The sequence below is a fragment of the Pelobates fuscus genome, chromosome 9 (assembly GCF_036172605.1).
Source record: "Pelobates fuscus isolate aPelFus1 chromosome 9, aPelFus1.pri, whole genome shotgun sequence".
NCBI lineage: Eukaryota > Metazoa > Chordata > Amphibia > Anura > Pelobatidae > Pelobates > Pelobates fuscus.
Window position 1 is genome coordinate 61,082,868 of NC_086325.1, and position 245,798 is coordinate 61,328,665.

General features: G+C 41.1%; 1 protein-coding gene across 6 annotated transcripts; it reads left to right on the forward strand.

Moving 5' to 3' along the window:
• Nucleotides 1-99,180: 99,180 nt before the first annotated feature.
• Nucleotides 99,181-230,219, forward strand: ATP11C (ATPase phospholipid transporting 11C). Of its 6 annotated transcripts, none has more exons than XM_063431991.1 (30): nt 123,932-123,994; nt 144,602-144,721; nt 151,886-151,975; nt 159,796-159,876; nt 160,761-160,868; nt 165,801-165,929; nt 173,244-173,347; nt 175,097-175,144; nt 176,458-176,522; nt 177,672-177,753; nt 178,550-178,700; nt 179,055-179,252; nt 187,636-187,785; nt 188,592-188,752; nt 191,111-191,182; nt 192,217-192,290; nt 196,350-196,453; nt 197,079-197,260; nt 198,940-199,203; nt 200,614-200,782; nt 202,105-202,207; nt 204,535-204,680; nt 205,065-205,124; nt 210,369-210,496; nt 212,925-213,060; nt 217,719-217,784; nt 221,975-222,078; nt 223,825-223,978; nt 226,006-226,071; nt 229,491-230,219. In XM_063431991.1, the coding sequence occupies exons 1-30, from the start codon at nt 123,944-123,946 to the stop codon at nt 229,614-229,616; spliced, it is 3,492 nt and encodes a 1,163-aa protein (XP_063288061.1). In that variant the 5' UTR covers nt 123,932-123,943; the 3' UTR covers nt 229,617-230,219. The 6 variants fall into 6 exon arrangements, with proteins under 6 accessions (XP_063288058.1, XP_063288061.1, XP_063288059.1 ...); XM_063431989.1 differs by lacking the exon at nt 226,006-226,071 and adding an exon at nt 226,863-226,964 and having other exon boundaries at nt 229,491-229,578; XM_063431990.1 differs by having other exon boundaries at nt 225,981-226,071; nt 229,491-229,575.
• Nucleotides 230,220-245,798: the final 15,579 nt, after the last annotated feature.

Below are 245,798 nucleotides of genomic sequence, written 5' to 3' on the forward strand. Positions count from 1 at the left end.
TGGGGGTCTAGTAGCGTGGACACCCAGTACAGGTCATTCTCCTTCAGCCTTTTTATACGAGGGTCCCTCAACAGACACAACAGCATGAAAGACCACATTTGTACAAGGTTGGATGCCGAGCTACTCATGTCCCGTTCCTCATCCTCAGTGATCTCACTGAAGGTATGTTCTTCCCCCCAGCAACGTACAACACCACGGGTACCAGGGATGCTTGTTGTGGTTGGTCTTCCTCCTCCTCCTCAAAGCCACATTCCTCCTCTGATTCCTCTTCCTCACAATCCTCTTCCAGCGTTGCCGCAGGTCCAGCAAGCGATGCTGATAAAGCTGTTTCTGGTGGTGATGGTGACCACAACTCTTCCTCTTCCTCTTCATGCTCATCTACGGCCTGATCCAGCACTCTTCGCAGGGCACGCTCCAGGAAGAAAACAAATGGTATGATGTCGCTGATGGTGCCTTCGGTGCGACTGACTAGGTTTGTCACCTCCTCAAAAGGACGCATGAGCCTACATGCATTGCGCATGAGCGTCCAGTAACGTGGCAAAAAAAATCCCAGCTCCGCAGAGGCTGTCCTAGCACCCCGGTCATACAAATAGTCGTTAACGACTTTTTCTTGTTGGAGCAGGCGGTCGAACTTTAGGAGTGTTTAATTCCAACGTGTTGGGCTGTTGCAAATCAAGCGCCTCACTGGCATGTTGTTTCGCCGCTGGATATCTGAAAAGTGCACCATGGGCGTGTAGGAATGCCTGAAATGGCCACACACCTTCCTGGCCTGCTTCAGGACGTCCTGTAAGCCTGGGTACTTATGCACAAAGCGTTGTATGATCAGATTACACACATGTGCGATGCACGGCACATGTGTCAACTTGCCCAAATTCAATGCCGCCAACAAATTTCTTCCGTTGTCACAAACCACTTTGCCGATCTCCATTTGGTGCGGAGTCAGCCACTGATCCACCTGTGCGTTCAGGGCGGACAGGAGTGCTGGTCCGGTGTGACTCTCTGCTTTCAGGCAAGTCAACCCCAAGACGGCGTGACACTGCCGTATCCGGGATGTGGAATAGTACCTGGGGAGCTGGGGGGTTGCCGTTGATGTGGAGCAAGACGCAGCAGCAGAAGAGGACTCAGCCGAGGAGGTTATGGAAGAGGATGGAGTAGGAGGAGTAGAGGAGGTGGCAGCAGGCCTGCATGCAAGTCGCGGCGGTGTCACCAACTCCTCTGCAGAGCCACGCATTCCATGCTTGGCAGCCGTCAGCAGGTTTACCCATTGCGCAGTGTAGGTGATATACCTGCCCTGACCATGCTTTGCAGACCAGGTATCAGTGGACAGATGGACCCTTGCCCCAACACTGTGTGCCAGACATGCCATTACTTCCTTTTGCACAATCGAGTACAGGTTGGGGATTGCCTTTTGTGCAAAGAAATTTCGTCCGGGTACCTTCCACTGCGGTGTCCCAATAGCTACAAATTTTTGGAACGCCTCAGACTCCACCAGCTTGTATGGTAAAAGCTGGCGGCCTAAGAGTTCAGACAAGCCAGCTGTCAGATTTCGGGGAAGGGGGTGACTTTGTGACATTGGCTTCTTACACTCAAACATGTCCTTGACAGACACCTGACTGTGGGCAGATGAGCAGGAACTGCTCAAGGCGAGAGACGGAGTGGTGGATGGTTGAGAGGGGGCAAGGAGGACAGCAGTGGTTGACGTGGCTGAAGATGCTGGACCAGGAGGAAGATGGCGGCTTTGAGTTTGTGTGCTGCTTATACTCATGTGTTGATCCATAGGTGTTTGTGATGTACGATCATGTGCCTTTGCAAAGCAGTTGTACCTAGGTGGGTGTTGGACTTCCCACGACTCAGTTTCTTTTGGCACAGGTTGCAAATGGCATCGCTGTTGTCAGAGGCAGACACACAAAAATGCCACACTGCTGAGCTCTGCAATGACGGCATTCTGGTGGTGGCAACAGCATGCGTTGATTGGCGTGCTGACTGGCTGACCCCGGTGCCAATGCATGCTTTCTGACTTTTCCACTAGCTCTTTGCGACGACCTCCCCCTGCTTCCAACTCGTCTCCTCCTCCTCTCTGTCTCGCCATCTGAACTTTCCCCCTGTTCTTCTTCTGTTCTAGCGGGCACCCACGTGACATCCACGGACGCATCATCATCATCAACCGCTTCACTTGTATGTGACAACTCAGCAAAGGAAGCAGCAGCGGGTACAACATCATCATCATCACACCGTCCGTCCATGTGTGTAATGCTGCCTGACTGAGACATATCCCTGTTATCTACACCCTCTGGCAATAATGGTTGCGCATCACTCATTTCTTCCAACTGATGTGTAAATAACTCCTCTGACAGATCAAGTGAAGCAGCTGTGGTGCTAGTGTTGGTGGAGGCGGCAGGCGGGCGAGTGGTAACTTGAGAGGTGCCCGAAGCTAAGCTGGAGGAGGATGGTGCGTCAAGGTTCTGAGCAGAAGCTGTAGAAGATTGGGTGTCCTGTGTTAGCCAGTCAACTATGTCCTCAGAACTTTTTGAGTTCAGGGTATGTGGCCTCTGAACACTGGGCATTATTCTAGGGCCAAAGGGAATCACAGCACCACGACCACGACGGCCACTGCGGGGTGGCCTGCCTCTGCCTGTCATTTTTTTTTCGATTAGTGGTACTATGCGTGCAAGCTACTGTGACAACAGATATGAGTGGCACTGTGCACTGGCAGAAGTTGGCAGAGTAGACGCTGTAGGCCTGACACACACGCTTGCAGACAACTAATTGCTATTCAATCTATTACAGTCAAAAAATTTTTTTTTTTTAAATGTACACTACTGTTACACCAGATATGAGTTGCACTGGTGTGACACTGTGCCTTGGCAGGCCCTGAAACGCACACGTGTGAAGGAAGCTGACTGCTATTATTTCACAGTCAAATTTCTAGTTTTTTTTTTTTTAAATGTACACTACTGTTACACCAGATATGAGTTGCACTGGTGTGACACTGTGCCCTGGCAGGCCCTGAAACGCACACGTGTGAAGGAAACTGACTGCTATTATATTACAGTCAAAAAAGTGTTGTTGTTTTTTTTTTTTTTTTTAAATGCAAGCTATTGTGACATCAGATATGAGTGGTGGCACTGGGAAAGTGGGCACAGTATACGCTGTGAGCCTGACACACACGCTGGCAGGCAGGCAACTGCAATTAGATTACACAGAAAAAAAAAGCAGACTGATGTTCTAGCCCTAAAAAGGGCTTTTTGGGGTGCTGTCCTTACAGCAGAGATCAGATGAGTCCTTCAGGACTGTAGTGGACACTGAATACACTAGCCTAGCTATCGATTTCCCTATTAAATCAGCAGCAGCTACACTGTCCCTCCTCTCACTAAGAATGCAGCTTCGGAATGAATCTAAAATGGATGCTGTCCAGGAGGTGGGAGGGTCTGGGAGGGAGGGTCTGCTGCTGATTGGCTGGAATGTGTCTGCTGACTGTGAGGTACAGGGTCAAAGTTTACTCAATGATGACGAATAGGGGGCGGACCGAACATCGCATATGTTCGCCCCCCGCCGTGGCAAACAAGCTATGTTCGCCAGGAACTATTCGCCAGCGAACTATTCGGGACATCTCTACTAGTCACACAAAGTGAGTCAGCTTATTACTAAGTTTCATTTTAGTGTTAATTATCATGGTATAACATGATGGATGTGGGCAATGCTGTATTTGCCATGAGGCAAACAAGGCATTGCCTTGGGCGGCACTTTCCACGGGGCGACAAAAAACACTGTCCCAAAATGCCCAGGTTAATGCCTCAGGGCAGGCGGCTAGCTGTCACATTCCAGCTTAGTCTGAGTCAGCTTTCATAAGTGACTCAGAAGCATGTGAGTTTAACCAGTTACCTATGGTTATTTTATTTATTTTTACAATATTACCCTATGTTCCTTTTCTCTTTTATGTCTTACTGTTTTAGATATATATCCAGGACGCCTCTGGTAATATAGTTCCTATTGTATATTTTGAGTGCTCTCACCAAATATTTCTTATGCACATTCCAGCTCCCGCCATCACTCTGTGGAGCGCAAGGGAGCTGAGCAGGAAGAGCTCACAAATCAGCGCTCCCTCGCCGCCCGCCTGGAGCTCAACTGGCCGCCTGTCTGCCTGCTAGCCTGCCTTCCTGCCCAAAGAGCACGGCCAGCAGACCCATTGATCCCAGGTAAAATATCCACCCAGCTATCCCAAAGGTAGGGAGGCTAGGTGGATAAAAATTAAAATAAAAATTAAAAAAATTGAGTGTTGGGGAGGGGGAAGAATGTGTGTGTGTGTGTGTGTATGTCAGACAGTGTGTGTGTGTGTATTTATGTCAGTGTGTGTGTGTGTGTGTGTGTGTGTGTGTATGTCTGTCAGTGTGTCTGTATGCAGGGATGTATTTACCACAAGGCAAACAAGGCATTTGCCTAGGGTGGCACTTTCAGGGGTGGACGCCAAAAAATGCCACCCCAAGCTCCCAGACAAATGCCTTGTTTGCCTCATGTTCTGGGGCTTTCCACCTTACTGTGAGTGAGTGTAGCTGTCAGTGTGTGTCTGTGAGTGAGAATGGGTGTGCCTGTGATTGTGTGTCAGTGTGTGTGTATGTAATTTTATGTGTATCTGAGAGTGTGTGCCTGTCAGTGAGTGGGTGTGTCAGTGTGTGTCTGTCAGTGAAAGTGTGTGTTGGTTAAACAGTGTGTGCCAATGACTGTATGTGTGTGCCAATGACTGTATCTGTCAGTAAGTGTATATCAGTGCATGTATCAATGAGGGCATGTGTCTGTCAGTCAATAAAATGGCATTGACACGAATTGGGGGGCAAACTTAGATTTTGGGGGTGCCCGAATTTAGTCGTGCCTAGGGCAGCACAAATCCTATATACACCACTGTCTGTATGTCAGTGAGTCTGTGTGTGTATATCTGTCAGTGTGTGTCTGTGAGTTTGTCTGTCAGTGAATGTGTGTATTTCTGTCAGTGTTTGTGTCTATGAATGAGTGTATGTCTGTCAGTGTGTGTCAGAGTGATTTTGTGTCAGTGAGTGAGTGTTTGTGTGTATATCTGTCAGTGTGTGTCTATGCGTGAGTGTGTATCTGTCAGTGCATGTGTGTTTGTGTCTGAGTGATTGTGTGTGTCTGTCAGTGTGTGACTGTGAGGGAGTCTGTGTGTCTGAGTGATTGTGTGTGTCTGTGAGTGAGTAAGGGTGTCTGTCTGTCAGTGAATGTCTGTGTGTGTGTGTGTATGTATGTGTGTTTGTCTGAGTGATTGTGTATGCCTGTTAGTGTGCGTGTGTCTGTGGGTGGGTGTCTGTCAGTGAGTGCGTGTGTATGCCTGCATCATTGTGTGTGAATATCAGTGAGTGTGTTCGTGTCTGTCAGTGATTTTTGTGTCTGTCAGTGTGTGTCTGTGAGTAAGTCAGTGATTGTTTGTGTCTGTCAGATTATGTCAAATCAGTGAGTGTATGTGTATGTCAGTATATCTGAGAGTGTGTTTCTGTCACTCAAAGTGTGTGTTAATCTTTAACAGGAAGAGATGTGGCATTGACAGGAAGGGGTCTGGCAAATGTAAATTAGGGGGTGCCCGAGTTCTGTCATGCCTAGGGCAGCACAGATCCAAATTACACCACTGGATGTGGGCGTGTTTGGTGTGGGGGTGGCGGCAGTATTTCATCCTTGGACCCATGCAACACAATGTCTTGGGCCCTGGACAGAGTTGTGATTGGAGTATTTATTGAAGTCACTATATATCTCCACATGACCTGAACTGATTGTTAGAGGGGATATATCTGGGTTTGACTGTGAGTCTTAATAGGACCTCCATTTGTTTAAATATACGTAGGGATTAAGGAGAGAGCGCAGGTAACTTTTTTCTTTGGCTTTTTCTATATGTATTAGCTGATGTGTACTGTAGTCATTGCTGCCGCCCAGGAGTGATGGGAGTGAGCACAGGACTTTTCTTATTGTACTTGTATTCACTTTTTGGATCACACAGCTAGGTTACAATGCTGCCGCCCATCCCATTTGTTCCCTATTAAGGGTTAACAAGTATATAGGGGTGTATATAAAAAATACCCCTTTCTGTCTCATTAGAGATATTTTTGCCAGAAGCTCAAGGAAGCAACGTAAAGGGTCAGAGTAGGACCCGTCTAGGGGGGTCTGCCTTGACATTGGCAGGCGGGTATTCCCTCCAGTGGCCATTGGAGTAACTAAATGACCTCCATTTGTTTAAATATACATAGGGATTAAGGAGAGAGCGCAGGTAACATTTTTCCTTTGGTTTTTACTATATGTATTGGCTGATGTGTACTGTAGTCATTGCTGCTGCCCAGGAGTGATGGGAGTAAGCGCAGGACTTTTATTTCTGCATTTGTATTCACTTTTGTATCACACAGCTAGGTTACAATGCTGCCGCCCATCCCATGTGTTCCCTATTAAGGCTTAACAAGTATATAGGGATGTATATAAAAAAATACCCCTTTCTGTCTCATTAGAGATATTTTGCCAGAAACTCAAGGAAGCAAGGTAAAGGGTCAGAGTAGGACCCGTCTAGGGGGGTCTGCCTTGACGTTGGCAGGCAGGCATTCCCTCCAGTGGCCATTGGAGCAACTAAATGACCTCCATTTGATTAAATATACATAGGGATTAAGGAGAGAGCGCAGGTAACTTTTTTCTTTGGTTAATCTCTGGACAACAAGAGAATGTTAGAAAAAACTAATTTCGATTTACCAATGCCCTAAACTACGCACTACTGAGAGTACTTGTGATAGCAACAACCTTGTAAGAAATCTTTATGAATATGTTTTAATTATAATAAATGATAATGCACCATGTGAGTCCCCATCTGCACTTGACTTATAGATAAAGTTGGATAATTTAGTCTTGTCTTTAAGAAGTGAAACCAAAAGGAAGTCACTTTTTTTGAATGCTTTTAACAAAATTGGAATTTTCTATTCATTACTTTATATCTTTTATTCAATACACTTTTAAACTATTGTCTGCTAAAATGGGATATTCAGTTCTCAATCTTGCAACAATTTGTATCTGAAAAAAAAAGGAATAAAAAAAGGAATATTTTTAAATATCAAATACCTAAAAGAGGCGCACTCTTTATTCCCCAAAACCGCTGAAAATAGTTTCATAAATGATAACATGGAATAGACAGTTTTCTTTGAATGTCTACATAAGTAAATGTCCAAGTTCTGATTTCTTATACAATTGAGGATATGAATAGAGAAAGGTAGTATATTTCAGATCCAGAGACAAGCTAGAACAAGGGTAATGAGAGCATGTCCTAATTTCTCCAAAAATAATTATTAACTAGAAATCTTAACAAGTAATATACTAAATATATACAAACGAAAGATAGATGATAGATCCAGACAGACAGACAGACGATAGATAGATGATAGATAGATAAATAGATAGATACATAGTTACATAGCTGAAAAGAGACTTGCGTCCATCAAGTTCAGCCTTCCTCACATTTGTTTTTTGCTGTTGATCCAAAAGAAGGCAAAAAAAAAAGATAGATAGATAGACAGATAGATAGATATGCAGAATCCAGCAAACTAACACAATACTCAATATTTAATTGGTTTTAAAGGACACCTAATCTAGGCAAAAATAATGGGGATTTAATTACAGTATATGATCATACATTGCTTAACCCTGCCTGAACGTCAATGTAACCCATTCTTAGCAGATCCTACTATATCAACCTAATGCCTGCTCTTACGAGATTAACCAACTTGGGTCTCAATAGACATGTGCAATTCGTTTCCGTCCGAATTTAAATTTGGACACATTTCGGCAAATCGCCGAATTGCCAAAGTGCAAATTGCCGAATAGTGATGTACCGAACTGTTTGCTTGGCGAATAGTTCCCGGCGAACATAGCGTATTCGCGTTCGCCAAGGCGGGCGAAAACATGCGCGGTTCGATCCGCCCCCTATTCGTCATCATTGACTAAACTTTGACCCTGTGCCTCACAGTCAGCAGACACATTCCAGCCAATCAGCAGCAGACCCTCCCTTCCAGACCCTCCCACCTCCTGTACAGCATCCATTTTAGATTCATTCTGAAGCTGCATTCTTAGATAGAGGAGGGAAAGTGTAGCTGCTGCTCATTTGATAGGGAAATGTATAGCTAGGCTAGTGTATTCAGTGTCCACTACAGTCCTGAAGGACTCATCTGATCTCTGCTGTAAGGACAGCACCCCAAAAAGCCCTTTTTAGGGCTAGAACATCAGTCTGCTTTTTTTTTTTTGTGTAATCTAATTGCAGTTGCCTGCCTGCCAGCTTCTGTGTCAGGCTCACAGTGGATACTGTGCCCACTTGTCTAGTGCCACCACTCATATCTGGTGTCACAAAAGCTTGCATTTAAAAACAAAACATTTTTTTCACTGTAATAGATTGAATAGCAGTTAGTTGTCTGCAAGCGTCTGTGTGTCAGGCCTACAGCGTGTACTCTGCCAACCTCTGCCAGTGCACAGTGCCACTCATTTCTGGTGTCACAATAGCGTGCATTTAAAAACAAAAACGTTTTTTTCACTGTTATAGATTGAATACCAGTTAGTTGTCTGCAAGCGTCTGTGTATCAGGCCAACAGCGTGTACTCTGCAGTGCACAGTGCCACTCATATCTGCTGGCACAATAGCGTGCATTTAAAACCCCCAAAACTTTTTTTTTTACTGTTATAGATTGAATAGCAGTTACTTGTCTGCAAGTGGGTGTCAGGCCGACAGCGTGTACTCTGCCAACCTCTGCAAGTGCACATTGCCACTCATATCTGGTGTCACAATAGCGTGCATTTAAAACCAAAAAACTTTTTTCACTGTTATAGATTGAATAGCAGTTAGTTGTCTTCAAGCGGGTGTGTCAGGCCTACAGCGTGTACTCTGCCAACCTCTGCAAGTCCACATTGCCACTAATATCTGGTGTTACAATAGCGTGCATTTAAAACCAAAAAACTTTTTTCACTGTTATAGATTGAATAGCAGTTACTTGTCTGCAAACGGGTGTCAGACCTACAGCGTGTACTCTGCCAACCTCTGCAAGTGCACATTGCCACTCATATCTGGTGTCACAACAGCGTGCATTTAAAACCAAAAAACTTTTTTCACTGTTATAGATTGAATAGCAGTTACTTGTCTTCAAGCGGATGTGTCGGGGCTACAGCGTGTACTCTGCCAACCTCTGCAAGTGCACATTGCCACTCATATCTGGTGTCACAATAGCGTGCATTTAAAACCCAAAAACTTTTTTCATTGTTATAGATTGAATAGCAGTTACTTGTCTTCAAGCGGGTGTGTCAGGCCTACAGCGTGTACTCTACTAACCTCTGCAAGTGCACATTGCCACTAATTTCTGGTGTCCCAATAGCGTGCATTTAAAACCAAAAAACTGTTTTCACTGTTATAAATTAAATAGCAGTTAGTTGTCTTCAAGCGGGTGTGTCAGGCCTACAGCGTGTACTCTGCCAACCTCTGCAAGTGCACATTGCCACTCATATCTGGTCTCACAGTAGCTTGCACGCATAGTACCACTAATCCAAAAGAAAATTGAAGAAATGAGTGATGCGCAACCATTATTGCCAGAGGATGTAGATAACAGGGATATGTCTCAGTCAGGCAGCATTACACACATGGACGTACAGTGTGATGATGGTGATGTTGTACCCGCTGCTGCTTCCTTTGCTGAGTTGTCAGATACAAGTGAAGCGGTTGATGATGACGATGCATCCATGGATGTCACGTGGGTGCCCGCTCGGCAAGAAGAAGAACAGGGCGAAAGTTCAGATGGGGAGACAGAGAGGAGGAGGAGACGAGTTGGAAGCAGGGGGAGGTCGTCTCAAGGAGCTAGTGGCACAGTCAGACAGCATGCATTGGCACCCGGGGTAAGCCCGACAGCACGCCAATCAACGCATGCTGTGTCCACCACCAGAATGCCGTCATTGCAGAGCTCAGCAGTGTGGCATTTTTTTTTTGTGTGTCTGCCTCTGACAACAGCGATGCCATTTGCAACCTGTGCCAAAAGAAACTGAGTCGTGGGAAGTCCAACACCCACCTAGGTACAACTGCTTTGCGTAGGCACATGATCGCACATCACAAACGCCTATGGGATCAACACATGAGTACAAGCAGCACACAAACTCAAAGCCGCCATCCTCCTCCTGGTCCAGCATCTTCAGCCATGTCAACCACTGCTGTCCTCCTTGCCCCCTCTCAACCATCCGCCACTCCGTCTCTCGCCTTGAGCAGTTCCCGCTCATCTGCCCACAGTCAGGTGTCTGTCAAGGACATGTTTGAGCGTAAGAAGCCAATGTCAGAAAGTCACCCCCTTGCCCAGCGTCTGACAGCTGGCTTGTCTGAACTATTGCCCGCCAGCTTTTACCATACAAGCTGGTGGAGTCTGAGGCGTTTAAAACATTTTTGGCTATTGGGACACCGCAGTGGAAGGTACCCCGACGAAATTTCTTTTCACAAAAGGCAATCCCCAACCTGTACTCGATTGTGCAAAAGGAAGTAATGGCATGTCTGGCACACAGTGTTGGGGCAAGGGTCCATCTGACCACTGATACCTGGTCTGCAAAGCATGGTCAGGGCAGGTATATCACCTACACTGCGCATTGGGTAAACCTGCTGACGGCTGCCAAGCATGGAATGCGTGGATCTGCAGAGGAGTTGGTGACACCGCCACGACTTGCAGGCAGGCCTGCTGCCACCTCCTCTACTCCTCCTACTCCATCCTCTTCCATAACCTCCTCAGCTGAGTCCTCTTCTGCTGCTGTGTCTTGCTCCACATCAACGGCACCCCCCCAGCTCCCCAGATAATATTCCACATCCCGGATACGGCAGTGTCATGCCGTCTTGGGTTTGACTTGCTTGAAAGCAGAGAGTCACACCGGACAAGCACTCCTGTCCGCCCTGAACGCACAGGTGGAAAAGTGGCTAACTCCGCAGCAACTGGATATCGGCAAAGTGGTTTGTGACAACGGAACAAATTTGTTGGCGGCATTCAAGTTGGGCAAGTTGACACATGTGCCGTGCATCGCACATGTGTGTAATTTGATCGTACAACGCTTTGTGCATAAGTACACAGGCTTACAGGACGTCCTGAAGCAGGCCAGGAAGGTGTGTGGCCATTTCAGGCGTTCCTACACGCCCATGGTGCACTTTTCAGATATCCAGCGGCGAAACAACATGCCAGTGAGGCGCTTGATTTGCGACAGCCCGACACGTTGGAATTCAACACTCCTAATGTTCGACCGCCTGCTCCAACAAGAAAAAGCCGTTAATGAACATTTGTATGACCGGGGTGCTAGGACAGCCTCTGGGGAGCTGGGATTTTTTTTGCCACGTTACTGGACGCTCATGCGCAATGCCTGTAGGCTCATGCGTCCTTTTGAGGAGGTGACAAACCTAATCAGTCGCACCGAAGGCACCATCAGCGACATCATACCATTTGTTTTCTTCCTGGAGCGTGCCCTGCGAAGAGTGCTGGATCAGGCCGTAGATGAGCATGAAGAGGAAGAGGAAGAGTTGTGGTCACCATCACCACCAGAAACAGCATTATCAGCATCGCTTGCTGGACCTGCGGCAACGCTGGAAGAGGATTGTGAGGAAGAGGAGTCAGAGGAGGAATGTGGCTTTGAGGAGGAGGAAGACCAACCACAACAGGCATCCCAGGGTGCTCGTTGTCACCTATCTGGTACCCGTGGTGTTGTACGTGGCTGGGGGGAAGAACATACCTTCATTGAGATCACTGAGGAGGGGGAACAGGAAATGAGTAGCTCGGCATCCAACCTTGTGCAAATGGGGTCTTTCATGCTGTCATGCCTGTTGAGGGACCCTCGTATAAAAAGGCTGAAGGAGAATGACCTGTACTGGGTGTCCACGCTACTAGACCCCCGGTATAAGCAGAAAGTGGCTGAAATGTTACCAAATTACAACAAGTCGGAAAGGATGCAGCATTTGCAAAATAAATTAAAAAGTATGCATTACACAGCGTATAAGGGTGATGTCACAGTACAACGGGAATCTAACAGGGGAAGAGGTGAAAGTAATCCTCCTCCTCCCACGACCACGCCGGCAAGGACAGGACGCTTTAAAGACGTGTTGTTGATGGAGGACATGCGGAGCTTTTTAAGTCCTACGCATCGCCACAATGCCTTGGCTGAGGGAAGGAGGTTCTCACCCAAGATTTGATGGTACATGGCCCCGTCCATCGTCCCTTTGATGTGGTGCAGTTGTCCTGTCCCCCTAGCAGAAAAACACCCCCAAAGCATAATGTTTCCACCTCCATATTTGATGGTGGGGATGGTGTTTATGGGGGTCATAGGCAGCATTCCTCCTCCTCCAAACACGGCGATGTTGATGCCAAAGAGCTTGATTTTGCGAATTCCATTTGCGAATTATCGCACCAACTGTTGTCACCTTCTCACCAAGCTGCTTGGCGATGAACTTGTAGCCCATTCCAGCCTTGTGTAGGTCTACAATCTTGTCCCTGGCATCCTTGGACAGCTCTTTGGTCTTAGCCATGGTGGAGAGTTTGGAATCTGATTGATTGATTGCTTCTGTGGACAGGTGTCTTTTATACAAGTAACGGGCTGAGATTAGGAGCACTCCTAATCTCAGCTCGTTACCTGTATAAGAGACATCTGGGAGTCAGAAATCTTGCTGATTGATAAGGGATCAATACTTATTACACTCATTGACATGCAAATCAATTTCTATCTTTTTTTTTTTGTTATTCTGTCTCTCACTGTAAAAATACACCTACCGTAAAATTTATAGACTGATCAATTCTTTGTCAGTGGACAAACGTTCAAAATCAGCATGGGATCAAATACTTTTTTCCCTCACTCTATATTGTGATTGGAGGAAGTGCCCTAATACTATGGGGAAATTGGGAATTTAGAGAGACTTTTTATGTTTGTTTTGACCAACTTGTCTATTTTTATGCAGTATGAATATTGTACAGTAAAATAAAAATTTTTTTAAAACAAAATAATACATAAAATGTAACTGGTCTCAGAGTTGTCCTCTCTTTTTTTAAATTTATTTTTACTTTTGCAGTGCATAAGTGTACAAGCAGGCTTGAGGTGCCCTGATAGCATTCTACAAGCTAATCAGCATGTATAACAGTAGGACACATTTGGGAACATGCACAATTTTGTAAATGATAGCACGTTAGGGTTTCATGTCTAAACTCATATTAGGACTATTTAAACTCTAGTAGCTCTGCTGAGACATTTGTGGAATATCACTTGTTATACCCTCAGACTATAGAACAGGTTATATAGCACAATACCGCTGCAATGTGAAAATAAGGAACTGATAATATGATAATATAAAAACATATCACTAAGTGAACTGCCAAGGCATTAATTAATAACTCTGCAGCTTTTTAACATGTGGCAGAAGGTTTATGTAGCAGTCCCCCTTCAAGATCAGCCAACTCCTTTCCATGTCAGCATGGTTATAACATCCACCGAGACTTCTTTGCAGGATCTGGGCCCCAGGCCAGTTTGAGAGTCGGCATCCATTTACCACAGACTTGGGTATTGCAGCAGTCCAAGTTTATTATAGGGTGGTTGGAGGATTGAGATGGTGTTCGCCACGTGTCGACGGCAATCTTCCTTCCTTGTGGGTGATGTTAGGCAGGTAATCTCTTTGTGGCTCTCAGCCTGGGAAGGCTTACGGTAGGTCTTGCGGGTTGCACAGCTCGGATACAGCCCTTCACTGCCTGTCGCTTGGTTCTCCCATCTCCCTTGCACTTTATTACCTCGGTGGCTAACCCTGAGCCAGTAGCACTGAAAGTTCAAAGCAGAAAGCTACCCGTGATCCAGCCTCCAGGCTCCGCAGGGAATCCACCATGTGATTGTGGGTGGCTTTCTGCTTTGGACTATGCGTCAAGCTGCGAGGGAGAGGCGTCCGCCATTTTTCAGCTTCGGGGGTTCCTGGTGCTGGTGGTGCTGGTTTAGATAAGCTCTGAGGGGACTGGGATGACTCTCACCAGTCCGGGGGGGGGGGGGGGGAGGGGGGTAGGAGCGCTGCAGAGACAAGCCCTGGGTTAGAGCACAGGGGGATCGGACGCTACCCCCTCAGCCCCGTCCGTGGTAGGCCACAACAGAGCTCCCAGGCTCACCATGTAGTTAGATGCTCAAGTAAGTTAGCGATCAGCTAGCCCGTGGTCCCCTGACCATCAGTGTTCAGGATGATTTGCGTGGAAGCCCCAAAATTGGGTGTAATACCCCAAATTCAGGCATTAAGTCAGGAGCTCAGGCTTGCCACATCTGGTCAGCTTGGAGGTCAGGCTCCGCCCAACAGAATTGTCCTCTTTTGCTGTAAACTCTCCAGAAAAATAGAAAGAATAGAATGTAAACACCACAGAGAGCTGGATTAAAACTCTGAATAGTCCTAGGAAGGGTTTCAATTTAGGCCAACATGGACCAATGATCCCAGTACAAGTGTTTCCCATCAGATATACAGGTACCTGTATATGAGGTCATCAGTGGACTTGAAAATTCATTTTGTTATGAACTGCAATTCATCTAAATTTTTGTGCTGATCGGGTGACCGTCATCACTCCACTCATCCTGAAACTGAAATTTTAGAAACGAGATGCAGCCTGGGATGAAGCGGAGACCAGTGCTGTAGGAAATCGAAAATGAGTTAACCCCTGAAGGTGAGAGTGGGCCAGGGAACCATCTGGAAACATAGTAACTTCATTTAGATTAAGTCGTTTTGGTGCCTGGAGTGCCGCTTTAAGCCCTGCGCTCAAACTCCCACTACTTGTGGGCAGCAGCAATGGCTATCATATTCATCAGCCAAAATACATAGACCAAAAACAAAAAAAGGTATCTGTGCACTATCATAAGGCCCTATGCACATATAAAAAACAAGAAGATTTTAGTACCAGTCTATGGCCATTAAGGTGCAAGTTTACCTGCCCCGCAAGCTAAACCTTTTAGGTAAGCCAAACACCAACGATTAGTCTTGCTACTTTCAGCTAAAAGGCAAAATCTCTGTTATGAATCCTTGCACATGTATTAACCTTTAATAGGGTAGACATGGGGTGGGTGGCAGCAGCACTGTAACATGACTGTGTAATACATAAACTAATACAAACATATCTTTTTTTTTTTTTATGTCTATCCAAAACTGACTATAGTATGCACAACTTTTGTAAATGACAGGTTCTTTTATAATATGGACAAAATTTCATGCCTTGATGGTGATACATGGTATTGTATGTTTACAGTTTACCCAATGTGGCCACATGAATTATAGTTTTGAACAGTAAGCAAACTTCCTGAATGCATTTTTTTGGCAAAGAAGCCTCTGAAATGTCTAATATTTAAACACAATATCAACTTAACACTCCCTTCTTATGATACTGTAATTCTCAATGTTGAAGGTGTTTTCATGCTTGTTTAATTTAACTACACTCTCAATTTTCCACACTGTGACTATGAATGAAACAGTAAACCATAACACCCGTCCCTTCCTGTCCCCTTGGCAGGCAATCACATGCCTCGTGTATTATCATTGGTAGAGTCATTATCCTCTAAATATCTCAGAGAATAGCCCCTAGTCTGCAAAACGTATATTTCCTGTAGAAGTGCTTATGTGGTTACATTTAACTATTTATTTAGCAAACTCTACTTAAAGTGGAATGACGTGCAATATTAAATACTTTAAGTCGAAACATGATTATGAACAAATTTAGAATCTTACGATCACAAGAAATCAAAGAAGAGGAAAGATGCAGAATGATATAGAAAGCTTTGTATGAAGACTTACTTTTTGCTAAATAGTGACTAAGTAAGAAGAGATACAATTCTCAGACATTTAAACCAAAAAGTGGCACCCCATGGATGTCTAAAAAAGTCCAAGTTCAGGAATATTTGCTTTATTAGAATCCAGAAACCCAGCCCTGAGTATGGAGCAATATCTGACTGGAAAACAAACCAAGATCAGAAGAAATCTAGAAGTCAGATCAAAGAAATATGAGTAATAGCCATATTGTGAAAACATCAGTCAAGCCATATCCTAGAGTGTGAAGGGACTTTAAATACCCAAGGGCTGGAGTGATGTGTTTAAGTGCAGCTTATATCCAAGTTAAATAGGGATAACATAGCAGTGACAGCCATTATAGACTATGCTGTAGGACAGTAGATGTATGGGTTGATCCGGACCTCCCCTGTGGCCCTATGTTTGTGATCAGATCAGAGCTTCATACATTGATGCATGTGAAAGGGCATGGGGATTCCTTTTGTATTATATGTCCGTATTGTCTCTATTTCTCTACATCGTCAGGCATCTAACAAAGGTAAGTATTCATGTAAAGGGAAACTCAAAGCACTATAACTATTTCAACTTCCTAAAGTGTTTATAATGCAAGGACTCTGACTGTGCAGCATTTCATCTCAAAATGGTGCCAGATTTGAGATATTTTGTTGTTGTTTTTTAGCCTGAATGTATCTCCTTCCCCAGCTCCTGTTAATCTGCTACTCAGAGGGGTGTGTGTGTGTCACTGTGTGTTTATATCTGTCAGTGTGTTAGTGTGCGGATCTATGTTTGTGTCAGTATGTATGTATGTGTATGTATATATGTGTGTTTATAAGTGTATATCTGTGTGTCAGAATGTGCATCGGTGTGTGTATTTGTGTGTCAATGTGTATGTGTGTAAATATGTATGTATGTGGCGGTGTATATGGCAAAAATGATATACAAAATTATATACAAACACACCCCTTAATTCAAACACCAATATTACACACAAATGTACACTCACATTTAAAAGCCATCACTACATATAAACACACCTCTGTATTTAAACAGAAACATTACAAACATACCCTTGTATTAAAATTACAAAAATATAAACAAACACATCCTTCATTCAAACACCAACACTACACACATGGGTACACTTGCTTTTAAAAGCCAACACTACATACAAACACACTCCTGCAATCAAGCGCAAACATTACATAGAAGTACACTACTGCATTCCAACGGCAACAGTACATACAAGTACACCCCCACATGAATCAACACATAATCATACAAAAATATGATTACATTCAAACGCACACACACTTCTCACAAATACAACCCTGCAAGGGTGGGCAAATGGTAGATCCCCAGCTGCTATCACATTGTAGGAACGGTATAACAGATGTGGATCTACCTTTTGGCGCTAGAGGGGGCTCAAACAAAATTCTTGCACCAGGGTCCTCACTGCATTAGTTCTACCACTGTGAAACACACTGGATATTATAAATGTTTGAATTTGAGCTATTTTTGTGTAATATTTTGAATCCACGTTGCATACACTGTCTTGTTGATAATACACACTATAGTCACTAACCTTGCCTGTGTATACAGCTGCATACTGCTTCTAACAGTGCATTTAGGGGATTGGCTGAAGTGCTCAGTGTTCAGCTGTCTTCCCACTGAATCACACACACGTAGTAGGGGAACATGGGAAACTTTTCTTTGTGTTTGAAATCAATGGAGGTCAACTGGAAGCAAACACTGGGTGGTTCAGGTGCATGATCTTTGAGACAGAGGAGAACTTTAAAGCTTTAATTTAATGAGTGTGCAAATTTACTCCTGTTCACAGTAGTGGCAGTGAAACTAATTTTCGTTTTTAATAAATTGCTTAAGAAAAAAAAACCTTAGAAGTGAATATTTTCATTGGAGGCGCAACAGGATGCAAAATGCAAAATGTCTAATTTTTTTCATTTTTCGTGTGATATTTATTTAATGCTTGGTATAGAAAAAACAGGGCATGCTGGAACAACTATGGGAAATGTCACCTATAGCTGATGTGTTAGATTTATATTTAATGGATAAAGGGGTATCATTATGAAACAGTTATGATGTGTAAAGGGGTATCATTAAACCATTATGATGCATAAAGGGGTATCATTAAACCATTATGATGCATAAAGGGGTATCATTAAACAGTTATGATGCAATGGCACAAGTTGGCAGAAAAACGTATCAGATGCTCCTAAGTGATTATAATCTAATATGTAAAGTCCTGTTCATTCTCTGTTGAACTTCTCACACACTAAGTGCAATTTACACACCACTTTTTTTGGCATTGCTGCATATTCAGGCCAAAATGTGCATTCTAGCTGGAGTATGAATGCAGAACCACAAGAACAAAAATAACCTGTGACCAGAACCTCACGAAAAATTATACAGATCCATTATCCATGTCATAGATGGTTTTGTGGGTTCTCCGGTGCAAAACACCTATTTCTGGTGTCAATTGTCCAACTGGTATCACCAGGCATTGGACCTCTAAGCTGGGTAACCTGACCACCATGAGTGCCAGCAGAGTAACTAGGAGAAAACAAGCCAACTATGAACCTTCTAGCGAAAGCTTCCTAAGATAGCAGAATCATATACAAAGGAGCTCAGGTTTGATTTGTTGTTGGTTTTTTTTCACTATCTTTTATAATTACTCTTTATTTTCAGTTAGTTGCATGGGGTATGGATTTTTCAGACAATATATTTTGGGGGGATATGAGAAATTCACTCAAGACATCAACAGGTTAGTATAATTTGACCATTTTTTATTTTCAAGGTTAGATTTCCTTCCCACTGTGGGGTATGTTAAATCTTGGGAACTGGCGACTGGGAATCCCATGATATTTTATTGTGTTGGTTTAATTATGTTTATAAGGACAGAGGGATTGTGCATCCTCTCGTAGAGTTTTCATTGGATTTGACAAGCAGCAATACTGTTTCATTGATTGTGAAAGTAGCTCATCACTTCCCTATTTTTTTTGGAGGGGGGAAAGTGGTTAGTTACGTACAAAAGTCAGCCTGAGAGTCACGCAAATAAACAGAACAGTTGTTTTACAAATAAGTTATCTATTCTGGCTAGTAATTTAAGATAATTGTTTGCCAAATTCTTTACTGGCCAAAACATAAAATCCTTAGAGAAATATGTTCACAACATGTCCAACACTTCTTTCATAATGTTTTTATTCCCAGACGTAAATTACATGTTTAATACGATGTTGCTTCATTTGTTATGAGTAGGAACTATAGATGACAGGTAGCATCTGCTGCAGTCAAATAAATTAAAATTGGTAGGAAAGCGCCACCTAGTGGATTTCCGAGAGCACTACAGGGTGAAAAATTATGAGAGCAAATAGAGAGGGATTGTTTATTATTATTATTGGTATTATTTATATAGCGCCAGCTTATTCCGCAGCGCTTTACAATAAATTTAGGAAATAGTTCTAGGGACTTTGAGAAATAGCTGTCATTTTCTTTTTCATTATATTTGTTGAATGCAGTCTATTCAAAAACCTGATCCCTTGATCCTATTCCCTCACATCTCATCCGTACTCTGTCTCCTTCTCTTGCTTTGCCTCTCAATAAAATTCTCAATCTCTCCCTCTCATCTGGCATATTTCCATTACCCTTCAAACATGCACATGTAAACCCGATTCTAAAAAAGCCCAACCTGGACCCTAACTCCCTGTCCGACTACCGCCCTATCTTGCTACTACTAATAGTTCCATCATTTTTATCTATGTTTGTATTTATGCAGTTGCGGAACTCCTGGGGTCGCAAAGGTTTCAAGTGCGATTGAGCCCTGGACGTTCCACGTCTCACAGGAGGCACAGCCACAGTGGAAGTTCGACCACAGCAGGGTCCACCTGCTTTAGGTGTGGGGGAGGAAATCATGACCTTCACACTTAAAGCCACCCTGTTGGCATCTTTGATCGGTGCCCACTTGGGCCCTTCAGCCATTTAATAGGGCCCTGGACCAGACCTCTGTCAGATCATTAGTTCTCCCGTGCCCAGCTTGGAGGAACTGAATTCAGGTGACTAACTCCCAGCTGGCAGAGTGCCGGATAGAGAGGTAGACTACGAGGCATAGAGAGAAGGTGTCGAGGGATTGTATATATGTGTATGTATATCTGTGTGTATTGTAGTGCATACATCCCAGCATTCAAATTTTAACATGTTGCACATACACATTCCTGCATTAAAACACCACAAGTGCACAAAAACATACCCCAGCATTCGAACGTCAGCATTTACATTTTTTTTTAAATAAACACATTCAGACACTGACACTGGCAATTGAGTGTATGTATGTGGGGGATATTGATGGCTATTTGTGTTGGTAGTTGAGTGTTGAGAGTGTGTAGTGGCTAGGTGTTGTGTGTGGAGAGATGAATGTGAGGTAGGATGAGTATGCCTGTGTGTGGTGATTGAATTTCGTGTGTGGAGGGGAGTTTGAGTATGGTTGAGTGTTATGTGTGTAGTGTCTGAATGTGTGTATAGGGGCTGTAGTATCAGTATAGGGGTTGTAGCATGTGTACAAGTAAACCAGGTACATTGCAAAGTAGGCAATAAGCTGCATAGCAAGAGCTGGTAAGAAACACAGGCAACTGTTACGGTGGAGAAAGGAAAGCTAAAAATGATTTACATGTTTTTGATTAAAAAAATCAGCAGCTTCGTTAATATAAGCAACCAGCAGATGTCTGCAGCTAAAAATTATCAACAGGTTTCCCTGGTCAACCCTAGCATTTAATATCTGCATGCTGCTCACATTTGCATCCACTGATACCGACCACCTCTTAGTATTTACTAGCATTTACCATTTTAAAGTTTGGACATATATCAAGAAAAAGGCACATTTTCCAATGTGTTGCCATAGTAACAACAAAATATAAAAGGTTTACTTAGCACACTTTACCTATAATTATATGAACAAGTTGCGATATTTTTTGTTAAATAGGATGTATTGAACATTTGCGATTATTACCATGGACTTTTTTTCTAATTACCAGTTATTGAAAGTAAACATTTGTAGAATTAAAACAGATGGCAATCGCTAATGATGTTACATTTTATTGATTACTGAATTATTGCTAAAATAATGCACCAAGCGTGAAAACAAGTCTAAGACTGGAAAATATGAGCAGAAACTAGAAGGATTGGAGACTGTGAACTGGAGCAACGTAGTAGGGAACAACTGGAAACAGATGGGAAAACGGTGGGTCTTCGGGAGACATAAAAATGAAAGACTATGCTGGAGTTTGAAGCTTGGGAGAAGAGGTCAGCAGTATAAAAATGAGCTATGAAAGGGCTATGAAAATGGGGTCAAAAATGTGTAAATAAGTATGAGTCAAGTAAAGCCTGACTCCACCCCCCTCTGACACAGCTCTGACAGTATTGAGGGAGACTGGGCCAGAGGGAGGGTGCTTGGTGATTGATTGTTTGAGCTAACGTGTGAGTTGCCTCTGTGGAGCTCCATAGGCTCAGCTACTGGGAAACCTGCACCAGACAAACCCTTCCAGCCTTTGAGCAAATGCAAGGATTGCTGCAAGCCATAAAGGATTACTGGAGAAAGGAAACATTGCTACTTTACAAGTGGACAATATGTCTGGACTATTGGAGGACTACCCATATAAACCTTAAGTATATCTTTCAGCTAATTGATTACAAAATCATTTATTCAATGAACTGTTTCTTGCATTGCAAATACTTCCATTGCTACAAGTTACTAATCTCATGAAGGATAACTCCCATCATGCTTATTCACTATGAACTGTTTCTTACTCTGCAAATATATTCATTGCTACAAGTTACTAATCTCATGAAGGACAACTCCCATCATGCTTATTCACTATGAACTGTTTCTTGCTCTGCATATATATTCAGTGCTACAAGTTACTAATCTCATGAAGGACAACTCCCATCATGCTTATTCACTATGAACTGTTCTTACTTTGCAACTATACTCAGCTAATTGATTATTGTTCCTATTGAAGATTATTCTCATGAACTAATGTTACTTAATGCATCTCTATGAACTAAAGTTATTTAATGCATCTCTGAAGAAATACTTAATACTGAACTTTGTGTTGTTGAATTACTTGCAATTCTCATTATTCGATTATTGCCTAAATGCAATTCATTTAAGTTTAACTCTTATTAAAACTTCGGTTGAATCAAGTTACCAGTGATTCTCTCTTTTCTTAAAGCTACAGTATTGATACTTAAGGATTCTCCATTTCTTTACTATGGTAATTAGGGAGTTTACAAGCTGCAGTTGAGTTCCAACCCAAATCACCCCTAGTAGCGTAACAGTAAGACTGTGTGAGTTTGATTGTCATAGTGCCCATCTTGGTGTCAAAAATACAATTCAGTTGTCAGACTCTTACAGTGAAAGTTGTCGCTATAGGGTATAAAAAAATAAAATAAAAATAATAATAAATAAATAAATAAAATTTCCTGATCAGGAATCAATATCCAATATAGCGTATTTTATAAAGAAAATAGGCAGAACAGACTTCAGCTGGCTGTCTAAATGATAAAATGTTAGTGTAAAAGCGTAAGAGGACATTGCGTCACTGTTAATTCATTTAACCCCTCATGTCATAGAATGAAAATATTAAGTAGCTGCTGTCCATAAGTATTTTGTGTATGATGAAATTTGGTAGTGAAGGAGTTAAACTGTTATTCTAAGCACCATAACCAGCGTGCATTACTGCAAAGCGCTTGGTATATTGGTTCAGTAGTCTTAAGCCACTTTTATTTCTGAGAGTGGCTTAGAGCGGCAAGAGTTTATAAAAAAACACACTCAATTCCAGGTATTGATTTAGTACCTATTTTATCTTGTAGTGTGTACATCCTGCATGCATTATAGGAAAGGCTCTCTTCTCCCTATAGAGAACTGTGCATCTATAGTACAGCTCTGCCAACAACAAATCTTCACAGCCCTATTCACTGCACAATGAACGTGAGTAAATATAAACTGGATGTAGCTGCAGTATAGCTTCTGACCATTTACAATGCAGTTCCAATCATTCTATAAAATGATTGGAGCTGCAGGCGGAGGGTAACTTATTTATCCTATAAACCTCTGTTTTACGGACATTTAGATGATAAAATCAGCTCCCATATACCAGAACGAAAGGCTCCTAAATGGAGGATTTCTAACTGATGTTGGATGGCCTTGTCTTTAATCTAAATTCTGTGAATCTCTAAAGGTGTCTATTTTTTATTCTTTTCATAATTTTTTGGCACTATTTTAATGCATATCTACAAAGTACGTTAAGAAAAACGTTGGTTCATTTAGACAACTCCTTTTAAAGTTTGCTGTGATTACGGAAATTAAGGCCATACATTGGGGCCATAAGTTATAAATCCATTACAGTACTAAATGAATTAGTTAATAGCTGTATTGTTTAACCCCTTAAGGACTGGACTGTTTTTGCGATGTTGTACATTTGCGACCAGGCCTCTTTTTACACTTTTGTGGTGTTTGTGTTTAGCTGTAATTTTCCGCTCTCTCATTTACTGTTCCTATACAAATTATATATTGTTTTTTTCAGGACAAAAAAGGCTTTCTTTACATACCATTATTTATATAATCTCATGTAATTTAATTTTAAAAAACAAACAAATATATGATGAAAAATTTAAAAAAATACATGTTTTTTTGACTTTTACTTGAAAAATCTTTTACTCATCTACAAAAGCGAATAAAAAAAAAACTGCTAAATAGATTAAAAATATTGTCCTGAGTTTTAAAATACCCAGTGTTTACATGCTTTTTTGCAAGTTATAGGGTTATAGGTACAAGTAGGATATTGCGATTTCAAAACATATATTCTTTCAAATTTATCAATAGTGACATTGTAACACTATTATCTGCCAAAAGTCTCTGAATAACACCCCACATGTACTTATTTTTTTTAAAGTAGACAAACCAGGGTATTCAATATAGGGTATGTCCAGTCTTTTTTAGTAGCCACCTAGTCGCAAACACTGGCCAAAGTTAGCGTTCATATTTGTTTTCTGTGTGAAAAAAGTAAAAAACTAAATTGAACGCTAATTTTGGCCAGTGTTTGTGACTAAGTGGCTACTAAAAAAGACTGGACATACCCCATTTGCAATACATTTTGTTGTCTTCTTTTGCAAATGGTATGCCATCATGGGGGTAATTCTCATTCCTGGGCTACCATACGCTCTCAAAGGCAACATAACCAACCTGGCCATTTTCAATGTAAAAATATTTGACCCTGTAACTTTCAAAAACGCTATAAAATCTGTACATGGGGGGTACTGTTATACTCGGAGACTTTCTTGAAAACAAATATTAGTGTTTAAAAACAGGAAAACATATCACAACAATTATATCATCAGTAAAAGTGCTGTTTGTGTGTGAAAAATGCGAAACAAAGTCACTTTCACTGACAATATCATCGCTGTGATAGGTTTTGCTGTTTTGAATCACTAATATTTGTGTTCAGTGAAGTCTCCCGAGTAAAACGGTACCCCCCATGTACAGGTTTTAGAGTGTCATAGAAAGTTACAGGGTAAAATACAGTGCTAGCAAATTAAATTCTCTGGAATTTCGGCCTGGGTTGGCAGACAGGTCCCTCAAATTGCAATTAATAAAATTACTTAATTATGTAAAAATATTACATAAATATGCACGTAGAATTTAAATATATATGCATATTTATATATTTGAAGTCTACGTGTATATTTATATAATTATTTATGTAATTTTGTATATGGACATATGTATATTTCGTATTATATTTATTTATTTATATATGCATAGATATATATACAATTTCCTTCTGAGTGTATTTTGATATGAATATATATATTTTAATATCAAAATACAGTTAGAATAAAATTGCATATAGATATGTAATTTTTTTTTAAATTTTTATTATTTTTTATTTTTTAATTTACTTATTATTTGTATTTTATAATATATATATATATATATATACAATATATATATATATAGTTATTATATATATACGTGTGTAATTTAATTATACGTGTATTTTTATATTAATATATATATATATATATATATATATATATACACATATATAATTATTATTATTATTTTTTAATTAACTTTAACTTAAATTTTTTTTTATTTTACACTATCAGGGAGACTGCCTGTCAGCACAGACAGTCCCCCTGCAGGCAGACACATGGACACCTATTGTGACCATGTGGTCGCTCTGTTGAGCGATCACATGGCCACAGGGGTCCTAATCCGCCATGGGGAGACTGTCTGGGCTGCAGGCAGTCTCCCCACAACGGGAGCACCGCCGTTCGCCACCGGGGGAACGACGGCGATCAGGTAAGTACATCTGACCGTTAGGACGGTTCAGGACCGTCATCGGTCGGCAACGCAAAAATGCCGATGACGGTCCTGAACCGTCCTCGGTCGTTAAGGGGTTAATATACCTGTTGAAATACAGTGTTAATAATAATTATTTATGTGTCTAGATAGATTACAACTTTATTTTGTATAGTCACAAACAGGGTATCACTGTAATGTATATTTTTGGTGTTTAACATGTTTCCCCATATTATTTGTTTCAAATGACTACTTCAAGGGTTGCAGGGCCTGACTGCCTGGCTGAACGGTCGCAACCAGCTTGTACTCCGTGCGAGATCCTAATATTGAGCTGTCTTACTGTTCTTTTCCCCAACTGAAACAGCAACCTCAATACTGGATCAATTCGGGGACAGCCTGGGACCCAATCTAGAGCCTTTTTTGAAGCCTGGTGGGCAACCTGAACCGACCAACAAGTTGCGGCCTACCAGTGGATGCAAGTGTGGGAGAGGCGGACGCTCTCCCTGCTGGCCGTCTTGCTGGAATAAGCAGAAGCGGTCAGAAATCCCGGCACAATATCACAGGCTCCACATATCAACCCGGAGTAGAACTGTGCATCTTACCCACTCCTGCTACAAGCACTTTGTCATAACGCCTACATCAAAATGGCAGATGCCAAGCCCGCAGTCACTACACTAGGCCTGCAAGAGACACTCATGTGCCTGCTTGCTGCGGCTCTCCTTAGGTGCTCCCCTCATGTTTATATTGCCATCCATGTTATACCACCGTGTCTGCATACTCATATATCAAACAAAATGTAGAGTAAAAAATGGGTCGCAAGAGAATACTGAGAACGGGCAGCAACTGAAATAGCCTGCCCTTCGGTCGGTCACCGCTCAGTTCTCAAGCTGTTTTTTGCTCATCTTGTGCCATTTCAGAGAGAACTTCTCTGAAACATATCAGACTGGTCCCACCCATACGGGCAGTCCAGATCCGAAATGCCAGCAAGTTCCCTCTGCACGAGAGACACAGCAACCTCAGACAATCGTTTCAGCCTTGTAAGGCATCATCAGTGAGGCATAGCTGATATCTCCCTAGGCACCGTGAGCAAGGGGTCCACGTCTGGATTATCCCTTAAACTTGTGGAGAGTAAAAAATGGGTCGCAAGAGAATACTGAGAACGGGCAGCAACTGAAATAGCCTGCCCTTCGGTCGGTCACCGCTCAGTTCTCAAGCTGTTTTTTGCTCATCTTGTGCCATTACAGAGAGAACTTCTCTGAAACATATCAGACTGGTCCCACCCATACGGGCAGTCCAGATCCGAAATGCCAGCAAGTTCCCTCTGCACGAGAGACACAGCAACCTCAGACAAACGTTTCAGCCTTGTAATGCATCATCAGTGAGGCATAGCTGATATCTCCCTAGGCACCGTGAGCAAGGGGTCCACGTCTGGATTATCCCTTAAACTTGTGGAGAGTAAAAAATGGGTCGCAAGAGAATACTGAGAACGGGCAGCAACTGAAATAGCCTGCCCTTCAGTCGGTCACCGATCAGTTCTCAAGCTGTTTTTTGCTCATCTTGTGCCATTACAGAGAGAACTTCTCTGAAACATATCAGACTGGTCCCACCCATACGGGCAGTCCAGATCCGAAATGCCAGCAAGTTCCCTCTGCACGAGAGACACAGCAACCTCAGACAAACGTTTCAGCCTTGTAATGCATCATCAGTGAGGCATAGCTGATATCTCCCTAGGCACCGTGAGCAAGGGGTCCACGTCTGGATTATCCCTTAAACTTGTGGAGAGTAAAAAATGGGTCGCAAGAGAATACTGAGAACGGGCAGCAACTGAAATAGCCTGCCCTTCAGTCGGTCACCGATCAGTTCTCAAGCTGTTTTTTGCTCATCTTGTGCCATTACAGAGAGAACTTCTCTGAAACATATCAGACTGGTCCCACCCATACGGGCAGTCCAGATCCGAAATGCCAGCAAGTTCCCTCTGCACGAGAGACACAGCAACCTCAGACAATCGTTTCAGCCTTGTAAGGCATCATCAGTGAGGCATAGCTGATATCTCCCTAGGCACCGTGAGCAAGGGGTCCACGTCTGGATTATCCCTTAAACTTGTGGAGAGTAAAAAATGGGTCGCAAGAGAATACTGAGAATGGGCAGCAACTGAAATAGCCTGCCCTTCGGTCGGTCACCGCTCAGTTCTCAAGCTGTGGACCCCTTGCTCACGGTGCCTAGAGAGATATCAGCTATGCCTCACTGATGATGCCTAACAAGGCTGAAATGATCATATGGGGTTGCTGTGTCTCTCGTGCAGAGAGAACTTGCTGGTATTTCGGATCTGGACTGCCCGTATGGGTGGGACCAGTCTGATATGCTTCAGATATGTTCTCTCTGTAATGGCACAAGATGAGCTAAAACCAGCTTGAGTTCTGAGCGGGGACCCACCGTAGGGCAGGCTATTTCAGCTGCTGTCCGTTCTCAGAATACTCTTGCGACCCGTTTTTCTCTCTATCAAACAAAATGTATTTTATATTTTTTACTACTGGATGTCCCCCAAGTCTAGAAATTCTGGCCATCCGCAAACCCGTAATACCAGCTAAGTCAAGACACGTTTAATCAGCCTTTTAATTAACCTGTATTTCTATTATTGTTTCTCTTATTGTTTGCAAAAAAAATGCAGTTTATTGTGATCACTTTATATCTGTTACTTTCTGTCATGCTAAGTGTTATCATTGAAACATGTATTTCATTCTGCACTTCAAAAATAAAGATTTTTTTTTTTTTTAAATGACTACTTCAAGGGTAAAAACTATTCTCTCAATTTAATAAATATATGAAGGCTATTCAATTTTCCTAATTTAAAAGTTTTACAAAACATCCTCAATGTAAGGTTTTCTTTTAATTTCTGCTGTTTGATATTTTGCATATCAATGATTTTGTACACACCATTGTGAAAATTATGAATTAAATAATGGTTCCTATATATTTTTACATAGGTTTTTTAACTGGATATATGATATAATGAATATATGCACTAATAATATCTAAATAAATGAATATATGTTTTCAAGATATTTTTATTCTGCCTGCATTTCTTCAAAATGGCCACAAGGGGTCATGCAACGAAAGGAAACAGGATAAGTAACCTTTTAGAGGTGTAAAAAAAAAATAAAGAAAAATATGGCTGCTTAATAATAATTTAGAGAATCCATAGACTCAGAGCTGCACCCAATATCAATGATTTAAAATACACCTGATGACTTACAAAAAAAGAGTGGTTAAAAATGGCTCATCCTCCTTTTAATGCAATATATATATTTAGATAATGCAGTAACAAATTAAGCCAAAATTATATTAAAATTCTAAAACTTGGACAATTACAAGAAAACTTACAAAAACGATAGGGTGAAGAGGGCCCTGCTCAAACAAGCTTACAGTCTATAGGAGGTGGGGTATTAAACACATTAGGACAGGAAATAGCAGTCAAATTAGGTGGGAGTGAATCAGAGCTGGAGGAGAGAGTAGAGTGCTGCCCTTTAGGAGAGAGCAAGAGACAGGTATGTGAGGTAGAGGTTAGTCTGGGAGGCCATAAGCTTTCGTAGAGAAATGGGTTTTAAGGCACTTCTTAAATGATTTTAGACTGGGGAGAGTCTGATGGCGGTAGGCAGGCTTTTCCATAGGAAGGGAGCCGCCCGCGAGAAGTCCTGCAAGCGCGAGTTGGCCATACGGGTGTGAGCAGCGGACAGAAGAAGGTCACAGGCAGAGCGGAGAGACCGAGAAGGGGCATACCTATGGATCTGTGAGGAGATATAAGAGGGGCTAAGATTATTCAGTGCTTTATAGGTATGGGTTAGCACTTTGAATTGACTCCTATAGTATACAGGAAGCCAATGTAAGGACTAACAGAGGGGAGAGGTGTGAGAGGACCGACTAGAGAGCAAAATCAGTCTGGCGGCAGCATTCATTACAGACTGTAGCGGGGCAATACGGCTATTGGTAAGACCAATTAGGAGAGAGTTACAATAGTCAATACAAGAAATTACTAGAGTATGGACAAGCTCTTTAGTAGCATCTTGTGTAAGAAAGGGGCGGATGCGGGCGATGTTTTTGAGGTGGAATTGGCATGATTTGACAACAGACCGGATGTGAGGCTCAAAGGTGAGGCCAGAATCAAAAGTAACACCAAGACAACGTGCTTGTAAGGATTGGCTGATAAGGGTACCACCAATCTGAAGGGAGAGTGAGATAGGAGGATTAATATTAGGAGGAGGAAAGACAAGAAGTTCTGTTTTGGAAAGATTCCGTTTCAGAAATCAGAGCTAGAAGAAAGGCAAGAGGTGACGCGTTGCAGGACATCAGGGGAGAGGTCATCTGGGGTGGAGAGATATATCTGGGTGTCATCAGCATACTGGTGGTATTGGAATCCAAAAGAGGTAATACGTTTGCCAAGAGAGGCAGTGTAAAAAGAAAATAGAAGGGAACCAAGGACAGAGCCTTCAGGGACTCCAACTGAGACAGGACAAATGGTGGAGGTATCATTAGAAAAGGAGATACTGAATGAGTGTTGGGAGAGATAAGAGGAAAACCACGAGAGGACAGAGTCACAGAGACCGAGTGATTGAAGAGTTTGGAAAAGTAGAACATGATCAACGGTGTCAAAAGCAGCTGAGAGGTCAAGAAGAATTAGTGTGGAGTAGTGACCTTTGGATTTAGCTGTGATAATGTTATGAGTGACTTTGATAAGGGCAGTCTCAGTAGAGTGGAGGGGACGGAAACCAGACTGAAGAGGGTCAAGGAGATAGTTGGAGTTGAGGAAGCAGGCCAGACGGGTGAAGACTAGTCTTTCAAGAAGCTTTGAGGAAAAAGGGAGCAGGGGGCTCTAACATTGATAAGGAGGGGAGACCAAATATTTTTCCCAACCCCCACTCATGGGCAACAGTTGGGGCTCTAATACAGATAAAGGGTGGTATTATAGTGCCCCACTAGCCCCTAAGCATGGAAATTATGGATAGCGGTAGTGCCCCACTCCATTAGACACAGAAGGTGAAACTCTATATAGTAATATACGGATCTGGCATGGCAAGTCTCTTGGCCCCTCTAGGTATTGTAAGAGTGTCACATTTTAACCTTGGGGGTTTGTTTCCCAATGAGTATTTTGTGAATACTGATTTCAGTGCTGAGAAGTATACGACAGGGATGCCAATATGTAGGGTTTGAAAAAGGTATAGTGGACGGGGGAGAATATTTATTTTCAGTAGGCTTGTCTGGCCCATCCAAGTAACGTGGGAGTGACCATCATGCTAGTTCAACTTTTATAGTTTTTAACAGTGGGGGAAAATATGATGGAAACTGTGAGCTATATACCTAGGTATTTCAAGCTTGTATTTTGCCAGTGAAAAGGGAAAGATTGCCATAGGTGCCAACGCAGTTTAGAAAAGAGAGTCAATCCCAGTATCACATAGTTTGTCATATTAATTTTAAGACTGTTTAATGCACCATATCATTGGAAAAAGACTTGCGTCCATCAAGTTCAGCCTTCCTCACATTTGTTTTTTGCTGTTGATCCAAAAGAAGGCAAAAAAAAAACCAGTTTGAAGCACTTCCAATTTTGCAACAAGCTAGGAAAAAAAATTCCTTCTTGACCCCAGAATGGCAGTCAGATTTATCCTTGGATCAAGCCGTTATTACCCTACATTGAAAGATTATATCCTTGAATATTCTGTTTTTGCAAGTATGCATCTAGTAGCTGTTTGAACATCTGTATGGACTCTGATAAAACCACTTCTTCAGGCAGAGAATTCCACATCCTTATTATAAAAACCTTGCCTTTGCCTTAAAGGACCACTCTAGGCACCCAGACCACTTCAGCTTAATGAGGTGGTCTGGGTGCCAGGTCCTTCTAGGGTTAACCCATTTTTTTATAAACACAGCAGTTTCAGAGAAACTGCTATGTTTATGAATGGGTTAAGCCTTCCCCCTATGTCCTCTAGTGGCTGTCTCATTGACAGCCGCTAGAGGCGCTTGCGTGATTCTCACTGTGAAAATAACAGTGAGAGCACGCAAGCGTCCATAGGAAAGCATTATGAATGCTTTCCTATGTGACCGGCTGAATGCGCGCGCAGCTCTTGCCGCGCGTGCGCATTCAGCCGACGGGGAGGAGAAGAGGAGGATCGGAGGAGGAGAGCAGGAGGAGATCTCTCCGCCCAGCGCTGGAAAAAGGTAAGATTTAACCCCTTTCCCCTTTCCAGAGCCGGCGGGAGGGGGTCCCTGAGGGTGGGGGCACCCTCAGGGCACTCTAGTGCCAGGAAAACGAGTATGCTTTCCTGGCACTAGAGTGGTCCTTTAAACGAAAACTTATTTCTTCCAGTCTAAACGCATGACCTTGTGTCCTATGTCCGGTTTGTGAATAGATTTCCACACAAAGGTTTCTATTGGCCCCAAATATATTTGTATAATGTTATCATATCCCCTCTCAGGCAACGTTTTTCTAAACTAATTAGGTTTAAATTTGTTAACCGTTCTTCGTAGCTGATATGTTCCTTTCCTTTTATTCATTTTGTAGCCCGCCTCTGCACTTTTTCTAGTGCCATAATATCCTTCTTTAAAACAGGTGCCCAGAACACTTCCTGAAAGGAAAGAATCTTGAAAGATTAAAAACAGAGGTTCACTTATTTCTACACTTAGTTCCTTAAGTTCCTTAATTTAGTTATTATACGAGCAAGTAAAATGAAAGGTTGGGTCACCTGAAATAGCAGGTCAACTGGTCATCTTCAAAAATGCTTTAAGTGGCCAACTCATGAGCTGTACTGTAAGATCTAGTATTACAACTGCTGTGGTGGTGCTAGCATCAATTTTATGATTTTATCCTGCAGTTTTCTTCAAGCTTATTTATTGTCTTGGTTTCTTCTACCTGCTAAATTTAGCTTTTAATTCCTTTTAGTCAGTGTATCTACTGTCTGTCATCACTTGTTGGATACATAACTGATAATAATATCAATAATGGGGCAGAACGTAACTACTGAGTTGAATGGATGTCATTCTCCAGAGCTCTCAGTGGTTGGCAATTAATCCATTGTCATCATGGGTCTCACTGGACCAACAACTCGAGAGACCACTTGACTTACTATCCTGGCATCAGTGGCTACCTGCTGATGCCCTTTCGATTCACCCAGAAGGGCAAGAAAATCTGCTGTAAGGCCTGTGCCTACCTCACTCTTCCATGCATAGGGGCCGCCCGGCTGGCTTCGAAGTTGCTCTCAGAGGCATCTCAACGTGCTTCTCCCAGCCATCCAACAAGAGGCAGCTGCACACAAAGATCTTAAAAATCACAAAGATACCTGCGATACAAAGATACCTGCTATGCTACAGTGTCCTGCGCCACACGATGGCGGCTAAGCCTAATCAGGACACCAGCTCCATGTGTTTTGGATTTGCACCCAGCAAGACCAGAGGAGTCCCACCTACCCCAGTCACCCCCTATGACACAGGCTGACATGGATGATCTCGCAATCTCCCGGCAACTAAACACAACAACAAGGGGGAGGAAAAATATTGGTAACCTGCTACAAAGAAATGAAACAGATATTCAATGCTTACCTAAACCTGGTCTTGACAGAGCTACAGGCAGTGACAGCACGAGTCCAGGCATCAGAAGAGGACATACTGAACATACAACAATAGGTGAAGGCCCTGGGAGAAACATGCAGACTACACAATCTGCGCTCCAAACGAAACTAGACATCATGGAAGACCGTAGCCAGAGAGCAAATGTTAAATCCGGGGGATCCTGGACACAATCGGTCTGACAAAACTGCCACTTTATTACGACAACTCACCTCTAAGCTTCTGCCACATACAATTGATATAGATTATTTTAAGCAAACAAATATGTTTGAATGACTATCTGTTCCTGACCAAATCTGAGATGATTAAATTGCGTATACGCAGAAGTAAATTCACACTGACACATAGAGTTCAGGTTAAAAGAACTTCGAGAAAATTTAATGGCATCTGGTTAAAAAGCGGGTATGCAGACCCTTTTAAAGGCAATATTACATCATCATAGAATATCAAGATAACAACAAATAAACATTATTAATTGGTCTATGTGTTAAGTGGTAAGTTAAATGCCCTCCCATCTATATTATTAATTGGTCTATGTGTTAAGTGGTCAGTTAGGCATCCTCCCATCATGGGATGTCGTCATCTTTGACAGGGATTGGACATAAGATTCAAACGCCATTGTTGTTTAGCACGAGGCTCGCTCGATGGGAGGGGGGATCTGGCAGCCAGCCATTTTGAGTAGTTAGTGCTGTTAGATTCGAGGTCAGGTTCAAGGCTTTTTAGTGAATGGACATTTCATTAGTGCAGTTTCTCATGATCTAACTATGGTATACTTTGTTTCATATTACAGGAACTTGACAATTCCGGTGTTAGTCATATCCTTCTAGAAAATACATTCTCTGTCTAATATTCTAAATGCTGTTAGGAAAATCTGTCATATAATGAAGTTAGATGGAGTTAATGGAGAAATTTAATACAGGTTTTAATAATTCTACAACAGTCCCCCCTATGAAATGTTAGGCACTAAAAAGATAAACTATATATGTTAGTTCCAGAAGACATGTTAGCCCAAAGGCACAAAACCCTATGAAGTAACGGTTCTTAAAGTCTTTTTAGTTCTTCAGAGGGACATCATAAAATAGACAAGCTTACATTACCATATGGACCTGTGTTATCTGGAGTATAGGCACAACAAGTCATGGTGACTGGTAGTATTTTACATACACCCCCCTTCTCAGCTAGAATCATGTCTAATGCCATTCTGTTCTGGAAGGTCATCTGGGATGTGGCCTGCAACTGTTCAGCCAAGCCCTGGAGGGCATCTCTGGTGTAGTTGACAAATTGTTGTTGGTTGCAATAGATATAATAAATGCAAATCAAATTATTATTAGCAGTGACGGTTGGGAAAATGGACTCAAACTTTTTTTTTTTCTGCAAAATCATCTGGTACCCCCCTTGGCACACCTATGGCATCAATATATATGTATATATGTGTCAAACTTCCCTTTAGAGGGGTGCTCCTCTTTGTGTTCTGAAGCATGAATGTGGTGTGTCAAGAGTACCTTGTCATGTATTATGTGTATGGACATAATAACCCTGGCTAGGGCACATTTACTTATTCATCATAGTATTAAACCTGTCCCACGCTACATCAGTGTAGGTGGACTCAGATCATTTAGTCAATATTAATATCACCACAAACTCAGGATGGGCAGATGAAGAAGCTTGGCGTTTGAATCTCTTTAGCTTCACGAGGTCTCCTTTTGGGGTCCTCGGCTTTCCATCGATGGCAGGTGGTCAGGCATTATTATGGCCATCAAACACCTACTTGTTGATATCTTTTTGTTTTCTAACAAGTCATTTTTCCTTTAGAGTCAAAGGTTTGTCAAAATCAACAAATGTTACTTCCCATGTTGCAGAGAGAGTCTTGAATCTGGAACAGTGAATCCACTGAGTGATCTCTGCAACTGTCACAATGCACTATTGGGTATATGGTCTTGGTTGTCACATTGATGACCGGCTAGGCTTCTGGTCATCCTGACAAAATGTCTATTATAACTAGTGCATATTTGAACCGGCAGCTCTTTGGCACCTGGATATAGTCACTTGGATTCTTGAAAGGGATAGTGAGAGTTAGCTAGGTGCTTAGGATTCTCCTCCTCTTCTGCCTGAGCTGTCCTTGGCACAAATGACACAGGATCGGCAGTAACTGTTGATTAGAGGAGTAATTGTAGGTGCTTCAGAGTATTTAGAGATCAAAGAGTTCATGAGGGTCTTGGATAGGTATAAAACTCCACGGGCCCAGTATATGTTTTTGGGTAAACAGAACTTGAGAGTGTTGGAGTACAGCCCGTCTTCAAGGGTTGCCCCTTTCTGTTTTCCAGCTTTGTATTTCTTCAGGGTCAGCAGCTGCTTGTCATTCTTTCAGGAGCTTGAGATCTGTGGATAGGATCTACATGGTGAGTATAGAAGTTTCTTCAGCGGACACCCTTCTGTCCACTTCCCTTGGTGCACTTGTGGCTTGGTTGGCAGCTTGGTCAGCTGATGTCAGGATCGGGACAGGGATCCAACACGCAGAGTACAAACAGGTACAGGATACGTATACCGGACCTTAGAATGGCCGGACTAACGTACGGAGAATATAGAGAATGGTCAGAGACAAGCCGAGGTCGAGGGAACGAGAGGACAGGTAAGCGAGGAACAAGCCGGGTCAAGGATAACAGAGGTAAACAGAGTAAGTCAAACAAGCCGGGTCGGAACCAAAGGGATAACTGAAAATACCAGAGCACTGTGTGACTAGGCAGGCTAGAACCACGACAGGGCAATGAGCAAATGAGAGAAGCACTGTTAAATACCCTGGCTCAGAAGGGTAGACATGCCTCCGATGAGTCCTGATTAGTCTCCAAACAATTGAGTGACAGGTCGTTCCGGGTTGGCGTCATGACGTCGACTTCCGGACGTCATGCTACAAAAGGAAGTGACTCCCTCGCGGCCGGCGTTTATGTGACCGGGTGGACCGCGAGGAACATGGGAAACAGACCGTCCGGATGGATAGACGTCTAAGTCTCTACCTCTCCCAGAGGTAGAGACCTCAGGTACCCTGACAGTACCCCCCCTCTCAGATACGCCCACCGGGCGGAATGAACCGGGACGAAATGGGAAGCGGAAGTGAAACGCCCTGCGGAGACGAGGAGCATGAACATCCTCTTGAGGCACCCAACTCCTCTCCTCAGGACCATATCCCTTCCAATCGACCAGATATTGTACTCTCCCCCGTGAGATTCGAGAATCGATGATAGCGTTAACCTCATACTCCTCCTGACCCTCCGCCTGAACAGGGCGAGGGGAGGAGACCGTGGAGGAAAATCTGTTACAGACTAGTGGTTTCAGCAATGAAACATGAAATGAGTTAGGGATGCGTAAGGCAGATGGAAGAGCTAGACGATACGCAACTGGGTTAATTCGAGTCAGCACCCTGTAAGGTCCAATATAACGAGGAGCGAACTTCATGGAAGGCACTTTTAAACGAATGTTTCTTGTACTCAACCATACTCTATCACCTGGAACAAACACCGGAGCCGCCCTTCTACGTTTATCAGCGTGTTTCTTAACTAGCATAGAATTGTGCAGAAGAATTTGTCGAGTCTGATCCCACAACTTCCTCAAATTGGCAACATGAACATCAACCGACGGTAACCCTTGGGAAGGAGAAGCCGAGGGAAGAATAGATGGATGAAAGCCATAATTCATGAAGAAGGGGCTTGAATGAGTAGAATCACAAACGAGATTGTTGTGTGCAAACTCCGCCCAAGGAATCAAACCAACCCAATCGTCCTGGTGTTCAGAAACAAAACAACGTAAATATTGTTCAATCTTTTGGTGAGGGGAGGGGAGGAGACCGTGGAGGAAAATCTGTTACAGACTAGTGGTTTCAGCAATGAAACATGAAATGAGTTAGGGATGCGTAAGGCAGATGGAAGAGCTAGACGATACGCAACTGGGTTAATTCGAGTCAGCACCCTGTAAGGTCCAATATAACGAGGAGCGAACTTCATGGAAGGCACTTTTAAACGAATGTTTCTTGTACTCAACCATACTCTATCACCTGGAACAAACACCGGAGCCGCCCTTCTACGTTTATCAGCGTGTTTCTTAACTAGCATAGAATTGTGCAGAAGAATTTGTCGAGTCTGATCCCACAACTTCCTCAAATTGGCAACATGAACATCAACCGACGGTAACCCTTGGGAAGGAGAAGCCGAGGGAAGAATAGATGGATGAAAGCCATAATTCATGAAGAAGGGGCTTGAATGAGTAGAATCACAAACGAGATTGTTGTGTGCAAACTCCGCCCAAGGAATCAAACCAACCCAATCGTCCTGGTGTTCAGAAACAAAACAACGTAAATATTGTTCAATCTTTTGGTTGGTGCGTTCAGCAGCTCCGTTAGACTGAGGATGATAGGCAGAAGAGAAATTCAATTTGATACCCAGTTGAGAGCAGAAGGACCTCCAAAAACGGGAAACAAATTGGGAACCTCTGTCAGACACAATTTGGGAGGGTATCCCATGTAAACGAAAAATCTCCCTTGCGAATATCTCTGCCAATTCGGGGGAAGACGGGAGTTTAGGCAGAGGAACGAAGTGAGCCATCTTGGTGAATCTGTCAACCACGGTGAGGATAACAGTTTGTTTTTTAGAGATGGGTAAATCGACAATGAAGTCCATAGCTAAACAGGACCATGGCTTCTCTGGAACCTCTAAGGGATGCAAAAATCCACATGGGAGCGTATGAGGTTGCTTAGTCTTAGTACAGACCTCACACGTACCGATGAAATCCTTAACATCCTTACGTAAAGCAGGCCACCAGAAATCTTTGGAGATTAAAGCATACGTCTTGCGAATGCCAGGATGCCCAGCTACCTTGCTGTTGTGGAAACACCGTAACACTTCCAGTTGGAGAGCAGGAGGAACGAAGTGTCTATCCCCAGGAGTCTGTTTAGGAGCTAGATGTTGTAACTTCATGATCTCAGCAAGCAACGGAGAATGAATCCTGAGATTCGTGTTAGCGATGATATTACATTTAGGAACTATCGAGGAAAGAACTGGCTCAGCTATAGTGGACGGTTCATATTGGCGAGATAAAGCATCGGCTTTAGAGTTCTTAGAACCAGGTCTATAAGTAAGCACATAATTGAAGTGAGTCAGGAATAAGGACCAGCGAGCTTGCCTGGCGGATAGGCGCTTAGCCTCCCCAATATAGGACAAGTTCTTGTGGTCCGTTAGAATCGTAACAGGATGTAAGGTCCCTTCTAATAAATGTCTCCACTCCTTTAGAGCCATAATGACCGCTAACAGTTCCCTGTCACCGATGTCATATCTGCTTTCAGGGCCAGATAGTTTCTTAGAGAAAAAACCACAAGGGTGTAACGGTTTGTCCACCCCTAACCTTTGTGACAGAACAGCACCTACTCCCGTCTCAGAGGCATCAACCTCGAGTAGGAACGGCAGAGTCGTATCAGGATGGACTAAAATTGGGGCAGAAGCAAAAAGTTCTTTGAGAGTCTTGAAAGCAACAAGGGCCTCAGTAGACCAGGTCTTAGTATCAGCCCCTTGTTTGGTCATATTGGTAATAGGCGCAATAATAGAAGAGTATCCCTTAATAAAGCGCCTATAATAATTAGAGAAACCAATAAACCTCTGAATCGCCTTGAGTCCCTTAGGCAATGGCCAATCTAAAATAGATTGGAGTTTGTCAGGATCCATCTTAAAGCCTTCCCCAGAAATCACGTAACCAAGAAAGTCTATCTGAGACTGGTCAAAACTGCATTTCTCCAATTTACAGTATAAGCCATGTTGCAGAAGTTTGTGCAATACCTTTCTGACTTGTCTGTGGTGGGTCTCAATGTCCCTAGAGTGTATAAGTATGTCATCCAGGTATACAATAACACAATCATGTTGAAACTCCCTAAGTACCTCATTAATCAAATCCTGAAATACTGCAGGAGCATTGCAAAGACCAAATGGCATAACCGTGTATTCATAGTGACCATAACGGGTATTGAACGCTGTCATCCACTCGTGTCCATGCTGGATTCTCACCAAGTTATACGCCCCTCTGAGATCTAACTTGGTGAAAATTTTAGAGCCCTTTAAACGATCAAACAGCTCGGTAATCAAAGGAATCGGATAGGCATTTCTGATGGTTATCTTATTCAAACCTCGGTAATCAATACAAGGTCTGAGAGTACCATCCTTCTTTTTAACGAAAAAAAAAACAGCCCCGGCGGGAGAAGAGGATCTCCTAATGAATCCTTTTTCTAGATTCTCACGAATATATTCCTCTAGAACTGAGTTCTCTTGAGTGGATAGAGGATATACATTGCCCCTCGGAGGCATAGTACCAGGTAGAAGCTTAATTTTACAATCAAATGACCTGTGTGGAGGTAAGGTATCAGCATTCTTCTTGTCGAATACTGCTTTTAAGTCCTGGTAGAGAGACGGTATCTGTCTCTCTGTAGACTGAGTGGAAGTACCTGGTGTGTTTATTACAGCCAATGGAGAAACCCTGCGTAAACACCTCTCCTGGCAGCCCTGACCCCATGAGAGTATCTGCCCTAACTCCCAATCGATAATAGGGTTATGTCTTTTTAACCAAGGGTACCCCAGGACTTTGGGGACAGAAGGGGACGAAATGAGCATAAGTGATAACTTTTCCTCGTGTAAGATACCAACAGTTAAGTTAACGGGTATGGTCTCACGGGAGATAACAGGCTCAAGTAAAGGTCTACCATCTATGGCCTCAACGGCCAAGGGTGTATCCCTTAACTGGGATGGGATAGTGTGTTTAGTAGCAAAGGCTTGGTCGATAAAATTCTCAGCAGCTCCGGAATCTATCAAAGCCATAGTCTTTAGTACTCCCTTCTCCCAAGTTAAAGAAACTGGTAGCAGAAGCCTGTGATCTTTATAATTATGAGTAGAGGACAAAATAGAAACACCCAAGGCCTGTCCTCTAAAGAAACTTAGGTGCGAGCGTTTCCCGAGCGATTAGGACAATTCAGGCGTAAGTGACCTCTGACTCCACAATACATGCATAATCCCTCTCTTCTCCTGTACTGTCTCTCTTCTTCTGAGAGGCGAGTATTGCCTATCTGCATAGGTTCAGGAAACAGTGAGGTAGTGGAATCAGGACTTTGAAATGCGGGAGCTAATTTAAAGGAAGGTCTAAGGTTCCTCTCTCGAGTGTTTTGTCTCTCTCTTAAACGCTCATCAATACGAGAAATGAACGAAATTAAATCCTCCAAATTTTCAGGGAGTTCTCTAGTAGCAACCTCATCAAGGATTACGTCTGATAGCCCGTTCAAAAATACATCTATATAAGCCTGCTCATTCCACTTAACTTCTGACGCCAGAGACCTGAACTCTAGTGCATAATCCACAAGTGTTCGGTTCTCCTGTCTCAGGCGCAACAGTAATCTGGCTGCATTGACCTTTCTACCAGGAGGGTCAAAAGTTCTTCTAAAGGCAGCTACAAAGGCATTATAATTATATACTAACGGGTTATCGTTCTCCCATAGTGGGTTGGCCCATCTCAGAGCTTTCTCAATGAGTAAGGTGATAATAAATCCAACCTTTGCCCTATCTGTAGGATAGGAACGAGGTTGCAATTCAAAGTGGATACTAATCTGGTTTAAAAAACCACGACACTTCTCAGGTGAACCACCATAACGTACTGGTGGGGTAATGCGGGAGGAGGCACCTACAGTGGCTACCTCTAGGCCAGAACTTACAGGGGAGATAGAAGTAGTACGTGTCTCCTCTGGTGGATTATTGGCACGAGATAATAACGCCTGTAGCGCTAGGGCCATTTGATCCATTCTGTGTTCCATGGCTTCGAACCTAGGATCAGAGGGACCAAGCTGACTGTTTGTACTTGCAGGATCCATTGGCTCTGTCGTAATGTCAGGATCGGGACAGGGATCCAACACGCAGAGTACAAACAGGTACAGGATACGTATACCGGACCTTAGAATGGCCGGACTAACGTACGGAGAATATAGAGAATGGTCAGAGACAAGCCGAGGTTGAGGGAACGAGAGGACAGGTAAGCGAGGAACAAGCCGGGTCAAGGATAACAGAGGTAAACAGAGTAAGTCAAACAAGCCGGGGCGGAACCAAAGGGATAACTGAAAATACCAGAGCACTGTGTGACTAGGCAGGCTAGAACCACGACAGGGCAATGAGCAAATGAGAGAAGCACTGTTAAATACCCTGGCTCAGAAGGGTAGACACGCCTCCGACGAGTCCTGATTAGTCTCCAAACAATTGAGTGACAGGTCATTCTGGGTTGGCGTCATGACGTCGACTTCCGGACGTCATGCTACAAAAGGAAGTGACTCCCTCGCGGCCGGCGTTTATGTGACCGGGTGGACCGCGAGGAACATGGGAAACAGACCGTCCGGATGGATAGACGTCTAAGTCTCTACCTCTCCCAGAGGTAGAGACCTCAGGTACCCTGACAGCTGAGTGGTGCTTCTTCTAAAATCAGTTTTCCGTGGGCCTTTACCTTCAGTATGGCCACTTCTTCAGCAGGAGTAGGGCATCCACCAACTTCTTAATAGCCGTGCTATGCTTAACTGGCGTGCCAGTCGCTGTGTGAAATCTTGTCTTCCAGATTGATCCAAAATCATGTGCCGCACCCAGGGCATATCTTGAGTCAGTGTAGGTATTGGCATGTCTTCCTTCAGGCATTTTGCATGCCACTGAGAAGGCTGTCAATTCAGCGTCTTGAGCAGATGTGGGTGAGGAAAGTGAAGATGCTTGACGTACCTGATCTTCTGTAGCAACAGCAAATCCAGTATGGTACCTTTCCTCTTTATCCGCAAACAGAGTGGAGTCAGGATCTGGTAAAGCTACTGCATGCTTTGTTGAGAGGTGTCTTGTTTCTTCTTTCATCTGTTCAAAGCAACCATGAGGAGCAGTAGAAGAGGCATCCTCACCTATTTCTGTGTGAGATTGGGGGTATTTGTCTTTCTATTTACAGTTCTCTTGCTGACCCCCCTCTGTAGAGAGCTGATATCGATTTTTAGTGTTTCATGTTTTTGTTCTAATGAGTCAGGTTCCTTTCATGAGATTTCTGGGGACTTAGTGAAGAAAAACATGATGGGTATCTGGGTCAGGACCGCACTATTTCCTTGAGAGTGCCCAAAACAGGTCTTTCATGATGAAGTGTACCTTCACCAGTCTGAATAATTTTTCGTAGTGTGGTATTCCCCCCTGGGAAGTGGCGGAAGAGTGGCCGGAGCAACTTTTCTTCAAAATATAATGTTGTCAGGTAGAGGCAGAGTTGTCTATGGGCGGAGGAAATTGGTAAGGAATAAGAAGGGAGGAAGCATATAAAGGATATAGGATAAAGGATATAGATATGGTGGTGGGGAGATGGAGGAATGAGTAGCGGATGGAGCGGGAGGGGGAGAAGGTGGAGTAGGAAGGACAGGAGAAGTAGGAAGAGGAGAAGGTGGAGTAGGAAGGACGGGAGGAGTAGGAGGAGGAGAAGGTGGAGTAGGGAGGAGTAGGGAGGAGTAGGGAGGAGGAGAAGGTGGAGTAGGAGGAGGAGAAGGTGGAGTAGGAGGAGGAGAAGAGGAAAAGGTGGAGGAGGGAGGAGTAGGAGGAGGAGAAGGTGGAGTAGGAGGAGGAGAAGGTGGAGTAGGAGGAGGAGAAGGTGGAGTAGAGAGAGGAGGAGGAGGAGAAGAGGAGAAGGTGGAGTAGGGAGGAGTAGGAGGAGGAGAAGGTAGAGTAGGAGGAGGAGAAGGTGGAGTAGGAGGAGGAGGGAGGAGAAGGTGGAGGAGGGAGGAGTAGGAGGAGGAGAAGGTGGAGTAGGAGGAGGAGAAGGTGGAGTAGGAGGAGGAGAAGGTGGAGTAGAGAGAGGAGTAGGAGGAGGAGAAGGTGGAGTAGGGAGGAGGAGAAGGTGGAGTAGGGAGGAGGAGAAGGTGGAGTAGGAGGATGAGAAGGTGGAGTAGGAGGAGAAGCAAGAGAGGGAGGGAGGGGGAGAGAAGCAAGAGACGAGAGAAACTACAGGCACAAGATTTAACCATGTCAGCACTGGAAGGACAGTTACGTTACAGTTATTGCAAAAAACACAACATTTAGACAATACACCTAGGGTACCCATACTTATAGCAGAAAGTAATATGGCCATGTACACATTAGAGTAATCATATAAACAGTAAGAAACAGCAAATCGCTCCTGATCCAGTCAGGTCAATCATAATATAGTAATAATCTCAGTGAAACTCAATACAAAACCCCAACCCTCTACTAGGGTGGTCCTCTACCATCTAATGGCTAACACAAAATACAAAAACCCCACAGCATTTAAGATTGGGGTAGGGTGGGGACCAGGGATGGTGACCGTGGTCAGCTACATTTCGGTCATTACTGACGGGATGATGGGAGTGGTCACCTCCTGGACGCCATGACAGGGCTCTGGCTGGGAGAGCTTCCCAGTAACACAATTATTATGATATACATACATTCTTAACCCTTTGTGATCAATTTCTTCCTCAACCCAACCTTCCTGCTGAATAGCTCTTGCTACTCTGTACCAGGCTTCTGCTGTACGAAGCAAATCATTATCTGTAAGCTTGCCTTTCTTCTCTGTTAGTAATCTGCGCCAGCTCTCTGGCTGTAATCTACCACATGAAGGCACAGCAATTCTACACACTTTAGCAATATTTTCAACTCCCTTAACCATCTCTTCACCCTCTCTGTCTTCAACTAGATCACACGCTAACCAGCCCTTACTGGGCTTATCTAACCCCTGACCCATTCCCCCTATAAAAGGCGTCCCAGATATAGAGGAAGAAATGAAACAGAGGGTCTACAATGCTCGACTGCCACGTGAGGGGTGGGTCCCTACGTGCGTCTTCCCAAAACGTAGACTAGTCACTTATTCCGCCTACCCGAGGTAGCCACGGATTGGAGTGAGGTGAGAAGTGTGTGACCAATCACTTCTCTCACAAGAGAAATAGGAGGGGAAAGTGTAAATAGCACAGGAAGTAGAGTAAAAGTAAAAAGTGAAAGTATAGACAGACACAGGAGTTTGAATGACTCCCAATTAAGACAACAATTCAATTGAAATACAGTGCATGCATCACAGTTCAAATAAATTCAACAGTAATCCCTTTCCTTTACTCATGTGGCCAAAGCCACCTCCCTCAACCTCGTAGTGTCCCCGCTCGGAGAACGACTTCCTCAAGTCTCACTACCAGCGGCCACAGGAAACAGCAACCATCTCCGACCCAAATCCTGTATAGCCTCCCTTGTTAAAAGTGGACAGATAAACGTGACCACCACTTCCCACACTCCCGTAGTGCCCCTACGGACCCACCCGTAAGTCCCACTACCACGTGGTGCTGGAGACAGCAATGCCTGCTATAATCCACCCGCCACAAATAAAATTGGAATGCCACCAGCCACAGCGCTCGAGGCTGGAGGGTACCACCTCTCTGCAAGCAGAGCAATGTGCACAATGAGGCTAGCTAGGCTATCAAAGTGACACCATGGGGAATCCCCAGGAAGCAATGAGTCTACACCCCTCCACAGATTCCCCCCTCCTCTTTTTCCTTACTGCTGAAATACCCAGCACCTAAAAGAGGTAAACAGGCAAAAGAAGACCCCCAGGAAAACTTCCACAGGTCCACCCCCCTTATCCCAAAAGGGGTAAACAGGCAAACACTCTACCCGGGCACTTAAGCTAAAGAAAGACCAATACAAACACACCCAGGCAACAGATAGGCAAAATGCAGGTAAACAGGTGGTAACAATAAGGCACCGGGCAAGTTATTACCTGACTTTGATGTCCTCCCGGCAGCAGTCACAGACACTGGGACGGGTCAATCAAAGGGGCTGGAACATACCGGCTAGGCTCTGCAGCAGTCTCTACCGTGTACTGGGAGGTGATCAGTCTCCTTTCCTTGCCCCAGGATTCCCCCGTCCAGCAGCGTCTTCATAGGACGGCTTACCGGCCAAAGGCCATAACCCGGTGCCCCACGTTGGATGCGCCAAATTGATATAGATTATTTTAAGCAAACAAATATGTTTGAATGACTATCTGTTCCTGTCCAAATCTGAGATGATTAAATTGCGTATACGCAGAAGTAAATTCACACTGACACATGGAGTTCAGGTTAAAAGAACTTCGAGAAAATTTTTTTTTTTTTCAATGTCTAATTTTTTATTGACATTTTTTCACATATGCAGCACAAAATGGGATATGATGGGGTACAGAAAGGAAGAGGGGAGGGGGGGGAATACAGCCTTTTATTAAGTCAACATTGATTCTTGATAACGCAGATCAAGTATTCAGAGTGTGTGCGAACCTCTGCTGGAGCACCAGCTATTCCAAATACATGTAAATATATTGCAAGACAGATATTGTAACATTTACAGATATTGTGACATTAATCCTAATACTGTGGGCAAATTAATACATGTACTTAAAATTTAAACAACAACATATACTGTGAGTGAAGGAGGGTCGTCTGCCCAATTCGAGGTGGAGATCTATCTGTGGAGCGGTTAGCTACTGGTGTGTGGTGGTATGCCCTCGGAAGGCTCCTGTTGAGCTCTGAATTGAACCCATCTGTGCCAACGTGCAGAGTATGTATGTTCCCTATTGTCAAGGCGGCTGGCCATCTGTTCATACCTACTCGTCGTGTCAATGCGAGTGATAACTTCTGAGAGGGTAGGACTATGTGGTGTTTTCCATCTATAGGCTATTGCAGTTTTTGCCGCAATGAGGCAATGGGTGAGTATGTGTAGTTCGTCTTCCCTAAGAGAGTGTGGGAGGATATGTAGGAGGTAGGTTTCCGGTGACTTTGGGACGGCTATGTGTAACTTCTGTACTAGAAGTATTTCCACCTCGGACCAGAATTTCTCTATGATCGAGCAGGACCAAAACATATGGAGGAGCGTGCCTATTTCATTGTGGCACCTCCAACAAGTTGGGGAGGTATTCTTGTAGATATGTGCTAAGCGTGCAGGTACTAGATACCACCTCATTGCTAGCTTGCAGATCGCTTCCCTGTGGCTTACGCTATGTGTAGCTCTCTTTATCTGGCCCAATGTTGTCGTCCAAGAGGCTTGGTCTACCTGTATGTTCAGGTCTTTCTCCCACGCTTTCAAGTAGGAGGGTGTATCTTTAGACCCTGCGTTCATGAGGGAGTTATAGCATAGGGAAAGTGTTTTGGCGTTTTGTAGTCTGCCTAGGCATTTGAGAACAAATGGTGGTGGTCTTGTGGGCCTGACTCTATGTAATTTGTGAAGTTGTAGTATATTCTTTATGCGAAGATATGTAAATAGTTCCTTTGATGGTAGGTTAAATGATTGTTGTAGAATTGGATATGGTATTACGCCCCCCTTGTCAAAAAGGGTGCTGATACGGTATATGCCGTGCTCTGTCCACTGATCAAGGTTCAAGTCTGGTGTGAGGTGAGTGAGTGTTTTTAGGGGCGCTGCGTACAGAAGGTCCTTACAAATGTCTAAGTGGGGCAGTGTTTGATCCCATATGCGGAGTAGATTCGCCGTTGGGGGTAGTATAGAGGTGTTTTTCGTTCGTAGGTCTTGGCGCGCCCATAGGGCATCGGCCACCGTTTTTCTTGGCATGCAGGCGTTTTCCAATGCTAACCATAAGGGAGGTGTTTTATTTTCTAGAATTGATATGCCCTGTGCCAGGATTGCTGCCTTATAGTATAGCTGTATGTTTGGTATGCCAAGGCCCCCTCCTGAGAATGGCCTCCATGTTAATCTTTGTGTAATTCGTGGGGGTTTTCTCTTCCATATGTGGGCGTTAATCGTAGATTGGAGTCTTTTTATTATTGTGTTTGGGATCGCTATTGGGAGGGTGCGGAAGAGGTATAGGATATGTGGTAGTATCATCATTTTAACTGTGCTTATGCGACCTAGCCATGAGGCCCCTTTGTCGTCCCACTGTTTGAGTTGGAGGTCCAATTTTTGCACAAGGGGGTCGTGGTTTACTTTAGTGACTAATGTGAGTGAAGTAGGTAACTGGATGCCCAGGTATGAGATTGAGGATTTGCGCCAGTCGAAGGGGTATTTGGCTCGGAGGGATAGCAGTTCGTCATGTGGCAGACGAATCGCTAAGGCCTGCGATTTTTTTGCGTTGTTTTTGTAGTATGACACTTTGCCGTAATTGTCTAATAAGTGTAGGAGATGAGGGAGGGAGTGAGATGGTTCAGTGATGAACAGCAAGATGTCATCTGCGAACAGTGCAATTTTCATGGGTCCTAAGGGGGTATGAATCCCTTTGATGTCGTTCATTTGTTTTATGTGTGTGATCAACGGTTCTAAGCATAATATAAAAATCAACGGGGAGAGAGGGCAGCCTTGCCTTGTGCCATTGGTTATTGGGAACGGCCTTGAGAGGAACCCGGTGTTGTAAACTTTGGCTGTGGGATTTGAGTATAGGGCTAATATGCTTTTTTGAAATGGTTCAGGAAACCCTAGTTTGGTCAGTACTGCTGTCATGTACCCCCAATGTAGGCAGTCGAACGCTTTTTCAGCGTCGAGCGCCAACAGTAAGCCTTGTTGTTGGGAAGTATGCGCCCATTGAATTAAATTCAGGAAGTGTCGAGTGTTATCACTTGGTTGTCGAGATGGGACAAATCCTGCCTGTTCAGAGGAGGCTAGGTCTTGTAACATTGGCTTTATACGTGTTGCCAGGAGTTTCGCATACAATTTGGTGTCTGCGTTTAATAATGAGATTGGCCTCAGGTTGGGACATTCTGTGGGGGGTTTTCCAGGTTTGGGCAAGGTGACGACATGAGCTAGGAGCATCTCAGTCGGGATGTTCCCCGTGTTTTTGATGTGGTTGAATAGGGTTGTAAGATGTGGTAGGAGGTGTGTGGCCATTTTAATGTAGAAGAAGTTTGAGAAGCCATCAGGTCCCGGCGCTTTGTGTTTGGGAAGCGTTTTGATGGCTTGTAGTATTTCAGCTTCCGTGAATGGTGCCAGCAGGGAGTTTTTTTGTGCTTCTGTTAGGGAGGGGAGGTCTACTGGTCCGAGGAAGTCTCGGATTTCCGAGTTGGAGGGCTGATGAGTGTCCTCTGCACTACTAAGGTTATATAGTGAATCGTAGTAGGATGCCAATTCCTCCACTATGTCTTGAGGATTATAGAGTTTTGTGTTTTTTGATGAGGTCATGTATGGGAGTTTAGATTGTAGGCTGCCGGACTTCAGTCGGCGTGCCAATAATTTGCCGGCCTTGTTGCCCTGCATGTAGTGAGTTAAGTTTAGTTTGCGCATGTTCTGTTCCAAAGCGTGTAGGGACATGGCGTGTAGTTCTGCTTTTATTCGGGTACTTAAGGCAGTTAATTTTCTAGAGGGGTTATGTTTGTTTTTAGTCTCGGTTTGTTTGAGCTCCTCTAGAAGGCGTTCCCTGGTTTGGTTGGTTCTCTTTTTGCGTATTGCTCCCGCTTGTATGAGTAGACCTCTCACTACCGCTTTGAGGGCCAGCCATTGTGTTGGGACGTCCGTCCCATCCGTAGCATGGTCTTCGTAGAACAGTTTGATAGTATTGGTTATTTTGCATGATAGTGGGACATTGTTTAGAAGGGATTCATTTAACCTCCATGTGCTTCTGCCCCTCACTGGATATAAGGTTTTGAACGTGGTGATGACCGGGGCATGATCCGACCATGTTCTAGTGCCAATTTCTACATCTGCTACGTTTTGAAGTGTTATGTTGTCTACCAAACACATGTCAATCCGCGAATATGCGTGGTGGACATGCGAGAAATATGTGTAATCTTTCCCACTCGGGAACAGATTGCGCCAAGTGTCATAAAGGTTGTGCGTGTGGAGGAGTGTGGACAGTTTGCGGCTCAGGGATGTGGCTTGGTGTGAAGGCTGCTTGTTGTGAATTCTCTGTATGTCCAATTTGGGATCTAAAGTGCAATTAAAGTCCCCACAAATAATGGTATGACCTTGCCTGAGTTTTTCTACTTTGTTGAGCGCTTTGTGCAGGAAGGGGGTTTGAGCTTCATTGGGGGCATAGAGGGAGGCTATTGTCACCATAATCCCATTCAGTGTACCTACTAAAATTAATAGTCTGCCTTGTGTATCCTGATATAATGTAGACTGCTGAAATATCCAGTCTTGGTGAAATAGTATAGAAACACCTCTAGACTTGTGGGGTGAGAGCGCATGGTATACTTGTGGGTAACAAGGAGGGCTGAATTTCGGAGGCTTTTTTATACAGAGGTGAGTTTCCTGAAGACAAACAATGGCTGCTTTGGAGTTGTGTATTTCTCTCATCGCCGAGTGTCTTTTGAATGGGCTATTTAAGCCATTGACGTTCATAGAGAGACATTTGAATTGGTGTGCCATTAGTCGGGAGATGGGAGGTCGATGCATAGGTGTGGTAGTTGTGAGACTCGTGGTGCCGTGTTTTGGGTCCAGCATAGGCTGTGGGGTGATATGAAACCTGTGTGGTATCGAGTGTATGTGGTGCGCCAAGAACCAGTTGGTGTGTGACTACCAGGGAGGTAAGTCGAGTGCAGGCTGTGGGGGGTAAAGAGGAGGGAATAACATAAGGAAACATAAACAAAAACATACATTATACAAATAAAGAATAAACCAAACTCTCTTCTAAGAGAGTATACCCATGGATGGGCTGGAAACTTAACCTGTTCAGTTCCAGTGGCCATCCTGTTGCGGGAACGTGTGGGGTAGACTCGTTCCAGAGCCATAGTTGTGGTGGAGGATGAGATTTCAGCACATATGGATGTGCAGGGAGGTATTAGGTCGGTATTGTATTGCCTTGTAAGTCGGCATCAGGACATTAGGAGGACTATCGTGATCACCTCTTTAGGGTATGGTAGGGTGTTGGGGCATAACTGCGTCTACTAGTGGGAGATATTCATGTAACCTTTCAACATAGTTGTGTATTTATTTATATATTTAGTTATTTATTTATAAATTTTTTTTTTTTTTTTTTTTTAAACTGAAGTCTAGCCGGTCCCCTCCCGCCAAATTGCATACCATGACCTATGGATTTTTAAGCATCAATACTTCTGTATGTACTGTGTTTGGCCTTAGTCATTGAACTTAGGAGTACCTTCATTTGTACGTTTGTCACCATCCGTTGGGTGTGATAGATTTAAGGGCGTGCTTTCAATATTTATTATCCTAATTTCAACTGGGTCCCCTAGGGCAACAATTAAAACATTGGTATGGCCATGAGTTGTGGGAGTCATTAAGATATAGTCTGATATCGGGTGCTACTGTCGTAACATACTTCAGGGTGTTTTACAAAGAAGTTCGGGGGAAGATGTGACATTTCGGTGACACGCTCTGTGTTTTAAACCCTGTGGTAGCATTTCTCGTTGTGTCATATAACAGCCCCTAAGATCGTGGCTTAGATCTTTTCGTATGAATAGGCCCAGGTCAGGCAGTTTCAGGTTATGCCCTATTGAGCTCTCTGTGAATATTGTGGGAGCGCCGGACTCTATGTGACACTTATTGAAGGAGACGGGTTATGGTCAGGTACCGGACATTGTGCCCCGTGTTACATTAATGGGGTCCAGAGGATGTGTGACCTAGTGGAGTGATAGTGTGTCCACCTTTAGGAGCTTTAGGTCCCGAAAAACACCTTTTTGGGGTGTGGTTGTTAGGGTGGGTGGATGGGTCGGTACCGGCTACCAGTTACCGCTGTGGTACCATATATGCATGTATTCGTATATTGGTGCGGGGAGTGGAGTGACACGCCATTAACTTACATTTCATATATACACCATTGAGTACGTCTACTCATTTATAACCTATGGTATTATACGTAGCTGCAAGGTTCAGCCTTACAGTAGTGGGGCCTATTGCCGGCGGTGGCCCAGTGAGCGTTAGATAGATTTAATGGTTGCGCCCAAGCATGTATAGTTGTAATCTAAAGAGACAGGTACAACAAGTAGTGATCGGGGATTTCGTGGGGTGTTTGTGTAATCCATATGTGTCATATTATGTACATACTGATTGGGCGATGGTGTGAGCGCAGACATGGGCACTCATTGGGCATTAAGTTCCCCATTGGTATTGCTGTGGGTGGACGGGGATGATAGGTTGGTGTCAACCTTTAAGTACTATCGCCCTTTCCCCACGTTAGTGTTGTGGTTATGGTCGCGGGAGGGGGTTAGCATAACATCAATATCTAGCATATAATAGCTCATTACTAAACATTGTAGATACTTATACCATCATAGTAGACCGCCATTTGACATCATGTGGTAACAGTCCTTAAATCAGTCTCTTTGTCCTGGCGCCTCATGGCGGGTTAGTGTTGGTGTTGTCCCACCATCTTCCATTCCGGTTGAAATCGTTGTGGAGATGGATCTGTTGTTTTGGCCGGGCTTTGTGGGTCCCAGAGGCCCCAGTCTTTCAGAACGGACAATCCCTGATCCGGGTCTGCCATGACATGTTGCTTGCCGTTGCGCCATACTAGGAGTTTCGTGGGGAAACCCCACTTGTATGCCACCTTGTGATTCCGCAGCGTTTTAGTAATCGTGACAAAGTCTCTTCTGCGAGCCATAGTTAGGGCTGAGAGGTCCGCATATAATTGAATACCTTCGTAAGGCGGAGGTAGGCTTTTCTTTGTTCTCGTCGCTTGGAGGAGGGCCTCTTTGGATTTGTAGTGATGGAACCGGGCGATTACGTCTCGTGGAGTGTCCGCCGTGAGGCGTGAAGGCCTTGGTAGACGGTGTATTCTATCCAGTTCCCATGCTGTGCCCGTTAGCGTCGGCACCATTTCTGCACACATGGCGACGACATATTGGGTAAGTTGGTCTGTTGTGACAGACTCTGCTATGCCCCGGAATCTCACGTTGTTCCTTCTCGACCTATCTTCCATGTCTGCCAGTTTTTGCCATATTTTGGCGTTGTCAGCTTCTAGCGCATGGAGCTTATCTGCTGCTATGTTGTGGGCTGAGCAGAGTTCCTCGGTCTTTTGCTCCAGGTGATCCGTCCGGTCGCCAAGCTCCGCTATTTCCTGATGGATACCAGAAATAATGGTGGTAAAATCTTCTCGGATGGTAGCTCTTAATTCTAGCAGCATGGATTTAAGGTAGAGCTTAGTAACCTGCCCTTCCAGATCAGGGGCTAGTGGTTGGTCGGGGTTTGTAGCAGGCTCCTCAGATATAGTGGCGGGAGCTGTCTCGGCGCCATCTTGGGACGGCTTATGCTTATCTCTTTTCGGCGGTCGGGACGGGTCCGTTAATTTTGTTTGCTTCGAGGGGGACATCGTTGTGATGGTGTGATCGCCCTCACTGTTCTACCTCCGGTAGGGGTCTTTTTTGGTTGGTTTTGTGCTGTTAAAGTGGCTTTGTGGCTCGGTATGGAGAGGAGCTCTTACCCCATGCGACCGTTCTAGCCGGAAGTCAGACACGCCCCTGAACTTCGAGAAAATTTAATGGCATCTGGTTAAAAAGCGGGTATGCAGACCCTTTTAAAGGCAATATTACATCATCATAGAATATCAAGATAACAACAAATAAACATTATTAATTGGTCTATGTGTTAAGTGGTAAGTTAAATGCCCTCCCATCTATATTATTAATTGGTCTATGTGTTAAGTGGTCAGTTAGGCATCCTCCCATCATGGGATGTCGTCATCTTTGACAGGGATTGGACATAAGATTCAAACGCCATTGTTGTTTAGCACGAGGCTCGCTCGATGGGAGGGGGGATCTGGCAGCCAGCCATTTTGAGTAGTTAGTGCTGTTAGATTCGAGGTCAGGTTCAAGGCTTTTTAGTGAATGGACATTTCATTAGTGCAGTTTCTCATGATCTAACTATGGTATACTTTGTTTCATATTACAGGAACTTGACAATTCCGGTGTTAGTCATATCCTTCTAGAAAATACATTCTCTTTCTAATATTCTAAATGCTGTTAGGAAAATCTGTCATATAATTAAGTTAGATGGAGTTAATGGAGAAATTTAATACAGGTTTTAATAATTCTACAACACCCAGGTGAAACAGATGGAGTTCGAGGGTCATTTCCCGAATCAACAAATCTCGACCGGCACCCTCCGCAGCCCAGAGGGATGTGATCATCTGGTGCCACTCTTTGATAGACAAGCACTGCATTCTGGTCACCGTGTGGGGTAGACCCCATTTGAATTTGAGTCCTTCCAGCTCGCATTTTTTCAGGACTTAACTCGGAGCACTTTGCCGTGGAGAAAGATGCTGGATCTGGTAATCAGCCAACTGCAATAGGCACGCATGGAGTACAGATGCATGATGCCAAGGGCCCTAGCGGTTGCCTGAGATAGCATTGTTTTAAAACTCACCTCTTTGTCTGAGGCCCCATCTTTCAATGGCTGGAATCTCACTGAGGTCTTTGACTCCGGAGGTGCCTTTAACTTCCCCCACAAGGGACCCAGAGAGAACTATTTTAAAAACTCAGAGAAGAAATGTGAACTAATCCCGAAGCAACTGAACACCCAATGGTTGCTTCAGGATAAGGGGGTAACTATTAGCCACCTGGTTGCACAAGCCATGCTGTCAGTGGGGGCATGTCTGCTAAACTGTAATCAGCCAGTGGCTGCTAACAGTGAGAAAAGGCTAGCAACTGGGCAGCTATTGTGGCTCAGTTGCAAGTAATGTAAAATGAATGTCTAAATCATCTAAATCTTTCTTTGTCCATGGGTGAAGAAGGATTAGGTTTAACGCATTGTGATTTTTATTTTGGTCCCCTTTATTTTAGATTTTTTTTTTTTGCAAACCGTGTCTTTTTTCGTTTTTAATAATCACATGGATTATAATTGATTTTTAATTTGACTTTTGTGGGGTTGAAAAAAGAAGATTTAAGAAAAAAGAATACGTATAATGGTAAGTATTACTTTTGTTTTAAGATGTATTAGTTTTATTGCCCCCTCACAATTATTTTTTTAGGAGAGGCCATAATTTTTGAGTGATAGACAATGGCATGTTTCTGCCCACAAGTATATTTAATTGGAGCCCTTACTTCCAGCCCATGCTTGGGGGCTAGAGGGGCACTAGAATTCCACCCTTTATCCTTATTAGAACCCCCACTACTGCCCATGAGTGGGGCTGAGGAAATACATTTGGTCTCCCCTGCTTATCAATGTTAGGGCCCCCATCCCACTGGCCATGGGTGAGGTTATCAGGGGAAATGATGTTCCCCCAGCTTTTTAATTGCATTAGAGTCATACTTTGGGGACATTGGGAGAACACTATGTCCCAATGCATTGTTTATTCAATTAATAACGCCACTGTGGGGACAGTAATATTTCTACCCCCATTCTTTAAATCGAAGCCCCCACCAGATGCCCACTGGTGGTTTTAAACCTGTAATGGACCGTTTTGCTCAAAAGGGGATAAAAATCGTTTAGGCGATAATCCCCTTTTTCCTAGACCAGCAGCTACTGCAAGCACCAATCTCCCGAACTGCAAACTGTACGAATTCACTAACTCCCGAACTGGAAACACACGAACCCTGGAATCAGCCGAACAGGAAAAGCATACAATCAGCTTACACTCCTGGCAGTCAGCATACAATCCAATTCCCCCAAAAACGAGACGACACATCGGTTTGAGGGTCAAGCAGAATCTGTTTTACTGAGGGCTACCTGCCCAGTATTTATGCAGTTCTCCCACCTGGTGGACACTCCCCTAAGGGACCAAATGGGAGACTGAAATAGCAGACAGACATATATCACTTTAGTACATACAGCCACAATACTTTCCCACAATGCATCCTGGCTTCCTCCTCTCTGTCCTGGAGATAATTAGAGAAGTAATTCAATTATCTCCCAGGACAAAGACAAGACTCCATTATACACGTGGTGATACAAATACAGTATATCACTTTAAAATATACAATAGGACAAATGTTACAGAAAATATACACATTTAACATATCCCTAGATAGCTCATGTCTGAGTGCACATTATTAGGTGAATGGCACTCAGACCACCCAAATACAGTTTAATTGCCATGGAGTTAAAGTCTTTCATTATACGAACAGGCTCCATGGCTGTGCTATCTGGGTTAAAGCATTCACAAAAACCAAACTACCGAATTTCCCTGCATTCACCAAATCCATACGAATTAGAACCAGGGGCTGGAGGTTCAGCGGTGCCTGCATGTAAAAGTGTCCAATTTTGGTGCATGAAAGCCGGGCAGAAAAGTGTTGGCTGCCCGGGGAGCTCCAGAACACCGCCACCTAGCGGCCGCTAAGTGTAACAGCGGCCACCCAGTAACAAGCAATTAAGCTGCGGTTAACCGCAGCTTCAAGGAGGTAAATGGAGGGCACACTCCAGCTTCTGGGTGGCCAATTAACAGCGCCGGCCGGCTTCCCACGGCTCTGGGGAGGCTGATAAACGGCTGTTTGTTCGGTAGATAGAATCTACCAAACGGCTGTGCAGAGAGGGAGAAATAAATCCTCCTGCACAGCAAAATTAACCCTTTAGTTGCCGGCCCATAATCTAAAGGCAGCAGGCGGGCAACCAGGCTCCTCCAGTTCACAGTGGCGAGGTTGGCCACAAAACCTCTTTTGCATTGACCCACACAGGCTTTTTATTTAATTCTATTTTTTTTTTTTAAATATAGTGGCTGGCAATCACGCACTTGCCACATGCCACATGATTAACCAACTGTTCACGTAGCTGTTAGGGCCAGTCAGTTTTCAGTTTTCTGAAAATTTGCAGCCAAACCGAACACAAGCAACCCAGAACATCCAAAACAATTTCCATTCAGAAATGAACTCTGTTCCAGTGCGTTCAAATGGTCTTATTGAAAATACTTGTCTGTTAGGTCACCTATTGTACAGCACTGCCCAATTTGCTGGTGATTTATAAATAATAATAATAAATAAGCCATAGTGTCATTTTAAACTGTTTAATAATGAACTGTTCAGTTATATTCTATTCAGGATATATCAGTGCAGCAGTAATTCGATACCTAAGAATAATATAGCATAAAGGTATCTCCAGAGTGACTGATCTGATTTATCTAACGCTTAGTTATCCTTGAAAATTAATTTTAATAAAAAATAAAAAGCTTATTGGGCTCAAGACAGGGGTTTACTGCATAAGGGAATATTTAAACCTTTGCATGTCGTTTTATTTATTATTGCGTGAATTTTATTTATGAGCAATATTTTACTAATATTGTATAGATTCATATGGATTCTATTCTTCTGTCTTCATTTGTCTGGTGAAAAGATTTCTTGAGTTTCTGTGGGGTATGGTAAGATACTATTCAGACCACTTGAGGGTACGATGCCTAAAGTGCGCATATGTTTTTTTGACATCCGCTTTTGAATACATCACATTTACTGTATATGTGTTTCTCAACAAATCAGTTTGAATAATTCCTTATAACTTTCCATGAAAACATTTGGACTCTGAGAATTATTTGCCATCTTTCAGCGTTTAAAGGAACACTTCCAGCACCATAACCACTGGAGTTCATTGTAGTGATAATGGTTGCCAGATGTGCTCTGGCACTTCCCCAATGTTAGGAGTCATACTATTCAGCTGATATTTTCAGCCAGTGAGCTAATCCTGCAGTGCATGGTCACACATTTATTTCACATTGTAAATATGTGCTGAAGGAGTAAGCCAAGTATGACTCTGCACACCTTAAAGAAACACTGTAGTGATAGGAATACATATATATATATATATATATATATATATATATATATATATATATGTAAAATACATACAATGGTGGATCACACGTCTAGATGCGTCTGAAAAGAAACATAAAACCAAATGGTGTAATATTGTCAATTAGTATAAAAATATGAATTTCATAGAGATCATGTACTCACTCACAAGCCTGGAGCCAAATAATATCATATGGCTCCCATGAGTAGCGTAGTGGGACTTTTTAAATGGGATGTCCCCGTCCGTCTTCTGAATACTCCTGTAATTCCCAAGCAGCATAGAAATGAAGCTGGATGAGTAGAATTTCTTTACAAGAAGCTTTATTCAGGATATATGATTAAAAAAAAAACGAAAATATAAAAACATGAAATGTAGGGTAGAATAAATCCAGAGTCCAGTATAGCCAAATGGCTAGTAATGTCCTTCAAAGTCCGAAACGCGTTTCGCCCCTATCAGGGGCTTCCTCAGTCGGTAGTAATGTGTCAAAGTTTCTTGGCGTCCTTTTCAATGGTCCCCTCCGTCTACTTCCGGGTTTCGTTGTCGCATGTTGGAACGCACTATGCGTTCCAATTCAGGCGCCATGCGTCTCACTTCCGGGCCAAGTCACTTGCGTCAACTCGGGCACATAGCTGACGTCACTGGAACGCATGGCGCTCTCTGTCTCCTTGTAGAACTTACATCATTAGCCTGTTTAGGGGGCCTCCAGGGGTTATTAGTTGCTGATTTAGTTAAGGTGTTTTAAGCATAAAGACATATCCTGATATCATCTTAGCAAGTGCAACATATGGTAGACATCGTAGACATTTAGACAGCCTGCTGGTAGTTTTCTATTTTTTCCCTTATTTTATGTAAGAGTATTGTAAGTTCTTACATATCTCCTACAATACATCTTTGAGCCAAGTGATTGTACTGACTCTAATCTTGTGAGTGACCTCTATACATACCATTAGTCACCATGCATATATATATATAGACAATACTGCACTATTCATTTCTCCTCTGCTTTTGTCATTTTGTGTGCCATATGTACATTATATTGTGAGATAAGTATTCTTGTATAGTGCTCCACCTTGTAAAGTTTTTTTCTGTCTATGTTTTGCTATGCCTGCTTATGCTTGCTACGGCTATCATGACATTACAAGCTTGTTTTTTATCGCATGCACAGCAAAAATAAAGAATTATAAAAAGAATAAATATCTATATTCCAATCACTCCTGATCAGTGGCGTACCTACCACGGTCGCAGGGGTCGCAGCTGGGATCGGGCCCCTCACTCCAGGGGGCCCAGCCGCAGCCACGAGCCCTGCGACTGTGGGCCGATTGGATACCTCCCAGGTGTCTGACTGTGCTGCTCCCCTCCTGCCTGTATGTAGCGTGGCTGAGTGGTCTGTCAGGAAGTGCACACTAAGAGAGCACTTCCTGTCAGGCCGGGATGCAGTCCCCCGTGTTCCTCCTGTCATAGGGGGGCCCAAGAGGTGGCCACCTAATAGACCCCCGCGGGCGGCTGTGTTCCCGGCAGAGGCGGCGAAGGTGTTCTCCCTATTCTTCTCCCTCGCACGCCATTTGCTGACGCCGGGAGCCAGAATATGACGTCAATTCTCGACTACCGGCATCAGTAGACAGTCTGCAAGGCGAGAGGGAGCAGAGTAGTGAGAACACAGCTCCCTCGCTTGCCTCTGCCGGGAACACAGCCGCCCGCCTCACTGAAGCTGCACTGGACCCCAGGGACAGATCCATGCCAGCTCTCCAGGTAGGGAGGCTGGGTGGACATTTTTAAATTTAAAAAATATGAATAATTTGTGTGTGTGTCTGAGAGTGTATGTGTGTGTGTCTGAGAGTGTATGTGTGTGTGTCTGAGAGTGTATGTGTGTGTGTCTGTGAGTGTATGTATGTGTGTCTGAGTGTGTGTCTGTGAGTGTGTGTGTGTCTGTGAGTGTGTGTGTGTCTGAGTGTGTGTCTGTGATTGTATGTGTCTGTGATTGTATGTGTCTTTGTCTGAAAGTGTAGGTGTCTGAAAGTGTAGGTGTCTGAAAGTGTAGGTGTCTGACAGTGTAGGTGTCTGACAGTGTAGGTGTCTGACAGTGTAGGTGTCTGTGTGTATCTGTGAGTGTATGTGTGTGTGTCTGTGAGTGTATGTGTGTGTGTCTGTGAGTGTATGTGTGTGTGTCTGTGAGTGTATGTGTGTGTGTCTGTGAGTGTATGTCTGAGCGTGTGTGTCTGAATGTGTGTGTGTGTCTGAGTGTGTCTATGAGTGTGTGTGTCTATGAGTGTGTGTGTCTGAGTGTGTCTATAAGTGTGTGCATGTCGGTGAGTGTGTGTATGTGTCTTTGAGTGTATGTGTGTGTCTGTAAGTGCATGTGTGTGTATCTACATGTCTGTGTGTCTGTATGTATGGGTCTCTGTGTGTATGTGTAAGTTTGTATGTATGTCTAAATGTATGTGATCAATTTCAGGAGCCATTAGTGCCTGAGTGTCAGGGACACCAATATGGTTTCTAAAGAGGAGATCATCCTTTTTAACTAACGGGGATCAGAAAGCTAGTTTGGCAAAATCGCCTGACTTCTGACTCTTGCTCGATGGACCATCTGGAATGAAACCATTTTGAAGGGTGCACTTTACCTAAAAGGCTCACTCTGGCCATCTGAATGTTGCTCAACTATCCTCGTTCAGTGGAAACTGCAGAGCAAACCACCTCCACAGACTCCCAATCAATCTGGAGCAGGGCCGCTTAGGGAGGATGCATGAGCAAATGCTCTTGAGGTCGGTGAGGGGCTGACAGCACTTAAACAAGTTTTATCCCTTTTGTGTGAAAACGGTTTAGAAACCTCACGCTATTTTCAATGCTTTCCAGTGGGGAGGTCTAATGCACGTGCGCAGCATTGCCGCGCATTCGCATTAGGTTTCCCCCGCCGCTGGCCGCGCATGCGCAATAGGTCTCTCCCACCAGATTACGTTGGCGGGGGAGGAGCGTGGGCGGACCCTGATCCAGCGCCGAGGGACATCGGTGCTGGATGCAGGTAAGTCACTGAAGGGGTTTTAACCCCTTCAGCAACTTGGGATGGGGGGTGGGAGGGAGAGGGGACCTGCAGTGCCAGGAAAACGGATTGTTTTCCTGGCACTGGAGTGTCCCTTTAAGGAATTCAAACAAACCTAAAACTTTGCTGTTAACCCCTTAAGGACCGAGGACGGTTCAGGACCGTCATCGGCATTTTTGCCTTGCCGACCGCTGACGGTCCTGAACCGTCCTAACGGTCCAATGTACTTACCCGATCGCTGTCGTTCCCCTGGCGGCGATCGGTGTTGGTCCCGGTGTGGGGAGACTGCCTGCAGCCCAGACAGTCTCACCATGGCGAATTAGGACCACTGTGGCCATGTGATCGCTCAACAGGGCGACCACATGGTCACAATAGGTTTTCACATTGTTTCGTTCCGAATGTGTATTCGGATGAATTTCGTGCAATTTGGACATTCGGATGCACGGGTTACTTACCCGAATTTCCGAACCGAACCGCATTTTTTGCCCATGCACATCCCTAATGTCTGACCCTGACAGCACTGCACATGCAAACATGACATCATAATATGTTACAAACATTCTCGGCTCTCATACCCAGAAAGCTTAGATGCATGGCTTTAAGGCATTTAGTTTAATATAGGGTATTGGGAGGTAGGATAGGGTGGCCAGCACTGAAGGCACTATAACAACTTCAATAAGATGAAGCTGTTAAAGTGCCTATAGTGTTCCTTTAATGCAAAACTAATTGTCCTCCCTGTCCACTAGATCTGTGTGAACTTTTATGTGAGTTGGGCTAGCTGTTATGTTTTTGAAAAAAGAAAATCATGACTATCTCTGTATCTACATAATATAATAATATAATATCTAAAGTATTGATTTTCTAAATTAATCAAAAATGATGAAATAAAAATAACCACTGCTGTCACCTCCAAAATGTATACACAAAGAAAAGCAAAAAAACAGCAAAAACTAAAATATATGGGTGCTACCAGTTTCAGACTGTAAGATTAAAATGAAGACCTCTTTAATTGATCACTTCTTTGCCATGGACATCTATGTAATTTAGCATGACATATGCATAGTCCCCTTGTATTGGGAAATTTATTATCACAGCTTTAATGATATAAAGATAAACATATAAATTATAAGGTCATTGTCAATACAATACATAATAAAATATTAACCTCCATTCCTTTAACATAGCTTCCCCGACAATGACCCACATAAACAATCATTGATACCACCTACAACATATAAATAAACATAAAACATAAACCATTGCCACCGAGGGCATGATTTTCCACCTTTTACAATGTAGGGACATACCAAGATACACCCTACACATACCAGGTTCGGAGCTACCAACGAGTTTGAATCTACCAATACCATTCCAAACCTAACTGTTCTTAGCGAACTAAAACTATCAACAAATTACCTACCCCCCAACTTTTCTATCCATCCCCGCCACAGCTCAGAGCTAGACTCCTTAAGCTACCTGAGCGCCCCCCGAACAAAAACACAGCCTTCTGTAAACCATCCTGAAAACCTAGCAACATAAAGTCCAGACCCACATCGGAAAGGTGAACATCCAGGAAGCCTAGCAACATAAAGTCCAGACCCACATCGGCTGGTAATATCCAGGAAGCTTAGCTTCCAAATCCTGATGCCTAACGACCACCCCCCCCCACTTGACGAATATAATTTGCCATAATTGTATTCACCTTACCCCTGCTTTTTTCTAACGCCCTCACACCAGAAGCAAACAGCCTACACAAGAACCATAAAAGCGTCTCAAATCTAGCCTCAGCAGAGCCGTGACCCCCCTGCACAAGACACCGCCAAGTCCCAATCCTGCCAAACCTTGACTTAGGCTGTCCATGTGGACGGCACCAGTAACCCTCTTATAAGTCTGCCAAGCAGGGGACAGCGGACCCCCTCTTCCTGTGTGCCCGGAGTCGCAACAACATTCAAGAACCTGGGCACATGTCGCGCCCGAAAAACCACATCAAATTTCATGCAATACAAGACAAAATGGCAAAGGAGCCGGACAACTTAGATGGAGGAAGCAGATAAACCGTTAATAGCGTCCACTACAGACATGATTTCAGAGAAAAATATCACTTTCCTGTTCTGCAACTGCTGCCCCCAAAAAGAGAAAAGTCACCACCAATGGAAAAAATTCCAGAAATGCCAAGTTGCGAATAAGCGGGCTGGCCTTCCACGCCTCCGGCCAAGGTTCGGCACACCAATGCCCCGGACTATCCACTCCAGAAAGGAACTGAATTTTTCAAAGTAGGCGCACGAGATGGAACAACCCATAGATAAATCCAGAAAATACTGCCCTTCAAAAAAACAGCCCAGTAAATTATGACAACCGGGGTGAATTGATAATAAGCAAAACGCAGATTTTCCGTCCGCCTTAGCCAACAATGACCCTCGTCCCACCCTCCGAACCAACTCGACTGCATTGTCGAATGATGTATAAGAAACCGAGCAAAGATCCTTATCAATCCTTTCAGATACGATAAAGGATGCAATTGCAGCCCCTTGCACCCCTCCGGCTGAAGAAGGCTTACCCCAGTTGAAACATCTGCTATAGCTATATGCCCCCCACATCCCGAGCACTCATGCTTGAACCGGCAGGAAGTCCCCCACTTACACTGGCCCTCATTAAAGAGCAAGCAGAAACCTTTTCTCTGGACGGCCGACGAGGCTGAGGCGGGTCATGCGCCGGCCCCGGCCTGAAAGGGGGACGCCTTCTGCACCATCATCAGCTTCATCCACAGCGAGAGGTCCATTTGATCCCATCTCATTCCCGGGTTAACCGCAAGACGCTGATGAAATTGTTCGTCATAAGGCCACCACACCAAACCGCTGTACGTCCTTTATGCCTCCCAGATACCGTCCAGTAAGCAGAGTAATTGAGAGCAGCGATCCGGGGATTTCTCCCACATCACACTGGCCAGTATGCAGAAGGCCCAAAGCCAATTTCCGAATGACTTAGGGATCCTCCTATTCTCCTTTTCCTCCTTTTTGCTATCCTTCTTGTCCTCCTCCTTGAGATCAATGTACTCCTCCAACGGGTGGAGTGAAAAGATCTCCACAAACTCCTCTTTCCAAATCCTCTCCTTCACTTCAGGCTTACTTAAGGTGACAGCCCAACAGTCCCGCAAAGGAGACATGCACATTTTGGCGTGTCGACTCTGGGATGAGCCCAATCAGCTCTGTCCGCTCCCTCCCCATCTCCGGCGCCGATGAAGTCACAGATGCTGTAACCGCCTCGCTGGCAACCTTATAACCTGCTGCAGTCTCCCCTATAACAGGAAACCTGACCAGACCTGTCCCTTGCTCCTCTGACCGAGGCACCCACACCCTACTAAAATCCACCGTCTTACCCCCACCTACACTCCAAGACTCTAGAAAGGGCTTGTAACCCTCAAACAGAGTTACGTTTTTCCATGGACTCACCATGGACTGCTGCTGAAAGCCATGAGGCCGCATCCCAAGTGCCATTGTCCTGGCGATGGCGCAGCGGCACCTCCCGCCGTGATTCCTCCTCCTGTGGTCTCACCCCCTCCGTGGGAAACCGTCCCGGAGACCTAGAATGAGAAAACATCCTGGGTAGGCTGCCAGACTGAGCCCTAACCTCCTTATCATCTGCATGGGGCTGACCATACATGCTCCCCCTTTGCCGCCCGGTGTCCTGACAAGAGACTTCTACCGTCCCCTTCCTGAGAACTCCCGCTGGAAGAATGAGCTCCTCGGTGCCCATCACCTTCCATCCTAACAGGAGAATCCCACATCATGTCTACAGGTGACCTCCTGCCGTCTCCTTGCCTCGCACCCCAAAGAACACTCCTGGAGCATATGCGGGAGCCCTTCCTATTAGCATCCCTCTGGGATCGGACGTCTGAGCCCTGAGTGCAGTGATAGCCACCCACCAGTGGGGAACCCCTATCAGTTCACCCTCCATCAACCCGTCCAAGTGGGGAGCCCCTTAGAGTACGTCTCCCCTCGTGCGCTATCCCCGTACTGCGAGGTTCCCCCCCCCGCCAGCCTTGGAGGGGACCATGGGGATCTGCTCCTAGCCCTCCGCCCATCCGGGGAAACTGACCCATGCCTGAGGACTTCGTACTGCCCCCCGCTACCTCCCACTATGAACCTAAGTGCCCAGGGCATCCCCTGCGTGATGCCCCTGTGCCAGTAAGCAGGTGACCCACCGTGTTGGTGGCCGACTCACCCATAGCTGACACTGCACCGTCCACCATCGTTATGGTCCAGGCAGCACTCCCAGCGTAGTTCTGGCCAACCGCAGAGTCCATTGCCAAGGCAACCGCCTTCCGTCTGGTAACCGACTTGCCCAGCATGGGAACCGAACCAGAGGCACCACCAGTAGTCCTGGGCTCACTGACCAAACGGTCTGAAGTGTCCACAACCCGTTCGTGAGAAATCCTGCGTCCCTGTTTGCGGCCTGAACATACGGTAGCTCCCCATTCGCTGCCCGAAAGTTTGTCTGTGTCCTGTTCATGACCCAAAAGTTCGGCAGTTGTTCGTTCGACAGTTTCCACTTGTTCGGTAGATTTGCTGGTTACCTGTTCGGGGCCCGAACGACTAGCTGTGCATAACTGCACCGATTCGCAGCCCAAACTTCCTTGCACAGTCCCGGTCGTGGGAATGTGCCATACTCCGATGCCGCAGTTGTGGGACTCCAGCCAGCCACCGCTTCAGCCCTATCAGGATCCACAGTCAGGCTCCTGCCCCTCCGACCACCAAGCTGCTCACTGGGGTTTCTATCGGGACGACCTCCCTGGGACGAAGAGGAAAGCCCGGCCGGGCGCAGAGCATCTCCAAGACGTCCCTGAAGCCACTCCACTCCTCTCTCCAGCACAGCATTCCGGACTCCAGCCATCAGCTCCTCCATCTTCAAACGGCAAAATGCACCTGAAAGACAAAAACAGAGACACCACACCGACCTGCCACAACAACAGGTGAGGATTAAGTAAGATGGCCCCTATATCTAAAATGGCCCCTATATATACTCCCCTTACCCAAAACCCCACCCCCAATATCCACACAGCCAATCCATACATACCCCTGTTCTATGCCTGTCTCCTAGCAATGTCAAGGCCCATTCCACTTAGCTGTGCTGCTCCATGGGCTACAATCTCTGGTTTGTTTTGCAATCTCTTTGCAGTGCTGGGAAGAGGTTACCATGACACAGACACATGTTGCTCACAGTAAACATCTTCAAAATGTGATTGCATTTTTACAGGTTATATTGTGTTCTATAACAAGGCTTGCTTTTACTCTTTATCCAATCAGATAGTTACACCTGGTCTTAATGTATAGAGAGGGTAGTAAAAGGGGAGTAATGAGTTTTGGACTTTCCTGCTGTTACTAGCTAGATCAGCAGTATGGAAAGTGTTTAATTAGGACTTTACTGATGTTACTATGCAAACAATATAGGTAAACAACCAAAAAGCTTACTATGCTAAAACTTTGAAACTTAGTCTAGGGGTTTATTCACTAACATATTAAATATCAAAAAGCATAAATATAACAATATTCCATCACAGACGTAGTGTATTTTTCTGTCTATTTACTTAGAGTGTTGGGGGACACCTTTCACACCCAAGATCGTGTCAGTACTGTGAAAGCACCATTCGCCCATGCCCACCTGACGAGAGACCTAAATATTTTATAAATAAATATTAATGAGCATGATTTAAGACTGAGGTTTTAAAGCACAAGAGCATTTCTTTTGGGTCACACTGATACACATACGGGCACACATGCAGTTCAAGTTTACCTTTTGGGTGCAGGAGGGCGGCTTCACTGGGGTCCAGTCTGCTGGCTGAGACTTTTGGAATTCAGAGGCTGCCTCTCGCAGTCTGTGCATTCCCCCTACCCCCCTCAGGCTTCTCCTCTCATGCAGCTCACTGTTAGCTGTGAGGAAGTGACCTGCACTCACATCCTTCCAGCACTGACTGCAATTTCTAAAAAGGCCCAGCTACGCTGTTAAAGAGCTTCAGCGCATGACGGGGCCCCTGAAGAAACAAGCCCATTGGATGTCTTTATGTCCATGGAACACTTGATGGGCTCCCTCAGCGTGTGTGCTATAAAAATATAATGTTACCACAAATGTTCTACACTGCTAGTTCTCTACCTCCTCCCTGGAGAGGTGACTTACAGTGATGCTAAGACTGTTATTCTGTGGAAGACTGTATAAATGTTCCCCACTTTGGATTTACAAGAGGAGTGTGGCAACTGCTCTTTGTGCCCGGGTGCCAGAAGGAAATTATTTAGTATGACAACTACTTGTTGCGAATTATCCCCATTCAATGATTGTAAAGTGCTGCAGAATGTGTTGGCCCTATATAAATAATAATAACAACAACAGTCTATTGGAATATTGTGGATCCCCTGGCCACACTTCCATTCTCGCCCCTAATATTGCAGTGTCCCTCTTTGTCCTTTTGAAATGTTCCCAGGTACGCCTATGTTATGTGCTGCACATGCCTATGACCACTGTATATTTGAGCAATGTTGCTCAATGATTGTATTCTCAGTATGTGCACTGAGTGCACTTCAGTGAGGTGACGCGATTGTCCCATTTCCAGTTGCACTAATACACACCTGCATGCTTATTTGCCAATGTCTTTATCTCCTTGGCATGGTTGTGGAAAATATATGTCCGTACAAGAGAGAAAAAAAAATACAAAAAGGTGTGAACTCATTATTGATTTTGTGATCATGGTAGTTACTTAGTCCCCTACACAGCAAATAATGTACTAAATAAAATTTCAAAACATGGTAATTATGTTAATTGAGAAAAAAAGGTATGAAAAGATTTAAATAAAAAAAAACAAATTTATTTCAAAGTGAAGTACATTTCAGTACCACGTAATACATTTTATAAATTTTCATCAGTCTTAGAAACTTTTTTAATGTCAAAAGAGATATTTTAGTGGTAGCACAGTGATTAGCATTCATTAGCTTTACAGCTGTATGCTAAATACTTAATCCCATGGGACTAGCAGACTTGCATCTTTGAGAAACACTCAACAGTCATGTTATTATTAATATTACTGCTATTTATAAAGCGCCAACAGATTCCGCAGCGCTGTACAATTAGTGGAGAAACATACAATATACACAGACAAATACAAGAGGTAGAGAGAGCCCTGCCCGTAAGCTGTTATCTAGCCATTGGAGCTCTTTTATACAAAGTGCTTGGCTAGATGGCCCGTGAGTTTACAATCTAAAGAGTTGTTAAGGTGTAAAGGATCTAGTACATATTTGCTTTGCATTTACATACACGGAACAATTCTTCTTTCTGATTTTCTTGTTTGGTAATGAAAGATAAATATGTTAAAGTTTCTACCACCATGTTTTCATCTAAGTAAAATAACAGATATAGTGGGGAAAAACAAATTAATCTGTGTTTATTCAGCTATTGGTGGAAGTATCATATTTCATGAGTGTTCCAAAGGGTTGACACAGCATTCAGTTGGATCTGCTGAAGCTAGAATGTGACATGCCATGAATTATTTAGGTGATGACACTCTCAAAAAGAGGTGGTTGAAGTGTTTATGAATGCTCAATGCAATTGAATGCACGTATTGATTTGTGAGTCTCTGGAGCAAGAGCTAATTCTTACTGACCACAGATGATCAGGAATGGTGATTTGTATTCAAGACATGTCTATTGGCTAGCAACCAATGCAGTCATCGATTTTGAACCAAAGTCAATATTTCGCCATTGGAATAACCAAAAATTGCTGATATGTTTAAAATAATGCTGAAATCTATATAAGAAATTAACTTTTATGATTAATTGTGTTATATAGGTCTATCGTACAAAAATGTTGAACAGCACAGCAGGGATTAAACCTTTTTCAAAAGTACAGAATGCTGATTACTTCTAATTTGACTCAACAAATTGAGGAAGATGGCATATTTGAAAAAGATGGAGTATCTCTCAATTAGTTATATGACAAGTAAATTAGAAATATAATATAATACAACATCTGTGCAGGCACTTGAGCATCCAGTATGTATGACACATTAAGATCCACAGATCCTACCTGGAACCAGCATTCTGTGTTTTGGTAAGGACAATTCGAAATCCAAAACTGAAGCACCAAGCACCCCCCAATTAAACTCTAGAGCCTAAGGCATTTCATGTCTTTACAGTACTTATTATATAAGTACCAACCTCCTAAGACAGGTTACTTCTCAGGTTTATTTGAGGAAGCCAAAGACTTAGCTATGTTTATATGTGATAAAGCCAAAGGCACAAATGGAGCTATTGGAATGCTGACAGCAGCCCCACTGCAATCAGCTATAGCGGTAGTTTCATTTATATTTTAATTGCGTATCCAATAAATCTCTGCTTCCCCGCTGAACATTAAAAATAAAAAAGTGAAGATTGCCTGAATTAACTAGTGTGTGTCGAGCTTGTCTTTGGGAATTTGCAACAAAACTCAAATTTATTTTGAACTGGAGAGGATCAGTCATGAGTATATATAAAGTAGGTAGTATATATTAACTGAAATGATGAAGGTCAATAAGAGACTAAAGAACAATAAGTAGCAAGAAAAGCATGAGGTGTTTGTTTTCAGCATTAGATTTACAATACATTCTCTATATATCATTTTCTACATACTTACAAATTAAGACTTACATTTTTTGGTTCTCCCTTAAAGGATCCAGCTCCGATACCAAAACTTCACAGGATTTAAATGTTTAATTTTTACTTTTCAATGTATTTTTTCTATGAATAATGCGCTCTAGTATCTACCTATCTCTGTCCCTGAGCGTCCAACTTATCTGGTTACAAATACATGTCTGTTAGTCCACCCATTGTACAGCGCTACGAAACTTGTTGGCGCTTTAAAAATAATAATAATAATAATAATAATGCATTCAAACGGGTATATGCATTCATAGGCTGGAGTTTATGAAGATTTGCTGTAAGCCATTCATGTTGAGCAAATCAGTTGATCAGTAGACCTTTTCTTATAAGGGGACCGGGGTCCATTACTGGGATTACTACCAGTCTTAAGAATTAGGCAGGAAACTCATTATCTTTCTCTTTTTTTCACAGCTATGCACTAAAATTGGAGGAAGTTCTTGCATATTTTAGGCCAATATAGCTAAGGAGGAATTGAAGAATTATTTTAATTGAAAAATGTAATATCATAGTCAAGGGGTACATCTCCCCAAACGTTTTGCAGGCATGATGACTATAAGAGTATTATGAGAGATGTAGTCCACAAAATCAGGAGTGCTGAAGGTTGCTTATCCCTGCGATGATCAGTTCCCCATGATTAACCCAGACGGCGTTAATGCAATTTTACAGGTAGTATTTACAGCTCAGTTTTGTGAATCTAGTAAACTTGGAGTTAATAATTGTTGTTAATTGAAAGAAGATTTGCAAAATACAAAAAATTATAATGTATAAAATAATAAAGAATATATAAAAATTCATACTGGAAAATTAACTAGCAGAACTATTTACTACATATAGCTCAGCTACATGAAAATAGCAGTTCACCAATTTACCATAGATTTATTTTATTGATTCAATATCCTATATATGCCACAGATTTAATTTAAAAATAATTATTTAGGGGCGGGGCCTGGACGCAGAGCTGAGTGGCCGCAAGTCAGAGCTGCTCCGGCTATATGCGGCAAATTTCATTGACTAATAGCCACAAAACTACACCAAAACTAACTAAAGGGCTACTAACAAGGAGCTGCGGAAGCAGGCTACACAATGGCACCAAATATAAGGCACCAACCGCTGAAAACCCGGCAACACACCGTGGACCCGGCCTCTCTTTGTAAGCCTTCAGGGGCGACGGGGGAGTGGCCGCCTCCCCCGTGCCGGCCATGCTGGTAGGCCACCTACCAGCATGGCCGGCACGGGGGAGGCGGCCACTCCCCCGTCGCCCCTGAAGGCTTACAAAGAGAGGCCGGGTCCACGTTCCCCCCCTATGGACCGGCGGGGGATATCCCGGTCCCAGCCACCCACTACCTGCAACCAAGCGACGGAGGGGCTACCACAGAAAAGATGGCGGACTCCACGTGGGCCTCCAACACACAGGTCCTACTGGAGCCGCTCGAGATCCGACTAGACAGGCTGTTCGCAAAATTTTGTATGAGGCTCGAGAGCAGACAGCAAACCATGAAAATGGCACCTGACTCACCTCAACCTCCCCGATGCTCACCTAACTCGAACAGCTAGAAGGCCCATAAAGGCCATCCCGAGCGTCGACGGAGACAGGTGAGGCCCAAGACACACGGGCCGCACAGGCAGAAGAACAAAGGCCGCCAGCGAAAACCCCATAACAAGCCTCAAGGAACTATCTGCCGGGTCGCAGAAGGATCACAGGGTCGCGACACTGTGGAACAGTCACGGGAACCGACGCACAGCAGCAGGGCTACCACACACGACACCTACCTCCTTGCGGCTCTCCCCGCCGAAAACCTCACCTGTCCTCACTCCCAGCACACCTGTCCAGCCTCCAGAGACGGTGTCGGATGAACGAGACGGACTCTAGTCTCCAGCATGCCAAGGACAGTTCCCGCAGGCATTGGCTGTTTAGGCTGCTGACCACTCTACAGCAAAGCATGTTTATATTTTTTGCTCCCTCGCAAGTTAGACATATTTCTGCCATTTTGACACCGCAGTTATCGCATATGCTATGTTATAGTTACATTAACGCAACCCAGTGGCACTTTTATTTTATTACTCTAACTATGTAAACAAACATCTAATGTATTTTATTCTTTGTTACCTTAAAACATGCATATATGCAATCTTGAGAACAGACCCACATGATTCCAAGCCCATCTTCATATATGCTAGGAAACTAGGCAGTTCATTATAGCAACGCGATTTCAGGCAAACATAACAAAGCAAAATATTACTACCTGCCTTAACCCCTTAAGGACCAAACTTCTGGAATAAAAGGGAATCAGGACATGTCACACATGTCGTGTGTCCTTAAGGGGTTAAAAGTGCCTCTCTTGCTCACTAAGCAAACATGTGTACAATTCTGCTAATATGTCAGAGGAATTATAGCATGTTTACTATCTTACCCAACATAATAGACGCGCAAAACGTGCATGTATTCAGTATGTTTATAAGCTTTAAAAAATGTTCCTAGCTTGTTTTATCTTTTTCAAAAACTCTTAACTAAGCGAGAATTTAAGTTGTTGTACACAGGGGAGGGCTGGCAGCCTTAGGCCTGGGGGGCAAAACCAGTCAAGTGGCCCATTGCGCCACCAAATCAGTTCACCATCCATGCCCACCTTTTTCTGGTTTTATAACGGATATTGATGTTATGCTAATCAGTAGCTCTTTGCCATACCCGCTCCTTCACGGCTCTGACTTTCAATGTTGTGAGAGCACAGGCTGAGAATCTCTGAGCCTGTGCTCTGACTCACTAACTGAGCGCCGGAACCACGAGGGAGAGGATATGATCTGACTGCACCTACTGCTGGTGAGCACCAGTGGACCACCAGCGAATCGTTTAAATTAAATATGCTGGTGTACCCAACTTGTGAGCTGTGTTGGCTGCTGGGCGCCTCTGTTGTCATGTCACCCTGCGTGACCGCACAGCTTGCCCACCCCAACGGCTGGCCCTGCTGACACACACTGATGTTACTACTTAGACATCCCTCAATATTAATACAGAGATGAGAGTAAACACCAATAGACTGTGGAAACAGAGCTGATCCCCCCCAAATTTATAAAGGTTTGCTTAGAGGATTTATTCAAGATTAAATCATGCCTCCTCCTCTCTCCCCCATGCGCTGCTCTGTAGGCTGGGAGGAAGTGAAGAGTAATCACAGTCTCCCAGCACAACGCCACCTGTGGCTGCATGGGGAACAGCTGTTTAATGTAATGCTTGCAGGACGGCCAGCTGCCGCAAAACCTCTGTTTCCGTCTCTGCAAAGGGCTCTAGGCACTGCTTGTTGTGAGTGTGAGCCACTGTAAATTAGGGGCAGAGGGCACTTGCACTGCGGTCAAGACGGGTCTGGGCAGGAGGAGAGTGCAGTGCAATCAGTGCACTCCCCTCATGTGGGTCACCAGTAGACTGGTGCACCTGCCCAGGATCAGAGCCGGTGCAAGGATTTTTGCCTCCCTAGACAAAATATAAATTTGCCGCCCCCCCCCATGTGACATCACAATGCCCCACCCATATGATCTGCCATATGAACTAACGCCAGTGCTGCACACAGTGTGTGTTTACATTAAAAAGCCTGCAGGGACCAGCTATAGACACCAGAACCACTTCATTAAGCTATAGTGTCCCTTTAATGTGAGGTAAATTATAGATTAGTGTCACTAATAATATACTAGATTGCCTACTTACAATTAGATGAGGATGATGATGGGCTGCAGTTTGGCTCCACTGGTCTGGTGTTGAACAGGACCTCTGGAGGCTGTTTGCAACTGTGGTCACAAAATTCAACGTTCTGGTAGAATTGGAAGCAGCTCCATTTTTTGGGGGCCTCTTACACAGCTCCAGGTCTGGGCCCCAGTGCCTGACGGTGAGTATGCCCATAAGGCCCACTCATAAGTCCACTTATATGTTCCACCCACCCATGAGTTCGCTCACACGGAGTGGAGTGTGTAGGGGATGTGTTATGTGTTATCTAATATGTGTGCTTATGGTATGTAGTGTATAGGGATACCAGTTTGTGCAGGTGATGCAGTGTGTTTGTGTGTAGTGGAAGCAGTGTGTATTTGTGTATAAGGGATGTATTATGTGTTTCTGGTTGTGTGTGAGGGATGCATTGTGTGAATCTGTGTGTGTATGCATAAGGGATGCAAGGTGTGTGTGTGTCTGTATGTGTGTGCATTGAGTGTAAGAGATGCATTGTGTTTCTGTGTGTATGTAAGAAAAACAGTGTGTGTGTGTAAGGGTTTGCATTGTATGTTTCTGTGTATGTGTGCAAATGATGCATTGTTTTTGTGTGTAAGGGTTGCATTATGTGTGTGTGTAATGGATGCATTGTGTGTTTCTCTGTGTGTAAGGGAAGCATGTTCAGTTTCTGTGTATGTATAGGGATGCATTGTGTGTTTCTGTGTATGTATAGGGATGCATTGTGTGTTTCTGTGTATGTATAGGGGTGCATTGTGTGTTTCTGTGTATGTATAGGGATGCATTGTGTGTTTCTGTGTATGTATAGGGATGCATTGTGTGTTTCTGTGTATGTATAGGGGTGCATTGTGTGTTTATGTGTATGTATAGGGGTGCATTGTGTGTTTCTGTGTATGTATAGGGATGCATTGTGTGTGTGTGTGCGCGCGCGTAGTGTCAAAGAGCTCCCTGTCTTGCCCCCTGTCCTATAGAGCTGTCCCTTCTGTCCCTTAGAGCTCTCCCCTGCCCCTTAGTGGTCTCTCCTCTCCCCCACTATCCCCTAGCTCTTCTCATCCCCCCTTCACCCTCCCTGTGTTCTTCTCACTCCTCCCTCTGTGTGTTCTCACCCCCCGTGTTCTTCTTACCCCCTCCTCCCTGTGTTCTTCTTACTCCCCCCCCTTGTTCTTCTTACCCCCTTCTTCTTATTACTCCCCCCTTCTTCTTCTTACCCCCTTCTTCTTCTTCTTACCCCCTTCTTCTTCTTCTTACCCCTTCCTTCTTCTTCTTACCCCTTCCTTCTTCTTCTTACCCCTTCCTTCTTCTTCTTACCCCCCTTCTTCTTCTTACCCCCTTCTTCTTCTTAACCCTCCTACTTCTTCTTACCCCCTCCTTCTTACCCCCTCCTTCTTCTTCTTACCCCCTCCTTCTTCTTCTTACCCCCTCCTTCTTCTTCTTACCCCTTCCTTCTTCTTCTTACCCCTTCCTTCTTCTTCTTACCCCCCTCTTCTTCTTACTCCCCCTCTTCTTCTTACTCCCCCCTCTTCTTCTTCTTACCCCCCTCTTTTTCTTATCTCCCCTCCTTCTTACTCCCCCCCTCTTATTATCCCCCCTCCCCTCTTCTTACTCTCCACCCCCCTCCCCTCTTCTTACTCTCCACCCCCCCTCCCCTCTTCTTACTCTCCACCCCCCCTCCCCTCTTCTTACTCTCCACCCCCCCTCCCCTCTTCTTACTCTCCACCCCCCCTCCCCTCTTCTTACTCTCCACCCCCCCCTCCCCTCTTCTTACTCTCCACCCCCCCTCCCCTCTTCTTACTCTCCACCCTCCCCTCTTCTTACTCTCCCCCTCCCCTCTTCTTACTCTCCCCCCTCCCCTCTTCTTACTCTCCACCCCCCCTCCCCTCTTCTTACTCTCCACCCCCCCTCCCCTCTTCTTACTCTCCCCCCCTCCCCTCTTCTTACTCTCCCCCCTCCCCTCTTTTTACTCTCCCCCCCTCCCCTATTCTTACTCTCCCCCCTACCCTCTTTTTTACTCACCCCCTCTTTTTTACTCCCCCTCCTCCCCTCTTTTTTACTCCCCCCTCCCCTCTTTTTTACTCCCCCCTCCCCTCTTTTTTACTCCCCCCTCCCCTCTTTTTTACTCCCCCCCCCTTTTTTTACTCCCCCCCCTCTTTTTACTCTCCCGCCCCCTCTTTTTACTCCCCCCCCCTCTTTTTACTCTCCCCCCCCCCCTGTAGGTGGCCGAGCTGCACTCCGGTCCGCGGTCCCGGCCGGAGTGATAGGAAGGTGCTCAGTGTGCACCTTCCTGTCAGTCCGGCCGGGTACAGGAAACAGAAACTCCTGTTCCGCGCGGAACAGGAGTTTCTGTTTCCTGTACCCGGCCGGACTGACAGGAAGTGCACACTCAGTGTGCACCTTCCCATCACTCCGGCCGGGACCGCGGACCGGAGTGCAGCTCGGCCACCTACAGGGGAGGGGAGGGAGGGAAAAGCAGCTGCAGCCGTCTGTGCGCTCTTTACAGAGCGCTCGGCGGCTGCAGCATTTAAAGGGCCGGCCCGCCGCGGCCGGTCCTAAAATAATTTCGGGCGGCCTGGGGGGCAATTGCCTCCCTGCCCCCCGGCCCAGCCCGCCCCTGGTTGTACATATGGCATAAGTATAAATGTTAACCTTTCTCATAAAAGCAATGCCATGTATTTAACATGATCTTAAACGTCACTAAACCAATCCACTGATGTTACAAAGCCAGATATTTTCATGTTAAAAAAAAAATGTGCTGTTTAATATGCTACGAAAATGCCTGCAGCAGCTGTTGTGGCTCTGCACACTTGTTGTTACTCCATGAACAAGAAAAATAAAGAATTAAAAGAAATAAAAAATAAAAATAAAACCTGCCAGTTAAGTCACATTTACCTATGAAAAAAAAACAGGATATAGTGATGACTATTAATTAATTTCCCCTTAAAAGTCTGTCTCGGGGGCGGGGCCTGACAGCCAACATGGCCGGTCGCACATCTTAAGAGCTCCTGCAGCAAAGGGCAAACTTGCTAAGCTACCGACCGAAATACATACTTTACCGGCAAACAGGGACCGACACCAAACGAAGGAAGGCACCAGGACCAAAATGACATCTGTCTGGCACCGGTGTGCCGCGACACAACTTAGACTGACCGTGCGGCCTATGCCAGAGCCGAGCCTGAGGGCCGGGAGAGGCGGCCGATCTCCTGGCGCGGGTCAAGCTCCTAAGCGGAAGCCTATCGCAGCCCTGCTACCCCCCCCTCTGGACCGGCAGGGGTCATCCCGGTCCTCGCAGGGGTCGATCACCCCCACAAGCACAACAGGCCAAGCAACGAAATCCTCAATCCAACGGGACCTCGTAGGCCCAACCAAGATGGCGGCGCGGACGCGGCCTGGGATCAAGCACGCAAATGTTAAACCGCCTAAGCACACAGGGGCCTTCTTTGACCAGCTACGCACCTATTTCTGGGCATTACTCAAAGCCAGGAGACAACCCTACAGGCAGGCGATGAGAGAGGTGGCGGCGTGGATACGCCCGACCACCCGACGCGCCCTACAGTGGGATCCCCCTCGCAGCGCCAGGGCGACCTCCAGCCTGCATCAGAGCCGAAGCTCAAAAAGGCGAGAACCAGTGCCGGGCCCCTTGAATACCGAAACGCACGATCAAAAGCCACAGAACAAGGGACAAATTACCCCTCAATCAGTGGTCCCAGCAACCAAAGACCCAAATACTACGTACCGCAACAGGAGATGGCGGGAAAAAGCGACAAACCCCTCGGGCGCCATCTATTCCTCTCGCTGAGCCAGAGTGGGTCCAGCCATCGCCTCCTCTCTGCCACCCACCTTGCGGCACCGGACACATCCGACCACCACACGGGACTCCCTGACTCCTGAGCTCCCTTTACAGAGAACAACACAATGGAGGATGGAAGTACAACTCAGACCCTTCACGGGTTCAGGGGTGAGAGAGCTGTTACACGGAGCCATAGCCCGGCTCTCCCCTTGGACAATGCCTTCCAGTTTCCGTGCCTGGGAGTGGGGTGACGTGACGGCTCTGATCTGAACCATGGACCGATCACCTGCTACCGAACCCACTTCTTCCTAAGTGCTTCTTCCACCCACAACTGCATGATCAGATGGGAGGTTGAGCAGCCACAAAGCCATCATTACATGCTCCGGTCTGGGGCATCCACCTACTGTCGGTCTCCCACCCACTGACATTGGCTTAACGACACTACCCATGGACTACCTTTAAACGGTGGACGAGTGGTCACTGAACTAGACGACAGCAGAGCCGAGCTTGTGAGGTTCCTGTAGAGCACACGGTTCTTAATGATAAGCTCCTGTTGTTATTATTATTTCAAATGCATTAGATTCTGTTGTTCAGTTCCTTTAGCTTTAATATACATCGCCTGCCAGTTGCTTAACCTTGCAATATCGATCACCTTAAGAATTTAAGCATGTACTAACCAGCATCCCTGCAATGGGAGACTAACTACTAGACTAAGCTTGTTCCCCTTAAATGTAAAGATTAATAGAGAGTTATAAGCATAGAGCATTGATACCGGAGAAACTGACGGAAGCCAAGCACAGAGAGATGGACACAGGTTTCTATAGGAAGGAAGAGATTCTTTATTCGGTTCACCGATCGGGACTCAGAGGGACTAATGTCACCAAAATACAACAGGTTCTGAGCCCCGGACAATAGTGCAGGCTCCTTATATAGGTATATAACTCCTCCCATATTAAGCTCCACCCGCACATTCTCTTAACCAATCAAAACAAATAAGAATTAACTTCCTGCTTGACCGCATGGCTTGTCCAGCACAATGGAGGAGGGGAATACTACATCCTGTATTCTCGCACATGCTCCGTACTACTACACTACTGATCGTATCTTACCACGTGCAACCAACCGACCGATACGTCAGCATATGCACGTACACATGCCACGTGGTAATCTCGGCCTACTAAATTTATTTTTACCGAGATTCCACAACATTCCCCCCTTTGATGCCTCTTGATATTTCACAATTACTTGAGGCATCACTTAACCTTGGTTTGCATACACCTCATGTTACCATGAACCAGACCAGACTTTTCCTATGATGTGAATCCCTCAACACTCCTCTTCCTGCATTGGTTCTCCCTGATCTAGAGCCTTATATTTATATATAGCCATTATCTGTGCTGCAGCCTTCCTTTCTGCTATATTTTCTATCAGGCTTTGCACAGACCTAACTACTAAGGGAATAAGACAAGGCAGGAGCAGACACAACATTAAAATCAGTATGACTCCGCCTACCAATGCCTTACGCCCTCCAAACTGCTCATACCACTTACCAAACCAACTACTTGGATTGTACCCTTTCCATACCTGAGTAGGCACATGCGCTAGTTTAACCATATGGCTAGTAAGCTCAGCTATTGCTTGCCCTTCGTCATCTATTTGAAGACAGCAATTGCTCAGGTTAAATTTCCCACATACACCTCCCTCTACTGCCAATAGGTAATCCAAGGCTAATCTATTTTGGTACACTGCTGTCCTCATCCTGGTATTATGCTTCGCTAGAAGATTGAGCGCTTGTGAGGTCTCATTAGTAATTATCTCAACCACCGCCTGTAATCTTATAATGCGGTTGAGCATATAAATTGGGGTTCTATACCCGAAAGTACCATCCTCTGCCCACGTGGCTGGCCCATAATAATCTATAATACGCTGGGGAGGCCATTCATCATCTTCCCAGGCACCTATCTCTATGGGTCCTCTTTTCTTTCTATGATTCACATCATACACTTTAACACCCAAAGTCTCACCTGTTTCAATAGGTAACAAGAAGAAGGATGGTTTGAGCATACCTAACACACATGCCCCTTCCCAATCCTGTGGCAACTCCGAATAGGCCTTCTTACCACAGATCCAGTATAAATTTGCTGGGGCTTTCCAACTAGATGTGATAGATAAATCAAACCATACGTCCTTTAAATTGGCATATCTTGCAAACGGGTTAGATGGTTCTGAGACATTTGAAGCCGACCACCAAGTTGTATTCTTTGTATCATCATCATAAGCTTTTTGCCCTAGACAAGTTAACTCTCCTACAGAAGTATTAAACATCATTCCTTTCCTTGCTATGCAAACATAACCTATGATGGAGGTCTTTAATCTCCACTCAGATTTACCTCTAACACTCATCTGATAATCGGCTTGTGAAGATATTAATTGTTCAACTGCCTCAGAACCGGACATTACCTCCTTTGCTTCCCAAGGCCATTGGTCTCCCATGTTAGTACCTCCACACACATAGCAGTTGGTTACATTAAGACTACCGGCAATACTTTCAGCTAAATCTATGAACAGGTTTCTAGCGTTATGGGGGATCTTATTATCTATACTCATCTCTTCATAAAACGAATGGAATACCTGATGAGTTTGGGAGGTTACCGTATCGGTCTCTATCCCTATAAACAATACTGTCCCAGGGTCTAAACCCGTCCCGTATATTTGAAACCCAAATAAATTACCATATCTATCCAAGAATTGGTCAGGATTATTTATAAGAATATGGACTGGATTGCATTCCATAGACTTACAGTATGGATTGGTAGGCAACTTAGTCACAATCATGTCCTTGTCTGCTGTCTGTCCCCACGTTGCCCACCCCACACAAGACCAATATGGGCAAAAATTATAATCCCTATTTGGGCATCTAGGACTCACATACTTATTTTTACTACTGGGACATATATATTTATCATTAGACCCATACGTTCTCTCCCATCTAAGATCCCCACATACATTCCACGGCTTTCTACCACTTGATATTGCTTTACATGCATCAAATAGCAGAACACCCGAAGAATGTACGGATTCTAACACCGTTTTATTTATTAGGGTCCCCTGAGGATCTCCATTCCTGAGAGTCAACCAAATTGTACGGGGTTGATACTCTGGATTGAAGCACTTAGGTTCTCCTATCTCTAAATGGCATACACTATACTCTACATTTAAGTATCTACACCTAGACACATCACCTTTACACTCATATTGCGAATGCCAAATTAGGGTCTGGGAAATATGGTTACCTGTTCTTGTAGTCTTAATGCATACCTCACAGCTAGGAGTGTCGGTACCTCTACCTTCCTGAATATAAAAATACATATAAATAAACATTATCACAAATACATCTTTCATCGGCTGCATCCTCAGTCTTCGTCCGTGCGATGGCACCTCAGCTTCCAGGATGTAAGGGCTGCAGGGAATGGAGTTCTGCTCGTCTTCCCAGGGGTCCCTTCGAGACTTTCCTGGCTTTTAAACTACATGTTGGTGAGCGGACAGGCTTTATTATGGCCGTCTCAACACTCACTTACCAATCTCTGAAACAATAAAATTTGTAATCCACAAGTTTCCTCGTCACTCCGACTGAGTCGTGCGCTTTAACCGGATCTTGCAGGGATTCTCTGGATCTGATATAGCTTGCCAAGAATCCACCACTGCTGGTTTAACCCTGGAGTGATGAATCCACGGAGTCACTTCAGCCACCTTTATTGCTGTAGGGGTAGACAAAAGAACAACATAAGGACCTCTCCACTTGGGCCCTAACGGTACATTATTCCACTTTTTAATCCACACTTGGTCTCCTGGGTGGTAACTATGAACTGGGGGATAAATATTCACAGGTAATCTATCTTGTACCCATTTCTGTACCTCCTCCATAGTCTTACCCAACTCTACAACCTGCTGCCGGGTAATTCCTTCTCCCAACTGACTCAAATCCCCCCTTAAGTTACCAAGTACGGGAGGTGGACGCCCATACATGATTTCAAAAGGAGAGAGACCCATCCTTCTGGTAGGTGTACTGCGAATTCGCAACAGAGCTAATGGCAAAAGGACGTTCCACTTAAGTTGGGTTTCCTGACACATTTTTGCCAACTGGTTCTTAATAGTTCTATTCATTCTCTCTACTTTACCAGAACTCTGGGGTCTATATGCCGTATGAAGCCTCCACTTTATACCAAGCATATGAGTCAGTTGTTGTAGGCACTGATGAACAAAAGCTGGACCATTGTCCGATCCTATAGAGCAGGGTAGTCCATATCGGGGTATTATTTCTCGTAGCAGGAATCTCACAACTTCTGCTTTCTCTGTACGAGTAGGACATGCTTCTACCCAGCCTGAATAGGTGCACACAACTACTAGTAGGTAGCGATGTCCACCAGATTTAGGCATTACTGTATAGTCAATTTGTAGATCGGACATAGGGAGTCCCCCCATATACTGAACTCCTGGTGGCTTTACTGGTCCTTGCCTTGCATTATTTTTAGCACACGTTACACATCATCGTACAATGGCTTGAGTTAAGTTGGACAATCTTGGTATGTAGAAATGTTTTCTGAGAGATTCTTCTGTACTATCTCTTCCAGAATGCGTCCCGTTATGATAGTTTTGGACGATTTCTACCGTTAGTGATGCTGGAATGACTATTCTCCCATCTTCTAACTGATACCATTTGTTCTCCAAATACTTTCCAGGTTCAGTCTTTAACCACTCCTCTTCTTGAGCTGTATAAACCGGAGTCCATTGAGACAGTGGAGTTGGAATAAGAGCAGCTATATGTTCCACATATTCCTGTCTTCCTGATTCAGCGGCACGCTTAGCTGCACTATCTGCCATCCGATTTCCTTTGGTTACATCACCATCTCCTCTCAGATGCGCTCGACAATGTATAATACCGACTTCTTTCGGTTCCCATACTGCTTCCAATAGTTGTAGTATTTCAGCTGCGTACTTGATTTCTTTGCCCTCTGAATTCAATAGTCCTCTTTCTTTATACAAAGCTCAGTGGGCATGAGTGGTTAAAAACGCATACTTGGAGTCCGTGTAGATGTTCACTCTTAAACCTTCAGCCAATTGTAACGCTCGTGTCACTGCTATCAATTCTGCCTTTTGTGCTGATGTTCCTTTTGACAGTGGCCGAGCTTCTATCACCTTATCTATCGTTGTTACTGCGTATCCTGCATAGCGAATCCCTTCTTTCACATAACTACTGCCGTCTGTATAATATTGGACATCGGGGTTCTGGATGGGAAAATCACGAAGATCTGGTCTACTTGAAAATACTTCATCCATCACTTCCAAACAATCATGTTGACTTTCAGTAGGTTGCGGCAGAAGGGTAGCTGGATTTAAGGTATTTACCGTCTCTAAATGCACTCTTGGGTTTTCACACAACATTGCTTGATACTTGGTCATACGGCTGTTACTAAACCAATGATTTCCTTTGTAATCCAACAACGTCTGTACTGCATGTGGAACTCGTACATAAAGTTCTTGACCAAGAGTGAGTTTATCGGCTTCAGCTACCAGCAGTGCGGCTGCAGCTACGGCTCTTAGACAAGGTGGAAGACCGCTGGCCACTGCGTCCAGTTGCTTAGACATGTAGGCAACAGTTCTTTGCCATGATCCCAAGTACTGTGTCAATACTCCCACAGCCATTCTTCTCTGCTCGTGTACATACAAGTAGAATGGTCGTGTGTGATCAGGTAGACCTAATGCTGGGGCACTCATCAAAGCCCTCTTCACATCTTCAAATGCCGTTTGCTGTTCTTGAGTCCATAGGAAGGGGTCGTGTTCTGTACCCTTGATAGCTGTATACAGAGGTTTTGCCAATATCTCATAACTGGGAATCCATATCCTACAGAAGCCTGCTGCCCCCAAGAACTCTCGCACTTGTCTTCTATTCTTGGGTGTTGGTATTTGGCACACAGCTTCTTTTCTCTCTGGCCCCATTATTCTTTGACCTTCAGAGATATGGAATCCCAGATATTTGACAGTTGGCAGACACAACTGGGCCTTCTTCCTAGACACCTTGTATCCTGCCTTCCAGAGAATGTGTAGTAGATCGTGTGTTGCTTGCTGACATATTTCTCTTGCTGCTTGCTGCTATCAACAAGTCGTCTACATACTGTAATAGTACACACTCTCCTGGGATGGACTTGAAATCCAGTAGATCTTGACTTAGAGCTGAACCAAATAGGGTCGGTGAGTTTTTAAACCCCTGGGGCAGTCTTGTCCAAGTCATCTGGCGTTTTGAGCCCGTTACAGCGTTTTCCCATTGGAAAGCGAAGATACATTGACTTTCTGTGGCAATTCGAAGGCATCCTTAAGGTCTAGGACTGTAAAATAAGTAGCCCCGCCCAGAATTAAAGCAAGCAGGTTATACGGATTGGGCACAACTGGGTGTATATTAACAACCGCATCATTGACTGCTCTCAAGTCCTGCACAGGACGATACTCATCTGTACCGGGCTTTTGAACAGGCAGCAATGGGGTGTTCCAGGGGGAAGTACAGAATTTTAGGATACCATACCGTATGAACTTATCCAGATAAGATTGGATGTTCTTCTTAGCCTTCTGCGGGATGTGATATTGCCGTAGGCTCACTGGATAAACCCCAAGCTTTAGTTCGATTCGAATGGGTGGAATATTGCGGGCCAGTCCTGGTGGGTTGTTCTCTGTCCAAACTCCTGGTATGTTGAATAAGGATTCATCACTCTTAGGGTTTTGGCTAGTCAACGATGTATAAAGTCGCCACTCTTCTTCCTTTGGTACGGATAATGTCATAATACCTGAAGGTCCATTAAACTTTAAGGATGTTGTTCCATCTGGTAGGAACGTAATCTGCGCTTGTAATTTGGATAGCATATCACGTCCCAGCAATTGGACTGGATATTCAGGCATATAAAGGAATTGATGTTTTACTACGTGGCCTCCCAATGTACAGAGTCGACTTTTGAGAACCGGTTTTGCAGCACTCCTTCCAGTTGCTCCTATTACGGTAATAGTTCTTCCAGATGGAGGAGCAACCAGATCAGTCACCACCGAATGTTCAGCACCAGTGTCGATCATGAATGCACTCCTTTTTCCCCCTATTGACACATCGACCATAGGCTCCGCTTGACCAAGGTGGATGGAGCCCGGTCGGTATCAATAGCTCTCCATGACCGTGTCAGCCAATCCTACAAAGTCCCTATCTTCTCTATCGCTGGACCTTTGCGCTGCGGGATAGTATCTATCTTCTCTTACACTTCCTCTGTTACCACTGTTACTCCCTCCGGGACCTCCTCTACCTCTCGCTCTGCCTCTAAAGTTTCCATAACCTGCCCTGGGTGGGTCTCTCTCGTATTGCTCTCTTTTTGGACACTCGCTTCTCCAATGCCCTTCTTCTCTACAATACGTGCACTGATTCCTACTCAGGGGTTCCCTATTCCACTTACTATCGCCTCTATCTGGGCCCCGTCTATCTACGCCTGCGATCGCTACCGCTAGCATATCCGCCTTTTTACGCATCTTGCGCTCTTCCTCTTTCTTACTTTCTGATTCCCTATTCATGTACACCTTATTTGCTACCTCCATTAGTTGGGTGATGGACATTCCTGCAAACCCTTCTAACTTCTGTAGCTTGCGCTTAATATCTCCATAAGCTTGGCTGACAAAGGCAGAGTTTACCATTCGGGAATTATCAGTGTCTTCCGGATTAAAGGGGGTATACAAGCGGTATGCCTCCAATAATCGGTCATAAAAGACACTAGGCGCTTCATCACTTTTCTGAATCACCTCAACCGTCTTCGACATATTTATAGCTTTCTTCCCTCCGGCTTTCATGCCAGCAATTATAGCGTCTCTATAGGCTTTTAGTCGAACCATATCTGCGCCATTAACATTCCAGTCGGGATCGGTATTAGGATAATGAGTTGCGGCCCATGCTGCTGGATTTGCTTGGTTTAAAGTACGGGCTTCTTCCTCCAGTGCTTTAATAGCCGCTTGGTTTATCCTAGTCCTCTCCTCGTTATTAAACAATGTCATTAATAATTGCTGGCAATCAGCCCAAGTTGGATTATGCGTCTGGACTATTGAGGTGAACAGGTCGGTCATGGCTTGTGGCTTTTCAGTATATGAGGAATTGTGGGTCTTCCAATTCAAGAGATCGGTAGTCGTGAACGGGACATATACGAAGACTGGGTCAGCATACACCATTTGACCTAAAGCATTAAGATAGGCTGACCCAGGATTCAAACGAAGAGGCATCTGGTAATGTTTGGGTTGTTGGGTACCGGTCAGTTGTCGGGTTAGTATAGGGCTTCGTGGAGGGGCGTCGGTTAGAGGTTCCGGTTGGGGGGTAATAAGACGTGGGGATAGAGAAGCTTCATCATGGGGAAGGTCGGTGAATAAAATATTCTGGGCCGGGCTAGAGGAAGCCTGACCGGAAGCTTGAAATGGCGCCAAATCGGAATAGATGGACTTAACGGGGGCTGGTGTCGGAAGGGGAGGTTTATTACGGCGTGGGGTGGATTCTGAGCTAGAGGAGGAAGTAGATGGGTGAGGGGGTGTGGAACTTCCTGTACTTGTATCACCTTCCTCTATAGGGAAATAAGGGGGCGGCATAGGGATCTCGGACTCAGGGGGCGTGTCCAAAATGGGCTTAACCGTGGTCCTAGTGGACAAACAAGTCCTGGCCACCATGAGGCGACATTGCTCCTCGTGGCATATTCGGACCCATCTTGGCAAGTCGTTTACGGCCTGCCTCCAACAATCAATGTATGGAAACTGTCCGTAAAGTTCAGGCCTACCTGATACAGCCACGTGTACACGCAGTACCAGATTTGGATCCAAACTGCCACGTGGCGGCCATGCCGCAACCAAAGTAGGCCATTCCCTAGTGCACAAAGGGCAGAAGACATTTTAACCCCAAAATCACATACTGTGAATCCCTTTTTAAAATTCTTTAACATACATCCTAAGGGATCCAAAATCGTCGACTCCGACGCGCCCATACTTATCAATGGAGCGTCGTTGACAATGAATGCTATACACACACTCTATTCAACAGTCACACCCGTTTCTTCCGGCAACAGCACCACGTGGTACAGTTACCAAGTGAAACGTACACAGTAACACAATAAAAACACTCAGGGAATTCCCGTACACACACAGCTGTTACACCAGTCACTAAGTAATCAATATTATGCCCTTTGGCGAAACTATACCGTCACCCACGCTATAATTTTCTATATATGAATTACCCGTCTATAACACACCCCAGTAACATCGTCTTTTACAAACAGCAGTTACAGTACGGTTAGCATAGGTCAAAGTACAATTTAAGGTCACAATACAATTATTAGTGGTTATGGTGTTAGACATGCAATAGACAACAATGATTAGTACTTATATACAGTGTCAGTAAATATACAGGGTTATGGTACCGTGCACTATAATACAGCAACACACTATTAACACTCTCGCTAGACGGCAGAGCTCACGCTATCTAACAAGATATACACGTTACTAAACAATCTTTATCACATATACAATCCCAACTAATCTATTGGCCAGTACCTTGATGGACTACCTAAAACTATCTACATCCGTTTTGGTTAGCCACACTGCCCAAGCACCACATATAGCGAACTAGAGGGCGGAATTTACAACAGAACCCTTTTAGTCTTTCTACTCTATCAATAGTCTAGTGGGTTCCAAATTTACACGCCTTCCCACTTAGCCAAGATAGGTTGAGAGCTAGCGGACCGAATTTACACAGACGCCGCTTAGTCTCCCGGTCCCTCCGACCTAGCGAACAAATTGTACACCCTAGAACGCTAGTCTAGACAAGACACCGGTGTCCGGCTAGGGCTATTTACACAGAACCCCGCCTGACTCCAAACCAAATCAAACGGTCTTACTAAAGAGCGTTCGATTGAGCGGTGTGCCTTCGCTCCTTCCCTCCGACAGAGGGGGCAGATTCCATACACAGATTAACCCCTTATGGGACTACCGCACAATCGGTATACCCCTAGTGGGTCCGCCGTCTAAAACAGCGGTCGTCTTACCTCCTCGTTCCTGAACCTGAGTTTACACTCATCGACGGGGACACCCCAGCACTTACTACGTAGAGGCCGATGATTTCCTGGACAACAGACCAGTGGCGCCGAGATGAAGGGAGGTCCACGCAGAAGTTCAGGGGTGCAGCCGTAGAGAACGTGGGCAAAGATAGACCGTCTCATGCCTCTGCTTCTCAGCTACCGTTGAACGATGAGCTTCCCGGCCAATGCACCAAATGATACCGGAGAAACTGACGGAAGCCAAGCACAGAGAGATGGACACAGGTTTCTTCAGGAAGGAAGAGATTCTTTATTCGGTTCACCGATCGGGACTCAGAGGGACTAATGTCACCAAAATACAACAGGTTCTGAGCCCCGGACAATAGTGCAGGCTCCTTATATAGGTATATAACTCCTCCCATATTAAGCTCCACCCGCACATTCTCTTAACCAATCAAAACAAATAAGAATTAACTTCCTGCTTGACCGCATGGCTTGTCCAGCACAATGGAGGAGGGGAATACTACATCCTGTATTCTCGCACATGCTCCGTACACTACTGATCGTATCTTACCACGTGCAACCAACCGACCGATACGTCAGCATATGCCACGTGGTAATCTCGGCCTACTAAATTTATTTTTACCGAGATTCCACCACAGCATCACTTAACGACAACCTGCATACCCTTAACAATGACCGAATGTACCCAACTATGTGTCCACATATATACACTAAAGTATAGCTAGCTTATGCTTAAACGTTATTTGGATTGTAGGCTCATTGACCTTTAGCGGCACTCTGTTTTAATTCACCTGTTACTAACGTAATTCTGTTAAACTTCCATTTAAAAATGTAAAACGCACAATTGTCTCTGCCACAGTTTCACTTGCTTATACTCACATGTACGCTGTTGTGGCGTTAATTGCTATGTTTGTACTCACCTGCGCAACAAAAATAAAGAATTAAAAAAAAAAAAAAAAGTCTGTCTCATTGCACCAATTGTTTTTTGAAGACCACACGGTTCTCCATCTAGTTCTGTATGTTTACATTTTTAAATGTATTGCAGATTTACTAAAACCTATATTGCTAGAGCCTGAGAGGCTACTAATGTTTACATTTTATTCTTAAAGCCCGGCAATCATTTCTTCATTTGTCACGGTCCTGTTAATAGGGCCAAAGATATTGAATAATCATGTCTGGCCTTTTGTTTTAGAGGATAGAATTGCTTATATCAATACTAAGCTCCTTAAGTATCCTTGGGTGAATATTATCCATCTTCGGGTTTTTAGTTTTTTTACATTAACCATATTAAATCATGTTTGCTGGGGGGCGTGGCCGACTGCCGAGGTGGACGGACGCATGGAGTGAGAGCTCCCGGTCCGACACAGCCTAAAGCGTGGTTTACAGCAGCAATTCCACCCGACAGACACCGACACCCGGGCGTGATACCCTAACAACACCTGGTATGGCCCCTGCAAAGCAAACCAAACTTACAGACCCGATCCGCCAGACTAAACGTGACCGGCCGCGACCGGCGCAAGATGGCGGAGGTGAGGAGCTGGAAACAGTGCAGGCCGCAAATATCCACACTGAAGGCGAGGAGCTGCAGTACACAGACGCTCCGGTCACTGAAAAGAAGTTATTTGCCATGCTGCAAGACTTCAGATTTTCCCTACAATCGGATTTAAAGAAGGCCACAAATGACATTAAGAAGGAGATAGCTGAGTTGGGGGAAAGAATGAACAATCTAGAAGCGCGCACTGACGATATTTGTGCTGCGCAAGATACCATGGCGGACACAGTTCAATCCCTATTGGAAGAACAACAATTCCTTAAAAGCAAAATCGCGGACATGGAAGACCGCTCACGGCGTAACAACATACGCTTTTGCGGCGTACCAGAATCCGTCACGAGAGACCAACTATCACAATTCCTCCTGTCCCTATGCAAAGCAGTGGTGCCAAACATGGCGGATAATGAATGGCTCATGGACCGAGCACACCGGTTACCGAAACCGCAAAACCTGCGGCAAGACACGCCACGTGATGTGGTAGTGCGCTTTCATTATTATACGACGAAAGACTCTCTACTGCAAGCGGCAAGAAAACTACCTAAACTACCGGACCCATACGCTACTGTACAGCTTTTTGCGGACCTGTCGGCCATGACGATGAGCAGGCGCAGAGAATTTATTACGGTCACAAAGACTTTGAGAAACAACGATATACAGTACCGATGGGGCTACCCAACAAAACTACTCGTATGGAGAAACGCCAAGTCACACGTTATTAACGATCCGGAAGTGGGGATGCGATTGCTGAAAGAATGGGGACTGTTCCCGCTACAAGACCGAGACGCTGCGAGCTCAAAATCGCCGAATATACCACGTGCAGAATGGCAAATAGCGGGCTCGCCACGAAAACACGTCTGAGACCTGGTACTTGCCCCGACTGTCACGAACTTGAACTTTGTCACATATGTCAACCAAAAGACATTCTGCCTTTATAATGTCACCATGATAAGTACCATGCAATACATTGGGTTGTGAGTATGACAAATACCAAATGTGAATATTATGTGAAATCTGTATGTTACACCTCAGTTACCCCAGATGAGTTCTAGGCCGTAGATAATAACCAAACCATATACGCGAATGTACAGTACGGGGCAAAATACAGACAACATGGGTGAGAACAATACCGCTTAATGACAGGCTGTTTCTCACTCGGCCCGTCTTACCGGTGCGACCCCAGGATGAGTACTGCGAGGAGGGCCGTATGCCCCCTCGCATCTCACCCACGAAGAGCGCCGACGCTCTTAATGGCGCTTTATATGTATTATAGTTGCTCGTTATTTATACCCTTTCTCTGTTCCCCTATTTCCCCCCCAAACCTCCTATGCTCTGGACTGACCCCACAACGCCCAACAAGAGGTGCAAGTGTTCCCTTTAAACCCCAACGCCAGTCGGCGTTACAACAGGACTATGGGTGACTCCCTGATAATATTTAATCTAAATGTTAAAGGCCTCAATAGCCCACATAAAAGAAGAATGGCGATGGTAGAGATGTCCAAATCTAAGGCGGCCATTGTTAGCTTACAGGAAACGCATTTTTGTGTTAAAAACCCACCCAAATTTTATACTAAACACTACCCCCAGAGCTACGATGCAATGTCCCCCACTAAGGCCAAAGGTGTCTCTATATATTTTCACAAAGATTGGGTATTCACTCCTTCCCAACAATTCGCAAGTCGCGATGGGAGAATATTGATATTAGTAGGCTCTCTAAATGGCCTGCTGATGACGATAGCATCTATATATGCGCCTAACGTTAAACAACAATCCTTCCTCACTAAGGTTTTCCGCAAGATTGATAGCATGAAAATGGGTCACACAATTATATGTGGGGATTTCAACTGCGCCCCAGACCCTGAGGTCGATATCCAAAGGGAAGACAATAAATCACCCCAACTTCACTCAGTCTCCCTGGGTCAACACCTTAGGAAATTATTGAATGACCATGACTACTACGACACTTGGAGATGCCTTAACCCGAGTGGCAGAGACTACACATACTACTCTGCAGTCCACAGGACATACACGAGGATTGACCTCTGCCTACTAGACACTAAAACACTACCCTTTGCCACCAAGGCGTCGATAGGTCCGATTACTTGGTCCGATCACGCCCCACATATAGTGACTATGCGCATACCATACCCAGCTAGAGGTAGAGGTACATGGCGACTGAACGAGGGGCTACTGGACGTGCCGGTCCACCTCCAGAGGCTTCAAACCAGAGTAGGGGAGTATTTTATGACCCATGCAAACTGCCCGCCGTCCACTACCATGCAATGGCTGGCCCATAAGGCGGTCGTGAGGGGCGAACTGATTCAAATGGGAGCTAGGGCCAAGCGAAGTCAAAAAACGCTGCTAGAAAGTACAGAGCAGGACCTGGCTAAAATAGAGGCCATCCACAAAACAAACCCAAACAAATCCACACACAAGAAACTGATGATACTCCGCAGGCAACTACACAACCTCCACCTAGCCACAACCGAGCGCCACTTACGTTTTTTGAAACAATCACACTACATATTAGGTAACAAGGCGGGTAGACTGTTGGCAAGGAAAGCGAAACAAATAAAGTTACAATCTAAAATTCCTTACATCACCTCAGATACAGGGGATAAACTGTATAACCCCCAAGATATAGTAGACGAGCTAGCAAAATATTATGCCTCTTTATACCAACTAGAGACCAACTCCACTACACATCAACCTACAGATGACGAAATTTCCAGTTTTCTAGATAAAGCACCTCTACCTAGACTAACTCAGGCGCAATGCACTCAATTAGAGAGCCCCTTCACGCAAGACGAAGTAGAGACCGCGATCCTCTCCTTGCCCAAACACAAAGCCCCCGGCCCTGATGGACTATCCAACTATTATTACATAACACTAGTCAAACAGCTAACCGGTCCCCTCACATCGCTGTTTAACCATATCAAAGATGTAGGGATTATGCCCAAAGAAATGTTGGAAGCACACATTGTAACTCTCCCCAAACCCAACAAACCCCCCACACAATGCGCAAACTTACGCCCGATCTCCCTTTTAAATGCGGATACCAAACTGTACGCCAAGCTACTTGCCTCCAGGCTAAAACAGATACTTCCGGACCTGGTCTCGGAAGAACAGGCCGGCTTCGTACAAGGCCGACAAGTAGGTGACAACACCAGACACTTCTTAAACCTGGTAGACTGGGCAAATGCCTCGAAGCAAGCGGGACTTCTACTCGCGCTCGATGCAGAGAAGGCATTTGACCGTCTACATTGGAGATATATGCTACTCACACTTGCTAAAATGGGGTTCCCACCGACCTTTCAATCTAGCATAATGGCCCTGTATCAAAACCCCTCAGCCAAGGTGTTTAGCACTGGCTTTGTATCCAAAACATTTGACATTCGTAACGGGACCCGCCAGGGCTGCCCACTTTCCCCTTTAATTTTCATCTTGTGCTTGGAACCTTTGGTCAGAATCATTAAACAGGACTCGTCTATTCATGGGTTGCACACCCCAGGGGGTACCAAAAAACTTGCTTTATTTGCTGACGACATCTTGCTATTCACTACCAAACCAGAGTCTTCCCTGCCCTCTCTCTTAAACCTGTTGAAAGACTATGGTTTGGTGTCATACTACAAAAACAATATAACCAAAACGCAAGCTCTACCGATTAATTTACCAAAAGATGTAACGGACAGGCTGACGTCGCACCATTCTTTTGACTGGCGCACAAACTCTATACAATACCTGGGAGTTAAACTCACCAAATCCCCTCATAAATTAACCAAAGAAAATCATTACCCTATGCTTAAACGCATCACAACTACCCTCGCCAAATGGGTGGGAATGGAGGTTTCATGGCTAGGTCGTATCAACTTGGTTAAAATGATGATCTTGCCACATATCCTGTATCTCTTCCGAACCCTGCCTATTTCCCTGCCAAGTTCATTGCTCAAACAGTTCCAAAGCACCATCAATGCACATGTATGGAAGAGAAAACCCCCAAGAGTAGCCAAAGGAAGTATGGGTCTCCCATACAACAGGGGAGGGTTAGGCGTACCCGACATTACAGCCTACTACAAAGCGTCCTTTCTGGCACAGGGGATAAGGCTCATTAGAGAATATAATTCACCCCACGCCCCATTATGGATGTCTTTAGAAAATGCATGCCTGGACACAAAAGACATTGTTCACTATTTGTGGACATGCGCAACGCCTAGGACATCAGCGGGCCCGAACCTTCACTGCTCGAGCATCTTGCTCAGGGCGTGGAGGATCTGGTGCCCTCTGGTGTTGGACCCAACACAACTTTTCAAAAAGGCTCCGCTATTAACACTGGCAGCCTACTCCCCAGACATACAGGTAGGAAACGGGATGGCTAAAGGAGCCAGGGCGGTGGGTGACCTTATGACAGGGGGTGAAATAAAACCTTTTCCAGAACTACAAGTCAAATTAGGACTAGACTCGAGAGACCTGTATTTGTACTTAAGAATTAAAAACATATTGCAAACCCGCAGCAAACAGACATTATGCGGACAGATAGACCCTGCATTCACTCCTAGCCAAATATCGCTGTCCAAATTTGCTAAACCCCTTTCCTTATGTTACAACGCGATCACCACCAACAATATCCCTGACAAACTGCAATACATGACGAAATGGGAGAGGGAACTAGGATATCAAGTTCCCCGGGAGGACTGGCAGGTGGCAATGAAAAACACAAAAAAAGCTTCGAGTGGCCTCTCATTGTGGGAAGCCTACTGTAAAGTGAACATGAGGTGGTACTTAGTCCCACAGAGGTTAGCGGGAATGTATACAGGTGTTACGGACAAGTGCTGGAGATGTGAGGCAAGCACTGGTAATATGCTCCACACCTTCTGGTCATGCCCCTCTTTGCAAGATTTTTGGAAACAAATCCAAACCTTAATCTTTCATAAGACGGGTTTCAACGTACCCCTACGCCCAGAAAACTATCTGCTCCATACTATACCTGACCTTAGCACACACCCCCACAAAAAGGTGGTTTTAAATATACTTACGGTAGCGAAAATAGCAATAGCCGGTAACTGGAAATGCAAGCAGGCCCCTCAAATGGAAGTGGTAACAACCAAATTGGATACAATAAGTGCTTATGAGAAGATGGCATATAAACTGTCAGGGCGTTTGGAAAAATATGAACAAGAGTGGGCAAGCTGGCTGACCTCTTAAAAAACACTTGGCGAGATAAGACACGAAGTCCAGGTGGACAAAAGAGTAGTATAGTGTGCGTTCACACTAATATGTTCTGCATAACAACCTGCTATGCTACTACACTTGTACTATTATGTATTATTGTGTAAGAGTCCAGGGCCCCCCCCCACCCCTCTCCCCTCTTTTCTTCTGTACCCCATCCCCCACCCCAGTTAGTACGAAATTCCTTACAAAACTACACTAAAACCGTTGTATGCATCACATTAAGTTCTGTATGTTGAAGACTGTAAAGGATATGTACGCACAATGTTCTTATCTATGTATCGTACCTTACATGCTCTGATATGTGATGCAGTTATGCATAAATAAAAACGATAAATGAGAAAAAAAAAATCATGTTTGCTGTAAGACTTTCTAGCCATAGTTTTTTCCTCGCTGTATATTTAGGAAAAATAAACTGCTTAAAATATTAAAAATAATTATTTAAAATAATTTTTTAACAACTTTCCCTTTAAATTTAGCAATACCAACAATTGCTCACTGGTGTTCCTGTTAATAGCACTATTTAAATCCACTTCCGAAAAGTTCATTTTATGTCATCATACTGTCTGGAAGTACACATTGCACTTTAGCCAGACTTGATCCTTAACATCCTCTTTAAATGAACAACTCACACACTGCGGCCGTGCCTACTTATAAACAGTGAAATAAGCAGTCAATGTACAGCACAATGTAAAACAAAAAGAATAACCAGATTGAGATTCTCCTGATTGAAGTGTCTCATCCTAGTGTGGACGGGGTCTGCCTTTAACTGGTGACTGACCATTAGGTAGTGTACAAAGGGACAGTTGATAAGGTCACTTTCAATATTTTTTTTAATTACTGTTTTTTTTTGTCTATTTTTAATGCATTATCCACAGCAAAAAAAAAAATCAAACATAATATAGATACAACAAAAAAATATATGCACTGAACATCCACAACATTAAAACCACCTGCCTAATATTAAGGTATGCAAAGCATCATGGGAGTTGTAGTTCTACAACATCTGGGGACCTACTTTTGGGGCACCCCTGCTCTAGACTGTAAGCTTGTTTGACTGGGGTCCTCATCAAGCTTTTGTTCCTTTAACATTTTGTAATTGTATCATTTATTGTTAAATTTCAGCTTCAATAATATTGTAAAGCGTTACAGAATAAGCTCTTGCTATATAATTACTACTACTACTAATAATAACTGAGCTGAAGTGGCCTTGTCGCAGTGTTTATGTCTCCTTAGCCCTGCAATGTAAGTCATTGGAGGGTTAAGTCAGTACGATAGCCACTAAAGGCGCTTCCACTGCATTGACCAAGTAAAACTCGATCACGCAAAGCGAAAGCCCTATAGAAAAAAAAACATTGATACAATGTACTGGGGCTGATGTGTACTATGGTCGTTGCTGCCGCCCAAGAGTAGTGGGAGTTTGAGCGTAGGACTTTTATTTGTGTATTGATACAATGCTACCTATGGGAAAGTATGAATGCATGTGTGGTGCTCGCTGCACATGCGCATGAGGTCCCTGATGTTCCTCTATGAGAAGCATTGCATTGGACCACACTGGAGGAGGCCTTGCCTCCTCGATAACGCTGCAGGAGGAGGAGAGATGAACAGCGCAGAGGTAAGCAACATTTAGCCTAAAATGTTAAATTCACTTTGACTTCCTGCCAATTCCCAGCAATTCAAAAGAGAGGAGGGGGCGGGGGTCTCTTTATAACCTTATAACATAAATGGTGCCTGACCAGCTAAAGGAAGGAAATTAGCGGAGGTAACCAGTCGGTTTACCCTGGGACAGCTACATACTGTATTAACATTCAACATATAAATCTATATATATATGTAGTATTTGACTGAGATGAGTACATTTAAAGGACTAATCTAAGCAATATAACATCTTATTCTCATTGCATAGGATATAGCACATAGTGTCCTTCAATCTTCATCACAACACACAACAGCCTTTACCTGCTGAAACGTGTAGAAATCTCTGCAGCTATAAAATATCCTTTGATCTCGGACATGAAAGTTGAAATGTAATTTTCTTCTGTGCTCTCCACTCTTGTGTGTGGCTTGGGCAAGCCAAACGTATCTCTACCATTACAGCCCTGTAGAGAGACTGAGCAGGCTAATTAACCATCTAATACATTTACATGTAATCACATGTACTTATAGGTGAGTTGCCATAGGAAGTAAGTAATGTAGGCTATTTAGGATAGTGTAGGCGATTTGAGGAACAATTAACAAAAGGAATATAACAATACCTTAGAATAAATGAGAAGTGGTGGTGGCTGCTTATAATAAGATATTCGTGTGACTATTAAATATACCACTAAAAGGCCACAATTTGCTATTACAGAATGAGGAAGCTTGACAGTAAGTCTATGAAATACATATGAAAATGATAAACAATTCAAAGGCTAGACTAAAGATCACTAAATAATACGGCATCAGCTTATGCCCATGCAAAGTAATGGTCTATGCATGGTCGACTGTGCGTTGTAGTTATCTTGGTACCCTGGAACCACATCATACCAGCCCCAAGTCTACACAGGAATCTTCACCCTTTTGCTACTGTCCTGAACTTGGGAAAAGTCGAAGACACTGAGAGGCCGTGATGTCTGAGGCCGACAATGCTTCTGCCGCAATGCCTTCCTAGGGCTTGGGTGGTGTGTGTGGTATCTATCCTGGTTGACTCCTGGCCCAGGAAGGCAGATCTTCTGGGAGATGTAGAGTGCGCTCCTAGCATCGCCCGGATAGGGTCTCGGGAATGACGTTACCCAGCTGGTCGAAGTGAGGTAGGTGTAGAGTTGCTTTCTGGCTTTATCGCTCCAAGAAAGTCTCGAAGACCTTCTTTTCAAGAATGTCATCCTTCTGAGGGCTCAGGTCAGAGTCATGTGGTGCGGCCATCTTGTGAATCAGCGTCATGTGGTGCGGCCATCTTGTGATGTGCCTCTTGCTGCGGAGACCATCTGAATCATACAATGCTTGCAGCCCCAAGACTGGTGACTGGGATAACCACCGCTGATCCAGGGGAGATGGAGTAGGCCTTAGCTAGGTTCCACTGCTGGACAGAGCAAAATTCTGTTTAGGGATTGGTTGTTTCCCACACCAGGAACATAGGATCCAGGTATAGAAGATTTCCTCGATTGTCAGGCTTTCTGCTTATGTGTCGCCCTGCAGCGGGTCAGATCATGTAAAGGACAATTTTAAAAGGAGTCAACTTGGCATATTTTGCAAAAATCAGTGGATCTCCTTTGCTGTGCCAGTCCTTGGTTTCTTGAGCCTCAAAAGGATTAAGATGAATTAAAAAAAAAAGTGGATCTCTTTGGTTTGACTTAAAGAAACACTATAGTGTTAAGAAAACAGTTTTGTATTCCCAACACTAAAGTGACCCTCTGCCTCCGCGACCCTGCCCCCTTGGCCCACTGCGTGACATGAAAGGGTGAAACCAGACTAACCAGACCATTTCAATGAAAATAAAATGGTCTGGGGGCCTATAGTGAGTGCCCCTTTAATTACATGAGGCAATATGGCAGTTCTGCTGTATACTTATAGTAGTTAGATAACAATAACAAATATAGAACTAAGGGCTTAGTATTTTTCCACCAGTGCTTTCGTCTTAGGAGCAGAATTTGCTTATTTAATGGAACACTGTAGGCACTATAACCACTTCCACTGATTGAAATGATTATGATGATTGGAGTCCATGAGAGACAGGTCCAACAAGTATTTACTCAATGTTTACAGGGCTTGGCTTCCGGCTGCAGGAGACGCAGTACCTCTGCTAAGTGGTGAGTAAACCATTTAGTAGTGATGTGGGACCCGGTGCCCAAAGACAATCAGTTGAAGTGGTTATGGTGTCAACAGTGTACCTTTAAAGTTAATCCGATAAAACCCATTATTTATAGATTATATGGATGACATGTTCACCTTCAGACAAGACTACATCTAGTGTTTAAGTTATGCTGGTGAAATTGGCAGCAAATGTGTAGACTGAAATATATACTTAGCTGACGATCGCTTTTCCATGCGTCCTAACAGTCCTGGCTGCCTTTCCTGGTGTTCTGAATCTGGGGACAGCATTTCTCTTCATCAAGTGCAGCATTTGTGTATAATATGTATACTTACACTGTGCATGTGAAACTGGCATATGTGATGCCAGGCTGACATGCCCCTTTTTTGAATGGGATCAAACCTTGTTTTGGGTGGACCAGCTGTGCTTCTCACATGACCCCTATCATGGCCGTATACTTTTCTGTGATAAGAGACATGTTCTATTCTAACCCGTTATTGTGCCTGGAGCAGCCTCTCTAATTCATCCCTAGATGGCCACCATACATGTAATCCTTACCGACATTAGCAGAACTGCAACAGTCACAGGGGTCGCAGCTGCGACCGGGCCCGTCACTCCAAGGGGCCTGGCCGCCCTGGTGACCCCTGCAACAGTGACCCGCCAAGAGAAGAACTGTGACAGGGGGCCCACCTAAGGCACCCCGAATTGCCGCATGGACAGTTAGGCAGAGTAGGCACCTGCTTACCTTGATGGCAGGTGCCTACTCTACCAATATATACCTAGGGGAGGACAGGAGGCAGGCCGCATTTGACGGCGGCGAGGGAGCACTGATCTGTCAGTTCCTTTCTCCCCCCTCGTACGCCCTCTGTGATGCCGGTAGCCGGAAAATGACATAATTCCAGCCCCGGCATACTAAACAGCGTGCAGGAGGAGAAATAAACTGTCACAGCAAAGCCCAATGGAGAGGAACCAGACCAGCTCTCCCAAAGGTAGGGAGGCTAGATGGGCCTCAAAAAAGTAAGATTAATTTATGAGTGTGCAAGAATGTGTGAGTGTGTGTGGCTGTTAGTGTGTGTATGGGTCTATGTCAGTCTGTCAGTGTCTGTTAGTGTGTCTCTATGTCTGTCTGTCAGTTTGTGTGTATGTGTGTCTGTCAGCATATGAGTGGCTGTTAGTGTGTGTCTGTCAGTTTTTTGTGTGTGTCTGTGAGTGAGTGTGTGTCTGTGAGTTTGTGTGTGTGTCTGTCATTGAGTATGTATCTATCAGTGAGTGTGTATTTGTCAGACACGTGGGTGGGAGAGACACATGGAGGGGCTGGGGGAAAGGAAACACGTGGAGAGGCTGTCGGGGGGAATGAGACAGTGGAGGGACAGGCGGAGGGATGACACATGTGGAGGGGTTTGGGGGGGGGGGAGAATGAGACACATGGAGTGGCGGGGGGCATGAGACACATGGGGGGGGGGGGGATCCAGGACAATTTTTGCACCGGGGCCCAGTGGTTTCTAGTTAAGCCTCTGCTTATCACTAATCTTTTAAACACTCTTGGACAGGGCCCTCTGTGCCTGTTGTTCGTGTATTATTTGCTGATTAAACCTCATTATAAAATTGTTGCTGCTGATCTTAATGTAGCACTCCACACAAATAAAGCACTTCAGCTTGCTGGCTCACATTTGCATAACTACCAACTTCAGCATCCTGTGAATTGGAACGCAATTGTGTCACTGGTGCTGTCCAAAAGAGGCAGACCCAGACAGAAAATGGGCGGATCCACCCAAAGGATTGGCGGCTCAGCCTGGCATGAATGCATGACAGGATGACTGTAACACATCCAGGCTGGCCATCTGAGGACAGCCAAGCAGTAAGTGCCATTTCAGTGCTCTCTGCAGGGTTATAATTTCCCTTAGCATTGTGTGAGTGCGTCTAATGATGCGCTTGCGCTATGGTTGTTGGAGACAGTTCACTGGTATCCCCAAAAGCAAGATGCCAGGGAACAAAGGGACCTGAAAATTAAGCCTTTACAGTCAAAATCAAGATAGGTAGAAGGCCTGCCTATATGACCGTTCATAAAAAAAAAAAAAAGCCAATTTTAATAGAAATCAACACTTTTAGAATTGGGGCAGAAACAACTCCCTGGCTGTCAATCATATGGCCAGGGAGAGTTTTCATTTTTTTTTTTTTTTTTTGCAAGCGTATGTTCCTTTAATTTGATTTAAAAAAAAAAAAAAGTAAATTATAACTAAAGTTATTGGCATGTCAACTGACTTCATTTCAACCGCTGTCGAAACATAAATAATGCAAACTATAGAGTGCAACATCATGAGTACCTTGTACATAGGCATTAGATATCACAAGTACTTTGGGTAAAATATATACACTTTTTTGTTTAGAAATTTTTGTACAGTGTTGCAGACTAGGTTCGTGTTCTGTAAACAAAAAACATTAACGATGATAAAAGCATGCTGTATTACAAGGCACAGTAAAACAGCATTCTATAAACATATAACTATAGTTATTTTTGATAAATACCTTTTCCTACAGGGAATTTTATTAATACAGGCATTTCGTCAATTTTTTTTATTTATTTTTTTACACATTTAATGCAGCACTGTTGCTACAGGAAGAGTAACAGTCAAATCATAATAATCAGGAAATAAACCATGCATGTAATACTGCTGAGTGATAGGAATATATTGTATATTACCCATAATACTTTGCTGGATAAAACTGATTGATACCCCAGCCAGCATTTCCTGGTCCTGCAGCAATAACAATCCCGAGTAGAAAACTACATTTCCCTTCAAACCCCGGAAGGGAGTGGAGGAAAAAAAAAACACAAAACGAACCCTCCCAAAAACAGAAAGGAGGGGCTGGCGAAGAAAAGTGGAATGCCTGTCTTGTGTTCAGAGTCTTCGTTTGCAATAAAGAGATCTCTCAGCTGTCATTGTGATTTGCATGGATGGGCTACAGCCCCAGGATTAAAGGGAATTCTTGTATCTGCTAATCCTGTGTGGGCTAGGTGGAGGCAGACTGGGTTTCTTCTAGGGGTGGGAGGAAAAAGGAATGATAGTGAATGTGATCAAGCTTGGGAGGAGGAGAAGAAAGAGGAGGAGGGAAGAGGAGGTGTAGTCCATGCTGCAGACACTTTTTTACTCCAGCTCTAATCATTCATTTTATAGCAGACTGGAGCCAGGGGCTGACGTCAGAATTCCTAGTAACATTCTAAGGTTCTAATCAGCCTGCAGAATTCTGATCTCTATGGAGGAATAGCCATTGTGACCTTTATTGTAGCAATTTGTAGCTTTAAAGGAGCCTTTGTCACTAGTCTGTCTAGTAATACTGGTTTATGTGATACAGGTTATAGGAAACAAAGGGCCTTATTACTGCATTCAGGTGTTACTATGGTGTAGGTAAGGGGTTAAAACTGTGGGTGGTAAGGTAATTAATGGTTTGCAGCTTTTGGATCCATTGCAGTTGAGGAAGATGTATCACCTGTGTCCTCATGCTCTGGTATTGTAAGTGGTCCATGCTTCCTACGTTGCGACCTCCCAAGTCCCCGCATACCCTCACCAGCCTGAAGATTGCCATGTGACTTCAATCCTGACCCACCACAATGTTTCGAATGGTCTGCAATCGCCTGGTGAGTACAGTGATGTGCTTGGAGCCTGCCTGTCTCCCAAAAAAATAAGGTGCTTGACTGTTCACACATGCTGTTGCATACAATCTCAGTTATTCATTGCCAATGCAGTACATATATTACAAACCCCAGGAATGGCACTACAGATAGGCTTGCTTTCTTTAAAAAAAAAAAAAAAAAAAAAAAAAAGGTTAATATCACATTTTTCTCACCTGCCTCATTCCCTGTAGACTGTGGCCTTTTATTTTGAGATTCATTTAGAATTTTCTTTAATTTGATCAGTTTCCCAATTAATGAGAGCTGCAGCAGCAGCAAATGTACTACTGAAGGAATTCTCATTATAGCACTGGAGATGTATATATTTTATACTCGCACAGTATGTTTGAGTGACATATATTAATAAATCAGTCTATCCCTCGTTATGTCCAGTGATGTATGGAATACATGCATTGCAGTGGTGTACAGTATAGAGAAGTGTTTGATGTCTTAAGGGTGATGGTCTGGGCTGTGCTTTGGTAGGATACAACCTATCTAATAGACAGACTGTCAGCTCTTTAGCAAGAACAAAGAAATAAACATTTTCAACTGAATCACCTTGTCACTTTGATGTGTAGATTAAAATGAGAATCCCTGCTGTCTCTGTTTCACACCCTGCTTTGTGTGGCTTTAACCAGAATGATGTTGAATCATGAAAATATAAATTTTATTGGGCATTCTATAATTTTTTTTTTTTTACTTTGATGTATTCCATCTGATATGTTTTTATATTTTTTGTTGTTGTTAATATTTGCCCAGTGATTATAGTAAGCTATGACAGGATGCTCTTTGACACAATTCTTTTGTTTTTACCGTTTTAAGCACATGCGAGTACTCACACTGTGTGATATTTATTTTGACCTGATAAAAAAAAAAACATTAATATGAAACGCTAAAAGAATGTGGGGCTTAACAAAAGGTTTAAGATTAATTATTAGAATGTGTAATTACTCTGACAAAACGACAACAAATTGGCTGATATTTGTATATTTTAGACTATATTTCAGTCAAAAAGGTTGTTTATTTTAATACAATACTGTATTCCTGATATAGGTTTTCTCTCATGCACTGTATTTCTTAATAATGTCTGTATATAATTTATTATCAGTATTGTTATCATCCGGATGTGTCTTGAACCCAGTGGCGGACATGCAACGTGTTAAAATCAGACTGTAGTAGATTGTGTCCTAAATATGTACCCATTTTTAAAAACTTTTTTTTTTTTTACATTTGTATTGTCAGCTAATGAGTTGAGCACCGATTCTAATATTTCCCTTATCAGTAATGACATAATATGAGCTCGACATGGATGTTTGGATTAATCAAAAATTATATTCAGGGGTAGCAACGATGATGCTTCCCAGCTATTTTGTGATGCACAGACAGCCATAATTTCGCTCATGTACGATAATTGGGGAGCATCATGGGATTTGTACCATACCTGGATATCTACCAATTCTAAATTTTTAAAAGCTATGTTCTATTAGGCCATTTTATAATACCATTTACCCATACTTACAGTCAATGTGCATACACACTGCTAATGTAATATATCTATATATAGCTCTCTATCGGTTGGTTAGGATGCCAACAATATGAAAAAGTATTTTGTCATCAATACTTTTTATGGTGTGCAAGCTTTATACATGCATTACACTCTCACTTTCAGACTTCAGCAAACCATATATAATAGCACTAGTACTGGTGGGAAAAAAAGCAAGCTTGAAGTTGTTATAGTGTCTGGAAGTCCTTGGCATCTTCTTACTTATGAGGATAAACCATTTACAAATATTTTAAGCCCAAAGTGTTCTTGAAGGCCCACTAGACTGGTAATTTGAATGTAAAAAATAAAGAAAATGAAGCTAAAATATGTGAGCTTGAAACATTTTACAACTGAACATTTTTCACTAAAGCTTTGCCTCTGGCTTTAAACTAGCAACACCTTTATCTGTTCACCACTATTTCCAAATTAGTGAATAACTGTGTTTAAAAATCCTCCTTATCTTATGTTCAAACAATGAAGGCTAATAATGGTAGACTTGGTGTCATTCTCTTTGTTCTGGGATTTGGTATTTAAAACCAAAGCAGACGTCCTTCAATTGAGCAAAGAATATCACTAGTTGACGTGTTTTAGTAGTGATGCGTGTGTATGCGTAAAATGTTTGCATCGCAGGAACTAGACTCTATATATAAAATTGTGATGAGACACTTCAAGCACTAAAACTACTACACCCCACTTTAGCAGTTCCCAGGGTAAGTAATCAAGCCTTTTTAGTGCATTTTGACAACTTACAGGGACACTATAGTCACCCAGACCACTTCATCTCAATGAAGTGGTCTGGGTGCAATGTCCCTCAGGTTGTAACCCTTCACATGTAAACATAGCCGTTTCAGAGAAACGGCTATGTTTACATAGCGGGGTTAATCCAACCTTCCTGACAGCCGCTAGAGCTGGATGTGAAATTTGCATGCAGAACGTCCATAGGAAAGCATTGAGAAATGCTTTCCTATGGTCTGTTAGAATGCGTGCATGGCTTTTAACCCCTTCAGCCCTGCGGGAGGGGAACCCTGAGGGTGAGGGTCCCCTAAGGATTATATAGTGTCAGGAAAACAAGTTTGTTTTCCTGACACTATAGTAATCCTTTAATTTGGCCACCTCCTCTGCCCCCAGTTGCTCATGCTAAGCCTAGTGGTGCAGGGAAGCAATCATTGGATGAGATTGCTCAGCTGATGCTCTAAGCCAATAAGTCACCTGTGTACAACAGAGCGTAGCGTAGTGGAGCTAATGAGAGATCCTTGCAAGATCTTCCGGCATTACTGGAGGAGGTGCACGGCGGACCCCAGATAAACTCGTCTCCAACAGTTTGATAACGTTATACTGGGTGGCCACCAGGGAACTCCTTGCAACTTAACAGCTATGGCAGGCTGCAGGGGTTATAGTGTTTGGAGCGTGCCTTTAATTGAAGGATTGCTTGCTAAGTGGCATTCCAATGTCAAAATGACACTCGTCCTAGCTTAAAGGAGCTAAATAGGAAAAAGCAGGACTGATACATAAAGTGACACTTGAGGAGCTCTGGAGATCTCATAATAAAGCATGAGACCGGATTCATAAGTTTTGTTAAAAGTTCACTATAGTGTCAGGAAAACAAACTCGTTTTCTTGACACTATATATCCTTGGGGCACCCTCACCCTTAGGGGACCCTCACCCTTAGGGTCTCACTCCCGCTGGGCTGAAGTGGTTAAAACCCCTTCAGCCACTTAATCCAGCGCTGCGCTCCCTCGGCGCTGGTGACCTCTCCTTCCCTGCTGACATCAGCTCTCGAGTGAAGCGGAATGCGCATGCACAGCAAGAGCCGTGCGTACATTCTAACAGTCCATTGGAAAGCATTTCTCATTGCTTTCCTATGGACGTTCTGCACGCTGGATGCAAATTTCGCATCCAGCGTCACAGAATTGCATCTAGTGGCTGTCAGGAAGACAACCACTAGAGGTTGGATTCACCCTGCTATGTAAGCATAGCCGTTTCTCTGAAACTGCTATGTTTATATCTGAAGGGTTAAAACCTGAGTTACATTGCACCCAGACCACTTCATTGAGCTGAAGTGGTCTGGGTGGCTATAGTGTCCCTTTTAATGTTTCCAGAACCCTGGTATGTCATTATGTTTACCTAAATCTGCTTCATCATTACTTACAGGTATCTTTTTGTTACATTTCTTCTTTTTTTTTTTTTTTTGTAGTCTAAGTACCATAATCACCTCAGCTTCTTGTTTTTATTCCAGTGTTCTCTAATGTGTGATGTTTAATTATTTATTTTTAACAAATTCAATAAATCCAAACAAGGTACCGGTATATCTTGTATAGGATTAACATGTCAGAACTACTGATGTTAAGTCAGGCAGTGGGATGGTACTTAATGAGATGTCTTCAAATAACCAAACTTCAACCAGATTGGGCTTTAGTAATTTGAAAATTGGAAAAATTGGAAAAATTTAATTTATTTAAACCAAATTTTGTTAATTTGAACTTCACTTGTAGTGAATGATACTATAGTTAGATCAAGCTATTTTAGCCTAAGATTTGACACTTTCTTTTAGAAATTTATTTAAATCCTGGCCCCTCTGATGTGGCTTTGCGAATAAGAAAGTAGACTTCCACAGTAGCTCCTTCAATTTTGAGCAACAGTATCTCATCTGGCCCATCACTCTAAGTCTGGCATTGCTGTCCTCTTATGCATCAGCAACAGTGGGACTGGGCTTGCAGGTAGCAGGAGAGCCCTGTTTATTTTATAAATGTTTTAAAATGATTTGACACAAACAAGCGACTGGTGCCCATAACCGCTCCACACCATAATCTTAATAATGAGTGATAGGTTATGGGACTTTGTGTGCTCCTTCAAAATTAGGGTTAGAACAATTTTTGCCTTTGTGCATCACCAGAACATGCTTTCCACTCTGCTCAAAATTGGTGGCAACTGCTGCAATTTGTGGCTGCTCTCCTTTCATCAGTCACACTTCCTCTGATGATGTGTCAGGAGAGGAGCTGAGAAAAGAGAATCATACTCTGTCTCTCTAGCTCCTCTCCTGGTGGCACATTACTAAGGCATAGTTTACAAATTGTCCTGAATTGGCTGAGACCGTGCCATGTTTTTAACTCCTGTCCCAACAAAAATGGGTAAAAGTAACTCTTTTGGTTAGATTAACCCTTGCTGTGCTTGTATGCCCCCTCCCCTATTATATGTGTGTGTGTGTGTGTGTATATATATATATATATATATATATATATATATATATATATATATATATATTCTCTCAAACCTAAAACTTACCTCTTACCAGGGCAAAGGGCAGATTATCAGTGCAGCTCAGTCCTCCTCCTGATGTCAGGGAGCATGGCTGAGATGAGGACATGGGCTGCACGGAGGGGAAGGCCGTACCGCCAATGGACATCTGTCGCCAGCATACTGTGCTCAATGACGTCAGTCGTTCATCTGAATTCACATTTGCTAACTGGAACTCTTGTTTTGGGCTGGGTAAAGACTCCCCAATGACACTGCCGAAGGTGCAGTTACACCTTTTGGCAGCAGAGGGGTAAAAGTTTGTAAGTGCAGCATTTCATAGCGAAGCTGCACATACAGACTCCATGCACCATGACCACTTTGAATTAACTCAATTGGTCATAGTTCTTGGGAGTAACACTTGAATCTATCATTCTTGGTAATGATTGGTAAACTTTTTTCTTTTCTAATTAAGAGTTCTGTGGCATATTTCAACACTTTATTTATTACATAGAACATATGTATTGTATTGTCCATTTTAAGGAGGAGGTTTGGAGCTTCCTGATGTCATTATATTTGCCTGTAGCTTACAATAACCCTAAAACATTTCAGAAAAACGTTATTGCCATTAACCTTTTTTTTTTTTTTTTTTTTTTTAATCATTTGTGTTAATGCAGATTTCAAATTATTGTGACATAATTGCTGGTATTATGTCTACATTACTTAACATACTTACCCGATTGTAGTTATAAAATTATTCATTGGTAATATATTTTTTTCTTTTGCTTTAAATGTTAAAGGGGAAGTCCCACTTTATTATTTTTCTTTCTTTCTATTGCAACTTACTTTATAAACTTCATGTGGCAGTGTTTTATATGAAACAATGATCATTTGGTTAGGGCTATAAATGTACGATTTTGAACAGGAACTATTGAGTGTTTATGTTTTGTATTTTATTTTTAATAATTGTTTTTTTCTTTATTTTAGTAAAGATATTAATTTTAAACAAATAAAAAAGAGAAATAAAATAAGAGTTTTGCTCACTGGTTTTCATACTAAGCCTGTAATTCTACTTGCATAACCGTATCCTCTTGCATCATAGGTTCTGGTAATGATTCAGATGAGGCAATGTTGAAATCTACATTTGTAGAAGAAACATGTGACTTCCAGGTACCTGCAGCCTGTCCCCTTGCTGTCCAGGTTGATAATGTAGAACTTGCACTTCTGTATTGGTAATATCTATTGCATTAGCCACTGAATGCCATAAGCTACGCACTAGCGATATGCCAACTTGAAAACATTCAGTTTTTGTTCTAAATGGTTAGACACATAATGTTCTAAATAGTTAGACTCATAATGAGGATACAGCGAAGGAAATGCTGACAATGTCATAGTGGTTGTGGTGTTTAAATACTTGGTCCCTTTTTAAATACTTTATTTTACTCTTTGTGGTTTAAATTTCAGATATTGTTATAGTATGATAAGTTAAAAGTTTACTCCAGGCATCATAATCACTACAGCTCATATGCCTGGGTCTCGCCAGGAGCCAAAGGTCCATGTGACGTGCACGTGGATTTGCAAAGGCTGGATATCTATATATACCGCTTTAATGCTCACCATGGCTGTCAGTCAGGCAGCCTGAACAGATTCCAGATAGCCTGTGTCCATTTTATTTCTGTAATGGAGGCAAACTGCGCACACAGAGAGCCAGACCACAGACTGCTCGGTCTCTGGTGTTGATGATAACATATCTATAGCAAATTAACTTTAATATAGCCGCCAGTTACACTAGGCTCAATATGCATATGGTACAGAGATGAAGTGACCAAATCCTAGTGCAATATTGTCTGGTCATAAAGCTGTGGGATGTACTTTTGCAATAATGTAATAAATAGCTAGAAGCCAGTTACACTAGGTTCAATATGCATAATATGGTTTTTCTATGGCAGACTGCACAGCGCATGCACGTGTACCGTCACGGTATGCTAGGGTATGACAGCTGGGGAGTAACAGTCTTGTGTCTCATACCAAGAGGGCTTGGAGGCATGGCTTGAAGGGGGGGGGGGGGGGGATGGGGGGGAAACATCTGCTGAAGAAAAGGGCATTACTAAGGGGAAAAAAAAAAAAAAAAAACTTGTAATTTGGTGACTATTTCCCAAACCCCTACCATGGCCCCTCTCCAATTCTACAGGGAGGACATCATTCAGATTCCTGTTGGTCCCTCTGGCTGCATACCTCCTGTAGTGGCTCTTGTGAGCTCCGCATTCATTTTATCAGAGCGTTGCTTTGGTAATTTCGCAACACTGCTCTGAACTCCCCTGTGCTCTTGGGAGCAGTTAGAGGAGGTCTTCAAGCAGTGTGTGAAATCTGTGCATAGCACTGCAACCCCGGCCAGCCATAGGACTTTTAATTTTTTTTACATTTTTTTTTTTTAGACACTTTGCGGGGGCCCATATAAAGCTCAAGCACGGTTCAGACCCCTCTTTTGACACTCCTGTGTTTTTTTTGTTTTTGTTTTGTTTTTGTGGGGGCGGGTAGAGGGGGGGGTGTATAGGAAGCTTGACCCTGACCCTGAACAAGAATGGGAGATAAACAGAAATACTTTGTTACGATTCATGTTATTTGGCAGAGGATAAAATGCTGTCATGTATGATTATTTTAGCTGCTAAATTTCACTTTGTAAGGTAATATGTAAAGGTGAAAGTAATTATATCTTGTAAGATCATGTGGGTTTCTGAATTACCGGTAAGTGCGTTGGGTAATCAATCATCTGTAACGCTAAGAACAATGGAAATAGGAATTCTATAGAATAGAATGTAGTTTTTCTGCATTTGTCCTCTATTATTTACAAAACAAGGTAAAGTGCAAATCAATCATACTTTACACAAGGGTTTTTTTTTTTTTATTATAATGTAACATTGAAATAAAAGCAATGTCATGCATTTCTTCTCTGATGTGAAAGAGATGTAAAGAAATGAGTTACTGTCATGAAAATGTTTCAATATAATATGACTGAATCCCTATATAAAAGACTACGGTTTGAGACATTTCATTAGTTTAGCTTTGGTGTGTGCAATTTGTTTACATTTATACCCTTTGTACAGCGCTACGGAATCTGATGGCGCTATATAAATAATAAAATAATAATACAGGTTTGGTATTGTGTTTCTTTACACCAATCTCTGCCAAGTTGTAGCATAATAGTTTCTAATCTAAACTTCCCTATATCTGCTTACATTTATAATTGGCAGAGATTGGGGTAGGCATATGAACTGTCTCACCTCCCCACAAATGAAATCAGCAGTTTTTGTTTGTTTTTGCTCAATTAGTCCATAGCTAAATCTTTATTTCAAATATTTTAACTCCTTCAGTGAAACTCACTTAAGAATTCATCTCTATTAACATCTGATGTACCATTAGCATGTAACGTAAACTTCGGTGCCAACTTTAAGGGTTACCCCAACCACCATGACCACTTCAGTGATTTGAAATGGCCATGGTTGTAGGAATCTGTATGTGCAGTGTGTCTGCCTGAAACGTTGCACACGCAGAGTTATGTTTAAATTTATGTTGTGAACTAGTTGCACCTCCAGTGCACGTGACTTCTTCTTTTCCAGACTTCCTAATTTCAATTCCTGCTCTGCTCCCTCCCCCTCTGACATTTTTTTCTATGATGTATTACATACTTTGCATATACATATAATCAGAGTTCTATGCAACCTATCCTATCTTACATTGTTAGATTTGTGTCTTTGTTGCTTAAAAGAACGCTGTGGTGGTTATGGTGCCAAGCAAAATGTAAGCAGTCACTGGTAGCCATTTGCTATAGGTTTTCTTACCGTTAAGGACCAGGGGTGTTTTTACATTTCTGTGGTGTTTCTGTTTAGCTGTAATTTTCCTCTTGCTTATTTACTTTACCCACACATATTATATACCGTTTTTCACGCCATTAAATGATCTTTTTAAAGATACCATTATTTTCATCATATCATATAATTTAGTATAAAAATAAATGATAAAATATGAAGGAAAAAAAAAAAAAAAACAATTTTTTTTTCTAACTTTGACCCCCAAAATCTACAACCGCCAAAAAACACCCGTGCTAAATAGTTTCTAAATTTTCTCCTGCGTTTAGAAATGCCCAATTTCTTGGCTTTTAGTTTTTGCAAGTTATAGGGCTATAAGTAAGAGAAGAACATTGCTGTTTCAAAATATATATTTTTTTAAATGTATCAATCGTGACATTGTAACATCTGTCATAAATCTCTGAATCACACCTCACATAATTTTTTTTTTTTTTTTTTTTTTTTTTTTTTAAAGTAGACAACCCAGGGTATTCAACTTTGGCCAGTGTTTGTGACTAAGTAGCTACTAAAAAAGATTGCAATACCTTGGTTTGTCTTCTTTTGCAAATAATATGCCATCATGGGGGTAATTCTCGTTTCTGGGCTACCATACGCTCTCAAAGGTAACATAACCAATCTGGCAACTTTCAATGTGCAAAAACAGAAAACCAAGCCTTATATTTGACCCTGTAACTTTCAAAAACACTCTAAAACCTGTACATGGGGGGTACTGTTATACTCGGGAGACTTTGCTGAACACAAATATTAGTGTTTCAAAACATGGATATCATCAGTGAAAGTGCTGTTTGTGTGTGAAAAATGCAAAAAAAGTCACTTTCACTGACCATATCATTGCTGTGATTATTTTTTTATTTTTTTTGGTTCTTTGTAGATGGCACAATAAAGTCTACTTGGAATAAATACAATCTTTACAAATCGTTTTATCACTAACATTTCCTATTCGAGCCCTTTTGTATTCAAAATACATTCATATTAGTATCGCATGTGTATTCCATTGTTCACATTATATTGTACCAGTTTTTTTAAACAAAATATATACAACAAATAATAACTATATCTATCTATTTATCTATCTAAACATTTACGACAGAGTTGACAAATGAGCTCTACATTTTGTTGTATTTGAGCTTATACCTATGTGTGATGCCACACAAGTGTGGGATTTTGCCACATTAAGGGTGGACGTTGATATGTGTGCCATTCTCTAGATTTTAAAATGTGCCTTTTTGTTTCTAAAGGTAAATGTGTCTAATTCAGTACCACGTGTGTAATTGATTATATGCATTTGCCAGCTATCTGATTCACACATTGTGTATATTAAATATTTTTACCTAGGTGCAGTTAGTTTTGCAAGGCAGGCCTGCTTTAAAGTATACTGGTTTGCCTAGTTTTATTAGTACATTCAATGCTAGCAGCGTTATAGAGTAGGAGTAGAACCTTTTTAAAAATGTTCCACTCCCCCAGCTGTCAATCATTTCTTCATTACAGATCTCTGTGTCAAAGTATGGACTGACTGGGAGAGCAGGAGAGACCTCATACAGGCAGTCGTCCTGCCCTCAAAGTATAGCAACAGCATGCACTGTGTTTCTATGGTTACTCCCTAGCCTGTGCTTCTGGTATGTTGGCATTATTGAGGAGGATTGCCCTGTCCCAACCAGGACCCATCTGTTTACACAATGGGCAGTATGCAGGATTGACCGAGGGTGGCTGTTAGAGTAATGTAATATTCTAGAAGCTATGGTGAAAGTTGTGTGGTCCACAGTTCTTAAAGGGACACTATAGTCACCAGAACAACTACAGCTTATTGAATTTGTTCTGGTGAGTAGAATCATTACCTTCAGGCTTTTTGCTGTAAACACGGTCTTTTCAGAGAAAATGCAGTGTTTACATTACAGCCTAGTGATAACATCACTGGCCACTCCTCGGATGGCTGTTAGAGATCCTTCCTGGGTCATGTCTGCCTAAAATCCAAACATTCAGTATCTCCTCCCTCTGCATGCAGACACTGAACTTTCCTCATAGAGATTCATTGATCCAATTCATCTCTATGAGGATATGCTGATTGGCCAGGGATGTGTTTGAATCATGCTGGCTCTGCCCCTAATCTGCCTATTTGTCAGTCTCAGGCAATCCTATGGGGATGAATTGTGATTGGTCAGGCTACCACTTCTGATGATGTCAGCAGACAGGTTTTTTTTTTTTTTTTTTTTTTTTTTTTAGGTAAACAGCATGCAGATCTACAGCTTCTGGCTTGAATACAGTAAGATGTTGCTATATTTATGGAGGCATGAGTGGCCCAAGGGGGCTAGATGGTGGTTTTAAGACTATATGGTCAGGAATACATGTTTGTGTTCCTGACCCTATAGTGATCCTTTTATTGGCTATATCTTTAAATATTACACTGAATATGTGACTGCGCATACTTTGACGGAGTACCTTCGCCAAGTCCACTTCCTCTCTGATACCAGGGACTCTGGAGCGCTTTAGACCCAGTCGCCGAAGCTTGATTGGGGTCTCTGAGGACATATTCCACTGGGCCTGGCTGCAATGAATATAGCCCTGCAGACCGTCTCTCCTGTACAGCTGTGATTTATAGCTTTATTTTATAGCCTTTCCACATACCTTTTTAGACCAGTCTGCGTGTAGGGGGTAGTATGACCTTTATTGTACAGAACACAGATATTTTTACAGAACAGTGTTGACTCTCCATGCAGGGGGTCCAACATACATTTCAATGTACAGTATAATTGTCCCTCCCTGGTGTCATTCTGTCTGTGTTAGCTGGGGATAAAATAATTACGTCTCCAATCTGCTCTCTGATGTGCCCTCATGGTGTATGCACAGCATACAAAATGTCCATCAGAACTGCTTTTTCTGGACCGTACTCTTACACAATATATATCCCCGGAAAGCTCGTCACCTAGCTGTCCAAATAGCTCCCTTATCAAAAATTTTACACCTGAGTATGTGTGACATGTCATGATTCCCTTTCATTCCCGAAGTTTGGTCCTTAAGGGGTTACATTTATACCGGGTAGCGACTTATAACCGCTTAGAAACATAGAATGTGAAGGCAGATAGGAACCATTCGGCCCATCTAGTCTGCCCAATTTTCTAAATACTTTCATTAGTCCCTGGCCTTATCTTATTGTTAGGATAGCCTTATGCCTATCCCACGCATGCTTAAACTCCTTTACTGTGTTAATCTCTACCACTTCAGCTGGAAGGCTGTTCCATGCATCCACTACCCTCTCAGTAAAGTAATACTTCCTGATATTAATTTTAAACCTTTGTCCCTCTAATTTAAGACTATGTCCTCTTGTTGTGGTAGTTTTTCTTCTTTTAAATATAGTCTCCTCCTTTACTGTGTTGATTCCCTTTATGTATTTAAATGTTTCTATCATATCCCCCCTGTCTCGTCTTTCCTCCAAGCTATACATGTTAAGATCCTTTAACCTTTCCTGGTAAGTTTAACCTACAATTCATGAACCAGTTTAGTAGCCCTTCTCTGAACTCTCTCTTAAGTATCAATATCCTTCTGAAGATACGGTCTCCAGTACTGCGTACAATACTCCAAGTGAGGTCTCACCAGTACAATGGCATGAGCACTTCCCTCTTTCTACTGCTAATGCCTCTCCCTCTACAACCAAGCATTCTGCTAGCATTTCCTGCTGCTCTATTACATTGTCTGCCTACCTTTAAGTCCTCAGAAATAATCACCCCTAAATCCCTTAAGGGCACATGACGTGTGTGACATGTCATAATTCCCTTTTATTCCAAAAGCTTGGTCCTTAAGGGGTTAAATCCCTTTCCTCAGATGTTGAGGTTAGGTCTCTATCAAATATTCTGTACTCTGCCCTTAGGTTTTTACGTCCAAGATGCATTATCTTGCACTTATCCACATTAAATGTCAGTTGCCACAACTCCATTTTTCTAGTTTACCTAAATCATTAGCCATTTGGCTTATCCCTCCTGGAACATCAACCCTGTTACATATCTTAGTATCGTCAGCAAAAAAGACATACCTTACCATCAAGACCTTCTGCAATATCACTAATAAAAATATTAAAGAGAATGGGTCCAAGTACAGATCCCTGAGGTACCCCACTGGTGACAAGCCCAAGCTTCAAATATACTCCATTGACTACAACCATCTGTTGCCTGTCACTCAGCCACTGCCTTACCCATTCAACAATATTGGAATCCAAACTTAAATATTGCAGTTTATTGATAAGCCTTCTATGTGCAACAGTGTCAAAAGTCTTACTGAAATCTAGGTAAGCAATGTCTACTGCACCACCCTGATCTATAATTTTAGTTACCCAATCAAAAAAATCAATAAGATTAGTTTTGGCATGATCTCCCTGAAGTAAATCCATGTTGTCTCTGATCTTGAAATCCATGTGTTTTTAGATGTCCAACAATCCTTTCCTTTAACATGGTTTCCATCACTTTCCCCACTACTGAAGTAAGGCTTACTGGCCTTTAGTTGCCCGACTCCTCCCTATTACCTTTCTTGTGAATGGGCACAACATTCGCAAACTTCCAATCTTCTGGGACTACTCCTGTTAACAATGATTGGTTAAATAATTCTGTTAATGGTTTTGCTAGTACACCACTAAGCTCTTTTAACCCCTTAAGACCGCAGCCAAATGTACAAGTTGTGATCCAAAAAAACGTAAACAAAACCTGGCATTTGCGCTATATGTCTGTCCAACCATAATTCACCTCTTTCATATTAAATGCACCCACCATTATTATATATCAATTTATTCAGGGGAAACGGGGCTTTCGTTTAACATCAAATATTTAGGTATGGAACATAATTTAATATGAAAAAAATATAAAAAAAATGGGAGAAAATAAGAATTTGTAAAAATTTTTTAGTTCTACGTGACATTCTAACTGTGAATGTCATAATACTGTTTGCTTTTACTGCAATACAATACACATATTTGTATTCAGCGATGTCTCGCGTGTAAAACAGTACCCCCTATGTACAGGTTTTATGGTGTTTTGGGAAGTTACAGGGTCAAATATAGCGTGTTACATATTTCAGTTTTTTTACATTGAAATTCGCCAGATTGGTTACGTTGCCTTTGAGACCATATGGTAGCCCAGAAATAAGAATTACCCCCATGATGGCATACCATTTGCAAAAGTAGACAACCTAAGGTATTGCAAATTGAGTATGTCCAGTCTTTTTTAGTAGCCACTTGGTCACAAACACTGGCCAAAGTTAGTGTTAATATTTGAAAATGCAAAAAACTAATTTGAACGCAAATTTTGGCCAGTGTTTGTGACTAAGTGGCTACTAAAAAAACTGAACATACCCTATTTGCAATACCCTGGGTTGTCTACTATTGCAAATGGTATGCCATCATGGGGATAATTTTCATTCCTGGGCTACCATACGGTCTCAAAGGCAACCTGGCGAATTTTAATGTGAAAAAACTGAAACGCAAACCTTATATTTGACTCTAACTTTTGAAAACACCATAAAACCTGTACATGAGGGGTACTGTTATACTCAGGAGACTTCGCTGAACACAAATATTAGTGTTTCAAAACAGTAAAACGTATCACAACAATTATATCGTCAGTGTAAGTGCCATTTGTGTGTGAAAAATGCAAAAAATTTCACTGTCACTGACGATATCGTCGTTGTAATATATTTTACTGTTTTGAAACGCTAATATTTGTGTTCAGCGAAGTCTTCCGAGTAAAACAGTACCCCCCATGTACAGGTTTCATGGTGTCTTGGAAAGTTACAGAGTTAAATATAGTGCTAGACAATGTAATTCCCTGAACTTTTGGCCTGGGTTGGCAGGCAGGTCCTGCAAATTGTAATTAATAAAATGACCTAATTATGTAAAATTATTACATAAATATATGCGTAGAATTATTATATATATATATGTGTGTGTATATATATATATGTGTGTATATATATATATATGTATATAATTTTTTTTATTATTTTTATTTATATATAGGTATATACATAGTGATATATACGTATATACTTATGTATATAGATATATATATATTATTTCGTTCTACATGTATTTTGATATCAATATATATATTAATTTTAAAATACAGTTAGAACGAAATTACGCATGTTTATATATTTTTTATCTATTTTTTTTATTCTTTTATTATTTTTTTATTTATTTTTTTAACGTATTTATATATTTATTTATTTTTTTATTATATATAAATATATATATATATATAATGAAAATTATATATATATTTAATCAATATCATTGTACGTGTATTTTGATATTAATATATATATATAATTATGTATATATTAATATTAAAATACACGTAGACAGTGTATGCATATTTATGTGTATGTGTGTATGTGTGTATATATATACTTAGATCATATATATAATAAATATATATATGATCTAAGTATATATAATCTTATTTTTACTCTGTTTTAACTGATTTTATTTGAATTTCAGACAGCAGGGGGAGTACCTGTCATTACAGGCACTCCCCCTGCTGGCAATGCCTTGGACGGCTATGCCGTCCATGTGATCGCGGGGTCCTCGCAAGGACCTCGCGATCACATGGCCCTGGGCGGCTGAAGAGGACGCAGGGGGACTCCCTGGGCTCCCAGGTAAGTCCCCCATACCGCGATCGCCGGCGTGGGATCGCCGGCGACCGGGTAAGTACATAAGATCGCAGGACGTACTATGCCGCCCTGCGGATTTTAGAGCCACCAAAATAAGGACGGCATAGTACGTCCTGCGGTCTTAAGGGGTTAATAGCTTTGGGTGTATTCCATCAGGTCCTATTGACTTATTTGTCTTTACTTTTGAGAGTTGAAATAGAACCTCTTCCTCTGTAAACTCACGTGTAATAAATTACTAATTTATCCTTTTTCTTAACTGAGGTCCCTTTCCTTCATTTTCATCTGTAAATACCGAACAAAAATAGTCATTGAGGCAGTCATCTAGACCTTTATCCTCTTCTACATACCTTCCTTCTTTTGTTTTTAATATAACTAATCCTTGTTTTACTTTTCTTTTCATTTCTTCTCATTTATGTATCTAAAAAAAAGTTTTGTCCCCCTTTTTTTACTGACTGTGCTATTTTCTCTGTGATTTGGAAGCTCTTATAACTTGCTTAGCCTCTTTCTGCCTAATCTTATAGATCATTCTGTCTTCCTCACTCTGGTTTTTTTTTATAATTACTAAATGTTAACTTTTGGTTTTTTACTATTTTGGCCACATCTGCTGTACCACAGTGGTTTCTTGAATTTTTCGCTTTTACTGACAAGCCTAATGCAATTTTCTGTTGCCTACAGTAGTGCAACTTTTAAATAATCCCATTTCTCTTGGGATTTCTCTTAAAATCTTTTGCTTAAAGATTGAAACGACCTTGTCACAGTCCCTATCCGAGGAACTGTTCTAGAGTCTAAGCATGCACTTTAACCTGTAATGATATGATTGTTCGAGGGTTTAAGTATTGAGAAGAGTTGACTTGATCTACTGTTTGTTTGACAGGTATTTTGTAGATGTCTCCGGGCCACTAGCTTATTGACATATCTTAACTCGAAACTTAGATTGCAATCATTTTTAAACCAACCCCATTTTTCTAAAAAACAAAATTTGTTATTAAAAGCCATTACTAATTATTTAATCAGATGTTTGTAATACATATTTCTGGACACATCTGCTTGTATGTATTGGTGAGGGGGTGGAACATTTTGACCTTTGTCGCACATAGTGCTTTTACCTTCCTTTTTCTAAAATATAACCATTGCGGTTTTCCGAAATGTTTTACATTGCAAGGTTAAGGGGACAGGGTTACTGCATCCAGACAACCTCAATGAGAGATAAAGTGGTCCTGGGTGACCATATTGTGCTTTTAAAAAATCAGTGGAAGCATGTGTTTGTCTTACATCGTTTCACAGCTTTTTCTGCGTTTTATTCATGTCTCCAATTTACAATAGCTGCAAAATCATTTCCATTTTCTCTTCATATATTTTATGTTGAGGTTGACAAGGTTTTAATGTTATTTCAACAATGTTACAAGAACTGAAAACGAAAGTTTGCTTAATTAGTCATTGTTGTTTTAGTTTTAATAAATACTGTACAAATCAGAATGCGTAGCGTTTTTTTTTTTTTTTTGCAGAAGTGCTATTTCATTAGATAATCTCCCCATAGCTTTATAACATCTTCAAGTTATTTTTCCATCTTTTTGCAAAAATGTTTACATTTTATAACAACGGAATCTCTTTCTTTACTAACAACTGTATGCTGTTATATCACTTGTGGTTTTTGTTGTTGTTGTTTTTTTTTTTTTTGTTTTTTTTTTATAGATCTATATATCTTTATCTCAGCACTCCAAGATGTCCAACTGTTTTGCAAATGGTTCAATCTCATACTTGGATAGGGTACAGGTTTGAGCGTGCTCAGATGATGCTCTCAACCATTGAGCTAATCCTGCATTGTAGGGCTTAGTTCAGGGGAGCCAAAGGAAGCTCCATGCAGAAGCTTGTTGTCCTGGAGGCTGTGATCAACACTTGCTATAGTCCACTGACACTCAAAGCCTATCACCGACATCCTATCCATGTTTGCCGTAGCTGTAACTCCAGTTGCTGCCTGGGGACCTTAAAAATGGTGCTGGAGGTAACATTTGTGGTTAAAGTGTTCGAGAACGGTTTAACCCATTAAGGTAAGAGTGAACCTAGGGTCCTCCTGGTATGGTTACAAGAGTGTTCCTTTAACCTCTGAATGCTCCCGAGATGTGTTTTTTGAGATTGTGATACAACATAGCTAGTCTGCCCTGAATGTATTGGGAGCACCAAATGGTCAGTAGTAGAAATATACTGGATTTTCTCTCATGTGCCACCTATAAATAATGCAATCTCATAATATTTACCAGAACATCCGTATTTTTTTTATTTATTTTTTTTATAAATTTTTATTGAAATGGCATGTTAACAGCTGCTGACGACATTTGGCTCATGAGAATGGCCATTAAGTATGTCATCTGGAAAATAACATCCTCCGTTTGATTAAATGTGATTGATTAATTTGCAAATGCCAAAAACATTCTATTCAGCTAAGCTACCATGGAATGTGCATTATCTTGTTTTCCTCTAATGCAAGTCATTCTGCTGTAAAATTGTTTCGCTGAAATTTGATGACATTTCTCTTTGTGAAAATCTAGTTCAAGAGTACAATCATTGATGGAAAGATAACAAGGCTTTTTAAGCTGTCACCATAAAGTCTTATAGACATGACAATTTTGCAGCATCCTTTTGAACACAATTTAAAATGTTTCCATTAGACAAATGCTATTTTCTATAAACAGGAAACCAGGAAACACATTTGTGAACTGGTCCATTGGCTTATGTCAACAAAACAAATAAATGTAATTAACTTGCATTATAACAAGTCCAATAATAATCTAGTGTTGGCGGCAATTCCTGATGGTTACTAACTTCCATTAAGACTTCTAAAAGTTGTCCTCTGTGCCCTCCACCCCCCTCCCTAATGGCCAATATATCTTTGAGGAAACTCATAGAAACTACATAATAATGGTAGTGAGGCAGTGTATTTGCCTCATCTGAAGAAACACCATAAACTATACATAAAAGAGATTAACTACATGCCTATGGCTTCTTTCCTCTCCCCCTGCCCTCCTCTGCAGTCGCACCCTGAAAGCGAGCCAGCGACCCCATAAAACAGCTAGAATGCTACTCCGTGAAAGTCTGTGGAACTGTTTTCTTGGATTGACTCTCAGCCGTGGTCTGTCAAATCATCTGGTTTCTGCTATGAACAAAGGGATAAGGGCACTATTTCACCAGAATGGGGACTTGGGGATGTGATATTTGGGGATACCGTGTGTGTGTAGGTTAATATTGTATTTTTTAATGTTTTCGTTGTTTTTCGTGTCATGCGTCTGTTAGTCTGATCATGTCCCAGACACACATGTGGGATTACTATTGTTTTAGTTACCGACCCGATGCTGGAGGTATTGATATAAATATATGTGCAAATCCCCACTAAAGAATCCTTCATCAAGTCTGATGAAGGGTGATGTTTGGATGTTGTGACGAAACGCCTTTTGTCACTGGATTTTTAGGTGACAAGCTGCCCTTTCCCCCTGGCTGTTGGATGAGCATGATTGCCAGCCTCCTTCTGCATGACTATGGCCCCTGGGAGATTTGGCCCTTTAACCCCTTGAGGACACATGACATGTGTGACATGTCATGATTCCCTTTTATTCCAGAAGTTTGGTCCTTAAGGGGTTAAAAACATTATTTGGGCTAATGAATTTATATTGTGCTGCTGCTGGCCCTTTAAGAACTGCATTGAGGCTTATGGACTTCTATTGGACCATGCTGGCCCTTTAAGAACCATCTGGGGACATATTGAGACTTTGTGTGACAATGCCCCTTTAAGACGGTGTCCCCAGACTTAGTTAAAATATTTTGTTCCTGCTATTTTTCACTTGGTTCAGTAAATGGGGCTTACTGAACCAAGTACCACACAGGCGGACCACCCAGAAGTGGAAGTGTGCAGGCAATTTACCTCCCAGGCTGTGAGGTTACTGCAGGTTAATTGCCGACCGCTAGGTGGCCGAAGTTCGGGCAAATGAACACGCGGCGGTGGCCATCTTTGTTCATTCGAACGAGGTCAGCGGTATGTGTAGCCAAACTCATGGAACTGAAATCGGCTACACATTTTACCGAACACCGCTGACCCTTACCTTCTCCTACACTTTCAGCTGCAGAGACGAAGTCACGTTCGAAGATTCGAACACACGTTCGAAGATTCGAACACACGTTCGAAGATTCGAACACACGTTCGAAGATTCGAACACACGTTCGAAGATTCGAACACACGTTCGAAGATTCGAACACACGTTCGAAGATTCGAACACACGTTCGAAGATTCGAACACACGTTCGAAGATTCGAACACACGTTCGAAGATTCGAACACACGTTCGAAGATTCGAACACACGTTCGAAGATTCGAACACACGTTCGAAGATTCGAACACACGTTCGAAGATTCGAACACACGTTCGAAGATTCGAACACACGTTCGAAGATTCGAACACACGTTCGAATGGGACTTAGTCGTTTTTCTGCATAAAATTGACCGGCCGCACAGCCCAAATCTATGGAACTGTTTTGGGCAGGAAAATGTGCTTGCCGTCTAACTTTTTATGTACTGGATGGATTTGTATGATTTTTGGTTATGTTTATATTTAAAGTATGCTGATTCTGTGTATGTGAATATGATGCATATTTTTTAAGTTACAGTATATGTTTAAAAAGTGTATTTTTCCTGCCTGTGATAAATTACATTAACCCATTGTGTTCAGTAATTATATCACAGGCAGAGGGGAGGCATTGTATGTTTGTGCTGGGTGTGTTTTACGGTTTGCCTGTAAATAATTGGTTGTACTATGTCCCACCCTGTGGGATGTCCCCTTGCATGGGGACTTGCATAAAAGCCAGGGTATGGTCATTAAAAGTTCAGATCATCTTGTACCTTCATGAAGTTTCAAGACATGTTTGGGGCATTGGAGAACTACACTCTGGGGATTGCTATAATCACTATACTCCCCAGGGTATAATCACTAAGGTCTGCTAAGAGCTTGTTCCTGTTCCTGCTCTCTGGAATTCGGAGAGGTCAACCTACTGCAAGCTGGACCCTGGTCTTGGGTCCAGAGTGGGTGGAGATGGCGAGACCCCAACCAAGCTGCGGCGGTTCGTGGGGTCTGCAGTGGTTATGGTGTCAGGCAGAGTGCTTGGAGTCCTCGGAAAGCACTAGGAGCATCAGTCAGCAGAAGGTACCCGGTCGGGGTGCCAGCGGTTCCGTTACAGATGTAAATTGTTATTTGGATGAGTCTGCTATATTCACTCAAGACTTTGCGAGATTAGGAGTGCTGTTTGGCGGAGATACTCACCCGGAGTATTGGAGCTCCGCTACAACTTATCCCAGTTTAAAACTGCAGCCACCCATGAATCAACAAAAGAAGTAGAACTAAAAAAGTAGGGGGGATGCGAGGGAGCAGAAAAGAGGGGACCTGAGAGAAATTGCCCAAACTCATCTCAACACCCAAAGGGGGTACAAAAGACTATATCCTTTTGAGTCTGAGACCTGTTGTGGACATCTACCTCCCAGAGCTGGAACCCAGTTTACCACCCCTCATTGTTTATCTGTAACTGTAGCTAAATAATCATCCCACATTCCTCCTGGTGAAGGGGCCCACACATTCCATAGTTTGCTACTGGACACTTCATCCACCACCTCCTCCATCGGTGTTGAGGTGGTTGTGATGGAACGCCGTCACTGAGTGTCATTTACCCATGTGAAATACAATATTAACCTACACACATTTTAGTTGTCTAAACGACACTGGACCTCCAGCGTCGCCGGAATCCCCATAGGAAAGCATTGAATAATTATCTTGTTTTCCTATAATAATTTCCTATGGGGAGATCCTAATGCAAGAGCAGTCATTTCCATGCATGCGCATTAGGTCTCCAAGGTGGGGAAGGAGCGTGGGTGGAGCCTGACCCAGCACAGAGGGACATCGGCGCTGGATTTAGGTAAGTGACTGGGGTTTTAACCTCTTCAGCAACATAGGATGGGGTGCGGGAGGGAGGGGGGCACTCCAGGATTCTACAGTGCCAGGAAAACGGGTTTGTTTCCCTGGCACTAGAGAACCCCTTTAGTCAAGATAAATTGTGCTTCTAGTATTCTAAAAATGGACTTTCCAGTGTACTTTAGTCAGAAGTCCTTATCTCGATTGACTTAAACAATGTATTTGCTTACCCTTCTGTCACTATTCAGATTGTTCTGTTAGTCTAGTTTTGAAGTTTAACGAAGATGTTTGTCATTGTACTGCTCCTATGCCAGGTGTTTGGTTTAGGCGCAATCTTAGTAGCATGCAGTAGCATGCCAACTGTAGTTCATCCGTATTTTAGTACAGGTGAACAACAATAGTAGAAGAAAGTTTTCTTCATACCTCCATACCTCCCCCAACTCCACTTGCCTATTTAATAGTACTGTCTTCTCATCGTAGGGGGCTTTAGTGCATGTGTACAGCTCTACCCCAATTTCAATGCATTCCTCACGATTTTCCATGTATCTGAACGAGAGCCATATATGCAACAGCTGTCACTGACTCCCATTCTGTGCACAAGCAGCTCCCATTAAATCCCCTGGGAATCCTATGATGGAAGTATAGTTAATGTGAGTGACTTATATTCTATTATTTTGTATTTATGTTTACTTCATTGTAGTACAAACATACGTATTCAGAGTTGCTTTGCAATAACCATATAAAAATGTAATAAATTGCCAAAACGAGACCCGCGAAAAACAAGCCTATAATATAGATGAAGTGGGGCAGAAAAAATGGATACATCAGTGTGTTCCCTGGATCTATTACAAATATCTGGCAAAATAGGAAATTCAGAGTAGAATTAAATAGAAAGTGGAGGTGGGGTGACAAGGTGACGCCTTTTTCTAGTTTTCTGTAACCATTATGGGAGAGTAAAAATTGGTGGTAATGGGGTTTTGGAGAAGGAGGGGAGAAGCAGAAGAATGAATAGAGGATGAAGGTAATTGTGAGATCTATAAGTCAGGTAATGGCTGGAGTTTCACGTTGTGGTGGAAAGTGAGCAGAGATATGGAAGTTGAACCTGAGATGAATGAAGCAGAAAGTAAGTCTAGACTTGAGCAAGAGGTGTTTGTGCAGGGACTGTAGATTTATTCCTTGGTTTAATGTTCTTGTGAATAAACTCTTCAAATTATTTAATATTTAGAATTTGTTTTTTTAATATTAAATAATTTGAAAAGCTTGTCCAAAATATTAAATCAAAGCGGCAAAAGCATTGTAAATGGATTGAACTTGAGTTACATTTTTAAAAGGGAAGAAGGTTGTGAGAGGCCGTGTAAAAGGGAAGTAGGAACTTGATGAGTAGGAGTGAATGTTTCACAAGTGACATGATCATGTGTATTTGTTTACTGATGGAGGTTACAGCTAGTGGTTCTAAAATATGCTAATCTAGAACAGAACCTTGGTTGAGACCAAGCGGAGAAAGCTTATCTATAAGATATCTATAGCTATCTATACACACACTTTTTAGCTATTCTTCTGTTTTAATATATTTTCTGAGGAGGAGCGTGATCTCTCTGAGGTCTAGTGGGAAGCTGACCACAGCAGGTCCACAGCCGTCTTGTGCCCAGCTCTGGGGTTATTGACTTGCTGCTCTGGTCCGGTTTATCTTTCCAGCCCTGGCTTTTTTAAATATGGGTCTTTTTAATGTCCTGATGGCAGGCCTGTGGAACTACATGTGGCCCTTTTTCACACCTGTTGCTCCTGGTGGATGTCTACTAATAGATATTCGGGGGCACACTGAAAGTGTCACATTACAGTTTCGTGACCTATACGAAGGTTAAAAACCACTGCATTAGCCATTGATAGTTGCCCACAGTTACACATATATTGACTGTTCTAGATTGCAGTTTGTGCCACAAATAATGAGCTGGATTTCCAATAGTATGTTTTTTGTTTTTTTTTTTGGGGGGGAATGGGGTTGCAAATGTATTGCTTTCCAGGCTTTATTTAACACTAAATAAACAGCAGATTTCCTGTTGTTGTGTGTTTCTCACTGTCTCATATTCCATCCATCCCTTGTTTGTATAAATGTGTGAGTAATGTTAATTGTTATAGAAGATGTAGAACTGTTAACTGTATTTTAGGAAATATTAGCATTTTTAATTATCATAAAGTAAAAACCATGAAACTGATCAATAAGGACTTAAGCGGACTATTTGCTATGCATTTCTGTATAACTTAAATAAGACTGCCTGTATATTTAATAATATAAATGTTCTGCAAGCTTTTTCTACATGGTAGAACATTGTGCTCAATTTACCTTGTCTTCCATTCCATAAAAGATTCTACATAGATTGTTCATATGCCATTTTCAGCATGATTAGGGGTTATCACTTATGTTTGAATTTAAATTTCAAAACTACCGGTACTTTATCATGCTTGCCTCCCAGATCCTATTGAGCACCCTATATACAAGTTCTAATTATTTAAACCTGTTTGTTCTATAGTGGTTCATAATGTTTTTGTTTTTTGCTTCTGCTTTTTTTTTTTTTTTTTCTTTGCTTACTTTGAGTTAACGTTAACTTTGTCCAAATAATGCTGGGGGACCTTTGTACATTCAGCATTTTGGAAGGCAAGTTTCAATATTGCCTCAGAGTAGGATTAAAAGCGACCAGAAAAAAAACCTTACAAAGTAGGCTTTTAGGGTTTACTAGTATGGAACATCTAAAGGCCGATGAATCTTGGTTTCCACTGATACTTTTGCTGGTAAGTCTGTTCATATTTTTCTTGCCTAATGAAACATTTAAACTGCACTTGTGAATACAGTCAAACAGACTTCAAAGAGACTGAGTGATATAATATTTTTTATTTTATTTTATTTTTTTTGTTGGTTCCTGTCTGTAACCATTTGACATTTATACACCCAATGAAATAATGTTGATTTTCTTTTATTCTATGGAATGGTAATGTTTTTCTTGTGTAGCTTCCAATAGATCTAATTTTCCTGTTTATTTATCCATAGCAAAAATTACAAATGGTTTAAAAATGTATATATTGATCAGAGTGGACCTGATTTACATCATTATCAATAAGACTTGATTTAAACCTTGATTTTATTTTTTAAACCTAAATACTGATTCTTGCTGCGTGTTAGAATTGTAATATTTGATACCAGATGAAGACTTCATTCTTAAACTAATCCAAAAATTATTATAAAATAAACGGGCTTGTTATTATCAAGCTTTCTACTGGATGATGTGCATCTAGCTTATTCTAGGAGCTCTATATTGTTGGTGTGTCTGAGTCTATAGTAGAGCTCCACCACAATAATACTCACATGAATGTGTCTTTAACCCCTAAAGGATAACTGCTTTTTGAGATGCAACACATTTTTGCCATGTATTTCCCCCTTTCTGTTTAAGTGCATGCATACATATTATATATCATTTTTAATGGAGAAATAGGGCTTTCTTTTGATACCTTTTGGAAATGTATGCATTACACAATAGGAAGACCTCCCTCCCCCTGGGGGTCTTTCTGGCATACTAATTTTTAAAGTTACTGCGGCAGTGCAATCACGCTACCGCAACAGTTAAAGGGGTTTTGTGAGCTATGAGCAGAGCTACCGGAAGATACTTGGGGGTCTCCTTTTTTAACTCTGCAGACTGAGAGGACAGTGATGGAACAACTGCAGTATTTAAAGAGTTATAAATAGCGCTCACTTTGAGCACTGTTCATAGCTTAGCTGTCTGTCTGGGGCCACTATCTGTGTCCCCAGCTGACAGAGGGGACCCCCAGGAATTTAACCCCTGTTGGTACCTGTACTGCGTGACTATTTATGTCATCACTGGGCTTTAAAGCCTTGCACTGCATGACAGCATAGACAGGCATGTGGTTCTTCAAGGGACACTATAGGCACCAAAGCATTGTCAGAGTAGTTAAACTGTTTGTGGTGTGTATATATAATGTCCCTGCAGTCGCACTGCTCAATGCTGTTATTTAGGACTTTAATCACTTAAAAAAAAAAAAATATATATATATATATATATATATATATATTTTATACAGCCATAGTCACACCTATCTGCATTTTACTTGCACAGCCTTCCTAAACACTTCCCGTAAAGAGTCATCTAATGTTTAAACTTCCTGTATTGCACAGTCTGTGCAATTTAGAATTTCTTATCTCATGCTGTGTTAATGGCCTTCTAGACTATGCTCCTCCTGTGTTTCAGTTAATTTTAATTTACAGAGCAGGATATAAAAACTAATAAATTTAGTTAACCTCTGATTTGAAAGTGAAATCTATTTTTTTTTTCTTCTTACATACACACTGTAAATCACAGGTTAGGTGTGGCTAGGGCTGCATAAACAAATAAAATAGATTTTAACTCCTAAACAACAAAAAATTGAGCAGCGAGAATGCAGGGTCATGATCTATACACCAAAACTGCTTCATCAAGCTAAAGTTGTTTTTGATACCCATAAGTGGTTAAACTACAATAAATGTGTTTACAAATTAGTTTGTGCAAATAAGATGCATTGTTCTTGTTATAAATTACATTTTAGTTGCCTAAATTGTTCTTAGGAAGTCACCGACAATTTCCCAGAAGAGACCGCCACTGGCCACGCTCCCACTCACACCCCCTGTCTTGGTCCAATTCTTTATAGAAACACGAATGGGAAAAAAACTCCACAAGACAAATCATTCCATGGCTACTTGTCTTTTTCCATTTAGTGAAAATGTCAACATTTCAACTTGTAAGCTTAACCGGTTTTGTCAAGCAGGTCTTGTCTACTACATAAAAATGTTCCATATTACCTACTCGTACACATACAAACAAACCAGGAAGTATGGGGTGTGTCTTTAGTGGAGGCATTTAAATCAGAGTGCATGGATTATGTTTTTTTTTTTTTTAAAGTAGCATTTGGTTTATTAGCAGAGTTCTCTGAAATAGTGCTTATCAGCCCAGTTTTTAAGACATTCCATACAGCTCTAAGTTTTGCAAGTATCCTCATTGCGAAGTGCATAAGCCGTGGACTGCTGATGTTGGTTGGGACTCACTGCTGTATTAACCTGCTATAAAACCTTTGCGCTTGCGTGTTCTGTTACACACCCTTCAGCAGCTGTAGTTTTTCTTTTGGTGGTTTTACTGAATACAAATTTTGGTCAGTTCCCAAATTCAGACAGACTGTCGCATTTTACATGGGACAGATGTGTACTGTACATTAGTTGTAAAGAATAAAAGCATAATTTATTTTTAAGATGAGTTAAACGGGTTATAAAGTAATATATTTCCTCTTAAAGACATTCATATCGTTGGTAAAAAAAAAAAAGTCGTGCAAGTGAAAAAAAAAAATATTGCAAACCTCATGTTTGTTTTGGTGGCTGCTGTGACATTCTTGTATTTATACCTGTAGGTAAAAGTTCAGCTCAAGGCATGAGTTGTAGGAATGCATATAATCTTTGAGTCTGCCGAATGAATGTCGTTATTAATCTAAGCATGTCACTACATTGCACATTCGTGCCTGGTTAATAAGAGTTAGCACTCTTCGTGGACCCACTCTACATCACACTAATGTATCTGTTTTATTAGTTTAGATAACGGCATGTGTCTAAGAAGCTTAATGGACCTTTATGTGCTTGATGGAGTGCTTGTAGCCAGAATGGTCATGGTACAGATAAATAATTAATTAGCTTTTCTCTATAAATTGCAGTATATTATGTATAAATTAGAATTTTATTTTTCATTGTCAAAGTTTGTTTAAAGGAACACTATAGGGTCAGGAACACAAACTTGTATTCCTCACCCTTTAGTGTTAAAAAGAGGATCTAGCCCCTCTTTCCCCCCTAAATATAGAAAAATAATAATTTATTTTGCAGTCTGCTGCTGTTGGCTCTGCCCTGCACAGCCTGCTTGATTGACATCATCAGAAGTGTTTATCTGAGCCAATTATAGTACTTTCACATAGAAAAGCGGCTTTCCCCCACCTTCTAATTGAGCATTTCAAAAAGATAATAATTTTATGAAATGCTCATAAATACTGTGTTGAAATTACAGTGAAATTCCAACACCGTTAAAAGATATCACAAGGCAAAGTAGGAACTACTTTGTCTTATGTATTTTTTTTATGCTTGGAAAGCTCCGTAAAAGACAAAACTACCTTCTGTCAATCCCTCAGCCCTAACTAGTTATGGTTTAGGGGAATAAGGTTCTTCATATGAAGACTCCCGTGGTCTAACCGGATCCTCCATAGACATCAGTGTTGTACTCGCACACATGCAGAGAGAGAGTACAGTGCTGACATGGAATCCTGAAAGATGAAGAGCCAGGAGCTACAGAGGACCTCAAGGAAGAAGATGGGAGCGGCCGTGAGTGGCAGGTTCAGGTAAGTTTTAAACTACCTTACTCTGCCTCCCGTGCATGGCCACCTGAATGAAAGCAGTGCAGTCACCATCTGGGGTCTTGGGTCTTTTTGTACAGTGTTGGCACTGTGTAAATTATTGTGGTTGACTGTCTGACAGCCACTGGAGGTGTATTCACTAACAAATGTAAGAAGTACTGCTTCTCAGAAATGTTTTATACTGGAAAAAGGACTGCATTCTATGCACCCAAACCACTACATGAAGATGTAGTGCCTTTGGTGCTTAGTGTATCCCTTTCTAGTGTACGATTAAATTTTTTTTTTTTTATGTTGAAGCATTAAAACCATCTCCGGATGTATTACTTTTCCTATAAATATTTAGGAAAAAGGTTATGCGTATGATTTCGACCACAATTTGCTTTTATTTTTCAGATGTGAGGCGAAATAGCAATTGCATTCAGTTACACATTAGCTTAGCTATACAATGAAAACGTGACGAAACGCGTTGAGCCCTCTTGAGAAGAACCCTGAGATTAGGTATAGTCAGTCTTCAAAACACTTTTCTAGAACGATTTATGCACTTTTTACATTTGCACTTTAATTCTGTGCTGTGAAAAGAAGGTTGGTGTCAGCTGCTTTTTTAAGCAGTCATTTGGAGCACCTTATACTACCCTTTACTTGATTTAACCTGCACTCTTTGGTTTTGTGTATTATGAATTCTGTGCTGTGAAAAGTAAACTGCTAGCCATAAGGGTTTAAAGCCTACACAGGCTTCATATTGTTAATTGCACACTTCTGTTTTGTGCCAATATTCAATATATTTATTTCAACTTTTATTTTCAATAGATTGTATATAATTTTTACTAATATTTTTTTCTGTTTTCTCTCTAATTTGAGATATTCTATACGAAGCGGGTAAATATTGGTGACTGTGGCGCACTGTTATTTTGTATAGTGTGACGGTTACCCCTATAGAGTGAGGGTATCTACCGTCTGGACGTCCTTCTTCCAACCCGATATCCTGAAGAGCTAGTATAGCTGTATAGCTGAAGGGAGAGCTCTTTCAAGAGCTAGCAGTGATATAGGAGGTATAGCTGTTCCCTACAACGCGAGACGAGGCTGCGATTTGAGGGTAAGAAGATCTGGTTTAATGAGCACAAAGGCATTTCTTTTATACACATTTTCAGGCCAGAGGCACACCCCCTAGACCTGATGGTAAACTGGGACAAAAGGGACACAAACCAATAGGAACAATAATTGGTACAGTAACACTCCCACATACAGTCAACAATCCCTCCCCTCTGCCTGTGATATAATTAAGCCAGCTAATGGAATAACCTATATAAATTTTTACCCAAAGTCCAGAAACACCCCAAAACAAAAACATATCCCCATAAATTATACATCCCTGGATAGCTCTGGGCAAACAACATATCCAAAAATCACCCAGATCAGAGCAGAGGTTCAAATGTTTTGTGGAAGTCACATTGACCGCACGCACATTTTCATGCCTAAAACAGTTGCAGAGAATTTGGCTGTGCGGCCGGTCTATTTCCAATAGTTTGATTACCAAGTTCCGTTCGAATGCACGAACAGGGGCCATTCGCGCAAATACTCAAAGTTAAAGTGGCGTTAGAATTGTCGAACGCACTTCGATTTCAGGCGAAGTGTTGAAGTCTGGAGAAGATAAAGTTCATCGGTGTTCGTGCCGTCGCGTATCCGATTTCGACTACTTCGGCACTTCAGCTGTATCCGAAGTGCCACTTCAAAAGTGCAAATCCTTTCCAATAGTTATACTAGCTCTACAGGATATCGGGTTGGAACTCTGCAGCTATGGGAAGAAGGATGTCCAGACGGTAGATACCCTCACTCTGCCGGAGAGCAGGTTTGACTACATACTATGAGGGGGTACAGGGCACTCCTGGCAACACAAATACAGCGATCTATAGTGGCAATGGTGGTTGAAGTGTTTCTTTAAAAGAACACTAATCAAAAGTTTAAAAAAATACTGGAAATTGAATCTATTGAAGCGCCAGACCTCCCTGTGTCTGTCTGTTTGTAAAATGTGAACCGTGCTATTTTTATTAGTCCCCTAATCACTTCATTATATCGGCTCTGTAACCCCCATATTAAAAATTAGTATTTCATAAAGACTTTATGAAATACTCAAATTAACTGTGTTTCACTGAAATTACAACCAAGTCAAAAGATATACTGAGACTAAGTAGGGTCTACTTTGTCTCCGTATTGTTCCTCCGATTGAACAAAAGGTGATGGCTATAGAGAAATAAAGCTTTCTATGGAAGATCTCGCTGGATTCTAGATGAACCACGATGTTGTACACTCGCGCATGCATGAGAGTACAGTGCTGACGTTGGTTCCTGGCAGCTGAAGCGCCAGGAGCTGAAGAAGAATGAAAGTAAGAGTAACTGGCACCTGCAAGGAACAGGCTCAGGTAAGTAAATCCCACCTTTCCCTGCCCCCATGACCCACAGACATCCAGCAGCAGTGTCACTGTTTGGTGTCTTAGTAAATATGCCAAGACCCCAGTTGGTGACATAACGGCTTTAAAACGAAGACCATCAGACCATCTCTTTGTGGATTGTTAGCTTATTTGAACAGGGATCTCCATCACCTCTCGTTCCAGCATTACATTTCATTATTCAGTTGATTGTTTTCTTACCCTCTCCGCTGTTGTGTAACTGATCTGTAAATAAATAAAATTGAATATTTATGTATTATATTCAAGAACACATGCAGCAGTGAAGATGTAGAAACAATGTGTCAATCATAGTCTACAATGGAAGCCAAAATATATCCCCCAGTTACTGTAGTGTTTTACCATGCCAGATTCTTTGAAACCGCTGGAAGGCTAACTTGCAGGCATGCGCTTCTGAAATGTACTTTTTTTTTTCCCCCCCTCAACATTCTGATGATTTAATTTAGTGTTATGGGAGGGCCTGGCTCACGGTTTGTGAGAATTCCAGCCTCCCTGCAATTCAGTAACCTCGCTAACGAGGAATTGGAAAATGATTTGACAGAGACGGTTTATAACTTGCAATTACTTTAAACTTTCAAACCCAGTGTGGTGGAATCTCAGTAAAAATAAATTTACTAGGACAAGATTGCCATGTGGCATATGTGTAAATGGTGTATCAGTTAGTTAGTTTCACGTAGCTAAGATACAATCAACACCGTATTGAGCAAATGCAGGAATGCAGAAACTGAAAACACTTCCCCCCCCTCCTCCATTGTTCTGGGTGAGCCATGTGGTCTAATAAGTAAGGGAAGTTAGGCTTTGTTCAGCTGATTGTGTAAAGAGTATATGGGGGTAGAGTTAACTATAGGAGGAGCTATATGTCTATATCATGCATTTACACAGTTAGTTCTGGGCTCAGATCTTGTTGTATTTTGGTGACATAAGTCCCTCTGAGCCCCGGTCGGTGAATCGAATAAAGAATCTCTTCCTTCCTGAAGAAACCTGTGTCCATCTCTCTGTGCTTGGCTTCCGTCAGTTTCTCCGGTATCATTTGGTGCATTGGGCCGGGAAGCTCATCGTTCAACGGTAGCTGAGAAGCAGAGGCGTGAGACGGTCTATCTTTGCCCACGTTCTCTACGGCTGCACCCCTGAACTTCTGCGTGGACCTCCCTTCGTCTCGGCGCCACTGGTCTGTTGTCCAGGAGATCATCGGCCTCTACGTAGTAAGTGCTGGGGTGTCCCCGTCGATGAGTGTGAACCCAGGTTCAGGAACGAGGAGGTAAGACAACTGCTGTTTTAGACGGCAGACCCACTAGGGGTATACCGATTGTGCGGTAGGCCCAAAAGGGGTTTAAATCTGTGTATGGAATCTGCCCCCTCTGTCGGAGGGAAGGAGCGAAGGCGCACCGCTCAATCGAACGCTCTTTAGTAAGACCGTTTGATTTGGTTAGTCAGGCGGGGTTCTGGTGTAAATAGCCCTAGCCGGACACCGGTGTCTTGTCTAGACTAGCGTTCTAGGGTGTATATTACGTTCGCTAGGTCGGAGGGACCGGGAGACTAAGCGGCGTCTGTGTAAATTCGGTTCGCTAGCTCTCAACCTATCTTGGCTAAGTGGGAAGGCGTGTAAATTTGGAACCCACTAGATTTTTGATAGTAATCGACTAAGAGGCGTCTGTGTAAATTCGGTCCTCTAGCTCGCTATATGTGGTGCTTGGGCAGTGTGGCTAACCAAAACGGATGTATATAGTTTTAGGTAGTCCATTCAAGGTACTGGCCAATAGTTTAGTTGGGATTGTAAATGTGCTAAAGATTGTTTAGTAAAGTGTATATCTTGTTAGATAGCGCGAGCTCAGCCGTCTAGCGAGAGTGTTAATAGTGTGTTGCTGTATCATAGTGCACGGTACCATAACCCTGTATATTTACTGACACTGTATATAAGTACTAATCATTGTCGTCTAATGCATGTTTCACACCATAACCACTAATAATTGTATTGTGACCTTAAATTGTGCTTTGACTTATGCTAACCGTACTGTAACCGCTATTTGTAAAAGACGATGTTACTGGGGTGTGTTATAGACAGGTAATTCATATATAGAGAATTATAGCGTGGGTGACTGTATAGTTTCGCCAAAGGGCACAGTATTAGTTACTTAGTGACTGGTGTAACAGCTGTGTGTGTACGGGAATTCCCTGTATGTTTTGTTGTATGAGTTTGACCTAGTAACTGTGCCACATGGTGCTGTTGCCAGGGAAACAAATGTGACTGTTGTAGGTGTGTTTGTTGTGTTTCTTTGAATTAGACGCTCCATTGCTAAGTATGGCAGCGCCGATTTAAAGATTGTTGATCCCTTAGAATGTATGCTAAATAACTTTAAAAAGGGATATAATGTGTGTGATTTTGGGGACTACCTTATGTAGTAGAGAATGACCAGTTTTTGACTGTTAACACAGTTTGTGTTACTAGATGGTTATCAAAACTGGTCTGTCCATCCCCAATGGAATCTGACCCATCTGACCATCCCTCAACTAAATTCTTTAGCAAAAACTGGTGCAGCTGGTATGTCCCCCTGTGCTCTAATTGTCTCTGGCTCTCAGATGCCTGTCCCCTCCTTTTTCTGTGCCTACCTACCCCCCCAACTGGTTCTTTGTATTCAGTTTTATTATTAGCAGTCAAAATTGTGAGGAGAATTCTTAATAACAGTAACTGAATCCACTGAAATCGGATAATTCTCAGCAATTACAAAACACCATAACCACTGAAAATACCATAACCACTGAAAATACCATAACCACTGAAAATACCATAACCACTGAAAATACCATAACCACTGAAAATACCATAACCACTGAAAATACCATAACCACTGAAAATACCATAACCACTGATAATACCATAACCACTGATAATACCATAACCACTGAAAACACCATAACCACTGAAAACACCATAACCACTGAAAACACCATAACCACTGAAAACACCATAACCACTGAAAACACCATAACCACTGAAAACACCATAACCACTGAAAACACCATAACCACTGAAAACACCATAACCACTGAAAACACCATAACCACTGAAAACACCATAACCACTGAAAACACCATAACCACTGAAAACACCATAACCACTGAAAATACCATAACCACTGAAAATACCATAACCACTGAAAATACCATAACCACTGAAAATACCATAACCACTGAAAATACCATAACCACTGAAAATACCATAACCACTGAAAATACCATAACCACTGAAAACACCATAACCACTGAAAACACCATAACCACTGAAAACACCATAACCACTGAAAACACCATAACCACTGAAAACACCATAACCACTGAAAACACCATAACCACTGAAAACACCATAACCACTGATAATACCATAACCACTGATAATACCATAACCACTGAAAATACCATAACCACTGAAAATACCATAACCACTGAAAATACCATAACCACTGAAAACACCATAACCACTGATAATACCATAACCACTGATAATACCATAATCACTGAAAACACCATAACCACTGATAATACCATAACCACTGAAAACACCATAACCACTGATAATACCATAACCACTGATAATACCATAACCACTGAAAACACCATAATCACTGAAAACACCATAACCACTGACATAACACTATAATTACTGAGCCTTGTGTGCCTTTAGTAACAGTAAATTAGTTTTGAAATACAACTGGATGAAATGGTCAATGGTATAGGACGCTGGAATACACTTTTATCATTTTTGGTTACTGGTCAGGCTCCTCCTAGCCCTGTCCGAAACATTTTGTTAACCAAGTTACTGACCAGTAAAATTAATTTATCCATTTCCACCTACCTCACCACTCCCCGACCGGAACCTATGACTAAACAACCCTATCTAAGTCCCACCCTAACCTGACAAATGACCGGTGCCCTCCAACTTTGACATTTACAAATGCCACTGTAGCTTACCCCTGGTCCACCACACATTGATATTAATGGTCAATTACAGTTGGCAGACCCTGTATTTGTTTATGTCCCGTTCACCATGACTGATCTGTTTAATTGGAAGACCCATAATTCCTTTACGAAAGCAGACGAGTAACCTAATGCTTTCTATGAGAGATTGCTGGAGTCATATAGATTATATACTCCTTTTAATCCAGAGGCCCCTGAGAACTCTCGAATGAACAACTCAGCATTTGTCAGCCAGACCCAAGGTGATATCAAAAGAAAATTGCTAAAGTTAAAGGGATTTGTAGGAATGTCCATATCACAGTTCAGGTGTATATGAACAGGGAGATTGAAACAAAGCAGGAGGAAGAACGTAAAATGAGGATGAAGGCAGATATGCTAGCTGTAGCTATCATAAGTGTAGAGAGACAGGGAAGGGAGGTGAATAGAGGAGTTGAGAATAGCCTGAGTAAGGGAGGAAGTAGGAATCACTGTGCGTATTGTAGAGAGGAAGGATATTGGAAAAGTGACTGCCCACAGAGGGAATATAAAGCAAGTTATAGATAAGACAAGAGAGAAGGTTACGAGATGGTTACAGAGGTGGCTATAGAGAAAGTCTTGGAGGGAATGACAGTAGTAACAGAGGAGGTGTTCAGGGAAGTAGATACTATTCCCCTACCCAGAGATTAAGGGATAGAGAAGATAGAGATTTTGTCGGTCTGGCTGACACTGTCATGGAAGACTATTGATACCGACTGGGCTCCATCCCCCTTTAGCCGAGTGCAGCCTATGGTCGATGTATCAATAGAGGGAAAGAGGAGCTTTTTCATGATTGACACTGGTGCTGAGTACTCTGTGGTAACTAACCTAGTTGCTCCTCCTTCAGGAAGACTATAATTATGATAGGAGCTACTGGGAAAAGCGCTGCTAGACCAATTCTCAGGAGTCATACTTGTATTCTAGGAGGCCATTTGGTTAAGCACCAGTTCCTATATATGCTGGAGTGTCCAGTTCAGCTTCTAGGACGAGATCTATTATTAAAGCTTCAAGCCCAGATAACTTTTAAACCCAACGGATCAACGTCTCTGAAGTTTAATAGATCACCAGGCATAATATCAGTATCGGTGCAAAGGGAAGAAGAATGGCACTTCTACTCTATAATAACAAATACAGACCCTAAGAGTGATGAATCCTTATTTGACATTTCAAGAATATGGACAGAGAATAATCCTCCAGGACTTGCTCGCAATATTCCACCAATACACATTGAATCAAAGCTTGGAGCATATCCTGTTAGCCTTAGTTAGTACCATATATTATAGAGGGCTAAGGAAAATATACAAACCTATGTGGATAAGTGTGCAAAGTATGACATCCTAAAATTCTGTACCTCCCCTTGGAACACTCCATTATTACCTGTTCAGAAGCCGGGATCAGATGAGTATCATCCTGTACAAGATCTAAACGCAGTTAATAATGCAGTAGTCAATATACACCCAGTGGTACCCATCCCCTATAATCTGCTTGCTTTAATACCAGGTGGGGCAACCTACTATACCTTCCTAGACCTCAAAGATGCTTTCTTTTGTTTCTGGGGTACTGCTGAAAAATTATGTATGGGCATCCACCTTCCATACTTGGTAACTTAACGGGGGATTTGAGTCAGTTGGGAGAAGGAATTACCCGGCAGCAGGTTGTAGAGTTGGGTAAAACTATGGAGGAGGTACAGAAATGGGTACAAGATAGATTACCTGTGAATATTTATCCACCTGTTCATTCTTGCCATCTAGGGGATCAAGTGTGGATAAAAAAATGGAACACTGTTCCATTAGGTTCCAAGTGGAGAGGTCCCTATGTTGTTATTTTATCTACCCCAACAGTTGTAAAGGTTGTAGAAGTGACTCCGTGGATTCATCACTCTAGGGTAAAAAAAAAAAAAAAAAAAAACAGCGGCAGATTCCTGACAAGCTACCATAGATCCAGAGAATCCTTGCAAGATCCAGTTGAAGCGTGTGACCGAGTTGGATTAAAAGTGTTTTTTTTTTGCGAAGATAATATTGTTAAAAGGGAACATCAACAAAGATCTACAAGTGAGTGTTTTTGACGGCCATAATAATGCCTGTCCGCTCACCAAAGTGTTATTAAAAGCCAGGAAAGTCTCGAAGGGACCCCTGTGAAGACGAGCAGAACTCCATTCCCTGCAGCCCTTACATCCTGGAAGCTGAGGTGCCATCGCACGGACGAAGACTGAGGATGAAGACGTCGAAAGAAGTGTTTTTGATAATATGTATTTTTGTGTCTTTTTATATTCAGGAAGGTAGAGGTACCGACACTCCTAGCTGTGAGGTATGCATTAAGACTACAAGAACAGGTAACCATATTTCCCAGACCCTAATTTGGCATTCACAATATGAATGTAACGGAGATGTATCAAGATGTAGATACTTAAATATAGAATATAGTGTGTGCCATTTAGGAGTAGGAGAACCTAAGTGCTTCAGTCCAGAGTATCAACCCCGTACAATTTGGTTGACCCTCGGGAATGGAGATCCTCAGGGGACCCTAATAAATAAAACTGAGTTAGAAACCGTACATTCTTCGGGTGTTCTGCTATTTGATGCATGTAAAGCAATATCAAGTGGTAGAAAGCCGTGGAATGTATGTGGGGATCTTAGATGGGAGAGAACATATGGGTCTAATGATAAATATATTTGTCCCAGTAGTAAAAATAAGTATGAGTGCGAGATGCCCAAATAGAGAATATAATTTTTGCCCATATTGGTCTTGTGTGGGGTGGGCAACTTGGGGACAGACAGCAGACAAGGACATGATTGTGACTAAGTTGCCTACCAGTCCATACTGTAAGTCTATGGAATGCAATCCAATCCATATACTTATAAATAACCCCGACAAGTTCTTAGATAAATATGGTAATTTATTTGGGTTTCAAATATATGGGACGGGTTTAGATCCTGGGACAGTATTGTTTATAGGGATAGAGACTGATACGGTAACCTCCCAAACTCATCAAGTATACCATTCCTTTTATGAAGAGATGAGTATAGATAATAAGATCCCCCATAATGCTAAAAACCTGTTCATAGATTTAGCCGAAAGTATTGCCGGTAGTCTTAATGTTACCAACTGCTATGTGTGTGGAGGTACTAACATGGGAGACCAATGGCCTTGGGAAGCAAAGGAGGTAATGTCCGGTTCTGAGGCAGTTGACCAATTAATATCTACACAAGCCGATTATCATATGAGGGTTAGAGGTAAATCTGAGTGGAGATTAAAGACCTCCATCATAGGTTATGTTTGCATAGCGAGGAAAGGAATGATGTATAATACTTCTGTAGGAGAATTAACTTGTCTAGGGCAAAAAGCTTATGATGATGATACGAAGAATACAACTTGGTGGTCGGCTTCAAATGTCTCAGAACCATCTAACCCGTTTGCTAGATACGCCAATTTAAAGGATGTGTGGTTTGACCTATCCATCACATCTACCTGGAGAGCCCCAGCAAATTTGTACTGGATCTGTGGTAAGAAAGTATATTCGGAGTTACCACAGGACTGGGAAGGGGCATGTGTATTAGGTATGCTCAAACCATCCTTCTTCTTGTTGCCAATTGAAACAGCAGAGACCTTGAGAGTTAAAGTTTATGATGTGAATCATAAAAAGAAGCTAGCATCCTTGAATGTAGGTAGCTGGGAAGATAATGAGTGGCACTGGCTACCTTAGCGCGCTTCATTGCCAATAGGAGGGATGTAATATGTGAGGGAACTGGTTAACAGCCAAACTGTATGCCCATGAAGTGTTATTGTATTCTAATACAGGGATTCAAGCCTCATTCTACCATTAGGCAATTATGGATTCCTCTGTAAAGCACATAGCCTTATTACCAGGTAAACCAGTTGGGCTGTTGATAAAGTCCTCCATTCACTTCCAGTGCAAATAGAAGGAGGTGTATGTGGAAAGTTCAATCTCAGCAACTGTTGTCTGCACATAGATGATGAAGGGCAGGCAGTGGCTGATCTCACAAGCCACATGGCTAAACTGACGCATGTACCGACTTAAGCCTGGAACGGGTACAATTCTAGTAGTTGGTTTGGAAGTAGGTACGAGCAGCTTGGAGGGATCAAGACATTGGTAGGAGGAGTCATGTTGATTATAGTGTGTCTCTTTCTACCATGTTTGGTTCCATTGGTAATTAGGTCCATACAGAGTGTCATAGAGAGCACGACAGAAAGGAAACCAGCTGCGCATGTAATGGCTGTTTGCAAGTATGAACCCTTAGCCCAGAGAGAATATATTCAGAATGAGGAGTGCTGAAGGAATTTGTAAGGATGCTAAGATGCTTACGAGGTCTGTTCTGATTCATGGCAACCTGAGGTGTAAGCAAACTATGGTTAAGTGATGCATCTGGAATTGTGAAATATCAGAAGCATCAAAGGGGGGAATGTGGTGGAATCTCAGTAAAAATAAATTTACTAGGACAAGATTGCCATGTGGCATATGTGTAAATGGTGTATCAGTTAGTTAGTTTCACGTAGCTAAGATACAATCAACACCGTATTGAGCAAATGCAGGAATGCAGAAACTGAAAACACTTCCCCCCTCCTCCATTGTTCTGGGTGAGCCATGTGGTCTAATAAGTAAGGGAAGTTAGGCTTTGTTCAGCTGATTGTGTAAAGAGTATATGGGGGTAGAGTTAACTATAGGAGGAGCTATATGTCTATATCATGCATTTACACAGTTAGTTCTGGGCTCAGATCTTGTTGTATTTTGGTGACATAAGTCCCTCTGAGCCCCGGTCGGTGAATCGAATAAAGAATCTCTTCCTTCCTGAAGAAACCTGTGTCCATCTCTCTGTGCTTGGCTTCCGTCAGTTTCTCCGGTATCACCAGGATGCCAAGAAATGAAACGAGAAGTGAGGTAACACGAAATCCTTCTTAATTAATCCTTTAAAATGCATTCGTTTCTCACGGCAGTCAAGTTATTCCTTTTAATAATGTCAGATTCTAATAATGGATTATCAAGCACATATCTTGACTGGCACATGAGTTGGTAAGTTGCAGAGCAGTATGTCTTTTCTGTTATTTAAGTCACATTTTGTGATTATTGTTTTAATGACTGAAGAAGCAGACATTTACTGTTCTTTATCTTGAAGGGTGCAGTTTTTTTTTTGGACAGTGAAAACTAACTTTTGAAAGAATTTAAGTTGGCATTTGATATGGAAACACCCTCTTCATTAACTCCTGAAAACTCTTCAGTAAACAGCTGTTCCACTGAAAACAGACAGCTATCGCAGTTTCATATAATCTACAAAGGGACCGCACTCGTGGTTTTTCGGATATGCCATTGGAAAATAGATGCACCTGTGGATTTGTGAGTCTACAGAATTCCACTATGTATTTAGATAGAAAGTCCAGGCACTCAAAAAATCTTGTGCATCAGGTGCTGACTTTGTGACAATGTTTTGGGCAACTGTGTTCTTTGTCAAAAATGACTCATTGAAAGATGATGCTTGAAGGCACACTGTAAGCAAGAAACCCCCTGTAGTTCTGACTCTTCATGGCACCCAGAGATCTGCCGCATAATGCGCAAGATCCCATTTTTGTGAATATTAAAGTTGTGCAGCCTAAATGGCAGTGATAGATTGAGAGTGCTGTGTGTAAAGTGTGCTATTTTTTTGGTTACAATAGATTGTGGTTAACTCTTCATCTCTAAAGCAGAGTCACACTTTGGTTCAGAGTTAAACATGTAAATTGCAGAGAGAGGATGTTTTTTTTTTTTTTTTTTTTTTTTTTTTAAATTATTATTTCAAACAAGAAAAAGCTATTTCAGCATTTACTGGAGTGAATAGAACATAGTGAATAAAATGAAACTTGCTGGGTTTCCTCATTTTGGGGGCTTTGGGGACATGCATGTTAGTTTATTTAACAGACCAACTCTGTACATGCACACTAAAAACAATTCTCAAGCAGCAAGTGCCAAACACATGCACACACGTCCAGCAAAGCACGCTAACTAATTTCTAAAGGAAAAAAAAAAATATATATATATATATATATATATATTTATTTTTTGTAAACCTTTAGCGACTATAGCTAACTTTTTTGTGGTTATGCTAAAAGTGAAAAAGTGACCGTTCCTCTTTAACCCCTTAAGGACCAAACTTCTGGAATAAAAGGGAATCATGACATGTCATACATGTCATGTGTCCTTAAGGGGTTAAAGTGAACCTGTAGTGGAAAAAATTACTTGCCTTAAATCGCTTCCATTTACATTGAATATATATACACCATATATCTTAAAAATACATCATGTGTTTTCGATGTAAAATATAAAGATTTACTCGCTTTTCCTCCATTCCAGTTCCCCTTTCTTGGGTGTTACTCTTTGAGTAACACCCACCTCTTGGCTGTCCTTCTCTCTGGCATGGGAATGCGTCCCAAACAGGGCATATCTCGTCAGTGGCATGCCCAAGGGAGTGACAGATGCTCTGACTATTGAGTCTCTATAGCAACCACCGCGCATGTGCAGTGGTTGCTATGAGAGGAGAGCAGAGGGACCCGTGGTAGGTCTTTTATTTTCGCCCTTGTCTGTCTGTCTGCTAGGAGAAAAAACTATTTTATAAAATCTTATGCTCAATCTAATAAGTATAAGATGTTTGGGGCATGACAGGTGCCCTTTAAGTCTATAAATTGAAAGCCTGTTGGGCAGACCAAGGTGCCAAGATTACAGAAAGTGGCTGATAAGCCGACTGACATCGCTGTACTGGCAGATAATGGTCACAGATCACAATTGTCTTGATTTGCGTATCCTTTAACCCCTTAAGGACCAAACTTCTAGAATAAAAGGGAATCATGACATGTCACACATGTCATGTGTCCTTAAGGGGTTAAAAATATAATGTTAAAAACTTTCCTTTAAAAGGCCATCCATTTCCCACTGCAACTCAAATGATTGTGCATTATTCAGCTCCGCACATGTCAAATCCTTTGTTTATGATGGATTAGCAGCAAAGTTTATTTGCTGACTAATGTTCCTTTCCATTAATTACTTGGTCTAGAAGATTAACCAAAGGGGGGGGGGGGGTCGGGGGTCATCTTTTTGCATCACTAGACAATTCCTATCTGTCATTGTTCTATCCTGTTTTGAATTAATAATGCATTATTTTAAATTCTATTGCATTCATATATTAACAGGTGAACCTCCTACCTTTTTATGTTGGTTAACATCTTTGTATGTATGTATGTATGTATATTTTATTTATATAGTACGAGCAGGTCTACATTGCAGTAGTGGAGTAGTGGAGTTTGTGCATTCATCATATTGTGTGTATGCATATATTATTGATACAGTACTTTTGCAGTTTGCATTATAGTAGAGTAAGTATATTAAAGCGGATCTGCGTCTTTTCTTTTCGTATTTCGCCAAGACCCCTGCAAGTGACCGATCCAGTGTAGGAGCAGGGGGAAGGTATTTATAATTTTTTACTAATTTCAAGCTGTCCCTCTCAGTTGCTGCTATCTTCATTTTACAGATCCTGGTACTTCAGTCGCCAGGAGAACAGGGTGAAGTGATGTACTCTCACGCATGCCCTGTTAATCGCCGGTGCCCAATACTTCTTAACGCTTTCATTCTCTCCTCCGTTCAGTGGCCGAGCAGAGTAAGGAGAATGCGGTGCAGACAGACACCCGGGAAAAAAACTAAGTGATGACGATAAGATAGCGCCATAGGACTTCAGCACTCATAACAACTTAATTGAAATAAAGTTGTTTTGAGGAAAGAGAGATCTTTAAAGTGTTTTAATACGATTTGCTGATGAGATAAACATTGGGGAAGAATGTCTAGGGGAGAATTATCAAAGTATCATGTTTTGGAAAGAGGTGAAACAATGTTTTGGAAAGATGTAAAAGTGAAGGAATCACTCGTAGAATGTGCCTGCTGACTCTACTGGTTTCCACGAATGTTCCATTTTTAGTGCATTGCACCTTTTTTCAGAATACAACACTTGTCGAAAATTCCCCCAGTGTGTTGCCTACCAGGAGTGTGGATACGTGTACCTGTCTGTGTCCCCTCCTCTGTGCAGATAAGAGCAGTTTGTTGTAACCCAGCCCCGTAGAAACACTGAACCCGATTTGCATGAACGGTTGGCCTGTGTAAGAGTTTGTTCAGTCGGGCAGGGCATAGTCAATTTTTTGTGTTTGTTTTTGGTGGTTTTATTTTGTCTGTCTTTTTTACTTTAAATTCCGTCCATAATGTGAATGATTGAACAATGCATATAAATCTTATTGTCTATTTTATATATCAAAGTTTTTTTATAAAAAGTAAACCTATAAAAACAAAACATTAAACTAAAATAGTGACTTTCTTCTCTAAACCGGGAGTGATAATTTTGCTTGAATGCTTATATTGGTTTATTGTATGCAGCATCTTAGTGGATGGAAACGTGAATTATTTCTAATGGGGTTCTTAATTATGAGAAAATCATGATTCCACAGCTCAAATATATATTTATGATACATTTATGTAGGTTGTTGTGGACAAATACAGCATTCGTCGTTTCAGTCCTCACTCTAGGACTTATTCACTAGGTCCATGGGTATTCTGTTACATCTGCAAAATAACGTAATATCTATATATCTTTATTTTACTTCTGTAATGTTTGTTTATCAACATATTAAATTAATAATATTCCCAGCACATTCCATGGAAGATAAATTTATATTTAAAAAAAACATGACTAGATTCGAGTGATGTTACCATGCTTGTGTCTTGTCACCAACTACTCGAATATACAGTCGATAAGATTACGTACTCCAGCCACTGCTTAATAAAACATCTCATTAGGTGCAAACTGATTAAGCCATTGTTCTAGAAAGGAAATAATAACTAGAAAGAAAATTGCATGCTCAGAAAAAAAAAAGCAGCAATTATGTTGTTAAAGATGCAGTAATTGGGTACTTATATAGAAAATAGTCACATTTTATAGTATGCAGACTAAAGACTCCTTATCCAGAGATTGTGGCTCAGCCGCCCTTGGTAAACTTGTTAAAAAAAGAAAATTAACTTTTATTATCCATTGTTGCTTAGTTGGACTTTTCTCAAGGTACACTTACATTTTAACTTGGTAAATCGCAAAACATTGTCGTGTTCAAGGAATTCTGTTATGGAAACTTACTGGCACAATGACAAACGAGACAAAGTTGAATTGTACTAATCGGTAGCTTGTTCTGTCATTGTTCCCATAGCAGTAGCATGACAGAAGTTACTGATAAGGCTAACTGCTACATTGAAGGGTAAATCACTTTCCTAAGGCCTATTTGAATGACAATCTTACAATGCTGATAAGCAAGGTACTGCTTTCCTAGCTTAACGGGGGTGGTCCAGATTACCTCTGTGGTAGCAAGACGAGTTCTTTCGCTAATACAATTGTTTGGTATACTTTAGTCAATAGAGCACTTTGCTGAAAGGCCATAAAGTCAAAGTATTCTATTATTCAAGCATGCCAAATGAGTTTCTTGTTCACACCCTAGCTATACTTACAGTTATGTCACTATAAAGTACTAGTTGCATGGGAATGTTGGATATATTAATATTTTTGGAAACCGTTGAGGTTTATTTTGCAAACCGGCAATTGTGAAGAACTGATAAAGGAATTGCAAACATTAGGCCAAAATACATAAAGTTCATAATTTGTCAGCAGACCTGTAATTTCAGTTCAACATCTGAAGCTTGAGGTATACTGTTACCTCGTCAATTCCCTGCAATCAGCAGTTGAGCGAATCACTAGAGTCACTAGATCTGTGCTGCGGTAGTAATGGGGCCTGGAGGCCCCTGGTACCATCCCTCTGTTAAGAGCTGAATGGTTATTGAATTATTAGATTTCTTATAGGGTTATCATAAATAAGGATGGACATCAGTTAATTGAGAACCAAATTAAAATGATTTAGCATACATACAATTTGACACAGATCGGGCTGACGTCTGTATAAAATATAACCCCTTAAGGACACGGCTTCAGAAGTAAAAGGCCAGCATGATGGAAAATTCCCATCAAGTTTCATTAAGGAGTTAACAGTGGCTTAATACATATATATTGAGGGCTAACTCATTGAAAACATTTATTCACTAAAGTGTGAATTCACTGTGAGCATCTGTTGTCTAAGGATGGTTACAAGTAGATGGCAGGGTGACCTCCTTTATTTATTGTTATCAGATAAATCTAAGAAATAATCGCCCAATTAATCGATTATGAAAATAATAGTTTAGTTGCAGCCATACTCTTAACCGGAAGCCCATGCCAGAGGGGGCACATTTTACTTGTGATGTAGGAAGCAAATACATTCTCATTATTAGAACTGTTTCTCTAAATACTATAATGCTGTAGTCAACATTTGTTAAGCCGGCTATATTAAGACAATTGGGAATACTGCAAAATGTGCTTTTGGCAAGAAAGTTAATATTATATAAGTGTTCCCTAATGAAGGATTGCATTTATTTCCGCATATTCTCACTTATTTCAATTAAGTTTTCTTGCGTTTGACAGTGTCCCGGTGAAGAAAAACGAGTTGGAACACGCACTGTGTACGTTGGACGCCAGCCAGCTTCAGAAACAGATTCCTACATCGCACCGAAATTCTGTGATAATAGAATTGTCTCCTCAAAGGTTAGTCCATTCCACCACATTAAAGAACATCTTCACTTTTGTAGGTCAGACTCTCCATGTCGCTGTTGTCATTTACATTATCGGCAGCAGTTCAGTAGTTTGAGTTGATCTGCACAGTTTAGCGTAATAAACTGCAGTAAATATTCTCTTGGGATGCAAAAATAAAAATTGGTGGAGAACCTTGAACGTGTGGTTAAGTAATGTTTGTCATGTGGCGTTTGGTTAAACCTTTCAAATGGCCAGTCTGAGCACCATATCCACTGCAGCTAAAAGGCTATTCTAACAGAAATGTCCCTGTAGTCTTCCAGAAGAGAATTAAAAGAATTGTAGTCCAGCAATAAGTGGGGAGACCCTATCTTCAGAAGGATATTGATACCTTAGAGAGAGTTCAAAGAAGGGCTACTAAACTGGTTCATGGATTGCAGGATAAAACTTACCAGGAAAGGTTAAAGGATCTTAACATGTATAGCATGGAGGAAAGACGAGACAGGGGGGATATGATAGAAACATTTAAATACATAAAGGGAATCAACACAGTAAAGGAGGAGACTATATTTAAAAGAAGAAAAACTACCACAACAAGAGGACATAGTCCTAAATTAGAGGGACAAAGGTTTAAAAATAATATCAGGAAGTATTACTTTACTGAGAGGGTAGTGGATGCATGGAATAGCCTTCCAGCTGAAGTGGTAGAGGTTAACACAGTATCCTTATCTTATAATTAGGATAGCCTTATGCATGCATGGGGTAGGCATAAGGCTATCCTAATTATAAGATAAGGCCAGGGACTAATGAAAGTATTTAGAAAACTGGGCAGACTAGATGGGCCGAATGGTTCTTATCTGCCGTCACATTCTATGTTTCTATGAGTTGGGGAGTATAATGTTCAGTACCTCTAGTTCAGGGGTTCCCAATAATTTTTTTCCGTGGAACCCTTTGACATAATGTACTAACAACGTGGAACCTCAAAAAGAAAAATTGAGCTGTATCACAGATAGTACACAGATAGTACTTAGGAGCAGGTGTGCTTTTGTGTGTACAGTTAGTGTTTGTATTTAATGCTAGTGTTTTGATACAGGGATGTGTTTGTATGTAATGTTTGCATTTGCGTGCAGGGGTGTGCTTGGATGTAGTGTTGGCTTTTAAATGTGGATGTACATTTGTGTGTTGTATTGGTGTTTGATTTCATAACAGCTCTAGTTAGTACATAGCAAAATGTACTAGAAAAAAAAGTGGAAAAGTTCCTGTTTTTTTTTTTTTTTTTTTTTTTTCCAGTTCACTCACCCATTAACTAACTTAAGCTTTTAGTTTAATTTTACATAAGTCAAATGTATAGATGAACAAGGGTTACAAACCAGTTGTAATTAGGTGTTTGCCTAATTCTGAAATTTAGTTGATTATACAGGGCTTTACAAAATTCAGAGTAATTTAGTTTTATATATTTTTTTCTATTGAGGTGGGTAATTGAGTGGTAATGAAGTTTGTTTTGCACTTTATTTTTATTAGATCCTAATCTTCTCTTAAAACTGAAAAATGTTTGAGAAACAATGCAATCTATAAGTACTACGAAAGAGACTGTAAGACTTGAACAACATTCGTAAAAGAGCCCTATGTAAAAAATATAAAGACCTTTTAAAGTTATGGACAACTATTGTATTAAAATATATTTATCCAGAAACTGCTTTTTAGATCAGAGTGAAGATGGTAGTCCATTCATGTATATCTGTGTATGTTTTTGTTAGTGATCATGAGGTGAATTCTTCCTGAATTCTAATTGGCTGAATACTTATATTAAAATTGAGCTTTGAATTCACGGGGTGCAGAAAGGGAGTATGCTCTTGCACAAAGAACTGCTTAAATGCCCATGTATGTGTAGAAAGGCCATAAGTTATGTTTGCAGAGAAGTGGGATGCCAAAACAAGAAAGGGATGGTTGACGAGGGGCCCAAAATGGCAACAGTCCCACTGAAATGGACACATTTCTATGACTTGGAATGCAGTGATGTCCTTTTATGTCATTAATAGAAAAATCATCACAACAGATAAACAAAAAGAAAAATAAGGTGTAGTAAAATAATATTATTACTAAACAAGTGGTACTGCCCTGTTTTCAGTTTGCCATTATATTTGTCAATAAGCTTAAATAGACCATCACTAGACTGAAAACCCAACAAGTCATCAACAAGAGTCCAGCAATAAAATGTCTAGTTCAGGGAAAACTGAAAAGGTTGTAAATATAGTTTAGCACAGGACAAGAAAGAGTCCAGCTGTTTAAAGGCATGAGGTGACCTGGGTTATTTTCTGATGTCCTGCCCAACAGGGAGTTGTACATACGACACACTAAATTCGGTTTACCTTGCCATGAAATACATCCTTGAGTACTTTATAAGAGGACAGGGTTTGGATAGACAAGTTTATTGGAACTACATTGTCCAGCAGTAACGTTTCGACCAAAGGCTCTTTATCAAGCTGGTCGAAACTTTGCTTTTGGACACTGTAGTTCCAATAAACTTGCTTATCTAAGCCTTGGAGTGCATTGACCTTTTCCTTTTTTGTGACTACAAACTGCCTCTTGGGCCTTGGTGCTGGCCCCATGGTTATTTATTTATTTATTTTCAAATATATTTTGCTAAATAGATTTTTACAACAAAAAAAGGGGGAATGGGGAGTGCATCCAGGTTTTTTTCTATGAATTGAGTGCAGTTCCTTGTTTTTTAACTTATTCCTTATTTTCATCTGCTATCAGTGTGCTATTATGGACTGTACTTGCATATGTGCATACTCCTGTGTGCCATTGATGATCCCAAAATATATTGTACTCAATAACATCTAATACTTTACAGGATAGTAAGTCAGGAAGTCTCTCACCCATGTGACACTCAAAGGGCATTGAGAAGCGTTATGTTTTAACTTTTTCTGTTAATGTTTGAATGATGTGGCCAGCAGTACCTTTTAACCTTTTGTTAAATACTGTTCCCACTGGTCTACACTTTAGTAGCACAGTAAAACCGTATTTGGATTTTTTTTGTTGTTCTATTCCTCTACTCTTAACAGACGTCTTGAATGTAAAACTTTTTAATTGGCATCAGCATGGGCACGAATAATGTATGGAGAAAGAAACACGATAACTCCTAAATGTTAAATTGATTTTCAGTAGTTTAATGCCAAACAAGAGTCCCCAGCAGCTCATACCCTCTGTCCTGGTCAGGCTAATTAGGAAGCATAGCCTGGACATGAATGGGCAGAGAGTGTCAGCTGACTGATTTAAGCCTATTACAACTGCCCATTGTATTGGTATGACTAAAGATGTGTGTAATCTCTGAGTAGGCCATACCTCAAGTGGATGCCAGCTGTAGGTGGCCAGGGTTCTGCATTAAGTATTAAAGTAACACTATAGTGTTAGGAATACAAAGCTGTATTCCAACACTATTGTGTCCCTTTGCCCCCCTCCCCCATGGCACTCTCCTTATTCTAGCACTGATGTTACTTGGCCCTGACTCAGTCTCCACCTTCTATGACATCAGCACAGAGGGGCAACATAATACGCATGCAAGGGGCATTTTGAAGACACTGGATAGCCTCATGCCCAGCGTGAGGACGTCCAGCGTAGTTTCATGGGGTTAAACTAGAGGCCGTCTTAACCCTGCAATAGCACGCATTTAAATTTCTCTGAAACTGCAGTGTTTTAGACTACAGGATAAAGGGGACAGGGACAGTGCAACCACACCACTTCAATGAGATGAAATGGTCTGGATTGCTATAGTGTCCTTTTAAACACTGTAATAATATGCACATGTATTTCTAACACTATAGTGTTCTAATTCTGCTTTAGATTCGGGCCTCTCCAACCCCTCAAATTAAGTTTTTTTTTTTTGATCATCCATAAAGTAGGATAAGGACACTGGTTGAGGAGCTGATTAGATATGCATATAGTAATCTCATCTGGGCAGGACCAGTATTTGTACCATAGAGTTGGAGCCTCGTTCTGGCAGCTGCTGTCTAACTAATCTTTGTGATTTTTGGCTTTAAGTAGAGACCTATTTCTATCAGCATCTGATTGTTAAGATTTGTGAGCTAAGTACTAAACAAACATACTGTATATAAAGCCCAACCAAGTATGTGCTTATATTTCGAAATAGCTTTAATTTGACAATGCAGTTATCTTGTCTCTCAAGATTAGATTAGATTTTACATATATCAGTAGCAACCATTGATAAGAACACCAATAGTTTGCTTAACCCAAGCCTTTCAGTCATTTAAAATCTATCAGTGGGTTATTTTATCCTGGTAGATATACCCAGGCGGTGCCTCTAAAGTAGTTGTGGATTTTGGAGAAACTCCATGGAAATACGCATCAATAATGATATGAGTGCAGATGAAATAAAACTAACAAATTCCTGGGTATCATTTTTTTAACAAACTAAAAGTAAGGTAGAGTGCCTTTAAGTGATCTGGTATCCTAGGCAGGATACCAGATTGGGCCCTTTTTTAGAGCCGGTTTGTGGCAGCTGAGTGTTTGTGTGGGGGGGGGGAACTGAGTAATGTGTGTAGGGGTGCTATGGTGGATGGGCTGGGTGTGCCTGTGTGTGCTGGTTGGTTGTTGTGGCTGAAATTTGTATGTGAAGCCAATGGCAGCATTTTAAGATGACAAGAAGCGAAAAAGAAAATACAAAAACAGGAAAAAAGTGTCTAAAGTGCACAAAACAAATAATTTATTGCCATTTGAATGTGTTTTTCTTTTTGTTTTGTTTTTTTATTCTTTTTTTTTATTGTTCAGCATATAGTTAATGCAAACTCTCCCCAAAATTGTAGCATATAACAATTTAATTTATTTAATTTGCTTTCACACTGCAGTTTGGTCTGACAGATGTTGACTTGCTGAAACTGCTGGGATATGCACCCGTGTTAAATAATGACTTGAAGATTTTTTTGAATTAATTTTTTTTTTTTTGCTGAAGAAGAAAATATATTGTCTCCTGCTGGATTGTGTTTATGTTTATCTGGAGATTGAATTATGCTGACTTCAGTATTCTGAATGAATAAACGATCGAGGTTGGGGGGAAGGGAGAGAGTACAAATTTTGACTACAAAAGTAGTAAATGCATGTTTGTTATGGTGTGTGAGTATATATGAAGACATCATAATAAAGACTGAATAGCCAATGGTTTTTACAAATGTCTCCAGAACCCTGAGATTTTATGATTTTTTCTTAGAGGGCCACTATAGTCACGAAAATAACTAGCTTAATGAAGCAGTTTTGGTGTATAAGATCATGTCTCTGCAGTCTCACTGCTCAGTTCTCTGCCATTTAGGAGTTGAATCACATTGTTTATTCAGCTCTAGTCACGCCTCCTTGCATGTGACTTACACAGCCTTCCCATTCACCTGTAAAGAAAGATCTAATGTTTTAAACTTCTTTTAGTGCAAATTTAGAATGTATTATCTTGGGCTCTGTTAATAATATGATAGAGCCTTCACACCTAGTCGTTCCATTACTAAGTGTATTTTTTTCCAAATTTCATCCGTGCCTAGCAGCAGTTTTAGGTGTGTGTGAATGTGAAACAGCAAATATTTGTGCTTATCATTGAAAGCAGCATTCTTCTGTGTCACGTAAACAACTGATATTTCTAAAGGTCTACTTTAAATCCAAAGGATCTTTCTCATTTTCAACATACCAGGTCTTCCCACTGCTTACATATGATATAAAATTAAGAGATATACAAATTCTCATTTATGTGCAGAAATCATGGCACCGTGCACTAAATCAATGTGTGCAAACCAGCGTTTCCCTATTGGTGTTCAGGGTTCCGCGACAACACAAATGGGGTTCCGCCAAAATTTCTGAAAACAAAATTTCTGCGGGCAGCGAAGGGGGCAGTGGGCAGTGATCTCCCTTGTCGGAGCCGGAATATGACGTCACTCCGGCATCACTAAGAGGTGCGCGAGGGAGCTGAGCACTGCTTCTTTGCCAGACGCTCAGCAGCCCCACTGGACCCCGGGGACTGCACGCCAGCCGCTCAGCAGCCTCACTGGACCCCGGGGACTGCACGCCAGCCGCTCAGCAGCCCCTCTAGACCCTGGAGACTGGGGGGCGGGGGGATTCGTGTGTGAAGATGATGTGGGTATGTGCATTGCGTGTGTGTGTGTGTGTGTGATTTTTGTGTTTAAATCTGCTCCCTCCTGCTTACCTTTAGGCAGGAGGAGGTGTAATCCCAGGTGTTCCAGTAGAGGCCATTCTTTGCTGGAACCCTGGTGGTCCACACCTCTGTCAGCTGCAGATCACTTTAAGAATTCCCAATGCGGATCTGAATAGTCTGACACAGAGTGCCAGGGGATCGCAAGGTAGCTCTTACAGTTAAAAGCACCTGAATTTGGAGTACAACATGCCCTTGAGCATGTAAGGGGGCCATTATTGATTTCCCTGCCAACACAAGGAGAGACCCCCTCATGACCAAAGCTCTATGACCAGATAGGGACCCACCAGGCTCTAGGTAGCCACCTATGCTGCCTAAGGTATCATCTGTTTTCGGGATTTAGTAAATGATCTGATGTGGAGAAAAGACTATCTTTAGACTAGGTACAGATTAAAGGAAAGGAAACTTGGTTTTCCGTTTAAGCTTTGTTATGGCGAATGGTGAGACAAGCAGATACTTGTAACTGAACTGACGCAGCGTTGTGTGTTGTGTGTTTTATTTATTTTTTAATTTTGTTTTCTTTTCATAGAGAAATGTTGGTTAATGAGATTCTAAAACATTCCTATAGTCCATACATAAATAAATAAGCAAGGGACCAAAAAAAAAAAAAAAATGTAAAGGATAACTTTTTGTAAGGGGCAGCACTACTTTTAGGCGAGACCATATGAAGAATTGGTACACAGGTTGTAATTATGGCTGCTATACTTTCTTATGGACAAAGGTGGTGTGTCTGAATACTTTTTATCCATAACATGCAAGCTGGTCAATTATAAGAGTAAACATATAATACAAAAATGGTTTTGCCTAATATAGATCATTCAAGAATTTTTCTAAGTGTAAAAATAAGTTTCTACATTTTCCTTATTTTAAATAATAAATCAGAATAAGTCATATTATCGGTTTTATACGTATACATGTGGGGTTTAGGTGTGTTATGTGAATGTTTATTTATGTTCTTTGTTCCTTTGCAGTACACTGTATGGAACTTTATACCCAAGAACCTGTTCGAGCAGTTCAGGAGAATAGCAAACTTTTATTTTCTTATCATTTTTCTGGTTCAGGTAAGTTTCTTTCAATATTATTTCTTTTTATAATGTTGCTGTTTAAAAAAAATTAAATAATAATAATGTATTGGGTTTCTGTTTGAATGTACTACATGATTATAACTACCATTTTAATGATTACTCCTCTGATCATTTATTCCCTTATATGAAAGGATAAGAGTAAATATTTGTTAAATTGGTCATGATTGCACCAAAATTGATGATAAAGAAAATTACATACAGCATGGTTATGCTGCTGATGGCATGGCAGATAAAAGTAGAGTGATTTTTTTTATTTTTTTTTCTCTCGCATGTAGCCCTGTAAAAAAAAAAAAAATTCTAGTCCATTTTATTGTTCTTTGAGTGTACCTTTCATCATTGTACTAATTCCAGAATTAAAAAAAAGCCTACCTTTTGAGGAAGTCTGAATAATCTAAAGAATGGACACTATCGGGCAGTCCTTTTAGGGCAACAGAAAAAAAAAATATTATTTATGTTGGTGACTTTAAAATATGTTTGTATGCTTTAAATTAAATATGAGAGAGTAGAGGGATAATTACTAACAATATAACTATGCAAGCTTTCCAGTAACCTTTTATTCACAAGCTTTTTCAAGTAAATGCCAAGCAAAAAAAAAAAAAAAAATAATAATAATAATAATATATATATATATATATATATATATATATATATATATATATATATATATATATATATAAAATATACTTCATCGCAAATAATCAGGCTATGGAATGGTGTGATATAACAGCTTAATAATAGGTAAATGGACTCAAAAATAGCAGAAATTAATACATCCTTATAACTGGTTTAGTTACAAATGCACGGTTTTAAAATTGATACATACATTGTAAAATTGCTTAAAATGTGCATTAAAGATTAACTTACAGATAAGGACATATTAAAAATATATATGAGAATGAGATAATGTATCCACACATTGCAATTTCTGTCTTTTTTTTTTTTTTTTTCCTTCATGTAAATGCCTATATTGTTTTCATGTAAACGCCTATGTATGGAGAAATGCAAGAACTGAGAAAGATGAATCAGGTTATGATACCTAAGGTAGTTTCTGTCAACATAGCTACTCACTGTTCTAGGCTAACACTGGTTCTATGCTATGTGTTTATCACTTTTTTAAATTTATTTTAAAGCTTTATTAAAATATGTATAGTAATTGTCATGTGATACACATTCCAAATATCCCACAATTCCCAGAGCATGTGTCCATGCAGAGAATTATGGGGAAATGGTGCCAGGTGTAGCGAGGAATGTGTATTTTATACTTGTGTGTAAGTAGTTTGTTACTGGAGTGAAAGAGGAATTGTCACAAACAGGGAGGTGATTGTTGCTCTGTATTTCATGGATGAATAGAACAAGCATTTATAACACATAACTATCGGTATATGTACTTTTTGGGGCATCCATATTACTATTAGATGTCAAAACTCTGCCGAGAAATAATCACAAATTATTACCCATTTTTATTTGAGTTAACATAGCTTGTGTGCCCACAAGTAGATTGCAGTAGCCATTTATCGGTCTTTGTTTCAGTTTTAGAGTTTGTGTTTGTGTCTTGAACTATTTAGCAAACAATAACTTGCCAGTTCTGTTTAATTTTCTTTACTTACTAAGCTAGAACACCTTGCTATATATATATACCGTATATACTCGAGTATAAGCCGACCCGAATATAAGCCGAGGCCCCTAATTTTTCCCCAAAAAACTGGGAAAACTTATTGACTCGAGTATAAGACTAGGGTGGGAAATGCAGCAGCTACTGGTAAATTTCTAAATAAAATTAGATCCTAAAAAAAATATATTAATTGAATATTTATTTACAGTGTGTGTATAATGAATGCAGTGTGTGTGTGTATGAGTGCAGCGTGTGTGTGTATGAGTGCAGCGTGTGTGTGTATGAGTGCAGCGTGTGTGTGTATGAGTGCAGCGTGTGTGTGTATGAGTGCAGCGTGTGTGTGTGTATGAGTGCAGCGTGTGTGTGTATGAGTGCAGCGTGTGTGTGTATGAGTGCAGCGTGTGTGTATGAGTGCAGCGTGTGTGTGTGTATGAGTGCAGTGTGTGTGTGTGTATGAGTGCAGTGTGTGTATGAATGCAGTGTGTGTAGGGCCGGTGCAAGGATATTTGCCCCCACCCCCGTGTTCCTTCACCCCCCTCCCCCAGTGGTCCTTACTTCCCCCTCCCCTCCCCCAGTGGTCCTTACTTCCCCCTCCCCTCCCCCAGTGGTCCTTACTTCCCCCTCCCCTCCCCCAGTGGTCCTTACTTCCCCCTCCCCTCCCCTAGTGGTCCTTACTTCCCCCTCCCCTCCCCTAGTGGTCCTTACTTCCCCCTCCCCTCCCCTAGTGGTCCTTACTTCCCCCTCCCCTCCCCTAGTGGTCCTTACTTCCCCCTCCCCTCCCCTAGTGGTCCTTACTTCCCCCTCCCCTCCCCTAGTGGTCCTTACTTCCCCCTCCCCTCCCCTAGTGGTCCTTACTTCCCCCTCCCCTCCCCTAGTGGTCCTTACTTCCCCCTCCCCTCCCCTAGTGGTCCTTACTTCCCCCTCCCCTAGTGGTCCTTACTTCCCCCTCCCCTCCCCTAGTGGTCCTTACTTCCCCCTCCCCTCCCCTAGTGGTCCTTACTTCCCCCTCCCCTCCCCTAGTGGTCCTTACTTCCCCCTCCCCTCCCCTAGTGGTCCTTACTTCCCCCTCCCCTCCCCTAGTGGTCCTTACTTCCCCCTCCCCTCCCCTAGTGGTCCTTACTTCCCCCTCCCCTCCCCTAGTGGTCCTTACTTCCCCCTCCCCTCCCCCCCCCTAGTGGTCCTTACTTCCCCCTCCCCTCCCCTCCCCTAGTGGTCCTTACTTCCCCCTCCCCTCCCCTAGTGGTCCTTACTTCCCCCTCCCCTCCCCTAGTGGTCCTTACTTCCCCCTCCCCTCCCCTCCCCTAGTGGTCCTTACTTCCCCCTCCCCTCCCCTCCCCTAGTGGTCCTTACTTCCCCCTCCCCTCCCCTCCCCTAGTGGTCCTTACTTCCCCCTCCCCTCCCCTCCCCTAGTGGTCCTTACTTCCCCCTCCCCTCCCCTCCCCTAGTGGTCCTTATACCCCCCCTCCCTCCCATAGTGGTCCTTATATCCCCCCCCCTCCCACAGTGGTCCTTATACCCCCTTTTTTTTATTATTATTATTATTTTTTATTATTATTATTATTATTTTTTCTGATTTTATTTATATTTATTTTTCGTCCCCCCTCCCTGCTTGATACATGGCAGGGAGGGGGGCTCTCCTTCCCTGGTGGTCCAGTGGCAGTTCAGTGGGGGGGAGAGGGGGGCTGGCAGAGCTGTAACTTACCTGTTCTGCAGCTCCTGTCAGCTCTCTCCTCCTCTGCGCCGTCCGTGCAGCTCCTTCTATCAGCTCACACTGTAAGTCTCGCGAGAGCCGCGGCTCTCGCGAGATTTACACTGGGAGCTGACCGAGGTGCTGAACGGACGGCGCAGAGGAGGAGAGAGCTGACAGGAGCTGCAGAACAGGTAAGTTACAGCTCTGCCAGCCCCCCTCTCCCCCAGTCTGTATTATGGCAATGCAAATTGCCATAATACAGACTATGACTCGAGTATAAGCCGAGTTGGGGTTTTTTAGCACAAAAAATGGGCTGAAAAACTCGGCTTATACTCGAGTATATACGGTGTATATATATTTATTTTTTTCTTTAAGGCAGAAAAATAAAAAATCAATAGAAAATCTCTCCAATTCCTCATGTTGTTGAATCTTTTTCATAGCAAAGCTTATCTGAATAGTTCTGCAACATGCAATTATAGTGCTTATCCTTTAAAAAGCAACATTTGCCTAGTGTGGCTCTAGGAGGTGAATAACAAGCAAACTGGTCAGACTGCAGTTTTTGGTAGTTACTGGTAGACCAGAATAGACAAATCCCTGAGGCCAGTCAGTTAAAATTCCTAAACTCATACTGAATGTTCGATGATGACAAGCCTTCGCCCTGTGGTAGTGAAGCAAGTCCTTCCCTTGTGATTTACAACCCACAATGTCATCCAACTCACGGTATGAGGACATAGTGTGTCCATGGGGTGTGTTTGATAGTAAATGGGGCAATCTGCGCCTCCCCCCATATCTGTCGGTCTCTTCCTTTGGTCACAGACCTCATATCCAGGCCCTTTGTTTATCTGATGTGCTGAAAGGCTAATCTATGCGTCTTTTCCAAATTAGACCACAAGAATACATTATTGCAAGGGCCCACAAACCTGGTACTGGCCACAATGGTACTCTGTGGGCAGTGTACCGAACCATTTAATGATATAAAATTGGCCATTACAGCTTTCAGTTTTAAGATTAGCTCATTTTGGCATTGAAAAGGTTGAGCAAGCTATTTTCTGTATAGCAGAATGTAGATTTCACAGTGAGTCCAGAGTTTGCTGTGTTTCACTATTATTATTATATTAATGTTTGTTTATATGTTTTTCTAGGAAACATGCACTAAATTTTCATTTACTATTTCACACAACTAAACAATCAATGAAAATGCAGATATGTGCTATTACGTTCAAGTATTATGTTCTCCCACTACATACACAGTTACATTTATATTTAATTATTTAGTGACCATAACCTCCTCCTTTGCCAGGTACAATGTATTCTCATACACCCTACCTATCCCCTGACCAAATGCAATTACCGTATTTATCGGTGTATATAGCACCTCATTTTAAGAATGAAATTTCCCCCCACCCTCATCTCATAGTGTTCCCCCACCCTCATCTCATAGTGTTCTCCCCCTTTCCATAGTATTTTCCACCCCCTCCCATAGTATTTTCCACCCCCTCATCCCATAGTGTTCCACCCCCTCATCCCATAGTGTTCTCCCCCCCTCCCATAGTGTACCCCCCTCCCCTTGTCCCATAGTGCACTTTCCCTCCCCTTGTCCCATAATTACTTACCTGTCTTGAAGCGTGGGCCGGCTTCACAGCGCGCACCGCGGTACAGGAACTTCAATTTCAGGTTCTGGTTTCCGGCGGGACTGAAAGGAAGTGTGCACACTGAGTGCGCACTTCCTTTCAGTCCCGCCGTAAACCAGAACCTGAAATTGAAGTTCCAGTACCGCGGTGCGCGCTGAACACCGGCCCACGCTTCAAGACAGGTAAGTAAACCTTCACATTCGCTCCATAAGACGCACATACATTTCCCCTCACTTTTGAGGGGAAAAAAGTGCGTCTTATGGAGCGAAAAATATGTATATCGGCGTATAACACGCACACATCGTTTGCCCCCTATTTTCAGGGAGAAAAAATGCGTGTTATACGCCAATAAATACGGTAATTACGAATATGTGAATTGCCAGACATTCTAAATTAGTTTAGATCAAAAAAGCCATACTAGAAACATTCTCAAAGTATTTTCTGTTCTACTTGTGTCTGTTTTGGCCTAAAGGGACATCATAGTCACCCAGACTACTACATCTCATTGAGGTGGTCTGGGTCTGGGTGCCCACTTAGTCCTGCAATGTAAAACATTGCAGTTCTAGGGAAACTACATGAGGACATCCAGCATCAGAGAAATCCACATATGAAAGCATTGAAGCAATGATTTCCTATGGGGAGGACCCAATGCGCTTGCACATTATCCCTCCCTGACGTCTGAATACGTCTGAGAAGGCGGAGCTCTGACCCAAGGGATAGGGGCCAAAGGAAATCGGCGCTGGAATTGGATAAGTGACTAAAGTGTTTATAAAAAAAATAAATAAGACCTTTTGCTGTGGAAGACCAGAGGGCTTATATAATGTTAGGAATACAGATTTAGATTTCAAACACTGTAGAATACCTTTACATTTGAAACAAACACATAATAATTAAAAGTCAGAATAAATGATTAATATAAATGTACAACATTTTAATCACTCTATAGTGAAATACATTTTCCATGTCATTTTCCATGGCTTTTTAACGTGCTAAAAACGTGCTATGCTTTTCTTTCAGTCTGAAATATGTGCATATGTATCTAAACAGAGAACAGCAGCGCCCCCACATTATTAGCCTGCGTGCTATTAGTTTGTAGATAATTCTGGGACTTGTACTATTGCTAAGGGGCCATAATTGGAAAGCCCTATGTTGGGAACCTGTTCCAGGACTAGGTTGCTAAAAAGGCTTTGGCACTGATTGATGACATAGCTCATTGTTAATTGTTGATGTTTCTCTCCTGTCTGCACATTATATAGCTTGTGTTCATGGTGTGATTTTCGTCATTCGCAGTTTGCTAGTTTTTTCCGTTTATGTAAAAGTAAAATTGTCATCTGCATTTACTGAAATTGATGCCTTTTACGCACATTTAAAATCCAGGCCTGTTGTCACAATAACCATTCTATTAAAAGTTTACATATGAACAAGGAGAGAATGATGTGTTAATCCTGACGTTATTCCTATTTTTTTTTATGTATTTTTGTAACCTTTTTTTATGTTTGTCTTCCTTCCTCTGAAATTTTTTTGTTTGTTATATGTGAACCATCACATTTCCTTTGTTGCCCTCTAATAAAAGTAAAAAGTACTTCTAATGACTTATGAAGCCTCTGAAGCTCTCCCGCCATGCCAAGCATGCTCGCTCAAAGTATTCTGATTTGAGGTCTGAGAAGGTGTGCCGGGGGGAGACATGCGCGCTCAAGAAGAGCACGCCTGCTAGTTTTTGTTTGCTCCGTGGACTAACTTAAGCAGGAAGAAAATTCCTTGGGTTTGCTTGACAGCCAGGGACTGTTTCATTAATTCTTTTAAAAAGTACCGGTTTCTCATATCGGCACATTTATAAACTGTCATAAATATGGGATATTCCTCAACCATAAAGCACTTCAGCAAGCTGAAGCACCAGGAGCTGAAGAGGACCTCAAATCCAACACTGAATGTGGCCGCTTGGATAAGGCAGACAACAGTTTTCATTCTTAGCAAATTGAAGACTGTCTATGGGTCTATGGGTTGAGGGAATAGCAATGCAAACCTCAATAACTTAAAGGTATACTATAGTGGCAGGAATACAAAGCTGTATTCCTGGCACTATAGCTCCCTCTTTCTCCCCTGCCCGGGTGAATAAAGAGTTAAAAACCCTTTATTTACTTACATGATCCCAGCGCCAATGTCCCTAAGTGCTGGGTCGCAGCTCTTCTTCCCTTCTGTCCCACAACGAACGGGCACTAATGCGCATGGACGGCAAATTATGTGTGCGCATTAGACCTCCCCATAGGAAAGCTTTAAATCAATGCATTCCTATGGGGAAAAATCTGACGCTGGATGTCCTCATGCAGAGCGTGAGGATGTCCAGAGTCAGATACCGGACTAAAGGTCTGTTTGGATGCAGGAAATGCCTCACTGGAGGTAGATTTAGTGCTGCAATGTAACAAAAATGCAATGTTTAACATTGTAGCACAGAGGGCAATAGGTACACTATGCCCAGACCGTTTCAATGAGCTGAAATGATATGCGTACCTACAGTGTCCCTTTAGGTATCCAGGAGCTTTGATGGTTACTAATCCTTGCAATGAGCTCAAAACCCATTGGATTTCAGCACAGGTACACCAGTGACAGGTGAATCATGTTGTGATTGATGATTACATGATCTACGGTAGTTTATTCTGATATTCTATTCTGTCTTCTTATACAGAGGCAACTTGGCATTCCATTAGTTGTGGATTATGGCACAAGTCAGCCTTCTTAGTTGTCACCCACAGTGGCTGATGTGCTATAGGTTGCATGTTCCAAGCCTCCAACGTGGCTGAACTACTTTATTCTTAGAATTAACTATCTTTAAAAAAAATAAACAAAATGTTTTCTTATCTTGCAGGCAATTGTGGATACTCCAACCAGTCCGGTAACAAGTGGCCTCCCTTTGTTCTTTGTTATTACAGTCACCGCAATTAAACAGGTAGAATAATAGACATATTTATCAGGGCACTGTTAGGTACATTTATAGAAGTAAATTACAAAATAAAAACACATAAGCAGTGACTTATCCTGACTCTTTAGGTCTTCAAACAGGAATGTGTGAGGTTTCTCAGCCCACTCTGATACAACCAGAGTAGAGCTGTATGCATTTGCCCAACCTACAGAAAGTTGTGCATACACAAATGGATGCACGCAATTACTGTTACAGGGATTAGGAATATATAAAGACATGTAGTTCCGGGTGCTGGGCAGGCAGATTACTATTTTTGGGGGCTTTTAGCCCTGTTGTGGGCATATAGCAAAGCTGCTGCAGGGGACCCTGGTGAGAACTGTGTCAGGGCAGGGAGTGTATGATCTACACCTCTAGCAGGTGCAGACTACATGAATCGCTCCCTTGTGGTCCAGTGCTCACTAATGAGTCAATTCTTTTGGTCAGCACGACCTTAGTCCCGTGAACAAGTAGACTATTATTATTTCTCAATTCTAAATTGACATGCTCCTGTGTTATTTTATTTAATTTTTAACTCTAGGCTGTAGGAAGTACTTTGGGTGCCCAACAGAAAGTATACTTCACAGTTCACAACATTAGGCAAGCTTCTTCAATCTCTTAAGACTTAAATTTAAAGAGCCTCATTGATTACACTGAGGCGTCTGTTCTGTAGAATAGCCGTAGGGAAAACTAACTTGAATCTGAGTACCCACAAGTTTCACTTGTTGAATAATTCAGATACAGTTTGAATAAGTTTTATTGTTGAATTGACTACGTCCCGAAATTGTAAGAGAACCAATTAATTTGTAAACACATGCATGCATACATACATACAGTTTAATTTGGCTCAACTTTTTCATGTGTTTGTTTCCCAGGGTTATGAAGATTGGCTGCGGCACAGAGCTGACAGAGAAGTGAACAAAAGCACTGTATATGTAATTGAAAATTCAAAATGTGTTAAAAAGGAAAGCGAAAAAATAAAGGTAACAATTTAAGCTTTAACATTCTGGCAGTTTAGTAATGGAATTGAATTGCTAACAGTGTAATAACAAAAATAAATAAAAACTTCTTAAAAATGTTGTAGATCATATTAGTATTCGATAGTACTTGAAACAAATTGAAAGCACTGAAAAAGTACAGTTTAAAAGATGCTGTTGTGTTTTTTTGTTTTTTTTTCTACTGCTATTTTCTTATGTTCTAGGCCAGGAGTTCCCAACTCACTCCTTTTGGCACACCAGTTTTTCTCAGAATCCCACTTGACAGAATTTGGAAATGTCTACCTTCTGCACTGTGGGTGTGCCTGAGTTGACTGCTTTATCAGCCACTGTTCAGCCTCATTTCCACAGTTTTTGAAAACTAATGCTCCTAATGTTGTTTTGAGGTAGAATACACAGGCATTCCAAATATTGTTACAAGTTACAATGCGTTGATACACCTACCCAATGCACAAGCTAGAATGCAGACAGACTGCAGCAAAAACAGAAACAGAGAAGTTCAAAGAAACCTCGGGTAGTCCATGCTCCGGTCTTCACAATTTTTTGCTCACTCGTGCCAGCAACCATTTACATATCAGGCTGATTTCGACCATAAGGGAAGTCAAGATCAAATCTGATCTGAGATTTTGCAATTGGAGTCCTCATATCCTCTAGTTTGCATTGCAATGTATTTTCTTAGGGTCTCCCTAAGTTAAATGGGTAATCCAGACTTGGAAACCATGCTCAATGTGACAAGAGAGCCATCAGCTACACCTCACTGATCCCACAGAAGGCTGAGACGACCACCCAGATTTACGGTGTCTCTCGTTCAAAGTAAACTTCCCACCATTTGTATTGCCATTTGGGTGGGATCAGTCTGAAATTTAAAATGGTGTAGGTTCTCTCTAATGGCACAAGTAAATAAAAAAATGTGAAACCTGGTCAGGGACTAACTAAAAGTTCATGCTTTGTGGTTTCTCTAGTTCTTTCCCACTTTCAGAGTTCTCATAGTCTCTTGTTTTGTTAGAAGGCAGAAACATTCCTACTGTTGTTTCAAGCTAGAACACACAGACACTCCTGCTGTTATGAGCTGGAATACATGGACATTTCAAATGTTATGAGCTAGAATGCGTAAACATTTCTATTGTTGTTGAGATGGCCTTTGCTTCTGTCAGTTCAGCACACAATAGGGAATATGATAAATACTGATGCTCTGTTGTTGTTTTTATCATTATCTACTCGCTGAATACTGATTTTGTTAGATCATCTGGTTTGTCAGCACCAGTAGACAGTTATTAACCTTCACCTTGTTTTACTTCATCGGTCTTCCCCACGGGGTTCTGATCTCAGTGTTATTTTTATTGTAGGGATCTGAGTACATTGAGTCTCGGAAATAAAATGTCAGATTTTATTATTTCCATTAAAATATTGTTTTTGTACTTTAAGACTACTCGGCTCTTGAACCAAGTAATGGCTGTATACCGTACTAGAATTATATAAAAAAAAATAAACATTGATGTCCATTTTTTGTTGTATGTGCTTTAATTTATTACATATACTCTACTTAACTGTTCCGCAACCTTCACAGTAAGGTAGTTTTATAAGCACCGACCAAGAGAGTTCTAATTCATCATAACAAAAATCCGTTAAGGAGCTATTAACGTTTCACTTCCTACAGCCCCCCTTTGGTTAGCGTGCATGGTTAAATTGTGGTGTGTGTGTATATATATATGTCTCAGTTGCGATTTCTGCAATCACCGCTCAAAAGAAGTTTGTAGGAGTATGCCTTTTTTACTGTAACTTTTTCGCTTTTAAAAGTATTATGGCTTATACGACTTATGCAGCTACCGGTTACATTTATTGCCATCATAACATCTTATTTAGTGTTAAATTTGTTTTTTATTTAAACATGCATTCTACACAAAATCTGGCTTGGTGGTCAGACCTTCAATCTTAAAACCTTCAGACTTTTTATTACAATGCTTTAAACGCTTTTAAAATTGTGGCATGGCATTTACTTGGTTTTAAGTAGCGTCTATATAAATAATGTTCTGATTCAGAAATTACTTCACATTCTTAGTTAATTTATAAATGCAATGTCATTTTATGTAAACAAATGTAAATCTCTTTAGTTTGGAAAAACTGCGCCTCAGAGGGGATATGATAGCATTATACAAATATATTTGAGGTCAATACAAACCATTGTCTGGACTTCTATTCATAAACCGAACTATGACATGAGGTCACACATTTAGACTGAAAGAAAGGAGATTGAATGTAAGGCAAAGGAAAGGTGTGTTTTTTGGTTTTTTTGTTTTTTACAGGAAGAACAAAAAGGATGTGGAATTCTCTGCCTGAATAGGTGCTTTTTTCAGAGTCTATACAAATGTTTAAACAGCAATTGGATTAACTAATATAATTTTTAATTGGTGGGGTAATAACTTCTTGACCCAATGAGAGATATCTGACCAGGCCCGAAATGGGCATCTGGCACACTAGTCAATGCTTGGTGGGACGAAATGGCCATGGGCCGAGGCTGGCAGGGGAGGTCACAGGATTTCCTCGGCCGGTCTATACAGACTCTATCTTGCAACTTCGCTGGGTTCCTCTCGCGAGATTCGGAGCGGTGCCATGTTTATATATTAACCTGGCTCCCTCCAACACACAATCCCTCCGAACATTCACACACAGCCCTCTCTCTTTCTCACACACTCACACACTCACACACACAGCATACACACATACACTACACCCCCCCCACTTACATACACTGAACCCTCACTACACCCTTCTCTCACACACACTGCACACATACACACACACAATATTTCCAAACATATATGTATATATACTACAGAACCCCTCACACACATACTCAACCCCTAAACACATTACATTCCACACACACAGTAGATCCCTTACCCAACTCTGGATCATCTACACACATACACAAACTAGATCCATATATACACTCTGAATTCTCTACACACACACTCAGTAGATCTCCTATACACACTCTGGGTCCTTCAAAAACACACTAGATCACACACACACTGCACAACCTACACACACACACACACTACATTCCTGACATACGCACTCTGGATCCCCTATGTATACACTAGGTTCCTTGTAAGCAAAAACATACTACATTCCGTAAAAACACACTCTCTACATTACCTATACACACACACTACAGCCTGTATGCACACACTCGTTACATCCCCTATACACATATGCCCCCTATACACACACTCTCTACAGCACCTAGACACACATACATTACATGACACCACAAACTCAACACGACTGAAACCAACCTATTAACACAATACCTCACCACAATCGGCTCACTGTACACACATGCAATCCCACAACCAGGCTCCAAACACATGCACAATACTCTTTCCTGGCATTTTTGTATTCTGGTATCCCATTTATGGAGACACCAGAGACAAATTTCAAGCAGACACAGCGCAGGCATAACATATACAAGGCCTTTTTCTCGTGCTATAGCTCTTCAGCAGAGCTCTGCGCACGATCTGCCCTGGAAGAGCATTGAACCAACATGCTCACTTGGAGCTGTGGTGTGCTTGTCATTGGGGGTGACAAAACATACCCTATCTGGCACTGTCCCCTCTCAGTGGGCTGCTGTGATTAAAAACTACACAGGCTGAATTTTTTTTCCCTGTCCGGCCCTGTATCTGACGGTCATTCTGGGATCAAGAAGAATTTTTTTCCTAGTTTGTTGCAAAATTGGAAGTGCTTCAGACTGGAGTTTTTTTTCCTACTTTAAACCCAACAGCAAAAACAAATGTGAGAAAGGCTGAACTCGATGGACGCATGTCTCTTTTCAGCTATGTAACAGCAAATATATTTTTAGTAAATCTAAAATGTCAATGCAAAATAAATGTGTTGGGATGATACACAATTTGCATAGGCCACGTGTTCTGACTAATTCAAGTAATGCAAAATAGAATCCATTAAGTCTCCACTGTTGCTTTTTTTTTTTCTTTACAGAGTGTTTTTTTTTTTTTTTTTTTGGAAATCGTGTTCTCAATAAATTGATATTTTCTTCTTCCTGGGTTCAAATAAAGAACCACTATATGTAACCATGAAAAGATTCATTTTGGGGAAAGCAAAAATACTCTGGGCTAGCATTATTTTGTGAACCGTATCCATAAAAGAATAGAATAAGAAAATGGGTACAATGATTAACATTTTTGAATACATGTAAAAGAGTAAAGTTGAAGAGGACGAGATTATTGGTGGCTTGATAATTGTTCAAACCATAAAATGTAATAATACAGACAGACCGATTTCCGTTTTGGAAATCTGTTTGTCTATCTATCTATCTATCTATCTTACATGGGTTGAGATGTAGAGTGGCACAGCAAGTTAAATGTTGCTTACAGATCGTTTATAGCTATTCATATTATTGGCTGTTACATATTTACATAGCCGAAAAGAGACTTGCGTCCATCAAGTTCAGCCTTCCTCACATTTGTTTTTTTGCTGTTGATCCAAAAGAAGGCAAAAAACCCAGTTTGAAGCACAATTTTGCAACAAGCTAGGAAAAGAAATTCCTTCTTGACCCTAGAATGGCAGTCAGATTTATCCTTGGATCAAGCAGTTATTACCCTACATTGAAAGATTATATCCTTGAATATTCTGTGTTTGTAAGTAGGCATCTAGTAGCTGTTTGAACATCTGTATGGACTCTGATAGAACCACTTCTTCAGGCAGAGAATTCCACATCCTGATTGTTCTTACAGTAAAAAAACCTTTCCTTTGCATTAGACAAAATCTTCTTTCTTCTATTAAAATCACTTAAATGTTTCCAGTGTTGTTTTTTGTAGTTTTAAAATGCAGATTTTGCAGTCACTTGATGATCCTGAAAATTGATTAATACTTTACTTATGCAATCCATGTTCCTTTTAGGTCGGTGATATAGTAGAAGTCAGAGACGATGAAACTTTTCCCTGTGACCTTATCTTATTGTCCTCAAGCTGTGATGATGGGGCCTGTACTGCTACAACAGCAAGCCTCGATGGAGAGTCCAACTTTAAGGTATTTCTTTTATACTGCTATATTGGGTTTATTTTAAACCGTTATGTCACGCATAAACCCATTTAATTTGATTTATTTAGGTGTTTTTTTTTTTATTACCTTATGAAATAGTTATGCCCCCATTTCTATCGTATTGATGCCAGTTCCAGTGGTCTGTTCACTTTAATGTTTACATAAAGGGTTACCTAAACTGCCATGATATCTTCAGTGATTTGAAGTGGTCATGGTGATAGGAGTCTGTATGTGCAGTGTTTATTTTTTTAATTCTGCACGTCCACAGATATTCCCTTTTGTACCTGGGTATAGTTACACTCTGGCTCTCGTGACTTTGGCTGTCTATTGTCAACTCTGTGCATAGAACGGCAAGTACTTGTCCCATGCAGGCAGTGCGCCTACAAGTGAAAGCTAGCTTTCTTTTTTTAACAGTCCCTCTTCCTACCCTCTCCTTCTCCCCCCTTGCAGGCTCAGAGCATGTGCATGCGCACTGTTAGTAATGCCCAATAAGGCATTCTACGTTTATTTTAAAAAAGCGTTTCAGAAATGTTAGAGCAACAATTTAAGATGTTTTTAACCTAAATGTAAGTTGTATAAATATAGAACAAACTGTATCTAATTGTTAAAATATGAACACTCTTTTAAAAAGCCATGATTTCATCTAAGAAAAAGGAAGTCAAATCTGCAATTTTCTTTATGTTGAATTTATATAGAGCATAATATGTTATAGGCAGTATTGTCAGAGTGAAAGTAGGTGGAGATGCTGTGTATATATAGTTGGTTGTAGATTAGTGTTCAATTTATCCCCATTCTATTCAGGTCTCTGATTTTTTTTTCTTTTTTCTGTTAATCTGCAATAATACCTACATTTTATTAATGTCTAGTAATGTTAACGGCCCTGCATTCAAAGCTGATTTATTTATATATGTATATATATATATATATATATAATGAAGAAAAATACCGGCACTCTAGGTCTTCCAATGATTGTAGTTTAATTCTCAATCCAATGTCAACGTTTCAGCCCTGGTTCAGGGCTTTCATCAGGACACAGCCACTAGAGGGCACTTCCGTGTCTCTAGCACAGATTTTCTGTGCTAGAGCGTCACTGGACGTCCTCACGCTGTGTGAGGACCTCCAGCGTCGCTCAATTCCCCATAGGAAAGCATTGAAAATCATTTTCAATGCTTTCCTATGGGGAGCTCTCATGCGCATGTGCAGCATTGCCGCGCATGCGCATTAGGTCTCCCCGGCCGGCGGGTGGGATCAGTCTCGCCCACCGGCCGACGTAATGCAGAGGAGGAGGAGCGGCTGCGACCCGAAACCACCACCGAGAGACATCGGTGGGGGTCTCAGGTAAGTGACTGAAGGGGTTTTCACCACTTCAGCAACCGGGGATGGGGGGTGGGAGGGAGAGGGGACCTGCAGTGCCAGGAAAACGGATTGTTTTCCTGGCACTGTAGTTTCCCTTTAAGTCCTATTTAGGAACTAAATCAGGAGCTTGCAAATCAAGATCTTATGCTCAAAAAGCAGCCTGCAATGGTTTTTAGACCGTCAAAATATTCATGACTTTGTCATATAACTGGTACTTGTGACTTCAGTGTGCTAAACATGGCTGCCTTTACTGATCAGGAGATTCTCTAGAAATTTTTAAAACTTATGTAACCGTTTTATATTTTAAGAAAGCATAGAGGACCGTTGGATAAACTGTTGCACACTTAGACTTTACACGGCTTAGTCACTCGCTTCCCTTGGCCTTTTTAAAACTGAGTCATTGCTGTAAGTGTGATAGATTCAGAGCTGATGGAAACACGGCAGCCAGCAGAAACATCATACACATGCATACTAGAAGATAAACGAGGTCTGTGTGAACTGTTGATTCTGCAGATTTGGAAGTTTAGAATGCTCTTTCCCAGCACAAGGAATTTAGTTTCCTGGAAACGGGCTGGAAGCTTAAAGAAAATGTCAATTAAATTAACTGTGGTTTAATACTTCTAAAGGAATTCCCTACAGTGTGTGTGAGGTGCAGTTATGAAGCGGTGTGTATTGAAGCTCTTATATATTTGCTAATACACTAATTGCAGAATACTTAAAGGAACACTATAGGGTCAGGAACACAAACATGTATTCCTGACTCTATAGTGCAAAACCCACTATTAAGGTGACTTGCCCCTCTTAAAAGCGTGAAAAACTCACCTTGTTTCCAGCGCCACACACGTCTGCCGGCACTGGCTCTGCCATTTTGATGACATCATCGGAATTTCCCATGGGGAAAGCATTGGATTGGCTAAAATCGACCATGGGGAGGAGCCAAATGCTGTTTTGGCCAATCAGAACCTTCTCATAGAGATTCATTGAATTAATGCATCTCTATGAGGACAATTCAGCTGCATGGCGACGCTGAACGGCAGAGCTGCCTACTGTGCCAGGAAGCATCTCCGTTGGCCATCAGAGGAGTGGCCACTTGGAGGTGTCCCTAGCGGCAATGGAAAAAACTACCTAAGCTGTAGTTGTTCTGGTGACTATATTGTCCCTTTAAATAATACTTATTATAGGACTACCCAGTTCTTGCTTTGGCCTGCTATATCACTGAGCTTCCTCTGAGTCTGGCAGTGGATTACATGAGCTCTGGAAAAGTAGGCACTTGGGGCCTATATTATAAAGCTATTGATTGTAACAATCTGTTAAATGTTGCTAAACAAATGCACTATCTGTTGAGAACCAAGTTAAGGCACACATTCAAAAATATTTTTGGGGGAGGGTGGTTTTGTGTGGTTTTCTTAGTTTTTAGTATTTAGCAGAAATCCTTGCAACTGTGCACCCCACACAACACCCCATTACTATCCGTTATTTTGTGTTATTTCCATATTATTTATGCAATCACAATCTTCATTCATTCCATTACTCGTGGATCAAATTTAGAACAAAGGACTGATACTGTACATAGGTTATATGATTACATGCAATATTGGCTTTTATGCAGAGCAATTGGTAGTGCAGTTCCTTGTTTCTTACAACAACAGTATTGAATTATTTACTGGCGTGAATGATGCAGTGGAGGTAAAAAACAAACATCCGTACTGCACATATATATTCATGGTGATTTCACTGCCCCATAATCTGACATCTGCAGAGATATGCCATAAGAGCACATGTGTACTCGGGCATCAACGGACAGCCAGTAGAGGCATATAAAAAATAAAAAATAAAAAACACTAATGGAAATTTTAAGAAAATCTCAATTCTTTGTGTATAAATCTCACAAGTAATAGTTCTGTTAAGGAGCAGTACAACAGAATGTTACTCTTTAATAACTTTGAGGCATCTTCAGTGCTGTTGGAGGCATACCCACTTGTGCTAAATTTAACCCTTTGATGATTCCGAACTACATTAACAGTATTGTTAGAAGCATTTTTAAAATGACTCTATAGACACCAGAACCACTATAGTTTAATGTAGTGGTTCTGATGTTTATATCATGTCCCTGCAGCCTTTTCATAGAAAAGGCCGTGTTTACATTGGTGCCTAGTAACACCTCTAGTGGCAGTCACTCAGACGGCCGCTAGTGGTGCTTCCTAGTTTAGTGCTGCACTTGCATAATGCTCTCCATAGAGATGCATCTCTATGAGGAGATGCTGATTGGCGCAGTATGGCGTTTTGCCATTTCTGCATAGGAAGCACGACTGATGATCTCTGCCAAAGAGGCGGGGCGATACCAGCGCGTTAATGGAGAAAAGGTAAGTTTAAACACCCTTTACACTACAGAGAGGGGGCCCAGTCATCTAAATATTTATTCCAGCACTATAGTGTTCCTTTAACCCAGGGATGTCTAACATGCGACCCCCCAGATGTTGCTGAACTACAACTCCCATGATTCTTTCAATGAAACAGATAGCCAGGGAATCATGGGAGTTGTAGTTCAGCAACATCTGGGGGGCCGCATGTTCGACATCCCTGCAACCCCTTAAGGACACATGACATGTGTGACAGGTCATGATTCCCTTTTATTCCAGAAGTTTGGTCCTTAAGTGATTAAGGATATAAACCGCACTCACTGCAGCTCACTGTCCTGGATGGCAGCTTAGTTTCACCTGTGTGGTTTACTACCCTTACGGATATTCTGTGCAGTGGCATTAGCTGCGAGACAATGTAAATATGGAGGTTTAAGGGTGCCTCCCCTGATAATTAGGGAGGGTTGGGGTCTTATTCTAGCCCTCTGTGAATAACATAATCTCTCTCCATATAAATACTTTTGCCTATTTTATCTTGCCACATCTCCTATAATCCAATTTCCAAAGAAATAGAACATAAAATTTGAGACCCTTTCTAGGCCATCCCCCAACATCTTCACTTATTAATTCATCCCATATCTCCCCACCTATTATTCAAAATGGGAGAATTCGCCAAAGAAGATTGGACTGACATACTAATTAATACCTTATCTATTACTGCCTTCATCAATATGAAGAAAAAAAATTCTACAAGAACACAGTGGACTGAAACGTCGATCATTTTAAATATGCTTGAATAAAATTTGGATGTTTTATCTGGACCGTGAGTGCTGCTACCTCTTTGGATTTCTTGGATATTTAAAGCCTAGGCTTAGCACCCGGCACACAAGGGACATTTAAAGCATGAGGGCAAGAGCAATATATATATATATCTTGCTTTACCAGGCCAGTAAATAAACTGTTTCAACTATGCATGGTGACTCGCATTGAAATCACTAAATACTGGAAGACTTCACGTAAGTTCTACACTCAGGTGGAAGCCAAGGCTACCTTCATATATAAATCATGGACATAGACACCTACCCTTTCCTTACATTAATGGCTGATTTCTCCCTTGCTCTCATCATGGATCATACACTCCACCTTTTTTTTTTATATATATATATATATATATATATATATTTGTAACTTTATTGATTTATTTTTTTACTCTTGCTCTGTTTATAGCTTATTTCCTGGTTTGCTCTTTTTCAAGGCTGACTAAGAGGTTTATTTGCTGATTTGCAGACCACCTTAATCAATACTCTTCAATTCATTAAACTTATTTTTGATTACATTCTATAGGCAGAATTTACGTTTTCCTTTTTAATTATATTGTATTGAGCTTTTAAGATGAGGGGGAATAACGATAAATTAAGTTACAAAAATGATGTTTTTGCTTTATCAGAACAGTGGCATAGAGCATTTGAGTAGCATGCAAAAAAAAGAAAAAAAAACTTTAGCATAAAAAAATGTACTATAAGAAACTTCAAAATAGTTTATAGTCATCCGATACTATTTTAATTGATGCAACATGATTTAAAGGTATAACGTTTTTAATGTTACTTTTTTAATTTTATTGTATTATTGTTCTTAAATAATTAACTTTACTAAGAAGACAAAGGAACAGTATAGTCCCCAAAACCGCTTTAGATTAATCAAACGGGGTCTAGCAAGCTAGCAGAGCACTAGATATAACATTCTAAATTAAACAGAATTTCCAATAAAGGAAGTGTAAACATTAGATGCCTTCTTATAGGAAATGTTTAGGAAGGTTGTGTATGTCACATGCAGGTGTGACTAGGGTTCATAAACAAAGTGATTTAACTCCTAAATGGCAGAGAATTGAGCAGTGACACTGCAGGGGCATGATCTCCATCAAAACTGCTTCATTAAGCTAAAGATTTTTTTTAGTCACTGTAGTGTCCCTTTAAGCAGGGTTATTGACTAAACTTAGTTCCCGGGAATTCGGATTGAATTTGGTTTTCACTATAGCGAGATCATCCAAAAATGATCCATTGGGGGTGCCAATAACCCCCACATTACATTTGTCAAAACCGTCATTTTGAGGCTGCTGCTACGCTAACAAACCATACACCAAAGGCAAACAAATTTTAAAGATTAAAGGGACACTATAGTCACCTGAACAGCTTTAGCTTAATGAAGCAGTTTTGGTGCATAGAACATGCCCCTGCAGCCTCACTGCTCAATCCTCTTCCATTTAGGAGTAAAATCTCTTTGTTTATGAACCCTAGTCACACCTCTCTGTATGTGACTTGCACAGCCTTCCATAAACACTTCCTGTAAAGAGAGCCCTATTTAGGCTTTCTTTATTGCAAGTTCTGTTTAATTAAGATTTTCTTATCCCCTGCTATGTTAATAGCTTGCTAGACCCTGCAAGAGCCTCCTGTATGTGATTAAAGTTCAATTTAGAGATTGAGATACAATTATTTAAGGTAAATTACATCTGTTTGAAAGTGAAACCAGTTTTTTTTCATGCAGGCTCTGTCAATCATAGCCAGGGGAGGTGTGAATTGTGAATTGAGCAGTGAAATTGCAGGGGAATGATATATACACTAAAACGGCTTTATTTAGCTAAAGTAATTTAGGTGACTATAGTGTTCCTTTAATTTTATTTTTTAGCCTGCTCCCCTGGACGTTGTATATTCAGTGTTTAGATTGTCTTTAAATCCCCATTCTGAATGTGGATCCATTATTTCACTCCATGAGCATTGCCGTTTGCTTGTTTGTGGAAAGCAATATAATCTCTCTGGCAGGAGCCTGGATAATTTTATGTTCAAAATACATCTTGGCAACCGCAATAATTTGGGTCTTAAGTCTGCTCTATAAATAGTTTTAAAAGCAGCTTGGTTGATGTTCGAGGTGTGTGTTCGATCAATGATGTTCCCACTGCACATTAAAACATTTGACTCTAAAAACAGTTTTAAGGGATGTTGTACCTTGCTATTTTTATGAAGCTGAAGATTATTCCGGAACTGCAAATAGCTACATTGTTGCAAGCAGGGGGTGAAAGAAAAGTCCCAATAAAAATGACAGATAATCATTATGACAACTGTTCAGAAGGAGGTGATCTCATTAAAGGGACATCAAGACCTTTGCTCCTTGCTTAGTTTATAGTGCAAGGAGCTCCCCTTTCAATGCACTCTGTTACTTCTTTCCGTGACACTGGATCTCAAAATATCTTGGCATTTTAGCGATCCTGCCAAAATCTTAGTCTTTTGGTGATAATCAGCAAATTAGGTGAAATGTAATTAAGAGTACTATAAAACAGACTTGCAACTGATCAAAACATGCCAAACAGTGGCATGTTTTAAGGCTTAATAGCAAATGTGAGGAGTAAGCACCACAAAGCACCATTTCACAGTTTAGAAAAGCAGGGCTTACACCCAGGGGTTTGGCAATCAATCTTTGTGGAGAGTTCCCATATGTACTAAAGATTTCCTAATTGATATCTAAAGAAAACTTCAAAACAAAAAGTTACAATAATTACTTCAATAATGTTTTGGACCTTTGTGTATCTGTTATCTAGACCTACTATGCTGTGCGAGAAACCGCTGCTTTAAGCACTGCAGAAGCCTTTGATACCCTCTCAGCCACTATCGAATGTGAGCAACCTCAGCCTGACCTTTACAAGTAAGAAATAAAAAATAAAATCCATGTGTCTTCTCTTAAATGTATAAGTTGGGGTGTTTCTGTCTTGTGAGACCAAAGAGAATATGTGTATGGCATTCAATAGTGTTGGTAGACCTAGTAAAGTGTGTGTGTGTGTATATATGTATGATTTGTGAATTTTCACGCGCCAATGGCTAGTGAATAAGTGGACATTTTGAGGTTTGTATAAATTATCAAGACCTTGATTAGTAAAGCATGTGCAGATGATTAAAAAAAAAATTAGTTTTTTTTTTTCCCCTTCCCCCCCACTTTTAGATAAGATAGTGGTTTGCAATATACACAAGAGAGATGCATGTTACTGTATGCGATGCTATTGTTTATAAATTTATATGCATTTTGCAAAACATGTTATGGTAATGTTCCCTCCCCCCCCTTTTTTTCTTTTCTGTATCCTATGTATTTGATTGTTCTTTAGGGTCCTATCTACAGTGACCGATGTAATCAACATAAAAATTTAAATAAAAACAATATTTACAAAAAAATAAATACAATTTGAGTGCTGGAGGTTTATTTTATATACCGGTAGATATGACAATTCATGGGAGCATCTGATTTGCAGCTAATCGTAAATATTAACAGCTTTTTTTTTTTTTTCATAAAAATATTCTTTGAGGGGGTGCTTTTATTGTCAGTACTCTTTTCTTTAACCAGTATTTGCTTTCGTAATTACCGTCTCTCCATTGTTTCTTATTTTTTTAATAGCAAAATAGTTTGGTATTTTCTTCTTCTTTTGTATTTTTCTTATTCTATGTGTGCATTGTGCATGGAGTCTGTGATTTAAATTTAGTTCATTCGTTATTTCAGCAGTTAATTATTCATTGGTCTTTTTAATGAATACTTTCCCAGGAAGTTTGCACACTTTTGGCTTTAAACATTTAATTAAGAATACGGTTTTAATTAAAATAATCAGCATTCAATTAAAGCATTGCAGAGATTTTTTTAATTGCACGATCGACTGATTTTCAGATGTTTTCAAGTATTGACTTCAGATCAAGGTTTTGTGTGTGTGTGTGTACGCTAAGGCGGATGGCGATGGGTACTTGGGAAGTGTTATATATAAAAATGTGATGAATAAACTCTTTAAGGTCGTGAACACTGTTATTTTCATTCTTGCCAGATTAGCTTCTATCTGTTCTTGTTTAGAAATGCAGCTGCAAGTAAACAAAACAGCAGAATTGTGTTTCCTTTGAGCAGCAGTTGGCTTATTGTTCCGTATAAACCAATGCCATCAAAGTGAAGGTCATATCAACAAAGACTATGTGCAAATTATTTTCAAGGTCTAAGTCCATTCTTTTTGGATATTTTGTTTATCAGCAAACATTAACTACGTATTTTTCCAAGATAAGGCTATGGTTGGTTGCTGACGCATTGACAATTTCTAATGATTATTATTTTACATTACAATGTTTTCATAATGTATTGAAATTGTATTTCCAAATGCCACTTCTTTAACATTATTTAGTTAGAAAAATAAATAAAGAACTTTAAAAAAAAAAAAAAAAAAAGTTTCTTCACCTTCAACTTGCAGAAATAGTTCAACTAGTAATCATATTGTAGTATGTTTTCTACAGATGATAGTACATTACCCTATAGACGTGAATTGCATGAATGGTCTTTACTTTGACTGGAATGTCTTTTATCTAGGTATAATGTTAATGCCTTTGTATACTTTATTTTTAATGTTTCAGAATATATTTTTATATTTTGTAGGTTTGTTGGCGTAATGAATACATACACTAACCAGGACATGAAACCAAGGTATAATTTGCCATTAATTTTTTTTAGTAATAGTCCATATGTATAAGAGAGGAACCGGTCTGATAATTATCTATATGAACATGTTGATGCCTGGTCTCCAGATTGCAAAGGGTCATCTTTATTAGCTGGGTAGCTTGCTTCGGGGAGGGGTAGGGGTGCGTTTTTTAATTATTTTTTTTGTGGTATGGAAAGGAAACCCAAGGGAAGTGAAAATAGAAGTACAGTGTTTTATGGTACGGTTCTTTAAAGGAAATGGTTATTAACATGTATTTAGCTCTGTGTTTGTTTTAAACATAACTTTGATTAATGTACAATTGTAGCTAGATTAGTAGAGGTGCCTGTTTAAATAAAATATTCCTTTACAAGCTGGTTGGAATATGAATGCTCCATCACGTTGACTGCAAAAGAAATATTGTGTGTACATTTACACTTACTACTTTACCAAGAATCTTGGTATGTTTAGTTTTATCCGGAATTGTCTTTCTAGACATTCAAACACAACCACAGACTGTAGACTCTTAAAAGAAGTCCAGCAAATCGAGACACTCAACAAACCTATATTAATGTCAAATGTCATAACAATTTAGTGTCCGATTACAGTTTGTTGACAGCCTTAGTCTTAGTCTAGCCAATTTTTAGTAGGATGATGGCCCGTAGCAATGACGTTCTCCAGGAAGTGAGGGAGACTGAAGAATTGTGAGTGAGCAACGTCACCACTGGACCCTTTTGTGAGCCTACAATTTAATAAAATGATCTGCTCTCTCACCCACCTTTTATTCACTAGGCATATGATTAACAGGAGGAGAAGAAATGTCTGGTATTGTTAGACCACATAAGACTTGTAGTAGATAATGCCATATATGTGTTATTTTACATACATGTACCAGTGCTGCCCAAGATTAGTGGAAGGTCTTCTCCTGTGCAGCAGCTACTTATTGCAGTTGCCCTTGTCTTTATTCTGCTGTCTCCTGGTAATGGTATTGTTGGAGGGAAGCTGAGGAGTGCATTTCAATCTCTCAAACAGCTTTGCCCATATATCCATGTCGGGAGAGGTGCTGAATATGCAAAGGCTGCCCCAGAGTGAAACACCCATCGCTCTTCGGCAGACCAAAGCCATGTATGTCGCAGTGCTTCCCTCAAATCAAAGGATACTTAGCCCTAATCGTAAGTTTGCTGTCGTGGTTTATGATGTTTCCAGAATCTTTCCTTGGCATAATTTTCCCATATTATACGATTCATCCTTCAGCTCTTTGAATGCATATATATATTTTGTTTTTAATACGTTCTTACAAATATCTCTTTTCTCTGTTTAGCTCATTGGGCCCTGAAAATTTGCTGCTAAAAGGGGCAACCCTAAAGAACACAAAGAAGATTTATGGTAACTATTGAACAAGATAAAAGATGAAAACCTCAGTATAATAGATAAAGCTATATCAAACATGATGAGCAATTAGAGCACAACAGCTTCACATCAGGTTCTGCTTCTTCATTAAGTGAGAATACCTTTTATATCACAGGATCCAATGTAAGAAACTACACAACAAATAAACCTATCGCAATCGTCTTTTATAAAATGCGGAGCCTACATTTTCAATGGGTGGCAGAGTGATATAAGGTGTAAATCAAGACATTTCGTACTTAAATTGCAATAATGTGGACTTTATTTACAACCTAGTCTTTATTGTGCATGTTCGCACATAGGAATAGCTGTAATTTCAAGTATTCTTTGTGAAATCAATCAAAGATATTTAACATGAAAGCCCATTAAAGACAGATTGGGCTTAAAGAAAAAAGAAAAAGCAATCAGGACCTCCCAAAATTCAAGCAATCATTGCAGCTCATGCTCCCTCCCACCCCCCACTAATGCTTGCTTTTAGAGGCAGGGTCAGAGGCCCCAAAGGTCTCTTTGGGTTGTAGGAGTGGTTGTACCGTAGCTCTGTCCACTCTCTGTGGCACGTTCTTTTAGAATAAAGTGAGTGTGAGGTCTGCATATCATCCTGTTCCCTGATGTATGCACGCACTGAAAGAGAACAGGCAGGAGATAGCTGTGGCTACTGGTCCTGGTTCCCAAACAATCCAGCCAAGTCCACAGGAACTTTTTATTTTCCAGGTTGATTAAAAATTTGAGGATTATTCAATACTCTTCTTAAATTAATTTACAATTCAAAGTATGAAGCTTATCCTACTCTGCTGTATTTCTAACTTTTTTGTCCTAAAAGTCACTAGTTCTGTTATCAGCATGCTATAATTCACTGTTTTCACAAGACATGTAAGGAGTAGCATCTTCCAGATTAATTATCTTGAAGACTCACTGATACCTGTTATTTGTTTTAAGAATATCAAAGGCCAGATTTGTGTGTGAATTGTAAGTAAACTTCGCAGGAGGAGGTTAATAAATGGTACATTACAACACCTTTAGAGAGACCAGTTAACTATGATTCATCACCTCTGAAGCTCTAAGCCGGTATAACCTTGTCCGTTTCATTTTGGATTTTTTGGAAAACTTAAGTGTTTTAATATCGTGCAGGTGTCGCAGTATATACCGGCATGGAAACAAAAATGGCCTTGAACTACCAAGGAAAGTCTCAAAAGCGTTCGGCAGTTGAAAAGTAAGTGTGGTCCAATAAACATTTCTGTGTATAGTTTAGACGGTTTGTTCCTATGCCCAAGACAGCGTGATCCTGTTGTGGGATTGGAAAATAACTTATCTGAATTTCCCCCACCCTAAGTCTGTCGAGAATTATTTTAAAAGCCTTGTGTGAAAATGACATTTTATTTTTGTTTTGTATTCACGTTTGTTCTTTGATTATCTGAAGGATTTCCCCTCTTGTAGCTTTTTTTTTTTTTTTTTTTTTTTTTTTAGTTTTCAAGGTTGGTCACAATCTGCAAAATATAGGTTTTCATAAACAGTCAAAAAGCTTTGGTTGTTGATCTGTAAACAATTCTGTTGGCTTCTGAACAAGTCCCAGACTCAAGAACCTTGACTTTTTATAATCAGCACAGCTCGGGTGGAAAAACAATGTGTTCTATTGTCATAAAAAAAAGACTATTTGAAGGGTACAGTGCTAGCAAAATTATCTCAGGATATTAACCTTTTAATGTTACAAAAAGGCCTAGTGATAAATATACAAACCTCTGATCTATATGGTATCATCTATTATACCATGCAGTGGTATAATGAGGGATCCAGAATTTCCACATGCTTTGTATATTTCAAGTCAAATAAAACATTTATCTACTTTTTCATCAATTTTATGCTCCATAGTAAATATGCTCCATAGTAAAAATAGTCACATTTAATGTTAAATCTAGAATTGTCCTCTTTGTTCGTATAAGCAGCTTGTATTTTTTTTTTTTTTTACTTTTGTTTGGCTCTTCAATTTTAGCTTTCTTTTCTGCTTTCAGGTCAATCAATGCCTTTTTAATAGTGTATTTATGTATCCTGCTCTCGAAAGCATCCATATGCACTGCATTAAAGTATTTATGGCAGAATAATCCTGCAAATGATGAGCCATGGTACAATTTGAAAACACGCAAAGAAAAGGAGTCCTTCAAGGTATGTTTATATTTACTGTTTGCTGTCTTATTATGCTGTATGCTACATGGTATTTACCTTACCCCTAGCCAAGAAGGTATTTCTGCTGCTTGTATGGTTTTTATCACACTATGTAGAAACATTTAAATATTGTCTACCAGTCCCAGTGGACAGTGCTCAATGGGTTTACATCTTAAGAACGATTATGGGGCTAATTTCTAAAATTTGAATATTCATTAAAAACATTCCGTTAGTCTCCATAGTGATTATTCCACTATTTTTTAAAATGCCGATGACTACATGAAGTTTGTAGTGTTCCATACTTTTTATTTATTTTTTTGCTTGATGTGTAATTTTGGTTTGCTTTTCTTTCAGCTATTGAAAATGTTCACAGATTTCCTGTCCTTCATGGTTCTTTTCAACTTCATCATCCCAGTGTCAATGTATGTTACTGTGGAAATGCAGAAGTTCTTGGGTTCTTTCTTCATCGCTTGGGATAAGGAAATGTATGATCCAGAGATAAAAGAGGGAGCTCTGGTCAATACATCCGACCTTAATGAGGAGCTTGGGCAGGTGAGAGGGAGAAACACTGTTGATAAAGTGCAAATGTATTGTAGCAAGCTTGGTGTCATTCATGTTTTGGTACTAAGCAACTTTAGGCAAGTATATTTTCATACATACCCCTTGTCCTTGTATTCTGACCTCAATGTCAGATCTTTTTCTATGAGCCCATACAGCCAGTTTTAGAGTCTGTAACAAAAAACATGCGCATTGTTAAAGGGACGCTATAGGAATCCAGTGAAGCGATCTGGGTGTCATTTGCCATTTTACTAGATACCGCAGTGTTTCGATTGCAGAACTAAACACACCATGTGTGACTGTCTTCCTGACAGCCATTGGAGGGTGCTTCTGCCGCTTGCCGCTATAATAGTCAGACCCGGCTCTCACAGCTGACCTCCTGAAATTATTTTCATAGAGAGCATTTGATTGTAGGAGCACTGCACTGCGCGTCCTCTTGGACGAGAAGACAGCCGGCGTGACATCACAGGAGGTTTGGGATTCATGTTCTCACACTGCATTTTTCATGCAAAGATGCTTGTCCATGACACTTTCGTAAAAATTGTGTGCATTTTGCTGACTGAAACAAAGTAGCACTGTTGCTCTGCTTTGTGAGATGTTGATGCTAGGGCACACTTGCTGGGTTCCGTGTGGGATCTGGATTTTAGGGCAAACTTGCTGGGCACTGTGGGACTTTGGCAGTCAAGAGCAAGGCTGCATAGTGCAGGGCATATGGATATGCATTTCGTCCCGCGTTAATCAGGACTTCCTCAGGAGCTGTGGATGATCTCATCCACAGCTCCTGAGGAAGTCCCGAATAACGCGGGACGAAACACGTAGAGCCATCCATCCAGCAGTCCAAAGACCTTACCATCACAGATTAAGCTGCAAGTATTTTCCAGCCCTGGAAGTCCCGACCAGGGTCTGTGTAGTTCATCTATTTACTTGTTAGCAGAGTGGTTGGTGCCGGGCATCTGTTCCCAGGTCTTATAATAGTTCTGCTTTCATATTGCTATTGATATCATGTGTTTTTTATTGAATATATATGTTATACCTATTGTTGCAGAATAAAGTTTTATATATTTTTTATTATACTGCATCCCTCACAGAGGATTGTTTCTCTGGTGTTTAGCTCCCTCCAGGGCACGGTTTCTTTAGCACCTAGCGCCCTCATTAGGTGGGGATTTTCCCATCTTCTTTTTTCTATATTTGGTTTCATAGGCCATTGGAGTGTGCCTATAGAGTGGCAGCTTTTCGTCTATAGATTTCTATATTTGGTTTTGACATTGATTGCATGTTGGATATGCATTTTATACCAGCCACTCTACAATCCGTGAATTTTGCTTAAGTCCGTCAGTGAGGTATTTGGAGTATTTGATGTGTATTTGAGATGCTCCCATCAATTCAGCTTTCAATAATGTGTGATTATACTGTAGTACTTGTATTTTATACATGATTTTGTGTAAAAAAAACATACTTAACTTTTGTTCTAAATAACTTATCCACCCTGCCCTTTTTGAAAGTTAGACAAACTACACTTCATTTTTTTAAGTTTGTGGTGTGAACAGGTTTGCGTATATGGTGTTCTGTGTTAAATGAATGCACTGCGTGGGACATCTCAAACGCTTTTTCCTCTTAACAAAAACATAATTCCCACGTAAAGTGTTCACTCCCATGCAAGTGATTGAACACTGACTCCCAAGGTGAACAACAAAACACTTACTCTTGAATTTCAGGGAGGTTATATATGGAATATGCTAAAATCTTGCCCAAGTAGATAGATTTAGACTGTTATCATTAAATATCAATCGCTTATTTGTGTATTTTTCTAAATTTGCTGATCATTTTATTCATTTCATAATTTTATTAGAGCTGTGATTGTGTAATTCATTAGATTAAAGAATAAAAAAAAAAATATTTGTTTAGTAATGGTTTTAACCCCTGTAATGCCAGGTGTGGGACATGACCACAATTTTTGCTTTGCAATGTGTTGGTGATACAAATAATATATATATATAAATTTTTATAGCCGGGTTTGCCATTTGATAGGAGTCTGACAGGTCAGGAGGTGGTATTCACAGAGAGTGGTTGAAGTCATATTCTATATTAATGGAACACTAACCTTTTCATCTCTATGTTGTGTCTGAGCGCAGTGATCCTGTCCTTTAACCCTACAATGTAAAATTTTGCAGTTTTTTTTGTTTTGTTTAACTGTAATATTTACACTGCAGGGTTAAGTCCACCAGCCACTAGAGACACTTACAAAGCACTGACAGATGAAAACTTGGTCACTTGCTGTGAAAGCCCATAGGGAAGCATTCAATGCAATCCTTTCTATACTTTGGATGCGATTGCTGTTAATGCGCACAAGGTCCCAGGATTGGACACTTGTGGAGGAGGCCATGTCTCCTTTATTATTTTGCTGGAGAGGCAAACTGCGAGCAATGGAGCCATGGTGCTGAAAAATAAGTAATCCTTTTATTTTAGTATTGGAGCATGGTGAGGGGTGGACCTATATGGAACTAGGGACATAGACACTATAGAGTGAGGAATACAGGTTTGTATCCCTAATGCTATAGTTTTAAGTTAAAACTTCACCAACCGTTACTGATTATTAATCTATAATAACTTTACCATTACCAGAGGAGTAACTAGAAACCACCGGGCCCCTCCTCCATGTATCTCTCTTCCCTAGCCCCTCCTCCCTGTATCTCTCTTCCCTAGCCCCTCCTACCTGTATCTCTCTTCCCTAGCCCCTCCTACCTGTATCTCTCTTCCCTAGCCCCTCCTACCTGTATCTCTCTCCCCTAGCCCCTACCTGTATCTCTCTCCCCTAGCCCCTACCTGTATCTCTCTCCCCTAGCCCCTACCTGTATCTCTCTCCCCTAGCCCCTACCTGTATCTCTCTCCCCTAGCCCCTACCTGTATCTCTCTCCCCTAGCCCCTACCTGTATCTCTCTCCTAGCCCCTACCTGTATCTCTCTCCTAGCCCCTACCTGTATCTCTCTCCCCTAGCCCCTACCTGTATCTCTCTCCCCTAGCCCCTACCTGTATCTCTCTCCTAGCCCCTACCTGTATCTCTCTCCTAGCCCCTACCTGTATCTCTCTCCTAGCCCCTACCTGTATCTCTCTCCCCTAGCCCCTACCTGTATCTCTCTCCCCTAGCCCCTACCTGTATCTCTCTCCCCTAGCCCCTACCTGTATCTCTCTCCCCTAGCCCCTACCTGTATCTCTCTCCCCTAGCCCCTACCTGTATCTCTCTCCCCTAGCCCCTACCTGTATCTCTCTCCCCTAGCCCCTACCTGTATCTCTCTCCCCTAGCCCCTACCTGTATCTCTCCCCCTAACCCCACTCAGCCTCTCCATGTATCTCTCTCCCTTAGCCCCCCCGTCCATGTATCTCTCTCCCTTAGCCCCACCGTCCATGTATCTCTCTTCCTTAGCCCCCCGTCCATGTATCTCTCTCCCTTAGTCCCCCCGTCCATGTATCTCTCTCCCTTAGCCCCACCGTCCATGTATCTCTCTCCCTTAGCCCCACCGTCCATGTATCTCTCTCCCTTAGCCCCACCGTCCATGTATCTCTCTCCCTTAGCCCCACCGTCCATGTATCTCTCTCCCTTAGCCCCACCGTCCATGTATCTCTCTCCCTTAGCCCCCCCGTCCATGTATCTCTCTCCCTTAGCCCCCCCGTCCATGTATCTCTCTCCCTTAGCCCCCCCGTCCATGTATCTCTCTCCCTTAGCCCCCCCGTCCATGTATCTCTCTCCCTTAGCCCCCCCCGTCCATGTATCTCTCTCCCTTAGCCCCCCCGTCCATGTATCTCTCTCCCTTAGCCCCCCCCGTCCATGTATCTCTCTCCCTTAGCCCCCCCGTCCATGTATCTCTCTCCCTTAGCCCCCCCGTCCATGTATCTCTCTCCCTTAGCCCCCCCGTCCATGTATCTCTCTCCCTTAGCCCCCCGTCCATGTATCTCTCTCCCTTAGCCCCACCGTCCATGTATCTCTCTCCCTTAGCCCCACCGTCCATGTATCTCTCTCCCTTAGCCCCACCGTCCATGTATCTCTCTCCCTTAGCCCCACCGTCCATGTATCTCTCTCCCTTAGCCCCACCGTCCATGTATCTCTCTCCCTTAGCCCCACCGTCCATGTATCTCTCTCCCTTAGCCCCACCGTCCATGTATCTCTCTCCCTTAGCCCCACCGTCCATGTATCTCTCTCCCTTAGCCCCACCGTCCATGTATCTCTCTCCCTTAGCCCCACCGTCCATGTATCTCTCTCCCTTAGCCCCACCGTCCATGTATCTCTCTCCCTTAGCCCCACCGTCCATGTATCTCTCTCCCTTAGCCCCACCGTCCATGTATCTCTCTCCCTTAGCCCCACCGTCCATGTATCTCTCTCCCTTAGCCCCACCGTCCATGTATCTCTCTCCCTTAGCCCCACCGTCCATGTATCTCTCTCCCTTAGCCCCACCGTCCATGTATCTCTCTCCCTTAGCCCCACCGTCCATGTATCTCTCTCCCTTAGCCCCACCGTCCATGTATCTCTCTCCCTTAGCCCCACCGTCCATGTATCTCTCTCCCTTAGCCCCACCGTCCATGTATCTCTCTCCCTTAGCCCCACCGTCCATGTATCTCTCTCCCTTAGCCCCACCGTCCATGTATCTCTCTCCCTTAGCCCCACCGTCCATGTATCTCTCTCCCTTAGCCCCACCGTCCATGTATCTCTCTCCCTTAGCCCCACCGTCCATGTATCTCTCTCCCTTAGCCCCACCGTCCATGTATCTCTCTCCCTTAGCCCCACCGTCCATGTATCTCTCTCCCTTAGCCCCACCGTCCATGTATCTCTCTCCCTTAGCCCCACCGTCCATGTATCTCTCTCCCTTAGCCCCACCGTCCATGTATCTCTCTCCCCTAGCCCCCCCATTAGTCCCAAAACCTCCCTCCCCATCTGTTCCGGGCTGCAGCAGTACCATCTGACAGTAAGTGCTCTCAAAGTGAGTAATTCCAGTCAGGTGCGGAATTCCCTTCCTGTCGTTCATCCGGCATTCACGGGTCTCAGGCCAGTGCGGCAGGGGTCGGCATCGGCAGGGAAACCAGGCCTCCTGGAGTGATAGGCCCAATCGCAGCTGTGACCCCTGCGACCGTAGTAGGTATGTCACTGACTGTTACTAATATAACAGACATATATTTCAGATAGTCTACAGTTATACATCACACATCATTTTGCTAGGTAGATGATAAATATGCCTGTTTGTGCTTTTGCATATACACCTTGCCTTAAACTCTACTTAAATTCACACAGGACTGTTCACTTACATGAGAATTTGAATCGAAATCCAAATTTAAGGTCAAAATACCCAAAGTAGAAGAGAATGCTTTCCATTCTGCTACTCTGCGTTAGATCTGAAATGCACTGTAAATTCTCACTTTAGTAAATAACCCTATTACACTTTTGGATAGCAATGCTGCCATCTGGTGGTTATAGTGTTTTGTGTGTCTTTGCTTAGAGTCCGCTTAGACCATAGTTAAAATATGCCGGCTTCTGGAAACTCAAATGTATTACTATATATGCATGTATTGTTCTCTTACATAAAGAAAGACTATTGAAAACAAACACAGGTAATACATAAATATAACAATACATGGGCAGAGTTTCTATTTTTATTACTATTGATATATATTGTACATACTAATACAAAAAGAGAAGTCCTGCGCTTAAGCAGCAAGGACTACAACACACATCAGCCCCAATATATAGTAAAAACCAAAGAAAAGAAAATGTTACTTGCGCTTTCTCCTTAATCCCTATGTATATTTAGACAAATGGAGGTCATTTAGTTGCTCCAATGGCCATTGGAGGGAATGCCAGCCTGCCAACGTCAAGGCAGACCCCCCTAAGCGGGTCCTACATTATATTGTACATACACTGACCCTTCAGCCTGCTTCCTTGAGCTTCTGGCAAAGATATCTCTAATGAGACAGAAAGGGGTATTTTTTATATACACCCCTTTACTTAATAACCCTTAATGGGGAACACATGGGATGGGTAGCAGCATTGTAACCAGGCTGTGTGATACAAAGTAAATACAAATACAAAAAGAGAAGTCCTGCGCTTAAGTTTATTGTACATTCTGACATTTTTTTTTCCCACCAATTTTTACGTAGTATAGGTAATTTTTATGCATGTCTATTAATTTATATAATAAAAATAGTTTATATTTTATACAAAATACATATTTATTTATATTACTTTGTATGTATGTTAATCTAAATGATTAATTAAAATTGAATTTACCTATATCTTCAGATACTTGTAATTAGTGATGTCCCGAACAGTTCGCCGGCGAACATAACATGTTCGCGGTCGCGAACATGCACGATGTTTGGTCCGCCCCCTATTCGTCATGGAGGTGGGAGGGTCTGGGAGGGAGGGTCTGCTGCTGATTGGCTGGAATGTGTCTGCTGACTGTGAGGTACAGGGTCAAAGTTTACTCAATGATGATGAATAGGGGGTGGAACGAACATCGCGCGTGTTCGCGGCGAACGGTTCGGGACATCACTACTTGTAATTAGAAAAGAAAATTCTAAGATTTGTTAAAGGAATCTGTTTGAGGGTGGATTAGACGAGAGAGGTTTTCCCAAGGAGTCTTCTTCAGCTAATGGACATGGAAGATTCCATAGCCTCATCTTGGAGAATTCAACACTTGTTTAAGACCCCACAGTCACACAGACCATTAAGTCCTCCGTTATTCCAAACTGGTACTATGGTATAGAATGACTAGGGAATGACCCGAGTTTGTGAATATAACAGACAAAATCCCTTTACTCAGACTCTGGAGAGATGGATGCCCTTCACTCTCATTACAGTCATTGATTAACAGAGGAATGTCCAAAATAGGAGATCCCTTACATCAATACTTACATCAGTAAGGAAATTGCTCCCCTTCATTGAACTAAGTGCTAGAAAGGGTATATGTCATCTAGAGAATTTTTCAAGTACCTACAGTTTAGATACATCTTGAACAGAGGGTGCTAGAGTAAATGTGTCCGCTGCACCACCTAAATAACTGCAAATGGTAGCCGATAAGCGTGCATATGCTAAAAAAAAGGAATATCCATCTGCTATACCTACTTTCTCTCCTTAAGATTCCCCAAACCTCACTCATACAAAACTAAATGGAAATCCGACTTACAAAGCGTGGTAACAGAGGAAAAGTTAGGGTCTTCTCTAGATTACTTTGAGGCATCACACAATCACACATTGGACATATCACCTAGAACTGTTATATAAAATTATGAGATGTTATCTAGTACCAGCATGTTTATCAGTTACATCCATATCAGACTCTGACAGGTGCTGGAGAAGCTGCACATATTTACACACTTGGTGGAGCTGTCCCCATTTAACACTTATGTGGGACTCTGTATTCCATTTAGTGTCTCGACTGGCAGGCTACACTTACCTCCCCCCCCCCCCCCCAGCTCCACCATGGCTTTACTTAACATTTCCCCTTAAACTTTACTGAGGCCACTGAAATGTGTAATATGTAATTCATTTTTATCCTCAAAAAAAAAAAGCATTGCACGCCACAGGCATTTCACTATGGTGGTGTCTCTAAAATTGGCTATGGCTACTGTTGATTGTGGGAGCAAATGTCATACAGACAAAACAATTCAGAACATGCCTTTCAGAAACTATGGGACCCATGACTGACCTTGGAGAAGACACATCCACAACTTAACTGTACGTAGATTAACGGTTGATTATAGAAATGCAGCCCCTTCTTCCCTGCCAGTCAATTTTATCCTCATTTTTCTGGGGGGTTTTTCTTCTGGTTTTTTTTTTTTTGTTCCTTTTCTTTGGCTTGTTAAGTAAACACATTGATACTATGATACTACAGGTCTTAACATCTTACTCTGCATATTTTGTACACAATGTACATTTTACCATAGGATGTCATTTACACTGAGAAAAAGTAAATACACTTTTAAGTTACAAACATAAATACAATACATGTGTTTTAATGTATGTTTTTACTACATATAGTATTACATGGTACTTGGTCTTCTCCAAATGTACTTATGTCTTTTTTATACCAATACATTTATTGCATACCAGGAAACAATAGAAAACCAAGTGCAATATATGTATGAACATGTGAATATTTGTAACTTGCTAAACTGTGGATGTTCTATGTCAGAATATAGTGTAAATGAAACATTAAGAGGAATATTGTGTGCAGACCAGTAAATTGTGATCAGTTATGGGTTCCAACTGTACATTATCAGGGAGAATAATTATCTATCTATATATCTCTGTATACAAGAATAACATTGTAATAACATGTAATTTAACGTAATGTTTGGAATCACACTGAACATTTTCAATTATATATTTCAGGTTGAGTATGTGTTTACAGATAAAACTGGAACACTCACAGAAAACACAATGGAGTTCATAGAGTGTTGCATTGACGGCTACAAATACAACGACTCTGTGGAGAATATGACAGTCACTGATGGGCCTGGGTTTTTTGGAAAAGCTACAAGGGTAAAACATTGTTTTAAATAGCATTTTTTTATGATTAATGGGGGAAGTAACATATAACAGCCTTGGCTTAATTAAAACGTGTGTGTCTAGGTTTACTTATAAGACTTAGAAATTTGTTGTGGTCTGAAATGCAATTCATTGGAATTTGGCCCGATCAGGTGACAAGTTGAGTTCCATGATTCCAAGCCTCAAAGTACCCGAATCATCAACCAGACAAGCCGCACAATGGCTAAAATTCAATTTTGAATTCTGCCCACGGCATAAAAAAACCTTCTACTGAGTGGAACCAACTATTTTTATTGAAAATATGAAGAAGTCGTCAACACAGTCTGTATTGTAAACTAAACCAGATAATGTGCAGAGGTCAAATAAAAATTGCACATTTTATTTCACAATAGTTGAGATAGAAAAAAAAATTCTCGTTCAATTTGTGTTTAAGCGAATAACCAGGAAGGTTTACACAGTTTATATTTGTTATTTTAAACATGTTGGCATTGGGTAGGTTACAGGTGCACATATAGAAGTGGGCCTTGCTCTTATTCCACACAACATTGAATGCATCTTCTCCTTAAAAGGGACTCTGTCATGCATGACGTGACATAATGTAGTTCGAATTCACTTTTGTTTTTTTCTATGTATTTATTGTGATAACCTAATTGCTAACAAATACATAAAATGAGCAGTAATTTTTACACTTTAATCATTAGCCACCAAGACTAGCGTGCCTGACAAGAGTTGATTGAAACATTGTTAAACTGTATAAGCGATGTATGCTGACTAGATCGCTATGTTTTCTGTTTTCCTAGGACAGGGAAGAGCTGTTTTTACGGGCCTTATGTCTATGCCATACAGTGGAAATGAAAAAAGAAGAATGCCAGACAGACGGACCTGCAGGATCAACAGAAAATAATGTTTCTTATATCTCTTCTTCTCCGGATGAAATTGCATTGGTGAACGGAGCCAAAAAGTAAGGGCTAAATAGATACTTGGGAAGACAAATTGCTCACAGCTAGATATTGTGTGTGTGTGTGTGTGTGTGTGTGTTTTCATGCCACCCATGCAAGGAACGAGCAGTAATGTTACGGTTGGTAGACTGCGGGGGTCCTTCGTTTAGCTGAGGTTAGACTCCCGATTGAATTATGTTACCAGCTGAAATGGTGGCTGCCAGGAGTATATTTCCCACTAACCTTGGGTGGGAGTGTATGTAGCATTAAATGCCTCTCTTAACCCAAACACTACCGGAACTCCCACCTTTTCTCCTACACTTCCTTAACACTAACCCCAGCTCCAGTCATGTGTGGCACACAACTCCTCTATTTCTCTAGCTCCTTCAGTCATGGCAAACTACATTGTCCTTTTTTTTTTTTTTTTTATTCCCCGTTTCCTTCATTTGCCTAAATACAAAGTACATGGTGCTACTGATGTAAAGTGGTTAGTGGGTATAGGCGTTGCAGTTTGTAAAAATCACTGACACTCAGTCCACTAGAACTATCAGTCAAGCAGTCTGGAACACTTTTAGATTGACCTTGTCTATTTTAGAAGAGATCAACTCTTGTCTGGAGTAAAACAGGAATAATGTTTTTTTCCAAGAACAATTTGTTGCATAGAATGTCGCAAGAATGTTTTGACATAGTTAAAGGACCACTTCAGCTTAATGAAGTGGTCTGGGTGCCACTAGGACTAACCCTTTTTTTTTATATAAACATAGCAGTTTCAGAGAAACTGCTATGTTTATAATGGGGTTAATCCAGCCTCCAAATCCTCTAGTGGCTGTCTCATTGACAGCCGCTAGAGGCGCTTGCGTGATTCTCACTGTGAAAATCACAGTGAGAGCACGCAAGCGTCCATAGGAAAGCATTGCAAATGCTTTCCTATGCGACCGGCTGAATGCGCGCGCAGCTCTTGCCGCGCATGCGCATTCAGCCGAAAGGGAGGATCGGAGGAGGAGGAGGAGAGCTTCCCGCCCGGCACCCTCAGGGCACTATAGTGCCAGGAAAGCGAGTATGTTTTCCTGGCACTAAAGTGGTCCTTTAAATACTTTTTCTATAGTTAATTCTCTCTCCCCCATCCCCCATATTCCTGGATTCAACACACTGTTGTATTTTTTTTTATTTTATTTTTTTATAAAAAATATTATTGCACCATGCTGACAGTTGCTCAGAAAAGGTTTTTCATAGCTCTTAATAATTTAATATTTGTTCCTGAGCATTGCATATTTATCTGGGTCACATGAGGAGAGGAAGTATTGCTGGACTGTAACTTTGGTGCCCTCTACTGGTTACTTCAGTATTTTAAAAAAATGTTTTCATCTATGCAAGAGTCTAGACGTTAAACTACTTTCGCAAAACAATAGTGTACAGCACTGTATTTATTACTAAACCATTGTACGCTTGGCGGGTTGAAAGGTAAATACAATTTATTTCATTTAGCTAATAGTGATGCAACTAATCTTGCTGTCAATATCCATTTTAAGCTCCTTTAAAGTTATGGGTAGGTGTTGGGGGGGTTATTTTGTCCGCCATTGATTAAAACATTGAAAATTAGCTGTACATTTTGTAAATTTACAATTTTTTTTTTATTATTATTTATTAATTTATTTTTCTTTTTTATCGTAAAGTTTTTTGCAAATAACTTTGCAGTCCAGTTCTGTACAGACACAGCCTTTTCTCTGTCACGGAAGTCCCCATAAACCCTTTCTTCTTGAGAAATTTCTAAGTGTTTCTATTTCACAACCGCATTTATTTCCAGCAGCTTAGCCCAGGTGTAGGCAAGCATTATGGCTGTAAGAAGCATTATGGAATATGTAGTCCACAACATTTGGAGTGTTGGTGGTTGCCTACCCCTGCCTTAGCCTCTCCAATTTACCTGTATTGGGTTGGTTGCCTAATGTATGTTGCTCTAGTGCAGGTAGCAGAGACTCATACCGCGATGGTGTGTTCCATTAGGACTCCCTGTTATAGACAAGTGACGTACAGTTACTGTCTTAAAACTAATGTCGTATTCTCTGTCAACTGGAGACCCCGAAATAGACATGTCTGCTGTAGGCAGATGGTTTGCATATGAAAACACTTTGCAATATGTGGGCTAAAAAACATGCATCTGGCCACAAATGACTACTGATCTGATTTGTCATCATTTCATGTTAAAATGTGTTATTAGGGTATTGTATTTTGTTTCTCAATTTTATTCTATGCTCACATTTTACCATTCTTTTTTTTTTTTTTTTAAAGCAATTTGTGCATCACTTTATGCTTTATTAGTGATGTCTAAGCCGCTTTTAAGCTTTTTATGATCTCTATATGAAATCACTGTTCTGTTTTTACAGGTATGGTTTTACATACATGGGAAATGAAAATGACTACATGAGAGTTAAGAATCAAAGGAATGAAATGGAAATGTAAGTATTGTATTCTCTTAGACCACACAGGTGTGAGTGCGTCATTTATTAAAGGGCCACACACCTGGCTGCAAAGTAAGATTTTGCTTTATACAGAAATATGGAACAAGGTGATATCTGGATTAGTGATCCTGATGTGGATTAGGTTTATGAGAAACCTCTGTCAGCGCAGCTTATGCTAAACATCTACACCCTCTTTATTAAAGGAAAAACCTGCCCATGACAGATCAGCCAGTGTAACATTATATTCAGTGTGTGTGTGTGTGTGTGTGTATATATATATATATATATATATATATACACAATCATGCACTCCTTGAATTTCCACTTTTACTAGATCGCACTCCGAGGTCTTTTTCCAAATGATGAAACTTAGCTTTTTTTGCTTACATTAAAAATAGATACATACATACAGGTTGCTCATACATTAATGTTGCTTTAAGCATTACACTGCACTGTGCTATCAGTAAACATTAAAGGAACACTTCAGCCACCATAACATTAACTTTTCAAAAGATTTAACCCCAAAGGCTGCCTCCAGTGAAGATCTCCAGGGCCCCCAGGCAGCATCTAGTGTCTGAAACCGGAATGGTGCACTACAAATTGGCTTAGAAAGTCAGCTGACCGCTCTAGCCAATGAGCTGTGCCACTGCCCAACGCACTCTGCTATTCTTGTAACTCTGTTTCAATAGCCGAATGATACCTGAGGAACCTGGAGATCCGCACTGGTGGCATCTTATGGGGTTGAATTATTTGAAACCGTTAAATCCTTAAGCTAAGAGAGTGCTTGGGAGCTTTCTGGTACCCTAACAACTTAGTTGGTGGTTATAGTGGCCAGAGTGTTCCTTTAACCACTGCACAAACCCTATCACTAACATTACCCTACACTGCACTGTTGCCAATCATTAACTCCTACTTTATTTTATGTAAAAAAAAGTTTGGAGCATATGTTTTTACCCTGGTAGCAGAGTTGATCAAAACAATATGTTCCTTTTCCTTTCAACAAATTCTTCATTTAGATGCTTCTATTGCAGATTCCAGCGTCTTCACGTCTTGAACTTTGACCCGGTAAGACGAAGAATGAGTGTACTTGTGAAAAGCAACACAGGTAAACTTCTGCAATTAATAAAATCACTGCAGTCTTTTCTCTTTCCATAATATTAGGTTACGTTACTTAGTTCAATTAAAGGACCACTATAGTTCCAGGAAAAAATACTCGTCTTCCTGGCACTATAGGGTCTCTAGGTCCCCCCCACCCTTAGTTTACCCCTCCCGCGGGCTCTAGGGTGAGGAAGTGGTTAAACGCATACTCTGCCTACTTTCCCCGTCATCGGCTGAATGCGCATGAGCGGCAAGAGCCGCACGCGCATTCAGCCAGTCCACAAGAAAGCATTCTCAATGCTTTCCGATGGACGCTGGTGTCTTCTCACTGTGAAAATCAGTGAGAAGCGCGGAAGCGCCTCTCGCGGCTGTCAATGAGACAGCCACTAGAAGCTGGATTAATCCATAGGTAAACATAGCCGTTTCTCTGAAACTGCTATGTTTACTGCAAAAAGGTTAAACCTAGCTTGACCTGGCACCCAGACCACTTCATTAAGCTGAAGTGGTGTGGGTGCCTATAGTGGTCCTTTAATGCTATGGAAATGGAGAGGACCAATACATTTTATAAATCAAAGTTTTTATTGAGGGTTTTGCAGAAATTGTAATAATACAATTGATTTGTTAGTGAGATATGCAGGTCTCAAGTTGTAAAGGAATAAATCTGGCCATGCAGGGCCTCTTAATACATGGGAAGTTTATAGAACCGTAATGCGCGTGTAACCAAAAATTAGGTGTAGTTCGAAATTCTATCAAATCAGTTAGTTTCGTATAGAACGTGGACCTCTACTATTATTATTATTTGTAAGGGAATCATTAATCTTTGAGAAGTGGGGTATACAATGTAAGTTGAACATATCAACATCTTGGATCATGTAAGATATAAGCGGAGTGCATTCCCACAGAATGCCTCGAGAGTATAACATAACCCCAAGAATAGCACCCCATGCCTTCATCATCTGAGCTGCTAGTGGTAGGGAGCTACATCTGTCAAACGTTGTGGTTCTCGAATTCCACATAAATGTCAATAGGGAAGATTCTAGACTTCCTTTATCCAGAGAGATCCATTGTTTTTGCATTAGGTGAGAGTGCAACTCCAGAGTTATTTGAAGAGCGTTTGCGTGGTTGTACTTGTGAAAATCTGTGATGGCCAACCAATAACACAATGGTTGTCTGAGTCGCGGTCTCTCTAGTCTCCAGACATAGCACGGTACCGATGATCTTAGGGATGCAAAAAGTGCTGCTGAGAACCAATGCATTTTAATAAAAGTGTACATTGCGTTGGCCTTATTCATACAAATAGTCGCTGGCTACCTCAGGTTATTTGCTGTGTGGTACCTTTGATTTAAATTAATAGCATTACCAAGAGTTCACGCAGAGGCTGAATATATTTTATGTGTAACGGCACCTTAAATAGAGTTCCATTTATAAAATAGATTGTGTAGGGGGCCAAGTATTAGAAGAAAGATGTCCTTGCGCCACAATTCAGACAAGCAGCACTTTAGGTAGCTTTGTTTTATGATAGAAAGGTTTGCTAAGAAAAATCCAGTGGGGGATATGAAGGTGTTGAGAATTGCTGATTGTCCACTGTATAAAAAAAGCTGGTAGTTTGTCTACAAACGTTATGGATCAATAAATGTAATAAAAAAAAAAAAAAAAAAAACTCAACAAAACAAAGGCATATTCCATAAAGTTTTTTTAGAATTAAAAGAAATTATTTTGCTGCAGCTACCCCATTCTTGCCTATTTATTTTCTGGTCACTGTCCCAGGATTTCTTTCTGGGTGGATTCTATTTTGAATTGAAACAAAAAAAGTCAAAATGCTGCTTTGTCCTTTTTTTTTTCTTTCTTTTTTTCGCATTTTAACTTTCATGAAACTCTCATTATGTCTCATTTTTTAAAAATGCAGGGCTTCTTGCAGCACTAAAACGTAGAACAGGCAAACTTCTTAAACATCCATGTATATTTACATTTGCCTGGATATGCTATTTCACATAAAAGCTATTTATGTTGAGTGTTTAAGGAACCTTTAAATAGCTGTGTGTTTAATTTCCTAGCTAGTTCTACCCAGATCCTGAAAATGCCCGAACAGCTGATTAGTATTACACATTAACCCCTTAAGGACCAATATTCTGTTATAAAAGGGAATCATGACATGTCACACATGTCATGTGTCCTTGAGGGGTTAATTGGCTTAATTTCTAGTACAATCTATGTGCTCCCCAGTCTGCCATATTTTATTTAACTGCAAGCATTTCAGTTCAGTTAATCGTGCGTCTTTCAAAACTTTGACACCTGCAGAGGGCCTTAGAATTGGTTGCAGAACAATGTCCTTATTCTAGTTTATTTGCTTAAGAGTATTTACATATTACAAATCAGGATTATATGCCTGGCTCACATATATTCACACTTCTTGTGGCAAATTAACAAGAATTGTTTATTTGTCAAATACTAGTATTCTTTGTAGTTTTACTAACTGCCCCCAGCATGTCTAAGAAAAATATATTTTAAATGTACTTATAATATATTTAAACACTATAGTGTCAGGAATACAAACCTCTATTACTATAGTTCTAACAGTGCTGTTTAGGCCTCTGCCCCCCCTGTAAGCAAAGTTTAAATATGAGTTTACTCACCTTTCTTCCAGCGCTGCTGTTTCTGCCCCCGTTCCTCCTCCATAGCTGAGATTGTCAAACTTTCCATAGGAAAGCATTAAGAGGCTATTGCGCATGCGCTACAAAACACAGCCCTGCTCCAATCAGCGTCTCCTCTACGAGGAACGTTCAGCACCTCCATGCAGAGTGTGGAGATGCTGAACGTCAGTGCTGCACATCGTCTGAGTGACTGCCACTAGAGGTGTTCCTAGGCAGTAATGTAAACACTGCCTTTTCTCTGAAATACTAAAAATAGAAAGTTTTGCTCTAAACCATGCTACCTGGATGATTAGATATTGAGGATTTCTTGTTATTCTAAAAAAAATCGAAGTATAATAACGTAGTGGATTATGAACGGATAGTCATAACAGGTAATATTAAACTATGTTCCGTGAGTTTGACATGATAGGACTGATCCCCACCTGTCCTAAAAATCTAAATGTTCACCAATTAAGTAGTTCCCTAGGTCTTGCTCAGCCATGTGAGAGATACAGAAAATTATTATTTACACTAACTTTAATTTGAGAGAGAGAGAGTGTGTTTTTTTTTTTTATACGCTGTGCCAAGCAAATGTATAGATTACACTTGAGTGTGTATGTGTATGTGTGTGTGTGTGTGTGTGTGTATATGTATGTATATATATATTTTATTTTTTATTTTAATTTTTAATTCTTATGCTATACTGCCATGTTATCAACAAAGCTGTAAAGACACCAACTATAGATGTTGGGAATCGCCATAAGAAGCCAGCCACATCTTGGTGCACTTGCATTCTAGTGATTGTAGTTGTCCTATAGCAATCTTTGGGTGTAGCAACTGCGTGCTTAGATGAATTGTCCATGTCCATTTCCAGATTCCATATTTGGGTTAAGAAGTAGTAAGGTTCTCTTTTAATCTTTAATGATAATTTTGCCTGCACTGGGTATACATTTCCATCTTTTCTCACCTGAAGGTTATAAATATTTATTTTTATTTATTTTTTTTATTGAGAAAGGTGAAATGCACTATTTATAGATGTAGTCTGCTATATTGATCAGTGAGGGGCTTAAGATCTGTTTCAATTACCTTTTAATGTTTACCGTGTCAATTGTATATAATTATTATTATTTTTTTACGATTTTTTGTTTTTCATGTATATATTTAGCATATATTTTCAATTGCGAGAAAAATTCTGCAACTTCAATGTAATCTAGTTCTGTTTTTGAATAATGATCTCCCCAGCTTTTAGAAACTGTTCCAGGCTGTACTGCTAGGGTTCAGCTGATAATTACTATTAAGAGCCCAGGTCCCTTTTACCATATGTAGTTGTGTTTATGGAACATTTTCCTCGTTAAAAGCTGTGCTTACATGTGATCCTCATGGAACATTCCGAGTTGCTGTCATATTTTCGATCCCCTCTTGTTCTTTTATTTCAGGAGAATTTTTCCTCTTCTGTAAGGGAGCAGATTCTTCTATGTTTGACAGAGTTGCCCCTGACGAGATTGAAAGGATTAAGGTGCATGTGGAGCAGAATGCTTTGGTACGTATCCCTTGGTTTCATAACATGCAGGGAATAGAATGAGTGTGATTAAAGTCAAACTGTTATCCATTCATATTCCATGTATAATTTTTAACAAGTACATTAGTTCAGTATAATTGCCATACTGTACATAGATTAAGATATATACTTATTGGTTAATGACATGCTTGCACAAGGATCGGTGGACATGTCTGCAGTCTACAGCTCAAACCCAGATTGCTCACATCAAATGCCTCGATTTAAAACGGCACTAACACAAATATTCCCTGAACAACACACACACGCACTCAAACACACCCTTTACATTTTGCCAAAATCAATTTTAAGTACATATTATAAGCTTTAAGGGAACTTTATTTTCTCAACAACTTGAAACTTGTCTGTTTGCTATGAAATATACATTTATATTTTAAAAGTGAAATTCTGTGACAGCATTGTGGTATTTATTGGAGTATCCTACCCTTGGTAAATAAAGTATTCTCTATAGTCTTGCTTAATGTACTGTTAACTCGACTTGTGATAGATGCTATTACCAAGGCAAAATAATGAACACAATGGCAGATTTGGGTTTCTAATATACTTATTTTTTTTAATTTATTTTTTTGCTTTTTGCTTTTTCCTCAAGGATGGGTATAGAACACTGTGTGTGGCTTTCAAAAAACTAAACCAGGAGGAATTTGACAAAATTGATAAACAACTGAATGAGGCAAAATTGGCTCTTACAGACAGAGAAACAAAGTTGGCCAAAGCTTTTGATGACATTGAAACTGATATGCGATTACTAGGAGCTACTGCTGTGGAAGACAGGTAATCATTGACTTCTTAATGCATCACTTAATACTGCTCCCAGATAGCTTTCCATATGAGAAGGGGATAGATTTACAGTGGCTACCAACAAAAGCTTGTTTCTTCATATGGGTTGCCCTTTCTTCTGGTGATTATGAAAGTTTGTCAAACTACAAGATGCAGTGTGGTGGTTTAGTCCAGGCTCACGGACAGTAAAACAGATCAGATTAATATTTGACGAACATAATGACGAACAACGTATATTGAAATTATGGGAAATGTAGGCCACAGGAACTAAAGAGACACAATTAACAGTTATTATTCTAAGGAAATACATTCTGTGAACAGGAATAGCCAACTAAATACCTCTACTACTTATAGAGCTTTTAGCTGGGAAACTTTTACAGAGATAGTATGTTCCAAATTAAAAAATAAATAAAAAAAATCTTAAGGGGATGTTTTCTTGTCTGTAAATAAAATCAGCCCCAGCCCATCCTCAAATATTTCAGTTGGCTCTCTGAAGTCAGGTATTTTCCAAGCCATGAACTGTAATGCATCATTCAAGGGGTGTTAAATGGCATCACACTTTACACCACTCAACCTGATGTTTTCTTATCGAATATACACCTATCTGCCCTGATGTCTGACATTGTTTTTCTAGGTTTGTTTAATGCTGCTTGACATGGTAAATATTTCGCAAAAGCTCTGACAAGCCATTTATTGCTTCCTGATGCTCTTTGGAACTTACTTGTATTGCCGAAAACAGATTATTTTGATGCACTTCACCACTTGGTCATTGCTGAGCTGTTAGAGCCTAGAGATATCAACAGATAACCAAGTGGAAAGACGACATCTGTAGACAGGCTGTTATTAAAAGTGATCTCTATAGAACAGGTCATTCCACTGTCATTGTTTGTAAATGGAGATACCATGTTACAAAACCATTGGGCCAGATTAACTATCTCTGTGAATCTTGCTGATAGACCATCTGAGAAAACCCATTATTATCTGGATTGGCCCAGCACTACAACTGACATCTTTGACTTCATGACTTAATTTACCTTTTCGGCCAATTAAAAAAGTAATTAAAGATTGTCTTCAATAATAATATATTACTGCTACTGTAGCTTAACAACTAAACTAATTAGCACCATCATGCGATTGTAATCTAGCCCCTGTAGTTTTTACCATCTGGACTGATACACCACATCGGGCTGGTGGCTCTGACTTCATGGAGACTTTTCTATTTCATTTACATTTTTAAATTCCTTATTTTTTTTTAAAGCAAATATGAGAGTCATTTGAATTGTACATCTATAACAAAAAATATATATATATATATATATAAATATAAAAAAAAAAGAATCAGCTGGCAGTGAAATAACAAGCATGATTGCTTTCTCAATGATTCGTAGCGTGCAAAGAGAGGACACATTTGGTCAGTTAGTATCCTAGCCCCTGCACTGCTACCTAAGAAGGAATAGTTCCCTTGTTCGAAGTGTTTATATTTTATCCATTTTGTTCACTGTATGAATGAAACAGAATGGAATCACTCACTCACATGCCAGGTTCTGAAAGGAGATCTGCTGATCAACCTTAATGCATTGCAGGACACACTGCCAATATCAATTATCACTAAAAGAACATGATCTCTGTGTTGCGACCTCTGTGATTCATTTTCCTTTTTTTTTTCCTGATAGACTCCAAGAACAGGCAGCAGAAACCATTGAAGCTCTACATGCGGCAGGGATGAAGGTTTGGGTGCTAACCGGCGATAAGCTGGAGACGGCCAAATCCACCTGCTATTCTTGCAGGCTCTTCCAAAACAACACAGAACTGTTGGAACTGACCACAAGAAATCTGGAAAATTATGAGCGAAAGGAAGAGCACTTGCAAGAGCTTCTTCTGGAATATCATAGAAGGCTAGTACAGGATGCACCGAAAATTAAATCTGGCATTAAAAGGTAATTGGGTAAATGTGGGCATTACTGAACAAGCACATGTGTTAGCCAAATGTCAGAGAAAATCTTTTACGACTTTTTTTTTTTTCTGTACATCCCAAGTGTCTGGCTGTATAACAACTATCACTGCATATGGCCACGGCTTCTGATGAGATTGCTTTACCATGCACACACCGTGCATTGCCAAGCTTACGTTCATGGTGATCTATTTGTGTGAAGCCTATGAAGGATTTAGTTTGATGTACAAGCAGCATTTAATATAAATCGTCCAGGGTACTTTATAGAGTTTACAGAGGATACAAGACTAGAAATAAAAGTAAACCGACAGGGTTATTCATTCAAGTGAGAATTTAAAGTGAAGTTCAAATTTAAGGCAAAATAGTCGAAATGAGGTGTATCCTTCCAGTTTGGTTACCTTGGCCTAAAATTTAAATTCACGGCGAATTCTCACTTTAGAAAATAAACTTGATAGACTCGGACCTGATGGCAAGTGAGCTGCTGCTTCTGGGAGCCTGGCCGCTGCATACAGTGGGATATTGTTGTGAATGGTGGTAGGAAACGTCTCCTCCTATCACATGAAGGGAGCAGCCAAGATGGCAGAATTAACATTTTATTAGTATTAATTATTGCAAGTAGTAGTAATTGTAAATAATGTTACATCTTAACCGATTCAAAGAACATGGTCTGCAGAAGAATGGTCTCCTTTGTTTTCAGCAGTAATTTAATTTTATTTTTTTTCTGTCAGAACATTTAAATAGATTTTGTACGGTGCTATCTGGGCTGCTGTTTCACAAAGAAAACTGTGTCTTACCTGCTAGTTTACTGCTGTTTAAGTGGTAGTAATGCATGCTGTTACATCTTCCTTTTGTGAAACAAATGATTATTTACATTACTGTCCAGACGGGGTTTTTTTTTATTTACTCTCTTTATTTGCAAGCATTTATCAAAGTAGTATTGTTCCCAAGAGGGGTGAAACACAAATACAGTTTCCTTATTTTTTTGTGAAAGTAAATCTGTCAACCAAGGATTCAGTACAAGATCCAGAACCCTATGGATGTTAACATGTTAAAACATCTAGGAGAGTCAGAAAGATGAAATGTGGAGTCAGACATCGGAATTCCGCAGACTAATCCGTTTTCCCTTTGAGCCATCTCATTGGCTGTATGTGACAGGATTATTTCTTTACAGAATATTGTCTAGTAGCATTGTGCTCAATTAACCTCAGAGTGATTAGGAAAGCCAGCTGGCTGCCCACATGCTATCTATAATACCCCATTATACATGTAACAGGCCAATGGTGCAATTTTATTAATTCTGTTATATTATATTAATAGTGGTTTGTGTTTTCATTGCCGCCTGTCTTTTTCTTTTTCTTTCTTTTTTTTTTTTTTTTATATATTTAATTTTATTAAGAAGCTGGTCAGAAAGCCAAGAATACGGGTTGATCATAGACGGCTCCACGTTGTCTCTAATTTTAAGTTCCAATAGCAACGCCAGCCTTTTTAAAAACATATTCCTGGAGATCTGTCAGAAATGTACAGCTGTATTGTGTTGTCGAATGGCCCCACTACAGAAAGCTCAGGTGAGTACAGCTGGAAAATGTAATTATGCCCTGTTCAGATAATGACATGTGCAGCTCTAAATATAGCATCTCACTGTCATTAGATTAAAAGAACGGCAAATGTGGGTGATGTAATGATATCATTATGTATACAATAAAATAGATGATTGTATGTTAACAGTTTGTTTAAATGGACACTATAGTCACCAGAATAACTACAGCTTAATGTAGTTGTTCTGGTGACTATAGTCATTGCCTTCAGGCATTTTCATGCAAACACTGCCTTTTCAGAGTTAAGGCAGTGTTTCCATTGTACCCCTGGCCACTCCTCAGATGGCCACTGGAGGCGCTTCTTCGGCAGTACTGCACACTAGGCAGCCCTGCCGTTCAGCATCTCCACGCTCTGCATGGAGACACTGAATTGTCCTCATAGAGATGCATTGATTAAATGCATATCTATGAGAAGGTGCTGATTGGGCAAAACAGCGTTTGGCCCCGCCCACATCTTTCTCTATGGGGCAGTCCCAGCGTCGGCGGCCCTGGAAATAAGGTGAGTTTTCACCTTTTCTAAGGGGGCTAAGAGGTGGCAAGCCACCTAAATGGTGTATTAAGCACTATAGGGTCAGAAATGCATATAATTGTGTTCCTGACCCTATAGTGTTCCTTTAAGGTTAAAGGAGCCAAGAGATATCCCTAAGATTTGAAAATACTTGCTATTTGCAAGTGTAAAAAAAAGTTGTGCTAGCGATTTGGATACATTTGTATTGTTTGGCTACTTTGAGTTCAGAATAGACAGTCATTTTTGGAAGCCATTGGCCTGATAGACTCTTGACTGCATGTAGATTTGGCCTGAGTGTAGGGGCAACTCAGTGATGCTTTAATGATAAGACTTATCACATGGATGGTCTTTTTTGTTGGTTTGTGCATCACTATAGAATTGCAGTAAATTAACTTTTCAAATATTATTGCTACCTTACTATTTAAGTGCATGTACAGGACACTTTTTTTTTTTCTTTTCTTTAACCCCCTGTGTATGATTGTCAGTGCATGCGTTGGTACTTTTGTATACAGTTTTCCTATGCTACCTTATCTTAATGAGCAATAAAGTAACACCTAATGTCACGTGTACTGCACAACTGAGGTCATGGCAGTATTGTAGCCGACTCGGGGGCCAGTTGAATGGTGTTGGTGATGACCATGAAATATGCAGTTATAATAATCACGTTTGGAATTGTTTGACCTGGCATATTCTCTATAGTATATATTTTTTTATTTTGCAGCCATTACTCTCCACGACTTTGCATGATTGTCAGAAACAATAATTATTCACGTTTTCTTGATAGATCGTTAAAATGGTGAAGAATTCCAAGGGGAACCCAATCACCTTATCTGTAGGAGATGGTGCCAATGATGTTAGTATGATTTTGGAAGCACATGTTGGCATAGGTAAGAGAACCAGTTGTAATCACACAAATCAAGTTATGATGCAATGTACCTGATTACATATGCATGTTATCATATATGTATAGAGAGGTAAAACAATGCAATAATCCTTTGTTCAGCATACAAACATAATGCAAAAGTCCCACAAAGGCATAATAAATAATATATTCACATACGATCCTGAAACAAGCACACTCTTAGATACATAGTTTTTAGTTAGTCATGTGCTTACAGTGATTTGTGCGTGTCATCGTTTTTGTTTTCTTGTTTTATTCTTAAAGGAGCACTCCACACCCACAGAGCACCAGTTTATAAAAATGCCAATTGCATTGTGAAATTAGCACTTTTTTATATAAGAAAATAGAAACGCCTCCCCAGCTGTTTGAAGATTCTCTTCCTACTTCTGTTAGCTCCACTGAGCTAACGGAAGTAACAGGCACGTTCTAATAGAGCGTGTCTGCCTTACAATACTGGCTGCAAGAACTGCCCGGGTGACAGGCAGGAGAGGAAGTTCTCCCCTCCTGCCGGTCAGTTCTTGCAGCGTCTTTTGCGTCTCCTATCCGTTTCAGAGCCTCCCTCTCGTCCACTGCTGACCTTTTAGTTGCCGATCTGTGGGTAGAGGATCTTTAGTTTCCTCTACCCAGACTGACAGGGAGTGAGAACACTTCCTATCAGGCCGGGTAGAGGAAACTAAATCCTCTACCCACAGATCGGCAACTAAAGGTAAGCAGGCAGGGAAGGGAGACTCTAACACGGGGAGAGGAGAGAGGCTTTGACACGGGGAGAGGAGAGAGGCTTTGACACGGGGAGAGGAGAGAGGCTTTGACACGGGGAGAGGAGAGAGGCTTTGACACGGGGAGAGGAGAGAGGCTTTGACACGGGGAGAGGAGAGAGGCTTTGACACGGGGAGAGGAGAGAGGCTTTGACACGGGGAGAGGAGAGAGGCTTTGACACGGGGAGAGGAGAGAGGCTGTCTGACGGGGGGGAAGGAGGAGGGAGGCTGTCTGACGGGGGGGAAGGAGGAGGGAGGCTGTCTGACAGGGGGGGAAGGAGGAGGGAGGCTGTCTGACACGGGGGGAAGGAGGAGGGAGGCTGTCTGACACTGGGGGAAGGAGGAGGGAGGCTGTCTGACACGGGGGGGAAGGAGGAGGGAGGCTGTCTGACGGGGGGAAGGAGGAGGGAGGCTGTCTGACAGGGGGGGAAGGAGGAGGGAGGCTGTCTGACACGGGGGGGAAGGAGGAGGGAGGCTGTCTGACACGGGTGGGAAGGAGAAGGGAGGCTGTCTGACACGGGGGAAGGAGGAGGGAGGCTGTCTGACACAGGGGGGGAGGAGGAGGGAGGCTGTCTGACACAGATAGGGTAGGGGGTCTTTGACAGAGGGAGGATAGGGGAGGAGAGACACCTGAAATAGAATGAAACAGAGGCTTTCCTATGAGAAGCCTCTGATTGGACAATTTTCTGTGAGGTGACTGAAAGTCACTTCCTGTGAAAAGGGGAGGGCTTACAAAGGCTGCAGTCATAAGTACTGCAGCTTTTGCAAGCTGTTTTAGACTGTACCCCTAATGAATACATACATAAAAATATACATGCATTTATTCACTGGGAGTATATCTACTAAACTGTGGGGGGTTTTTTCATTTTTTTTTTCCAGTGTGGAGTGGTCCTTTAAGTAACTTGGTGCAATGATGGGTTGCTCTTGAATATACAGTGGGAACTCAAACTTAATCCTTTCCAGAAGGCTGTTAGAGTTCAGATTTGTAAGCGAACCGAATCAACATTTCCCATAAGAATTAATGAAAAGTTGATTTATCTGTTCCAGACCCACAAAATTACAGCATTTTAACAGAAATGTTAGTTTAATAATGCATAAAATCATATAAAAACAAAAACAAACAAAAAAACACAATGTACAGTAAATGAAAAGAAAAAATTTAACTTTACTTTACTTGTAATGATGAGAACTGATGGCGTAAGTAGAAAGGAGAAGAAATACTATTGGTCGGATCGCGATAGGTAACTGTTCTTCTAGCATATAAAATGTGTCTAAAGTGAGACATAGCTTTATAATTGAAAATGTTTGTGGCATGATTTGTTTGGGTACTGAGAATCCTTTGTGTTACCGAGAAATTAGTTTTTAGAATTTTTGTTCGACTACAGAATTCTTCAGTTTAGGGACCATTCGAGTTCCCAGGTTCCACCGTACACAATTCTGTGTCTTGTGTATATGGTTTTGAAATGTACTAACAATTTGCTTCTTCCTACCAGCTACAATATTTAAACTTCATATAATATTTGTGTGTTTTTTATTTTTTTATTTGTTTTGTAAATAGGTATTAAAGGGAGAGAGGGACGGCAAGCTGCAAGAAATAGTGATTATGCAGTGCCAAAATTTAAACACTTAAGAAAACTTATTTTGGTGCACGGCCATTTGTATTATGTGAGAATTGCGCACCTTGTCCAGTATTTCTTTTATAAGGTAAAAAATCTATGGAATCAAGCTGTAGATGACCCATAATCACTGTGTTTATCCTGTATTTTGGTTTGATGTTTATTTACAGAATTGTTCTCCGAAATAACACTCATTTGCAAGTTTTATTTATTTACTTATATTCTTCATAACCAATAATGGTTACATTTTGTTACCAGTCTAATTATTTGCATATCAAATTATTATTTATTTTAGGTGGATAGTAGACTAAATAAAACTATTTTTTTTTCATACATATACATAAAGTGCCTAGTCTTTTGTTAATTTTTTTTTTTTAATTGTAGTTATGCCCACATCAGTCTCTCCACTTGCTTCTAATTACCAGATTATTTTCAGTGTAGTTACTGCTGCTACCTTTTGCCTCTCTTTCAGAATCTATGCTTCATTCTACCACAGTTTTTGTACCAATTCTTTTGTGGATTTTCACAACAGGTATGTAAGAAATTAGAATTTTTGGTCATCATTGCCCCTGTGCTAGATGTGACTTGATTTGTTTTATGCATGGGGGAAAAAATGTATCACTATATATATATATATATATATATATATATATATATATATATATATATATCTATATATATATATATATATATCTATATATATATATATATATATATATATATATATATATATATATATCTATATATATATATCTATATATCTATATATATATATATCTATATATATATATCTATATATATATATCTATATTTAAGCATGTTTAGGTGAGTGCAACCATCCCCCCATGTTTCCTATATATATATATATATATATATATATATATATATATATATATATATATATATATATATAAACTGCAAATATCCCGCACTCAATGTACCGGTCTTGTGCTTGCCTCGGTGCTGCCTCAGCCTTCAATATATACAGATGAAAAGAGTGCACTCGAGAGGTCTTCTTAGAGATATAAACAATTTATTGTGCCAAATTTCAAAGACATACAAGTCGACGTTTCAGTCCTCGTGGGACTTTTTTCAAGACAATGAAAGGCGGAAAAAAAGTGGTTTAAATATACCTTACAGGTGATTTGATTGGAGAGTAAGTTATATGAAAGAGAGGCTGTGCAAACGTGAAAGTGATTACTCAACTTTGAAAATAGGGATTTAACCCCTTAAGTGCCTAGTAAAAAGGCCTGGAAGTGTGTGTGGTATATTCCAGAATACCCCAATGATTAGTTATAGGAGAAATAGGAACCTGAGAGACTATCTGGTCCATACAGATACATCTATGGCGCATCAGTCTGTTCAAAGTCCAGGCTGTTATCGTTGTTTGAAGTGCATGGCTTGCAATAGTATGACCCCGGGCAAAGCGTTTTACCACCCTCGCTCAGGTAAAGAATACAGGATACGGCAAAGGATCACGTGCACCACTACACACGTAGTCTATCGCATCACCTGCCCATGTGGACTCATGTACATCGGCAAAACGTCTAATGACCTCAGGGAGCGCATGAGGGGACACAGATCCACCATCAGGACTGCGTTATCCAGCGGCATAGCAACCACCCCCATAGCCAAACACTTCCTGGAAATAGGGTATACACTGCCCACATTGAAATTTATGGGCATTGAACATGTTCCGGCCCCGAGCAGGGGGGGTGACAGAGATGTCCTACTTCTTCAAAGAGAAGCCTTTTGGATCTTCACATTAGGAACTTTGTCCCCGGGGGGACTTAATGAAATCAACCCACTCAGCTGCTTCATCCCAAAAAGATAAAGAAGCCATAGTCTCGTAAACAATAGTAACTGATACATATCTGTACCAAAGGTCACAGAAAAACCATTATTGGTGATTAACTCATGAGACTTTTTGTTAAATCAATCATATATTAATTTTTAATTTTTATTTAGCCAAGTTAGCTTATGGATGCTCCTGTTACACTCCATAGACTGTATGGCCGTTAATTTGTAATACATTTAAGTTAGTATATACATAGTATCCCTAGGGTTATTCAAATATACTTTGAAATTTTTTTTCTACAATGTATCTATAATTAGGTCTGCAACCACATGGCACTTGGAATTCCAATTTAAAGCGGAGCCACCTTATGTTGGTGTTTAAAAATGTAGCAATCGTAAGGTATTGTTTAACTTTGTTTAAAAAATTTGTTCCAATAGACGCTTAAATATTCAAAAAGATTCCTGAACTCTTAGTTAATCTAAGGTGGCTTCGATATTTCTTATCCTTGAATTTTAATATGTCTGCGAGTGCAGATCATTAGACACTTGGCCGTAACCACACACACTTCCAGGCCTTTTTACTAGGCACGTAAGGGGTTAAATCCCTATTTTCAAAGTTGAGTAATCACTTTCACGTTTGCACAGCCTCTCTTTCATATAACTTACTCTCCAATCAAATCACCTGTAAGGTATATTTAAACCACTTTTTTTCCGCCTTTCATTGTCTTGAAAAAAGTCCCACGAGGACTGAAACGTCGACTTGTATGTCTTTGAAATTTGGCACAATAAATTGTTTATATCTCTAAGAAGACCTCTCGAGTGCACTCTTTTCATCTGTGTGTATATATATATATATATATATAATATACACGTTCAGTTTAAAAACAAAAAAGGGGCTAATACTTGCAAAACTAACAAACAAATGTTTGTTTGGGGTGTTACTCACCCCATAAGACTGTAGATTTCAAAGCTTAATTATTAATTAGATCTGTCTGATATCCTAGACATAACATTGTACAGTAAAGCCCCATACCTCCCAAGTGTCCCTATTTAGGAGGGACAGTCCCTTTTTGGACCCAAATCCCTCCGTATAGCTTTTATAGGTGCTCCGTATTGCTGGTGTGATTGAGTGTATAACAGAGTTACACAGCAATAATACTCACAGAAATGTCTAAACTACAAGAAATGTGTTTAATAATCAGTCTGTGTAAATAAAATGTTCCTGGACCACTCTGAGTACTCTGCACCTTTCACACTTATCCCCTGGATGTTATAACGGGCATGTGATTAGCAATGCACAAAATGGTATCCGGAGGAAACTGATTTTTATTAGAACTGCATAAAGTGTAATTAAGTTCATGTTTCCATTATGTATATCTATTTATGATGGAATATGAGCTGTAGACCCCACTGTTTTTCTAAAGTAACCACCTGAGACACAGCTCGAGAACCAACCATTTAGTGCCAAATAAGCAGCAGTTACATCAAAACTATATTTAATATAATAATCCTTTCATCATGTTTAGAAAGTAAATAGTTTTTTATTTTATTTTTTTATTTTAAGTATAGGTAAAAAAAGTAACAAAACCATCCCTACCTTTTAGTATTTAACAGGGTCCTCCCCCATATACATGCTTCTTGGGGCAGACAGTCTCTATAATCTTCACTGCATCACATCTGCACAGAAGCAGGGAAGACTATAGTGACTGTTTTCAAACATAGTCTGATCCAACGTGTATGTATATGGCTGAAGGATCCTATCTTTTACTAAAGGTAGGCATACGTTTCTCTCTGGGTTTTTTTTTGTTTTGTTTGTTTTTAATTTCCTTTTTAAAACTTGACAGGTTTATTATGTTGAAAAAATAGTGTCGATGTGACAGTTGTCCTCTAATAAACCTTTCTATTTAATGGCTGCATGCTGACACAGAACTGAAATAGAGATCAGGAAGCAAATGCATGAATCGTGAGCGTGATCTAGTTTCGTCATGTAGGTTTTTGCATTCTCCGTGTTATGGGGTGGGGTGTACTTGCTTACAGCTGCACATCACAAGGATTCAATGTCATTACACTAAGAGCGAGGGTGTGCACTGTTTAATTTGTAATAACATGCATTTGGTAAAGCATAAGCAAAGATTTACCAGGAAACTTGGGTGTTGCCTTCAGCCATGTTTCAAGATTAAACTTTGCCCTGAAACACTAAACATCCTGACTTACAGTCAGAACACTTACTAACAATCTTTAGTGGCGCTGTCACATGTCACAGTTCTGCAATCTCCAGTAGCTAGTGTGCTATTGTTTTGTAAAATTCTGGACCACTTTTTTTATTTTTTTATCACTGTGTGTCTGGCCTAGTTAGAGCACACTGCAATTTTACTCTTTGTGTGGTATGAAATGTGCCGTCTTACAGTAGTAGGTAGAATTCATATGCTGCAGAAATTAAATTACTGAATCTGTGAAGTTGGAATCCCAAGGGAACTGCTTTGATGGTTTAAATGATTGGTTCTTGCAACATATGAATTCTTTAAACTAAAGGGCAACTATTTTCATAAACTGCCCATAAGTATGAACACATACGTGTCCTAAAAAACATTGTGAATCTTTCAAACCTAATTTCAGAAGTTCCCCATTGATCTCGGGTCGATTGATTAATTTGTGTCTTATCTGTAAGCCCATTCTTCTTCTTGGTATATTATTAGTTGTGTCCGACTTCCTTTTGAATGAATGTCCCTAAACCGTTTAGATGCTCAGTTTTTGCCTGTTATTCTCAATAAAAAAAAAGCTTTTTCAAGAGTGCACAATGATCAATGATCTTGCATGTGGTCCATCTGCCCACATTCATACCTATTCATATCATACCCATGGATTTTTATACTTATCTATTTTATGGAGCACTTAAGCACTATGCACTAATACACTTTTTGTTACTTTATTTTATTTTCTGTTACTGAGGTGGCTTCTTAGGACTTCAGGGTCTTCACCTTAGATCCAGTATTTAGCACGAAGGTGTTTATATGAGATATAGGGTTTAGAGGCTAGGGATGTCTAACTATTAGACCTTCATAACATGAAGTTATGAAGTTTAGAGAGGTTTGACTTTATTTTGACTGCTGGAGGTTTAGTCTGCGGTACTGTTTTATTACCTTACTGCTACAAGTTATTTCTCTTTCCCTCAGGGAATTGTTTATTACCTTTCCTGTTTTTTTTTAGCATTCCCTTTCTCCTTATCTTTCAGTTTGCACCTTTACCTCAATTCATTGTTTAGTGAACCTCTGGATAATTATCTGTTATGCTATTCGACTATTGTTCTTATACTAGGCTTTGTTTAGCCACATTTATGTTCATCTCCAAAAGATATTAACAGCATCTAGGTAGGTTCAGGATGCTACTGTTTTTTTTTTTTTTTTTTTGCTGTTTAGTCATGTTTTGCTACACTTGTATCCTTTTGATCAGATGTGGTACTGTGTACTACTATTTCTTAGGCATATAGTACCTCTCCTATATTTTCTGCCTCTTTTCATTAGGCTACATTTATTTGTGCTTTGCCTCAGTATTTTTAAGAGTTATTAATAACGTTTTTATTTTTCTAAGACCTTTTCTAGATTGGACTGGGATCTAAACCTGGTGGTAACTTTCTATGATCGTGGTCACTTTAGGTTTAATTCTATATTTATGTATATTTTTGGGTTACTCCCTATTTTCCCAGTCCAGGTGACCTCTCTGCTGAGGGGACGTGACGTCGGAGCTCTGTCAAGCCCCTATCCTAGACCTTTACCCCTTTCATATTATTCTTACATTGACCAGTCTGCTGCCATTAAAAAAAAAAAAGTGACTTATGCAATAGCACCTGCATTTTGTAGTCTAGCTACTTCACAGACAATGGCGTAGTTTTTTTTTTTTTTTTTACAAACCAGTATAGTCAATGTTTTATCCTGCTCTTTTATCGTACATGTACATTTTACTTTTTTTCTTTGTATTGTAGCCACTTTATGATGCTGCTTATTTGACAATGTACAACATATGCTTTACATCCATGCCCATTCTGGCATACAGCCTTTTGGAACAGCACATCAACATAGAAACCCTCAACTCAAATCCAAAATTATATATGTAAGTATGGCAAAACATCTGCTACAGTTACCACATAGGCAATCTCTGTTTGAAACCATTTAGCTATGTCGCTCACTATAGAAGTTAACTCTTTAGCAATTTATTCAAAATTAAAGGGACACTCTAAGCACCAAGACAACTTTAACTGAATTAAGTGGTTTTGGTGTAAAGATCATGCCATTGCAGTCTTGTTGCTTAATTTGGCCATTTGGTTTCCAACCTAGTGTTCATGGTCGTGTCTAAACGTGTCACATCTTCTAATGGTTTGTTGTTTTTTTCGTTGGGCCTTTGCGGAACAGGCAGTTGTGGGTTTGGCCGGTTACTGTCTTGTGTGTCTATCTCTGTATCTTGCTTTGTAGGCATGGTTTACCTGTCTATATGCGTTATTCTGTATTTGGCGGAGCTGTGTTCTGCGCCATAAGCATGGGGAGGGTTTGGAAGTGTGTATTGTCCGGCCTGGTATTTTCTCCCATCTTGTTTAACTGGACTATTGTAGGTGCCCTTTAGTGCAGGGTACAGAAAGAAGAGGGGGGTAGCGAGAGGTAATGGGGGGTTACACATCCTTCAGTTTTTTCCCCGGGGGACCTCGTCCCTCCTTAACTCAAGTAACACTTATGTAGTATATTGTATTCCCCTGTAAAACTTATGTACAACTCTCTAGGTTCTTAAGCCCATTTTGTGTACGCAATACCCTGCTCTTGTGTTCGCGTTCATGCTGGTCAGGTAGTTAGCAGAATCTTGCCGTCCCCGGCTAATGCTCATGGGGAGAGGTCAATGTGCTCTATCTCCCCGCAGGGGCTCGCAAGAGCTGCACGGTCATGTCTCACAAGTGTGATTTGTGCTTTGCTCCCATGAGCTGTGTTTCACGATGCGTTAACACCCCACGTGCTCCTATAACTAGGTACAAACATGAACAGGTAACATATAGAACTTTGTACAATGGTGGGTATTTAGTAACAGTGCGATGAAGAGGGACTTTTGGTCTCTAATTTATTGGTCTATCTATCTCTGAAGTTTCTGGGCTGTACAGGTAGTGGTCTGTGGAGAATCATCTCCATCATGCTTGGCCATTTTCATCCTAAATTATACATCAACTCTCTATCTGCTGACGTGAGTGTAGTATCAGATGATGCGTCGCCCAGTTATGGATCCACCATGTTCGGTGGTAAAGTACTAATGTACGTTTCGAATTTGTCAACGTAAGTTTGTATTGTGTGTTGCGATATGGATTGTTTCCTGGCTATGTTCTCATAGTCTAGATTCAATGTCACCTGGTGTATTAGGGAATGTTTAGAGGGAACCTCTGAGAAATTTCCAGGCCCTGGCCAAGATTGTAAGTGCAGCTATTAGTGTGTGGTATATCAAGTTTTATCCTACCTGGTATTGCACCCTATGTTGAGAAACAAGAGAGCCCTTTGTGGTGTCAATGTGATATTTGATTGGCACATTCCCGTGAGTGTGTCCTGTACCATTTTCCAAAATGGCTTATTACGAGTGCACGTCCACCATATGTGATACATCTTGCCTGGACACCTTCCGCAATCTCCAGCATGCATCTCATGTGCCGGGGTATATTTTTGCTTATAAATCTTCCTCATTGTCTCTAAGTTAGAAGTGCATAGGGCACATACGGATAAGACTCTAACTGCCGTTTGCCACATCCTCTTATCAAAGTGCAGTTGCAGGTCTGCTTGCCATAAATTTTGGTATTTTCCCACGTGAAAAATCTAATTTTTAAACTTCCTTTACTGCACAGTGTAGTTAAAGCAGATCTGTCATGTTCAGGGGTCTTTAAATATGTCCCAAAGAAAGCTAAAAGTGACATAATCATAGTGGATCCAGTGGCTGCAGGGTGCAGTGGAAGATCGGTTTTACTTAACTCAAGCTGTCTCTCACAGCCCCGCCATTTTAGTCTTCCAGGTCTCTTCAGCATCTGGCGCCTCATTTGCCGGATGCCGTGTCAATCCTGTACTCTTGTGCATGCATGAGAGTACAACACTGAGGTCTATGGAGGATCATAAATCCATATCGGAATCCCACGGGATTAGGCAAAAGTTGATCTTAATGATGTAATAAAGTTGAATAAATTAGATGGAAAGGGTAAAATATGGCTGGAGAGCAAGATGATAAAAAGTCTACTTGAGAGAGAGGTTCTAAACCAGTTCTACATCTTACACCATGCTTGTATGATTGAATTGGGTGAATTATGCAATCTGAAACTTAACTTGTTTTATGGTGATACTTTCTTGGGAAATAGCCTATAGAAAGCCTGATGCCCTCCTCCTGTGGCAGCTGTCTTTGGGTTGCAATTTGCATCAAGTTTGAGATTAAGAAGGAAGCGAGTTGGTCGACAGTCAACATTCTCAGCTGAATGCTTTTATTTAGTTTTTATTACATTTTGTGCTAATGAATGCTTATCTTGTGGCAGGAGGATATCTGATAATGCAATGCTGCAGTGGTTGCCTTTCCTTTACTGGACCTTGCTGGGAGCATTCCAAGGATTACTATTTTTCTTTGGCGTTTACTTACTTTTTCAAAATCCTTCATTGGATGGCAATGGGCAGGTAAGAAATGCATTATTGTAAACTTACATTTCAGACCAAAAACACAGTTTATTAGCCTGTACTACTGAGTACATGAGGATCAAGTATCCCCTTTGCAGCCACCTTGTGTTATGTAAATGTATGCCAAACATTGCTAGTTATAGATTAACACATTTTAATAATTGTACGATCTAAACTTAGACAGGTGTCTGATCCATCATGCAAATTATCATAAAATGCTGCTTAATAAGAAACCTGGGTAGTTTTTGTAGATCCCAAAACACTCTGTGTGTGTCTGTGTGTGTGTGTTCTGGACAGCGTTTTACAAAATAATGTTGACTGTGATATTGCTTTTGTATGTGACAAACTTCGTCTTAATGATCTCGTTATTCTCTGTAAGAAATGATTAATGGGGCCTTGCGCTGTTGGCTAACCATTTGGTCCTTTGCTATAGACTTCATGTGGGAAACCGAATAAATGTTCTGAAAATGTACTTTACATTACTTGGTATGCCCTGGTTTGCCACCTCCGGAGTAGGATTGCACAGTTTTGTTGCTCTATTTAACCCCAATTCCAATGTCCTTTGAATCTTTAGAAGCATCTTTGTGAATAATATATTCCCTCTCAGATTTCTATTTTAACTGAATTTTAAGGTCATATATTTTTAAACCATAAGGACATATGCCTATTCATATATATATATATGAATAGGCAAAGGCAGATTCCCCCTTTCACTCCCCCTCACTTATCCTTTTATTTTTCTTCTCTTCTTTTCTTGTTTTTATATCTTGTTTTTCTTTTCTTTTTTTTTTTTTTTACCTTAGTATTCATATTAAGTTTTCTTTTTTTTCTTTTTTCATGTAAAATAAAAAATTTGAGTGAGGCAATGAAAAGAAAAAGAAAACAAAAATGATGATTTGGTATTTGATGAAGCTACTCTTGAGATAAAGAGGCATTAATGAAAGACCAATTTCTGATGTGAAAAAAAAATAAAATAAGGTCATATATTTTTAAATCATCTTATTTTGTATATATATATTTAAAAAAAAAATTGTTCTGTGCATAAAAAACAACAACTTTACATTTCACTTCCTATTTTAATATCTGCATCCAGATCTTGACAGTTTGGTAAGAATCATTCATTGACCTTATGTTTTATGTAGTTCTAGTATATGACACATACAGTATAGGTATTAGTATTTCATTTACTGCTGCCCTTGCTTCTGTCATGTCTTAACAAAACAAAATAAAGTGCATTAAAAATATAAAGGTTCAAACACAATATTTAAAATTACTGATAAGTTGCATATAATCTGCCAATTTTAATGTTGGTGCCATAATTGCAATCCAAATGGAATTACTTTTATCATTTTATTTTTTCTAAATTAATACAAACGACTATTTATAGCTGCTGTATGCTGTCCTAATTCTGGCAATCTGCTAAAATTATAATTTTTTTTTTTTTTTTTTTTTATAGAGAGATCTGAATTAAGTTCCCCAAATTCTTACAAATGTGTTATTATAATCAGACAGGAGTAAATCCAATCTAAATACCGTAACTGCTTTAATTCCTTTAGGTCTTATAGCTGCTGCCAACACCCTACCCAAGCACAATGCCCCCTGCCCTCTGCAGTTCCATTACACTATATAAATAATATTAAATGCCATCTGATCTTTAACCTTTTAAAGCAGGGTTGTCTACAGGCTAATCGTGCTATTGTTGGGGAAGGAAACATTAGAAACAGTTACTTTAATAGTAAATTAACTTGAATCTCTATTGCATATTTTATTCCACTACCGCCTGTACGCTGATGACACCAAGATACATCTCTCCTCCCCGGACCTCTACCCTGCCGTCTTGCAACGTGTCACTGCTTGCCTTTCTTCCATCTCTGACTGGATGTCCTCCCACTTTCTGAAACCCAATCGCTCAAACTGAGCTTGTCTTTCCTCCTCCTAATACTGATCCTCCTATTTCGCTCTCCCTTCAAGTTAGTGGTATCCACATAAGTCCATCCTTGCAACCGCGCTGTCTTGGCATCCTACTTGATTCTGGCCTCACATCCAGTATGTTGTCAAACCCTGTAGATTCCATCTTAAAAACATAGCCCACATCCCCCCCCTTTCTTACACAAGATGCTACCACAGAGCTTATCCATGCTCTAGAAATTTCCTGCATGGATTATTGTAACCCTCTCCTAATTGGTCTTCCCAAAAGCCGTATTGCCCTGCTACAGTCTGTAAGGAATGCTGCCGCCAGAATGATTTTCCTCTCTAGTCTGTCCTCTCACACCTCACCCCTCTGTCAGTCCTTACATTGGCTTCCTGTATCCTATAGGATTCAATTCAAAGTGCTAACCCATACCTATAAAGCACTGAACAATTCTAGCCCCTCATATCTCTTCACAGATCCATAGGTATGCCCCTTCTTGGTCTCTCCGCTCTGCCCGTGACCTTCTCCTGTCCGCTGCTTGCACCCGTACGATCAACTCACGCTTGCAGGACTTCTCGCGGTCTGCTCCCTTTCTATGGAATAACCTTCCTACCGCCATCAGACTCTCCCCTAGTCTTCAATCGTTTAGGAAGTGCCTTAAAACCCATCTCTTTAGGAAAGCTTATGGCCTCACAGAGTAACCTCTACCTTACATACCGGTCTCTTGCTCTCTCCTATAGAGCAGTGCTTTACTCTCTTCTCCAGCTCTGCTTCACTCCCACCTTATTTGATTGCTGTTTTCCTGTCTTAATCTGTTTTATACCCCACCTCCTATAGACTTCTATAGGCTATAGGCACCTCCTATAGGCTTGTTTGAGCAGGGTCCTCTTCAACCTATCGTTCCTGTAAGTTTTCTTGTAATTGTCCTATTTATAATTAAATCCCCTCTCATAATATTGTAAAGCGCTACAGAATCTGTTGGCGCTATATCAATGGCAATAATAATAGAGATGTATTGACTCAATGCATCTGTATGAGGAGATGCTGATTGGACAGGGCGGTGTTTGACTCAGTCTCCAGCCCGCTTTCTAGGCGGAGATCATCAGAATAGACGCTTTCAGCCAATCCAATGATTTATTATGGGAAAGCATTGTAACTAGCTGAGATCATCAATTCTGATGATGTCTGCCAGGAAGGCAGACCTGGGCAGGGCCATCGCCAGGCGAATCCGCGCGATGCTGGAAATAAGATAAGTTTGGTTCCTGTCCCTATAGTATTCCTTTAATTGAAAAGTGTGAGCGAAGCTCTTTGAACTTTGTCTAAAATGCTCTAAAATGGTTTGCGATATTAAACTTTACAAAATAAATTTATAAAGAGAAGCTCTTCTCTTGTAAGGCTGAATTCCGGTTTCGTTGAGTGTTCTGGTTCACCGTAATCACTATGGGGGTCTCAGGCAAATTCACGGCTTCTTCTTATGGAAGCACTGAGGGTAGTACTGCATATTCACACCAGTCAATGTGCTGCGCCAATAGTCATGGCAGTGAATGTTAAAGCTTTAAAAACCTGAAAGCATTTTAGAAGGAATTGCCTTTAGTGGTTGTCTGACAGCCACTAGGGGAAACGTTGACTGACAATGTAAACATTACCATTTCTATTAAACAGTAATGCTTACATTTGTCAAACTGCAGGGATATCTAAGACTTCCTTTAATGTTAAATACTAATTCAAATATCTACTCTTTTTAAATTTATTGTGGTAATTATTTTTCTCTTTCCATGTTTTACAAACTTCCAAAACTTTGTGGTTTAAGAGCCATAAAGCATATTATTTTTCCATCATATATTAATTATTCTTCTTCTTTTTGGTTAAGCATAATCTGAACAAGCTTGACAATAGCCTGCTTGATTTATCTCCTCTACAAATGTCTTCTGGAATCAAGAGATGGGTTAACGGAAGTATCTGTGCTCATCCACAGTGATGCCGTGGAGGTCTACTGAGTGATAACCTTCCTAGCTTGGTCTTATGGTTTTAGCACTGTCATAATCCAGTCTGGCTTGTTAAGATGAAACTGATCTTGTTTTCGAAGACTTTCTAATTACATTTCCTAAAAAAAAAAAAACCTGCATTTTATCCAAACATTTTTTGAAACATGTAGATGTTTTGAAGATATTCAAGATTAATCTGGCACTATTTTACCCCTGCAAACACTTCATTGTGCATTTTCTTTCAAATATTGCCTAATTATTCACTAACTATCCTAACTCACTACCCATATTTCAGAACCTACCATGATACAACAGTATCCACTAGAGAGTACGGTATATTTTAGGGTGAATAATTCTGCAATGCACATAAAGTTGGATGACTCTAGTAAAACAAACACTCAACAAGTGACAAATTCACTTATAAATGTAAGTTCTTAATAATCCACTATGTATTTATGGTAGACTACATTCACATATTGTGATATGTAGCCAAGGCAGGTACCATATCTTGACTTCTAATATCATGTGTTCTGGTTTTCAAAATGGCAAGTAGGATTTTGTATCTAACCATTTCTAGCATTTTCTTTCCTTCGTTTTTGCCACGGCTTATCAAACCTTCCCTTCACGTTTGTATTTCTTTAAATTCCTAAATGATTAATTGTTTAGTGTCGGTTTCCCACTAATTGATCACACACCATTTCAACACCATTTCTTTAATATGCCATGTGCAAATAGACTAATCTGGGCTGTTCTGTTTTTAGGTATTTGGAAACTGGTCATTTGGGTCGATAGTATTCACAACATTAGTGTTTACAGTTACATTAAAGGTAAGTAAATAGTTTCACTAATTAGTTTTTTTTTATGTAATTCAGTCATCGTATCGCATTAATGTAGTCCTCCCACACTAGAATGGCTGTGAAAGTTTTCTTTACTTACTGTTATTACACAAAAACAAATGGTTTCTCAGAAGATTTTAGTATAGTATGCCTTTGCTCATGGGCGTCCGCAGGAATTTTTCCGGGGGGGGGGGGAGGGGGCATAATTGTAATGACATCTATGCTTGGCCCCTTTTTGACAGTGTCATGAAGGGGAGGAGCATAGTGATTATCACATAAAGCCAGGGTGAATAGCGTTTTCACAACTATGGTGTCAGGAATACATGTTTGTATTCCTGACACTATAGCGTTCCTTTAAGCAAATTAACCCCTTAAGGACCAAACTTCTGGAATAAAAGGGAATCATGACATGTCACACATGTCATGTGTCCTTAAGGGGTTAAAGGAACATTCTGGTCACCATAACAACTTCATCTAAATGAAAATGCTATGATGCCAGGAAGCGCCTGGGTGCTCTTTCCTTTAAGGGGTTAAACCGCTTTCAAATGGTTTAACCCCAAAGGCTTCCTCCAGCTCCAGGTTCCTCAGTGGTATTCGGCATCTGTAATGGAGTGTCAGGAAGTGCAGATTGACGTCAGGCATGGGTGCCACTGATTGGCTAGAGTTGACAGTTGACGCTCTAAGCCAATCGCTAGTTCCCAGTTCATAATTTTTTTAAACTTTTTTATGAATGGGGAGCTACTGATTGGCTTAGAGTGCCAGCTGACCGCTCTAGCCAATCAGCAACTCCTACCCAGCGGCACTCTGTGCTTCCTGACACTCAGTAAATAAAAGTTAAAAGTCATTAACACTGATATTTTTTTATTTTTTTTTACCTGGGGAGATGAGAAGGTCCAGAGTTTCCCTGCCAGGCCCAGGTACCAAAGCCTTATGATGTGGTGTCCAGAATAAAGTGGAGGGTTCACTTCATTTGTCCTTCCTGCTCCAATCTCCTTTTCTTCTCCTTCATTTGACAGTCTTCTTTTTCTTCTGACACTGTCTTCTATATTTGGCTCCTTCTGCTCTTTTACCTTTCTGCTTAATTTGCGCCCTTCTGCTCCTTTCTCATTCTGATTCCTTTCTGCTCCTTGCAGACCCTTTCTGCTCCTTCTCCTACTTTAGCTTTGTGCTCCTTGTTGTCCCTTTCTGCTCCTTCTTCAACTCTACCTTTGTGCTCCTTCTGATTCTTTCTGCTCCTTTACGTTTGTGCTCCTTCTGTCCCTTTCTGCTCCTTGCAGACCCTTCCTGCTCCTTGCTGACTCTTCATTTAGGCTCCCCCCATGCCCCACTCCCCTAATATATAGGCTGCCCCCCATCCCTCACTCCCCTAATATATAGGCTGCACCCCCATCCCTCACTCCCCTAATATATAGGCTGCCGCCCCATGCCTCACTCCCCTAATATATAGGCTGCCCCCCATCCCTCACTCCCCTAATATATAGGCTGCCCCCCATCCCTCACTCCCCTAATATATAGGCTGCCCCCCATCCCTCACTCCCCTAATATATAGGCTGCCCCCCATCCCTCACTCCCCTAATATATAGGCTGCCCCCCATCCCTCACTCCCCTAATCTATAGGCTGCCCCCCATCCCTCACTCCCCTAATATATAGGCTGCCCCCCATCCCTCACTCCCCTAATATATAGGCTGCCCCCCCATCCCTCACTCCCCTAATCTATAGGCTGCCCCCCTATCCCTCACTCCCCTAATATATAGGCTGCCCCCCATCACTCACTCCCCTAATATATAGGCTGCCCCCCATCCCTCACTCCCCTAATATATAAGCTGCCCCCCCATCCCTCACTCCCCTAATATATAGGCTGCCCCCCCATCCCTCACTCCCCTAATATATAGGCTGCCCCCCCATCCCTCACTCCCCTAATCTATAGGCTGCCACCCCATCCCTCACTCCCCTAATATATAGGCTGCCACCCCATCCCTCACTCCCCTAATCTATAGGCTGCCCCCCATCCCTCACTCCCCTAATCTATAGGCTGCCCCCCCCATGCCTTACTCCCCTAATCTATAGGCTGCCCCCCCATGCCTTACTCCCCTGATCTATAGGCTGCCCCCCCCATCCCTCACTCCCCTAATCTGGAGGCTGCCCCCCCCATCCCTCACTCCCCTAATATGTAGGCTGCCCCCCCCCCCCCCCATCTATAGGCTATTTTAAACCCCACCCCACCCCATCCCTCACTTCCCTGATCTGTAGGCTGTCTCTGGCTGCATGTGTTGCTCCCCTGCGGTTTCAATCAGCAGAGAGAAGCAGGGATAGATGCAGCTTCCTGTCCCTGTCACTCTCCATACACAGCTCCACCTACTGTCCGGCGCCGGTATTGCAGTTCATTTTAAATCTCACACGAAAAATAGCAGAACAAGCTAAGGCACTTAATGTCTGGAAATTATTGTAAGTTTGATATTAGTTTGATGGTTTTGAGGTGTGACTTGGGGATTCTGGGGTTAGTGTCATAAGGATGAAGGCTGGCAAGATGGAGACAATGTATGCTCTAATGGCCTGCACACAACAGTTGGGAGGCTTTGTGACAAGCCTTGTAACTTCTGTTGGCCAGCTATGTTTATTTGTTTTTCTTTTTTCTTCCAGCGACCTCCTTCTGTATTCACTTGTTACACTTCTGTTGCTTTTCTCTGTTAACTGGTGTTTTCTTTTTTTATCTAGATTGTTTATAACAAAAACTGATAACACTTAATTTATTTTGTTAGAGCTCCCACCATTCACCCATGGATGGTGATCGGGGAGGTATAGGTCCCCTCAGTTTGTTTATTTTAGTCGAACCAATGGATGGGTGGCTGGTGGGGACAATAGGTTCTCCCCCTCAATTTATGTTAATCATAGCCCCACCTCCTGGCAATAGGTGGGGGCACAGAGAGGACACTATCTCGTAAGTGCACAGGGGGAGGTTAACTGTGATCTCTCCACAACCAATTCTTTATTTTGCAGCCACAACCTGATTCCCAAGGTTGAGGAGTTTTTGAAAAAAAAAGTGTTGTTTTTTTTTTTGTCGATGTTATCAAGATTATATCCACTGTAAATGGTATTTGAACGCAAAATCAAATATTTTCAATGCCAAGTATATTGAATTCTTACCAATAAAAGGCTTTTTGAGAGTCGACAAACTGCCTATAAACATTATCGTAAATTTCTGAAATGTAATGAAGACCTATACTGGATGAATGTGACAGTTGCACTTTGGACAAATTGAAGCTTATAAAACTGAGTGATATTGTTGGTGACATAGTATGAGGGATATCTAAAAACCTGATTTTAAGGAATTCTAGAAGCAAACAGAAGCAGGTATCATTTAACTTACGAAGCTGGAGTTATTTACTATGGAGAACCCTTTCAAACAAAAACAAAATTAATATATAGACGTAAAGAAAGAATCTGCTTTTTTAATGTAAATCAAAACTTTACATCTTTTATATTATTGTGCTCAAGACTCACAAACTTCTTCTATAAATTGGATTTCCTAAAGTAGTTTATGGGGAGGGGGACTATTAAATCAAAACTGATTAAATAAATAAACTGTTACATTTTTAGGGTATTCAAAATACTGTATTTACTCAAATCTAATGTGCACTTTTTTTGAAAAATAAAGTTTCCAAAATGTGAATGCGCATTGGATTGGATGGCGCATTCCATTCGGGGCAAAATTCCAAATTTTCAGACTAATTGCATTCCAGCTAATTCACACAGGCAAGTTTTGTTCCTGAAAGAGGGCTTAAGAAAGACTAGATTGACATGTAACACTAAAATTGAAATACCATCAATGTTACTATGGTATATGGCAATAAGCATTTTCATGTTGTATAGTAGTATCTTCTTGTATAAATGCACATTACATTTGACTGCAAAAACCCTTTTTAGCTTCCAGGTTTAAAAAAAATTGAGGTGCGCATTAGATTTGATGAAAAATACTTTTTTTTTTTTTTTTTTTTTAATGAAACATAATTTTCAAAAATGTATCCAGAAAATATTAAATCCTTTTAAAAAGCTTTTCCAATAATAATAACTAGAGGCCTTTCGTCAGCAAAGTGTTTTAACGTATGCATTACTCAATCTAAAACATAATGGAATCTTTTCATATTTTGATTTATTTTTATATCTTTTTTTTTTTTTCCAGCTTGCACTAGATACTCGCTACTGGACATGGTTGAACCATTTGGTTATTTGGGGTTCACTGGCATTCTATGTCATTTTCTCAATCTTTTGGGGAGGAATAATTTGGTGAGTATACAGAATACATCACTTATTATTATAAACTGTGATGCATTTTCTCTCCGCTTAAAGTTATTAGTATAGAGAAGCATATGAAACCTGCTCCAAAGAAAATCTGTTTACTTTTTCTTTCTTTTTTTTTTCGTTTGAAGATATAGTTTACTTTTCATTAAAAAATGTTTACGTTTGAAGATATAGTGAAAGAAAGTTCCTTACACCGTCTACCATAGACTACACCTTGTTAGTAGAATAGCCATGGCGGTCCGTTATATATGGGTTATAGATAGATCCCAGCAATGGGAACCTAATAAATATCAAATGCGATAGCTTTGTATTTCTATGGAGATAGAATTGGATAATAGGCCTCGTAAAGGAGTCTATAAAGTGGAAAAGCGACAAAGATCCAGAAAAAAAAGAAAGAGAAGAAAAAAAAATGGTCGCCGTTAAGGTTAATCGTTCTGAAAGGTCGTACCCAGCCAATAAAAAAAAAAAAGAGATGGGGGGGTGTGGAGCTGGGAACAGACTGTGGGAGGGGCCTGGGCACCCAGCCCCCAAGAGCTTCAGACCGTTAAAAGTCCAGTCAGTCAACAAACTCACTCCCATTCCAGGGTTCCCAAATCTTTTTAAAACCTATGGAGTGTTCCTTACCTGTGCTGTCAATTTGTCCATAAGGCCAAATTTACTTTTAAGCTCTATTTCTAAGGTGCGATATTTTGAAGTTAATGCTGGGTAGGTTTTTAAAGTTTATGGCTATATCTTACTGCTTGCTCAGTCATAATGTAACAATGTTGATAGTTCAGATAACCCTAACGTGATCCAGCTGCTAAGTGTTATATGCACAAAAAGAAGAGTTTTGCCACTATTGAACACTATTGAAGTCAACATTTTGACAGTTCATTACAGGACTTTCAGAAAGAATGGCAATAAGCTAAAATAACCCCTTCACTATTAACTTTAAACAGCATACGTTTCAGAACAAACAACTTAATTTTAATAATGTTATTAAGCTCAAATAGTCCATTTAATATCCTAATTTATTAAACAGACTTGTCACCCGACACATGATGGAAAAAAACCTAAACTTGTCTGCGTGCACAAATTAGCTTTTTTTTTTTATCAAGTACACCCTCTTGTAAATGAAAACCACAGTCATGTGACTGCAACGCGATACGTACAAACATGCAAACAATATTGCTTGCACAAACGTTAACGTGAGGAAGATTCTTGCTTTAGTGAGATATGATTGACGTTTGGTGGTTGTTGTCATGCTCAGTAAGTCCCACATTTCAGAAATAGATGCGGGAAGTTATGTGTGCAACAAACACCATGTTAATGATGATCACGCATAGAAATGGTAAGTCCGAATTGACATAAACCACACAAATCCACAGATTTATCCTCTGTGTTGATCTCGTAATGCCAATCTTTTTCAACCAAAATTATTATGGAATCTTCCTAGCACCTACTTTTTTATGGTAGAAATAATTTGGGTTGTTCTGGAGGCAAGTGAGGGAGTAAATATAAATACAAGTTACACTTATAAAGCAACCACTGAGTGTGTGTTCCGTTAAGATATATTTAACAGATTTTGACGTACCTTCTATGAAACCTGCTTTACTAGATTCATATGATGCGCATATTTAACTCATACAGGTTCCTGCACTAGATTGTAAACTAATTACAAAGCTATAAACAGACAAACTGGGCTGCCAGACTGGAATATTCTTAATTTGCATTTTCTTAATCCTTTTTCAGGCCATTCCTCAAACAACAAAGAATGTATTTTGTATTTTCTCACATGCTGACTTCCGTGTCTGCCTGGCTTGCAATAATTCTTCTGATTTTAAGCAGCCTTTACCCAGAGATTGTTTTAATAATTATCAAAAATATTAAATCTGCAAATTCAAAGGTAAGAATTTTTTTTTTATTATTATTATTTTTTGTTTTTGTTTATAGTAATATTTTGCTCACTTAATTTTATACTTATTTTTCCAAAGTAGTGTAAACATAGTAGTTGTCTAATCATAGTTCTGCCAACAGGCCTGTCTATACAGGGTGAATGGGAATATGATGACAGGCGTTCCAACAGGGGTTTATCAGGGTTATCCTATGCTGCTGAAGCACATATGGGCTAAAAGACACTTCTGACTCTTAAAGGGACACTATAGTCACCTGAACAACTTTAGCTTAATGAAGCAGTTTTGGTGTATAGAACATGCCCCTGCAGCCTCACTGCTCAATCCTCTGCCATTTAGGAGTTAAATCCCTTTGTTTATGAACTCAGTCACACCTCCCTGCATGTGACTTGCACAGCCTTCCATAAACACTTCATGTAAAGAGAGCCCTATTTAGGCTTTCTTTATTGCAAGTTCTGTTTAATTAAGATTTTCTTATCCCCTGCTATGTTAATAGCTTGCTAGACCCTGCAAGAGCCTCCTGTATGTGATTAAAGCTCAATTTAGTGATTGAGATACAATTATTTAAGATAAATTACATCTGTTTGAAAGTGAAACCAGTTTTTTTTTCCATGCAGGCTCTGTCAATCATAGCCAGGGGAGGTGTGGCTAGGGCTGCATAAACAGAAATAAAGTGATTTAACTCCTAAATGACAGTGAATTGAGCAGTGAAATTGCAGGGGAATGATCTATACATTAAAACTACTTTATTTAGCTAAAGTAATTTAGGTGACTATAGTGTTCCTTTAAAGTGCTTCAACTTACTAAAGTGCTGTATGTGTTAGGAGTTTGTCTTTTGTTTTTTGTTTATTTGTTTTTTTTGTCTTTTCTTTTTTTTTCTTATTTTCCAGAAAGGGGACATTTTGATAGAAATTGTCACTTTTATAAATTAACCTTGTTATATCCCCCTGGCTGCCAGTCAGGTCTGTTGCTCCTTGGTTGTTTAGGTCAGTGGAACTCAAATCAAGAGGCAGGCAAATGCTGGAGCACCTGCTGTCTTCTGATTTAGGAAGCCTGTGATTGGACAGCCTGTAAAAGTCTGGGCGTGGATAGAAGGGGAGGGCTTGCAAAGGTTTCAGACAACAACAGATCAGCAGCTTTTTCAAGCTGTTTTTAGATATTTATCCAATGCATCTTTTCATTGGAGGTATATCTGCTAAATATTGCCTATTTATTTTCTATGGGGAGTGAAGTTTCTCTTTAAACACCATAGAATTAATCAGAAATGCAGGACTAGTTTTTTTTGCTTTTTTTGTTTGTTTGTTTTTAATATGCACTTTTGTAACACTTTGCCTCGCAATACTGTGGGACAGAGCTGCTCTGTCAGGTGTCATAGGAGGACTTTGTGTGTCAAACAATAAATGTTTTTTTTTTTTATGTTTTTGATGGCTATTTGTCTAGCACATTTTATATAGTGCCAGTGTGCACTTTTTTCCATTGCAGATGTATTTTAATAAAGCATTCTATTGGGCACAGCAGTGCCTTTGGATTACAATGGAGCCCAGGAGACTTTGTAACACTCCAGTATTTGAAATAAATGCATTTATTTGTAACTCTGGAGAGTACCTTTTAGTGTGTCTAGTATTCAATCCTACTCAATCAGTAATTCGGGCAGTATATTTCTATTTATCGAGAAAAGATGGCACCTACTGGCAAAATATTTTTTGACTACATTATCTATTGGTAGATGATACAGATAATTTTTATTTTCGTTTAGAACCGGATTTTTTTTTCTTCTTAAGTACCACTTAATATTTCTAACATTATTAACAATGTATTATTATTTCTGGTACATTTCTTTAGCGCTCTTTTCAACTGCTTGCTTTGGCATTGTATTGTGATCCTCTTTACAATGTCTTCGTTATTGAATTAATACACTAAACCCCTCTAATTTACTGTCTTATGTCTTCCTTATTTCTGCTAATTCTCCTGACTTTTTGGGCTGCTTTGAACCAGGAAACAAATCGCTTGCCTTCCTCAGGAACATCTACTATCTTCATGCTCTCTCAAACCTCAAGCAATCACGCTTTTCCTTGGAACAACTAAGGTGAACTGCTTTTTCCTAACTATGGTTCTCCTCTTCCCCGCTTCTTGCAGACCTTTTTGCTTTTTCCAATTTCAGTCACATCTGTTTCATGAATATTGATTAAACTGGCAGTTGGCGTAGTCGCTACTTTTTTGTGTGTTTTGTTCTCTTGGTTTTTTATGTAAACCAGTCTGTATATATTTTCACTTTAGTGTATTTTTTATCATAAGTTTACAATGATGTCACAGCTGCCTTCTGAAGAGGCACCAACAGACATTTAATGCCATATAATGCTTACATTTCCTGTGATCCTATAAAAAAAAAAAAACTACTAGAAAAACACTTTTTGAAATGAGTCCCAAGACAGTTCGTGACACAGTTTTTGGAGGCAGAAGGAATAGGCAAAATGTGTAGATTTGCATAAAAAGATCTATGTGATTATTATATAAAAAGTTGTGAGCAACCATTACCGATTCAGTTTTCAATGGTAAGTTGCTATATGAGACATATGTATACATTGGTAAGTAAATAGAAATGAGACCGTTTTTGCTTCAAAGTTCTACTCCAAGAACAACAACCATTACAGACTCCAACAGAGTCCATCAATATGTAATCAATATATCACTTTATATTGAAATGACACTTGTGCGGGGAGGTTGTACACACAAATACGTGCACATGGTATCCATTTCAATAATCTGGTTTACACCTAATGTGTAAAATGTGTTGGATCAATATCCCAGTTTATGTATCCCGTAAGCCGTATCTGCTTTGTGAACTGTTGATATTTCTTATTTGCCTTGCTACTACAGAAGAAAATTAACAGCACTCGAAATGGTTCAGAATCTGCCCCTTGGACGGTCAGGCCACTACTTTTAAGAACATTTTCAGATGAGTCTAATGTACTATAAGAGGTACATAGTTGTGGTCTTAGTGTTATCAGTTAAGAAATCAAAGCCAATAAATCAGGAGTATTTTTTTAATTTATTTTTTGCTTTGGTTGGTTATGCCAATGGAGGGAAGACTAACCTATGGGTTTTTATTGATGTGCCACTACAGCTTCCATCATTTTCAGACCACAAGATGGGAGCTGTAAACATGCAGCTGATAATTAACCAAACTAAAGCTACCAAACTTCTGTGAGTGATGTGAACAAGTGTCCATTGTTCAAAATAATTCACAAAAAGATCTTCTGTTAATTTAAATAAAAAAATTTTTTTTTAAATTTAAACTGGAATCAATGGGGAAAATTTATCAAACTGTCGCTGACAATTTTACATCAAAACTTTTGCCAAATTTTTGGAGCAATTTATTAAATCTGTAGTTTTTGTTTTTTCCTTTTCCATGAGTTGCTTCTTTAGCACTCATTTATGAATCTATAGCATTTTTATCGTTTAATGCGCAATAGATTTTATTAATGTCTCTACCATTGTTTTCCTACGGAAAAGTGGTCTGTTTTACTTCTCTTTTTTTCCAACCAATTTGGCATTCTGAAAATTTGTCCAAAACTGGTGAATCTACTAAAGGAAAAACTCCCCTTTTAGATCACTTTTTGAACACTGTAATATATTCAAAATATTTAATACAGTTCAAATGTAACATTTCTACACACTTTGATAAATTTCCCCTTGGACTATGGAGAGAAGTTCATGCAGATTATTGAATATAGTCAATCCCTTTAAAAACTGGGAAGAAGTTATCATCTCCGGAAAACTGTGATGCATTTTTAGATTTCATAATTTGAATATAAACAATATGTTTGCATAACCTATATGGTACTATGCTTTCTCTCTATTAATATCAATATAAGAGCTTGTCTAAAGCAAGTGAGCATCACACAAAGTTAAAGCGAGTTCTCCGTAATTAGTGTAACTCTGATGCATGCAAAATTTGTTTCTAGTCTGAACCAGAATTTGGTAGCTTATTTCCTGTTAAAAATTGCTTGATTTTTTGTATTTTAATTTTATTGTTTTTTAAATCAAAGATGTAATACTAATTATTCCTACCCTTACAGTCAAATTTTATCATTTTGTACTTTATTTACAATATTGTTACTGCACTTTATCAAACATGTTACAAGCCCATAGATTTAACTACATATCCATAGTAGTTTTTGCAATCAGAACCATTGTTAAAGTATTACATCTTTACCAGAATTCTTGATTTCTAGTTACTTTGAAAACTTCAATAAATTGAACAATCAAAATGAAGATTCTAATTGCATCCGATAGAACAATCTATCTATAACCTATTGCCGTTGTGATTCCAGTGAACAAATGTTCTCTGATTTATGTACTAATGCATTGGTTTGTTCCAAGCTCTACATGAGCAAATATTAATTCCTAAAACTATTATGTACTTGACATTAAAATGTGTGAAGGGAATCTATCATCAAAGTGTATTATTGTACTTAAATACATTGAAGTAATGTAGTTAATCATATTTTATCACACACATCCCTGATATGTGGGTTTTACCCTGCCATATTGATGACATTAACAGCTCCATATCATTCTCAGACTTCAGAGGTATCTTTCATCAACCGATAGGTGTCATTGAGCCAGAGATACCGCATATACACAGTTCCACCTTGTCACCTGCACCATTACAAAGGTCGACTAAACTTAGCAAGACCGTATAAAATACATTGTAATGATATATTCCCTTATCGAAAATGTACGAGTGTGGTTTGAAAAAAGAACGAGAACATGATTCATATTTTCGACACCCCTCACTTCATCAATATCCGTATCTAGTTTACATACAAAATCTCACCATATTATTTATTGAACATTGGCCTTGATTCAATAAGCCTTCTAAAAGATTCAATACCGTAAGAAAACTTTGCAAATGATTTATCTGCAAAAATTCCCATCTGCTTGACTGTCCTCTGTAGATAAATAATTTGACATGTTTTCCTAACTGTACTAGATCATTTGGAAAGCATGTTAAAGCGAGGCCGTTATCAGCCAAAATAGATCTCTGCAGGACGCACAATAATACATGGTTTTTTTTTTTTTTTTTTTTAAGATGCTTCCAAAGATATCAAAAATAAACAAAGTTTACTATTTGAACATTAAGCATCTTGCACCCTTTTTTGTTATAGTGTTCTCCCTTTCCTCCGGTTCTATCTGCCTACATTTGATTTTAGACTTCCTAAAGAAAAGGCCATTTTATTAGTTAGCATGACAATTGCCTTCTGCCCCATCACTAAATCGGCATAATCTGCCTTAATTTCAAGAAGCATAAATCCTTTTTTTTTTTTTCTTTTTTTTTTCAATTCAGTTTGTTGGTATTCACATTTGCGGCCCTCACTTTTTTTTTTGTTTTTGTTTTCTTTTAACCTTGTATTCTCACTATCTAGAACCTTTTAGTGGCTATGACTTTCTATTGCTATTTTCAGACTTCCTTCCTTTTTTAACACTGTATTTATTTTTCAGAAGTTGCAATTCCAGTTTCCAGTACTGGTATCTTATAAGAATGTGGAGAATGGGTATCTCTCTGGATTTAAGACTCTAGAATACAAATCTAGCCCACTGCTGTTAAACTCCGAGCTTTGTGAATGACCAGTACCATTGCACAGCGCAACCTCAACCACTAAAAAACAGACATGATTATTTCAGGAAGAACATTGGAATAGAGAGTGCACATCAATATGGAGACACTCTTCTGTGATAAGATGAAGATACACATTTTTTCTTAGCACAGATCATACACTAACTTGCATGTGGAAGCAGTAAAACTAGACATAGATGGACATCAGCAGCATATACTGATGGACAATTTTTATGGTCTTCTTTAGCTTAACAAGCTGCAAGAACTAATGGATGCGCAATCAATGCAGTTTATCAGAATGAGTATCCTGCCAATACAGCTTGGTGCATGTGCTGCATTCAGTAACTATCATAAGTGCTATTTTGAACAAACCTTTACCGAATCATCTGAAGTTGCAAGTAGACAATGATTCTCTTACTGTATTGTCTAAATGATATTACTCATCCGATATCGCATCGTTTTCTTACAGATTATACGCCTTTTCATACAGTTATCGTTACAGTTTAACAAATATATTTTCATACATTTGGTTTCTAAACTTGTGTAAATCTGCTTCACTTGAAAAAAACTAATCTTACTATTTTCAGGGCACTAATAAGTTTTAATTCATTAAACCTGTGTATATTTGCCTTCAATACATTTATACATTTTTACTTTTTTTTTTTTTTTTTTAAACTACAGGGATTCCTGCAAAACATTTCATATTGAAACTACTGCTTCTTAACAATCGACTTTTTATTTTTTAAGATTGAGTCATTTTACTCTTTTATGCACATGCTATTTTTGATAAAGAATTTACCCATTTTACTGCCTTCGTTTTTATGAAACTGCTTGAAGTTTGTTGTGATATTCTGGCACGGATCATATCAAAACACAGCGTTGTAATTGAATGGCTTTAATTGGAAATAATTTAAAGGGGTAAACGCCTACAAATTCTGCCAAAACTGTAAACGAGGGCATTTGGTTTATTTTGATGGCATTGTGTAAAGTTGTAAATGCTATTTATTTAAAAAAAAACACAAAAAACTCAAGGTATATTTTTCTACAATGTATTAAATATAATGGGGAGAGGGAAATAACACCATGTGTTTTACACAATTGGATGTATACAGTTGATTGGATGTGCAAAAGTCACTATGAATGACCAACACAAATGTTGTCATTTTTATTATGACACCTATAAATAACAGGTAATATTTTACATTTCAAAATCATTCCAAATGTAATATTTTGTGTAAAACTTTCAAATGCCAAGTATATTGTTTATTGAATATCTATAGGGGTTTTGTACACTAAACCGGGAGCTGCAACACCAACTTGCAAATTAATGTCAAATAATAGAGTTGGGGGGGGGGGGGGGAGCGTGGAGTTTGCCAACTTTACTATTCAGCTGAAATTTGTCAGGTTAGATCCCAAGTTGTTGCAATTACGGTTAAGTAAATAGACGCCGATAATTACATATTTTAAGTTTTGCACTTTAATGTGTTTGTATTACAGACTATTTGTGCATGTAGTACTTTTGCCTTGCTAATTACAATTTGTCACTTGTGCTCCTGCTAGTCTGTCATGTGAAATCCTGAATCAATTGAACATGTTACCACATTTTGCCGCCCTCATTTTCACTTGAATAAATTGTCAGTATAGGTGCACATACTTGCATGCAGCAAGGCTGATATAACCTGCTGTAATTAACATATCAGTTGGAATTTGGCCTCAAATGTAATTAACTACTTAACTAATTGTACATATAATTTGACAGATAAGCCAAATCTGGTGCTGATTCCACTGATTCCTTGCCCCTTCTTATGAAATGTGTTTACCAGCATGTTGAGCACAATGTTTTGATAAAATTTGTATGTGGACCTTTAATCCAGCCTATTTAAGGATACAAATTGCATTAACATGTGAGCACAACAAATGCACAGTGTAATAGAGCAACGTTATGTGCATTTTAACTCAAATAGTTTTAAAATCTCTGTAATTGTATATGTATCTCTTAAACTCCCAAAAAAAGAAAAACTAATTGTGCATTGAATACATCAAGAAATTTGTTAAATTGCAACAAATGGAAAATTTGTAAAAAAAAAAAAAATAAATTCTGGAAGACATGTACCGTATTTTTCGCTCCATAAGACGCACCACACCATAAGACGCACCTAGTTTTTAGAGGAGGAAACCCAGAAAAAAAAAATATTCTGAACAAACTGTCCCATAGTGTTTCTTACTATGGGAAAGTTTGTTCAGAATATTTTTTTTTCTCCCCTGTCCCATAGTGTTCCTTACCACCCACTCCCCTCTCCTGTCCCATAATGATCTTTAACCCCCCTGTCCCATAATGATCTTTAACCCCCCCCCCCTTGTCCCATAATGATCTTTAACCTCCCCTGTCCCATAATGATCTTTAACCTCCCCTGTCCCATAATGATCTTTAACCCCCCCCCTGTCCCATAATGATCTTTAACCCCCCTCCCCTGTCCCATAATGATCTTTAACCCCCCCTCCCCTTTCCCATAATGATCTTTAACCCCCCCTCCCCTGTCCCATAATGATCTTTAACCCCCCCTCCCCTGTCCCATAATGATCTTTAACCCCCTCCCTCCTCTGTCCCATAGTGATCTTTAACCCTCCCCTGTCCCATAGTGATTTTTTTTAACCCCCCCTTCCTCTGGCCCATAGTGTTCTTTAACCCCCTCCTCCTCTGGCCCATAGTGTTCTTTAACCCCCTCCTCCTCTGGCCCATAGTGTTCTTTAACCCCCTCCTCCCCTTGTCCAATAGTGTTCTCCACCCCTCCCCTTGTCCAATAGTGTTCTCCACCCCTCCCCTTGTCCAATAGTGTTCTCATCCTATAGTGTTCTCCCCTCATCCTATAGTGTTCCCCCTCCTCTCATCCCATAGTGTTCTCCCCCCCCTCATCCCATAGTGTTCTCCCCCCCTCCCCTTGTCCCATAGTGCACTTTCCCTCCCATAGTGTCCCACCTCCCCTCATCCCATAGTGTTCTCCTCACTCCCCTTGTCCCATAGTGCCCTCCCCTTCCCTTGTCCCATAGTGTCCCATAATTACTTACCTGTCTTGTAGCGTTGGCCGGCTTAACAGCGCGCACCGCGGTACTGAAACTACAATTTCAGGTTCCGGTTTCCGGCGGGACTGAAAGGAAGTGTGCACACTGAGTGCGCACTTCCTTTCAGTCCCGCCGGACACCGGAACCTGAAATTGAAGTTTCTGTACCGCGGTGCTCGCTGTTAAGCCGGCCCACGCTACAAGACAGGTAAGTAAAGCTTCACATTCGCTCCATTAGACGCACAGACATTTCCCCTCACTTTTGAGGGGGGGGGAAAGTGCGTCTTATGGAGTGAAAAATACGGTATATCACATACGGTAAAAATAAATCAAAAATAAAAAAAATTGCTTGGTGTATGTATGGTATTGCTTGTTTTGTATGTTTGCATTTCGGGACTCTATGTAAAACCATATTCTAATATTCCCGATGCGCGTAAGTATTTTGTGAAAGGTGTTGATGGTGAAGTGGGGACAGGATCGTTAATCTGAATGTGTATTCTTCAAAGCCAAAATATTTTGGCAAGTATTGTACAGATTTGTTTTTAAGTATAGCTTGTATATAACAAATTGTGATACAGACTAACTGGTATGATGCACCAATATGCAGAATTTTATGCATAAGCAAGCATGTAGGAATGTGTCTGCTTTTTCTAACATATACAACAACACATTTTAGGATCTGTTTAAATTGCCCTTTTGCAGACTCTCTTGCTCTGCAAAAAACAAACAAGAAAAACCACTCAATCTGATATTGGTCTACACTTATTACAACAATGTGTTGTTTCAATTATCGGGTGCTTTGATAATCAGGTAGGATGTTGAACATTAAAACAAAACTGACCTTACATTTTGTTGTATGTGTTTTTTAAAAGTTATACTAAAGTATATTTATTTGTAGTGTTTATTAAGGCAACATAACACTGGATGTTTGTTACAGAGAATATATGCTATTTGACAACTAGATCACAAAGCCACTGTATTTGCTACTGCAGTTCTTTTTGCTCTGTAATATGTTGCATTTCTCAATTTTTTTTTAAAAATGCTTGTTCATTCATAAAATCTGATTTAAAATTGTATCCCATTCTTTGAATTCATTTTATACAGATATTTGTTGCAATAAAAAAGTACTATACAGTTTTTTATTTTATTTAGGTTGTTCTGGTCTTGTATAACATTTTCAATAAGAATGTTTTGTAGTATTTTAATGTTTTTTTTTTTATTAAAATGTAATGCATGTTACATCATTTAACGTACAGTGAATAATTGTTGTATAATAAGACACATACAAGGTTATTCGCTAAACCCTGGACAAAATTTGGTGAAAATTGCCAAATATCCAACTGGAATGGCAATTCTCATATCTACCAATGCCAGTTCTGGTCAAAAATAGTCAGTCCAGCCAAATCTGTATCATTTGGTAGGAAGCATCAGGTTTAAAATCTATTCTTTTCATATTCAAAGCGCATATGAAGTATAGGATTCTAATTATAGATGAATCACTGATTTATAACTGAATCAGGACTAAATGTATACAGCGTTATTGTTAAACTTGTTTTTTGCAAAAGAAAGATAATTTGAAGTTTTATGTGCCAGTGTTGTGAGCGTCAGGCATATGTTAGCACTGGCCAGCCATCACATTTTAAAAAGTGACCATATAAAACAGTGGGGTTAATATTGAGGTGAAACCTCCCTCATGCCCCCACCTCTTATACTGATAATGGGGGTATAAATACTTAAGAGTGAGAAGCCAGTGGCTGCTCTCTATAACTATAAACTTGCGACTGAGCAGCCATTGTGCCTAGTCACTAGATAAACACCATCCGCTGTTTTAATAATATGGGATCATACTGACCTCCATAGTCTTATATTAAATTTTTTCACTTTTGTTAACGTGGCAGCTGGCTGAAATTGTTATGCAAAATCCGGAAATTGCTGTATAGTGTAAACAATATCTGGATTTTGCAGTCCGGGTGGTGAATAAACCATAAGCGCTAAGGAATCTGTTGGCGCTATATAAATGCCAGTAATAATAATAATCATGAGACAGTTGAAGATATGTCATCGCCTGTGCAAAAACACGAATTGTGGCAAGATCTTAAAGAAAAAATTAGCTTCATGCAATTGGAATAAAATCATCCAAGGAAAAATATATTTAACAATGAGATGGTCAACTTCTCCAATTACAAAAATAAAAGGCATATAATAAGCATATTACACTTTGTCTGATACCAGCAAAGTTTATTGTATGTGTAGAAGCCTTATAAAGGGTTAAATGTGAAAGGGTTTATAAAATACCCCTTCCTGTCTCATTGGAGATTCTTGGATGATATCAGCAAATCTAATGGCTAGAGTAGGACTCACTTTTTGGGGCTTGCCTTGACTGGGCAGGTGAGCTTATATTCAAATGGCAATTGGAATAAAGAGCCTCCATTTTGTTTAAATGTACATAGGGATTTAGGCCAGAGCGCAGGTAACGTTCTCTTTGTTATTCTATTAAATGGTTTATAATAGTGTTATGTAATAATAAAAAATATTTTGGGGGCGGGGCCGGACCGCCGAGCGGAGCGGTCGCAGGGAAGATCAGCTCCCGATCACAATGACCCTATAAGCCCACTACAACCGATTTAAAATCATCCAACTTACCCATCACTGCGACCCTCGATGGATGGGGGCCACCGGACCGGGGTGAGGCTTGCCTGATGAGTTTTAGTCCCCCGGAGGGGAGTTCTCTGCCGCAACGGGCGGGAGCTCCCTGGGCGGTGAGTGGAGTGGACGGCTGCCGCTCCACTATCCTGCCACCCGGAGCCTGATAGCCATGCTGCACCAGAACGGACCTGGCCCTGATCCCCCCCCCCATGGACCGGGGGGGATAATCCCGGTCCTCACCCTGTGGCTGCACTCGGAGACCTCGCAGAGACGGCCTAAATCTAAGATGGCGGAGGCCGCATGTGACAGCATCGCCTCATGGCGTCTGACACAGACCGCTGATCCCCGCAGAAGACATGCCAGGCACCTCACAATGAGTAGGCAGAGCGGGGCCCCTAAGAGACACCTACCCCCAGTGGCAGATGGGAGAAGGAGGGGGGAGATGCACAGCGAAAAGCGGCACCACAGATCCTGCGACATGCGCCGAGCTACTTCCCCTCTTCCAGAACCAAAACATAATGCTGCATTCCCCCCCCCCAATCAATCAACCCACCAAACAGCATCCCCTATCAAGCAGCAGCCCAAGACCAGCAACAAGCCACGACCACGGAAACGCAGCAGGATGGGGACAGGCTCATGGAGGGAGAATAACAAGCTACAGATTAAGGGGACTATGGGCGGATATACCTCATGTGAGCAACCTAATGTCACCTCATGATGAAACAGAGCACTGTATAACACATGCGTACCAACCACACGGAGCCTGCCTTCACTGGGACAACACACCGGCCCACATTTAAGGACTTCCACATGCCAAGCCGAGGCCGTATATACCGGCACCAACCATCATGGACAGGTTCAGAGATGCTAACTTATTACTACAGTCTCTATGCCTCCTGTACCATGTGGGGACCACAGAGTGCTTGAGGACTGATAATGCATGTTACTGATTACCTCCTCCTTACCCTCATGACAGCAGACATGTCTCCTCATATGTACACAGTCTGGGGGAACACGCTCACACCAAACGCCTACACAAGGCCGTATCCATGCATACAACACAGCACTATACTCGACCACGTATTGCTATGCACACATGGGAGTAGCAGACTCTGATGGCTCGGGGTGACTGATTTCAAGCGCTGACTCACTCTATATGCTTACACCAAGCTCACACAAGCGACACATACTCAACTATATCGTGACAATATAAAAAATGTGCACAGTAACTCTATGCTATGCCTCTTAACTTAACAACCTATGTATAACAATGAGTGTATGCCGTTGGGGCACTGCAAATGTAATCGCATCTGCTTATCTCTTGCACTCAAAAATAAAGAATTAAAAAAAAGAATTTGCAATAAAGGAAGTGTAAACATTAGATGACTCTTTACAGGAAGTGTTTAGGAAGGTTACAAAAGTCACATGCAAAGAGGTGTGACTAGGACTGCATAAACAAAGTGATTTAGCTCCTATATGGCAGAGAATTGAGCAGTGAAACTTGGTATCTGTACACCAAAACTGCTTCATTAAGCTTACATTGTTTTGGTGACTACAGTGTCCCTTTAAAAGTGGTTACACTATTCTATGCCTGTCTTCCAACTTATTAACCCCTTAACCCCTTAAGGACCAAACTTCTGGAATAAAAGGGAATCATGACATGTCACACACGTCATGTGTCCTTAAGGGGTTAAGGACAGAGCTTCAGAAGCTTGTCTTTCACTTAATGACAACGGCATTTTTTGCTATTTGCGTTCAACTGCAATTTGCATTTTACTTATTTATTGCACCGACACATATTATATACCGTTTTTTAAAGGACAGAAAGGGCTTTAATTTGATGTAACACATATATATATATATAAATGCTTATTTATTATTAAAAAAATACAGAAATATGCAAAAAAATGAATTTTTGTGTGTTTTTTTACAGTTTTTGCAATAATAATGTGTACATAATTAGTGCAGGTTAAGGAAAGTAATTAAAAATAAATTCATTTAGTTGTTCTGAATTACAGAATATATAATGTGTCTGGGATTTTACGTTTTTTTGGGTAGTTACAGGTCACAAAGCACAAGGAGTAAAATAAACTTTTTATGTGGAGCGATTTTAGAATTTGGTATGTTTGTCTTGTAAGCTTAATAGCCATAAAAGAAAACAAAATTGCCACACAAAAGTATATATTTATATAAAGTAGACACCACAGGCTATTTACCTAAGGTTGTTTTGACACTTTCTACGTAGCCATTTTACCGCCAACCTCTGCTAAATATTGGAGTAAAATTGTGTTTTTGGGGGGTTTTCGCACACAAACTTATAACAAAGAACTTCTCATGTGTATTTTGTAAAGTTGGTGTGTGCTATTCCTGTACAAAGTTTTATTATGTGTTCAGTTACTTCTGCTGAGTACAACGGTACCCCCATTGTATGTCTTTGGCACTATTTCGTGAAGCTACAGTGCCATATAGGAGATCTGTCCTTTTCAGTATTCACAGTAGAATTTTGAGAGACGGATTTAATGAGCCTATGCTTCCATTTGGGGTATTATAGTAGTTTGACTGTTCAAAAAAACCCCACAAAGGCCTACCATTTGTAAAAGTAGACACTCCAGGGTATCTCATAAGGTGCATATTGTGCCTTAACATGCCCCAATTTTTTACTATTACATGCCAAAGTATGTGGTAAAAAATAATTTTGTGCATTTTTTACATACGGATTGCATTTTTGCTGGGCATTTTGTATATTTCATGTGTGCCACTAAGTTCAAACCCCCCAAATTATGCTCAGCTAAGTCTTCTGAGTAAAAGGACACCCCATTGTATGTCTATGGCACTATTTTGGGAAGCTACAGTGCCATATAGGAGACCAAGCCAGATCAGTTTTGACCGAACTTTGAATTTTGACGCCGGGCCTATGTGCAATTTCCAAGCATCTTTGCAGGTTTTAAATTCAAACTACCCCACAAAGGCCTACCATTTCTTAAAGTAGACACCCCAGGGTATTTCAAAAGGCATATTTTGAACCTTAGCGTGGGATCATTTTTCCGCTAGCGTGTACCAGGTGTAGTGGTTATAAGCGTTTTTTTTCTGCCTTTTTGACACACAAAGTGAGTTTGCACAGTATATTTTGCAAACCATATGTGTACTACCACTGTATAATACTTCATATTTTGCTCAGCTATGTCTGCTGAGTACAAAAATACCTCCGTATGTACCTTTGCCAGGTATATGTGGACATCGGAGGGGCACATTTGGGACACAGCCATTCCATTTTTTTTCAAATTTAGAATTTTTACGCTGTGCCCATGTCCCATTTTAGAGTATTTTACCAGGCTATATAAACCAAATACCCCATAAAGTCATACCATTTCTTAAAGAAGACATCCCAGGGTATTTCAAAAGGCATATTTTGAACCTTAGCGTGGGATCATTTTTCCGCTAGCTTGTACCAGGTGTAGTGGTAATGAGCGTTATTAAATGTATTTTTTTAACTTTTTAAAACTTTACTTTTTAAAACTATTTTTTAAACTTTTGTTTTGATTATTATTTTTTTTAACTTTTCCTAAACTTTCGTAAAACTTTTTTTTTACAGATTTAACATTTTTCTAAGCTTTTTTTTTACGTTAACCCCTAACTAGCAGTAAGCAGCACTAACAGTAAATTCCCCATTTTCCCATAACTCCCACCCACCCCAGCTAGCAAAATATTTAATTATACAATATTTAAATTAGTTAATTAAATAAATTTAACCCCTGAGGGTTAAAAAATAAATAAAAGTTAATCGTCAGGGGTTAAAAAAAAAATTAGAACAGTATAATACTGTGATCTGTATTTTGATCACTGTAGGCAGTGATCGACTGGCAGGGAAGGGGTTAATTTTTATTTGGACTGGGTAAAGGGTTTATTTTTTTACTTAAACGTTATTAAAACTTTTTTTTTAACTTAATTTTTTAACTTTTTAAAGCTTATTTTTAAACTTTTTTTAACGTTAACCCCTAGTTAGCGTAATACTAAATCCCCCAATTCCCCACTAACTTCCACCCTCCCCAGCTAGCTAAATTTATAATTTTAAAATATTTAAATTAATTAATAAAATAAATTGAACCCCTGAGGGTTAAAAAAAAAAAAAAAGAATTAACCCTCAGGGGTTAAAAAAAAAAAAATCAGATCTTAGTAAAATGTAATCCCTGCCAATTGATCACTGTAGTCAGTGATCAATTGGCAGGGAAGGGGTTAATTTTTTATTAAAATGGGTAAAGGGGGGGTAAGATTTTAAATAAACTTTATTTTTTTTGTCACCAGGGGGCAGGATCAACACTGATCCGTCTCCCTGCACTTCACACTGAACCCGGAAGTGCAGGGAGGCGGAGGAGAGTATAGAGAGCACATGTGCCCGCTCAGACATGCTGTCAGAGCGGGCACATGTACTGGGGCAGCCCGATCCGGTGCTCCCGGTCTGCCTCTAATGCAGAGGCAGACCGGAGCACCATTAACCCCACGATCGCCGCGATTGCGGCGATCTGGGGTTAATTTTAACGGGTGACGGACAAGGTCCGTCACTCGTCATTAACGCATTCCCCTGAGTGACGGACCTCGTCCGTCACTCGTCGTTAAGGGGTTAAGAATTTATTTAGAAAGATCATATGTTTTTACCAGTTCTACCCTTCTCTTTCTATGTTTTTTTTTTTTTCTTTTCATATTTGGCTCTCTTTCCGGTCTCCTATATAATAAAAAATAAAATAGGAAATGGATTTATTTTATCTGTTTCATGTAGCTGTGTTGGAGAATTTCTACAAGTCAGCTGTGTGCCTTAAAGGGAAACTCCAGTGCCAGAAAAACGATCCGTTTTTCTGGCACTGGAGGGTCCCTCTCCCTCCCACCCCCCAATCCCCGGTTACTGAAGGGGTGAAAACCCCTTCAGTGACTTACCTGGGACAGCGGCGATGTCCCTCGCCGCTGTCTCCACCTCCGCGACACTCCTCCTTGTGATTACGTCGGCCGGTGGGCGAGACTAATCTCGCCCACCGGTCGAGGAGACCTAATGCGCATGCGCGGAAATGCTGTGCATGCGCATTACATCTCCCCATAGGAAAGCATTGAAAACTCATTTCAATGCTTTCCTATGGGGTTTTGAGCGACGCTGGAGGTCCTCACACAGCGTGAGGACGTCCAGCGACGCTCTAGCACAGGTTTCCTGTGCTAGAACCCAGGAAGTGACCTCTAGTGGCTGTCTAGTAGACAGCCACTAGCGGTGGAGTTAACCCTGCAATGCAATTCTTGCAGTTTATGAAAAACTGCAATAATTACACTTGCAGGGTTAAGGGTAGTGGGAGTTGGGTCGAGTGTGTGTGTGTGTGTGCGTGTGCACATAACTCTGCAAAAATATACACCTGCATTCACGCTCAGGCCATAAATGCATATTTTTATCTAAATTAATTAACCATTACACACAGCCAATAAACCCAGCACAAATATCACATACAACCAATACACGCATATCACACTGTTAATACACCCATTACAAATATCACATACAGTCATCACATAGCACCCATATCACACACAGTCATCACATCTATCACATACACAGACAACATAAACATTACATAATACATGGATGACGGGGGTGGGGGGCGCTGTGAAGATTTTTTGGCCTAAGGCCGGCCCTGATTGCTACAGCAACATTTTATCGCCATCAGCAGTCTTTGGATTAAACTACACAATATACATTTATGTACCAATGTTGTATGAACTAAAGATTACTGTCAAATGACTCCTTTGACACCTACAGTCGGACCTGACTGGCCCTCCAGGAAAATTCCTGGTGGGCCAGCATACCTTTGCGGCCAGTGCACGGTTGCCAAGGGCACACCGGCTCGGGAAACGCACGGCTATTGCACAGTGTAACAGACAGGAGGGGAAGCTCTCCATTCCTACCGGTCACTCCACGTAGCATGGCCAAGCTACGGAGGGGCATGGGGAAATAAAGACACATAGGAGTGGAGGAAGACACGCAGAGGTGCTGGGACGAGGAAAGAGACACTTTGTGCTGGGACAAGACACAGATGGGCTGGAAAAGGGGAGAAAGACCAAATAGCTAGGGCAAAGAGGCATACAGAGGAGTTGGGGAAGGGGGAAAAGAGGAAAAACAAAAGGTCTGATGAGGATGAAGTAAAATATACATTAAGAGGGATTGCACGAGACACATGAAGGGTATAAGATGCACTAAAGCTGGTAAGACAATCAAAAGAAGGGATAAGAGACACAAAAGGGGGCAAGAAATTCAAAAGGCAGGTTAAGAGAAATGGGTGAAGAAGCATTTTTTTTTCAAGTGGGGGGAGAACATGTGTTCTCCGTTCTTCAGCACAGTAGTCTATGCCAAAGAGTTTATATTAAGGTGCGAGAAAGACCTCTTATTAAAGGGACCTATAGTCTCCATAATCACTACAGTTTAATGTAGGGGTTCTGTTGTCTATATCCTGTCCTGCCGCCTGAGCACTGTAAATGCTGTCTTTTCGGACAAAAGGCCGTGTTTACATTGCTGCCTAAGAAGACCTCTAGTGGCAGACAGCCACTATTGGTGCATCCTAGCCCAGTGCTGCACAATGTGCAGTGCCTATGTTGAGGGTCTCCACACTATGTCTGGAGGTGCTGTAAGCTCTCCATAGATATGCATCTATTCAGTGCATCTGTATGAGGAGTTGCTAAATTGCGCAGTACAGCATTTTGCCAAATATGCACAATAGGGAAAGCATATGATTGGCTGGGATCATCGCGTTTACATTTTTTTTTTTTTTTTTTTACACAACGGCTGTGCCACCGCAAACCTTCACTATTTCCGTCCCATTAACCTCCCTGGCAATAATCCCAAGTGTGTCTCTGGGTTTATTTTTAGTACCAAAAGCGGTAACCCGAGTCATTCTCGGGATTACACTGTAGAATCACTTACCTTGTCCCTACAAGCCCCTGGTGTCCTCCCGCAATGTCCTCCTCCCGATGATGGCATCTGTCTTCTGGGTTTCCCTGTGAGCGCCGCCTGGCAGAACCAGGATAATATCCGTGGCGGTCTGAGATAATCAGACCGCCAGGGAGGTTAACAAGCTTTTCTTAATATGTCAAGGTATTTGGGCTAAAACATTGATTATATGCAAATGCACGTCTGCTAAAAATAAATTTGCTCTTTTGTTTATTGTGAAGCCCTATGGGTGCTTTCTTTGAAGTTAGAGTACCAATTTTTAGTTTTCAATTTTAATATTTTCTGCCTCTGTATCTGCACACTATACTGGCGTAACGCATTATCGGCCTGGTATAGAATTTTTTTTTCCAGGGCTGCTTTTTGTTCCCAGTCCAGCCCTGCCTACAGCCATTATAAACATAATTTTTCGACATACAAGAACAAAGAATTTTATTTTGTTCTTACCTACTGCTACAGTAATTCTTCTGGACTTCAAAATTAAAGAGCTGGGCAAAAAATGGCAGCTGAGTTTTAATAAACAATTCTCCCATTAACTGCTACTACAAAACCACTACTAATTTGAGTATTCATATTTTAGTTCAATTTCAGCATTATTTTTTTATATTTTAGGGCACACTGTTTTAGACATTATAAAGAGGCTCTAATAAAAATCCCTCCTGTTGGGTTGTGGAATGTTATAGATCTGCATTGGATGATGAAGTAGTCAATAAAGCTGACAACTGAATGCTAACTACACAGTGTATATTGATTATTCACTGTATAAATCCAGAATAGAACATTAAGTAGTGCCAAGTAGATCCTTGCAATAATCCGCAATAGTGTACTAGGAGAGGATTAGTCCCTAATGTCAAATTTAGAATAATGTTGGCTGCTTTACCATGGGCAACTGGCAGAAAAACATGGTCATGCTTATTCATTCTGTGAAGTAAGTGGAAGGTTACAAGAAATTAAGGCAAATGTGGTACAAAACCCATGCTCTGTGTAAAATTGTGTGTGTGTATAGATAAACTAATTTGCATATGCCCACCCAGAATCCTTTGCGGTAGTAACATCACTGCAAATTTGTGATTTCTGTGGGAAAAGCAAGTCTTCTGGCTAGACTTGTGTGCAGATTTTTGTTTAACATTGTATTAACTATATATAGTATACATAGACATGGCTTACAATTTTACATCCTATGCTACTAGCCAGACACTACCTGCAAATGGAGTATGTAAGAATACATTGTAATTGTAACACAACTAATGAAACATTTCTATTGGCAATGGCTTTTTAAAGTCAACATGAAGTTCCATGGACACGCAGAATTTTAGAAGAGAAAAAAAAAGCTTGCGTCACTTATGATAATTGGTTCATATAATGCAAGATTAACAAATTCTGAAATTAAAGAATATATAAAACATTTTACCATCTGCATCTAACTTTTGTGAATGTTTTATTTATTTATTACGTACAATAATATACTTACAGTTGTAATCGAAATGAATCATGCCCCATTGAAAATCAGGTTTATTGGCAAAATTTAAAGACTTTAGATTTGATCTGTTTACAATTAATAAATAAAAAAAAAGCAATTGAAATAGCATAACTAATGTTTTAAGCCAGGGCTGTACAACCTGCGGCCTTCCAGATGTTGCTAAACTACAACTCCCATGATAATTAAAAAGAGAGCCCGGAAATCATGGGAGTTGTAGTTCAGCAACATCTGGGGAGGGGGGAGCGCAGGCAGAGGCAGCAGCTTCAGACTTGAATTCAAGTAAGATTTTACTATCTTTAGGTAGGCCAAAGGGGCTAGATAGGGGTTTTAACACTACAGTAAACATGTATTCCTGACCCTATAGTGCACCTTTAAATCCCAGAGAGCGTCTATGGGGTTCAAGTCAGATGACCGTGATGGCCACTGTAGAATTTTTCCAGGACTACTTCTGTAACCAAGCCTTTGAGGTATGCTTGGGATCATTGTCTTGTTGGAAGGTTCAATGATGCCCAAGCTTCAGCTTACTCACAGACAGCATGATTTCTCCTAAGATTTCCTGATACTTTATACTTGCAGCAGCACCAAAGCATCATCGAGCCACCACCAGGCTTAATTGTAGACCGTTATTTTCAGCGTATCCTTCATTCTTACAGACATACCGCTTATCCATTGGGCCAAAAAGTTCCAGTATTGTTTCATCACTCCACAGAACAGAATCCCACAACTTATGTGGCTTATTTATATGATTTTGAGTGCCTTCGCTATCTTTCTATCCAGTTCCTTGTTTGTGATGGGCGATTATCTCTTCTCTTACCTTTGTGGACCATTCTTTTGACTTATTGCCATATTTCTAACATGCAGTCAGACTTGAGATTACAAATCCCTAGCCAGCTCAAGTATTTCAAGTGTTCTAGCTCAAGTATTTCAAGTGTTCTAGCCCAAGCACACCTGGTGCAACTAATAAAAGTCCTTGATTAGTTGCATCAGGGGTGTGTGAGAATACCTGTTTTGCATATTTGTGCTATTTGGTGCACAAAGACATTGTGCAGTAGTTTTAAACTATACAACAGGGGACACATTATACAGTAATTATTTTTCATATAGCCTGTATATGTTCTGTGGAATCTGCATTAAACTGTATCTTCCAAACTACTGAACGGATCTGGGTGAATTTTGGATATCTGGTTCACCCAGATCCCCCGGTTCCGATGATCTATATTTTTATGGGGTTATTGCATGTTTTGGGGTCCCTGTGATATGTTTTATAAAACTGTATTTCTCTGCCTGTGATAATTATATTACCCGTTGTGTTCAGTATTCATATCACAGGTAGAGGGGAGGATTTTGGTGTGGGAGTGTCTGTGTGTATTGTACGGATTGATTGGTTGTATTTAAAAACCCTGTGGGCAGTACTATGTTTGTGGATTGTGAATAAAAGAGGCTGTATGTGCCAGTACGGCAGTTCTGCTTGACCTCAAAACGAAGTGTCGTCTCGTTATTGGGGGAATTGGATTGTATGCTGATTGCCAGGAGTGTAAGCTGATTGTATGCTTTTCCTGTTCCGCTGTTTACAGCATTCATATGCTTGGGAGCATTCGTATGCTTCTCCGGTTCGGTGGTTGTGGTGTCTGCTGCAGTGCTTGGAGTCCTCAGGAAGCACTAAGAGCATCCTTCAACGGAGGTACCCCGTCGGGGTGCCATGTGATCCGTTACAGATACATTGAAATTTCTCTCGTTTTCAAGTATGTCCTGGGTCCACAAAACATTGCATTGTTACATTAGGATACAATAGTACAAAAATACAATATACAAACTATATACACTATACATACACACATATATAAATTTAATACGTAACCGGTAATACATTTATTCAACCATGACAGGTTTATTCTGTATTTTGAGGTATGTCGCCATAAATCTCTTAAACGATTTTTGATTGAATGAAAATTTGACTATGTCCCTGAGGTTATTCCATAATTGCAGAGCTCTGTAGGAAAATAAGGATGGAGACACTTTACTTGTGTATTGTGGT

What these genes read in the sequence shown, in the direction of transcription:
- ATP11C (XM_063431991.1), top strand. Translation starts at nt 123,944, where the DNA reads ATGGAACATCTAAAGGCCGATGAATCTTGGTTTCCACTGATACTTTTG. An exon ending in ATTAAATCTGGCATTAAAAG is followed by an intron (nt 199,204 to 200,613) that starts GTAATTGGGTAA and finishes AATTTTATTAAG; the next exon opens with AAGCTGGTCAGAAAGCCAAG. An exon ending in GGAAGCACATGTTGGCATAG is followed by an intron (nt 202,208 to 204,534) that starts GTAAGAGAACCA and finishes TTTTGTAAATAG; the next exon opens with GTATTAAAGGGAGAGAGGGA.